This window comes from Streptopelia decaocto, assembly GCF_964273445.1.
Source record: "Streptopelia decaocto genome assembly, chromosome: 1".
Lineage (NCBI taxonomy): Eukaryota > Metazoa > Chordata > Aves > Columbiformes > Columbidae > Streptopelia > Streptopelia decaocto.
Window position 1 is genome coordinate 66,669,701 of NC_138663.1, and position 254,678 is coordinate 66,924,378.

The window sequence follows — 254,678 nt, forward strand, 5'->3', positions numbered from 1 at the left end:
ATGTAGATGGCTTATGCTTTCCATTTACATTTTTCTATACCCATATGAGCCTGCCGAATTCTCCGCAGAATATCAGATTTCAATGCACTTTGCACTGCTATTCTGTTACCTCTAAAGACCAGGCCATTCTTTACAGCAAACTCCAGTTTGAATTGGTAATGTGAGCTTGCTGTGTAATTCCCTGAGTCCTTTACAGTGACAGCCCTAATGCTTTTTTATAATCTCTCATATTTTACTGTGCGTCTGCAAATCTATTCCATATTTCTAAGAGCAAGCAATTCCCTTTTCTCGTATTTATGTACACTGTATTACTGGGTTCCTTTGTCTTATATAAGTCATGTTTTCAAACCTTATGTTGCCTCTTTGTCTCCAGCAGCTATAATAAACTAAATATATAACAAAGAGCATAAGTCAAGCATATATTTCTGTACCTAGCTTGCTTAGACCTGCTCTCACTCGTCCTCTGAAAGAGGCCATGCCTCTACAGACATTTTAGTCTCCTGATCCCCAGGATCAGCAGGAAACTAAGGCACTTCAAAACTCCCTCCTCAGCCCCTCTGTATGCATGTACGTTGGATAAAAACATAATTTTCCCCTTTCTAAAGATGGAGATTCATGTGTAAAGTCACAGGATTTCAGACACAGTGGACTGGAGGAAAACTGAAGGTCTCAAAAGAAAAAAGAACCCCAAAAAACAGAAACACTGCTTCTCCATCCCACCCCACCAGCTGCTTGTAATGCCATCCTTTCCTTCAGTCAGATCCCCCTGCAGCACATTGTATAGGGAAAAGCTGGTCCCCTCACAGACTTACTGTTTCTCCATGGACTGAAGAAGACCAACATGGGAACGTACAAAACAGAGAAGATGCAAAAGCTGGATCCAGCTGTGAGCCAGATTGCTTTTTTGAGACAAACAACAGCTATGAATATAGGTTTATAATGGCACATTCTGATGCTGGTTGCTCAGTTATTACAAGACACATGGCAGGTACCTGTGGGACACTTTTATAAAGCAGCAGCGTGGATGCTATGGACATCACCAATGAGAAGTTCAGTCCTTGACTTGTGCAGAGGGAGAATGCACTTTTCTTAAGATAGGTTTCACAGGTTTACACAGTCTTACACACTCTCATTTGGACCACTTACAACACCTAAGGAGTCACACCACAGTGTCACAGGTAGGTCTGTTTAAGGACCTTGTAAAAAGCCTGGACTGTCAGACAGTAGGTCCTGCCTCTTGGGTCACTGTCTGACCAGCCAGGGTCCAGACTAATGCTGAGCTTTATCTCAAACCAGTCATTCTATAGGGCATTGCAGGTCTCGTATGTAATTTACCTATGCAACAGCTGACATTAATGCAATTATTTGAAATATACATCTTATTACAGATGGGTGTGAGATTAAACCTATTGTCCTGGTTGTCATGAGGACTATGCTAAAAGCACTTCCCATCAAGAATTTTGTGAATGATATTTAAGATCGCACGTGATATTCTAAACCTGAACTCTTATTAAGTTGAATGGTTAAAGTAGCAGTTAGGCTCTTACTCTTAAAATATTTAATTAAGTCTCATATATAGCTTGGTGAGACATTAATTATTTCAGTCTTGGAACTAATCCATTAGTCTAAGAGTTCACAGGTATATTTGGTAATACAACCTCTATAAGTTCCCAAGGACAAAGTGGAATGAATAGTTTTATTTTCTCATCAACATGTTAGATATGCCTTACATACAGTATCAAATCTGGGCTGAAGAGAGAACTAGAAGTAGAAAAGCCCAGAACACATCACTAAAGGTTCAAAGTCCACTGTACGGTTGTTAAAATGTAGTAAAAATTTGTACAGTAACTTGATATCTGTGTTATGGCCACTCATTGGGAATCTCTCTACAATCTCCAAACTGATATATTCAGGAAGTCCCATCTATGTAATTAAAACCACTGCCACAGTTTCATGTTACAGGTATTCCAAGTTTACAGTCTGATTTTCTTTTTCCACACCAGCATCAAGTATGAAATCCAAATTTTTCATTCAGTTTGGTATCTCTGATGTAATGTCACACACAAATCCTGCTTGCACTCACCTCCCAGAATGCCTCCTCACTCCTGCCTTTCTAGGGTGAACTTTGGTATAAATCCTTCTGATTGATACCAATCCCGATCCAGAGTTCTTTCCAAGTTACAGGGTGTAAGTCTAGTCTTATAACCTTAAACTACAAAAGAGTGACATATGGACCAAAGCAAAAAATACCATTGCAGGAGTGCAGTGTTGTGATTCTTATGTGTATATACTAGAGCATTGTCATTTTCTTTTCATGGCTATTCAATGGCCTATCTTCAGTGCTTTACTGCCTGCTGGGTAATGGCCCCTTTCTAATCAATTTTAGATTATATTTCTCCATATTTACTCGTATCTTCCTTTACAGCCCTTTTAAACCAAAATCAATTTCACTTTTTCCTCAAATAGCCATCCTGGCTGTGCAAAGATTGATTCTTGAAATTCGTTCCTAGAATCTAAATTAGACTCTGCACCATATTAATCCTGGTCTTAAGCAGAGAAACACATAGACATTCAGCTCTTCTAAGATCCTGGCCAAGGCACGATGTAACCGTCCACAATTTAGTCCACAATGGTTATGTCTGCACAGAGATACCAAACAACTCTGGAGCTCAGCTTTATGTTTTAAGCAACCTGTATCTGCATTCACACCCAACATGATAAGCCCATCCCCAGGTGCTCTTTCAGCACTAACAGCAGCTCTGTACTCAGGTAGCACATGCAGTGCCATGTAAAGCACTGCTAGAACCATTGAATCACAGAATGTCTTGAGTTGGAAGCGACCCACAAGGATCATGGAGTCCAACTCCTGTCCCTGCACCGGACAACCCCACAGTTCGCACCGTGTGTCTGAGGGCTTGTCCAGTCTCTTCTTGAACACTGTCAGGCTTGAGGCCGTGACACCTCCCTGGGGAGCCTGTTCCAGTGCTCCACCACCCTCTGGGTGAAGAACCTTTTCCTCATGTCCAGCCTAAACCTCCCCTGGCACATCTTCCTGACATTCCCTCAGGTCCTATATGTTGTATAGCAATATGGCCAAAACACACTTATTCCTACCCTGCCTTTGCATTGCACCAAACAAGAGCTACATACAGCTTTGTGGTGGCTGGCACTTACTCTGCAGAAAGCAGACAGTGAAAGAACAATGTCCTTTACTGCTGCACATCCTTAATTAAGGTCTTGATTGCAGCCACCTCACATGAGCTTGCTGACTATCCTCTGCACTCTGCTACAACAGGGCAGACTGGATCTCTCTCAGTATACAGGTGCCTTTGCCTTGCGACTGAGTAGGATTGGTGGCAGGACCCACCTACTGCCCCTTCATGCCCAAAGCGATATGGTTCACCTGCAGTACAGCAAAAAAGAGCGAGTCCCATGAGAGAGGAGAGGGTACCTGGCCTGTGGGGGAACAGAGAAAGAGATATAGCGGTGAATACACACATATGGTGCTGGATAGAAGAGGAACTTACAATGAAAGACGGAAGCAATCCCGAGCCTGCCCTGTCATACTCTGTTGCCTGGTGCCCTATGGTGATACTGCGGAGACACGAGCTTTCCCAGGAGATGTCTCCTGCATGTGCAACCATCACTGTGTTGCAGAGAGGCTCCTCTGTTATTCACTGCCAGGGCCTGTTCCTCCTTCTGCAGGTATCATGAGAGAAGGGGCTGTGGGTGTCCCATGCTCCCGCAAAGTGGGCAGATTTTTGTGTTAACAGGAAAAGTCACATTTATCCCTAAAAAACACAACAGAAACATTATTGAAGACTAGTTCACACTCAAGGCAGCTCTTCCAAAACATAATCTGCTTCAACTATTATCTTTCAAATTTATAGCACTCTCAGTACAAGGCAGTAGATATACACTAATGCCGTCTCTAACTTACCTATGGACTGTCGGTGGTGGGGCATGGTGATGTATGACATTTGGGTGAGTTGCATTCCGATACAGCAGCAGAACTATTTTGGAGGGTGCAAGTCTTTAGATGAAGCGGGAGAAAAATCTAAAAACCTGGGTTGTATGTCCTAACGATTAGGAGCTCCTGGATGTCTCAGTGCTGGAGTTCCTTCTAAATGAAAGCCACTTTCTTCTCTGCAGTAGGGAAAGTTAAAATAAATAACCAGCAGGTGAGGGGAAAAAAAACCACTCTTGTAATGAAAAATGAACGAAAGAGTCTAAACACCAAAGCCAATGCAGAGAGAAATAAGGCAGATTTCAGATAAAGGAAAGAGAGAGAGAGGGAAGAAAGCCAAATCTTCAGAGGTCTGAAAAAGTTAGTAGCAGAAATATTCTTTACATGTAAATCCTGTTTTCTTCCTCCATCAGCAATTTAATTCAATAAATTAGGGGAAATAGCTGATAACTTTTAAAAGTGCAGATACTTGATATCCACCATTCTTTTTCTTGGCTAGGCATAAAGCTGTCTGCATCTTGAGACAATGCAGAGGTGAACTGTTTTAAAGGTGAGAAAAGATGTAATGCTGACTTTCCATCTAAGCACCTTACCTACCACCAGGTCAGCCTGACAGCCCATAAAACCCAAAAGCTCCTTTTGGGACTCTGATTTCTCCTGTTGGGGTGGAGGAGCAGAAGAAACTCAAAAGCATCTTTAGAGGTTGCAGTGCATGAACATGTGTGGAGGATGATGCTACAAGAATACTCTGTGTGTGTGTGTATCCCCAAAACCTACCTCGAGAGCAGCCAGTCTTAAGGAAAACCCTGTCATCCAGTCAAAGCAGAGACAATGTGAGAATCCCCAGCTGACTGAGCTGATGTCTCCGTGGGATGGTGTTTCACAAGTCTTTAAAATGCACCTCTCCACTCACTTTTGTTGTTGTTGTTGTTCCATCTGTCTTTCAGTGATCTCCTTAAGTGTTCACACCAACAGCAGCTTCCATGTAGTTTGAATATGCCCCCTAACATGAATAAATCAGGATAATTTCATTCTGTTACTTAAGTTTCATAGATTTTTTTTTAATGGATGTTTTAAAAAAATCTGTGGGAAGAGTGCTTTGCAGAAGAGAAAAGCATAAGGAAACACTCTTTTCTTAGAAGTATGATGCAGTAATAAATTTGTGTGTATAAAAGTGGAGAGATCATCTCTCTAAGGAGCTGTTCTGTGCTTGTTTAGACATATCTTTTGAAGCAGCCAGCAGGTTTTCATTAAAAAATAAGTATGATGTGGGGAGATAAGCCAAGGTTAGTGGTGCTCAGGTGGGTGCTGGTTTGTTCAAGCATCTTTTCATGTTACAGCTCCTTGGAGAGAAAGAGGGGTCATATTTAAAAACAACTGTTTGAGTGTAGTGCCCAATATGAGGAAAAAAAACCTGTATGATAGCTTTAAATCTGACTTCTCTGTAGGAGTTCTTTTTTGCATGGCTGGATGTCATCCTACACCTGAGGAAAGGACAAAGAAAATTAAAAAGAAAAAAAAAAAAGAGAGAGAAAATGATAGAGAGGGAAATTGTGTAGATGGAGGAAAAAAAAAAACAATAAACAAGCAGGATCAAAAAAAAAAAAAAGTTTTTTCTTTAAATAGGAAAACAACAAAAAATTGAGGCAGAAAATGGGTAAAAGAGGAGACAAGGAAAATTACCTTCCCAGTTTGAGGAGGGTGGTGGCCAACATCTTTATGAGGCCATTCTATCATCTCGTTTGCAGGTCACACTTGTCCCCATTAACATCCCCCCTACCAGAGTCGGATTATACAGACACCATCCAGTACGTGGCTCTCTTCTTTTGTACCTTAAAGTTAACAATCTTTAAAAGGTCTTGCCTCTTGCTTTCTTAGGAAGACCTGGGTTTCTGTCCCTGAGCAGATTTTTGACCTCTGAGTTGCTGAGAGCTGAGTGCTGACCCTCATGCCTCCAAGTGCATCATGTGCAGCCTGGTGCTGTTCTTAGAATCATAGAATCGTTTTTGTTGGAAGAGACCCTTAAGATCATCAAGTCCAACCATAACTTAAATCTGGCACTAAACCATGTCCCTAAGAACCTCATCTAAACATCTTTTAAACACCTCCAGGGATGGTGACTCAACCACCTCCCTGCACAGCTTGTTCCAGTGCTTCTTGCCCAGATGAGAAGAGTTCTGGATAGCTAGAGAGTAAAATACTATTACAAAAAATCAGGCCTCCACACATGGTTAATAAATCATGTTTTATAGGGTGATTTTTACTGTATATTTGAAAAGCAACATATATTTATAATAGCAATGGGTTTGAGAAAGGTTAAATATGTCACTGCTAAAGAAAATGTATTACAAACCTCATATTGCCAGAGGAGCAAGTGCTTTTTTCCAGGAAACCAAAAACAAACTAAGGTCTTGAAAAATGACAGACAGGAGCAGGGCTCTCACAGCTTTGTCCCTAGATGGCACAAATAAAATAAAAAACAGAATTACTGTTTCAGATGGGGATGCACAACGGCAGGTTGGGCTGGTCAGTTCTCAGACCATCACAGTAGTGGTAGCAGCTTTGCCTAAATATGCCTAAGCTGAGCTCTTCAGCTAAATGAGAAGGTGGAAGACTGAGTTGTCACTATTTAGGCAGGCCCCATTTTTGCATGTCTAACAATTATGGTTCCATTAGGATTAAAAAGTTCTAGGCAAGTCTTCGAACAAAATGCTCAAACACCTCATTCACCACTTTGCTACCAATAATGAAGTCAAAGCTGATGCTGTAAAGCAATTACCAGCACTTTAAAATCTAGGATGCAGCTGTATTTTACAGCCCACAATACTTCTTGCTACATGGATGTGTTAGCAGTGTTTATGTACCAGAGCTAACTGCAGCTCCCACAGAAATGTATACAGCAGCCTTGAGGGTGCAACTACCTTGTACTCCCAGAAGGCTTGGGGAAATATTTATGGAAAGTTTGTTTGTTTTGGGTGTTTGTCTTTTTAAGGAAAAGAACCATTTGAAAGCATCTAAACCCAAAGCAACCATCAAGTAAGTTTATAGACGGTTGTTCACTAATGACATTTTCACAGCGACAGAAAGCATGAACCTGTCACAGAGAATCACATATCAAACAAAAGACCGAAAAGGTGGGGTGATTCATAGTTATTTTTTACCCTGAAGAAGTACAAAGCACTCATGCCAAACAGCAGGATGTTTGCTGGACTGAAAGAGTTGTATCTCTAGAAAAAGAAAAGGGAGATGGAAGTGCTTATTGCTGAGTTGATTGGGATGGCTTCCTAAATCCCACATGTGGGAGGGTATTTCCCATATCTGCAACACTCAGATGTGATGCTTTCCAGAATGAACATTTAGCAGGGATGTTCCCATCACTTTTCCCAGCAAAGTCAGCACCTGGGTATTCCAACAGAATGCCAAATCTGCTTTTCCAGTCCAGTTAGTTACACCCTTGGATCTCTTGGGAACCAAGTGTAATGGAAACACACCAGCCCTGTGACTGGAAAACATTTTTTCAGAATCTCTTACATGGGTAAGAAATAGTCATAGCTTTTGTTTAGTCCTCCAGGGATTACTTCTCCAGCGTTTAACATGGCAGTCTATAACTTCTAAGCTAGTCCTGATGGATGATGTGCTTGGAGAGAAATTAACCCGAAAGATTTGGATACCACAAGGGTATTTTTCATCACATATCATCCAATGGACACCACTGCATCATAAAATCCTTTATATCCTTTTTCTGCAGATGCTTCCAAAGGATTTAGCGTTTTGGAGCTGTAAACAGGCACTGCAAATACCAGTGTTTGAGGGGCCATCTACATGACTGTTGTGTTGCGTATGTATCCAAGATAAGAAAGCCAACAAGTTTGTTACTGCTGCTTATGACTATCCCCATGTGAGTAAACATCCTATTGGCACCACTTCACTGCAATAATTTCAGATCAGAACTGAAATATTTAATTTTCATCTTGGCAAGGTGGTGATTGAACTGTGTCCCCACAAACCTCTGCAGAAATTAAAAACAAACAAACAAAAACCAATCAGACCAACAACTATTGTGACAGTGAAACTTACAACAATCCTAAACAACTGTGTAGCTTCCTCCTTAGTATATGGGATTTGCTGTGATCTGTGGCAGTAGGGCAATTGCCCTTTGAAAAGCTGCCATCTGGGGACAAGAAGAGGTAAACACTATTAAGTGCTATAGTAAAATAGCCATATAAATCATTGTCAAAATTGTTGTTGGTTGACATCTTCAAAACTGTTTCCAATAAGGGGGTGAACCTGCTGTGTGGAGGACTTCGAGAAGTCTTCTAAGAAATGCTTCTTACCCCAATGCACAGTCTCTCAGCAGAAAAGCTATGAAACATCTGATCTGCCATAGGTTAAAAACTTAGAAGAAGCTGAGAAGAAAGACAAAGAGCTCTCCTGAGGGTGAAAGAGGTGGTTAAAGATGGGTTTTCTCACTCTCAGTCTAAAAAGTGTACTAAATCTAAAGCAGATCTGTTCCAAATGGCTCGCATACAGACCATGAGAGAGAAAAAAACCTATGCACTGAGGTGCTAGTAATCAAAACTACAGCAAAATGTAACTTTAGTTCAGTATACCTCCCATTATTGCATCGGCTATTTTAAGACAATACCTTTATTAATCATGGGTCTTTATGAGAGTCTTTCTTTTTTTTTTTTTTTTTTAGCAGCCTTGTCAAAAGCATATTTTCTTTTAAGATGCTGAAGTCAGTTTTCAAAATGGCTGCTACTAAATTGTCTATGTCAGAACAGAATATAGCTTTCTTCTGTCGGAGGGGTTAGCAGATTTAAAAGGGTCATATTTTTCTTAATGCAGCCGGACAGACTTTCTTTCAACAGAAGGAGACCTTAAAAACTGTTTCTTACTATATCATCTTATTTTATACTTAGAGATTGCTTTTCAGAAGTTATAAACCAGCAGGCAATATAGGAGAAAACTCTGGGGTGTAAAAGCATTTAACACAAATAATGGATATTTGCAAAGTTTGTTTTTAGCAATGTCAAAAGCTTCTGTAAGGAACAGAATGTCACAGGTTGTATTCCCTTTGAACAGTGACTCTTCTAGTCCAAAAAATCAAGGGAACAGGTATGATACAGGTTGCAGAGGTTGTCACATCTAGTAAAGGCTGTGACATGTTTCCAAGCAATGTTATAAACGTGTTGCATAGTAAGATCTCAAGATCTGAGGAAGACAGCTAGTGAAAGAGTTCATCAGGATCTCCCACACCAGCTGGGTTGGAAGTTTTATCATTTGGACAAACTTTTCATCCAGCTGGGAAGCAATGGAGCTGCTTGTTCCTCAGCAGGCTCCACCTCTGTCTTGCAGCTCCATAAATGCACCTCATGTTACATAGGGAAACCAACAGCAAACTCATTTTCTTGTCCTTGATCCATGCACTACATGGAGCAACACAGAGCTTCTAGAAGAGAAGTTTTTTTCTTTTTCTAGTCCATCTAGAGGTTAGTTCCTAGCAGCATACACCAGGGGTTGCAAGTAAGACCAATGCTGTTTAACATCCTTATTGAAAGACCTGGATGAGGGGGAGAGCTGATCCAACGTAATTGGATCTGATACACCAGAGGGTGGTGCTGCCATCAAGAGGGACCTCAACAGGCTGCAGAAATAGGCTGACAGGAGCACTGTGAAGTTCAACAAGGAGAAGTGCAAAGTCCTGCACCTGGAGAGGAACAACCTCCCCCAGTGCAGCCTGAAGACAAGAAGGCCCAGCAGGATCTTATCCATGTGTATAAATACCTGATAGGAAGGGGCAAATAAGACAGGGCCAGGCACTTCTCAGTGGTGCCCAGTGAAAGGTCGAGAAGAAGTGGGCATAAGCAGAGATACAGGAAATTCCAATTAAACATAAGAAAAAGCTTTTTTTACTGTGAGGATGGTCAGACACTGAAAGAGGCTGCCCAGAGGAGTTGTGGAGTCCCCATCCTTGGAAATATTCAAAACGTGACGAGTCACAACCCTTGGCAACCTGTCCTGAGTGACTCTGCTCTGAGCAGAGGTTGGACTGGAGACCTCCAGAGGTGCCCTCATACCTCAAAGATGCTGGGATGATAATAGTCAGTCTCACCCCAGGCAACCAGATGCACCAGGCTCACTCACGGAGCATTTTCTGTCTAAGGCAGTTGTGGACATTGGCCTTTTTAGAGCATTGCTGTGACGGATGCTAGCCCAGGGCTGAAACCAAGGTTAGCCCCAGAACAGCATGGAAACTTCGGGTAGGCCTTTGATGCACCTGCTTTTGCTCAGATGAGTCAGAGCTGGAAGTTTTACTGAATTCTAGACTCAGATGTCTCTGAAGACCAAAAGAAAACTCTAAATGCTTTATGATTTTATTCTGTCCACCAGTAGAGGGAGGAAAGAGAGAGAAAATGGAAAGAGAGTCAGTCTTGATTCTCCAAGGCTGAATAGCGATTCTCTTTCATATTGGCACCAGGACTTCACAGCCCTGAAGCCAAACTTGCTCTGTCAGAGCTATTGTAATGGATAAAACCACATGAGATTTAGTTATTCTTTTAGATACTGCAGCCACACTGGATATCCTGCTATGTGGCTGCTATCAAGGACTGAATCCAGCTGTGATCTGTCCTGACAGCTGTGGGCAACTGGACTCAGCACAGCTTTCCAGACACCTAGAACTGCATTTGATGTATTAAAGTCTGTCTCATTTAAACTTTTTCTCCCCAAACAAAGCTGCAAATGAGACCACTCCAGCCATTCAGAAGGATGTTCTCTGATACACACTGAGGTCAAAGCCCTCTCAGGTGTTGGCTTCCAGGAACTACCCCTGAACTGCATCCTGAACTGACAGGGGAGATCAGACCCCTGACCCCAAACTACCTACTGCTTTCAACATTTCCTTGCTGAGGGAAAGGGTAATGTTCTTTTCCCTTCTGATACCCTGTCACTAGGCAAAGTAAGGACTTGCTGAGTCTTTTGCTCAGGTGTAATACTGAAATAAGTTAACCCCACAAAAGCTAAGGTTGCAGGACCTGCCTCAGCATAATGCCACTACTTCTAATAGAATTGAATTTATATGCTGCTTTTTTATACAGCAGCAGATTATAAACAATTATTGGAATGCTGAAGGTTACTAATGGAGACATATACAAAGATAAGTTACATATCCTTATCTCTGTCCAACTTCAAATACAATTATTCACTTGGCTCTGGCCTGCATAAGCCCCAAGGTGAACAGGATCCAGGTTGCATGGCTGCACCGATGCTGTTCTGTCATTAAACTGTATGAGCTGCACCAGACATCTTCATTAGTCACCCTTCTTCTCCAGAACTCCCTGCTGGCAGTTTTAGTAGAGTTCTGCTCCCAAAATAGTATTTCCAGGAGTGTATAAATGGTGTCAAGTCCCAAGTGCAATTTTTGGAGCTGAATGTATGGCATGTAAAAGCCAGTCAATCAACCCTTGTGACACAGATTCTTCTGAATATAATTGCCTCATAAGCAGCCCTTTGGAAAAATTTTGCTCAGGCTTGAGCCTGGCTTTTGATTGAGATGTCTGTGAAACTTCTGTCTGAGATCTGTAACTTGCTATGAACACTCAGTTACTCTGCATAAACTTTTCTGGAGTGTGAAAAATGTACACCCTCTGGAAGTCCTTCAAAAGAAAAATGGGAAAGAAAACCATGATGGAGATTTTCATTCCCTGTTTTGTTATTTTAACACTTCAAATTCCCCCCAGAAAAATTTGACAGCAAATGAAGAAACATGTTACATACAGTTAAAAACTGCAATACAATCAAGGATGGAGCATGTTCTTTTCAAAGATTAATACAAACCTTAAATGAACACAGAGATGTTGCCCACGTGGTGGCAGCAGAGGAGGAAAGTGATGAAATATCTACAGGAAGCTCGAAGCTAAACATTAGTTACCTGAGCTGCAGCATTTCTTGGTTAAGCATACACTTTGCTACCTGCATCTTCAAAATTAGGAGTGTGACCTAATGTGGTGAGCAACTGTGACTACCCAAATCCAGCCAGAAGACCAAAGTCTACACACCATCACAATGACAAGTATGTTGTCACCTGGCACTATTTGGGAGTGAAGCTGCTTTAAAGAGGGAAAGCAGATGTCTAAGCTTACCACCTTACACCTTGCCACCAGCCAACGAGACACATTTTCTTTCCTGTGCTTCACATATTCTCTCAAAACCCAGCAGCACCTAGAAGTGAGGAGCAGATTTCATCAGCTGGAAATGGAGCAGCAAGAGCAGGCAAAGGGCAGCAAGAACTGACAGGTTTTCCCTCTGCACCCCAGAAGCACAGGCACATTGTGGTGTGCAGCCTGCCATGTACGTTAGCAATGTGGCAGCCAGGAGTCTCTCACTGCTGTTTGTAGCTCTGAGAAATAAAAATCTCAGCTTTAAGGAAACCTGCAGTTCACTTTCCTTTGGTTGAGCAGGATGGAAGAGCTGAGGAAAAAGAAAAAAAGGTGGAGACTTGCTTGGACTCCCAGCCTTGTGTAGGAACCACAGGACAAGCGTGGTCCATGTTGAACACAAACCGTACAGCATCCTTCACACAACAAGCTGGCTCAAGAGCTATTCCCCAGCTCCTTGCCATGTACATGCACACACTCATCTTCCCTCTCCCAGGAAGACTCTCTCAGCTGTCACAGGTCAGGAATAAAGAAAAAGCAGCTTAATAAAAACAGAGGCAGATAAGAAAAACCCTCAAGCAACTACGTCATGGTTTTCTACTCTGAGAAATATGTGGTATAATTGAGTCTTCTGCACCTTTTAGAAAGCTAGCTTTGCTTCTTGCAAGGCAGGTGGCTGTATTCTTTTTCTTCTACCTCACCATCTGAAAGGCTCCGATATAGCTGAAAAAGGCACCCGAGACTCCTAACTGGTACTGAACCATGTTGGTATTTCCAGACAGGTCACCTCTGAGAAGATCTCTCAGGGAATTATAAGGCAGGAGTAGGCTACAGTACATGCTTTTGCTAAATTTAGTACTTTTACTTTGGTGGAAAAAATAAACTGAATTCCATCTGAGCTAGAGGAGGGAGTGGTAGAGTAAGGTGCTCCTCTGGCTTTTTACAGGAACTGTATGTTTTCCAAAACTGCTGGAAGAGAAGAGGGACAATTACTAAAGAATTCAACTCACATTGCCCCATTGTAGTGTTTTAATTTCCTGATCAGAAAGTGCGAATAGCTGCCTCCCAGCTGGTTTCATTACCAGATATCCCAAGCAGTGCTGCGCTCATGGCAGCGTAAGCTCCTTTTCCAACTGGTGCAATGCCAACCGTAAACCAACAATGAAAAATCCCCAGCAACCGTTTCCTGAGCAATTCCAGTTCCTCAGGAGGTGATGTCTGTGGGTGGTACCTTCAGGTATGATGGGGAATGTGTCACTGGGACACAGGACATCAGAAATATAGTTCTCCATAAGGAATGGGGATGAGCACTGGCATCAGTGTTTGGGGTAGCTCTGTATCATGAAGATCTGAAATCCTGTTTGAGCACGATCTGCTGTTGCCATTAATTAGGATTCCTCTCCGAGGTCAGGGCAAGGAAGAGAGGAAATAGCAGTGGTTAGGGACCCTGGGACACATGTCATTGACTGTCTTTACTGATGATCAACTGCAAGTCTTCAGGACCTAGTTCTACTCTCCAACCCACTGCTAGGGCTAAAGAGCATTCACCCCCAAATAAAACTTGTGTGCCCTCCCCTTCTGAGACCTGCTGTCTTGCTTGCAAGCCTAAACATGGAGACTGTAATGATTTTAGAGCATGTTGTGCTCCTGCTGTCATGCCTACACATACAAGCCCCCATTCTCTGCCTGTGGCACACACTCCTTGTGCCTCTGCTTTGGGATTATTCACTGTATCTTGTGGTGTCCCAGGTTTCCTGTCCCACTCTAAGTACTAAATCTCATATACAAATGCAAGTGAAATATAGTCTAGGGCTCATGCTGGAAACATTTATCTGAAAACAGTGGAGAGCAGCACATAATTTGCCAGGAGCCTGCCATTACAACTTGCCATAGTGAGTAGACACCTGTCTGTAACATGCTGACTTCCAGAAGGAAATTCAAAGTGCATAAATTTAGCACAACTCCACCTTGCTGGTCAGAGGCAGCAGCAAAGTCCCATCTAAACTGCCACAGACCGAATCCCCCTTGTACATCAATGGGGGTCATATAGGGTGACAGCACTTCTACAAGTTGCCTTAGACAAGGGACAGAAAGAACCTGGGGCTTCAGACCATGCTTTGGAACCACATAGGAGAAGGACAACAAGGCTGGACATAGCTTAGTAGAGGACAAGTCTATTAACAACCATATCACTAAGTGCTGTCAATTTTAAAAGGCATTTCGAACAGAAGAGAAGCCAGTTCCTCCCAGCTCTGCTGAGGCCCTGGCTGACTTACTACCTTATATAATCACCTTTTTCAATAGACTGGATAGAAGTTAGTATTTACTAAGCCAGAGACCAGTATTCTCTCAAAAATCACACACTGAAACTATTTATGCTACCCTTGGTACATATTAATTTCAGAACCTGCTAGTCAGCAATAGATACTTGCTGCTTTTTTTACAGAAATATGGCATTTAATAGGTCCATTCAGGACTAGCAGCCAAGCAGATGTAGGTTGTTCTGGAGCACAAAGACCCAGCTAATTTCAAAATGGATTGCTCTGTGAAGGAAGGATAGCACTTCCCAGATCCCAGAAACGGTTTACTGGCCCAAGTGTCACATAAAATAGTCTCTTGGTGAAGAGCTAAAGAGTTTTAAAAGGTGTCAGAGAAACCATTAGGTGATAAAAATTCACAGAGCAATTCTGCCAGAGAAAAAACATAAATAAGAAGTGTATCATTTGTCTCCCAGATTTTCTTGCAAGTCAGCTGCATTCAAAGAGACGTGCCACAGCTAGAGTTGCGCTAAAGGCAATTAAAAAGCATTGGCTGTCTTGTGTCAAAATTTCAGCTTGTACTCATGCACTTTAATCAGAATAGCAGCAATTATATAAACGGTGCCACTAAAGGAAGGGAAAGCAGAGAGTACAGCAAGCATAGATCAAATTGTGTATGTATTTTGAAAAGAAAAATAGCAACTGATCCTTATTTGTGTGTGGGTGCATTCATTCTGTATCAAGGAAAACATGCACACAAAGGACTGGCTCTTGCAAGGAAATGTAGATGCTAAAACACAGCTTCCAGCTAGTTCAGGCTATTTTGCTTCAAGGATATACTGATCTGCTTTTTAGCTTATAAGTTTTAGTTACATCAAATATTACAGATTCTTCTTGGAGGCCTTTCAGCCCATATGCAAATATGACAGGCTACTTAGAACATTAAAAGGAAGAAATCTGAGCCCCAACATTAAGCATGAGCTATTCTGGGAATAGCTCATTTGTTTGTGGTTTTTGCGTGTTTGTTTTTAAAAACATGCACAAACAAATCATCTCACCACTCATCTTAAATCAGCACTTGCTAAAATTAAAAGAAAATAATTGCTTGTACAACCAGCAGCTTGTGGTTTCTTGCTAAACTACTTTTAAGCAAAGAGAAAAAAATCCACAAAGCAAGAAGAGTGAAGCAGGATAACACCTCCATCGCAATTAAGCAGAACATGCCTCTCTGATAGGACAATCAGCTTCACGCAGTAACTGCTAATGGAAGGACATTTCTAGAAGCATCAGGACGTGCTGTGTTCCCAGCTACTTGAAAAATTTTAATGAGAAGCCTATTGAGATTTCACAGTCCCATTTCTTGTGCCATATAAAACTCACACACAGCATCCAAGCATATCCAGCCAGTGCCGGGCAGGAGCCCTCCCTCGCCACCCAAACCTTCACACACAAACCCCAGAGCCCATGGAACGAGGAAGCCAAGTCAATCAGAACTGCAGCTTGGGCTGATGGTCAGGAGAACTTCCTCCTGATTTTGAATACCTGTGTTGGCAGTATTACTGCAAATGTAATCTACACTGCCATCCTGGAGAGCATAGTTGTTCACCCCAAGAAGCAGTGCTGTGTAGATTAATTTATGATTTGCTTTTGCTTCAAACAAGTCTAGAAATAAAGAGGACTCATTAGGGTCCATGTTTTCGGGAATTACTTGTCACGCTGTGATCGTGCAACCCTACTTTCCCCCACCATTCATGCCTCCTCCTTCAGTATCTCACTGCCTCTGCCTTCAAAAGGTGCAAATCATTCTTGGTTCTGCTGTTCCCTTCCCCCCAGGGAATACATTTATATTATAAGAGCCAGACTTGCTTGTAAAAAGGTGGAGAGGGAAAACTCCTTTGTACAAAGTGCTGTGCCTCACACTGGACCAGGGCTCTGTCTTCTCTTACTAACTGTCTCTGCGTCAAACAGATGGTCCAAAAGGAGAACGTGCAGCAGATCTTGAGGGACAACATAAACAGCAGATACCCTCTACACATTCATTTAAATTCTAGCTCTGTCATGGAAGTCCAAGTTATTTTATAGAGTGACACTTCCCTTACCCAGTTAGTAGTTACCCCTCTTAATATCTGTCCGCCCATTTCTAGGTCAATAAAGAAAAAAAATTATCAGATGAACATTAACTGCTTCTCTTCAGCTTTACCAAAAGCTTTCCTAACACTCTTCTCCTATTGAAATCTAAGGTGTGAAATCCTGCATGGCAGGCCAGGGGTTTCTGGTGCCACCACAAAGGTGGCCTGGAGCCTGGTTTCACTTTGCAGCTCTGCCAGTCTGCCAAGGCACGGGCAGGACTTTCCCTGCGGTGAGGCTGTCACTTCACCAAGCAGCATGTCCCCTTTTTTGGATGCAAGAAGTGGTTACTGGCAGCTCAGGAGTCCTGGGAACAGGTTTCCTTCTCCCTAGTTCCCTGCCACCAAGAGCAGGCCTGGTGACCCATCCCACCCCCATGTCTTTAAAGGTTTCAGTGAGCATGTTATTCACCTAATGCCTTGGATATTTTCACAACAGGGAGCCTCCCTGGTCTGTGATACGGCACTGAATTAAAAACCCTAAGCTGCTCTATTTGCACAGCTGAAGACACACTGCGGAAATCACATCTTCGAGCCAAAACCCACAAGATTTTTGCTGTTATGATGGCAGAGCAGTTTTTTAAAGTCAGTTATAACACGACAAGTCAGTCATCAGCAACAGCAGCCTGACAAAATACTGCAATTTACAGCTCTGCTAGTTCAGGGGAACTATTATTTTTGTAAAGATTGACTGATGTTTTCTGAATTGTGCTAGAATATGCGGTTTTCTTTCCCAAAGCAGCATGGGGTGGAAATAGGAGAGAGAAGGGTTTCTTTTAAGCAACAGAGAGACTAGTATTTGGTTAGCCAACAGATCATGTGTTTAACTTTTGATTTATTAAACTATTGTACCTGAATGACTGGGTGTAAGGGCAGGCTGTAGTTCTTCAGCCATTGTGGTTGTGAAGGTCACTTGGCCAGATAACAGCCATGTAGTTGCCTCATTGCAAACACTCTTGTGTTTGTATTTCCATGTTTAAGTGGACTGCTATGTACAGCACAGAGATGGAAAAGAGACTGCTGTCTTCAGTTTAAAGGACAGATACATGTGTAGCGCACAATAGTGCTGAAACCAGAGGAGATAGATGGAGGCAGAAGTTTCCTGGCTTGTAATTCACTGATACATGCTGACGGGGCTGAGCACTAAAATCCTTCTTCACAAATACACTTTGCTCCCAAGTCTAGTTTTTAGCTACCAGCTCATAGGAAGCTTTGATAAGTCAGACATGACCTTTCCCTCCCGCAAGAAAATACATATAAACCCTTCCCTTTCAAACAAAAAAGCAAGCTTCTGGCAAATGAAATCACATCAGAGTGGCCTTTCTAATATGAGAAACAAGGCTAAGAGCTAGTCATAGATAAATCTCTCTGAAACCTAAACATACATTTAGAATGGGTGAGCCATCACACTAAATTCCAGATCACTTCCTTTTCAGTGAAATAACACTGCTGCTGTCCATCTTAGCTATCCCTGCTGCTTGAACAGCTACTTGCCTTGGTAAATCAGGTTATCTGAGAGGAACAGGGAGCACCAATTTTATTTTGACAGATGAGTACTAGCTGTGTAAAGGACTTGACACTAAACATGCACCCGAATACCAAAGGATAGTATTTCCTAGGCACCTTTCAGGAATTTAATACATAGCAATGCTACAGCACCACAAGTAAAAAGAGGGTTTCTGAAACTGAGTTTTCAAGTTTGAACTTCCAAAGAGGAAGGGTCTACAGGAAGGTGACCTGAATCACATTTACCCAGTACACACCACAATCTTTTAAATTAGGAAAAATACACAAAAACCTGAAAAGCTCCTCTTCAAGTAAAGCAAACCTTTTGGTTTGGTACTGATGAAATCTGGTGTCTGTGGGCAGAAACCCTGGTGCAGACTCTTGGTGACTCAGGATAGCACCTACTGCTGCCCCAGTTTGCAATGCCAACCTGCTTATAACACCTGCCAATCCCACAAATCAGTGGCCACCCAGAGTCACTCTGAGAGAAGGAAAAGAGAAAGGGGAAAAAAGGAGAAAGCAAGGAGTTATCACCTGCCAGCAGTATCAATAGCACTCACACGCTGGAAGCCAGGGGAGGGCATGGCTTTGGGTCCTGGTTGTGTGCAGCGCAGCATTCCTGCCCCATCAGTTAGCTGCCGTGCCAAAGGCTGCCCTCGCAGCTCTCCCACAGATGTTGGTCTCTTCAATATTTTGTCTCCTGTAGTTCACATAGGCCTTGTGGGAGAGGAGAGACATCTCTGCTTGTTGGAGTTTGGCAGCCAATTCTTCCTCTGCGAAACACAACAGAGTCAGGGAGGCTGCAGATGTAGGAATCACAGCCCAGTCACTGCTCCTTGCAGTTATTCAATGCACTTCTGAGGTCAGACTCCAGCCTGGGGATTAATTCCCTTTGCATGTATGTTATCCAATATTACATAAAACAGTATTCCATATGCTTCAAGAGAAGGAGTCTCTCTCCAGACAGCTGTATGGAGCCACTTTGGCTTTTCCAGTCAGCACAGCTCGGAGCACAGCTTTCTGAAGCTGAGAGGCTTGCAGCTGGCAGGGGGAACCAAGCCCATCAGCCAGGGGCGGAAATAGGGTGGCAGTCACCAGAGGGAAGTGTGCGCGATATATTAACCCCTATAGTCCTCATACCCCTCCCTCATCTCTCGCAGGGGTCACCAAAAGACCCAAGAGGGGTTGGGCAAGCCCCAAAGAGAGAGCAAAGGCAGCACACCAGGGACAAAAACCTCTCGCTGGGCACAGATGAGCACTCGCAAACTTTCTGGCAGTATCCCCAAGTCAGTCATCACCCCAGCAGCTTTCTCAGATTAACCTCTAGACAGCTGGTAGGGTGCTTCCTTGCTGCTATCTGTGCCAGACTTCAGCTAAGGGCTGGTGAGATGGTACACAGACAAGCTCTGCACCAGCTGCATTCAGGCACACATACCCCGTGTGTCTGGCAGAGGGGTCCATGGCTGTTTTGAATGAGGAGGTGGTACAGCTCTCTTCAATTTGAAGTTGAGGGGAGAAGCTTCTCCTCCCCAGCCACCAAGCTGTCCCAAGGAGACAGGCACCAGGAGGTATCTGACCGCTATGCTGGGCAGTGGGGGTGACAGGTGCCAGTGGCCCCAGGCATTGAAGGACCATGAGGGTGATCTCATCTCCCTTGAGTTTGTTTCCTCTCATTTATCATCCACCTCGGCTTTGTCTTTCCAGATGTGGCAGCTTTCTGACAGAAGAGGCAGCCTGGCTTCTATCTGGAAAGCATTTCACATGCTGCAGGTGACATTTGGGGGTAGTTGGGGGCAAGGTCTCTCCTGGCAATGCTTCCAGTCTGAGTTGTCACTGCCTTCAATAGGTCATAGATGTTCTTTTATGTCAGAGTAACCTGTACTTGCTGCCAGCTCCCATCTCTCCCCATCCCACTGTTAAGCACCTTGCGGCAGTGCTTCCTTCCTACCGCTGCCTGGTGAGCAGAGTTTTTGCTGCAGGACTACCTGTGTTGGAAAGCAAATTCCCATCAACACCAGGTATAGCTTCCTTGCTCTTACTTCTGTTCAGACCCCTGCTTTTCTTGCCTCTTAACTCACTGCTTCATTCCCCTTCCCCCCCCGCTCCAAATAACCCATAACGAGACTGCAAAACAGATGAGACAGAGCTTTAATGATGTACACGTTCCCTCGCTGTACTTGCTGGATGCCCGAGAGCGCTGTTTTAATGAATCAAGTTTAGCTTTCTCCTAATACCACTGCGAGGCTACAGCATAGTCAAACTGAACATCTTTTGAAGGCTGTTTGTGAGAAGATGAGAGAAGAGACACTCCAAGGAGGCACAGAGCCATTGAGTTGGGGGAAGACACTGCCCTCAGGCTAGTTTGCCCCAGGTTACCTCACTGCTTGAGTGCAGAAACCTCCTGTCATCAGTGCACATAGTTAAGCAGTTCTTGGAAGGACTGTGGCATTTTCTTTGTGGATAATATTAAAAGGAGATGGCAATATCCATATGCTTATATAGCCGCCCTGTTTACATGCTTTGTTTTTGTGCATCAGCTCTCTTTAGATCACCTTTTCCCATTGCTTAACATTTGTCTTCAGTTCTTCCCCTTTCCTTCCCAAGTCCTGCCCCATGCTGTACAAAAACTGGAAGGAGTAACTTCTCTCAGCTCTATCCAAGCACTGCACTTTATTGCATAAAATCTAAATTATATACTGCAGCAAATTATTTGTCTAACAAGAATATTCTGTAGTTTAGACAAAAGGTACAGGCAACCTAGAAGCTTTTTCTCCTAATTTCAGCCCCTGCTATCCCAGACACATTACTTTGCTACCAGCAGAGGTGCAGAACATATTAGTGCTGTGCATACCAATTTTTATGGAGAAAAAATAACAGCTCCCTTGGGATGTGCATGCTTATTTTTGGCTCATTAACTTTAACGGTCATGGTACAGCTGTGACAGGTTGGGAAGACAGGTGGAATAGATGATCTTTACTATTCTCTAGATCATGTCTAGCCTACACTTGCACCTTAAAGGCACAGGTGAGTTTGCTCAGAGGAGCCTGGTTCAAAGCCTGTTGAAAAGAGCAGAATCTATCCTAATCCTTTTGCTGTATCTACACAGGATGATAGGAAGCAAGCCTGTCCAAAGGCTTGCACTATTGATTTCACTCTTAGCATCCCTTAGTGCGTAAAACAGACAAATTCCCTTCCACCCCCCTCCCCACATGCATACTGAACACTGTGCCCTGTGTCAAAGTCTTACTATAATCATTAACCCCAGTACAGCTGAATACAATGGGGCTCCAGGCAGTATCTGGCTTGATGGGTTTCTGCAGCTCCAGGAGTGCCAAAACATTTCTGGAAGGAAACCTACCAAAGTTACAGTGTGTATGGCTTCCACAAGCATGGGGTTGTCATCCTTCATCTTTGGAAACAAGTATTTTCTCCCCAGAACTATTCTGTCTGTCTAAGCACTGGGCAAGGAAGAAGGAAAACAAATACATTTTCAGTCTAAAAACAGCTAGTTCAGACAACAGGAAGAGTCCAAAGTTCACTTGTAACATTTTCTGCCAAGCAAAACTAATGCTTCAAGACTAAAAACTTTACATCTCAGGGACATTTTTGGGAATCCCAGTTGAAGTACCAGTGCTTTTTGTGCTGTGCTGAGAGAAAACTATGATTTCCACCTCCAGAGGTTTGCTGCTCTTACAACTAACACAGGGAGTCCAGAGGTCAGTCAGTCACTTGCCTTCTCAGGAACCAGACCCCAACATGGATGTAGCTTACACTGAAGCTACAGGTCTGGTCTGTATAACTAGGTTTGACAAACCATTCAAGACCTATGGTACCACCATGGGTGTCTACACACAACAAAGATGAAGATTCAACAGTAGCATGTTGTACCTCAGCCTAATTGAGGCCAATAGGTACATAATGGGAGGCTGGAGACATAATACAGGCATCAGCAGTTTTTGGGGGAGCAGAAGACAAGCTCTTCCGGTACTGTTACCAGGTACACATGAAAGCCCACACTCCATCTCTACTGCTACCACTGCTAGCAGCATGGAAAGCTACAATGTGAGGTTTAAGCTGCTGGAGGGCAGCTCTGTATGTGTGTAGACATGTAGGAAGCAATAAACTGATCTATATTTGCCAGGATGGACAAGATGATTTAGAAGTTGTCCTGGCTGGAGGCCTGCAAGCCCTCATCGGCATTCTGGTGTGAGAAGCCATTGCCTACCTGGGGTTGCAGGGAACAGCTGTCAGGACCCATTTGTCATCAATTAGAAAGCCTCAACAGAAGTGTGACTCCCAGACTACAGGCTGGCCAGCCAGGACCAGGACATGAGGGTTGACCAACCACTTTCATCCATCCTGGGCTTCCCACATGGAGATTCTGTATGTGTCGTCAGACACCAGCACAGGTTGTGGATCCATCACTGGAATTCTGTATTTCTCTGGAATTATTTTGTCACAGCTAGGTGGACTAATACACCAAACAAGCACCAGACTTCGTTCTGGACAGCTGTGTCCACCAAAGGTTCCACAGTAGCCCACTGGTGGGATTGAAGCATCTGTATTGTAGAGACTTGGGAACACTTTAATTCTCTCTTCAAAATAACAGAAGTTTTCCACACATGCTATACCAAAAAATAGAGACCACAACTAATACCAGCTGAGGAAGGACCTGAACTTTGTTGTTCCAGATGTGTAAAGGCTGGCAACGTCCTGGCTAAGCACGTCTCCACAGATTTTTCAGAAAGTCACATTCTGCAGGTGAAAAGCATTTCCTGACCCTTTTTTTAGTCAAAACTGATATTTATGAAGTGTTTCCATTACAGTAAGTCTCCATTTTCCAGAATTAGCTCACTAAAGTGTTTCAAGCCATCTCCAGTAATAGCAAATTGAACAGTGTGTAAGTAACCTGTATCCCACCACCAGCAGCTTTCACCGATCACAAGGGGTGTTAACACGAGAAAGGAAAAAAATGAAACCAGAAGTGAACAGTACTTACTTTCCTCAGAAGTTAGTGATACAGAGGATGAGTCTAGGGAGGAAAAAAAGATTTAACAGAAATTAAGTCCATTAAAAGCTTGTCATTGGTAGAGTTAGTCCAGAGAAACTGATTGATAATTTTAAGGGATGAGGTACAACACATCCCATATTTCCCCTTTTTGGTTGCACTCTGGATCGCACCATGGGAACTAGCCTTTTTGTAAGCTCCCTTTATCCCTTTTGTGTGCCCCAGGAAAAGGCATGGCCCTTCAGTAAGAGCAGCCAAGCTTTCAAGCGAAAGTTAGCACAGATGGGTTAAACTGTTTGGTATTCTGCATCCTGTTTATGTGGTGTCAGGTTCCAGACAGTGGTTATTAATTAATCTGAGGTCACTTACATGCTGAGACCAATTGTTCCTCCCAATGAGCATCTGTTTTAAGTAAGAACAAGCCAACCCAAAAATTAGTTTAAACAACAGTCATTCCTCAGGCACGTTTCTGGTTTTGGCTTGGTGACAGTGAAAACTTCAGAGACACAAGGACGACCACCTAGTGTGAAGTGCCTGGGGTGAGCACCGAATTAACTTGCTGCAGTTTTGGGTGCATCGGAGCATGGAAGTATATCTTGAAATTATCTCAGACAATAGCTTTAGGGGAAGCACATTCAGCAAATAAATGTCACGAATGTCCTCGTCTGTAACTTTCAATGCTATTTTAACAACAGGCTTGCTTCATGCCACAGGCAGGGGAAGACCCAAAGCCTTACTTACATAGGCTGCTGCCTTCCAGTTCACTTTGTGTTGGCTGCTGATACAACTCTTCAAGAAGGATTTTGAAGCCTCTGTATCCCACAGATTCATCAGTTTTAAAAGGCAGGGTCAGGAAGCTGCTGCTGGAGAATATGCTAAGAGACATTTTCTGGCCACATAAGATTGCTGGTGGGGGGAAGAAGAAGATACTGCAGTTGTAGTCATTGCCAAGCAGCCTGAGACACAGCCCTTACACTTTTTTTCCAGGGATAGACTTTTTAATCCAAGCTTTTTGGTACTCAGAGGTATTAGTGGATGTCAGAATTTCTCTGAGGTCTTTCAGGAGGTACATCTCTAGTGGCCTTTACAGTATCATTCCCTATCCAGGCTGAAGAGGTGATCCCTAGTGCAATGGCCAAATTATTCTTATACTCTATATGAGTGCATCTCTCATACTTTATTGGGATTACTTCAATAACCAGTTCTCTACATGTCTACGTACATAGACGAGAAAGGGGGAGACAATGGAAGAACAAGTAATGCACGAAGCCATTCCTGGCTACAGAAACGTTCGCTAAGACCCTGATGTCTATAGGGCCCAAGGCAGCTTTAGTATTCACAGCAGCATCTGCTCAAACTATTTCAGACCCAGAGTGAGACCAGTACCAAGTTACAAAGAGTTAAGGAAAAAAAGGGTTTTAAAAGCAGGATTGATACAAGTATCCTCCCAGATACAGCCGTGATGCTGGAAGTCAAGAGCTGATGAGCCCAGGCCACTTCCACCAAAGAAACCCTGGGCAACAAGAGCTGCTCTCAATGGCTCTCAGGAAGCCTGCTGTCTCTTGGCCCTGCCTTACAGGCACTAATCTGATGGTGTTGTCCTCCTCCTTGCCTCCCACATCCCACGATGGAAGGGAATTTGGTCACCCTCATTCAATAAAAGGGGTCAGAAAAGGAAGACAGTAGATGAACATGTAGTTCAGCCTCCCAGAGGCCTTGAAGAGAGATGTGGTCCACCATAAACACTCGGGTGATCCCAAATGCAAACCCTTGCATCCTCGGTTACAAAATCTTGAAGCATGGCCTTCAGCTTATTTCCTGAAGTAGAATAAATTGTCCCAGTGTGGTTCAGTATTTCAGGGTAAATGCCAGGGGGATGTTATTTCAGTGGCTCCAACTGGGATTAGATCAAAGCCTGGGCACTCTTAAAAGAGAAAACAAGCATATCACAAAGAAAAACCTGTTACCGCATCAATTTGTTTAAGCAGGCCTATTAATATTGAAGAAAGAAGAGATCTTAGCTTTGTGGTTTAAGTTCTGTTGGTTGGAGTGAACATTTGCATGGCTTCAAAGCACAAATTCTACATGTTCTTTACAGAGAACTTTTCAACCAGGAAAAGGCCTATAGACTTTGGAAACAACTTGAACTCTGAAGAATGATCTACAGGTTGGGCACTGAGACCCTACGTACAGGATCACTTGGAGTAACCTTTCCTAAAGGGCCAAATTCAAACTTAAAAATCGATTAACTGCTCCTAAAATATTTACATAGATATTCCTTTCACCTTGCATTTATAGTAGCCATAAAGCTGATCAAAATGCAGAACACCAGGTTGTAGGCATATTAACACTTTAATTACATGTTTTTCTGGAATACTTTGCATTGTTTTCAGGAATTCTGTAAATAAAATGCTACATAGCCAATGCCTATCTAATATCACCCCCCAGTTTACCAGGGTGAAAAGGCAGCAGTGCTTACAACACACTTCCTGGGGTGACGAGAGAGAGGAAAACGAACCTGCTGGAAACACGAATGGTGTAGAAACTTCATGAGTCTTTTAAACTTCCACCTTGAGGGTCTCTGTGGCTGAACAGCTGGGAATGTGCTTTAGGCAGGCTGATCAACCTGGGTTAAGGTTGAGTCCTTATACAAAAAGCAGAGACAGGTTCGAGGATCTCACATCCAATGTATTTGACATTGTTGGAGTTCGCTAAGGTTTGGGTTTTTTGGTAGAGTGTTGTTTTATTTTCCCCTTCAAGTAGCTATTCATTTCTCCAAGCATACATAGCAGCTCTGGCAGCAGGAACCGAAAGTAAATACAGCAAAATAGGGATGTGGTGAATGAAGAAAGTACATTTAGTACTCACATGGCTAACGTTGCTGGTGACAGTCTCGTGCCCAAGTGCTCACACTTAACTATGACAGAGGTTAATTCCAAGCCATAAATACAGAATGTGCATAAAAGGAGGAGGGGTACTTTATTTTTTTATTATTATCATTTTTTAAATCAGGCTTTTTACTCCTTTCCTCTCACTAGTTTTGTGCAAAGTTAAAACCAGTCTTTTCTTTGTCAGCAGCCTTCATATTTCCAGGTTCCAGACCTGAAAGGAAAGCGCTGCCTTACCCGAGGCACACAAACACAGAAGAGGTTACAGGGCTGTTCTGGGGAGGAGAGCCTGAGCCAAGAGGTGTTTAGAGCCAGTCTGTGGGTGAATGGAAAAGAACACCTCCTGGTTTTCAGACCTAGGGCTTCAAGTGCAACTTGGAAATGTGTGCATACATGAAAAAGCAGACAGATCTCTGTTGGTGGTGCTATAAAGTCTGAATCTGAATTTTAATATGAGAAATTTGATTGCTACGATTTACCTCTGAAGCCCAACATACTTGCCTGAAACATAGAGAAGCAGATGTGCTCTTTCACCAGGTAAGACAAGAGAAAGGGGGATGAGAGAAGGAGATTAGATGTGGTTCAAGTCACTAGAAATGCAAAATGGTTTGGTTCCATAAAAACAGAGGAGTCAGACTGGATGCATCTCCCCAGCTCCAAGTTTCTTTGATCTGAGGCTTCAAAGTATCAATCTGCTTAATGGTGCCAAGTCAGTGCTATTCACGGAGAAAACCGTGCACCCGTGTCACCAGCTGTACCCTGGCATGGGAAGCAAGAAAGCGAGAGATGTTTCCTTTGGTTTTTAAACTTAAAGCCCAATTAACTGCGTAGCTCCCTGGGCATGTGGTGGAGATGAGGTTTGGGGAAGAGCAGTGGTAACGGTAGCAGCCCACAGCAGTATTGCCTACTAGGTGAAGAAGCAGAAAAGAGATGGTAGAAATAATAACAGATTGACCATGGAGACAGGGGGTTCTACTTATGCTCAGCAGAATAGAAAGGGGCATATTGTTTAGCCCGGAGAAGACTAAGGAGGAGATTAAAAGGCACTAATTTAGCAACAGCTACATTAGTATCACTTTTTAAAAGGTTTATAGTGGGGAATGAACACAGTAACTGGATCACTACTTATGCATTTAATCATCAGCACTCAACATCACTAATAGATTTCCTAATAACCGTTTATTTTCAGAACAGATAGTTTCATGTTTGGGTTGGGTTGGGTTTTGTTTTGTTTGCTTGCTTGTTTTATATAACAGTCATACTTTAGGCTCTACTTCTCTACCCCCACCCCAAAATCATAATAGACTTACCAGACACTGTTTCCTGAGTAGCGTAAGTCAAGAGAGAGCCTTTCATGGCTACTTCAGCCCTGGAAAGGAAGGTCACTGTCACCGCTGAACCTCGAGATTTTATGGGACAGATGGAAACATCATCGCAGAAGTTGCCTGGAAAGTAGACCAGGGTAGGAGATGAGCCTTCCACTTTCCCCTTTTTCCCTTGAGGGTTGTAAGGCACAGTCTTTCAAAATGCAATGTCAGAATGGATTTCCCTTTCTAAAAGCCTCTTAACACAAAATCCTGATGTCATTCAGCTTTGAATTCATACAGTAGACCACAGACATGGCCAGAAGATAGCTTGCTATAATTGTAACCACAATCAGGACCTTCTTCAAACAGACATATAGTTACAGACACCCATTATAACCACTATAAATCTCTAGCAAGTTTCCACTGTCTGGACTACTCTGGTCAGAAGAAATTCCTTCTCTGACAGGCAGCCCCCACCTCAGGCTCCTTTGTGCAAGACACTATGCAATGCTCACAAGACTGTGGGACATCCATATTCCCTGGGGAATAAGTCACCTTGAGAGTCTCACATAGCTAAGACATGGATACAAGGTCCTTCAATGCCACAAGTGTTTTAGCAGTTCAAGTTTCCAGTCTATGCTTTCTCCTTCACGCACAGAACATACTTGTGTGGTTTAATTTCCCCAGCAATATCCTACCTAACCAAGCCAATTCTTGTTAGTCAGGGTGGGGAGGATCATAGACACATAAAATATCCTGAGTTGAAAGGGACCCACAGGGATCATTGAGTCCAACTCCTGTCCCTGCACAGGACAACCCCACAGTTCACACCATGTGTCTGAGGGCTTGTCCGGTCTCTTCTTGAACACTGTCAGGCTTGGAGCCGTGACACCTCCCTGGGGAGCCTGTTCTAGTGCTCCACCACCCTCTGGGGGAAGAACCTTTTCCTAATGTCCAACCTAAACCTCCCCTGGCACATCTTCCTGACATTCTCTCAGGTTCTGTTGTTGGTCACCAGAGGGAAGAGATCAGCACTTGCCCTTCCTCCTCCCCTTGTGAGGAAGCTGTAGCCACCATGAGGTCTCCCCTCAGTCTCCTCCAGGCTGAACAAAACCAGTGACTTGAGCTGCTCCTCATACGGCTTCCCCTCCAAAACCTTCACCAGCTTCATGGCCCTTGTCTGGACACTCTCCAGTAGCTTTATATCCTTCTTATACTGTAGATACCTACCCTTGCTCAGCAGGGTTGTAGGAAAAGCTTCCCTTCCCTTGCCCCCATCATTTTGACCTTCTGCCTTGTCTTTGGCACATGGCTGCAGACACACACAGTGAGGTGTCACACTGCAAGTTTAAGCCTGGGAAAGAAGGACCCAGACAGACTCACGTTTTTTTCCAAGGCACAGTTATGCCATTATTAGGACCTCACATCCAATACATGCAGTTGGAACAATATTTCTAGCAAGGGAAAGATACTGAGCTGGCCCAAGTAGCTCCAACTATTATCAGAAATCCCTTCTGGAGCGTGGAAGTGTCTGTCTGTCTGCAAAAGAAATTTAGTTCAGCTCCTCTGTTTCTCTCACCCCAGCATTAAGGTGAGCTCTTTCTCACCTATCAACTCTTTGGTTAGTCCAAATCCTTCATACTCCATCAACTGGCCATGAAAATTAGACAGATTTCTTTCAGTCCAGACGTCCAGGACTTCAAGATGAATAATGGATTTTAATGGGGCTACAATTCTCCAATGGTGGCTGCAGCACAAAGCAAAGAACAAAGTCACAATGCCAGCACATTTTACAATTGGCTCTTATTTTCTAGAGATAGCTATCAAAATGTGAGCAAAGGCAAAAGGGATTCTAATGCCCATTAAAAAGAGGAAAATAAAAAAATCAAAGAGGGCATACTGGTCCAAATCTATTTCAGTCATATTATTCATTACTTCTGAAGTTAAGCCTTCAAACAGTTTAGAAGTCTATGCTAGTGCCATGTGAATGGAAAGTTATCTCTTATCCTAACTAAGCATGATAAAGGAGGAAGAAAAGGAAAGAGATGAAAGTGCCAGAAGATTTTTAGTGACGTAGTTTATCATTGCCATTGTTAACCCCTCAGTTACACCATATTCAGGCCTCTGACATGCTTTATGATGAGAGCTTTGCCCAGAGATGTCAGATTTGTCTACTGTTTGCTGGAAAGAACATACTGGTGCCCCCCAACTTTCCTAACTCTCTTTGGGGAACTTGCCCAATTTTCTAAAATGCACTGAAGTACCATCTATGGATTTATTGAAAACCACATCACAGATGTTTGCAGATTTTCATGTGAGTTTCAAAAGCCAGAATAACTTGGGTGCTCACCTGGCAGCATTTGCACATCTCATGGGGTTTCCTGGTGACTGGATGTTCGCTTCCCAATTTGTAAGGATGACATCCGTGCATTGTGACAACTCTGAGCTCATCTCCTTGGGATTTTTTAAGGCACTGCCAAGTTTTTGTCCTAGGAAGAGTAAGAATATAGAGCATAAAAATCAGCTTTATTATTAACTTTTATATGGTATTTCAGTGGGTACTAGGACAATTCCTAGATAACATATGACTCCCATTGAAAAGCATGTCTCATGAATGAGAGCCAATTTGGAGTGCAAGAACCTTGAAATGTACATTTTAAAAGATCATCTGGAAAAAGGTGTGTTCAATTAGAGGACAAACCAATTACGAAAGCTACTACATTCTTATTCTACCAGGCTAGACCTCGTTCATCATAATCCTACAAAACTCCAACTCACTTTAGGCTTGTTTCAAGCTTCGGAATTTACATAACAGACAGTTTTATCCAGGCTACAGCTTAAGACAGTTCCGTTTTCACTTATGTTTAGAGAACTTCTGTATGGAACAACTCCAGAAAGCCCGTAAAGGCATCTTGAAAACTAGTACATTCTTGAAGCTTGGGTCAAGCAGGTAATTTTAGAGAGAAGTGGTTGTACAGCTTGACTGTACCTTGGACCCTGAGCATCAGGTATTCAACACTGCCATTACTCAGTCTCCACTGATAGGTACTTTCAGTTGTTGAGCATGCTAAATTGTTTTCAGGTTACTTTCTAGCTGTCTGGGTTTTCCAGCCTCTTTCTCCCTTGTCACATGATCGTCCTAAAGTTCTTGCTCATGCTGACATTAAAGCCCCAATCTATGTTTTAGGTTCCTCAATAAAAGTAATTTTGTTGAGAGACAGGCATCCAACTGGCTTCTGTTGCTCACGGGCTCTACAGCAGGAGAGGGAAGGAAAAAAAAAAAAAAAGAAAGAAAGAAAAAAGAAAACAGGCTTTTTCAGTATGTTAGCAAACAAATAGACATAGGAATCTAGTTTAATATACCCAGCCTTGAAAAACTGCCAGCCATTACAAATGCTGTTACTTAGCAAGTCCGTGTGCTGGAGAATGCTCCAGAGAGCTATCAGACTCCTTTCGGGGAAAAGTTTGACTGATGATCCCATTTCTGATAGAATTTTCCTCTGTCTTGGATAGAAATAGTTGTGCTAGTTAAACTGTTATTCTCAGCTGTAATAGACATACTTTTAGAATTTTTTTGTGTGCTCTTACAAATAAGTTATTGGGGGAAGATAGCTGCAGAGTTCTCTAAGAGCTCCTGAGCACATCCTCTGTCTTTCTCCTCTCCTGTCCTTTCACTCCTAACTCAGAGCTAACTGGCATGTTAAGCTTTAGATTTGGTGGTGGGTTTTTGTTTGTCTACTTGTTTCTGTTGTTTGTTTTTTTTTTCTTAATAAAAAAAAATATTCTTGTTCCATTACTCTAAAGGTCTTAATCTGGAAGCATCCGGTAACAAAAGGGTGTTCTTGTACAAGTGTCAGGAAAAAACAGCTTATTTCCCTATGTGAGAGTTATGATGATCATACACATAGCTCTCATCTACACCCAGAGAAAAGTTCAATAGGGCCTCTTCCCAAGTGCATTAGCCATCACCACCAGTGTGATGTGGGAGGATGAAAGTCAACACAGAATACCTGTTATCCCAAAACTTTCTCCAAAGGCATCACTTCATTTTGAAAATATTTGGAGAACAAATACGTTAGAATTCACCCCCAAGACTCCCAAAGGCTGATGGTGGATTTCTCCACCACACTTTGTCTACCAGGATGTCAGTGTGGATACCTACCCAGGAAAAATGTTTCTGTATACCTGGTTTATAACACCTGTAATCATAATAAACTAAACCTATACAGAGAATTTTACTTAACTGGATGTTGTGCAGTATGTGAGCAAGCCACACATGTGGACATACAGGCCTCCGGAAGCCTAAATTTTGGGGTAAAGAAAATTAGAGCTCTCCGTTTCATTTTATTTTAGCTTTTTTTTAATGCTGTGGATTGTGGTCATTGAGATGTTGTCTCAGTGATGGGATTGCACCTCAGCAGGCTCAGGGTGAAGAATACCATAGGTTTTGCTGAGGAGATAATTTTTTTTTTTAATAAAGAGCCACACTCTTGTTTCCCAGAGACTAATGCTTCAGTGTCACCTATTCCAGCTCCAAGAGGCAAATAATACCTATATCTCACTTTGATGTCTCAGAGTGTATGGAGGAAGGGAGGTTGACTTTGAACAAGAAGCTGCCTGTACAGGAGGTCACAAGGCACAGAATCACAGAATGTCAGGGATTGGAAGGGACCTCGAAAGATCATCCAGTCCAAACCCCCTGTCGGAGCAGGAACACCTGGATGAGGTTACACAGGAATGTGTCCAGGCGGGTTTTGAATGTCTCCAGAGTAGGAAACTCCACAACCTCCCTGGGCAGCCTGTTCCAGTGCTCTGTTACCCTCACTGAGAAGAAGTTTCTTCTCAAATTTAAGTTGTCCATAAGGATTTTCCCAATTACCACAGCGTATTTCTTCGTATATTGAGAGGGCTGTTCTCTTACTGAGTCAACGCAACACACTGACACAGGGATTACGATCTTCAGCCAAGTTTACAGCCTGGGCTCTAAATCTTAACTGAAGGTTGCCACACATTGGATCCATGCATCTGGTGCTGAAAACCCTTTCTGAAGCTGGCCCAGGTGAAAGTGAGAAATTTCTAATACTGAGTGTCCTCAGCTGGACCATTTGTTGCTACCTAGCACTAATCTTCCTTGCTGGCTCTCTTCATAAATCCCAAGAAACTCTTCTTGGCAGTTCAGTGATGATGTTATTGACAGATGCTTTACTATAATATTTGCCATGCCCTTCACAGTATCCAAGAGCACTCTGTGCTTCCCACCTATGCTGATGAGGAAGGAATGGAGATAAACCCCTGGGGCTCTTCTAACTCCACACCTGATGCACATTCTGTGGATAAATGTGCACTTGAGTGATAAAAGTGTTAAGAAAAGACAGTAAGAGCTTTTTACAAAAACTGCCAGTTCTGCCTGTGATTAAAGATAGTCTAGCAGGTCAATAAGGTTAGTGCAAAATGGCTTTCCAATATCTAGAGGTTTTTTCGTTGTTGTTTTGATGAGTTTTTTGTTTGGTTGGTTTTGAAGCCTATTTGCCCCTTTCCCCAGTATTATCGAACGTGCTGGAAGTCTGAATATCCTGATTTCATTGGCAAGAGCACAGCTACAGCAGGTCCACTGGAAAGGTCAAAATGAATGCATCTGATAAAAAGCTTAATCCAACATCGGGTAAGAATATATATATATATACATATATATATATATCTTTAAAGCCCATTTCCGTCAGTTGAATAATTTCTTAGGGTCCAGCATGCAGGCTGGTACAAGCTTGCAGTTCTCAATGTGCAGAACCACAAGGCAGTCCTGTCGCCTTTGCCTTGAAGAGCCAGGCAGCGGACACAAGCCAGGCAGCAAAAACGAGTGAGCTGCCAGGCCTTAAAGGAGAGCAGACCTGCTTGCAAATTTGCTCTGAGCTGTGCTTTGAATTAATGCCTGAAAAACAGATAAACAAATACCAGGTTGGTCAAGTACCAAATCTAACATGCCTACCAACCTCAGATGCTCACTTATTACTAAGGAAGAAATGTAATTATATATATTTTTTTAATTGATCTGGTGACCAGCCCTTGACAAGAGTTCTGAAATATTTTGCTTTTGTCTATGCACTTTCTGGTTCTCCAGAAACACAGGAGGAGAGCAGGCTTAGCCTGTAGCTGTATGCACACACAGGGCAGTCAGATTCGACACTTGTTAAATAAGAGGCCAAATCAACAGGGAAATATTTGGAAGCATCTAAATGGTTATAACTGAGCAGGAGGAGTGAAAACAAGATCACTAATGAGAATTGCATGTCCCTTTAGTACCAACCATAATAGGGTTGTCTGCCTCCCAGGGCAGCAATTTTTAAAGTTGTACCCTCTGTAGAGCAGCTTAAATTCTGTTTAAGTGTGCTTCCACCCACACCAACATTTATGAGCTTTCTGCACAGATTGGATGCTGACACCACACAGTGTCTCTGCCTACCTGCATGGGATGCTGAGATCACAAACGGGGAAAGCTGAGCCCTTCAGCTGGGTAGAAATTTTCCAAATCCAGAAGGGAGATGAGGAACATTTGCCTCCTGGGGAAGGTGTGGTGGTGTGAATGGCATTGCACAGCAGCAGCAACTGTCTGAGGGCACACACAGGAAAGCATGATGAAGCTTACCCCACCATGGAGCAGAGTTTGGCCAGGCTGAGATATGGGGAAAGTACCCTTCCTCCAGGAGAATGACCTTTAAAATAGATAGATAGATAGATAGATAGATAGATAGATAGATAGATAGATAGATAGATAGATAGATGATAGATGATGATAGATAGATAGATAGATAGATAGATAGATAGATAGATAGATAGGTAAATAAATAAGTAAGCTTTTTTGTAAAGCAAAAATCAGCCCAAAAAACTAAAACCTCTTCCACCAGTTTAGGTTTAAAAAAAAGCATGAGTTAATCCCACAGCTTTGCCCAAAGACAAAGCAAGGGTCCTGCAGGTATTCAGCACTGCTGGAGGATGGGGACCCTGTGCTGGCATAGGGGGACAGCACGAAAGGGCAGTGCAGGTGTGGGTAGAATGGTCTGGAAGTGGGTAAAGCCCAGCAGGCTGAGCGACTAGAGCTTGTCTCTAGGTTCATTTTTAAAACTGTTTAATGCATTCAGGATGACACCCCAGTTCAGGTCATTACAGCACCATGCACTTGCCATGACTTGGAGCTCATCCAGCGGTGAGTGCTGAGGGCTGAGGGCTGAGATAAGCCCTCTCCAGTGCAGGCAAGAGCCTCACATGTATTTCCAGCCCCTACAAACCATCCCTGGAGCTGCTGTGTTAATGAAGCCCTCACAGTTGCTGGCTGTGCTGCACTTGCCTGAGGAGAAAAAGCATTCCCACCTCCTGTTGCTTATTACTTCAGGGGACCTATTTTTATTTCAGTGGCGTGATGTCTTGGAGCACCAGCAAGGATGCCAGTGGGAAGAGGAGGAAAGCACACGCTGCATGCCAACAGCCCAGCTGCAGCACAAGTCTGCAAGCAGAGCCAGTAGCACATCCCCTCCTGAGCAGGTTGCTTGTTAAAGCTGTGAGCAACAGCATCCTGCAATTTGTTGCCAAAGCGAGTGTCACCAGTAATTCAGGGGTACTTCAGCCTTTTCATCAGTCTTCCTCCAATACTGTCACAATATTAGATGTGGAGAAACATTTGAATGTTTAATAGGCAGGAGGAGGCATGACAGCAGGACAGGGCTGTTTGCTGTGCTTTAAAAACAGCAGCAAGCTGACAAAGCACCTCACCCGAAATCACAGCTCTGGTTATGCTAAGTACACGTGTAAGAGATTAAGTAACTGTCCGTGCCCTGGGAAACATAGCCTAAAACATGGACGACTGAAAACAAAAAACCAGCAACAGAAAACCACACACACAAAAGCCCAAATACCTCATTCCAAGAATAGTAAGGGAGAGAAAGAGCAGATGAAGCAATATTCCTACATGCACCCAAACCTGCAGCATCAGGATTAATGGACCACTGGCTTCCCCACAGGAGGAGGCCATTGCTTCTCGCTGCAACAGAGTCTTTCTTCTCTTGGGTCTGCTCACCAGCCTCCCTCCATCCCTCCCTCTCCCTGTGTACACACACACATGCTCTTCCCAGGACAAAATCCAGAGAGCTGTGTCCACTTACATCAAGATGTTAGGAGACTCAAACTTGTTACTAGGCTCTACCTACAGCTGCTTCTGAACTGAACAAGCTCCACCACCTTCTGCAAACCGAGCGCTGCAGCCTCTGGCACACATCAGCTCCACACACACAGTTCTACAGTCACCCTGCATGCACATCTACCCCAATAGCTTTGTGGGCAGCTTCTCTGGCTGCTCCTGTGCTGAGGTCTCCAGTTTACTTCCCAGCAGCATGCTCTGTTTAGCATCTGAGCAGAGGCACAGAGTGCTTGGAGACAGTTCAATATTATACAAAACTCAGGAAGAGTCAGCACAGCCAAGCACTTCCCTCAATGAGAAGGCAATCAAATGAAAGACAGATAAAGGAGTCAATGGTCAGTATCTGGCTCAAAGAGCCCTCAGGGCTCTGAACCTTTTGTGTGGTGCCATATGTAAAAGCTGTATGCAATTCTACAGCCTCCACCTCTGAGAAAGATTTACAGCTACAGAGCAGAGCAAATCCCTGCATAAACTGCCTGACCTACAGTAAATCCATGAAAGCCATTACAGCCTTCAGAGAATCAGTGGTCGGCAGCCAGTTGTGTCAGATCCAAGGGTATGGAAGATCTCCAGCCAGGTCTCAGCTTATCTGTGGGGATGGCCTGGCTACCATACAAGTGATTACTTGTTCTGTTAACTGGTTTTAGTTCAGAAGAAAGTTCTCTCTTAGCACCTGTACTAACATTTCTGTTAGGTCAATGTGGGACTATGAATGGTGCCACAAGGGAGAAAGACTGGCAGCTGCAGCACAAAGCAGCAGAGTCCAAGTGCTCATCTGACCCAAGAGTGAAGGATTATCCACAACGTGCTCTTTTCTTTAATATATACTTTAATTTCCTGCTCATAACTGCAGCACACTTTATTCAGAATACAGGGAAAAAAAAAAAAAAAAAAAAAAAAAAAGAGAAGAGAAGAAAAAAAATAGTCCTCTTAGCCAAATCACAGAATCACAGAATGTCAGGGATTGGAAGGGACCTCAAAAGATCATCTAGTCCAATCCCCCTGCTGGAGCAGGAACGCCTAGGTGAGGTCGCACAGGAAGATGTCCAGCCTGGTTCTGAATGTCTCCAGAGAAGGAGACTCCACAACCCCCCTGGGCAGCCTGTTCCAGTGCTCTGTCACCCTCACTGAGAAGAAGTTCCTTCTCAAATTTAAGTGGAATGTCTTGTGTTCCAGCTTTAACCCATTACCCCTTTTTCTATCATTGTTTGCCACCGAGAAGAGTCTGACTCCATCCTCATGACACTCACCCTTTATATATTCATAAAAATTAATGAGGTCACCCCTCAGTCTCCTCCAAACTAAAGAGACCCAGCTCCCTCAGCCTTTCCTCATAAGAGAGATGCTCCATTCCCTTCATCATCTTCGTGGCTCTGCACTGGGCTCTCTGCAGCAGTTCCCTGTCCTTCTTGAACTGAGGGGCCCAGAATTGGACACAATATTCCAGGTGTGGTCTCACCAGGGCAGAGTAGAGGGGAAGGAGAACCTCTCTGGACCTACTAACCACCCCCCTTCTAATACACCCCAGGATGCCATTGGCCTTCCTGGCCACAAGGGCACAGTGCTGGCTCATGGTCATCCTGCTGTCCACCAGGACCCCCAGGTCCCTTTCTCCTACACTGCTCTCTAATAGGTCATTCCCCAACTTATACTGGAAGTCCTCCATTTTCTGCTGGCAGCAACAGGATAAAATATAGGATGTGCAGAAATATGAAAACTCTGTCCAAGATTAGCTTTTTCCTCTTTCTTAGGAAATGCTGTAGTACAATCACAGCTGTTCACTAAACAATTACATACTTGGCTGTACACGTGCACATGCAGGGAAGGAGGAGGGATAAAGCTCTGGAAGACAAAGGTTTTACATCAGCAGCTTCCCAGTGCAACTACTTTGAGCCAAAGTGAAATATTTCTCTAGAATTAGATTCAGTTTATTTAACATGGAAAAGGAGACTTGAAGCTATCTGGTGGCTCTTTGAAATCTCTCAAATCCCATCAGATTAAACGAGCTGATGCAGTGGATTTCTTCATTTGCCAATGAAACCATAAAACCAAAATCACCTTGTCCTGAGTAACCTCAGCAGGAGAGGAACTTCTGGGAAAGAAAAAGAGAGAGAACTGGTGCAGGGAAGCAGTATGGCAATGCCGGGTTCACATGGAGCACCTCAGACAGGTTTGCTCCCCTCATTTCTCTGCGTGAGAAAACCCCTAGTTTAAGAATAGGGACCTCTTCCTTTTGTAAGATACCATCACTTTCATGTAATCCGTCATTATGCACTAGCATATGCTATCCTTTCTTTAGCATTTCTCTGGCAAAATTTATCCTGCAGACTTATGAATGTGGTGCTAATTATATCTAGGTACACATGGACACACAGCTTCAGTTTACAGCATTGTCCCAAGCTATTCTGCCCAAAAGCATGGGGCTGGTAGGCATTTTCAGAAGCAGCCATGTTTTACTGAGAAAAGTACCTGCCCAAAGATTATATTCTATTTGAGAACCAGAAATGTTAAATACAAGACTTATGCCCCTGAAACTCCCGTTCTAATTTATAGTAAGCATTGTTTGGGGTGAAGGCATGAGGAAGAAGAGGAAGCAGAGACTTTCTGCAGGACATCACCTGGATTTTTAGTTCTTCCTGTTATGTTGCCTCAAAAAGTCTGCCAGACGAAACCTCAGTGCACTTGGGGTATTTTGTACAAAGGGGTTATATTCAGGGCTCATCTCACTTAGACAGAGAAAACTCACGTTTTATCATCAGTCTTATCCAGTCTAGGAAAATCTTCACCCTTGAACAGACCACTGGTTTCTTTGGGCTGAAAAGCATGAACGGTTCATTTTCCTTGCTGCAAACCAAAGGGCAACCAGAACCACCCCAGGAACCAAAAGACAAAGGATTCACAGTTATCTCATTTAGCCCCCACACTGCTGCAGCTAAGAAGAGAGCTGTCACAGGTCAGATTTGCCCAAGAAAAATCCTCTGTGCAAGAACAGGGCTGCTGCTGATGCAACTCAGCCCTAGCCTGCAATTAAGAGATTTCAATGCTTGCTTATCAACATGGAGTGAGGACTGAGAACTGGCTGCAGACAGTGAATGACTGAGTAATGCTCTTTAGTCTTACACACAATTTATGAGTCTGCCATAAGATTGTGATATTACGCAGAACCTACTTTCTAACTTGACAGTGCCTCAGTCAGAATTACTTGCCTTTTATTTACTCAGTTGTTCTTACTCACTTGCCTTGTGATTTCAAGGAAGTTAGTTCTTGAACAGTGCTCTGAATACAAGAGTTTTACAAAACAAATAAAAGTCTTCATAGTTTATCTTGACAAAAGAGTACTATGAAAGGATTGCCAAGATACAATGGGAAGTGTCTTCACTAGAGTAAGAGATGGGACTCGAGAAATGCCAGGGAAGAACAACCTCTCCTCCACAGGTCTCATTAAAATTACAGTGCAGAGAAATATTACTAATCTCTGTGGTTCCATTTCCAAGCAATACTGCACATCACCTATATCTCCCATACTGATTGACTCCATCTATTGCTCTTACAAGCACTATCCACTCAGGAGACAGCAAGGTGTAGGAACTTTTAACCGTCTCTTGCTATGTACGGCTCTGCCCTCTGTCCTTCTCAGTCCCTTCCCTCAGAAAGTCCACCAAGATCCATATGTAGACACCTTCAAGAGTGCTCACCTTTAGTTTTACCTCACCTGACAGGAGTCCTGGCCTCCCACAGAAACAAAGCCAGCACAGAACATCCTGGCTGTGATCCTTCCAGGTAGATGAAATAGTAATTTCTCTCACAGATTTCATTCTCAAGTACAGGCACTTGTCTGCTGCAACTGCCTAGCTGGGCTCCCATCTGCTTGGGAAATAAATTCAAGGTTAGGTCTGGGCACAAGAGTAAAAGATGAGATGAAAGTGTCTGTTTTGCTCATAATAGGCAAACAGGCAAAATCAGAAGAGCCACTTTCTTTGATGATCCACCATTTAGACACAGTGAAGAGGAAGATAATGTGTTTGCGCTGTTGGGCAGACACACTGGGCTCGGTTGTGTTGTACTCTAGAGGGGTGTCTCAGTGCACAAGGGCAATGCCAGAGTCATAGCTCAGCATGGAGGCTGAGGGGAGACCTTATGGCTCTCTATAACTACCTGAAAAGAGGCTGTAGGGAGGTGGGTGTTGGTCTCTTATCTGAAGTAGCAAGTGATAGGATGAGAGGAAATGGCCTCAGCTTACACCAGGGGAGGTTTAGATTGGACACTTGGAAAAATTTCTTCACAGAAAGGGTTGCCAGGCATTGGAACAGGCTGCCCAGGGACATGGTGGAGTCACCATCCCTGGAGGTGTTTAACAGACATGTAGATGAAGTTCTTAGGGACATGGTTTAGTGCCAGTGTTAGGTTAGTGGTTGGACTAAATTATCTTGAGGGTCTCTTCCAATCAAAATGATTCTATGATTCCATGGAGTGGTGATTTATCGTGGTGGTTTTCACCTGTGACCAGGGCAGAAAAGGAACAAACAGCCCTCTAAAGTGCATTCTGAAAGCATACTTGTAAAGGAAGAGGGTAAAAATCCCACAAGCAATGACCAAGCTCAAAATAAGCCATAAAAAGAAACAAACAAGGTGCAAGAACTTTTAAGACAAACCCCCCACTTCCCAATTTTTCAGTTGAGAATATTGCTAGGATGGATTATGTAGACCTCCTGAGCTTAGAGTGAAGGCTGACTGCTTGATTGTGCAAACACAAGTCACTAAGCTTTTGCAGAAGACTAGTGTGAGTCATTTGTGCTTCTTTTCCACATGTTATTTCTTCCGTCTCCTCATTAGGAAGAAAGAATCATCAGGCTTTTTATAGACAGATATATTGCTCAGCACCAAGAGAGTAAGTTGGTGTGGACACTCAGTCATGTCTGTTAGATTTTAAGACTTTTTACTGCTAGTAGTAAGAACCAGATATAAAACATAATTCTATAAACTGCAAGTTAGCTGAATGAGACCAGAGTCACTAGATTTCCTTTCTCATTCCTCAACCTGTGCTTCATATCAGTCGTTTTGCCTTGCTGTCAACACTGTTTTATCTGTGCATATAGATGTATTTTGAGATGTATTTGAGATGTATTTTGAGTGTAGGGGCAAATACACACAAGTCAAAATTTTTAATGGTATTGCGTGGTTTTTACCTGTTCTGTTGACTCTCTCAGGGCTCTGTCATGTTCTTCTGCTGTCACAGTCCAGTGCAAGAGTTTATTGGATCTGTATAATTAAAGCAAACATATTGGAGCTACTTACAGTCAGCCATACAGCTTCCTTATTCAGCAGTCATACGTCCCTTCTGGCTCTTCTTTAATTAGTCAGTTATTCCCAGGACTGCTGAGCAAGATCTGCTCACCACAACAAATATGTTGCGTCAGTTCTGGTTTTGCTACAGCTCTGATAGTAGATAGTCCAATTAACTTTAATGGATCTCCTACAAGCAAGACCAACCTGCTGCCTTGTCTAAAATCAGTGATTGCGGATGAAGGGCAGAAGGAAGGTTTTGTAGAGGACATGAAGGTGTGAATGTAATTTATAGCTCTCCAGCTGTTTGTACCCATGCCTGGAGGAGCAGGGGGAGTGCAGAACATGGGGAAAGGAGCTGAGGTGGCCTTGGCATGCTTTGGTCACACTCACAGCTACACAGAGCATGTGGCTTTCAGCAGCTATATAGGGTGATGACACTGGTGGTCTCCAAGGAGCTTCAGGGCAGCATGCCATGGCCAACAGTGAGGACAGGCCTTCTCAATCCCACTAACACGCTTGAACAACCACTGGAAAGTAAATGGGGGAAGGCCACAGGTGTCTGCAAGAGAGCACTTCAGAAAGCAAATGAGGCTCAGGCACTGAAAGCAGGTCTCTCCCATCCTCTGCCCTGTGTCCCCACTCCCAATAGGAAGTGCATGCAACCAGAACAGAGAGGACATACCATGCATATGGAGAATGAGAGATGGGACACTTGCCTATCACTTTTAATCCATGCAAGAAGCGTGCAAAGATGGACCTGAGGTCAGAAATTATCTGCCTCGCTGTATAATCCTCTTATATGTCAGAAGAAAGCTCCTCAGCCTAGATCAGCTGAGTAGAATTTTATTTCTTTGCCTAAGGGGACATCTTTCAGAGGCAACATCAGTGTAGCAGTTAATCCTGAATCTTCTCTTCCTGCCTCCATTACAAGAGAGGAAATAAGAGTTAGCTCTGACTTGGGTCAACTGCTCTGGCTTGCCCCCTCAAAAGAAGTCCCCACTCTGGAACAGAAACGTTATTCATCACCTCCAGCAGCAGCTGGCACATATTAATGAAAGTAGAAAGCAATAATAGCAAACTAGCCTCCAGCATCAAGAATCTATGATGAGATTTCAAGGGGAATATCAGACTGACAGGATTAGCAAGGTTGCTTGTTTCAGGTAACAGAGGTTAGTCATCCCATTTCTCAGTGAGAAAAAAAAAATCATCTCCCTTACTCAGGGAATGGAGCTTTGCCACAAGCAGCTATTCTGTTTTAAAGTTACTTTGACAGAATGCAGCAGGATTAGCCTAAAAAATAAGATCATGTGTCTAAGAATAGCTGCAGATGATGCAGACATTGTTAGACACAGCAAGCATCTCTCTGCTAACCTGAATGAACAAAAGTAAGCCGGGCTCTGAACCTTCTGAAGCTGTTCTCACTATCACTCTCAAAATGTACCAGCATGGTGTTCCCTGGACTCAGCAATGGTTTGAGAGTTGAGAATCCACAGAGATTATCTGAGGGAATGAACAAGAAGCTGTATTTCTAAAGTGAGAAGTGTCATCCTGTGAGCACTTGCGGCTTTAGCTAATCTAGGTTTCTAAAAAACCCACAGCACTAGAGTCTTGGTGACTTTCTGATTGAAATGAGAACTTTTGCAGAAGAGGCACCTGCAAAGCGATGTTAATCAGTGACATGAGCTAGCAATGTGCGCTTGCAGCCCAGAAGGCCAATTGTATCTTGGGCTGCATTAAAGGAGCATGGCCAGCAGGCTGAGGGAGGTGATTGTGCTCCTCTGCTCTGGTGAGACCCCACCTGGAGTCCTGTGTCCAGCTCTGGAGCCCTCAGTACAGGAAAGACAAGGACCTGTTGGAGAGGGGCCAGAGGAGGCCACCAAGATGATGAGAGAGCTGGAACAGCTCTGCTGTGAGGACAGGCTGAGAGAGTTGGGGTTATTCAGCCTGGAGAAGAGAAGGCTCCAGGGAGACCTTATTGTGGCCTTTCAGTACTTAAAAGCGGCCTATAGGAAAGATGGGGACAGACTTTTTAGCAGGGCCTGCTACAACAGGACAAGGGGTAATGGTTTTAAACTACAGGAGGGGAGATTCAGGCTAGACAAGAGGAAGATTTTTTTTTTTATTTTTTATTTTTTTTACGTTGAGGGTAGTGAAACCCTGGCCCAGGTTGCCCAGAGAGGTGGTAGATGCCCCATCCCTGGAGACATTCAAGGCCAGGCTGGACAGGGCTCTGAGCAACCTGATCTAGTTGAAGATATCGCTGCTCATGGCAGGGGGCTGGACTAGATGACTTTTGAAGGTCCCTTCCAGTTCAAACTATTCTATAATAAGTAAGCAATAACAGCCAGAGTTAATCTACTACAGTTATGCTACAGGTACACAAAAGCAATCCTAATTTTCTCATTGTGGAATTACAAGTAATCTTCAACAGTGTGAATGGCATTCATTGCACAAAAACCCGACACTTGAGAATTGCGTTTGCCAGCGTTGAGGGGTTCAAGCAAAGTCTTTCTTGAATGGTTTACATGTACAGGTTGAAGACCTATAGAGCATCTGCTAGCCTTTTCTTCCTATTGAGAGTATTCAGTTTGCATAACATCTGGAAGTCCCATAACTGCAGCTGGATAGAAATAAAGCTTGTGCTTTATTCCAGAGGAACTTTCCTGTAAGAATCTGAATTTCTGATGGCAAAGCTGTGCTGGAAAGCATCAAGTGAAACATTCTGGGATGCTGAAAGCTCTCCCCTGAAAGATTCCAGATCCAAATTTGTTAGCCTTCTTCCCCCCACTTAAATACTCATTTCCAATGCAAACCAGATTCCTTTTCAACGGAAATGTAGTGTTAATACTTATGCAGCATTTGGCAAACACATGCAACTAAATTACCACCACAAAATAGATGGTGAAAAAATAGAAGCAGTTTGGCAAAGATGACTTGTCAATGGTGAACCCAGGACAGTTCAAGCCTCTTTCCCAGCTTATTTGCTGTGAAGAAAAGAGCACCAGACCCTCATCACTCTACTCTTTTCGTTGACATACAGGCCTATAAAGAGGTAGCCAGAATACAATTCAAATATCTTCACTTCTGAGCACTAGTTTGCTGTTCACCTTAAGAACAGATACCAAGCTCTGCTGAAGTGAGTGTGGTGCCTGGCAGCTCTTTATTTAAAAAAAAAAAAAGCTGGTGCATTACAACATGCTTTCATTTAGTCTGGGTAGGAGGAACATCTGGTAATACAGATGTTAAAAAAAAATTACATTAATAAAGCTGAAGCAGATTTAAAATGCCAAATTAAAAATATTTCCTTTTGAAGGTGTGGGGAAGCAATGCCTCAGGTTAGCACTTTTTTGATAATGATATTCCAGCAGAATTACTTCAATTCATAAAGAATTCATATCCATTCCAATGGTACTAGACACCTATCAACAACCGCTCTTTTGCTCTGCCTTACTTTGCACATTTGTTTTATTTAGTAACACTTAGATCAAAGTTGCTCTTGCTCTCTCCTTTGATAGAGAGATGCAGAGTGGAGATCTGATCCAGCAGCACACACTTGTGTGCCCTGCAGCAGAACATGAGACCATGGCCCGATATCCAGCCCCTCAGCACCAGCCAGCTCTCCATGAGGAAGCACAGCCTTGGACAGGAATGTGGCATCTCCTGTGCCAATGGCCCATTTGGCCACATCACATTGGGCAAGATAGATGGGCAAGCCTCAAGGCTACTGCAGAAGCCCTTTCAGTAGTACCAAGTACCACATTACCAGACAGAGGGAGTATTTTGGTGATAAAACATGCCTGTTTCCACACAGACTTCTAATTTGAGACTGAAACAATTAGCACTTACCCAGACGGTTTTCTTCTTCATCACCATGAAGAGTAACTGCATCATAAATGCAGCTTGGACTAAGTTACACAGTGTCTTCAAACTTCAGCTGCAAAGAGGACAAGCAAGAAGGAATCATCAAGACTGAGACACCCTTCTTAACCATATGCTGCAGAAAATCTAGATTTCAGAGGAATTTGAGCATGGCTTCCCTTGGTGAGTGTGTCACATTTTGCATCATTTGTTGGCAATCTTGGCCTGATTGCTCCCTCATGTGCAGGGCTACAGACAGGTCTGCAGAGAATGAGGCTGGCCTAAGCTTTGCCTTAAGGGATTTCAGCTGTGATCTTTACTGTAACACTCAGTGCCTTGTACTTCTGAAGGGTCAGTGTCCCATATGGAGTGCCCTTCCAAGAGTTTTTCCTGCCATCATGGAGAACAGGCGATTTTTCCTTTGTTTTGTTTTTAATCCAAACTACAAGTTCTCACAGCAACAGAGCAGCAGCAACCCAACCAGTAGGTCTGCATACCCTCGAACATCCTTAGGTTTAACGCTGTTTTTCAAGCCCTCAGCCAAGGCAGTGGGGGAGGAGAGATGTTGCTGCTTTGAACAGTCAGGTGTTGATGTGATTCATCAGGGGCTGGAATGAGCTTGGTGGCATGTTTGGTGCACACAAGTAACAACAGGCAATAAAAATAAAGAGACGTGCCAGTACTATGAGCAGGAACTAATGTCAAACCACCCTTGCACAATGAGGAACAAACACTTTGGTATGGGGCTAAGGAGTAGCATGGGGTTTTGACACTGTCTTCAGGAAAAGACTGACTATATTTTTTGCAACATGATCTCTAACTTCCCTTTACCATTAAGTATCTGTGCTGGACTTCAAGATAAAGGCGTCTTGAGATGAGATTGGTGCCTACAGACTTCAAGCACTTATAACAGTCACAGCCTCTCCATGCATGAGTTCAGAGGTGATGTCTAATTGACAAAATATGCACTGCAAAGAATCAGTGACCTGGAAACCTTACAGTTTACAATCTTGCGTGTCACAGATGTTTCTGGCAGGATTTTATTGAATTATTCCCCTGAACAGTTCTTTGTGCAGAGGTTTAAGTGCAGTTTCTCCTTTTATTACCTATACAACATACTCTGCTGGAGCCTCAATGAGCCAGTGGCACTTTGTGTTCCTGGGATACAAGCCAGGGTAATTAGCAGTATCAATCTTCCCCTCTTCCACTAGCATTGCAACACTCCCACAGCCCCAACCTGCAATACACAGATGAGAAACATGACAACTGAACGGTTGGGATTATACAGTACTTTTAATAAACCCAAATCAAACAACTTGAGTTTTAAGGAACCCAGGCACACTAAGGATAGTTGTTATTATATTTTAAGGGAGTCAGAAAGGAAGGGAAAGGAGTTTCTACAGCACATGTGAGGTCACCTGCTTCAGAGTCCTTATGGGTGGCCATGGAAGTGAGCTCGAAGCCACTGCTGGTGTTGCTCCCATCAGAAACAAAAATAATGGTGACCTGGTCCAACTCTGCCAGCAAAGGGGCTGGGAACACATTCCTGCAGAATTTACCTCATGGAGACAAGGAGTGGGCTGAACATACGTTTATTCAGACAAATCTCACTGTGGTTTATTAGGCTAGGTCCCATCAGGAAGGTCTCTTCTTACACTGAGTGGAAGACTGTTTGGCTTTCATTACCTATAAAATATTTAGAGGCAGCAGAGAAAAACTGAGGAAATGAGACCATCCAAAACAACCATATATTCCTAGAGGATGAATTGCATTGATGAATTGCACTTCAGATTAACATTATTATCAACACATTGCCAGTAATACTAAGAGTGGAGAGCCAGCCAGTATTTGCAGAAAATATTTATTCTCTGATGGTTCAGTATTAAGCATACCTTACAGAGGGACAACAGGCCACATTTCTTTTAAGTCTCATCTGTACAGTTACGCAGTAATCTGCATGCTTGTTGGACCATATAACCAATTTTGAACCAAGGAAGACCAGGCCTCTGGAGACGTGTCTCCAATGCACATGACATTTGCTGGCTCTGCTGACACATCAGAAGCTTGTCTGGACACACACCAGCTGAGAAAGGCTAAGCGCTCTGTCTCTTCTGATACCCAGGGTCCATAAAATATGTAATATTGGAGACGAGGCAGAGAGGGCACAGAATTATGTATGGCTGAAAGACATTTTTGAGACACCCACCACGCTGCACTAGATGCCAGCACAAACAGGAACACATCCCTCAGTCCCACCTGCCCTGCCCCATTTGGGTGTTGTCTCTAGCTCTTTAGATTCATAGTGCAAAATATAAAAGGCTTCTCAGAAGCCAGCTAGATTTGTTGGGTTTTTTTGTGACAATGAGTTACAAGAAGCTACACCCAGTAGCCCTCGCTCCAGGGCACACAGACTTACTGATCAGCTTTCTTCTGTTTGAATAGAGGGACACAGTCACATCCAACAGGGTACTCCACATATAATTTGGTGAAGTGTATCAGGATGATTTTGTCCTCTGGAACTGTTGTATTCCAGGTGCACAGGCTAGAAGCTAGCAATAGTAAAGGCATGTATCTGCATGGCTGAGCTTAGCCCTTGTCAGTCCCACCATAGGCTGGGAGGCTTCAGTGATTGCTTTCCTACAAGCACACAGCAGGAGCTGTCAACTGATGTCACCAGCTCCACCTGGTAAATTTTATTATCTTCCTCCTTAGCATAAGCCATCTGGGAAGAGTTACCAAAAGCAGAGGACTGTTGTGAATTTGCTCAGCACTAGGTGGGGACTGATGCTACCTTACAGCAGCGACAGCTTTGTGCTGTGTGACTAACACTGCCGGCTCAGTCCATCACATTCCCCTGCCTCTCTCAGGGGCTGAAAGCTTCTTTGTGCCAGGTGACACTGATACGGGCAGACAAAAGGATAAAGGGTAGAACAGATCTCTAGACAGCTACAGCCATTTTAGGAGTGTTGCTCATGCAGAATCTGTGTTACAAATAGACTGTCTTCCTTCCCCCACAGCATTATCCTGCCCAGCAAGTGTAGCTGGGGATTTTCATTGCAAAAAACACATAACCCCCATCATACGGACACTGCTGGGAGCAGCACAGGCTGGATCCCTGGGAAACACTTGGGTGGGTGCCCCAAGGAATACCCACCACTTTGGCTACTACATCAGTTACCTGTTGTCAGGGTAGTTATCCTCCAAAGCCTGCATATACTGAATATGGCCACTTTCTCCAAAGAGCAAGGACACATTGGGAACTGCACTCTGCTGGCACAGGAAGAGGACTTGGTACAGCAGCTTGGGAGAAGACAGAGCTGTATGGGATACCTCAGAACAAGCACTGTCAGTCAAGGAATGGGCTACAGCCTGGCAGTTGTTTCAAACACGAAGTGTGTGACATGTGGCTGAGAGAAGCCTTGGTTGAGAGCACATTATTTCTTTCCCAAAGTCCTACTTAAAAATCCCCAAACTTTTGGAACCTATCCCACCAACACAGGGGCTTGCATTCATTCAGCCTGCCAAGACCTGACATGTCTACTCCAAGCTCCATTTTAATGAAGCACCACTTTTACATTTGCCTTTCCTTCATCTTCTATGGGCATTTGGTCTGCTCGAATCCCAATAGCTCTGCTTTGCAAAGGGTAATGCACCCACTTTGTAGCCATGTGGCTTCTGCTCCTTGCAGTTACTTTTCCCAATTAAGAGGCATCTTCTTAACTGCAGACAGTTCCCCTTTGAAAGCACGATCATTAAGGATCCCTAGCAAAGCCATAATAGGTTGGGTATTAGTACAATTAATACAAATGCTTCAACTTTGATGGCTATGACAGAAATAACACTATCTCTTTAATAACTTGTATTAGCCCTGTAATCATCTGTAGAGAAAAATACAAGTGGCAAGCGGGGAGCCACTAGACCTGTGCCTACCTATAAAAGGCACTTCTGATAAGCCACTAAAACCACAGCACTTAATATAGTGCCCCTCTTCCCATTCAAAGTTGTATTTGATGAGGAGATAACCCCTGATCAATCCCACATGCTGTTTCAGGAGCACAACAGCCATTGCAAGCTGGCAAGTGCTCAAAGCAAGCTTTTATTAGAGCAGGACTGCTATGCAGCACTCGAGGGACACCTCACCAAGCTGGAAGGGCTGCATTCAGCCAGAGAGAGGGCAGCTTGAGTAGCCTTCTGCTTTTCCTTCAGAGGGTGCATGGGTCAGACCTGCTACTGCAACAGGGTTTCTGAAGGAGGATTTATGCACTTGAAGCTTTGGTTTTGCCATCCCAAATTAAAGATGATATATCTTGCTGCTGATGCAGCAGTTGGGAATTAAACAGAACTGCTGTGTGTGGAGTGGAGGGAGGCAGCAATAGCCTGGCAACTTGGGTCCCTACAGCTCTGAACAGACAGGCAGGGGAAAAAGCCTCCCAGTACTCACACCTACCTGGTGCCATGTGCTGGGCAACGAAGTCCATGAATGCAGCCACCCAGGAGAAGATGCCTGGAGAGCCCTGGGCGATGGCACTTCCCTTGAGGGTATCCTATCCTCTGGCACAACCAGTCTCCCAGGACACCACACCAGCCAGAGTCCAGGTGCTAAGACACGCAAGGGGAGCTCTGGAGTCACCCTGTCCCCAGCCTGTCCAAGGAGAAAGGTGCCATTTGTTCCTGTACCAGCAGCACCAACCTTTGGCAGTGTTGCATGACTTACCAGCTTTAACACAGAAGCCAACACAACCTTGCTTGCTTCTCCCCAGTCACAGAGACCTGGCACTGTCCCTGCTCATTCAGCTGTGCTTCTTTAATCTAAAATGCACCAATCTAAGCTCTGATATGCCTTGCAGTTTGGCACCTTGCCCTTCCCCATACACAAACCCCCTTTTTCCATGAAAAATGTAAAAATTAAAGCTATTTCACTAACAGGTGCAGAACTGCTTTGAAAATATTCACACAAGGTATGACAAAGGGAAAGGAACTTCCCAAGCTACTGTTTGGCTAAAAAATATTCCTGTAAGTACACCCCAAGGGGACCAGTGACAGCCTGGTCAGCAGCTTTCCCTAGGGCAGGGCAAGAGTGGCCCCACTCACAATCACAGAATGGTTGGAGATGGAAGGGACCTCTGGAGATCATCTGGTCCAACCCACCTGCAGGTTCACCTAGAGCGGGTGACACAGGAACAAGTCCAGGAAAGTTTTGAATGTCTCCAGAGAAGGAGACTCCACAACCTCTCTGGGCAGCCTGTTCAGTGCTCTGACACCCTCAAAGAAAAAAAGTTTCTCCAAATATTCAGAAGGAACTTCCTGCATTTCAGTTTGTGCCCATTGCCCCTTAACCTGTTGTTTGGCACCACTGAAAGAGTCTGGTCCCATCCTCTTGACACCCACCCTTAAGATACTTGTAAGAATTTATAAGATCCCTTCTCAATCTTCTGTTCTCCAGGCTATACAGACCCAGCACTTTCAGCCTTTCCTTGTAAAAAAAGATGCTCCAGTCCCCTAATCATCTTTGTAACCCTCTGTTGGACTAACTCACATTGTTAAGACCAGCACAGGAGGGTTTGGCACTGACCAATCTCCTCTATTGCAGCCCATTGCCCAGTGGAGCTGAGTAAAGCTATATCAGAAAGCTTGAGTGTGTGTAAGGGGACACTGATAGAGAGGTGAGAACTGCCTTCTTTCCAGCCTCCTGGCAGCCTTTCCCATGCCAGGTTCCCTTGCTCATTGCCTGAATTCCCACCACTCAAAGTCTCTCCTGGTTTCAGCAAAGATGGTGGCACTTGCATGCAGAGATGGAAGTCCTGCTGTTAGCAACGACCAGGACAGGTCTAGACAAAGAGGCAGTCATGCTCCAGTCTCCTACCCACATCCATACTCCCACCCACAAAAGACTTCTCCTTGCCTTTGTTATCCTGAAACTCCTTGTAAAGCCCTTGCTCAGTGAAGTGCTGACAGCACTGTCAGCGCTGCTGCTTCCTTTTCTCCCCAGGAGAGGAGAAGGTTTGCATGTGGACATGACTAGCCTACTGCCCAGTGGGAGCCAGGGCAGACAAGCTGTTACCACACATGTCCCTCCCACCATCAGGAAAACCAGCATGAAGCCCCACGCCAGCAGCAGGTTGATGCCTCTCAGCAGCACACTGAAGGTCTGACTGTGGGTGAGGGGCAACTCCAGCTCCTACAGACAGGACCCAGTGCCCCAGTTGCTGTGGGAGCAGTCAGGCCACATCCAGCATCTGCAAGACAGCTCACCCCTCTGACCAAATGACAGCCAGCAGCTCTGACTCCTGAGAGCCACATCCACCCCTTCCCCAACACCCCAGCACAAGTTACTGGGGTGGGTCCCACACCATTTGCCCACCTGGTTTTGAGGCAGTTTGGGATCACCAAGCACAGGCACCCAGCTAGTCAGGTAATGCATTGGTTTACTCTCTGCCAGTGCAGAGAGACGTGCCACTAAACAAGGTCAAAGCATGTCATTCCTCTGCTGGTTGGACAATGGAGATCGCTTTCTTCTCTCAAGCATCCTCCTGCTACAGGGCTGGAGATTTTCAGGGGCCAGGACAAGGCCTTCAGCAAGCTGCTAGCGTGAGAGATCAGCCCTGGCTGGGAGACAGGCATGCTCTCTCCTGGGAGGGCTGCTGGAGAGTGGAGGACAGGCAAGTCTCCTCTGTTTCCTCTGCTGTGGATGAGCCCCAAACCACTGGGAACGTGAAAATAAAAAGCGACATTCACAGACATTCCCATCTCCTTCAAAATCCACCAAACCCAAGCAAGTGCAATTCCTCTGAGGGAACAAATTTCTGATATCTAGAGGAGTATAAAAAAAATATATAAATTTTTACATGCAAGAGAACTATTCTCACTTTTGTAAAATCTTGTAAGGACAGCTCTGCTTCTGAGAGGCTCTGATATGCATGCATGAATATGCACAGCAGTTCTGCAAAGTACAACCTTCCCTAATGTTCTCCAAGGTCCCACACTACAGGAAAATGCTGATCTGCACATCCGTACAGGGACCGGCGCTCTGACAGGCAGAGGAGACCTGATGAGCAAAGGGGTACCTGAATTTTCCATCTGGCAGAAGTCACCTTCTCTTGCATTTCTATTTCTGAAAATAAAGTGTCTCCTTTCCCTTATCTGTTACTCTCTATTCCTGCAACTGTGACCAGAAGACCCTACCATTTGTCTCACCCTCAGATACCTTGCCCCAGCCACACACAGTGTCCCAGCCTGGAAGTCTTCATCCTTGTGGATGAGGCAGGTGGGCCAAACCTTGTCCCCTGCAGAGGAAAGGGTGTATAAACGGACACCTGAACCCTGTCCTTCCAGGAGCATATCTAATTTACAGGCACAAACAGCATCCTTCAAGTCACACTGTTCCATTTCTCCCCTTCCCAAAATACCACGGTCATATGTAGGTATCTACAAAATGGGAATACACATTGAAGTTAGTGACATGTAATTGAACTTACAGGAGGCAAATTCAGAGAGAGAGAGAGAGCGCATGAAGGTTGTTAATTTTGTTAACTTAAGGAGAAGGATACTTGGAAAGGGGACAAAAGAAGAGGGGAACAGCATGACAGGGACCACAAAAGGAAAGCAAGTTGCCTTTGTATCAATTTCATAGAGCATGGAAACTGGACAGTGCTTGGGAAACTCTTTACACCATTGTCCCCAAAGAAGAGCACTAATCAGACCAGAGGATTTATGCAGGGCACGGAAAACTCAGCACAGTTCAATTCAGACTCTTATTGCTTGGGTTTTTTCTTGGTATTGGGAGAAAAATGGATGACAGTTCTCCTTGTCTGCCCTGATGGGACATTGGCAGGTCTGAACCTTCAGAAGGGCTGGTCAGGGAGCCATGTAGTTTCCTCAAGGGTTGTCCATATGGCTCAGATGCTGTCAAGCCTAGTTAATGCCTAGAGGTATGTCTGTTTAGCCACAGAGTAGAGCACACAGGCAGCCCTCAAGCAGCTTTCCTCACGCTGCCTGGCAGGATGTTTGAGTCCCAAAATGAACATTTCTTGGGTCTTATTTCCTTTATTCCTGCCATCATGGGCAAACAGTAAGGCTATCAAAATCTGAGCCAGTGATGAGAGACATGACAGTGACAGAAGGTTGTTTTATGTTGGCTGATCTGCCATCTGATGGTCGCAGCCAGTCATGGCCAGTTGGCTGTAACCCATCAGAGCTCCATATAACTCAGAGAATTGCCTTTGAAAAGCCTAAAAAATTAGAGACTTGTGCCACTTCCTTACCTCTGACACCCTAAAATTGCCTCCAGAGGCTTTGCCTTTGCCCACAGAAGTGCTTGGAGTGAGCAGGTTTTAATCCAGCCTGCTCCTCAGTGGGCAGGACCCTTGCAGCCACAGCTAGCTAACGGTCCAGGGCTGCAGCCAAGGGGAAGCCCATGGCTTTCCAGCAGCTAGCTGAAGCTCGTGGTAGCACAGCAGGACCAAAGGGAACCGTGCTAGTACAGTTTGTGTGAGGGGAACACAAAGCACACAGGAATCTGATACACAAAGAAAACATTCATCCAGCACTGTGCCCTTGTGGCCAGGAAGGCCAATGGCATCCTGGGGTGTCTTAGAAGGGGGGTGGTTAGTAGGTCCAGAGAGGTTCTCCTCCCCGTCTACTCTGCCCTGGTGAGACCACACCTGGAATATTGTGTCCAGTTCTGGGCCCCTCAGTTCCAGAAGGACAGGGAACTGCTGCAGAGAGTCCAGTGCAGGGCAACAAAGATGATGAAGGGAGTGGAGCATCTCCCTTATGAGGAAAGGCTGAGGGAGCTGGGGCTCTTTAGCTTGGAGAAGAGGAGACTGAGGGGTGACCTCATTAATGTTTACAAATATATAAAGGGTGAGTGTCACGAGGATGGAGCCAGGCTCTTCTCAGTGACAACCAATGGTAAGACAAGGGGTAATGGATTAAAACTGGAACACAAGAGGTTCCATTTAAATTTGAGAAGAAACTTCATGGTGAGGGTGACAGAGCACTGGAACAGGCTGCCCAGGGCGGGTGTGGAGTCTCCTTCTCTGGAGACATTCAAAACCCGCCTGGACACATTCCTGTGTAGCCTCATCTAGATGTTCCTGCTCCAGTGGGGGCATTGGACTAGATGATCTTTCGAGGTCCCTTCCAATCCCTAACATTCTGTGATGGGCTTACCCAGGAGACAGACCCTGACCGAGGGATAAACTTCTGGGACAACTAATCAAAGCCTAGGACAAGAATTAACCCAATTGTGTTACCTCAGTGAGAATTAAAGGCATAACTGAGGGAATATTTCTCTAGCATAGAGAGCACAGGGAAGGAAAGAAGAGGGGTGTTTTTTCCAGACCAGTGAATCAGATGAGGACTTTGCCTGCATAAAGCACCCTCCCACAGCAGCAGCTCACTTCCAGCCCTTGCGTTCCCACTTACCATAGTGGACTGGGTGCTGCAGGGCCATGTCACAGACCATGTACTGCAGCTGGTTGAATGTGGGCTGGGTAATGACAAACAAGACAGGGATGTTCTGCTTCTGCCTGCTATCCCGCTGGAGGTGACACTCCTCTTCTGTCACCACCAGGCTCTTCAGGAGTTTCCTGGTGGAAAAAACAACGCCAGGGTGATGAGGGAAGAGGCTTCCACCACAAAGTAAACTCTGATACTGAGCCTGAAAACTTGCAACGTGCTCCTGCGCTGGGGCTAGCTTTTGCTAACAGGACTTATAGCATGGCTGATTCCACATTATCAGCATCACAGAGGATTCCCTGACCTCCAGCTGGAAAAGCTGGACTTACTTTTAAATTGATAAATAGGTTTCTTGTTTCATCTGCTATGCATCAAGCCACAGTTCATACCTGGGCAGCAGCGAGCTGCCAGGAGGCCAGGGGACGTGCCAGCAGATTTCTTTGCTGCCAGCTCTGTGGAGGGAAAAGGACAGTTTATCTTTTTGTCTTGGGACTCATGGAACCTCTGTGCTGGTTTTGGCCTTGAAACATCAAGCTCAGCCCCTGTTACCTGCAATCTAGGATTCTAAAAGGCACATGGAAAGCCTTAAAAGCAATTGCCAAGTCATTCTGGCCCCATAAATCTTCCTAATTTTGTTATCAGCACATTTAGGAGATGAGCAGAGTCCTATGTCTGAGAGCTTTATGATAATTGTACGCAGTTACACGTATTTTAAATTAACACTAGATGAGTGTATGCCCATTATGATTTTTCTGCATATTTTATAAGCAATATAATGCCACAGTTGAATTTACAGCAATTTGGTCCAGCAGAGTCTAAACACCATTCAGTATTTCTTTTACCATTGGGTAGATAGCTATGCTATGAGAATAGAGGTTACCCAATAAATAGATTGGCAGTAGATCCCAGCTTTGCTAAATATCTGGTTGGCTAAAGGAGTTTAATCTCCTCTGGGGACTCAGCAATTACGTTGGGTGCAGGGTGGGACAGTTTTGCACTCAATGGGAGGCATGAACAGGATTCATCGATCTGCTCGGTACCAGGCACTGCAAGAGACACCCATAGGAGCCACACAACTCATCTGTTTTGGCTGTCAGCATTTGCCCTTACCAACTCTCACAGCACAGGGCACAACACAGCAGCAACCTTGTCTCGAGACCTTTGCAATTAGGCCTGATTAAAGGTCTGCCTGAGCTAATACCAAACAGGACAAAACCCAGACCTGAAGCAACTGCCTTTTCTCTCCAAACTATGTTCACCTGAGAGCCCAAGAAACCCCAGTGCTCAGACAAGAGCTTTGAAGCCTGTTTATCACTGATTTCTAGTAGTTCCATAGATTTCTTTTTAATTATTTTTTTTTAATCCCTGTCCTCAAACCCTCCTAACCCCCACGGGATTGTGCCCCTTCATGAAAATCTGACTGCTGTGAACCACCACCACACTATATCACCCATGAAGACTTCAGAGGTGACAAGTGCTGACAGCCTGGTTTGAGGGGGCTGTTAGGCACACGGTTTACAGCTGCCTGCCCTGTAGTGTGGCCTTGCATGTTTTGATTCAAGATATGGGGGGTTCAACTTGAGTCTTTGCTTCAATGTTTTCTAGTAAATTCACATACATCCACACACATACACACACACTTTCAGGAAAACCATTCCTCTCATTTTCTAATCACTTCCAGCCACAGGTAACAGATCCACTAATAGCACAGCTCAGCATTAAACCCAGGAGGCTGTTTATTAGAGCTGCAAAGTTCCCATACTTCCCAGCAACATCTAACACTGGGATCGCCTGGTAACGCAAATGCTGCAGCAATGGGAACACAGGAACAGCATTGGCAACATAACACTAGAGAGCAACAGCACTGGCTAGTTTTGCATTGAACAGAGAAACAAGGAGGTGCCTCGTTATTAAGGTTATTCTTGCACATTGAAGTTTTTGTACCATAGCGACTTCATCATTATTCAAGATCAGCCCTCAAAAATGATGCTCAAGTTGAGCAAGAAACAGATGTGAAGCTGACTGGTCTGCAATTACATTAAAATGGATTATAAAAGGGCTGGCAAAGGGGCCACTTACAACATTTTCCCTGCCCATTAAGAGGTCTGTAGCATGACCTGTAAAGTTGGTCTTGCATTAAAAGTGCAGAAGCCAATGTGTCTGCCAGGAGTAATGGGACATTAGCCAGGGCTGCTTTTACTAGGAAGCTGCAGTACTGCTCCTTCTGCCTCAGAAATGCTTCTCTGGCCTGGGCACTGAACAGGACATTCAAATTTGATTCACAATCTCCCTGTGCGGGAGACCCCTCTCCCCAGGCTTTGGGGAGAACCATGCAGAGACCCATCAGGAACAAGCAGGCTGCTGGGGGGTGCACCAGTTGCTCAAGGACATCTGGCAAATCTGACAGTGGCAGAGCACTCAGTCCCAGGGAGAGCATTTCCCTCCCTGACTGAGGACCACATACCTGGGCTCAGGAACTCCCCACATCCTACGAAGAACTTCTGCTTCAAGAGGCATCAAGAACAAGTGAGGAGGTCAGGCTGACTTACTGCTGCAGGCTGACCACACAGCGAGTGGTGGTAATAATCACATCTTCTCGGACCAAACTGCCACTACAGAAATGGAAACGGCCCAGTCTGAGGGACACCTTTGAAGAAAGGTTTGGTTGTGTTTTGAGATGAGGAGAGTCCTATTGCCTCCCCAAAATGTGAAATAAAAAAAGATCACCCCAGCCTGGAAAACAACTTTTTCCTCCCAGTGTTTGCGTGGGATGCCCAGCTACCTGGAGCCCAGAGGAGTCATTTCCAAGCCATTGCTGACCCTTGGCAACCACCTTCAGCTGCAGGCAAGCACGAGAGGACTCAGACTCTGGAGGATCCCAAAACAGAGGGGAATGGACAGACTTCTCACTCCTCTTCCTTGTGTTCCTGAGCTTCAAGGCTTGATGCCATCCAGAGCATCCACCCCCTGACCCCAGCACCCTACCCTCCTCCTACACCACCCCCTCCTTTTCCTTCCTGCCCTTCACACTACTATCTGTATACATTTTCAAGCTGATGTGTGTGCAGAGGCTGGGTTTTGGGGAGAGGGAGGTGGCAAATACTGTTTGCCACACATGCAAACAAGTAGCACTTTTCTGAATAAAACCATGTCCTGCTCAGGTACTTGTCTAATTTCCTCCCACAGTCATTGCTCTGTGCTTTTCTTATGTGAACACAAACCACCAGGCAGTCTTCTTCCTCTGCGGTCTCTTGCTATACCATAAAACCCAGCAAATCATCAGCTGGTGCATACCACAAAAACTCTGCAGCTGCATTTGCTCATGGCAGCCAGGGATCTCATCTGCACTATTAGATCAGCTCATTCCCTCCTGCTTTGGGAGGGGAGTCAGCCTGGGAACCTGGGCAAGAAAGACTTTTAGTCCAACTTGATTGAGCAGCATTCAATGATTTCTTAGGGACACGGTTTAGTGCCAGTGTTAATGATTGGACTCAATGATCTTGAGGGTCTCTTCCAACCCAAATGATTTTACAGTTCTACGGCTTGAAGAGGAAAGAGAGATGCTGCTGTTTCTCCTCCACCTTTTCCAGGAGGAAGGCAGCACACTGCAACCCAGACCTGCCAGGGCTGCACTCCAGGCACCGACTCTCTCCCACCAAGGATTTGAGAGAAGAATCCCAGTGGCAGAGCATCGTCTGTGCTCTTCAGGTTGATGGGATGAACTGTATGTTTCAGGTCTACACAGAAGACAAACAGGAGAGTTTTGCAGTGAGACAACCCCCCATATGCTCAAGTACATCACTTCAGGGTCTTCTGACACAAAGGGAATTAATGGAACAAACCCCTGGTGTCACAGCTTTCCTAGTTCCGGCCTGCACTCCAAGCTGAAGGCAATTATATGGAAATAAATGAAAATGCATAGAAACTGCATTTCTTGATAAGAAGCTCATGTATGCAAAGCTGAGGTCTCCTGTGAGGTACTTTCATGGTGTGTATGCACAGTCATAAAAAAAAGCAAATGCAGATTTCATCCAGTAGCCTAACTATTCTTCATGAAATGCAACTAGGACTTACAAAATTAGGTAACAAATGCAACAAGTTACAATGATGCCACCCCACTTTATTCAAAGTTTATTATTTCAAAGCTTCTATACCTTAAGTTTCCTGGGGAAACAGACAGAGCTTTTTCACATTTTGGCATCAGTTGTGCCTTTAAAAAGTGGACAATAAGCACAGGGTCTTTTGACTTAGATTAGGGTCCAGCCAGGAATGGCTGGATCTAATTAAGTTTTAGATGCTTCATTGAATTGTGCAGTTTCAGACAAATTTGTAGCCATCACATTTATGTTCTCTGGGAAAACCCCCCTCAGCCCTCACCCAGCAGGGAGCGATGCACACACTGACAGACCCGTCGGACCACATGTTGGGGAGGGGGGAATGGAAGGGGTGTGCTGCTCCCCTGGTCAGCTCCAAAATGTGATCATCACAGCAAAGATCACACAGGAGGAATGATCTCAAATATTTGGGATGCAAGGAAAAGGAACTGATTGCAACAGCTCATACCAGAGGTCTGCTTCTCCAGGCTGGGTGGTTTCAGGAAAGGGTTAGCATCAAGCTTCTGGCTCCTCTGCTGGGAAGAGGACAGCAGCTCTTCCTCCACACCCTTCAGCCAGCCTGTGTCTGCAGCAGCTAAAATCAGTTTGTTAATCACTCCTGCCCAGTGTGTTTCCATGCCAATAGGAGGGGTCCTCTGCCTCTCTCAGGCCAAGGCTGGGATAAGAGTTCAGTTCCCAGCCATGCAAATGTAAGCAATATAATGCTCACGATTCAGGAGGCCCTCACACTGTATTTGTCCAGGCAAGAGCCTGGAATAACTCAATGGAGTCACCAGGAGACTGAATCTGGATCAAAAAAGTTACCAGCTATCACAATGACACCCCTCCAGACCTCTCCTTAACTTTGGGTCCTACGTCCTCTGTGTAGGCTTGAAGGCAATGCTACTTGCTTAACCTGCCCATCAGATTGTCAAGCACTAGAAAGCCCACCAATCTCTCACACCATACTACTCAAATGCCAGTGAACTGAAGAGCCCATGTCTTTCTCCTCTACCTGGATGGCCAACCACCCCAAGACCTCAGCAGCACCAAATGGGCCTCACCCCACAAGTTGTGGGGATCCTTGCACAACTCCTGAAGCACTCCTGGCTGTAGAGAGGCTGAGCTCTTTGCTGTCCCATCCAGGTCAGCCTCTCTCTCCCTCCCTTTTTTAACAGCATTTCATCATATTCCCAGGACACTCTCTGGCCTCAAAACATCTGACTACTGCAGAAAGCCCAATCGTGAAATCAGGCACAATTTTCTAAGCCACTGACCTGGACTAAGCTCTCCTTAGCCCTTCCTGCTGAATAGCTTTTCCAAGAAGACACTGTGGTGATTATTACTATAGCAGCAAGTCTACTAGTGAAGTAGAAAATAAATAGACTTTATCAGGGAAGTAAATGATGGAGAAAACACCATTCCCTTGGGTGGGGAGAGGAATAGCACTAGCAACAGCAGGATGAGCACCATATTGAAGCAGGATGGGAGGAATGGCAGTTAGGTGGTTATCCTTTCTCTTGCCCCAGGTGGGCAGATCTTTTTAGCACTAGTTACATTACTATTCCCTTATCTATAAGCATCCCTAGGAAATAAATTTTTACATGGATGTGGTAGCAGGCCAGAATGGGAGTTACAAATATGTTCACCACTGCAGGAGGAAGCATAAGAAAGATTTTTGAGAACATGCTGCCATTCATTGCTCTCCTAGATGCTTTTCTGACCTGATTGACCTAGGGTCACCAGTCAGCAGCTCAACAGGACCAAGCCATTGCTCTTTCTTGCACAGCAAAGGGACCACACAGCAGCTGAGCAGCCTACATGGGCAACTGCTCTCTTGCCACAGCAGCCAGGAGAGAGCTGTGGGAAAACAGCACCCAGATAGAAGAGGGTAAGACAAGCTTTCATAGGGGCAGCCCAAAAATCACTCACCAGGAATAAACATACCAAGCACCAGTATAATTTTTGAAAACCGGCTGTTTATATTCACCTGTTTGGTACCCTAAAAAGAGCAGAAAAAGCTAGTGCTCACTGCTGTAACCCCCACACTGGGACACACCACCCCACAGCCCTTACCCCACAATCCACACACAGGACTCACCACATAGAACAAGAAGGAGCACCAGCAGCACAAGGAGCCCTACTCCCACCATAGTCCAGGGAAAGTGCTCAAACCAAGCCTGAGCTGGACTACACACAAGAGAAACAAACCTCACCCACCTGACCTAACAAGCCCCTTTAAGACATGAGGGAGCCAATCAGTTTTGGCAGGTGAGGCTGCAGGGCTGCAAATCAGGTGTGTATGGAGGCTCTCCAGCCGTGTCTTGCTGGGGATCATCAGCTCCCTGGGCTCTCCTATTTGTAGTTTTCTGCCTGCTTTGCACAGGGACAGCAGCAGGAGCTGGCATTCCCCCTCACCATTGCCACCAGTCCTGAGTTGTCTCAACCTCTGTGGTCTGAAACAAATCTTCTTTTTAAAGAAATCATAGAATCATTTTGGTTGGAAGAGACCCTCAAGATCATTGAATCCAACCATTAACCTAAGAACCTCATCTACATGTTTTTTTTAAACACCTCCAGGGATGGTGACTCAACCACTGTTCCAGTGTTTCACAAGCCTTTCCATGAAGAAATTTTCCCTAATATCCAAACTAAACTTCCCCTGGCGCAACTTGAGGCCACTTCCTCTTGTCCCATCTCTTGCTACTTGGGAGAAGAGACCAACACCCTCCATGCTACAACCTCCTTTCAGGTAGTTGCAGACAGTGATAAGGTCTCCCCTCAGCCTCCTTTTCTCCAGGCTAAACAGCCCCAGTTCCCTCAGCTGCTCCTCATCAGACTTGTGCTCCAGACTCTTCACCAACTTCATTGCCCTTCTCTGAACTCTCCCCAGCACCTCAATGTCTTTCTCATAGTGAGGGGCCCAAAACTGAACACAGGTTTTGAGGTGAGGCCTCACCAGCTTCGAGTACAGGGGGATCATCTTATTGCAGCGGAAGGTTAGCACAGGCAGGGGCGAGTCCAGCCAAGGTCCTTTCTCTGTGGTCTGTCCTCACCCAGACCAGCCAGGAGGAACGTGTTTATGAGGCATGTGGTGAGTTTGCCTTCTCCTTCCCAGAGGACACCAAGAGAATTGGACACCTCTAGCAGCTCTTCATCTGTGAAGCAGTTCATGGGGTTTACAGAGAGGCTTAAGTAGCTGCCATAAGGATGAGAATTAACCATTTTTACAGGGAAAGCTGCTATATCCATTACTGAAAGAGCAAGCAAAGCATGGAACTGCCTTTTCTTTAGGACCAGGAACTACAGACCCCTCTGAGTGCTGCACTGCTTCCAGGAACATGGGTCCCCGGTGTCACCCACAGCAGAGCAGACATCTCCACCTCACCTGGGGGCTGCTGGGTCTGGAGGAAGCAAGTGTTTCCCAGCCTGTCCCCACTTGTCTCTTGTCACGCCATGGCCCTGTTGGCCTGCTGGCAGTGGCAAGGCCCCTCTCCTGTCGTAACACCACCAAAGGCCAACTACATCTGCAGGCAATGGCAGGAGGCAAGCCCAGCATGCTGTATTCCTTGTTCTGCTGAAAGGGCAAAACCTGCACACTGCTCCACAGGGTAGGATCCATGCTACGACCTGGCTATACATCTTATTTCTCCATCAGGATAAACGTGGACCTGGGCAGGGGGGTGTTGGGTAGCAAGCTCCATAAATAAACCCTGTGCTGTTGGGATCTCCATAAGTTCAGAATGTACAGGCTGACTTCAAAGTAAGAGTGCAATTCCCCTTCATGCTACAGATGGCTCTGCACACATCAATGGTAGGAAACACTACGGCTTGTGTTCAGGGCTTTTGATTCTCTTTAAGGTCCGCTATCAGTGGAGGTGTTTATCACCATCATGATGCCCCAAGTGAACCCAAGCCCTGGGAGCACACAGAAGCATCTGGGAATGTCTGCCAGGAGGAAGGGAATTACAAGAAAATGAGTTTAATTTCTGTTCTGTTTTTCTCTTTGCATTCTGTAGACTTGACACGCCCAACAGATGTATAAAGCCTGACACTAAGAGCTTATGTCAGTATAACATGTCCAATCATCAAGGCCATGTAAGCACCAGCCCCTGTCCTTTCTCACGCTCAGGCTCCAAAAATGCCTGCTCCAGTATTTTTATATGGCCAGACTCAAATACGTGTGCTGCATAGTTGATCCTACATGACCAATAACTGGGACTCCTTGGGCAGTGAAATGTAATGCAAGTGGAATAAGAAACTTTGGCCCTTCCACCTCCAGAAGAACTTGTTCATGGTTGGTCCTAAGGAACAGACTGACGCCGCAGCCAAGAGAACAAAACCAGACATGGCACTTACTTTTCTTACGTTTTATATAAAATAGACATTTACATACATTTTCTTTTGCAAAGAATTCAAGCATAATTCCTTTATGTGAAATCTAGCCATAAATCCCACAGTGAAAAAAAGCAAAGACTTTGCAAATTCCTGTACCACTGACGAACATCCAGTTGCTGCTAAGTCTGAATTTATTTTCGAATCCAAAGGCTGCTTTCTTGTTGTTCTTGTTCTTGTTTTTTGGTGTTGTGGTTTGGTTTGGTTTTGTTTTTAAAGATATGCACAACTGGTTAAAAAAACAGGTACAGAAATAAGAACCATATGAACAACAGGCAATGCAAACAACTCCCACATGAGAGGAACACGCAGCGTGACATCCACTTCAGGCAGAGATTTCTATATTAATACGGTTGTAGAAGCCATAACTTTTACAGAGGATACCACTGGGTGTATTTTCCAGAGGAAAAAATTTTCAGCAAGTTAGTACAAACATGGCAATGAACTTTTGCACAAAGTTATAAAGATTACCTGAAGCAACTTTGCCACATTGAAACATTAGTGCACTAGTGAATGCCAAGCGCCTTTTTTTTTTTGTCTTTTTTTCTTTTTTTTGCTGCTGGGTTTAAATGTACATGAAAGCAAAATGGTGCATTTTGAAACTGCTGCAAGAGAACGAAGGTTAGGGAAAAAACCCTCTAAGGGCTATTTTTTTCCAAAGATTGTGCATAATTGCATATATCAAAGGTAGAAATTGAGCACTTCGTCAACTTAATCACACGCAGATCGAGGAGAGTTAAGCATATACCGTTTCACCAAACTGGAGGACAAGTGGGGCAAAAGATCGTACAACTATATGCTAAATTGCCTAATTATTAAAATTAGAATGACAATTCTCTTCTTTCATCAAATATTGTGCAGCATATCTGGCCTGGTTCCTATAACTGGTGAGAAGCTTTCATAGTTTTTAGATAATTTCAGGGGTGTCCAGCCTCCCCTGCAAGTTAGGCTCTTTATTTTTGATGTTTTTGATTTAGACTTCTTCCACCCATGTGCATGCAGGCACACACCCTCCTCCTTGTCGAGATCTCTGGAATGAAGGCCGTTTGCACTGCTGCATTCACTTACCCTCTGGCCAAAACCAGTTCCCTGCACATTTGTAGGAAAATCTAGTCTAAGGAGTCTAAGAGAGAGAGAAAATGCCCCCCACTGCATCATTTATCCCAGGGGATGGAAAAGGAATGGAAGCAAAGAATGCTAGACTTTAAATAAGCAATAAAACAAAACAAAATCCATTCACTGAAAATATTCTTCATGGGAAAGGAAAAAGCAACACAGTTATTATGTTTTTCGTTTAGGATTAAAATGCACAGTGCGTATAGGGATAGTCCTGTCTAACCAACTTTCCATTAATTCTCCGCTTTCGTATCGGTGAGCGCTGAGGTTTAGGCAACGCAGCTTGCAGACAGTGAACTCTCCCTCACCAGGTAGAGCTTCACCCATTCATTAATTTATAATCTCTCCTAACCATGCTGAGCGCTGGAGTCGTCAGAAAACAATGTATTTATAACTCATTATTTTAGAAGCAGTGCAATGCTAGAGGAAGAGGACATTTCCTATGATTAATTAAGATAATATCCAGTTTATCACAAGGTACGTCGTTTGATTTATCTTCCACAATAGCATTCCATTTTGGAGGAGGCAACCCCTTTCATGCCGCACTCCATTCTTCTTCTTTGCCTGCAACAAACCTTTCACAAGATTAATGTCCTGAAAAAACACAGCGTTTCAGCACGGACGCCAACGAGACACGGAGTCAGCTCAAAAGTTCACAAGGGTTAAACTGCTTTGGTAGCTCATGGTCTGAATTTTTCTCCAAATACGCTGCCAGTTTGATGACCATCATCCTGCATAGATGGGGTATAAAGTGCCGGTTCATGAAAGCGGGGTTCACTACCAAGCCCCCTTCTCTGCATAACTACCATAAACCCAGCTCCAAAATGTGGAGAGTTGGCCTTTTGGCATATAAACATTATCCAGTTCAACTGGGATTAAACTCCATGGATATCCTGTTTAACTGAGGCGAGTGGATGCACATATACCAAGCCTTCCAACCAAACCACTTCCCTCATAGGGAGACAGTGTTGCAAAAATGGTAATCCTTCTCCAGGATCTGGGAGGGGGGGCACCCAAAGCTATAGAATACTTTCACATGTGCACCAGTTTTAGAAGGTCAAGATGGCTTGGATCAAGTTCTAGGACAAGAATGAGACAATCATTTCTACCAGGTCTCTCAGGAAAGACAAACTAAGACTTAAGCCAAAGTTAAAAACACAGAACTAAGTCTTCCCCTCACAAAGCATTGCTATAAAAAATACAACTTTTTCTGTATTTGAAAAAATATGTTTCATTGGCCACAATCTAAAGCCACACTGCTGTGGGGCTTGTAGAATATATAGTATTTATTTAATATATCTTTATGAGGCAAAGTTTATAGCTGATACATGTTTTTAAATGAGTCGTGTCTCCCCCCAGCCCTATCCCCCACACTTCAGCTGGCTGTCAGAGCACTCTGCAGATGCCTTATCCACGGAGGTTTTTGCACAGCACCTCTCTCAGGGGCTGCACCAAACACTCCTCTGTCAGCCCCAAAATTCAGTGCCAACAGCAGTACCCCAGGCAGCCAGCTCAGGCCTACAGGGCTTTGGTGAAGCTGCCTCAAAGCTTTGGTTTCTCCATCCCATGGGTCTCTGCTGGTGTGACCCCATCTCTTCTGGCCACTCCAGCAATGCCAGGGCTGTGCAAAGCTACTCCATGCAAGGCAGGCAGCGGTGTGCCCGGACCGGGGACCTGCAGAAATGTCAGGTCAGCGAGTCCACGGCCATAGAAGTCATGTCAAAAGACAAGGGTTGCTGACACAGCTCCAGGACCTCAAAACTGGCCTTGGCCCCCAAAAGCAAAGTAGGCTGCTTGGGCTGGGGAGGGTGGAGAAGGGAAAAAGCACCAGGATGAGACTTGCTTGTTTTGGTCCCAGCTGCTCCCTTGGGAAGCTCATTCGGAGGGATCCCTCCCTCCCTCCCCTAAACGTGTGTCACTACTTCAACTGCAGATGGTCTCTGCCTCCCACCTCTGCCCAGCGGTAAGCACTGGCCAGCCTCCTTGGTCAGCGGGGACCAGAACCTTTCAAGTCCAGCCTCATTTTGCTGGGTGCACAGCCATGGCCCTAGCAGGTCTACAAGGCCTGACAGGGCAGATCTCTGCACCAGTCTGCACTCCCTCTGAGCTTCAAATGCAGTTGGAGTCACGTTAATAATTTGTCAGTCATTTGACCACCAGTAGCGGGCAGACACCGGAACCTTTCAAATGAAGCCTGCGGAGCCACCAGCGCATGGCTGTCCCATCACGCTGAGCTTGCTGAGGTGCCATGGCCAGCAACCAGCTAAACTCGGATGCCACGTGGGTCACTGTCCCTCAAGCTTTTCCTCACAGATGCGTATCAAGGCATTGCCTACCTAATCAGAACTGTCCTTTACTAATAATGCCAAACCCTGGGCTGCTCTGCTGCAGGGACTGGCCACAATCAAGCTCGAATATAACAATTTTTACAGCAGCTCCCTCCTGCTAGAGGAACAAACTGATGACCTACCCTGATGTCCCAACCCAAAGGCAGTGGGACCAAGCACGATTCCACTAGCACTCTCTGTGAACTGGTACAAACCCTGGTGGACACAACAGAAGTGCTGTTCTTACAACGACAGTATGGTCCGATGCGCTCTGCAGCCATTTGCTTTAGAAACATCGTCAAGGGGACTTATTCAAGCAAGTCTCGGTGGTCCTGCATTTTTCTAACTTCAGACAACATGAGTCACAACGCCCAGCCACGTGGCCGGCTGTGAAGGATACTGCCCAATTTGTATAAAACAGAGAAAATATATTAATTATTTGATTATTATAAGTTAAATAAATAAAGCTCAAAAATAAAAGCCTCGATTCTGAAGAGAATTTGTTTTCCCACTTCAGTATTTAAAAATATAGATTTATGACTGATCAGCTATAGGCCATTCTCTGTATCTTTTGGGGGAGGGAGTGAGAACATTTTGACAAAGCGTTTTGTCAGTGTTATCACCATGATAAATAGGCGCTGCCCCTGCACACCCATTAAAAAGCCTCTTTAGTACCTTTCAAGGCTAGGAAATCTCCCCTAATCTCTCTGTGGCCTTATTTTACTCCTATATTGATTAGGTCAGTTGCTTAGTTGGTTGGTTGGTTGGTTGGTTGGTTGATTTTTTACTGGGGACTGGACAGGAGGACAAGTACTTCTAGAGCTTCCCATTGCCTTTGGATACTTCCATATTTTTCAGAGTAATAATTATTTGGCCTGGAGGAAGAGGGCAAAGGGTAAAGCCATGTGATATTTGACAATACTGACATCATGAACCTGAATTACTACAAAATGACTATATTATGAGTAAAACATTCAGGTGAGGTCCTCCCTCAAAGGATCTTTTATCCTACTTGTAGAATCATCCTTCTAGGATGATATTCCAACGCCACTTTCCCTTTCTTTAGAATAATTTTCAAGTCACATTTAGAGCTGCAAAAGTGGCCACCATTTCCTCAGCATTAACCCCTTGAAACCCTTTTATGTGACCATTATGACCATCTTTCCTGGCTCAGAAGGACCTGATAGCATTTGCAACAAAGCACATCGGTGGTACTTTATGTGGACGAGGTGAGCCCGTGTTGAGTAACAGGAGGTGCTACTTCACCCCTGCTGCAATGGATGACTGCTTTGTCTCCATGGTTTCCCCAGTGATAACCAAGATATTGAAGGTACATGTCCCATCCACACTTCTGGCCGGTGTGATTAAAATGGGTTCAGCCTAAACACAGATCTTGATTGAAGGAAGGTTTTCCTTCATTCTCCAGCATGTCCTACAGGAGCCAAGTGACTCCTGTAACTTAAGTCAAACACAAGCATGCATTCAAAATTTGCCTTCCGTAATTCTGAGTCCTATCAAAGTTCCTTCGGCATCGCTTTGAGCAATAGGCTTCCACCATACTCTTCTCCAAGGGGCATGAGTTTCTTTCCACTGGTGACCGAATGCTATGTTTGGTCTTTCTCCTGGACTTCCTGAAACCGTTTCTCCAAGCGATCCAGTTTGGCCAGATTCTCCTTCAGCAACTTGCTGTTTGGAACCAGCTGCAAGGCTTTCTCATAGTAGCCACGGGCAGTGACGTAGCTCCCCTACAAAGACAGTGAGTGACGGATCTCATTCGCATTCCCTGACATAGAAAGTTCATTCCTTGAGAATGGTGAAGACGGTAATACAAAGAAAACAAAGTTCATAAAACTTGATATTGCTAGGTAGCGGGAATACTTCTTCATTATGAAAAGGATCACTGAGTGCTGTTAGCCTAAATTTGATTAAACACACATGGCATGAAACAGATTTACATTTTCCTGTTATGTTGTACCAGAAGAGTTAATTTTATTCAACGATAGGATAGCTTGAGGATCTCACACAATGAGACTCCTTAAGACCCAAATGATAATGATATGCTAAGGTATTCAAAAAAGATAAGCAACCACAGGGCAGGATGTCTATTTCCATAATTTCATGCCAGAATTCTGCATTAGACATCTTTATTAAATTAATCAGGTAGAGAGGAATCTTAAAAGTCAACTCAGGGTGACATTTTTCTAAAGAAGGTCAACAGTTGAAGCAGGAAAACTTTAGAGATGGGCAGGCTGTTCCTTGAAGCCTACCCTCTTAAAATATGAGGTTTACATTACAGGATACATATTCTCAAGCAACCTGGTTGGAAAATTCTAGTTGGATTGGACAGACATTCCTCCTTTTTGGATAAAAATATGTCGGGGACACTCACTGTTCACAAACCTGCAGCTCTTGGCAATCTAAAACAAATTTATCTTTCTGTCCTGAGTCATAGTGTCTGCACTTGACAGCTTAAGGAAAAGCAAAATTGTCATACCTTGATGTGCTCAATGCCTCCCATATTCATCCAGGCCTGCGCTTGGTCTGGGTTGAGCTCCACAGCCTGTTTATAGCTCTACAAAAATATGAAATATTTTTAGGTTAAGAGTCTGACTCTTCAAGCAAAACCAGATCTGGAGAAGAAAGAGAAACAAAGTTTCCTCTCCTTCTGAATCCATTTAAAATATAATTTCAAATTATTCTCAAATACAATGTATAAGCTGAATTTCAGTTTCTTTACAGCAGAGGCAATATAATACACTTCTTTACTGCTGAGCTCATCTTGCAGCTTTTCCCTGCCCACAGAACTGCATGAGGAGCCACATTAACCCCACGACCCTCTCCCTGGCACCCTGCACCACTGGGGTCTCTTGCACATCAGGGTCATTCCCTTGCCAACCTACAAGCCATGTGTGGGCTCTGATGCTCCTTATCTGCAAGGCTTTCACGTGGAGCTGGCAGCAAACTACGGTACAGCCACCTAACGTGGAGGCTTCACAAGGACCTGAGAGCAGTGCTGTCCCTCCCCACTGTTTCTGTCACTGTGCATGGGACAAGAACCAACAAGGGCCTCCTGGGCTCTGTCAAACAGCACCATTTTTATGCTGTCACAACAGGAAAGGATTCAGATCAGGATTAGATATCTCCAGGAATACTGAGAATATTCAGAATGGTCTCAATAATATTCTGTGCTGTTATTTAACACTAAGATTATTTCAGAGCTATCAAGAGTCCTGCTCCACAGGATAAGCTAATCTCTCAGCTGTTAGGTAATGAGGTGAGATATAACAACGTGGTGGGCTCTCACAGGTTCCCAAGCTTCCAGCTGAGCCACCTGAAGTGGCCGTCACCAGCAAGAGGATCTGAGAAAATCATAATCCCACCACAAATCTGTACTTAACCTCTCAGAGCCGGGAGCTCTATTTCCACACAGGAATGTGGAAAAAAGTTGCAACTAAGTTTGGCAACGTTAGCTGCCCCATAGCTTTAGCTGTACCACTGGTGAACTCTTGAGCTCCCAAGGCCAACAGCCAGGGTGCATGCCCCAGGCAGTATTAGATACAACGAGCTAACTCTATCTTTTAACCTATAAGCTATCCATAGGGCTTAGAGCGGTCATACCTCAAAAGCCTTGTCAAGGAGATTCTGTTCTCTTAGCTGGTTTCCTTTAGTAAAAAAGAGCTCTGATATGACTTTCGGATCCTTTGGTTTTAGCTGAAAAGCTTTTTCTATAGCTTCAAGTGCCTGTGAAAAAGCAAGAGGACATCGTGTTACTGTATTCTGTGCCTTTCCAATTCTCATGTTCCCCTCACCACTAGAGCCTCCCAGTATAAGAGTCTTCTTCCTCCTTCCCTTGTTTGTCCCACACCATTAACACATGTGGAAATGAATTTTTTAGATGCCTGTGGCTAATGGGCAGTGGGGCTGACAGCAGCAGGAGCAGTAAGTCATAAGAAAACCACACTGCTTAGCTTCAGTCCCAGTACCTAGATAAACAGGGTTTAATAAAAAAAATAAATCTACTGGATGTGCGCTAACGCACGCAATGTGTCTCTGGAGAGGTGGAGTCTAAAATGCAACCTGAGCTCTGTGTGTGAGTCCTTGGGACAAGTGTAGCCACGGTACCTTGGCATAGTGCTCCTGCTTGCTGTAGATGGCTGAAAGAAGGCGGTAGCACTCCAGACACTCCGCATCCTCGCTGAGTATATGGTTGGTCATCTTTTCGGCTTCTTTCATCCGCCCCATCATTGCTAAAACCTGAGCCTATGGAGCCGTATTATAAAGGGTTATGATCTTGAAACGCTCAGCCCTCTTTAGCACATTATGCTACACCCAGTGGCTGGTGCTGGACTCCTGCTTCTCCTGCTAGTGGTGTTAAGAGACACCTCAAGGAAAGGCAGAAGGATTGACACTTTCTAGCAAGTAAGGGGCAGGTCATATTTTCTCTGTGCCAAGTCCTTTTCAGCTGGAAAGGCAGTGTCTGAAACAGGGCTCTGAGTTCAGAGCATGGAGGTAGAACCAAACTCTGAGTCTTGGGCAACATTCACTCTAACAACCAGCCCCCTCCACTTTTGTGGCCCTGCCCTGGCTGAGCTCGCCCCACACTCACCAGTGCCAGTCGGATCTCTTTGTTCAAAGGCTGCAGTGATGCGGCTTCTCTGTAAACCTGCAACGCTTCTTCATACCGCCCCGTGTTGTAATACAGAGCCCCCAGTGGGGACAGGACTTCAGCCTTCCGGGATACCTTCAGTGCCCTGGAATTTGGGAAAAATAGGTGCTTCCAGGTGGTGTGGGGCTCAAAGCAGAAGAGCAAGATGTGGCTTGTTCTGGGATGGAGCAGCGAAACTCTGTAGCCTGCATGGCACACTCATCCCACCCTGGGGAGCACAACTTGAAGGTCCTCAGTGACAACCAACGATAAGACAAGGGGCAATGGGTACAAACTGGAACACAGGAGGTTCCACTTAAATATGAGAAGAAACTTCTTCACAGTGAGGGTGACAGAACACTGGAACAGGCTGCCCAGGGAGGTTGTGGAGTCTCCTTCTCTGGAGACATTCAAAACCCACCTGGACGCATTCCTGTGTAGCCTCACCTAGGTGCTCCTGCTCCAGCAGGGGGGTTGGACTGGATGATCTTTCAAGGTCCCTTCCAATCCCTAACATTCTGTGATTCTGTCCCGGGGACAGACAAACATTCTACCTGAGAAGGGGAGAGGGCCAGCTCCAAAGCGCAATGTAAGCACGAAGCAGGGGTGGGGATAGCTGAGAGTGGCAGAACCTAGGGAATGTGAGCACAAATCTGGATGCCAAAAAGGAGGCAAAAACCCCCAACCCAGTCCACCCTGCTGCCTAGTGGGAGTCAGAGCCTGCCTAGTAGTGTGTTGCTGGCAAGGGCTGGAGTTCCTGATGGTGCCAAGGTTTTGATGCTGGGCTGTGCACAGCTATGGCTGTTAGTGGTGCAGCACACACAGACCAGCTCTGAGCAAGGAGGGAGTCATGCTAACGACCTGCTCATGCCATCAAGAAACGTCTGACTTCTCCTTAGAGCATCTCCCAGCCACAAGCAGCAGTGGCTGGGGGCTTGGGAACGGTTCCAGGAAGTCAACTTCCCAAAAACAGACAAACAAGCACAGGTAAGTCTGGTTTCAAATGGATGGATAAGGAAGGAGAGGAAACTCAAACATGCACAGATTCATGTATCAGAGGCTCTTTAGCAGAGACAGATGATACAGGGGGAGGAAGGAAACCTCTGTCTCCATCCCAAATTCTTACCGCTTGTACCAAGTTTCAGCTTCTTTGTTCTGCCCCAGGGAGCGGTGAAGCCTGCCCAGGTTCACCATGGCCACGTGGTGAGTGGGGCTCAGGCGGATGGCCTGCCTGTAGTGGGACACGGCTCGCTCAGGAGACCCTGGAGAGGAAAACAGCGATTAATATTAAACTGGTGACTCAGAAAAGTCCTGCCACAAATTCAGCACACAATAATGCTCTGGGTTTTCTTTCTATTACTCTATGCACAAAAACCATTTTAAGAAAGAAATCCTGCCTCAAGCTTTTGAGAAGAAGTGTAAGGAAAGCTGCTGTCGAAACTAAGATTTAGGCTCCAATATTCAGAGACGATCCTGAGAAACATATTTTCTAGGGGTGGGTTTTCGCAAGTTGAGGGTACAGTCACGAGAAGAAGACTCCTGACCAAAAGCACCCTCTGATCATACAGTGGGGGGATGCAACCTCGTGCTAAGGACAGAGCCCACCCAACAGAGGGGACTGGGACATGTATACCAGCTCCTGGGACACCATCCTTCCACCCTGGCCCACTAGAGAGATGGGCAACAGAGACACAGAGAACAAGCCACCCAGTATTCCTCAACCACACCTGCGCTGAAAATAGTTTCAGCTCTTTCCAAACTGAGACCATTGTCTCCACCTCTGTGGTGCTGTCCCTGCTCAGTCTCTGCATTTTGCTCCACAGGACCGGGCGGAGCTGCCAGTCACCAGCTCATTCCCACCTCGGGGCAATTAAATCCCAGACCAAAGGTGTCCAGGTGCTTCTTTTGGAGCACGTAGGCACCGTCTCTGTGTTGCAGAGGAGCCATTGGGTGGCACTGCTCCGCTGTGTGAAAATGTCTACTTGTGCAAGGCCCCGCAGTCCATGACATCACCCAGCACCACAACAAAATACAACACCATGCAAAAAGAAAGGTGCCAGACCAGTATCCTCACAAGTATATTTGTCTTTATTTAAATAATGTCTTTCCTCAAGAAGGATCTTGCAGTGCTTTCCTCAGGCTGGGCCTGCTAACTACCTACTAAATAAATTAATGGGCACAGTGTAAAGTTTCAGCATTTCAGCAACGTGAAGATCATATTTTTAACACCAGTGCTCGTTCAACTGGTTTGCACACTCTAGACCAGATAATCTCCTGATGAAAACTGATACTCATGGAGCTTTGTCCACCAACAAAGCTTTTGAGCATTGGCATTTTTTAAGCCAATGTATTTAATCCCATTTCTAACTGGCAAGCGGAACTTGAAAACTGCCTGTGCGTGTTGGGGCACAATCTGCTGCTGTGGGAATTTTACTTTCATAGCTTCTCAGATCTTACTTGGGTTTTCCTGAGACTATCCATGCAACATAAAAGTAACATGGACACTTACCTGCGTTTCCTTTACAGAAGAGAGGAGGGATATCTGTAGTGAGATTTAGAAGCACTTAAGACTCATCAAGAGGCCAACAACGTATCTTTCAGGGTAGGACTCTTTTAAAACATCCAGATGTTTTTGAAAATCACATCTACAAAGCCACGTGGGAAGCAGCTGGGCATGCACCTCAGTCCCTAAGGCAGGCAGTGCCTCCCCTGCTCCACACACAGGGGAAATGCACAACGCTCAGGGAGACACATCGAGTGTCCATGACCACTGCAGAGCTGTTTAGAGTTATGGCTCCCCAGAGCTGACACTTGCTTGAGGCTTGCAGAACAAAATCCTGCAAGTTAATTGGCATGGTGCTTCACAGCAGCTCCCTGTGCCTGCTGGGGAAGAGCACAGCCTGTGATGGGCTCACTACCAGCCGCTTCCTTCACGCCTTGTCATGTCACCAGGAGGGTTATTTACACATCATGCCTTAAGTATCGAAAGTCAGTGTTGGTTTTTTTTTTCCTGTTGTTTGTGTGTAGGGAAGTGTAGGAGTAAACCAGGAAAAGTTAGTTTGACTTTGGCAGAACACACAAGTGCAAAAAATAGAAAGTGCACTGCACTGTGTTTAAACCACAATTTTTGGCAGGAATAGGGCAGTTTATCTGGGTTGGGAAGCAAAGATGAATTCAATGTCAGAGTTAAATTACTGAGGAACTTTTATTATTTGCAAGCTTGAAGTTGGCCAGGGCACAAATTCAGAACCTTGACCTCTGTCACTAATGCCACGATGCTTTTTTTGATAACGATTACTCATTTTGGCTTTGTATTTATTTTACACAGATACTACAGAAAAGCAATGGCTGAGCATAAGCTCAGAGGTAGGACAGTCAGCTGCAGACTGACAGATACCATTGTCCTTTCTTCCCAAGCACCACCAGAACTGGGCACAGTGTGAAAGGGGTAGAATGGGTAGCAACCACTTGAGGCCTACAATATTTCACCATCAAGTCTCAGCTCTGTTCTGGAGGGACTGCAGTGAGATAGTAGTTCGGTTTCCACTAGTCATTTGTTAAACTTGGTCTTGCTTATAAAGCTGTCACTAATAGGTGGCAATTACAGTGGCATTTGTTGGCGCTGTTGTTATGTGGATGCCAGGAAGCACTTGAGTCCAGGGAAGCTGGCTGGGAACCAGACCAGAAAAGAAAGGCTTTGGATGTCATAATGGAGCTCCTGAGAATCAGTTCATCCCACAGCTACCTTACATTTTGTTTCCACAGGTGACTGTGGTTTAAAAGCCACGTTTGTTTTATAGTGGTGGCACTCAACCTTTACAGGCAAAGAGCAGCTTTGTCACCAAGTAGAGCTGCAAGTGCCTCAAAGACCAACCACAACGATCCACTTGTGTGCGTGGGATTTGGTTTGATGCCGTATGGGGATATAGCGGAAGATTTGGCGAGGAGGTTAGTTAAATGTAAATACGCTCAAATGACTTGCACCTGTCTGTAGAAAAAGCACATACATCACACTAACTGTTTTACTGGCCTTGTGTGCTTGATGAGTAGAACCTCTGTGCTAGATAACATAGGCCTGTGAGAAACCCCAGGCACCTTATCACTATGTCTGAGATTCCTGCTTTATTGTGAGAAAGAGCGGGAGGCTGCGCCTGCCTGACGCCTTGAAATACAGGTGAGCTCAGCGCCTGCGTCCCCGCTTGTGTCACCTCTGCCTGGGAGCTCAGGTGTGGCTTCGGAGATCCCCCAGTAGAGAGGTAACTAAAATAAAATTTGCTCTTTGCAATGCATTCGTGGCCTTTGGCTCTTCTTGCGACGTGCCTGCGTATGTGTACACAGATGCGGCCACGCTTTCCTGTAGAAAGGGCAGTATTGTCAGGGTGGTGCCCAGCTCAAATGGAAGAGGACAACTGCCTGTGCAAAGATGGTGAGAAACACTGAAGGAAACAGCCAGGTTGAATGCCACTGCTGCACAGTGCCTGCATTGATTACAAATTTCAGTACACTGTGCCATCTCAGCAGTGCAGGGATATTTATTTCCAAGCTACAGTGGAGACACATCTATTGCTTTGGAAGCTTTTGACACCCTTTTAGATGTGTACTGTGGAATAAAACAAATCAAAGTAAATAAGGCAGAGAGGGAAAACCCCTCCCCCTCACTTACCGGTATCAACCAAGAAAACACCGAAGTTGTTATGCAGATCGGAGCTCTCTGGACAATTTTCTATGCCAGCCTTATAGACCTCCTCTGCTTCCTTCAGCCGTTCCTTAAAAGAGAAGGAGATTTCTTAGGGGTGGCAGAAAGTGTGTCAGTACCATTTGCCACATATCTGCATTTTGTGACAACTCCCTCCCTGCACAGGGAGCTCAGGGAACCCATCTCGCCTTCTACAAGGCCAAAATTTCACCCCACAGCATGGATGTGATAAAGGTGCTGTCTGGTATCCCAGAGCAATTCAGACAGCTTTCCCCCATATGTTTGCAATTGGAGTTACCTATGAAACAAAAATAACAGCTGGAAAAGGTGGCTCCTGTGCAATGTCAGCGAGACACAGCTGGGAACGCACCCAGCTGGGAAACACACAGTGACAGGGGTCGTCTTGGCTCTGTTGAGAAATGTCTGTCATCTGGGAGCTGACAAATTTTAATTTATTTGTTTAATGAGCATCTCACTGGCTAACTTTTTCCCTCTGGTCTGGAGCTCTGCTGTTTGTTCCCTAAGCAGTGGGGAAAATAGAAGGAACAAAAGCTTGGTGTGTGTGTGCTGGCTGGGGGATGCGGAGCTCATGCGAAGGGATGAGGGGAGCTAGAGGAGGATGGGGGCAACGAGAGAGCCGGGAAAATCTGACAGATTCACATTAAAACCAGGCATTGTAAATGCCTGGATGTAGCTCACTGGGATGGATGGGATGTGCCACCATGCTGATTCGCAGATGTGCTGAGCCCTTATATTTTGCATAGATTTCAAGGTTTGTTGGTGCCGAGCATTTCTGAAAAATATAGATCTTTACTTCAGGAACACTCTGCCTACAGAAAGTGCCACACTGGCTGGGCTCTGCTAGCCTGAGCTATGGACAGCCGGGTCCTGAAACAAAAATAAGGTATCTTGTTTGAATCAAAGAGCAATTTAATAAGGTTTCCGTGTCCCTCCAGCCAGCCAGTGCATGCTCCCTGCCTGCATGCTCCCTAGCATGGATTATCATGGTCTTCCTCCCCTCCAAACCAAAGAGCTTTGCTGTTGGGTGTATTTAGGGAAAAGGCTGCGCACAGCAGACAAGCTGAGGGGTGCAGAGGGGTGTCAGGCAAGCCCCCAGCACCAAAGATGCTTTTTCCAACTCTTGCCCTTCTGCGGAGCGATGCAGCCCCACGGCAACAAACCCCATGGCCTTCTGAGGAACCTGCCAAGCGAAATCAGCTGTTTGGGTCTCCAACGAGGAAATTCCGAAGCCACTAAGGCTGATCTCCTGCTCAGGAGCTGAATCCACGTTGAAATGAGAGGCAGGTCCATTCCCAGCTACGGACTCTCCTTAAATCCTCCAAATCCCAGAGCCTGCGGGGCTTTCTCTAGATTTAAAGGGTGCACCTGATGGCAGCTTTTGCTCTGCAGCTGCTCAAATGTGTGGACTTCTTTCTCACCTCCTATTTCAGGACTGGAGAGCTGGAATTAATCGCATTGGAAGAGGATGACTTGATGAAAGCACACGGTTTGCCATGGTTAAGTGCCTTCACATTTACATGATAAAGGTCAGCCAGCAGAAAAGATAGTATGTGATAAAACACAGAAACACACTTTTTAAAAGTGCTTAAGTTTCAATATTTTGGATATGTTTATGTGAATTTGACATCACTATCCTGTGGGGTCAGAAAAAGTGTCAGAGTTCACTAAAATGAAGAGCAACTTTTTGAGAAAATATCTGTGTCACCAATACATTAACAAGCGTATTTTCAAATATTTCTGTATTAGTTTATTTTCCTTTTATTTTAATTTTCAGCTGAAGAATGTGGCTTTGTGTGCAAATGTGGCTTTATGTTAGCTTTCTTCATTTTATTTACTGATCATAAACCTGATCTTTAAAGGAAGGAAGGACTGTGTTAAACTGGATTAGCAGTGTCCCCTGTCAAAACATTCACATCCACTGATACTGAGCACTTTTAGCACTTTTATCATGGCTGCATTGCTTTTTTGGCACCTAATATCCTGACCCTGCATGCCTCAGGCTCAGCACAGAGTCTGGGATGATTTCTCTAACAAAGTGTTCGCTTTAAGCACAGTCAGAAATAGGGAAGGATGGGCTCAGCTTTTTGTGCCAGAGCTTTCTCCCTCACAGCCTCTCCTCTTCTCGGGAGAAATGCTGTAAGTTCATCAAGGCTCGAGTCTCATTAACACTTAATAATGCCACTCCCAGACCTTCATGAAACATTAATCAAGCTCACAAAATTGAGGAGATTGGCTTGAAAAATGTATGAGATTTTTATGATATTAAAAAAATTATGCATGTGAGGATCTCTCAGTTGAACTCCAGGGTTTTTAACTCTGTTTTTTTATGGCTCAGTTTTTCAGTGTGGTTATGCCTGAGTAGGCTCTCCGCTGCAGCTAAGTGGGTTAAAAAGTTTCCTTTTCTTAGTGTGGGCTGATATTATTACACACACACACACACACACACACACAAAATCACTTAAAGCCAGGAACCAGGACCTGAAAAGAGGCATCAAGTAGCACGAGATGGCTTATGAAACTGCAAGAGCTGGAAAGAAGATGCTGTTCAAATACATCAGAGTAAATCCTGGGGAAGCAGTGCTACAGGAGTGGGCAACATCAAACAAAAATGTCTGATTTCTCACATTAGCACCACTGCAGTGAGCATGGAAAACAATGATACATAACGACTGAGTTACGACATCAAGTTATGATATCACAAGCAGTAAGAAGGGCAAGCATTAATAAAAGGCACAAGCAAGTCAAACTGTTTTATACAATGTGAGGATTTTTTTTTTCCACGTCTCAACTCTGGCTTCAGAGTCAACTATCACAGAGAGAAAAGGAGCTGCAGGCTAAGTCGCCAGCGCATGAGACGTTCCTCTCAGCAGCAATTTTTACAGCAACAGAATCACAGAATGTTAGGGATTGGAAGGGAGGAAAGGACCCATAAGCCACACTTTGGATTCATTGTCTTTAAGACCGGGGGGAACACGCTGTGCGGGACCCACCATGGCAATCCTGGTGCTAATTCACTGAGCTGCGCCCACCCATTTCCCCCCTTCTTAGCGTCAGTGAAAAGCTGTAAGAGCAGCAGCTTGTCATGGGCACGGTCACTTCACGCAAGTTGTTTCAATCTGCCACTTACGGCACTTCAGCCCCTTTCTATCGCATCCCAGCAAGAGAGAGGCAGTTCGTGCTCCCTTCCCCAAATCTCCACAGCGATGCCATCCGTGCGGCCCACTGCATGCTGCCTGGCATTGCAGACACCCCTGCAGCTGTGAGACAGACTATAGGCCAGAAGCAGACAGAAAAACGGGTTTGAAACTTCTAACCATTTTGGATACTGTTGCTTGGACAAAGCGGAAAACCCCGAATTGAAAAATGGGGTCCTGTCACCAGCCTTTGGGCTGAAGATGCCAAAAACTTTTGCCCATACCCCTCCAGGAAGAGCACAGCATTAGGGTGCGATTTTGCAGCCCGTAGCCATGGGCAGCAGCACCTATTTGTAGGACAACCCCTACTGCGGTCACTAAGATGGGTGTGCGAGGCAGGAGCTGCACAACCAGGTAGCCGTCCGCTGTGGCTGGACATGAGAAGGTGTTAAAAGCCTCCAGGAAATGGCTATTTTCTAAGGAAATTGTACTAACTACCTTTTTTCCCTACCGCTTCCTCAAGTCACAAGATGAACAACCTGTAAGTAAAAGTAGATAAATTACTGCTGGACTTACTAATAGCATTTGCTTTGGGCAGAAGGCCTCGGGAGTCTGTAATGGCTTTATTGCTCTGTTGACCTTACAATCAATGGTTCTAATTAATAATTTCAATGAATATTAAAACCAGGTATTTCTGCAGAGGACTCATTTCCTGTACTTGCAGGAGACTCTTCCTTGACAGGCTTATTCGAAATACAGTTCCCATTCAATAAAGTGGTTCTTTCAATTCATACACTACATTTCTAGATCCCTGCAGCTGATATTAATAATATTCAAATGTTTGAAAGCCACTTGAAATAAAATTGCACATCTTCCAGTAACCCATATATATCATAGGTTAATTTTGCAGAGTGCCTACATCATTACAGAAGTCTAAACCAGAACAAGACCTTCACTTATAGTTTTGCTGAAATGTATCCCCTTCCAAGGAGAAGATTTCGCCAGCCAGATTAATGGGAAACCATGAAAGATGATACTTCTTTGCTTTGTCTGTATTTGCATTTGGCAACCTTTTAAGAAACCTTTAGCACTCTGTGCTATGGAACAGTTAGATTTGAAACCTGGGGAGATAAAAATCAGTTTTCAAAAGGTTTGCGGATGCGTGCTGGAGCTGTGCCGTTATGAGGACCTCATCACCCACCCCCATGCCCCCAGAATGGGGCCACTGGTTTTGGGCACAGTCCATGGGAGCAATGCCCAAAGCACAGCATCCCTCATCTGCTACTACAGGCACAGAGAAAAGCGGGGCTTTGTTGTCTTGACATGGGCACCCACGATCCCTGGCTGCTGCCTCTGAACTCAAGAATTTTGTGCCTCAATTTCCCTTTTCCTCTGCACGGACAATATTTCACCTCACAGGGACCTTGTAGAAATAAATTACCTAACTACAGAGAGTAGAGAGAACCCCAAGTAATGAGCACAGGGAACAAGCCGGAGAGGAAATGAGTAATCCTGCCTTCAGAGTGCAGCCTGGGCTGTGCGCAGTAAATAACGCCTGGGGGCACATATTGAACAAAGAGGTTAAATAAAATAGCGAACAGCTGCTCATTAAGAGCAACATGAAGCTGGCGAGCCTTCACACCCTGTGTATGTGATCATCTACCACAGTAATTAACGGCCATAACCTGATGTGTGCACACGAGGAGCAGAATTCGGGCTGCGGAGGCCACCTTGTTTCAGACATTTCCTAGCTTTGGAGTGATTTATTACAAAATCTCAAGGTTATCTACGTAGGCGTGTGTGTATGAGAGGGAAGCGCTCGCCTATCCTACTGTCACAACATTCCAAGTGCGATGGATTAAGACCTCGCCATAGACGCGGGGAGCTGCAAGAGAGGGGTATTTACTCACAGCTTCAACAGTGATTTAATTCAGAGCCACGCCATGTGGGTGTAATTACTCACTGTGAACGAGTCGCTTCCTATCCTGGAAAACTCATCTCTAAAGCAGCCCGAGAGCTGCCTGCAGACAGCCACAGATCCACACTTTCTGTCGCTGCACACATGCGAGGCAAGGGTGCTCCCCAGCCCCGCGATGCGTGGGATGTGTCACGGATGCTGGAACAGTGCCTGCACCCTGCAGAAGGCACAGGAGCTCGGGCCATGCCCGTTACCTGTTCGGCCAGCAGCGAGGCCAGGCTTGAGTAAGCATCTGCGAACTCTGGGCCGTACTTAATGGAGTCCCGCAGCAAGACTGCGGCTTCCTCCTTCTTCCCTTGGGACCTGCAGCACAGGGAAGGAGGGAGAAAAAAGAAAGAAAAGTTCCTGTAAGAGCATATTTAGGTCATCCCACTGATTTAACTGCTTTAAAGACATGTGAAAGTCCTTAGCTTTACCTTTTCAACTAAAGACTAAATGATTCACTCGTGCCTCCTCTCCATGGCGTGTATACCCAGCATCTCCTCAGCCCATCACTGTTTCCATACGTTATTCCCAGGAGCTGGGAGGACACTGGCTTTAATGAATCCGCTGTTTGGTCTGCTACAAAACACACCCAAAATAGCGCATTCCTCAGCCCTGCACACTGAAGAATGAAAGTATTGTATTTTGGCTACAATGCAATCAGTGCAGGGCACATGCTCTGACCGTTGAGTCACAACAACTAGGTTTTTGTAAACTTCTCCAATCATACTCTACATCTCCTCTCAGTGTTTCTCTTTACGGCAAATACATCACCTTCTGCATCATTCATCCTGTCAGGAGTTAAAGATACATGAAGGACAAGATAGCAAAAGTGTCCCCAGGTACGAAGTACTGCACAAGACCCTCCCAGAGATATCCTTGGGAAGTTGTGTGGCCTATGGGCATGATGTTGTTGGGGTAACACCGGGTTTGCAGTCAGCTTCTGGAGGTCTGGCCCCAGTCACGTCACTGAGGCACTGACTGACCTGGGAACAGGACATTTACTCTCACTTCGGTAGGTTGTAGACACCAAAACATCTGCATTTTCCTAAAAAAAACCCACCTCAAAGTCTTTGCATGTTCCTAGACGACGAGTGCTGTCATATATCTACTTACGACTTACTTAAATTAACACTTTGAAATTCATATATTGCTAAGTTAAATCTGCCTAGGATGTCTAAATAATTCCTTAGCAAGTCGATCATTAGGCTAGAGCAGTCTGTTCTACAAATCCTAAGGATTATGAACAAAAGTAGTTGAGAGATGTCTATGCTGATGAGCTAGATTTTTTTTTTCAGCATTTTTCTGCGTTTACTGCCTTGGAAAAAGGAAAAGGTTTCCTGAACAAAAATCTAAGCATGTTTATTTATTTGAGCTACAATTTTTCTAGTATCACACTGTATTTCTTTCTTTAGAAAAATGAGAAGGTTTCCTGAACAAACATCTAAAGATGCTTAGCTGGGCTGGAACAACATTCTCCTTATGTTTGGTGTACAAAGAATATGAATAGCAGTGCTTACAAAAAGAAACAAAGGGCTCTGGGACACAGAAAACATGGGAACACCTTGCCACTTTGGCCTTAGATTTCATCTGAGTGACATGGTCAAGTAACCAGATCTTGTTTATAAGGTGCAAATTTCAGCTGATAATATATGTGGCTTTGCAGATATTTTCCCTCTCTAGTTGTGTAACTGGAAGAATATTTTGCCTGTGCATTAAGCTAAGTAAAACCAGTTGTGCTAGTCTTTTTCTTCTTCCAGTGGTGTTCCATATAAATTACACGAATGAAGCAAAACCAAATAAAGAACCACTTTTCTCCTACACTAATTAAAGACTAGCTAGCTTGTCAATTTATAAAACTTTTGGATCCCTTGGCTGGAGTTTCATGACACATTTTTATAAATCAAAACCAGATGACTGCTTTATAAAGGTATTGATGTTTGGCAAAAAAAATGTAGGAAATGCCAGCTACAGAAATAAAAGGATTAAGTGATCCACTCAGCAGTAGTAAAAGCTCCCATTAACCACAAGCATGCACTCTGAACATGGGGCAGCCCTCTTGATTACTTTTTTTTTTCAAAATGGCTTTTTTTTTTTCTTTTGATCCAAGAACAATGTTTGTCTCCTGAAAGTGGGGGCAGAGAGGGAAAGATTATGGCGTCTTTTTATAGGACAGACTGAATTACATTGAAAAAAGCAGATCCAGTAGTTTCTCAGAGGGCTCAGGCCTGCGAGATACCAAGCGCTCTGGCCAAGCACTTAAACGCGTACTTAACTTTTATGTATGCAAGTTGAAAATTAATTACCAGCTGAAGTGCTTTCCTGGATCAAGGCCAACGCGTTGCAAGATTGAGGCCGTTGCTTATATAAATCTCCTGCAATTTGGGAGAGCGCAGAGCATTGGAAGAACAGTCCAATACGCTAATTTACCGTAAACTGGGGATCTAGAGCAGGAAAAGCTAGGTAATGTGTACCTTCGCTACGACAGAGAGAGGAACAACTTCAACTGACACGTGGAGTCTATGGTCACTCAATCAAATCTTCCCCAAAATTCTGTTGCCTTGCAATGCCCTCTCTTGACTCCCTCTTGAGCTCCCAGCCTTCCCTCTACAACCAGCGTGCTCGAGCCGAGGGCAAGAACAGCTCTTTCCACCAGAAGCATCCCTTCCATATTTTTGCGAGTGCCCCGCAGTTGGACAAGCATCAGTCAAAACCACCCTGCAGAAGTCTGGCGTTGCACGGGGCTGTGTGTGGGCTGTTAGCGCTGAAGCAAATTTCATTTGCAACAGAAAGAGCAACCTAGGAATTAAAGCTCGAGAGGACTTTTTAACTTTCAAGATTTGCTTTGTTTTGTGAAGTTAGTTCGGCTGCATTAAAACCAGAAACACAGAACTCAACCAGGGCTCCGCAGCTGTTCCGAACATCTCATCTTCGTTTCACACCATAATCCAAGGGGAGCTTGCAGTGTCTAAGACTGCCTGTCTGAAAGGAAGCCTCTAAGCCTGTTCGATTCCCTGGTTTAAAAGGGATTCAGATAACTTAGGTGCACACCTTTGCCATTCATCTATACCAAAGTGGGGGAGCAGGCAATACACTGCAAGGCAGGGCTGCTTTTCAGAGGGCCCAAGTCCGATGGGAACCTCAGAAAGTTCAACAAAAGCAAAAGTAAGTCCTGTGCCCGGAGTGGAATAACCCTGTGCATGAACATAGGTTGGGGAATGACAGGCATCCTGGTGGACAACAAGTTGACCATGGGTCAGCAACGTACCCTACATGGCAAAGGCGGCCAACAGTGGGTCCAGGGAAGTGATTCTTCCCCTTTACATGGTACTTGTGAGACCACATCTGGAGCAATGTCTGCCAGAGTTGGGCTCACCGGTGCAAGAAAGTCATGGACTTCCCAGAGGAAGCCAAACAGAGGGCCACCAAAGAAGGTCAGGGCTAGAGCACCCATTGCATTGAGGAGAGTCTGAGTGAGCTGTGCCTGTGCAGCCTGGAGAAGGTTCAGGGGTGACTTCAGTGCTGCCTGCAACTACCTGCTCGGAGGACACACAGAAGCCAGAGTCAAACTCTTCTCAGAGGTGCACGATGACAGGACAAGAAGCAACAGATCCAAGTAGAAACATGGGAAATTCTGGTTAGATATAAGGAGAAATATTTTTCAGCACGAGGGTGGTCAAACAGTGGAACAAAGTGCATGGAGAGATTGTGGCATCTCTGTCCTTGGAGGTGTTTAAGATTCAGCTGGACACAACCCAGAGCAACCTGATCCAATTAGACTTGCTCTGAGCAGCAGGCTTGATCAAATGATCTCCAGAGGTCTGTTCCAACCTACGTTATGTTTTTAATCTACTGTAAATTTGACACTGGCAGAGGTGGGATTTTTTGTTGTTGCTTTGTTTTGTTTTGGTTGGTTGTTTTTTTTTGTTTGTTTGTGCTTTGTTTTGTGGGGGTTTTTGTTGTTGTTTTGGTTTTTGTTTTAATAAACAGGCTACAATATGTACGTGATACTGACAGATAACTACAGCACTTCATGCAGCGCAGGATATCCTAACCAGAGACCATCCAGAAAGCCAGATGCAGTATCACTGAGCATTATCACTCACTTTGCCTCTTTGAATGGAAGGGAGGAATGTTTCAGTCTCTGAAAGATCTTAAATCTCAATACACGTAATAGCTATCTGATGTTTTCCAGCATCTTCAGGCAGTTACACAAGCCTGCATCAGCACATTCACATACACACATATCCAGAAGCCTGTACTGGAGAAGGCAGACAGTCCTCCTTCCTCTGAATAGATAGGTTTGCTAAACTTGAACTAAATCACAGGAACAAATGCACAGAACACCTTGTGTGTTATTCTACATTCGGAAGAGAATCAGTCCTTCAAAAAAACTCAATATTTTACTGGGCATAGTTTCTAGGCATTTCATTTTCCCTTCGAAAATGCAGCCATAACACTCGCAAAGCACGTAAGAGTTTTGAGGCTTTTCTTCATAAGAAATAGTGTACTGAATGTTGGGAGTGCTTCAAAAACGGATAGATACAGTACTGCAAATAAGTTGTCTCCCATCCTTCCTCCAACAGAAAGCCGAGACAAATATTTACTTCAAATGTTCGTAATATTTTATTTCTTGTCTCTTTACAGAACATCTCACAGGCTATAAATTTGTGAGGTATTCTGAACGATATTTATCTTAGTTTTTCAAGCTCAACAAAACTGAATCTATATAAAGGAGCTAAATATTGATATAATGGGAAACTTCAAAACAAAACACAAGAAAGTAGCATCAGGCTGCTGTGTGTCACTGATTACAGATCACAAAACTGGAGAAAGAGATTTATCGCTTTCAGGTAGGCCATCTTTTGGGTCTATTTTAACTAAGAAATCTGTTGGCATTGTTTAATTATCTACTCTCCAATATTTATATTAAGCAAGAAAATAATGACATACAACTTTATTTTAGGAGATGTAAACAAAACCAGAGGCTTATTCAGCCATTACCCTGCAATGCTTCCTGAGTACATTCATCTTCTGGCACATAGCTGTCTTCATTATGTGCAAACAGAAAATGGAAACATCCTTTTACATCTAGGACTTCTGCAGAAAAACCTTTAAAATTCTGCCATGTAGTCCTCAAAACAGATTTTTACTCAAGCTTAAATCACAAGCAATGGATGCTTAAATAGAGAGCTTATTTACATGGAATAATGAGAGGCAGATTCCCACATGGGAATAGCAAACCCATCCTCCCAAAATCTTGGAGTTCCCCTTTCTCAGCACTCCAGAGGAGGTGAAATCTAATATCCACCATCAGATTTCCACACTATGAGCAGGGATGGGTATAAAGAACTTGGCAGAATTCAACCGGGAATTCCCCATGCCAGACAGCTTTGTTAGGTGTCTCAGTACAAGAAGTGCTGTTACGCGACGGGCCTCAAATGTTGCTGATTTGGATTTTCCTGATCTGCACCATGCACTGAAGCCTCTGCAAAGAGGACAGAAAATGCTTTTATGGCTTGACCATCTATTCTCTCTCCGCCATATGTTTAAAAATCAAAACACTCTTCATGATGTCTCATAGCACAGCCAGAAAGTAATATCTGCCTGTAATATTCTGCAGATTTTCATTTATTACCTGGATTACACTAGCATTTAGTGTCTGCAGAAAACTGGTTGCCCTATATACATATGCATGAAAGGATAATTTGGAGAGACAGGTAGAAAATACAAATAAAGACAAAGTTGTAGGAAGGGGAGCTTGAAGTCTCTGCCTCGTTCCTGTCTGGCCATCCTACAAGTTGCCTCATGCACCAGCACAGCTGATGATCTCTTGTACGTTGATGGATGATCCAGGAAAGAACCCGGCAAAGGGGTTTGGGCTGTGTTTTAGGGGAGATATTAATATAGGATCCGCCCACACAGAATCTCCTTTATGTACATGCTAGTCCCTCCACCATGAACTCTACCTAATTTAGGATTTTTTAAATCCTAACAGGGAGATGAGCCCACCCCGTTTCCATTATAATTAATACTACTGGTGTGTTCAGATGCACTAGGTTGTTTGGGAAGCCTAAAAAAAAAAAGTCTAGAAAATATGAGCAAATGGCTCTGGGAAAAGGGCAGGTGGAACCTGAGTGCTTTATCTTAATTAGATTAGCACAAGCATCACACACTTTTAACATACTGCAATTATGGCACCACAGAAGGATGCAGAGCACATACAGTCCAACAAAACACGCAATATCTTAACTATCACATTAGGAAAAACATGACATATTGCACAGAAAACAAACAGCAGTTCTAAGAGATTTTCCCACATGTCTCCTTTGTGCTTTGCCAGTGCAACAAATTCAGTTTATATGCATCTGTTGGGTCATAAGAGCCCATCAACAGGCCAGATTTAAGCATTATTGACATGGGATGTCCTGGTGCTGCTTCTGGCTTACATTCTTTTGTATTAATATTTTATATTTTTAAAAAATCACAGAGAATAATAACTAAGGCAAACATGATGGATTAAAAGGACAATATGTATATTTAAACAGCATTGCCACCTAAGATTAATTTCAATCAACCGAATTCGATGAATAATACAAAGACCTTCCATTTCTCTTGCAATAAGACTGTCTTTACCATTTTCCTTTCTTTCTAGTATTTCCAGTAAAGCACTCATCTACTTTTTATTTAAGAATTACTCAGCTGCAATATTCTTACCCAAATCCATCAAGTTTACTTGTAATATTATTCTGATAACTTTGCTTTTACTGATGTAGTTTATGCAGTTCTGTCAGCAAATAACACACTATCCTCACAAAAACAAGGGGGTTTTTGCTGGTGTGAAACAGTAATGCATGGGTAGATATATATATATTTTTTTAATTGCACCCCAAGTGGATCTTATCATACTTGCAAAGCTTCTTGTGTAGATTTAAGTCCAGCGTTTAGATATGGTTAGCCAAATTAATTCACATGATTATGATTGTCTGCTGTTCTCCTTGCTCAAGGCTGACACTCTAAATAACAATGAGTGAAATTATAACCTGATTAACTTGTTCTCTTGCTCAGCAGAGTAACTGTACAGGGATGTAAAACCAGTTTTCCCCTCGATTGCAGACCCACCCCCTCTGCAATGGGATGAACCTTCTGCTGGTCTCAGCACCTCAGGGTTCGCTGCTTATGCCTAAACTAGGCATCGACCTTCCATACAGCTAATGAGGAGAAGTGGGAATGTGCAGAGAGGGATTTGTTGGATCTGTGTTATTTACTAGATCTGCATCACATGCCTGTCTTGGGACAACATGGCTTGCTCCACTGGAAAGGCTTACACCGCTCCATTGAGATAGGAGTCTCAGGTGACTAGTTGGGTTTAGGCATCTCATTTTTTGCTTCCTGATTTGGAACAAGTGAATTCCCTCCAGCTGAAGCACAATTGTAAACAGCACCTGAAGTGATGTGGTGGACAGTATAAGGATATTCAAACTAAGCCTGACCTTTGTGCCAGAAGTCTTGACCACCAGTAGGAAATAATGCCATTCCTTCACCACTTAGCAGCAAAAACTACTTTGCTGATGTGTGTAGGGAGAATGTGAATTTCCTTGGTGCCAGTTCCACATTCAACTTACTTGAGCAGGTTGCCAAGATTGAAGAGAGCTCTGTTGTGCTGAGGGTTTAACTGAAGGGCCCGTCTGTAGTAGTCCTTTGCCTCCACCACATCTTTGGTCAACGTCCCAAGGTTGTTGAGAGCACTTGCGTGACGAGGGTAGAGTCTACGAAAAACAAAATATCAAGTTACAGACACTCAGTAATTGACATATAAAGCTGAGGTTACTAATGCTGCCACCACTGCTGTTTGGCACTTGGTAAAGCAAAGGATGCTGGCTAGGAAACACTGTTTTCCCTTCACTTGCTGCCGGTCCTTATGGGATCCTGAGGAACCTTTTCAACTCCCAAAGAAACTGCAAATCAGATCTTCTCCTACAGTTCCTGCATGCCTCCAGGGCAAAAGGAACACTGAACAGCTTTGAAAGCCTATTTTACCCTCCAAGCAAAAGGCAAAGTGACTAAAGCAGCTTGAATGTCTTTATTCAAAATGTTTTTAAACAAGCAAGAACTGTTTTGTCAAAAATATGTTTCCAATGGAAGTATGTTTTGACATGTACAGAAACCAATACAACACTGTTCAAATTGATCTGGGTTTTTTTGTTGTTATTTGTGTTTGTTTTTTGTTTTTTTTTTATAAAGTGCAAAAGGAAACTTGAAATCAGCTGTTGGAACAATATTTTCAGGATCAAGCAAAATGCTAAGAATATCTGGAAACAGACTGCTTAACACTATGAATTTCCTAAGCTTCAAGTTGTATTTTTTCACCACTTGGTTCAGTTCTCCTTTTCACTCATCTGTTGATCTTTACATCTACCTGTTTCAGTTACAACACTACATATTGGGCACACTGCATCTCCATTAAAATTTGCCATGAATTAAGAAGCGCGTTGTGGTCCAATTCTCAGACAAAATTGTACTCCTACATTAATATTTTCATTTGTACGTCTTACACCAGAAAACTCCAGAGGTAAAAGTGATCCAGGGCAAGATTAACACCCAGGACCCTTTGTCATAGATGGGTGAAAACTAAGGTTCATTACGATAAAGAAATAAAGCTGTGGCAGCAGCCCATGGCAAGCTGGGAGACCAGCTGTGTGTCTGTCTGCTGCTCTGATATGAGATGCTGCACAGGCGCTTGCCCACTGAACAATTCCCAATGCCTATTTCATTCACGATACAGAGGAAGAAGCAGGTTAAAGATGGTCAAGGCTTCGGTTTGAGAAGATCTAGTTGCAAACCCTGCTGCCAGTACAGATTTTCTATTTTGAACCAGGACCAGTCATCTGACATTTCATTGCCTTAGGTCCTGGTTCATGGGAAAGTGATGTGGATAATGATGTTAAAAGCAGTTGGCTATGATAGCCCAGGGTACAGCATGAGGAGGGGCATTTAAAGGAAGAAGAAGGGATTAAGATTCTATAATACAGTCTAACTCTAAAGTTTGCAACTGGTTTTAATATAAGACCTTCCATGGTGTTTTTGTTTGTTTGTTTCTTTTTGTGTGTGGTTGCTTTTTTCTTTTTTTTCCCCTGGAGTTTTTCATTATGTCAGTTCAGCCCTGGGATTTTCTGTGCTGAAGTACCATGAATAATTTAGCATTTTATACACTGCTGCAACATTTGTATCATTCACATTTTCACTCCACTGCACATAAGTGATTCTGGCAGCATCTTCCGTGGGGGTGAAGCTGGGGAGATGAACACAGTGTGAAGCACGAGGGAACTCCGGGAAGAGTGGACATGTACTGATAATAAAACCAGGATGTTTCCTACAACTAAGCAAGAGAAAAGCCCCAAAATCCTTTTTCCACCCAACACCAAGCTTAGTTGACAAAAGATAAAGGTAGCGACCACCACTCAGTAACTAACAACTGTGGACTCTGTCAACATCCCTCAGGTACAGATAAGCATCCCGTCTCTCAGAGGTAACCACTTCTGCTGCAAGCTCTCAGGTGCAGTTCACATGTCTCAAATGTCCGCATTGCCCCGTGTTTGTTTGCCCACGCTACCTGCACTCCCTGCTCATCTGATTTTTGAAGAATTCCCTAATTGATCTTGTCACAGAGGAGCAAAGAGTATGAAATCTGAGGCCGGGCTGCAGATGGCACAGAAACAGCATCACTTTCCATCACTGAAGCTACCCAGTGAGCCTGTGCGTCTTGGGATGCGAGAGGCTGCCTGTGCTTGGAGAAACACCAGCTGAAGACAAGATAGTCACAAGGGTATAGTGCTGAGTCTTGACCTTGGCCCTAAAATCCACTGTCTATCAAGGCTAAGCCTTCCCAGCTGAAGCAGGCTGAGAGAAATACTTCCCACAGCAACAGCAGGGGAGCAATGGGAAGGACTGGCTTGCTTGCTCTTCAGCACTTGGGATGCAACTCTGTGGGATACCTTGACCAGGACCTTGAGCGAAGAACACCCTATCTATCCTAGGCAAAATGACCGAGGGCTTAGCTCTTTTTCCCATTTCTTCCATGGGATTTTGACATAGTTTTGGACCAAAAAAAGGTTTGGGAGTTATATTTTGAGGCCTTTTTTTTCCAGTTGGCTATGATAAAAGCCATGCACTACTTCTGTCAGTACTCACACATAAAAACAGCTCTAATATCTGACATGAAGTCACTTGAGTTATGAGTGGGCAAAAGTATTTCAGGCAGTTCTTGGGAAAGTCAGAAACAGATTACCATTTTACAGCCCAAAACCTGATGATTTTGCTTTCAAACTTTCAGAAATTAATTCTATTCTTGGCCTCCAGTGCTCCCATGACATTTTAGGCCCAGGAGATTTGCTTGCACCAATTTTGAGAGGAATGAAAACTCAAGATTAAAAAAGAGAACTGATTTCACCTTTAAACTGCACAGTTCTGACCAGCAGTTCCATAAATACACTTCTAAGCTCAGCACTAAAACCTCTTGACAGCAAATCACAGGATGCAAGCACATCTCCCGTAGATTCTGGGCTCTATTTCTTGTGTTTTACATTTATTCATTACATCTCATTGCCCTTTCCAAGAAATGTAAGTGAAAAAAGAACCTTAAGCTTAAACCCGCTTAGCATCCATCCCAAAGAACTTCTGACATTTGCAATTTTACATATCCGAGTAAACACTAAGAGATAAGGCAGTGTTGTTGGGGCTTTGCCATTAGGGTTCAGATCTTTATTCTTTTATTTGGAGTATTACTTTATTACAGTGGTAGAGCAAGATGCCACTCAATTCAGATCGGCCCAGAGCATAACCAAGCCCTAAGAGAGCATCACTTCTAATAAAGTAACGAGAGTTAGAGCCTGAGCCCATGACCATTCACACTGTTATACTATTAACACGATCCTTAACTGTTTAACACCAGCCTCACATAGTTCCCAGGAGCGGTCCAGGGCTGAGCCCAGACCAGGGTCTGGTCCCAAAAGCCAGCTTGGGCTCAGCCACTGTGTCTCAGAGGACGCAAGCACTATCTAAATGTTTGCAGGTCAATTGACGCCAATTGGCCTCAGGGCTAGAGAAAGGGGACCAGGCCATTTTTTATTCATTAATATGGATGATGACTAAAGGACTAATGGCCTTAACTCAAACTGGCCTCTGTTCATGCACACCCACTGCTGTTAATAACAGCTTCCTGGGGATAAAACCAGAGCAGAAAAAACTCTTGTGGCTGGATTTACAGGGTATCATAAAACTTGACCACAGGTGACTAATTAAAGCAACATTTACTCAAGAACTCTCAAATTGTTTCTGCAAAACTTGCAGATACACCACTTGTAAAATGGCTTGCTTTTTGCTGTATGTGACATTTTAATAAATGATGGCACATACACTTTTTTTTTTCCATTTTCATGGTATCAAGAGGTTTGTGCCATTTTTCAAGACTTTTGGAATAGGTCCAAATGATTCCCAATGTCCACCTTGCTTACTTTGACCATAAGCTCTCTGATGTAAAGGCTGTCTCTTCCTCACATGTATTCATTTCTTGGAAGGGTCATAAACACATTACCAGGACAAAGAGCTCTCCAGTTAACCTCAAGTCTCTTCATGCCACAATAATGAAAATACTCAGAACCCAGGTCTTATTTTATAAATAGCCAAGACACTCTGAGGCTCAAGGAATCAGTCGTTGGAACATATATACCTTGTTCTGCAGCTTCTCTGAAGAAACAAAGCTTTCTATCTGGATACACATGGAGCTGTATTTTCCTTGCCACCACCATTGATAATGGTAGCAGTCTGCAGGCAATATCCTTCTTGCTATGCATCTGATTAGGTAGAAATTCCTCTAGGCTTCACCTAATCAAATGCAAGTGCTGCATTATTTATGAAAGAAAGCTGAATTTCATTAAACTTATTCTACAAGAAGCAGTTTATGTAAAAAAATCTGTTTCGTTCTTTCAGAAATCAGAATAATTTTATTTAAAAACCTACATTCACAGTTAATTCTAATAGAACCCTTGAAATGGCAAAATTACTTTAAAAACAAAAAAAGGAAAACAACCCCATAAAAGTATATTTAAAATCAGACCGGCATTTCATTTCTAAAGAGAAGACAAGTGGGATGTTTCCTTGTTGCAGAATGAATAATTCAAATGATTCCTCCAGTGCTGTATCTGCAATTGTCAGAATAAATTTAAGCAGCTTTCCCTTTAACTATTACAGGTATACACTGCACAAGAACTCCTGTTAGTAATTATTCTCACTTCTTTTAGGCTAGCAAAATTCCCTCTAATACCACTGAACAAAAGCCTTATTGACTTGCACAGTCAATAGATTTTCAGTTTCACAGGAAGATACCAGGCATAAAACATATACAGTCATCAAAATGCTGATGACCATTTATTTTGCTTTTTAATTTAATGCTTCTATCACCTGAAACACTAAAAGAAAAAAAAAAAAAAAGATGAGTTTTGTTTGGCAACATTTCTGAAATGTAAGACAAATCTAGGAAAAAAAAAAAAAAGGGAAAGGGAGAGAATTTGTTGTCATGGCTACAACCTATAATCCACCAAGAATTTTAATTCTTTTAATTCAGATCGAGAGAGATCACTTAAACAACTGGCAAGCTCAGTTTGCAGTCCTGCCTTTAAACAGCCCCAGGGCTGGCGCCAGCGGTGCTCAGGGGGCAAAAGGCATTAGCGTGACAACTCCCCACTCCCTCTTAAGAGCCTTATGTGGTTTTTGCACAGCCATGGCTGTGTAGGGGCAGGGAGCAAAAGGGTACAGGGCCAGACTAATGTGCAATTAGCCAAGGAAACTACCAGGGACAGCATGGAAAAGGCTGCAATGCTGGCTTTCAGGGGTCTGGGCAGCCGCCCACAGCCACCGCATGATACGCAGTCCAGAGCCAACCTCTCTGAGGCAGGACAGCCCTGAGATGTCACACACTGGAGTGACACTCCCTGCCAAGCACAGGTGATAAACCTGTCAAAAGTGCATTCCCAGTGACTTATAACATGAGACCTTAAAGCCATTATAAAGGCTGTAAGCAACACTGGCCATCATTAACCTAACAGTCATGCCATGGAAGCAGTAGCAGAAAGAAAAAAACCTGTGAGCATCATCTTGCACAACATTCAGAGGAGCTCCAAGCATCTTCATTTCTGCTAAAGAGAAAAATGAGCAACTGATTCAGCTGGGGAGATCTAGCATGCCTGTTTTTCATTAATGCATCTTCTGATTAGAGAATGCATTTAACCTCAGCGCTCGCAGGGAATGCTCCACCTTTGAAGCAGCTGTCATTAATTACCACTGCTGCACCGCTGTGAGAAAACAGGTTGTATTACCTCTCTGGTGGTAGAAGGAGAAGAGGGGCTAAAGAGCTCTGGGACAGACAGACATCCTGTCACCAGTCCTCTACACTGCGGGATGCTGCCCTGCTATCCGCTCTTGGCTCTCCTGGTGCCTGTGCGACCCTCCGCAATGCTCAGCATCCCCAAGGCTCACTGCAGCCCAGTTAAGCGTACAGTCAGGTCTTAATTACTGAAGCCAAATTACTTGCTGGCAACATGGCAACTTGTTTTCAAGGCATGTTTTGCCCCATTCCAACACATACCGTATTATTTTATTGGCATCAGTTTGCCAACAAAAGTAAGAATGTTATGTGAATAATGCTTCATCTGTGCCAAATTTTTATACTGCCCATTTTATATTTACTCCAGTATACTACTTCAAGTCAATTCTTCAATTTTAATATTACACCACATTCATTTTCATGTATTTACATAAGTTCTCAATAAAGCTCTATGTCAGGTTGAATTAAAACTGGACTTGATGTAATTCCAAGACCAGTCACCCTGTGGGGAACGATCCTGCACTGGCAGCAACGTGGGCCATGGCCTCACAATAGCATGGCACCTTGTTCTGAGAGCTGCTCTACATGATGTGGAGACGTGTCGGTCACAGAGCCAGATCCTCTGTCTTTCTCAAAAACACCTTCAATTTGCAGCATTTGAATTCCTTTTATAGAGGGAAAGATAATCCTGCAATATTAAGCAGCAGCAGCTGGTTTTCTCTTGAGGAGTTTTAGTAGTCCCATCAATATTTCCTCAAAGGTAACACCCTTCAGCTTGGCAGAGGGTTTGTGGCAGGCTGGGATTTTTTGTATTATAATTTTTTTTTAACGGAAATCCTGTGGAAAGTCAGGCAAGTGAGAGATCTAACGCTTTTAGGTTCCTTTGAAAGCCTCAGGCGTAATCTTCTTCAGGGAAAGCAAGACAAAGCAGCCAGGTCTTGCATCATGCCTATTTCCACGTGCTCAGCTACGAGGTGGCCTGGCTCAGGATGTGACACAATGTAGGAACAAGGCAGTGAGCGACCACACCCCAGCACGGTGCCAGAGGCTCTCAGGGCATCTCCGAGTGGTTCTACAGGTTCCACTTGGGTCCTCACTGGTGTTACACGGTCCAGCTCAGATCCTGATGGAGGTCCTGCTGCAGAAGTCAGAGGAGAGGGTGCCTGATTACCAATACCTACAGCTAACTTCAGGCACCCACCCAAGGTGTCCTCCCTCTGCTGCTGAAGAGCAGGGGGGTCCCCACAGATGCTTTGGGTACCCCAATCCACCTCAAATATATTGTACCTTCTAGCGGGCAGAAGTCATCCACATTTTGGCACCAAGCACCTACAACACGAACACTGAGAAACAGTGTTCATCTCAGCCACAGTTTCCCACGTGGCCCAGGACAAGTCTTGTGTCTCAGGGTTTCCATGCTCCATCTCTAAAGTGACAATAATAAAACTTCCCTTCCCGGTACTGTCACCTCTCTGTTCACAAGTCCTCTGTGGTGATGACAACATCCCAGTGACAGTCAGTGGCCAGCACAGCAGGATCTTGATCTCATCTGGGACCTCCAGAGGCCAATTCAGTATAAATATTAATAGTAAGTGCTGAATGGCAGCCAGGGATCAGTGGAAGGAAGAAAGGTCCCGGCTGTCCGGCTTCTCCCCCAGCCCGGCAGCCCAGCCAGCAGGACCAGCAGCCAGTGGGTGCCCTGCCACTGGCAAACCTATTCATCAAGGTGAGCATCCAAGGCTGATGGGCAGAGCAAACGGGACAGCAGCTGTGCTGGACCCTAATATCAAGGGAAACCTCTCCAGGACAGCAACATGAAAAGAAAACAAAAGAGAAGCTGAACAGATTTAATCTGTAAATGGACAAAAGCCCCGTGAATTCTTTAAGCCTGGCATCCATTAAGAAAACAAAACAAACACATATCCAGAAGCGTGCCATTTAAAAAACAAACCTGTAGCACATTAAACAATACTACAATTTATGAATTTTCATTACGTTTTCAAACTTGGATGGGGGTAGAAGCTTAAGAGTTAGAGTTGAGGGGAAAAAAAAGGATTTTAAGTCAAACAATGTCACAGCTAAATATAAATAAACAAAACCTTTCCTGCTAAACTCACATGTTCCCTGCAATGCTGAGGCAACATGAGGTTATCAAACTGGGCTGCTTGCTTATACAGAATTTATGCAGGATCCATGTAAATCCTGAAAATCCCAGAAACCAGTGAAGCCCAATAAAAGACTAATAATTCACGACATGCCTGACTTACAGACAGCACAAACAGTGCAGGCGCCTCTGTAGAGCCCACAGAAACCAGAGGAATAACATAGCAAACAGGAGACCATTGGGTGAGTTCTTCAACCAAACCATTATGTGAGGGGATGAAATAACATATATCTCACCTAAGCAGATGGGGTGCAATCACACCTGTCATCTCCCAAGGTTCATGGGTGCCAGAAAAAGCTGTACAGCCCCATAATGCCATCCGTGATCACGGCTGTCTCTGAGATGTCTGGGGGCTTGCCTCGGTTTTTGGTGTAAATCAGAGCAACCCTATTCCAGCACTGCCCAAATTGCTTGAAGGAGCCATTTGAAAGTCTGGGGATAAGCAGAGTGCCCCAAATACTCCTGCCAAGCCTTCACTGAAAGTCTCAAGGTTATCCTTGACAGATGTGTGCTGGGAACCATTTTTTCTGCTGACCTTTGGTAAGGACCAGTGAAGGCAGGTCTCTGTTGATTTAGCATGACAATAATAAGTGCAACCTGGCCATTCTTTGAGCAAAGTTTTCATAAAGACAAGGACAGCAGGCCAGGGAAAAAAGAAATGGCTGTGGGAATGAGTGATTAACCCTTCGAACTGAGGTTTGCAATAGCCAAAAGTGAAAAGCAGACTTGAATACCTGCAAAATACAGTCATAGGTTTCTGTTTGTGCAGCCTACATAAAAATCAAAATAGATGTCTTGTCCCAATAAGACAACAGCTTTGCAGCTTCATTAGGGAAGCATTTTCCATTCTCCAGATTTTTAGCATCAGTCCCCAACATGTAAGTAGTCAGAGTGATGATTCAGTGCCTGAGGAAGGCTATGGAGCAGCCACTCTCAGAGCTGCTGGGGGCTCTTCTCCAAGAAGATGCATTTGAAAAGCCAGCAAGTCCCTGAAGGACAGTGCAGAAGGACCTGCACCCATGACAGAAGCCATGGTCTAGGAAGGGACCCTGCCTGTAAATACCAGTGTCCAAGGGTGAGTTACACACACATCTGTGCATCCCAGCAGGGACATCCAGCTTCCACCACTGTCAGTGCAGTTACACTGCACAGATACTGCCTCTGCATCAGGGCTCAGGGTTGCACTTAAACCAGTTCGGGTTTTGAGTAAATAAAAGTCTGTGCCTTGATTGACTGATCTTTGATCACTGAAATGCAGAAAAACTGAGCAGAGGTGGAGTACACCCCAAAACAGGAAGGGATCAGCACTTCATAGAGACCAGGTTCAAAAATAAATTACACTGGCTGAAGTAATTTGGCCATCATCCCATGCACTGTGTTGTAAAGGCCATTAAGTCTCTGATTCAAATTATCAGGCAGCCTTTTCAGCCATCAATTACAATTAAATCAGTCAGCAATTTTGTCTAGCTTCAGGACAGCCACCATATACATATACAAGAGCACCAATTACCCCAAAAGCCTATTGTCAAAGGGTGATTCAGAAGAACGCTGCGCAAAGATGTTTCCAACAGCTTGGACGCGATCTGTGGCTCAAGTCTGTAACATCCACTAGCACAGGGTATTTTGTGAAGTCTCTATGAAGATGTTTCATCAAATGCCTAACCAGAGGGATTGCTCCAAGGGCCTGACCCAAGTAACATAAAGTGTCAGAAGGGCACTCACGGTTTCAGGAGCAAATGTAGCCCTGGCAGTCGTAGCCAAGCAGCACTGCACATTTTTGACTCACTGTAAAAACAGGCTAACAAATGGTGCTGGTATTTTAATTCTTTCCAGAAATAAATCACAGATGGTATCCAAGGCCACCTGCAGTCCACGCTGAGAGGCATTTTCAAGGCACACACACAGACATACACGCATAAAGGGCTGTATGAACACAATTTTTTACTGCATGGAGAGTGCAATTTAACTGAATTTAAACAACGCCAGATAATGTTGATTTAAGATATATAAAAACTCAGTGGGTAGGTGTGTGGGAAAGCTTAGCAAGAAACCTGAGTCTCCCTTACGGCATTAGGGCTTTATTTCTAAAATGGAGTGAGGAGAAAGCGCAGCCTTGCTTGCTCCTTTTTTACCCATTCCAGTGATGTTATGCACCAATATTTTTCCCTCAATGAAGGAAGTGGATGTGGTACCCACACTGCTTCCTCCTTCCTCCTCCCACATCTAGCCTATGTTCAAGTACCAAGCACACATAAGCAGGACCTCATGACATTTCTTGATGCCACAGACCAGTATTCCCAGTTTCCATGCTGTGAGCCATGCCCTAATCTGTACCATTTGCAAGCTCTGCAAGAGCCAGACCACACATCACGGCACCAAGTGTTTTCATACTGGTTCATCTGCCTCCTGGCCCACTCTCCCCCTTTTCTCAAGGCTGAGCATCAGAGGAGCTCCCTGAGCAGCAGAGCAAGCCCGCCCGAGGGTTCCTGCTCGCTGCCTGGAGGCTGCCTTCTCTTGAGGATGCTACGAGGGAAAATGGAGGTTTCTGCATGGATCTGCTGATGGCAGCTGCTCCCCTTCTTGCTCTGTTCAGGCAGCAGCATTTAGAAGGGAAAGTCCAAGGGGAGCTTGTGACTGTCAACCTATTGATGGGCATGCAACCACACAAAGACACAACGCAAACGTGTGTGCACTCTCTTGTACACACACTGGTGCATTTATGTGCATAAACTCACTGTATTACATACCATGGATACCTCCTGCAGGACTCTATACTATTGGATATTCCACTGATGGTAAGAGTCAGTTCACATGCTTGCCCACATCTCCCTTGGGAAAGAGGAACACCCCAGACAGCAGCTCCACGTTGGCCCATGGTGCCTGATGCCTGCAGGACGAGCCTTACTGCCTGTATTTCTTTCCAGCACTTTTTTAATCCTCTAATCCCCGTTCATTTCTGTAACTTTCATCCATGAAAAACTAGTTATGAAAAATAATTCAGTTCCATTTCAACTATTCGCTATCATTTGATAGTCGCAGTGTCTGCCTTTACACAAAGATAGCTCTTCCCTACTATTAACTTAAACACAATGCTCTACGGACATTTTTAAATTAAGGGCAAATCTATATGTTTTTATGTCCAAAAGTGAAAACATGATATATTAGACGCTCACATTTTGCCGGACACAGAAACGTAGCTTGAATAGCACAGAATTATTATTAGCGCATTTATCCACCCAACTCCAGCAAGAAACCCAGCAGCCTCATTCAGCCCCACCTGCTGTTGCTCAAATCAATCTGCCATCCATGGGAAGCACAGCCCTGGCAACAAACATGGAGATACAGAGGGTAAGACAGAGCTGCTTTGGGAATTAAAATTTTGAATGAGTGCAGTTGTAGCAGGGAAGGTGATTTTTTTTTTTCCTTTCATTGTTAAAAGGGTTATTAAGGACATAATGAATGTTCATCAAATGGGTTTTAAGGCTCTGCTGTTTTTCTCTCTGCATGTCAACTCAGGTGCATTCCCAAGGAGCAATAAAACAGTCTCAACAGCAACAATAAGCAAACAAGGCAGGGGAGAAGCCGACAAAAGCATGGTAACTATTAATATCAACAGTAAAAACGTCTTCATTAGCACATCAGAGTGGTTCTTCATATTTGCATGAGGTTGCACAACCTCATATTCTCACTCACAAACACAAGAGTGGTGAGACAAGTTTTATTTCAGATAAGACCAGCACTGTTTGATCTCCAGCAGCAAAGGGTCTCCGGAATTCCTACCAAGAGCCGCAAACCTTCAGCAGGAGCAGCAGCAAGAATATGAAGGCCAGCTTTCAGAGTAGCCATGGTCAACTCACATCTCAGATGGAGTATTTCTGGCCTTTTTGCAGAAAGAAAAAGAAAGAAGTCAAACAATAAAACCAAAACCAAGAAGCATCTCTTGGGGTCACTACCATATATCAGGCAAACCAGCAAAGCAGTCTGATCCAGCAGTGTGTTTTTCTTGTTTCAGTGAAGGTAAGCTGAAAGGTTTATAAACCACTGCTACAACTGCACAACACCAGCTGTTCATCAGGTCTGTGTTATGGGTAACTCATCTTGCATCTCCGAAGGGCTCTGCTTCCATTGCCCTTTTAGGAACCCAACGTGCAGGAGGAGCTTTTCCTACATACACAGAACTTTTTTACTTTTCATTCTCTTCTCCACTTCAAATGTTGTTCTCCATTTCTGCATTTCATTTCAGTTTTCATTTCCCCTGCTCTTGGACAGCATGATTAGATTGCACTAACTAGCTAAGCCTAAATCGGGGTGTTGTCACTGGCCCCTGGGCTGGGGTGTGGAACCAATTTTTTTTTACGGGCCTGCTGCACTGGCATCAACAGGCGGTTGTCGAGATCAATTGTCAAGTTTGCCTTGGCAACCTGCCCTGCAGTTTTGCTGTCAGATAAAACACATTCTTCCCTCCACCACTTACCTGCCCTGAAGTTAACTGAAACACACCAATAACTGCCAGCAGAGGATCGCACCTGCCTTTGAAAGCAGGAATGGGAGCAAGCGATTAAAGTATCGGGGATCAACTTTCCCAGGATTTAGCCTCAATCACTATTATTTCACTATGTAACCTGTGTGCACTTCAACATCTCTTCCCACAGCTATAGCTACAACATCACCTGCCTCCTTCACATGAGCAATGGGTTGCTCTGCAAAATAGCTACATGGCCACCGACACTTCTGACAGAGCAGCAGCGCCTGAAAACGCATCGTTACGTTGGTGGAATGGTAATTGCGAGCAGTTCAAGCAGCCGGGTGCAGACTGACAGGATCACTTTTGTTTAGCAAACAGTTAAATGCGTTCACCAGAGATCAAGCAGACCTACATTGCAATTTGGCACAAGCTTTAGAAGCGAGCTGGGATGATGGATGAGCCATCGCCCACGTGCCTCAGACGGGGCTGGTACAGGGTGATGCCGCTTCTCCTTCTCCTGCCTCCCAGGAGCTCCTGGGTGGTGGTGGCAGCGGTCTGTGTCCTTATCGACTCAGTTTCCCTATCAATTCCCTTATTGATCTGCTCACTGTGCACTAGGCAGATATGATATCTTGATCTCCGGTTCTTCTGACAGTGCTGCCGCCAGACTGTGAAGCCTCTTGAGTACCTTGTGGTTTCTGTAATCTGGAGAGTGTGGATCCACCCAGACTCACCCAGAGAGCAGACACCCACTGAGGGGTACCTGGGGGAAATCAGGGAAGCTTCTTGTGTTAGCACCTGAGCTGCTGGCCTGCCTGCTCCCTGATGAGGAAATCCACACAGTAAGTGGTGCTTTAGCCTCCCAGCTGTTCTTCCATTTCCAGGTCAGGTCACTGGCCAAAAATAGGCTGAACCATCCAAATCTGGTCAGGATATTACAGCTACTACTTCCTTCTCTCTAATTGTAGAGTAATTGGTCTACAATCAGAGCAGTGATTGCACAGCTGAAGTCTGCGAGGATGAGTGAACAGCTTGGACATAAAATCTGCTCTTATCTGCAATACCTGTCTAGGGTCTTGCACTATATCCACCATGATGTTGCCTGTGGCACATCCATCACCTTTTCCACCGCCACAACACAGCCATCATGCATAGGCACCTAGCAGAGGCTGCAAGGCCTGCATACAACCCAGAGGCATTTCAGTCTGAGGGGAAAACACAGAATGCAGTTCTCAACAGGAGGACACACTACGCTTTTTACTTACATGGTTTCGTTGCTTATTACACAGGCACCAAATAATTTCCCTGTGACAGAGGTGGGAAGAAGGGGTAAAAATAAGGAAAGCTTAAGTGCAGAGAGATCAGGTGGTGGGACTAACTAATGCAGCTTCCCAGGGATGGAGCCAGCAGGAGACTCCCAACTCCTCATTTGCACCGCCAGGTCAGATAGTGAACGTGCAGTGGCGGGATAGGAGTTTGCTTTTGAATTCAAAAGTGCCAACTCATCCTGAAATTACTGAAGCAATTGGAGCACTAGCACTGGTGCCACTGAGAGACTGGGCACAGCACTGAAGAGCTTGGTTGCTTCTGTGTGGCTCCAAGACCCGACAAGACTTTGGATGCTCTATAAACAAACGATACCATCAGCACAAACTGTGCTATCTAATAAAGTTGAGGAAATGTTTGCAATCAATTCTCAAAACAGGCTCTTTCATAATTGAAATACTGCAGAGCAGAAGACAGCATTATAATTATAATAAATGGGTGCTGCTGAGTTAGAGAAGAACAAAATCTTTTGTCAGCAAATTCTATTTACACAAACAGAGGAAATGTCAGTAGAAGCAGTTACGTTACTCTGTATATTAGTATGTTCACTGCAGGGCTTGGATAATTTTTGTTAGTCCTCCTTCTTTTTAACTTGCAATGGCCTTTTCTGGTAAATTGGAATAAGCTTGGAGACTAGCCACAGGAACCCCTGGAGGACTGAAAAAACTTGCACACCACTGAAAGCAGCAGCAGCTACATCAGTGGGTTGTATCAAGTTAAGGGAGGAGTTGATTACTCTATGGAAAACGGACTTTTGGTAAAGGACTCTTCAGTACGGCATTTAAAGATGTAAACAAATTCAATGTCTGGAAGCTGCTGTTAAACAAATCAGACTAAAAATAAAGGAGGACATTTTCAACAGCCAAGGTAATTAACCTTCAGTACAATTTATTGATAGTTCTGCTGCATTTTCCATTCCTGGAAACATTAAAAAAATAGGACAGAGATTTTTCTAAACTACTTCCTAAATGCCCAGTGTGATAAAACAGGACAGGATGCTGTTCAAAAAAAGCTAAAAATCACCTTCACTCAGTTTCAGGGCCTCCTTGGTGACAATGAACTCCTGTCCCTTCAGCTTAATCTGGGTGGATTGGAGACCCTGAAGGGCCTTTGGTATAACCCTGACAGCTGGCCAGAAGACAAACCATAGATGTAATTTCTGGAGTTTCCTGCCACACCATGTGTCAGGAAAGCACGTTTCTTGCACCTCTCGACGTGCCCTGCAGAGCCAGCTCTGTCCTTGCTGTCCCTCAGAGCCACTCCTCACCTCACCTGTCCTTTCTACATACAACTTTTTTTCCCCACGACATTTTCTGCACCCTCTGTCCTTGCCTTCCCTTGCCACCCCCCCATGCACTTGGCACCCTTGCCACCCTTTCCCTGCACTCATTCCCTTTAGGGGCTTGTCCCTTATCACAAGCCCCAGGACCAGAGGGGAGAGCTTTGGGGAACTGGGGTGACCTGTTTGCTGCACCAAGCGCTGTCTGTACATCAGGGAGCAGCCAAGGCCCCAGGTGAGCTCCACTAATGGTACCAGCAGCAGTGAGTGGATGGATGGTACTTGCAGGGAGTGACCCCATTTCTGCATAGTCAAGAGCATCCTTCAGAGATACTATAGGACATGTCCCACTTCACAGCCCAACCCTGGGCCCAGATTTAACGTGCATTTATGGGCAAAGCAATTTGTCCTCCTGCTTCAGCTTCCCCTTGTACAGAACCACAGTAATGATATTTACCCTGCTACTGCACAGGAGCATTTTCAGGATCAATTAGTTTAGTGTTCAGGCAAAGCTCTGTGGACAGAAGCCTCAATACAAGTAGTAAGTACTATTATTATTACTGTACTTCAGATGGCTACAGCACTGACATTTTCCAGGCATGCACCATTAACAATTTACTAAGATAAATGGCCCAGGAACCTGAAAATGCATTTATGACAACTACCTCCTGCTTACCAGCATACATTCAGCCGAGTAAATGACACCTCATTGCTCAACGTGTAGCTATGGTAACATTTCTATCTCGTATACTGAAGCATGCACACAAACACACGCGTACACACACGTGGAGCTGGAGGAAAGCCAGGCCACCTCATTTAATGACACACAAACACCGAGCCAGGGAACTTTCTCAGCCTCCGAAAGCCAAGCTGCCCTGGGAGCTGGGGGTGAGGAGTGGCCAACCCACCCTGTGCCTGGTGGGAGAGCGCTGGGCTAATGGCAAGCTGCACCACATAGCCCAAGCCCCACTGGGTTCTCAGGAAACTTACTTGAGAGCAGTTTTGTAGTGGTAGATCGCCTCAACGTTACGGCCCTGGTCTTTCAGAAAATTGGCGTAGTTGTAGTGCACCTTGGCGTTGTGGGGCAGGGTCTTCACTCCTGAGCTGCAAAAAGGAACAGAGGCAGGATGGTGTTAGCAGCCAGGTTACCACACCTTCCCCAAGGTCCACCTTCTTCTCATGGTCCCTTTTTCTGAAAAGTTCGCTTGTCACCTCCTGCACACTGACGCCAACGTAACTCACGTTGTGAGTGTGTCCACCACGTGCCCCAAGTGGACATAAATATGTGGCAGCAATTCAGCTTGTCCTAGCCACTGTCACCTCGGGCACCTCTAGCACCAACACAGATGGCAACACTCCCTGCACCCACATGCTGTCATATTTCAAAATCTGGGTTATTAAATTTAAAAACCCTAAAAAGACTAATATTTAGCTCTAACAGGCTGCCTGCTTAAACTTGAGTGTCACAAAGCGCCTTATGAAAATCTTGATTTAAATTAAGATGTCCCAGACAGAAGGTACCTTTTCCATATACATCAGCCAAGAGAGGAGAAGCATAGTGTACTCTGAGTACCGAGCCAGCACCCATGCACTGCTTAACGCTGAGCGGAGTACGGCCAGGAGGTGAGGGCTAATGGGACCCTCGTCCTGAGCTGGCAAATTGTACACTCCTGTGTCATAACACATGACTGTGGGCACGTGGCTGCACAGCCACCCCGTCCCTCCCCGCTGTCTCCTCTGCCACATAGATTGGACTTAGCGTTTGGAATGAAAAATGAGGGCACAAAGACAAAAGGAGAAGAGCGAGCATATGCTTATTTACTTAATTGAGAGCACAGAAAGCAAGGTACACCTTACACAGCTAGAGGAAATGCCACTTCAAGGTTAAAGAGAGAAAGAAATCACGGGAGCACGTACACCATGGAAACATTTCCCCTGCAAGAATCCAGAGAAGTTAGTACTCTGTTTAATGGGGGAATCCTTTCCAGCACATAAATAGGGGCTCTCTGAGGTAATGGGAAATAAGGATGGATGAATTTGTTCACGTAAAAGCAGACAAAGCACTGTTTCTTGCTCACAAGCAGATCCTTGCCAGCTGCTGTCTTTTCTCCCCCCATCATCTCTGACCCTCCTACCTCAGGCAGGACAATCAGAGATTAGGAAATTCCCAAGTCATCTTGTTCTGCCTTGTCCGTCTCTGCTGTTTAAGTTTGGTGGGGAAAGAGGTTGATCACGATGAGATAGGGTCACACACAGCCCCCACGGTGGGGTGCACACCCTCTCCCATAGAGAGAACGTACCCACAGCTGTGGAAACCCTTTGTCAGGGATTTCATTGTAAAAACAGCACTGGAGAATTGTAGTGGCAAATATGGTATCTTTTTGGTTATCTGCAGCCAGTGGTATCAAGTATCACTAATGCCTACTTCATGAGAGCTTCCAAAGCTTCGCACATGGCTGCCTTACAGAGTTTAGCACAACACAGCCACGGTTTGCCTACTGAAATTAAAAAAACACCTTGCATTTGGCTTCGTAATCATCAGGTATTTCCAAATGACTTACTGGGAGCACTACAGGAATAAGACATTTTGTGACTAATCGCTGAATTAAATCAGTTAATTGATGCTATTCTTAAGAGAATGATTTTCTGTATTAGTTTTCACAAAGATATACTGCACCAGCAGCAAGTAATGCGTGACTGGTACGGCTGTGTTAATTTCCATTGGCCTTGGGAGCTATTAACTACACACTTACAACCTCTGGGCATTACTGGAATATTAATTCTTATACAGAGAGGGTTTCATTACATCAGCACCGGCGTTACAGGCAGAGACACGGACAGGCACTCAAAACTGCTGCTATCTCAGAGCTCTGTGCAATGAGTTGCTGGCTCCACTACAGTCCCTGCTGAAACAGAGCAAACTGAGTTAATGGTGAGGAGAACATTACATATGCACAAGTACTTCAGTTCTAATGAGATATGGTTTTAACAGTAAGATGCATATGTTTAAATACTTTAATTCTGGACTCTTTCAGTAGAATTTATTTTCAATCCTGCCAGTCCCATTTATTAAAACGTCACTAATAAAGCTTCTTGCAGCTGCATGCTTCTGCCGGGGTGGGGGGTGACAGAGGAAAGGCAGAAATCGGTTTGGGTTCTTCTGATGCTCTGCTCTGCATCACACCACTCACACACCCTGACCTATTTATTTTCCCTGCACGGGCAGAGAGGGGGGGTGTTTCATTTTGCAAATGCACGTAGCAATGACTGAGGCTGCTTGGAGTCTCTGATCGGTGGGAGGTAGCAGCAAACACAGCACTGGGCACAGAAGGGATTTTTTAGTAGCGTTTAGGCACACACTCCTACTAATTGATTCTTAACCAGCTGAGAACGCTGTTTGCTCGATGACAGAGGAAACAATAATGTCCATAGTGAAAGCCAAGCAGGAAAGGGTGGAGTATAAATAACAAAGCAGAACACAATGTTTTTCCATTTCTGCTTCCCGCAAGCCTTCAGTCTCTCACAATTTCAATCTAATTTTCCAGCATGCTTTTCCAAATCTCCTAGTTCCCTCTTCCACAGCCCGGCACACACGTGCCCTTCTGAAAACCTATGGCACCAACCTGGCTCCTGCCAGAAACAAGCCTTCCGACCCCAGACGTCACTTCTCCAGAAGATTTCCTTCCCTTTTGACTTCTACAACAGCAGTAAGTGACATAAATGGAAAATAAACCATAGGCAAACCCTTTTACAATAGACAAACCCTTTTACGTAACACTTCCTCTCCACAGAAAGACAAAAGCCTATTAGCCATAAGTTGGAGAAATAAAATACTACTGGTATTTTCCAACCTCAAATATCAGCATTACCTAAATCCCACTTCAGTTGGGAAAAGCCTCCTGTGATCCCCTCTGTTGTTTTCCTAAGTGCATGTTCTGCTTTGCAGAGTGACTGGATGCAGGGCAGAAGCTTCACTGATTTTCTGTGATTTCCATACGAAAAGTGCTCAGTTTACAAGGAAATGAGGCCACCCCTGCCTCAGCAGGAGCTCTGGGAGACCAATGGGGTCTCCTCTGCTTTGGGAATCATTATGATCAATAAAGGTTCTCTAGGGCAAATTATTCTCTGGATGACACCACCAACCACTTTCCTTGGCCTTCTACCCTTGTATTGATTTTACAGATACCAATGTTGGGCCATATTAAACTGTTCTACAGAAGACACACAAAATGCAATAGGACGTGCTCTCCTCAGCTGAGCTAGCTTTCAGAATTAACAAAATTACAGAGCAGCAAATGCCACTTTTGGGACTGGGTTTTTACAAACTGTTGAAGTCAGCAGACCTGGCTTGGGAGGGAAATCCGCTGAACAAGAAAGTGCCAGTTTTATACAGTTCCTTTGCTGGTTACAACCGCGTCTCCAGGCGCTGTCACAGACGTGGGCAGCACATGCAGATGCTTTCCAGGAGCAACAGGAAACGTGGCAGCTTGACAAACCTTGAAAAGGTCAGAATGGCGGATGCAGAGGTCAGTCCATAGCCCTCACCACCCTCTCCCTGGCTTCAGACATTAACAATGACTGCAGTTGTAGCCTGGGCTTCTGGCCTGTGCATTCGCTGTATAGAGTAGCTCCTTAAATATTTAACAAATGAGCCCTCCCTGCCCACCTGCCAATACAGTCAGACAAACTGCTTGAGGCTTCTAGAGATCTGTTGATATAATATGCCTCAAATATCTAGATCTCCATGTATTTGGCCGCTTCTTATGCTGGTGGTTCATTTGCTTCTCATTTAGTCCTTGCATATAGAGCTTGTGCACCTAGATGTCAATGCATCATCTCCTCAGACAGTAGCATCCTCCCCCATGCTGCTCCTTTCAGCCAGGACCCAAGCAGGATTTCTGCATCCAGAAAATCTGGCCCCTGGGCTGGAGACTGAGAGTCAGGATGGCCTAGAGATGGCAACAGTGCTGCCACACAATGTCAAGGCAGAGTAAGCCTTCAGAGTGGGACCAAATGGGGTACAAGCACAAAACTGGTAACATGCTGGGTATACATATGTCTCCTGGACAAGTATAGAGAAAGTATGTATAACAGAACAGGTCTCAGACAAGGGAATCAAGACAGATAGACCCTGAAGAAATACATCCAAGTAAATGGAAGAATGGAAAGTAGAGGTGAAGGTGGAAAAAATTAAAAGGAGGGAAAAAGCAGTAATTAATTAAAACAGCAACTGAAGAAAGCAGAATGAAGAACGAGGGAGTGAAGATTCTCTCAGCACATACTTCTTAAAAAGAAATTCAGCACACACAGGGACTACCAAGTAGGTTGATTTATGTCTCCTTTCCCACATGTATAGATTTGCTGTTTCCTTTTTATTTTCCCTCGTACTTCTTTACTGTTCCTTATCTCCTCCTCCTGCTCTGTCTTTTCCAATTTCTTGCTGTTGCGAATGCTTCCATCCACTTCTTCCTGCCCTCCTCATCAGCCTATCTATAGCCTCCTCCTTCTGCCCCAAACAGGAGATCTCCCACTCCTGGGATGACATTAGTTTCTTGCTATACTATTCTGGTTTTGCATTTCCTTCCCATCAACAAGAAGAGTCTTACTGTATTACAGACTCACAAGAGATGTATAGCACCTATCAGAGATGATCTTAAAAAGACAACTAAAAGGCCAGTATGGTTAAATAGCATAGCAAAAAAGGCTATGAGAAATGAAAAACACCCTTTAAAAGGTGAATGTGACGTCTACAGAAGGAAAAAGGAAAAGAGTATAAACTTCAGCAAGTTAAACATAACCCATAATTAGGCAGACCAAAAGAGATTTAAGGAAAAACTTGCTAAAGCCATCAAAGCTAATAACGGAATACATCAGATATAGGAAACCTGCCAAAGATCCCCCTAAGGCAAATAGATGATGGAGGTCTAAAAGTAGTGCTTGAAGAAGAAAAGGCAACAGTAGAAAAGCCAAACGGATTATCTGCACCAGTGCTCACTACAGAGGAACTGAAGGAGGTTGCCACATGGGAGACTTTCCTTACAGGGGCATGTCCAAAGCACTGCTTCAAACTGAAGTGGCAGGAAAAGAGGCTTTAAAACAAATCAACACCAAGAACAGTTATAAATCCATTTGGCTTGGTAGTATGCATCCAGAGGAAATCAAACATGGAGCTGCTATTAGCTGTGGTATGTAGCCTATCATTTAAATGAGGCTGGCACTAAAGAAACAGGAGGTGATGAACATGACATCAATTGGCTCCAGGGACGGGTTGGAACGGGGGGCACAGACCAACAAGTCTTGATTTGCATTCCATGTAAGTTGGGAAAAACTGTAATAAAGGCTAGTTCTAGCAAAATTGTGGCTAACTACAATCCAACAGAGAAGAATTAGCCTTGTTTTTTCAGAAAGAAGTTAGGCAGATCTGTTGTTCTTTGATAGACTCAACGGGTACATGGGTATTGGAACTATGGAAAGCTTTTATGAAAATCCAAAGATAGCCCAGTCAGCCAGAAACACATGCACCAAAGATGTGTACTTAAATGTTTGAAAAAGTTTTTGATAAAATCCCTCTCTAAAGACTTCCAATTTCTTAAAGGCATAAGGGAGTAAGAGGGAATCGTAGAATTATTTTGGTTGGAAAAGATCTTTAAGATCATTGAGTCGAACCGTTAATCTAACACAGCCAAGTCCACCTCTAAACCATGTCCCTAAGAACATCATCTATGCTTCTTTTAAACACCTTCAGGGATGGTGACTCCACCACTTCCCTGAGCAGCCTGTTCCAATGCCTGACAACCCTTTATGTGAAGAAATTTTTCCTAATGTCCAATCTAAACCTCCCCTGGTGCAAATTGAGGCTATTTCCTCTCATCCTATCGCTTGTTACTTAGGAGAAGAGACCAACACCCTCCATGCTACAACCTCCTTTCAGGAAGGTCCTCTCCTGAATCAATACCTAGTTGGAAGACAGCAAGCAAAGAGAACAAGTGTGTGAACAGTTTTTAAGATTGAAGAAGATTGCAAGCAGGGTTCCTAAGAGACATGCAGTGGCATCTGAGCTGCTTCATGTGTTCACAAAGGGTCTGGAAAAGGGAGAAAGAGAGATGACACGTTTGCTGATGACACCAATGTGAATCACGCTGCAGGAATTAAAGCTAGCTACAAATTGTCACAGAATGATCTCACTGTACTGAAGGCTGGACAAGAAGATGGCAGATGAAATGCAATTCTGGCACAGGGACAAGTATCAGAGAGTGTGTACACACACACTCTAAATCTGCATAAATCTGCACACAGACTGATGTCCATAAATCAGACACTTCCACTCACAATAGGTGCCTTGGAGTTCATGTGGACAATGCTGTGAAAATATCACCAAGTGCTTAGGAGAGGTCACAAAAGGTATGTGGAAGATCAGGAAGATATGAGAACAAAAACCACAAAGCAGTCCTGCATTACTGTGCTGCATGTATCTCTTGAAAGATGATTCCGGTCTCCTCAAAAGGACAGATTAGAGTTTGAAAGCATCCAGTGGAGACTGACAAGCAGGATCAGAGGTGCAGCACAGCTTTCATATGAGGAGAGTTCAAAACTAGCAGACTCCAGCATGAAAAAGAGACAGCCTTAGGTGACAGCATGGGGGTAAAGGCATGGAAGGCAAAGGACAAGTGACAAGCTGATGGTTACTCACTACTCCTTCAGCACATCAGAACAAGGGGACACCAAACAGGATGATCAGGCAGAAGGCTCGCAGCACACAGAAGGGAAATCTTAGTGTGCACACTGTGTAATCTAATGAGAGCCCAGCGCACAGGATGCTGTAGAAGCCAAAACTATAAATAGATTTGAAAAAGCAGTCAGAGACATTAATGGAAGAAAAGTCCATCAGTGGCTGTTAAAGGCAAAAAAAAAAAAAAAAAGAAAGTAACTCCTGACTCAGGAAGTCTTTAAACTGCAGATTACTGCAAGTTGGGAAAGCATCACTGTTGCTGGCTCTGTTCTTACATCGCTTTTCTGCTGATGATTGCTCTCAGGGGCAGGCCATCACAAGAGGTGACCCAATAGGAGCACACCTACATTCTTGCCTTCTCCTCAAAAGCCTAGTGCAGATCTCTCTCCTGGCATGGTCCCCAAAAGACCTGAGCTGAAGAACAAGCCAGTTCGATCCAAGCCACCGAGGACTACCGAGTTCTACCTACCAACCTGGGCAACACCAGATCCCTACCTTGAGTCAAGGTGTATTAGCGCCAGCTCAGTGCTGCATCGAAGCAGTGCCACAGTTTCTGAACTTGAGCTGGCTGGTAGATGGTCACCCTGCTTTGAATGGAGGTAGGATGGGCAGAAGTCCATCTGTGTCCAACTAAGCAGACATAGTTTCATCCTTCTCTTCTGCAATAGATCTGACACCCCATATCACCCCAAGTGTTCCGTAGAAGGAGATGCCCTCCTGTCATCCCCTCCAGTTTGACTTCATAATTCTTAAACATGGGTGACCACAACTCAACACAACATGATACCATATGGCTACCTGCAACTCAGCATATGGAATTACCATCTTCCCACCCCTCTTCCAACAAGAGAGTCATCCAACTTGGAAAGGTGTCCAGCTTTCCTCCAAATGGCCACCATTAGCCAGAAGGCTTTGGACTGGGGGAGTGCTACACCAGGACCGCTGTGTGAGCCCAGACTCGTCACCATGGCTGCTGATGTTTGAACAGCAAACAGTGTTTCAGGGAGATGGGCAATGAATCACGTCAGAGCAAATAAACCCCTATTCCAGATTTTTTTTGGGAAAAAAAAAATCCCACTACTAGAGCTCCAACCACTTCAATAGGGTTTCCTGAAGACCGAAGGGTACACATAAAAAATAATTTCATACTCTCTAGTGCTGTGTAAATTAAACTTTGCTCTGGCCAATAAGTTAGAAAATAAAGCTAAGCAACCCATGTGCCGATCACCTGTGTTTCTGCAATTACTTCACAATTAGACAACTGCTGAAAGCAGCTGGAGGCAAACGCAATACATTTGCTAGCAAAACACAAAATGAAACAGTCTGTTTCAGTGCAAACAAAATATATAAATGAGGTTGTAGAGAGAGCTGTTTGGCAAAGAGTAATCAAATAAAATGAAATATGGTACATTAAGTTTGATACTTCATGGCATTTCATTTTTGTCATTAAGAACATCGCTAAAGAAAATTCAATATATTCAATAGCGTTACTATGGTGTTCTGGAGGGCTGCAACAAACTTTTGCTATTTCTTTAAAAGGGAAAGTGTTACATTATTGGTAAATCTACAGAGCTAAAGTTATTTAAAAACGGTGCGTCTTAAAAATGTGACTGCCAGACCCAAAGTTTGTGCATAAGCATATAAAGTGCTGACGCCAGTTTTTGCACAGTTGCCAGGAAACAGAAAATAGGTGTTATTTTATAAAAATCAAAATGTTAATCACAGCAATGCACCAGTAGCACAGGACTCGTGCTAAAGAAAATGAACAAATGAACAAACGAACAGTACACAAAACGAACAAACTTATTTTAAACAGTACAAAAATGCCAGTATTCTCCCGTGAGCACTCATACCTGAAAAGGGATTCTCGTGACAGCCAGATTTCATTCTGTTTCACAGTCTTCCAAGAGAAGAGCAGCAGCAGTAAAGCAAAGAGGGTCAGAACAGTAATCCTCCACTTATTTAACCACGTAGACAGCTTTTTTAGACCGTGGACAAAAAGGATGCAGTACCCCATACTGAAAAAATAAAAAAAAATACCAAAAGTTATATTGCAGCACTCTGGTTTATATGCAAGACCATTCAGTATTGCATTTATTACTGAATTACAGGGGGCTTTGGACTAATTACATTTTTCCAGGCTGACAAACTCCAGTTCAACAGCGGTTTTCCTCAGTTCACTACACAATTTCCAAATTAATCTAAATGATAGACCCAGATGCCAGAAGTACAGTAGCGTACATAATACCACCCAGCATAATGGCAGCTTGCAGCAGCCTGCGGAAGGCAGCTGCTTTTCTGAACAGCATCATGTAATAACAGTAATACTGAACACGACTGGAGGGAGCAGCGCTGAATCGAAAAGCATTATAACACGGGGAAGTCTCTAAACAACCCCAGTGGCGGCCGCTATTAATTCCAGTTCACAAATTGTGAAGCTGAGGTGGGCGAGCGTTGTGGCACACGTGGCAGCAGGGACAGGTGGCAGAGGCCACGCCAAAAGGCAGGAGTCCCTGCCTGGGCCTTGCATGTCTCCATCAGGGCCAGCCCATCCCTTCCAGGGCCCCGTGCAGTGCAGCTGAGATGCCTCAGCAGAGCTTCCCTGTTGCCCATCCATGAAACCACACAAGGCCTTCTCCAGCGCCCAGCCTTCCAGCACTTCCATGGCTCTCCCTGCATGACTACTGAGACGTTTTCTGTGAAGTTAACTTGCATTTTGAACTGAAGCCTTATTCCTGTGTAACTTTAAATCAATTCAGTAATTATGGGCCTTCATTCAAGTGTTAATTCCTCCAGTGATGCCCCTCTGAGTTGGAAATGGAGTGCTTTGGGTTGCTGTACTTAGTAGGCCCCTAATTGTGCTTGGCATTTTCAGAAAGGAATTTCAATTCCTATTGCCTGAGGCATTTCATTACCTTATCTAAAACTCTCCTATGCAGTTACTTAGCACCTGATTTAGTTTTAGACTTCAAAGCTATCTTAATCCAGGCAGCTCCCCCACTGAAGAAAAAAGGAAGTAGAATGATCTGGAATAACACCTGGGGAACCATCAATACATGGCAGACACTGGCACACCTTGAACCCCAGCGGAGTCCCACCCTTAAACCCAGGCAGGATGCAGACAGAGACTTCTTCACACCTGCCCATGCTCCAGCCAGAGATCTACAGGCTTTCCTTGGCCTGTACCCAGGTGTCTGAGTAACTACCCAGTGAGACTGTTATGAGGTAAGAAAAACTAAGAACACAATGTTCAGTGGTGACCAAGGATAGGATGAGGGGTAACGGGCACAGACTGAAGCATAGGAGGTTCCATCTGAATATGAGGAGAAACTTCTTTATTTTGAGGGTGACAGAGCACTGGAACAGGCTGCCCAGAGAGGTTGTGGAGTCTCCTTCTCTGGAGACATTCAGAACCTGCCTGGACACATTCCTGTGTGATCTGCTCTGGGTGAACCTGCTTTAGCAGGTGGGTTGGACTGGATGATCTCCAGAGGTCCCTTCCAACCCAATCATTCTGTGATTCTGTGGCAAAATTCAGTCTGGAGATCAGGAAAAGAAAATGTCCCATCTTTGAGGAGCTGTTAAGTGTGCTTCTCGGCAGAGTTTCTCTGCCCACCTGGAGGACTAGGCACATTGCTATTGCCTGAGCTTCCTAGGGATGGAGATGGATAATCTTGCTTTCACTGAGGAAAGAAGTGCCTCTGTTGTACATACTGCCCAGCATCAGGCAGTGGTGCTGTCTTTGGCACAGTACAGGTGACATATAGAACACTTGAAGTAGAACAAACATAGTAGCAAATCCAGAGACAACATCAGATCTGTGATAATTCAAAACTTCTTCATTGTTGTTTCAGAGGTCTTCTGTTTTTCAGAAGTGGGTATCGGTATTTTTTTTTTTTCACTTAACTATGCTTGCATTTTGCTGCAATACATTTCTTATGGCACTTGCACTGTTTATTTCCATGAATTCTTCTGCACACATGTTTATTGCACCTACACTAACTGCAAGTAGACATTTAGAGCTACAAACAGAGATGCTGGTGCCAAACAAACCAGCCTTTATAGCTATTGTACCCTACTTTAAAACCTCTAAAAAGCTAATCTCGGTAATAAGCCCTTTCCTTCCAATAAGAAATGCTTCAAAAACCTGCAGACAGTTTGCACACTGTTATTTAGCCTTTTAGCAATTTCATCCTTCTCCTGGAATTAATTATCTGACATAAACATTATTTAATTGCTTTAGCATAAAGCCATTTTCAAAGGAACTTCCCTACACCTTTACATTTTCAAGAACAGGCCTTTTCTAACAGAATCTTGAATGTGTCCAGAAAACAAAAAATGCAAATGTCAGTGTCTTGGTATTTATGTCAAACCCTGCCCGAGCTGTTGGGAATTTCTGCCTTAGCAGCAGCAATCATTCTGCTCGTCCGGGGCACAGCCAGCACCGCGCTGCAGCTCATGCAGCCACCAGGAAGGTGCAGCTTCCAGGGGTTGTTCTCCAACATCTGCAGTGTATCGCCACAATAGTTACAGAGAGATGCCGGGTGGGTTCATCTCGGACCCCAGCTCCCATCCCAGCTGCACTGGCAATGACACAGTGCAGGTACAGAGCAGTGCCCAGCTCCGCATGGCACTTCCCATCGGGGGCTCCCAAAGCACTTTGCAAGGGAGAATGGCTGCAGTTTCCCTTTTACAGAGCAGGAACCAGAAACACGGCAATTAAGTGATCTGCTCTGCTGATGGGGACTGGCAAACAAGTCACTGAAGCTGCAGTTCAGCAGTTCCACAGCACTGGGGAGCACGCAGTGGAAACCAAGGTATCTTGCTGAAAAGCCCACAGGACTCCCTGAGAGATAGAGAGGTAAGTAACCCAAAGGCAGGCTCTACATCCACACACTCACCAAAGCAGCAAGACTACAGAGTTCAGCAGTAAGTAGAAATACAGAAGGGAATGAGTACCCAAATGCCTGCTGGAAGGGGATCGCATAGCTAATGTACCAGAATCCCAAACTGCAAAGCTGCTAAGGGGAAGGTTAAAGGAGTAATGCTAAAGAGGGCAGGGTTGAAACACGATTTACACTTTAATAAGATAGAGACAGCCTACAAGAAAGCTGGAGAGGGACTTTTCACAGGGGCATATAGTGATAGGACAAGGCATAATGGCTATAAGCTGAAAGAAGGTTGATCTAGATTAGAAATAAGGAAGAAAGTCTTCACCATGAGGGTGGTGAGGCACTGCAACAGGTTGCCCAGAGAAGCTGTGGATGGCCCATACCTGCAAGTGTTCAAAGCCAGGTTGGACTGGGCTTTGAGCAACCTGATCTAGTGGAATGTGTCTCTGCCCATGGCAGGGGGGTTGGTACTAGATGATCTTTAAGGTCCCTTCCAACCCAAACTATTGTATGATTCTATGATTATTCTATAATTATGACAACATTAGGACTGAGTTGTAGTTATGCCACAACTATAGCCTAACTGGCCTACAGTCAAGGTACCTGCACTATAAAGTGCACAGGAATCCAAAAGATAGGAAAAGAAGGAAAAGGATCAGAAAGCATAAAGTAGGTGAATAGTTTTATTTTCAGAATCTGGTAAATTTAGCTTACAATTTCAGACAATTTCCTGCCACAGATCTCAAGGAGAGGGTGGGGAGGACTCACCCATGTTATCTCTTCAGGGACCTTTGGTGCAGAGGTCAGGTAGTCCTGCATCTCTTTGCAAATTTATTTTTATGACATGGTCATTTCAAGCCAATTCCTTGCTCGAGGGCAGATGTTACATTCCTGGCTGCAGGTCTTTTGCAGGCCAAGGACTCACAAAGCACAGAAGGCACTCTCATGTCCTTTGCTGCCAGGAAAGCACATGCGTTTGTGATTTCATGCCACAAATTGTTTGGAAAAAAAAAATAATAATAAACTCCTTGCAATGTCCCCAAAGATACTTTTCTTAGTAATTTTTGCTTTCTCTTTACATTTCTACACTAAGGCCAAATAATGATGTTGAAATCAGGGCAAAGCCAGACCCTTCCTCCAGATCCCATGGTCTGTTCTAATTAAAACAGTGTTCACAGCCATGTATTAAGCATCAAAAAAACATGATTATATCACTATTGTTTCCTGGTCTCAAAAACGCATAATCCCTTATACCTTACAACACACTCGTTTCACATGAGACTCAACAGTCCCAGTACAGAAATCAGCTTTAGTGCCATGAAGTTCGGAACCAGTAAAGCACCAAGCTTGCCACGATGGAGCTGCTGCAGCAGCAACATGCCCTGACACACACTGGACCTTGAGAGCCGCCCCCCAGTGCTTCACCCATGAGATGCAAGTTCATCGCATTTCCCTTGATCCCAGCCTTGCCAACCTTTAGATAAACTGTTGGAAGCTGTGCTGAGTTTTAGCGAGTCAGCAGCAGCGCAAGCAGCAGTACCATAGTGGGAAAAGCCCATACAGGTGAGACTGTACTTATCTAATTAAAGTAACTCACCAGGAGACTCTAAGACAATTCCTATGTGGTTAACTCTGCCCTGATCCTGTCATCACCTACAAACACATAAAACTTTTCAAATACATTAACTTTTCTTCTCAAAGTGCTAGGGGCTCCATATCAAATGTTAGTGCTGGCTCACTAGTAAATCAGATTTTACTCACATCCATTTAGAGGAAAAAAACCGAAAATGTCTCAAAAGCACCTTTCATCAAAGACCCATTTGCCACTTGAAAAAATTACTCTAAGTACTACATTCCAGACATCTCCATAGCTATCTGCATATGTATGGTGGCTGCAGGATTGTGGGTTTGGGGGTTGTTTCGTATTTTAGCTCTAGCATTTCCTTGGGAGGGGAAAGGAGAGGACCTTTCCTCCTGAAGGGCTTTTCTCTTGGCGTTGTCATCCCGTCATGCAAGTACTTTTCTGCAATACTTCATAGCCAAAATGAAACAATTGGAAAAAAGCAAAATCCCCAGCCCACTGTTATTTTTATAAGTTCATTTTCCACTGGATTACTGTAAAACTGCTAAGCTTTTTTTTTCTTCTGTAGGATAAGCAACAGCCTGCTACAGCAGCCGTTCCCCACTGTGAAAAGTCCACGCCAGCTTAGTCCCCAGGGTCAGATGCAAAGCAAGACCTGAGTAACAGTCCAACAGGTCAACATGATAATAGTTTTTCCGTGGGCTCACTATGAGAACACTTATTACAGAAGAACCTGCAGCTTCAGAAATTCAGTGAAGCTGCAGGACAGCTCAGCACACAGACCAACAGGCCAACGGTTTCATTACTCCTCGTGTTTCAGACTCATGCGGTACTGAAGTGGTACGTTAGGCAGGTCCCAAATTACAGCGAGGGCAGGGCTGCACCTGGCAGGCAGGCCCACAGCACCAGTGCCATATATTTCTGGCAGATCGCAGGCAGGGAGCTGTGCAGTGACAGATTTTCACCTATAATTTCTGTGATTTGTTAATATTGTTCCACCTGCAAGGAAGCAAAGTGGAAGGAGGCACAAGCAGATGGGAATGAGGTGGCACAGGGACCCTGTTTCCCACAATATGCTACAGATATTGCCTGATTGAAACAAGAGCCAAAACAGCAGATACTTAATATTTGCAAATACTTATCCCATGATTAGATCACAAATTCCACCTTTGCTTTGGCCATTATGGCCCCTTTCCCAAGGCAAGGCTGTTCTAACAACGCTTACACACAGCTCTTCTTTCCCTCTGTGGATCAGGTTTATCACTTTTCAGTAAAAGTCAGGAACAGCTTCCCTGCATTTTGTTCTTGGCAACAGCATCTAATCAAAGACATATGTGGTTAGTGCTGCAGCCCAAGATTATCAGAATGTTCTGCTGCAGCTGTCTGCATGAGAAACCATCTTGCCTCCTCCAGAAGCTGCATAGAGACCTAGTGCTTCAAAAAGCTCCTGAAAACCGAGGCATGTTCTAGTCCCGCATCTTACTGTGTTTTCTGAGGTGCAACTTTGCAGAGTGCAGGTTTCCAGTCTGTGGAGGAGCATGTGGGCAGAGCAGGCTGAGCGCTGAAATTGGAGGCACCACGCAAGAGGGAACCAGCCCAGACACCAGCGCTGCAGCCCCAGCCTTTTCTAACCCAACCAGGTAGGGCTGTAAGCTGAGGGGTTTAAAAAAGTGGAAGAAACTATGCAGAAAAGATGCCTTCCTCACACTTTGTAATGGTTATTTTGGGGATGTCAAATCTTGTAAAGTAGCTGGTGTTTTGTTTTGTTTTTTGCGTTGTTTTGTTTTGTTTTTTTTGGTTTTTTTTTTTTAACCAGATTTAATCTCAGCTACACAGGTAAACTTGGAGTAAACTCACTGATTTCATCAAAGCATTTACTCAATTTCAGAGCTCAGCATAGATAAGAATCCAGATGCATACATATATACTAGTTAAGAAAAGAGCTGCCTACAAGCAGCCTGTCAAAGTACAGAAGAAATACTGCCCTGTTCAGGGGCTGCTAATGCAACAAAAGGGATTATCTCAAAACTATACTGAGACCAGAAAATGCACTTGGCTTTGACATCTCACCCCGGAGGCTCTTTCTGGGCTGCAAACCTCCTTCTTGATTTCCAGTGCTTATTTAAGATGACTCCCTTTCCCTCCATAAAAACTAACCCTCACTTGCAAGCTCCTCTGAAGCAAGTTTAACCCTCACGTGCACAACTTCAATTAAGTGCCTGCCCTGCTGCTGCTGCTCCTCGGAGAGTGGGGAGCACAGCGTTGAGAAAGACCACGTCTGAGGCCAGGTCCAAATGCTGAACAGAAACATTCAATTCTCTCAGTTTTAAAGTTCCCCACAAGTTTCCCAGCCCCAGTCCCACACATATGTTACCTGGCACAACACACTTTTCATGCTCCAGGCCCAAGGCGCTCCAGCTCCACAGCCTGAGCTGGGGAAACACCCTGGGAGGAAAAGCCCAAATCAGCTGAAACGCAGCTTGCAGGCAGGGCTGTCGCTGCAGGGGAAAAAGGCAGTTCGGCCCTGTTAAACTCATCAGCTCTGCTCACACTTCTCTAATGGGGAGTAATTGATTGCAAAAAGCCAGCTTGGCATGCCATGTGCTCTGCTCCTGCCTCACTACGCAGCTGTCAGATGCGGAAGGGAGCGCTGGCAAAAATAAGCATGGCCAGGGTAGCTCTTTCTGTCCCAAAAAGCACACTCAGGCACGGAGCTCCAGCAACAAGCAGTGCTGGCAGCGTAGCAAAGATGCTGTTTTATGAAAAATGTCAAGTTTTCCAATGCTGGAGCTGTTTTGGGCCAGGATAAAATTTGAACTTTTAAAAAATGTTTTTGTCGGTAAAAACTGTGTATTTATATGTGCATGCTAGCGTGCACTCAGGTCACTCAGAAAAGCCCAAAACTCACAAGTTAAGGCACTAACTGCAATCTGGATCACTCATATTCAAACCACTGCACTCGGTCAGGCTTAGAGCTGGGGATGCAGCAAGTGCACTTGTAGGGCTCCGAGCTTGGGGTCTCCAAAATTCTCCAGCCATCAATGCCCAAGTACTGATCTAGAATAACCACGCTCTGCTGGTCCAAATGTATGCCAAGAATTTTTGAGAAGTTAACTTTGTGCTGCCAAGCTTACTGCTGGATCAAGATTTTCTCTTGCACCTGGTACAAGGCTGATCTAAATTCAGTGAGTTATGGGCTAGCTAATGTGACATAAGTGCAAGCATAGGCCTGGATCAGCTCTGGATCAAACTGCCACCACTGAGTGATCCAGCAGTGTGTAGATCCAGTGCTAACAATCCTGGAAAACTGCTGGTGTGTGGCAGATGGACCATGACTTCTCAACTCTCAGATAAGCATCTCTGTCAATGAGGCAGTTCTGGGTCAGATCCATCCAACTGTCTATTTCTGTTGTCTGTGTCCTTTTGACCACAAAGGGATGGAGATGGAGATGGGATGGAGAAGTCTTTTGTTTCTAGCCATTTCACCTAAAATTTCACTGTAGTCAGTGCATCTTGACAAAAAGTTTGGGCTAACTAAAATGTCATATTTCCAGTGGGAAAATCTTGTATCGAAACTTTCTCAAACAGTCAGGGATACAAGGGAAAAAACTGTAGGAACAGTCACGTCTTTAGACGAAATGTCCAAAGGCAAGGAGGATGCAGGATGTCCCTCCATCACACACAGACAGCCAGTATTTCTGCATCTTCACTGGTACTGACTTTTGGGGAAAAAAATTTTGTTTAAATTGCCTGTCTCCCAGTAATGATGACATGGAATCAATCTTTTTTTTCCCCTTGGTTACTAGAGGATTATGTCAGAACCATCACCAAGATATAATATTTAGCACACAAACTAGATCCTACTGGAAAAAAAAAAAAAACAAGCCTTACAGCTCAGAAATATCAGTGTGATGACCAAGTAACAGGCAACATACTGAACTTACTACTGATTCTGCTGAATAAAATGCCAAATTTCACCAGGATTAAGAGGCCTTTTCCTGGAATAAAGTCTGCAAGTCATAATACAAAGACATAGAGAACCATAAACTCTGGCACAATACATCTAATTTGGAAAAGTATCTTATGACTTAGTGTTAGACTTTGTCCTTGGCTCTAAATTAAAATATATGAAGGCCTATGTTAAAGACACTTGGATCAGCTAAGTCACCAAAATGATTTACCTCCACCAGCAATGTGGTCATCCAGTCAGAACACAATGTAATTAGAGAAGATGCAGGAACTCTTACTTCCCTTATTAGAGAGAAAATATGGACCAGAAATTAATGGTTTCACTAACCTCTGAATGGCTATTTAACATTTGGACACATTCCCCTTCCCTTCCTTCCAATAACTCACGTGATAAACAAACCAGCTTCATTAGAGTACCTGAGTCCAAGATTTGCCTTCTAACAGATTCCTATCTGAAATATTTCCAGGTAACAGAGAAACTTTTCAGGCTTTTGATTACTATATGCACTACGAAAAGAAAACATTTTATAAATGAAAAATCTGATATAATTCCACAGGGTTTCCACAGAAATTTCCCTAAATCTTATATATGTTACTGAGGAAGGGTCTGTGTGCTATAGTTTTAATTAAAATACTATAATAACTTCTGGAATTCTATAGTAGGGATATAATTTCCCATTCATTTCCATTGCAAGTCCCCAAAAACTTCATGTAAGAAAATATTTTCTATTAAATTTCATAAGGCATCCTCTTAACGGCACCATATTCCCTTGTAAATAAGAATTCCTCTTTCAATCAACACGACCAAGTAGATTATTTCCACAAGATGACTAACTTAATTTATTACTATTTTCTAGAAGCAATATAATTACATATCTGCATTATTTTCAAGAGCAGAAAAAATGCATTTAAAGACTTTCCTTTAACCTAATATATCACAACGAAACAAAAAATCTTTCCAGTATAGCCATGAACGCTCATACGCAACACAAATGTACCTTTTTCCTGGATCAATTGTACATAGCCAAAGAGCAACATGTTTCTCAAAAGCATGTTTTAAATTTAGTTAGAATAACACAGGACTGCAGTCTAGACCAAATGCACCACAAGCTAATATTTTTCAGCTCTGCAGAATCATTTTGGCTTTTATTTCTACTTCTTTACTGCCTTTTGCCAAAATATCCGGCACAAGCATCTCATAATTTCTTGCCTGCATTAAGGGAGGATGGCTGCTTTGATTTCTCCTTAAAGTGTTTAATAGGGGTGGGCAAGCCTTCAAAAGCTGGGAGCTTAGGTTTGGATGTGCATCTGGAAGGTAGATGCTTGCAGCATTTAGCCTTTCTATAAGCAGTTAATTCTCATTAATTAACCAGAACTCTCTCTGTCCCCTTCCAAAGGGCAGAGCGGAGTCATTATTCCTGGGATGGGGAAGCAGAACTGGAGTCACTCGCCTCACCTAAGATCCCAACCTCCTCTCCTCCTGGCAGAGCTCTGCTCGAATTGACACCCTGGGGCAGGGACACGCAACCCCTCAAGGTAAAAAAGGACCAGGATGGGGCTGGGGTCTGACCCACTGCTATCATGTAATGCTCTCCCAGTCCCCTCCCAGTGCCCTCAGGTCTGCAGCTGAACTACGGGGAACTTAATCCAGTTCACTCCTTCTAAACTTTGGTGGCTCAGTGGCTCTTGCAAAAAAAAAAGCAACATTAAAAATCATGGTTTTTTAAGTAAATTGAGCAGGTACAACTTGGATTCCATATCCGAATCCCAAATGAATTGTGGATTTAACTTGAAAGCAGGCATAAAGCTTAATTATGTTGCTGAATTGAGATCAGGGAGCAGATAAACGAGCCCTGCAGAACCAACGGGACTTTCACTGCTGACTTTGCTGGGGTTGGGGTTTGACTCCAATTGAAAAGAGGAGCTGCTTCTGTAAACCAGATGATGCCTAGCTGGATGTGATCTGATACTGAAGGAGAGCTGAACAAGTAAACAGGAATTCAGCTCCTGGTGAACTTGTAGCTTCAAATAACCTTAAAGAAAGGGGTGGCAAAGTACACTGAAAAGACAACACCACTCCATTACACAACTGGTCTTTAAAAAAATGAAGATAATGTGTAGAGCATAACATGCTCCTAGAAAAAGAGATGCACCAATAAGTCCCATCCTCAAGTGGCTGCCTTATAAGTAAAGGTGACTTCTGCTCAGGTCCGGGTTCTTTTTCTTTTTCAATTACAGAAGTTAGGATTGTACAGAATACAATAACTGGAAAAAAAGCATTAGCACAAAGAATCAAAAACATGCTCTATGCAAAAGTAATACTTCCATATGGTCCCTGCTTTGCTATGGCAGGGGGAAAGCTTTAACATGATGTGTTAAGTTCCTGAAAAATACGAGCACACTCTTTTCTGGATGCTAGCTTTCTTGCAGATTTTGAGATAGACACTGAAGCAAATGCCATCCTGTATATAGCAGTGATCCCATATTCTAGTATTGACAATTAGGGTTGCAACACCAACTTGATATAGTGAGGATCTGGTGAAAAAAATGACAGCAACCCATAATTTCCTGTGTTGGGAGTGTGCACTGTGCAACCCAGTCCTTGCAATATCCACCATGAATAAGTTGCTATAAAAATGGTGCAGGTACCACTGGACAGCCTATTGCTTTCAGTAAATTGGAAATAAGCCCTGTAGCAATGCTTTGGTTGGTTTGTTGGTTCATATGAGGCCGTAAAAACAGCTTAAGTTGTCCAGCTATGATACAGCAGCCCAGCCAGGTGCCACTGCTCTCAGGGTAGCAGTGAAAGATGAGGAAAACTTAGAAATTGCTCTGGTAGGAAAGGTCCAATCCCATGAGGTGAGAGCAAATCCAGCTTTCCTGGTACGGCAGTAGGGCAGGCAGCTCCTGGATGGCCCAAGAGTTTGCGTTGCCTCTCCAGTTCCTGCATGGGGAAGGGCAACACAGAAGAAGAGCTGCTGCTCCTGCTTAAGTACTGACAAATTGCTCCCAGCTCAGAATAACTGGATGCACATAGTTCTTCCAGATTTCCAAGCAATGAGGCTGTCTGTGGTGTTCTGAGCAGCATTAGCAGCTATACAGTAACCATAACTACATCTACATTTTGAAGGGGGAAAAACCCATGGTGGTTTAAGTCTTTCACTGCTCCAGCTATTGATTGTGATAACTCTCTGCAGAACTGTGGCCTACAGAGTTGCATCCTGTCCACCACTCCCAAGATACCTATTTCACAGCCCTAGCCCTCCTGAAAACAAGCTCTCCCTTCTTAAGACATGAAAACAACAACAACATTAAAATTAAATTTTGAGACACAGTAAATTGTTTTCCTGTGAAATTTTTCAGACTAAAGTAATACCATCATTAAAAATTCCTGATTTCAATACGTGCTTGTAACCCTCAAATGAAAACTAAATAAAAATAAATATTTTCTCAAAATATTTCTAGTTTGCTACAGCCAATTAAAGAAAACATTCAACCACGGTGACTTAGCTTATATCACTCTCCCCCAAGGCATGACTGCAGACAGAAGAGGAATTGTTCCAAATACCCATCAATCCCCAGAAAGCAAGGCCCAAACATATAATGAGATATCAGGCAAAAAGGCTTATTCCTTTCTATTTACAACATCTTTTACATAAATCCTTTGGCCCTTACTTAACTATTATTGGAAAGAAAATGCTTGACATTTTGCCCAGGTAACTACTCAGCAACACTGAATTAGGACTTCAGTCTGTGACACACATACACAACTGCCACATCCATAAATATTGATAGAAGGCTATTGCTTGAAACAGAGATAGAAAAGCACCTGGCAGCATAAGCCTAGAAAGACAGGTCTCTAATTTTTCCCCATCTCATTCAAGGCTTTTGTCTAAATAAAGGAGAATGACAACCTCTGACTTGCTAAATGAATTGTAGAGAAGGAATAGCAGGAAAAGCCCTATTCAAGATATAACGTAAGAAAAGTGCTAAAGACTGTTCTACATAAAGAACATCAGCCCTTCCTAGAGCTGTCGCTATTCAACTGCCCCACTCCCAAGGAGCAGCAAAAAAACAAGGTGATTTTTGTCTTGTCATAGTCATGAATGTTTGCAGAAGTCTCCGTCACCTCTCACTTCATTTTGCACCCAGAGGATGTAAGAGAGCTCATTTCCTTGTAACTCGGAGCCAAGAGTTCAGCTCTCTCTGGATCCTTTGGCTGGGAACTGCCCATCTCTACCACAAACTGCCTTCCCTTCTCATGCTAGTTGCCTGCCAGCCTGGGGGAAGGGCAAAACCCAAATATTGCAAAGCAGGACACTAGTGATCTGAGCAAAGTCTGAGATCCAGGGACTCTGACACAGACCTACTCCAGAGAAATCATTTAATCCTCTTGCCTCCGTTTTCCTGCCTGAAAAAAAAAGCAGCAACTATCAATTACCTGCTTTGTAGGTCATATATTTGCAAAGCCCTCAGGAAGAAGAAAAGCACTATACAAGCTATATGTACACGTGTTAATGCTGATTAATTTTGCCTGCGCAAACGTACCCTTTTTTCTTCTTCATTGCCCCTCCTCTCATTATATCAGCAGTCTCATCTGGAGGAGGACAAGGAACTGCTGATGGCTGAAGTATTTTCCGCAGTTGTTCTTTTGAGATTCGGAAATGCAACCACTCAATAAAACCTTGTGTTCAGCTGACTGTTTCCTTAATAGCTTTGCGCTTTCATGTGTTTCCTCATTCTCTGTTACATGAATTTAAAGCAATCTGATTTCCAAGTTAATTTGAAATGATGCAAGATCCATTAGTTGAGGGTATCTTTTGCAAAATAACTCCGAGGGACAACTTTCACTCACTGTACTTCCACTTATACTATCAGCAAACAAAAGCAGGGCTAGTCATCTGAATAAAGTCAGTAGGATTTGACCCAAAAAAGTGAATAAGTATATAACAGAGCACAGAGATATAGCTTACTGCCTAGGAAGCTTGTAATAAATACAACAGCTCCTACACAGCCTGTTTCACACCAATGAGCAGCTGTTTTGTGTTAGTGCTTATACAAATAACCATCAGAATATGCATATGACTTTACAAAAGACCACCTTATAAGTGTTTCTCTCAGAATTTTTAGAGGAATACATTTTTTCTGAGGAATCCAATTTAAACACTTTGTGGGATAAAACTATTGTTTCAGTTACCACAAAGTAATCCCAAGTGAAATTGAAGACTAGTGTTTTGTCGAGAGCTCCACAATCCCATCAGAGATAACAGATGCTGACCCCTGCACCCACAGAATCACAGAATCGACTGGGTTGGAGAAGACCTCAGAGATCATCGAGTCCAACCCTTGGTCCAACTCTAGTCCGTTTATTAGATCATGGCACTAAGTGCCATGTCCAATCTCAGTTTAAAAACCTCCAGGGACGGCGAGTCCACCACCTCCCTGGGCAGGCCATTCCAATGCCTGACCACTCTCTCTGTAAAGAATTTCTTTCTAATATCCAGCCTAAATTTCCCCCGGCAGAGTTTAAGCCCATGCCCCCTTGTCCTATTGCTAACTGCCTGGGAGAAGAGACCAATCCCCACCTGGCTATAACTTCCCTTCAGGTAGTTATAGAGAGTGATGAGGTCACCTCTAAGCCTCCTCTTCTCTAGACTAAACAACCCCAGCTCCCTCAGCCTCTCCCCATAGGTCTTATGCTCAAGTCCCTTCACCAGTCTTGTTGCTCTTCTCTGGACTCGCTCCAGCACTTCAATGTCTTTCCTGAACTGAGGGGCCCAGAACTGAACACAGTACTCCAGGTGTGGCCTCACCAATGCAGAGTACAGGGGAAGGATCACTTCCCTTGTCCTGCTGACCACGCTATACCCGACGGTATAATTGGGCTTTCTGGCTTGCAGTCTCCAAGAATTACCATTTATGTTCATGGGTGGAAAAAAATGCACTGGCACAGGTTGCCCAGAGAGGCTGCAGAGTCTTCCTCCTTGGAGATGTTCAAAAGCCATCTGCAAATGGTCCCAGGCAACCAGCTCTAGGTGGCCCTGCTTGAGCAGAGAGTTGAGACCAGACAGCCTCCAGAGGTCCCTTTCCAACCTCAACCATTCTGTGCTTCTGCGAAATGGGCAATGGTCTGGTGCATCTTGGATGAACGTTCTTTGCCACTGCACTCTCTGGTCTGGATACTGTGGAGATGTCAGAAGTAACACCTCAAAGTTGTCCTTGAGTAAAATGGAATCAGAAGCACCCAGATTGCTGAAGTGACAACTGTTAGAGGCTGGAAGTGGAGCAAAATCCCAAGGCAGAGGCTGAAGGATGGAGAAGTGGCTGGATTTTCCTCATCCTCTTCAACAACTGCAAATCCTCCACTCTTAGATGGGTATGCAGTCAATGGCTTACAGGCAGGAAGTCAGGCGTATATTCCACAACTGAAGCCAGCAGGCTTTTAACACAGCAGTACTGTCACCTTTGTTTTTACTGACCACCTAATGTAGCAGGAAAGCTGAGTAATACCACAATAAAAATATCACAGGTTAACTTTTCAGATATTGCTCATTAGGTAAAGACACTGGACAACTAAAGTTGATAATGCCATCGTAACACCAAGAGAAAGAGTCTTGGAGAACAATCCTCAAGAAACAACACCTCATCTCTGTATTGAGCTGTTTCAAGCATACCAAAAATTCTCTGTTAAAAAAAAAAAAAATAAATAAATAAAATAAAATAAAATAAAATAAAATAAAATAAAATAAAATAAAATAAAATAAAATAAAATAAAATTTTGGGTAGCTTTGCTCCTGCCAAGAAATTTGCTCTCAAACAACTACAAAATCTCTCATGCTATCATGCCAAAACTGAAAGGCAGAGAATAGCAATATGTTTGAAGTATTGTGTAAGGGAAGAAGCAGTTACGTTTGCTTTTAGAAATGGGATGGTGGTCCCATTAGAAAGGAATTCAATTGCAATAGTTACCTGTTTGCTTTTAGAAATGGGATGGTGGTCCCATTAGAAAGGAATTCAATTGCAATAGTTACCTCGGCATGTAAAGGACTCGCTCTGCCACCACAAATCCCACCCTGAAGAAGAGGTTGCTGGCTGGGATGAATGGGAAAACCAGGAACAACAAGCCAACCAAAACTTCTTTGTGTTCCAGTTTCTGCAATAATACAAAATTAAACAAGTATCAACTAAAAAAGTGCAACTTCATTCACCACTAACTTTCCCCTTTCCTTTTGAGATTCTTATTCATAAAATAAGCAACTTAGATTAACACTTGATATGTTCTGCATTTAAAAGAAATTATTCCAAGACACTGTTCTTCCATATTTACATACTGTGCTTTGGATATGCCCAGAAAGCACATAAACACTGACCACAGTGTGTATTATTACCTTTGATACGTTTTCCAAAGTCGGCTCTATTGTAGCTCCCTTGAGATGGCATAGATAGTACTTAAGATATACCCCATATTGGTAATACGTAAGTATAGAATAGTGTGAATGTATATATTAGCATGTCTACCACAGTGTGGCTGTATGTAAATACACGAACACGTATCACATACACACAGATCGCTGTGCTCAATCCTAAATGCTTATAGCTGAGAAAAAAAAACTGTGCAGTCACGTTTTGTGTAAAGAAAACTAGTCACAAATGGCACATTAATGCAGTCACTTTATCCCTTTTGAGGCAATATCTAAACTTGAAATGATACTTTAACATAGGAGGTCTCCATACTCAGAGTTGAAAATTTGAGACGTGCTATATGTTAAAATTCACATCTTTCACTTGAGCTCAGTTATTGCCCTTCACTTGAGCTCGCTTAAATGCTGGCTTACTCTTTGAGGAGAATTCAAATAGTCACATGCAGAAAACAGCTGCTGCATGGCCAGCACAAGCATCTCAGGACACTGTGATCAAGAGCAGCCACTGCTCCTGTCACAGAGGTACCCAAGCTTCCTTGGGCAAGCGGAGTTTCAGATTTCACCCCAAGATGGTGAATCAGCTCATGCTTTCTGCTGGTGATCTCAACGAATAAAATCAGGCTAAGAGAAGCATAGCATTAGGTCTGTTAAATCACCCAGGCAGACATCTGTGCATTCCTGCCCTGCAACGATGCTGCCTCCTCAGAGCCCTTCTGCAGCCATTGGGAGAAGCTTCGTCACACTTAGCAACAGATGCAACCAAAATCACTTGATGGTTGCAGCACTTCCTAATTGTTGTGGGTGACTTCTCTACTTTGGAGAGGAAATTGGCTTCCCTTTACTAGAGGGATCTAAATGTAGAAATGCTGAACAAGATTTTTGAGTAGAGGACCTCAATTGACGACGCTGTGCTGAGCAGAACAACCTGTCTTGCTTTTTTTTTTTTTGCCCAGCTAGAGACTGTGACACCGGTTACCACTGGCAAGGCAGTGACTGAAATTCAGAAGTCCCATTATTAAAATCATCATCATCTTGGGCCCCTCATCATAAGAAGGACATTGAGGTACTAGAGAGAGTGCAGAGAAGGGCAACAAAGCTGGTGAGGGGCCTGGAGCACAAGTCTGATGAGGAGCAGCTGAGGGAACTGGGGCTGTTTAGCCTGGAGAAAAGGAGGCTGAGGGGAGACCTTATCACTGTCTGCAACTACCTGAAAGGAGGTTGTAGTATGGAGGGGGTTGGTCTCTTCTCCCAAGCAGCAAGTGATAGGACAAGAGGAAATGGCCTCAGGTTGCACCAGAGAAGGTTTAGATTGGATATTAGGAAAAAATTCTTCACAGAAAGTGTTGTCAGGCACTGGAACAGGCTGCCCAGGGAATTGGTTGAGTCACCATCCCTGGAGGTGTTTAAAGGGTGTTTAGATGAGGTTCTTAGGAACATGGTTTAGTGCCAGGGTTAGGTTATAGTTAGACTATGACCCTGAGGGTCTCTTCCAATCAAAACAATTCTGTGATTCCATGATCTTACTATGTGGGAAAGACAATGAGCATTTTCTATGGGTACAAATGCCAGAGTACATGTTACAAGGCTCTGATGTTTCTTCAGAGGAGTTGAACCATAGGATCACAAAATAGTGCACTGGCTTCCCCTGGCTCAAAGAGGAAACAGGAGGCAGAGAACAGAGCAGAATTCAGTTCCACCATCACCTGTTCTATTATCCACTTTTTCAGTGTCTTGTAATTGCAGTTATCAGTGCCTTCTTGCAGTCACAACAGCACCAAAAATACATTATTCCCATCAATCCATGAAGCTGATGAGCAGAAGTGCCCAGTAATGGTCATTTTGGCTTGTAATTACAATAGAAAATTGAATAGAAAGAAGAAAAAAGAGGATAAGAATTATTTCTCAAGTTTACATGCAAAATATCAGTCCTACACCAACTTCCCTCCCACCCAGCTTGGGAGATATTGATATCCATTTCTCTCCTGCCATTTGACACTCTCGTCCCTTCTCACCTTGTCTGGCCTAATTATGGTGCCCATTTGCTGCCACTACTCTACCCCAGGGGTTTCACAATGAAGACCCAAAGGCACAAGAAATCATCTTGGGCTAAAAGGAGTGCACTGCTAATGTATAAAATGTTCTCTGTCCCCAGGATATGCTCTTGGTTTCAAATGAACCAGCTATCAAATATTTCTCCAGTTGCTGTTCATTAAATCAATAATTGGGAAAGGACCCTCTAGTTTACATCGCTAGGAAGGACACGGTGTTATTCGAGGCTGCAGCATTGCAGATAAGCAAAGAAAACTGAATGCTGGAGAAAGACAAATTAAGCCTGTACATCAAATGAGAAAGAGAAAAATGTGGCAACAAGCTCAGCTGAAGGAAAAAATGGCATTGTGTGCCCCTTCTACCTCCACAAGTCACAGCTCTTAGACCAAGGCGGTGGAAGGCCACCAGCTTAGTCCCTCAGAAACACGAGCCCAGCAGCATGAACCAGCCTCACAGAGTAGCAGAGCCCTCTGTGGCGCTACTTATTTCTGAAACAAGAAACATCTGGCAGCACCCTCTTTAAAGCATTTGGTTCAGACAGAGGCTTTTGTGAAGAGCCAGCCCTTGAAGGCCCAGGCTTCAGCTGGTTTTGCTCTACGTATGGTTCTGCCTGCGAACCTCCAGGTCAAACTGCCGAGCTTGTGCTACGGTCACTCCAGAGCTCAGTTTGGGTTTCTCCTCTCTACCCAGCCATTGACTGTCCCAAAACTTGTACAGGCACTTCATGTATTGGACGTTTTGGCCCTGCAGCTGGGGAGAGCCTGTGGGCAAGAGGAGCAGGGGGGGCTGCTGGTCATCTGAAACTCGTCAATGGCCATTAACTAGACATTCTGGATTAAGCCTCTGGCACAAGCAATACCTAAATCACTGGCTGTCCGTAGTTCGGAATTTATACTGGAGGAAAAGTTACCCTATTCACAGCAGATCTTATTTTGCACATCCCTAAACAAGTCCTACTGACTGCTCAGATACTGGAGGGATCTCATCTATATTTATAAATATCTCAAGGATGAGCGTCAAGAGGATGGGACCAGATTCCTTTCAGTGGTGCCCAACAATAGGATGACTGGCAATGGGCACAGACTGAAGCACAGGAGGTTCCATCTGAATATGAGGAGAAACTTCTTTACTTTGAGGGTACCAGAGCACTGAACAGGCTGCCCTGAGAGGTTGTGGAGTCTCCTTCTCTGGAGACATTCAAAACCTGCCTGGACACATTCCTGTGTGATCTACACTAGGTGAACCCGCTTTAGCAGGCAGGTTGGACTGGATGATATCCAGAGGTCCCTTCCAACCCCAATCATTCTGTGATTCTGTGAAAACTGGCCTTTGCCCTGACCCAAGAGCTGCACATTCTTCTATCCCAGCCTCACGAGGGCTCAAGGCACAGCAGAGCTACCTGGCCCTGCCCGCCAGCAAGGGCTAACCTCTGCTCACCTAGGCAGCTCAGAGAGAACAGAAAAAAGGACAGAAACACATCCACAATGTGTTGAAAGGACTGTGTATACCACAGGTGATAACCTAAAAGCACGAGTCTCATAAGACATTATATTCTCCTTTATCTTTTTCCCTATCAAAATTTACTTAGCAGATTCACCTTTTATTCCTCCTTCCCCTGGAGGGGCTGATAGATTTATAGAAGAGTAGACAAGCAGGACAGAATGGTGCAAGAACGTCAGGGAATGGTACTGTAGGGCTGCAGGAACAGAGGACAGCACGATCTTCATCCAACACAAACAACAGGAGATGCCCTCCACACGTTTTTTTAAATAAATAAACAGATAGATAAGTTAATACATAAAATCTACCAAACTGCAGCTTGTTACATTTTTCAGGGAAAAAAAATCAGGACCATTTATTTGGTTTAACTATTCTAGTCATGTGATTCCACTCAAGAGATTGCTGAGCTAAAAGTGGCAGAACCAGCATCTTCCAGGTGCCAGGAGCAGTAGTAAAAGCTTTTAAAGAGTAGTAGGCAATTTTTACTTCCTTTTTCCTTAAAATAAAAAGGCTAGGACTAGAAATTATAGATCACTTCATTCCTTTTACAGGGAGACATCTCCTTTCCTCTTAAAGATAGCGCTTTCTTTTGGAAATATAAAACATCTTTCTGTCACAGAGGTTTCTGGGGGAAAAAAAAAAAAAAGCACCTTTGAATTAACCTTAGAATGATTCTTTTCATTAAAGACAAGCCAACTTCAAATCAAAGTAACATTCCTTATAGCAAATCATTTGGTGAGAGTTTTCAAATTCACATTCACCTTTAATGACCATAAGGCCTTCATTATATTGTAACAAAAAACAATAACAAACCACTAATAAAGACGAGGTTTTTTTAACCTGCTACTTTTCATAAATTTATCAAAGAGCTAAAAAACACCATTTCTTCTCCCAAAAGCAAGGCAAAAAATTGTCACACTATCTCAAACAAAATAGCAAAAAATCACTCCAAGGCCAAAATCCATCAACACAGCAATAAATCTCAAAAATTGCTTCCTTGGCAATATGGGGGAAAAGGAAGAAAGTCTGGAGTTTACAACTGAAAGAGATCTTCTCATATTACATATAAGACATATTCTTGCTGACTACTATTAAATCACAAGCCTTCAACAAGCCAGAGCCCACGAAGTACCAGCACAGCAGGGACGCAGACTACTTTGACATATCCGTCATCAACTATGGCCTTGCATAAGCCCTGTGTTTCCCATTGAGAAAGCATCACCTGAGGTGTCAGATCCATTAAGCCTCACACTGTGATGGCAGGACTTATGTTCACATCCCCCGGCACCTCCAAGGGCTGAGGTGCCGGGAAGTGGAGCTGTGAGGACAACCTTCCTCCTGGTTGGACAAAGTTGCACCTCAGAGAAGAAAGCAGCTGGTCAAGGAAGTCCAAGCAAATTCCCTTCTGTCCTACCTTGGAATGTTTCAGAAGCTATTTATACATGCTTGCCTGTTTGATGGGAAAGTAGCCATCAAGCGGGTTTAATTTCTTCCTCTAAGAGTTTATTTTAAGAATGAGGCAAGTGTCACCACTCCACCATTTAGAACCAACAGCTCCATGGAGTAAAGTCTTCTTTCCTACCAAAAGCATAAATCACCCTCTGCCAGAGAGCTCTGAATGGTCCACTGCAGCCAGTGAGATGTTATACTTGGATCATCTGACTGCAAGCGCAGAAAAGCTGGTATTCAGGGAAGCTGGTAGTGCATGGCTGTACAAAAGCAATGATTGCTCTTACACATTTTCAAATGCTTGCACGCCTAGGAGGTAAGTGCATTATCTATGAAAAGAGACACAGAGATTGAAAGAAGCTACATGACTGTCTGTAGACCACAGAGCGAGGATTACACTTCTTCAGTTTATTCCTAACATCCATTTGTGCAAACTGCATGCAAACTTAATTCATGTGTTCCTGTTGCATCAGTCACTCATGAAGCCACAAGCAGCTCAGCACCATGACCCCTCAGTGCCCTGCACCAAACCACCAGCAGCATTTCATCTGGCAAGAGTTTGGGATGTGCAAACATCTGCTCTTGAACTTTCCACATACACGGTATAAAAGATAAAAAGGGACAGTGTAGAAGCATGTCAAATGCACTCTGCATTTATGCATAACATGATAAAAAGAAAACTTAAGCTAATCAGAAATCAACCCCAGGGATTCATTTCTTCACAGGAAAATAATCTGTTGATATGAAGCTGCAGATGGCAAGCACAGGGTGCTCCCAAGTCCCACCTCACTGGTGCAGGCACAGCCAGGTCATGGCAGACAGAGCTGTACCATACTGCAGGTACCATCAGCACGGTCTCCTTTAGGCCACCAGCAGAAATCGGGATAGGACACGTACACCTACATCTTCTGTGGCCAAACAGGAGGGCACCGTGGAGCTGTGGCTGTTTCCCTCTGCTGCCTGTGCCACCACTTCTGAGCAAACGGTGCCAAAATTCAGGTGTTAACAGATGGTCTGAAAAACTCAAACATTTGGTAAGGAAAACATAACTGCCCAGCTTCAAATCTGGCTCAGACACTCAGCTTAATCAGCTTGCTCCTACAAAAAGAGCCACAAATTCTCTAATCACTACAATTTATCAGGAGTTTTATTCTTTCATCTCATTAAAACAAAACAAAACAAAAAAAAGTCAGCATCTTCAGTAGCGCCAGCTGCTTGAATCCCAGGCTTAGCAACTCACTGTCTTCCTAAAATAACTCCATTTTCCTTGGTGATCATCTTGTTCTGATAAAAACACCCACCGTTACTACTGAATAGAATTAAGCTAATTTTACACTTCACAGCTAGTCCCAAGCCATGGAGATTTCTAATGTTATTTTGACCATCACTGATGACTATTAATTACCAAACATATTGATCCTATTTTGAGCATTTGGCAACAACACAACCTACCTTCCAGTTCACCACCAACAGCACCTCTTCAGGAACTGGTGTACAGGCAAACATACACCAGCCAGAAACTAAAACAAAACCCCTGAAAGTATCACTGGCTTCCTAACCCAGGTTTATGCGAAGAGAAATCCTTGGCACATTCCTCAGACCACCCTAATGAGATCATTCACTTTTCTGTTTCCAGAAGGAAGCAAGTCCTGGCCTGTATCACTAGGTAAAACAGACTATTTTTCAGAAATGCTGTAAGTGCCTAAAAACATCATTTACATCAATGGGAACTGTGGATGCTCAACACCTCTGGAAATCAGACTTTCAGTTATGGAATAAAAGCAGAAATAGCCCTTTCCCAATCCTATAACCTACAGCAGGGCACAGAAGTATATTCTACTGATATTTCGCTTTTTACTTTAGTATCTCAAAGTAAAATTTTGGTATCTATTACTTTATTTTTCTCTGTAGACTTCAGCTACCCTTCCATTCAGCTGCACGTTTACAGTCTTTCTTACCCAGGTTTCTAAAATTCCCTGGAGATATAAACTAGTTTTCCCAATCCCTAATCTCTGCAACCTCTCATTTCGCTTGGCAATCTGACCTGAGCAGGATGCAGGAGCACACACACCTTTGAAAGAGAAGTGGAACATTCCAAAAGGAAATAGGAAAGTCAAAAGATTGCTCCAGGAATTAGAATTTGACCTTGTCGTTGTTTTTTGCTCTTCCCTTTCATTCTGTGACAGCAGGCTGATTTACTACATGGAGGAGGGGGGAGAAAAAAAATAATAAAGGAAAAATTTAAATACATGCACGCTTCTTGAAGTACATACAAATGTGATCATGGTGAGTTTTCTCCTAAAATGTAACGTGGAACAAGAGGATCATAACAGAAATCACCCAATGGCTTGGCACCCTAATGTTTAACTAAGACCAAGCAGCCACAATGAGCATCATTATCTCCCCCAGCTGTAGATTTCTTGGTCCTCACTCCACCTACCCTCTCCTACTCACCCCTAGTATTATGCTACTCCAAAACCTTTCAGCTCTGAGTGGGTCTTGAAATATTAACACAAATCAGAAGAAGAAAATGGCAGAAACAAAACTAATATCTCTCAAAATATAGTAATTCTGTGTTAATACGCTGAAAATGGCAGAACTATGTGCCCCTAGGAAAATGACCTACCTAGCATGACAAACTCCTGCCGGAGTTAAGAACCCGTTTGGTGAGATGCTGAATATCTTCATGGTGGGACAAATCAGAACTACTTCAGCTATGGTTGTATTTACTCAGAGTACCACACCCCAAACATGTTATTTCAAAAATCTACCCAGGAAAAAAAACAATATCTGATGCAAAAAGGTATTTTAATAATTTCACTCTTTTGTTTTTTTAACCCAGAACGACAATCGCACACAGAGGGAGGAAGGTTTCATCTTGCACCTGAGCCTGTCGGCTGGCACAGCAAGCGCCCTGGGAAGGTTTTCGTGTTGCTTCCACCCCCCCGGGGACCCGCAGCTGATGCGCTTGCAGCACTCGGCAGAGCAGAAATGCAGCCGGAGAGACATGCAGGGCGCCCGCAAGCAGCTCCCTCCATCCCTCCCTCCCTCCAGCTTTCACTAAACAGAGTCTTTCTGGCTTATTACTCTCTCCCCGCAGCAAACATTAACAACAGAAGCAGCACAGAAAGCCCTCGCTGCTAAGGATTAAGAACATCAGTCCTGACCTTCTCTCTAAGTGGAAGGAATTCAAGTGGGCCCTCAGGAAAATGAAAGCAGGATTTATTTTAAATGGACCTTTTATGAAAATGACTGTGGTTTCCAGCTCGTCAGATAGACTCCGTCGATAAATAGCCTTATTCACCTTGCCATGCCTTTGAAGCAGGTATTGTTCGGAAAGCGTTGTGGCATACGAATTTTGCTAGGCACACTTTCTTACTGTGCTGGTACTACTGTAGAATATTATAAAAGGCAATTGTTCCCCAGAAAGGTCCATGAGCTGTGATTTATTAATGAAATGCCAAACCTGGGAAATGAGGGAAAGGTCTCAGGAGTGCAGGGTAAAGTAAATAAATAGCATGACAGAATACACATAATGAGGGCTAGCAAAACCAACAGAAACATGCACACAAAGAGAAGACACAAATATATTCCTCTCCTCAATAGTATTAAACATTGTCAGCTAAGAAATACAGTCTGTGAGTGACTGAGGAATAGGCTTGGATGATATCCATACCTATAAACCACTGGCTAAATGGCAATCTGATGCCAATTACAGCATGAATTAAAGTCAATAATTTGGTATAAAATGCCTTGTCTTGGCTAAGAAGCATTATGCAGAGAAATGTAAAGAGGCAGCATTACCTTAAAATTAGACCTGAAGTAAAAACCAACCCACTGCAGCATAAGAACAGCATAATAATATATATCTCCGTTGCATGTCATGAATACAACCTGAAAACCATCACAGCTTCCTGTACCATACATAGCCATGTCACACACAGCAGCAAAGCATGTTCTTTAAAAAGACATAACTTAGAGGATATATTTTTTTTTTAATTGATATGAAACATAAGTAGCACTCCCTCCTCAGACATGAGGAATCTGTTGCACCATTATTAAGTGTTCCTGCTGAACAAATAGAAGGTGCTGTGAACCACCAGAAGGTACCTCCATAGTGCTGGCCATCAGCATAAATGCAAGACGAGGGCCAAGCAGTATAAGGCACAATAAACTCCCCCAGACTGGCCAGGTACAAAAGCTACTGTTTCAAATCACTTTTTCCGATCACCTTGCTCTAAATCACCCCATCACACACACATGAATTTTCTCACTATCAGCCCTCCATATATCAGGTGCCGTATGGAAAGTGGAATCTGATCCATCGTGTGCTCTGTAAACACGTTCACAGCTACCACTACAGGACAAGCTGCATTTTCATCACACTGCTAATTAAGCAGCGACCTAAAAATGCCATGTGGACTGGCTCTTCAAACACCTGAAGGGTTTTGCTTTGATGCTCACTGAATTACTACGACATGTCAAAGAAATAACCGTCATCCTGATGATATGCCCAGAATTGCTGTCCTCTCTCTAGCTCACCAGGTGCTCACTGTTTCTTCCAGCACAGAAAAGCAGCGCTACAGGCCCTTGGGTACAATGGTGGCCATTTGAAGCATCAGACAGATTATTTCGCTGGCCCTGTAACTGGTGTGCTTGGCAACCAAAAAGGGACTGCTGCATCCATTTGACTGATACCCTTGTAATCTACCTAGTCCCAAAGCAGACCAGCTCCATTCCTTGCAGTTGAAGCGGTCTTTCAAAATGAGCAATAAACAAATATCATCCTTTTTTCCCCAACTACTATTATTCATCTGGGATGCAGGTGTTTGCAATAGCATCTCTGGCCTTTGGCACATCCCCAGTATGCTACTCAAAGCCCAGCCAACCTGGGTGAAGAAGTTCACTGCGAAGAGCTGAGCAGAACCTAAGGATTTCAAGATCCACCAGTGATTCACTGGGCATCTGCACAGTGAAAAATCAAGTCTCAAAAGGTTTCAAAGAGCTGCTTAATGATGTCCTGCAGTTTTGCCACAACAGTCAGTGAGGTCCTTTGCTCCCAGTGGGAGGTGCGCCAAGGAGCAGGCCTTTTCTTTACTCCCATCAGGCCTCCTAAAGAAAGGCATTAATTTTCACAGGCGATAGGGATGGCTGCAGCAAGAGACAAATGTGGCTGTGCACCTAAACACCATGCAGAGCAGCAGGTCCTTCTTGGTGACCTGCTCAAGGGGAGATCTCTGGCCGATAAGCAAGAGGGATTAGAACGAACTATGAAACAACCCAGTGAATGGAAGTTATAGACAAGGAATTAACAAGGCAATTTTTCAAATGACTTCCTCATTATGTAAGAAGGACAACAGTGGAAGTGCACAAGGAGGACGGAGGAGGGAGGTTTTCTCTCCAAACAATAACAAACTGGAGAGTTGCCCGTTCTGTTTCTGCAGTTTTCAGCATAAAAGCCCTCATCTAGTAAAAGATGTGTTTCAAGGAAAGCAGTTATGGGTAGAAAACTTGCAGTTTCTTCTCGTTCTGAGGTGTAACAATGCTCACACAATGAAACAGAACAAGAAAGCTTCGTGCCTTAGATGTCTTTTATCAGCATTACACATACATGCCAACAGGGTTATTACCCTAATCGCAAATGTCAACAACAAATTAGCCCTGTTTAAAATTCAATGGCAACAAAGGCAGAAATCCAATACATGCATTTGCTAATTACAGTCCATGTAATATATTCTGAGAGTCTCCTGTGAGCTTGTTTTGTGGATGCACACGCACTGCCTCTTGCCACTGAAAATCAGTTCAGTGTTCACCACACAGATGTCTTCAGTTCTGCCAAAATCATTTCTAGCTTTTGAATTCTCTGTGCAGGGAGAAAGTGTTAGTGCCGATGAGAATGAATACGAGGTTTTGTCCTCTCTTACCCCTGCACACCTACACACTGCAATGAAAGGCACATAAACTATTTGACTGTTCACTCTAAAACCATTCCTTAAAAAATTGCAAGCTATTGCTTCCAGGTTAGACTTTGCAGTGAAAAAGGTGAGCAAATGGCTGCTAAGACAGTTTTACATCCTTGCTTCAAAAAGGAAGCTGGACATCTTACACTTTATGAAATACGAAAAATTAACTGATGCATCTGATGCTGCCCACAAGCTGCAAAATCATGAGAAGTGGCCTGTCTGGGGCTTGACTGAAGGTGAGGATGGTCCGTCTTGGCGGGAGCAATGTTGTATGAAAGGCCACTGCTGCTGAGTTTGCAAAGAAGCTTTCTTAAAGCCTAACATAAGGAGTTGTGCCTGCAGTTCATGTGTCCTAACCTTTTGTCTCCTCACTGTAGAAGACATTCCTGAGAGTGTTTGAAGTCAAACAGAATGATTTACTTCCAGGAAATAGGTCTCTTCCTACTGTTTTCTTTCCTCAATGACTCACACTACTCAGCACAGCGTAATCATCCTCTTACCACTTAATGGCAGTATCACAAACAGGTTGTTATGAGAGTTGCTAAAAATGAAATAGAAAATAGCTTCAAGAAATTTAAGATTTCCTGAAAAGCAGAACATTTCAGCTACCTCTAATAGTACCTGGGGCTGGGGGAAGCATGTCAGGTTGACCCCAAATGGAACCAGTATCAGTTCCATGCTTACAGTGGGTTTGCTGGTGAGCTGAGACTGATTAGAGCACCATGGTTCTGGTTTTACTTTGGTTAGACACAAAAACAGAGCACTTAGGATCCAATTTATTCTGTGTTTGGGCTTTTCAAGGATAAACACAAGGGAATCTACAAGATGAATTTCAAAGCATCCTTTAAGTAAATGCCTGGAGAGCAAAATTCATGTTGCTTAACGCAACATTAACAGTGGTTAAGAGCAAAGCAGTGAACTTATTATCACGAAAAATTACAAGTTGCAGTTTCAAATCAAACAGCGGTATTCATAAATTCAGACTGAATAGTTTTGACTTAAAGAAAAAAGAAAAAAAGAAGGAATAAAAATGCAGTAAAATCTAGACATTTAATGCACAAAGTGTTCTGAAATGTTTTGTTTTGCAGTTTGGTAGAAGATACCCAAAGGAATCCTTCTGGATCATCGTTTTACCCAAAATAAAATAACACAAAATGTCTTTGGATAATCCTGGAAGATTTTTTTTTTTCCAACAAACCAACAACTTTAATCTTATACATAGTATGAATTCCAACAACAGAAGAAGAAATAAAAAACATCCAGAACTTCAAAGAACACAGGATAAGATTTTTCAGAAGTGTTCAGTACCAGGATAATGGGAATTTTATCACTCCCTGGGAACAGGATTATGTCTAATACAAACACTTCTGAATATCTCTAGCAGTGAGTAATGAAAACAGGAGGAACACAAGATGATGTACAACCTGCAGGCAGAACTAGCAGATACCTAATCGGGTATTTTCCCATATTTCCCATACAGCATTTGTCAATGTATAATCTAAATTAATGACTCTGCAGTCTCAAACTGCTTGACTCATTGTCCCTTTCCTTACCAGGGGTATGGAGAAGACTGACAGGGCAAACTGAAGTGTGTACATGACCCGCACATTTTCATGTAACATAGGTATTAAAAAGCCATTACTCCCCTACTATGCTTTTGATTGAGATGTATGTTTAGGAAGATAATTTTCTGCACTATTTCAAAAATTATTACCAACACATTTCCTAACACTTCCACAACACAACTGCAGATAGAAGAGCCTGTAACTCCCTGTGATCCACAGACACGCCTTCTATGTAAGCGCATATCTGATCTCTGACAAGTCTAGTACAACCTCACTTTCATTTCTGCAATTTGATTAATGGTGGATCTGAAATGCTGAATTGTGAAGCTCAGCTTACCGCTTTATTATTTAGACTAAAAAACAATTTCCAGATAATTTCTATTTCCTGCCTTCCATTGCTTTGGTGATGGGAAATCTTCTGTATACAACATTTAGGTTTTAGAAGTAAAGATACAAATACAATAATTGATTTAATTTTCAAATAGCTCTGCAGATGACAGGTCCCAGTCCTGTTTGAAGCAAATGACAAAGAGCCTAATGACTATGGGGAGGCAGAGACACTTAACAACTTCAGTGGGGTTTGGATCGTTAACAGTAATTGAATGCAGGACTCCAGGCAAACTTTTGCCCTCAAATAAGACCAATTAGAGATGGAGACATTCACCTAGATGGACGTTTTCATCCGTTAAGTTTGCCTGAGTTAGTTATGTAGCACTATGTTTTTTTTACCTCTATCCAATGCACTTGAGAGGAAAACTTGCGTTTACTGCCCATTTCATCTAAAGATTAGGAAACAAAAGATCCTAAACAAAACGTTGTATTGCATGTCTTTTGGTGTTACCTTGAATGCAGCTATACAGTGCAGGCTGAGTAACGTCATCACCAGCACCAAGAACACTGTGGCTAAGTTCCTTGCATCCCAGACGGACTCGACCAAAGGGATGCTGCCGACCTGCCAGTCATAGCACAGGGTGATCGGTGCCAGCAGCAGCCACGCATTGAAGGCCAGAAGGTAGGAATAAGTCAGAAACCTGCAAAAGAAAACTGGTGACATAATACACAGAATGGCTGCCAACACATGAAACATCTTCCTTTGGCAATTACCACATACTATATGGGAGAAGGAAAACAACAAAACCACAAAAAACCACAACAACAACAAAACCCCTGTCCTGGTTTTGTTAAAAACAAGTTTCTCTTTCAGTGAATGTTGCCTGTCAGCTAAAGCCTTCGTATTAACTGCATTTTCCTGGAGAACTAGACACATGTTTTGGTAAACCTAGCAATGGAATGCAAACTTATTGGTAAGCATGGATAGACATCTCGCGAGAGAGGCAACGAGAAACCGGTGACCAAGAAACTGACCAACTGTGTATAACATTCCATTCACGTGAATACTTCATATAAAAGTGGGAGATCACGAGGATCTCGTCCCTTTTGCCTTTGCTTTTTCCCTTCTGCTTATGGCCGACATTAGGAGAGGACTTTGCTAGTCGTCCCTGCGAACTGAGGCCTAGTGAGAGACTGAATCCAGCTCCGCTTGGCTACAAAGTCCAATCCAGGACTTTGGTGGCCGGCTCTGCAGTTGCTGAGACTTTCAAGATTGGTTTTGTATATTTTGTATTATTTTCTCTATTCTTATTAGTAGCATTAGTAAAACACTGTTAATTTTTCCAACTCTCTTCTCTCTGTCCTTCTTTCCCTCCCAATCGCCTGTCCTTAGTGGGAAGGGGGGAGAGGGAGGGGCAAAAAGGGGGAAGTGGGGGGGGAGAGCGGGTTAACAATACATCTGCCAGGGTTTTATTGTCACCCCGCAATCTTAACCCTCAACAACCCCATACCTCTCTGTCAATAAAAAGATGCTAACATAGGTACGAGGCACTTCAGTAGGTCACTTACAGAAATAATATAAGATCACTAATATTTATGTGGTTTCCATGCACCAGTCTTTGGAAAACTAACAGATCGTCATCTCCCATTTGAATGTTAGATTTTCGAAGTGACTTTCTATCAGCTCCAACAATAAATGAATAATAACTAAGCAGGTACCTACATATATCGAACTGTTACACAGTTCACTGCATCACTCCTGCCATAGAAAATACCCATCTAGCTGGATTTAACTTACAATTTAGGATTTCTCTTATGTGCACAATATTGAGCAATTTAAGTCAGACCTCTCTGTCTTTTCTCTTTGCATCCCAGCACAGAAAGAAAATACAGAAGAAAGGAAGCACAGGGTGATTCTTGGCTGATCCCATCACAGCTTATTAGGGTTGGGGACAGCTTGCATGAGATGCACCACAGATGTGATGGAGAAGTAAGAAGCCTTTCAAATTGTTGTAATCTTCACTAATTGGTATTCTCTATAGAGAGGAAATCAATGGGGAATGGAAATGGGAAACATGCTGCCCTCTGGGAAGTATGCAGGGCTTTCAGAAGACAAGAACAGCATGTGTGCAACTGGGCTAAAGAAAACAAGAAAAAGATAAAATCAAAGCAAGATCCCCTCTCCAACCAAAGCTTTTTTCTGCTCCTCACCTACTTGTCCAAAAAGTGCATCCTCCTCAAACCACACTTACAAAAGTTCAAATACTTTTGTATGCAAGAGGCTGGAGATTATTCCAGCAATCATGAAGGCAACCAAGCAAAACTGTGACAGCCTTAGAACAGACAAACCCCTCCTTGGTTTGCAAATGGAAAGATCCACATTGTACTCAGCGTCAAAGATGGCAAATACTCCAAAATAAACGAATTTATATTCTATCCTGCATAGAATTTCTTCCATCTGAGCCTGCTTTGGCTGTTGTTATCATACCCAGTTGCCATGGTACCTTAGCAGGTTTATTAAAATGATAACAAAGGATGCCCAAGAGATGTCAAGTCACGTAGACAGAGGATTGTTTCACTCATCACTTACAAACATACCTCTCTGGAGTCAAAATGCAGCCCTTTCTCACAGCAGTTAAAACATTATGTTATATTTGTGGTAGAAGGGGTAAGATACTGAACCTAAATGTGACTCCAGGCAGGCAGTATTGAAGTTTTCAGATGGGTGTTAGGCCAAGACACGGGGATGAAACAGGCCTAAATTCCCGTGAAAACATTTTTAGATAACCACAGTTAGGATATCAGTTTCTCTTCTCATCTGAAAAACAAACGCCTCCAGCAGCACAGCAACCCAAAAGCAGGGAGGCTTAGAGAGCTGGAATAATGTTTCATTGTAAACAGTGGAAAAGGCACATTCTCATTTCCCTGCAAATCTTTCTAAGCTCCCAGTTCTGATGGAAAATGGAACATTTCCACATTTTTAAGGTTTTCAGCCATTTGGTACATGTCTCTTCCATCCCCCCATTTTCACCTCCTTCCCTATCCTAAGGCAGTAAACAAGGGGGAAAAGTGAGACAAAATCCATCTTCTCTCTGAGCAGAAGCAGCAATTAAAAAGCCAGCTCCCATTTAAGAAAGCATCCCTCAAAAACATAATCTAATTTTACTCAAACTCTGCTTATCATTTTGATTGTTCACTATTTCTAAAGGAACAAATATGTCTTTTCTAGTCACCAAGTCAATCTTTTCTGGCCTGCATTACAGAGGAACACAAGACAAAATCTGATGGAGCTTAATCATGCCAAGGCGCTTACTTGTAATGTTACATGTGTATACAAGTGTGTATATTAGACAGGATTTTTGGAGCATTGAGTTAGCTTTGCACTTGACACCTTAGGAAAGCCCAGTTTTTTGCAGGGAGTGTCCTTTTATGCCCTGGCATATTAACATTTTCAATAAGCATCACAATATTCACAGCAGTTTGTACGCAAACCCCTACTTTAATCAGACTGGGCTGCTGGGCAGGAAGGAATGAGATGGCATTTGGCATTTTTGTAAACTGCAGCACTGCAGTTAAAGACGGACAAGTTGCTTTTCTGCATCTTCACTGATAAGGCGGGAGCTGATAAACTGTTCCGCAGCACAGAATAAGTAAACACAGTTTGCTGCCATAACAAACTGAGTCAGTTTCACAAACTTTCAGAGGAATTCAGAATAGCCAGATTAGTGTGCATTAAAGCATTTCTGCTGGAAGGTTACGACAAACTGCTGTTGTGCTGTTGGAGCTGAGGTTCGTAAACAAGTCCCTCTTTCCACGTGCTTGTGGGGTTTCCATCTTCCTTGGGAGCCATGTGCACAGCTCGCTGCCAGAGGCAGGTCCCAGAGGAGATGTACAATCACCCTGTTTCATCACAGCAATAATTACTGCCTTAAACATGCTCTGCCAAAAGCGGTGAACTATTTTAAAGCCTGTGACAGTCTTTACCATCTACGTATGGTCGACTGGTTCGCCTCTCCAGACACCCTACTGGAGAACCTTTGGCCACGTCTCTCATCATCAAGCCTGAACACCCTCGCTGAACGTGAATGTGCCTCCAGCAGCCACAGAAGCAAGATCAAGGAGGGCGCTGCCTGATTTTAAGAGGCATTTGTAAGCTGCAAGAAAACCTTGAGCGAGCTCTGACCCGAGCAAAAGTCCCAATATGCTTTCAGCATTACTAACCTGTCCTTGAATGCAACACACGGCTTTACAAAATAAAGCACTACAAACCATCACTATTCTAGATACTAGTAACAGAAAAACAGCAAGATGCTAATAATAGCTACTGACAATTCAGTGCTGCTTTTTACTTATTGCTCTCAAAAGCACATAGTACTCTCCTTTACATCTGTGTGGCTCTCCTATCACAAGGCTAACCAGGGAGAAAGCTAAAGGTAGGAGAAACTTTGGAAGAACCCTCTCAAAGCTGACATCACAAGGAAATAATCTGCAAATTTTGGAAGACTTGAAGATTCATGGAGTCATTCCAGGAGGTAATTATATTTCAGCAGCCTACCTGCAAACAGCAACAAAAGTATTTTCTTTTAATTAGTTGACTAAATGAATTACATTTAAAATTAATGATCTTCTCTATATTGCTGTTCACGTCTGCTGGAATTCCAAGGTAGAAAAATCCCTGCCTGCAACATCTCCTGCTCTATCAGCTAATCCCAGGCAAGACAGAGTATTACTGGTGAGGTGATTGGAAGAACCTGCCTCTTAATTGGCAATCAGTTTTCTCCCAGGCTGGTTAACAGCATTTGCATTACAGCAGAGTCATTTTTTCTATTTGCAAATTGAACATGGAAATCCAAGTTTCAGCAGGTATCAAGTGATTCTCTTCACTTCTCAGCGTCTCTGGGGGGTTCAGAAAAACACAACTACTCCTGTAGGTATGAGGTGTTGTCATGGCAATCCAGTTTGTTTAGTTTAAAATTTTTTAGTTTAAATTTACTGTTGCGTGCTTTGTTTGAGATAAATACAGGATGACTCATATCTAGAACATGTTGCAGAAAACAACTATCTAAACGGATTGCTTCTGCTGCAAAAACAAAAGTAAAGGGTGCTACTTAAAGCCATAAACAACAGAACAGAAAAATACTTGAGGGATTGTTTGTTACCCTTTGCTGTAGAGGAGACTAACCAGCTTGGAAAAGCCCCTGTCTCAGCTCTGCCAAACCAAAGCAATTAGAACACATGATGATTGTGAGACTAGCTAAATAAAATACAAGATTTATAGACATTTATGTGAAGTTTTATTTGCTTTCTGATTTGGGAGTGTCTTAAGCTTTTTTCCCCAGCTCCCAGGGACTGAGATTACTGATTTCTTCCTAAAACTGTGCCACACAAGTGATTACAGGACTCAGACCATGCCCCACCAAAGCCACATGGAAAAGCAGGGGCCAGTGATCCTGTTCTTTCTAGGTTCAAACAGGGGTACAACCTACCATCTACCCAGTTCTGGGACAACCCATCCCATTCCTGACAACCAACCTTACCCCAAAAGACCCAGCAGGGTATCCACCCGCAAGTGGAAGATTTTCCTGCACTGCAGACTTTAGCAAGACAAAGGCAAAATATTCTCCTGGTTGGGAAAAAAAAAAAAAAAAGTACCTGCACTTAACTGGTATTCAGAAAAAAAATGGGACACACAAAGAAGGGGTGATCTGAAACAGAAGCATGAAGACCATTGTGGCCCATTCAGAAGTCACAGACCTTGTTAGTGCTCTTTTGAGAAGACCTCCACACCTCCAGGCACTAAGAGTTTTCAGTTCACTGTAAGGGTGAAAAGAGCTCCTCTATTAGGAAATGCTTCTCACTTGCATTAACAGCTGAACTGATTTCAGCTCAAGGCTCTCTTCATCCTTTACAAAGCCCTAAAACCAAGTGTGTTCAATCAGTGCTTCACAATAATGTCCTCCTAGGACACATGTGGCTCCAATTATAAGCAGGTGGTGGTATTTAAGGATGTTGTCTTAAAATGGTATGTATTTGTGCTCCCCCTGGGAACTGCTGGTCCAGCCATACCTTCCCCCGTGAGTTTATTTTCCTGCTCTGTATATTGTCAGCCTAAACATTTTCTTTTCATAGCCTTAGAAGAAAAATCACACTTTGTCTATCCAGCACATTTGGTGATGGAGTAAGTCTACACAAACAAGCAAAAGACACACCAATTCCAATTTTAACATCCAAATGCAAATATTCGCTAGACAGAAAACACTTGTAACTGGAAAAGGTGCCTGTGGATTCCTTTTCACCAAAACTTTTGCATCTAGGGGGAAAGAGCTGCTAGTCATTAGAGGACAGGAGTAGGAAAGACAAAGATACAGATAAACAGGCAGATGCAGCTTGATGAATAGTAAGGTGGGTTTGTGTGCACCAGGGACACAGGAGGAAAGGCAGACTATGTTGTCCTCTACAGCTTCACAGCCTGAAGAGCTTTGATGTGTTGAACAGCTCTCGCTCAGTTGTTTCAGCTCTGTAGCTAAGAATCCGAAAAATATCAAATTCTTGAAGAGTAAAGACTTTCAAAGAGCCTGTGAATTCCCAGTGAAACCTGAGCCTGCTGTCAGAGTCTCAATGCTGGAAGACCTGGGATTGATCTCACACTGTTTCCCCCCTGCAAACCTCCGCATGCTGTGGGTGAGAGCGTGCCCAGTGATCAGACGTGACCCTCAGCTCACCACCCACAGCAGTACGTTCCAAAAGTCACACACCTGAAAACCCCCCAGCTGCTGGTGGGCAGCTGCTACAGGAGAGGTTCACTGGGGCAGTGGGGGATAGAGGGTGCCCTGGACACCCGCTGAGATGCTGGTGGCTGATCCTCAGGAAATTAAAAAACAGGCTTTATAAACCCGCTGTGATAACGATTCTGGAAATGGTTCGTTGTACCCCAGAGCATTACCTACCCCACACCAGCAGGAGTCAAGGGGATGTTCTGGGCACGCTGCTTTGCCTCAGGCCGCCCATGGCCAAGCCCTCCTGCATGGAACTATTTTGACAAGCAAAATGCATTGCCTGTAAGAATCAATGGCCTCTGATTTGGCTGCACCCCTTCACTCCATATGCAGGCTTTTGGCAGGGAAGGCTTCTTGTGTAACCGGCATTTGCAGCAAGCACCATGACCTATTAAAAACGCCTATCAAGCTGATTGCCAGAGCAGCACTACCTGCCTGGGTTTGTTCATTAAACCAAGAAATCTTAACTGAGAGAGATGCTGAAATCTTTCACGTGGCTTTGGGAAAGCAGGTTCCTCTGGGAACCTGCTACTGTAGTATGGCTTTTACTTTCTATAATAGCTCCATCTTCCAGACAGGCATCCCCTCCACTCCCAGCCCCTTTGGAATAAAGAATATATTTTACACTTAATGTATAGACTGTCTGGCCCCTGGGTGGGCATGACATCGATTCTTACCAACGCTGTTGTTCTCCCATTTGGCTAGAATTGAGCCGTGAACGCTGGGTGCCCACAGAGATCACCTGTAGAGCTGAAGTTTAGCACCTCTGTGCACATGACAGAAAGCACTGACAAAACAGGCAGAACTTTTCCACTCAGGAAGCATGCACAAGCCTGACTAATTAAGAACTGATGTGTCACACGGGTCTATTTTAATGCTAGTTCCTAGCCTAAAGTCAGTAAAAATCCCATACCAGAGTAGTTGCTGCACTTGACTTCTATCACCTTGGCAGAACTGGCTGGCACAGGGACCCAATTCTTCAGCCTAGGTCAGCTGTGTGCCTCTCGGTAATTCATCCCCTTCAAAGTTACAACTGGGATGATTAAATGCATTGCTTGGGAAACAGTCACAAATCTCTATGAAAAGGAGTATATGCCAGTTTTTATGTACAAGCATTCCTTAGGCTTTCTGTGGCACTGAATTCTCATTTACCTGATTGAAACAGCACAGAAATACAGAAAGCCAGCTTCTTACAGAGGGAGCAGTTCAACCATGGGACAATGTTATCTCAAGGCAGTCTTAGTAGAAATACATTAACTATTTAATGAAACACCAAAAATAAGCCTGCGTCATGCCCTGAGTGATCAGCCAAGGGAGGTCACAAGGCAAATGCCATCAGAAATTAATATAACTTGATTCCCAAAGATACAGTTTTAAAAAAAAACACACTTTCTTAGTTTGAAATTACTGGTAGGATTTAATCTGTTTCACGCACCTTGAGACATGCTGTACAATGGACTTTTCCCTTGTCTCACCACGGTGTTAGTAATACAATCTGTTTATCCAGAGGAGGCCTCCTACTTCTTTCCCCTCAAGAATGGCAGAAGAAAGGAACATTGTGCAAAACGTCTGAAGCATGACAGCCCCACTGTTCAACACCCAGCTAAACACTCCAGCTGCACTTCAGTGCGCTGCTTACCTAAAGCCGGGGGAGCTCGCGAAACCTTTCTAATTGCTTTCTTCCTCAAATTTCATCTAATACGAGCAAGAATGTTTTAACAGAGGCTTGAGGTTGGTTTTTCTATTGCAGCAGCTTACCCATAGCAGAGTTTGAGCTGGCAAGTCAAAATGACTGGAAATCTGTGTGCTTTAAGGTAGGTCACCAGAGAAGGTTTTTGTGTGTCCTTTCTGCGGCGTGCAACAGCCTGTATGGACAGGCTCTACTGGCAAAGCTTACAAAGAGCAGGATTCCCCACACCGTCATTTCTGCCTCCACTGAGAAAGCGAATGATGGACAGCTTTCATCTTCTCAGATCACCCTTGCCAAGCAACACACTGAAGGACCTGGAAATGTGGCTTTCATTTATGTCACTGTAAGTTTTGAAGTATTTGGGGATATTAGAAATATCCAGTACCTTGCAGGGACTGAAGCATTCATATTCTGACTTTCAAAGCATTTACTTGCATCCCCATTCACTTGTAATTTTAAGGAAAGTAATTTAGTGAACACACTGAACAGATTATTTTTTTAAGACTGCAAAACTGTCATTGTTTCAGTGTATTTTGTCTTCCAATGGTTAAATAAACCACCATCTATCTACTTTAATTGATAAGCTTGTGTTATCCAAGATCGGAGACGGGTTGCACAGAAAATACAGTCACGTTCTAAGGCCAAACCGGGCCACACAAGGGTCTGTCTAGACCAGGATCCTCTCTCCAGCAGTGACCAAAAATTAATGCCAAGCACAGCATATACAAACATGGTAATTTTTCCCAGTTTCTAGCTGGCAAATCTGAGTTGAATATGGTTTCTGCATATCTAGTAGTCTAGATTTCTTTTTTTAACTTGGCAAATCTCTCTTTGAGCCTGCATAAACTTTCAGCACACCCACAGCATCCTGCAGGAAGGAGCTCCTCAGCTCTGTTACCTGTTACAAGCCACATCCTTGGCTTGCTTTGAACCTGTCCCCTCTTAGATTCATTTGGCACACCTTTATTTCTATATGCTCCCCTCCTCCACACAATCATGGATGCATAGACCTCTCTCACACCCTCAGTCGTCTAATTTACACTACAAGCGTCATAAGGGCTGACAAAATCTGACCTCATTACTCAATACTTTTTCAAACCTGAACTTATATCTACCTCTAATCTTAGCCAGACTCCAATAACCCTTGCCAGCCTTCGGACAAACTACACCTGTAGAGCTCACCAGCTGACACAGAAATCTTGTGAGGGTTAACAGTACTCTTTTGGGTTCATCCCATGTCAACCAAGACCCCAACTCCAGATCTAACTTTATGGTTTTCACAAAGACTGCCACACATTTCCAAACAAGTGTTTTTCTTTTTTTTTTACTCCACTTGTTGTCATCAACCTTCCTCCAGGCCGCACCGAGTTGGCCAAGTCTTACAATAACTTTCAACTCTGTTGAAAACTCTAACATTTACTCTGGTGAGACATGCATGCACAATAGCCACACTCCCAGCTCAGTGCAAATAAAGATGACTGCTTGCAAACAGAAACTCCTCTTTGTGCCCTGCATGATCTCTAGAGAGTTACAAAACAACCTGCCCCTTGCCTGAGCGCTAACCCTTGCTTCAGCCATAGTCAAGGTGTTAGTAACCACCTCAAGATCACCACCCAACACTGGCCTTTCTTTTAGCTTCATGGGGCTTCTCCCTTCTGGTCATAACACCAAACTTGTCTCTTCTACTCCCTTCCTCCCAATGCAACCCAAAGTAACATCCTGGCTTTGAATTAAGTGCTGTGACCTAATTACTGCCTTCAAAAGCTCTTTAAAAGCTTCTCACACCAACTCTTCCTATGCTGCTGCTGTAGGTGTCCACAGCTGAGTAATACACACCATTTAGCATCTTCTCTGAGGCTGGACCATAACCACAGAGTCTCCCATGTGACTGGACATCCACCAGCTGGGCAAGCAACCACACACCCAGCACCTACTTGGATGTTGATCTACTTAAGTAGCCTTGATGTCCCAGACCCTAACCTAACGTCACCCCTAACAATGGGGCCAGCAAGTTGTATCACCTCAAAATCCACCCTCAAGCAACTTAACTCAGCTAACATCACTTCTTATTTCCACCCCGTGGAAATACTAGGCTTCAAAAACAATCTGGTCTCTTCAGCCTTCCTCTTCCTTGCACCTAAGCTGAACGCCAGCCCTGCACCTCAGCCCAGCCTTGTCACTGGTCAGACTCACAGACCTTCCTGGAAACCAGGCCAATGCCATTCAACCTTGCCACATCCATCAGACGTCCCAGTCCTGCACTCATGATGATGGGTACAACATCAGTTCTGCACCAATAGCTTTAGCTCTGACCATAATAAGATAATGTCTCAGGTGAGAGTTACAGTTTGAGTCTGAAAGAGGAGGTGAGGAAGGAAGAGGTTTGTTGCCAAGAGAAGGGCTGTGGTCAGTGGGTGCATTATGGACTGTCAGTTCAGAGACAGTCATCGGGTCTCAGCCTGCCTTGCAAGATTGACCATTCATCCATTTGGCAAAAATTTGCCACCCCAGCTGTCCAGACACTCACCCTAAGGTATCATCCACATTGAATAGTCCTCTCACAGCTCTGTGAGATTAGCAAGATTCAACAACGAAATATAGCTCTCACCTCTGATTTCTTTTTTCTACATGGACCTCACAGGTCTAACAAGAAGATGACTGCCAGAAGCACAGCTGGGCGTGTAGCCGGCTCTGAGGCAGTCAGTGGACCACCACCTATTTGGAAGTGAAGGGTAGGGGTCTGGGTTCAGGAAAGAAGGTGTTGCTGCGCAAGACTAACACACTGGCAAGTGGATCCTGCAGTCTTAGGGTGGTGCATGGGATCAGGATAGCTGGGTTTTGGCCTCTTTCAAGTCATTCGATTGCAAGTTCAAGCTTAAGGTTTGAGTTGAGACAAATTAAGAATTGCAGAGAAGAATTTATAGACATATTCTGCAGGTACCTCACATCTAAGATGAAGGCTCATGCCAGGCAGCTAGGGTTAAGGCCAACAGAAGCTCGAGAGCCAGCTTATTTCTAGATCATACAGTGCCTGCAGAGTGAGGACAGGGATTATCACAGAAGGTCAGCAACAAGATCCATGGCAGGGAAAGTGGCAGGTACTGAACTGCAGCAACATGCTGCCAGGGCCCTGATGAGCCTCACCTGGCCCCACACCTGATGTCCAGTGCTCCAGGAGCCCCATTTCAGCTCAGCCCTGACTCCTGGATGGACCCTGGAACTATGCTGTAGGTAGCTTGTCTCCTGGACGGACCCGCACAGACACAAGTTCTCACTTGTCCCTACTCCTGCCTCTCACCCTTTATTCCTGGATGGACTTTGGGCTAGTGTTGCAGCCTTGCCTCCAGTCCTGCCTCCTAACTGGACCCTGACCAGGATTCAACAACAAACGTTCTTTTCAGCTTCAGTTGTCAGCACCCATGACTGAGCATCAGCCACAGGAGGTTGGTGCTAGATGTGTAGGGAAAGAATTTACCAACTAAATTTAACTCTGCATATTAGAAAGCCATGTAACAGCTGACTTTGGGGCTTGCCGAAAGGATGGGTTTTCTGGATGGAAGGCACAGGCTTCTGGGTAAAAGTGAGGATTAAGCTTAAGCTCAGCAGAAGTCGAAGAGCTGGGATAACTACAGGGTTTTGGAATCCCTCTAGAACAATAATACTGGTTTTTACTGGTAGGTGTTGCTGGACTGCAGGTGAAGCCAGGGCTGCTGCTGGGGCCAGAGAGGACATCATTTGTCATTCATAAGGCTGTTAATAAAATCCACAGTACCGGTGGTAAAAATAGTCACTGTTTCATACCCCAAGAATGACTTGGCTTTGGGGTTTAAAAAGCCTTCCCCTGACATTATGAGATGTAAAGAGACAAACACACGAAAGACATTTGCAGCCAGAATACGTAATTGGAATCAGGCCAGGATCATTTATGAGACTTGATGACCCCCATCTCAGCATAAACATATCAAAAAGGGACAGCAGCAAATCCTTCACGCTGTGCCGCACAGAGTCTGGTATTAATAACTCTGCCAGAAACGCTGCAAACAGATCAGAGCTTTCCAAATCAGACAGCGTGCTTCCTGAAAGCCCTTTTAGCCTTGATGGTAATAGGAGCTGTTGTCACATTATCATAAAGGTCTCCCAAATGAGATCCAGTCCAATTCTGCACCAGATGCTGAATAAGGATTGTTTGATCTTAACCTGCATCTCAGCTGCAATTCTGCTGTTGGAACGAGGAGCCAGCAAGTGACACAGAGGAGGACTGTTCCTATTCTCATTCCAGACATCAGGAAACTCCTCCAGAAGCCTCCAAAGAGTCTTTCCCCAGTTCAGTAGCTAACCAGAGCAGCTATGCACATGGCTCTGTCTTAAGAGGAAATCAACAACTTCCTACCACATTTACTCGGAGCACTGGTCTGGTTAGGTTTGGAGGGAAGAGCTAAAGCACAGCTGCCACTGCCTTGCTGGTCTGGCCCAGAAGAACCAGAAAGATATGGTATCAGCCCACCTAACCACACACCGGGTCCCAGGCAAGGGAAAAAAAATACCCAATTTAAGCATTAAGTACCTTTAAAAAAAATAGTGATAAAATAACACAAATCTGTTAACACAAATTTCAGGTTCACTGTTTTTATTAATCCATGGCAGCCCATCCTATGCTTAGTCAGAGCTGTGCAGTACTCTGTGCCACTGGGGTCCTGCCTTCCACCTCACTGATCAGCCACTCATATTCCAGCAACAGGCATGGTCATCCCCTTTTTATACAAAATTCAGCTGAAGCCGAAACCCTGAATGCTTGCATACCATACCTCAGGAGTAGCCAGCTTCAAGGTTTAGGATTAGGCTTCAGTCACTGGGTTTTTCAGTCCTTTGCTCAGGCAATTAAACTATATTATTTGGGCTTTGCATAAAAATAAGCCCATATTTTTCAGTAAGAAAGCATATGTAATATAACTCTACACATCCCAAAACATGCTTGGGGGTTCAAATAATGCTGGTTGCTTTGTATTCTAGACAGAGCAACAAGGAGAAGTAATTAAGACAACAAAACAAGTCTTCTCATTTCGCATCTGTAAAACATCCTAGGTATAGGGGAAAAAAATAATGTCAAGACTGCCCTTTTGAAAACTTTTGTTTGATTAGTGGCATCATACCTCGTCAGTAAATACGGCGAGAATGAAGCTGGATTGTCCTGCTCTGAGAACATCGGCATGGATCCTCCCATTATCCAGAGGCGGAAATACAACACGAGAATCACCTTCAAAGAACAACACCTCGGTTAGCAATGCGCTGCCTAGAAGAACGAGGGCCTCCAGCAAATATTTTGTTGTGATAGCTCCCCATGCTCTGCCCTGTGCCCAGAAGTGAGTCAGCTCAGTGGTTTAGGCAAAATTCAATTTTGCCACCCTCTGCAGGGTGACAAATGTGTCAACCCGCAGCACAGACAGCACGCTGTGTTGTTGTGTGTCCCATCCCATTCACACGTGCATTACTGACAGCAACTGGCACATCTTGGCTAAACACGACAAAGGCAACATTTTGAAGGACAGATCCGTCATCCTGGTCCAGCTCAGACTGCAGTTTCACTATTGACCTCTACCCAAATACAGAGGAGAAAAATCATGGCTGATGTCCTAAAAGCTATTATTGCTCACTGATGCTGGCACAGGTGTAAAGACAAACTCCATTGGTGTTTTTCATGCTGTGTAATCCTAATCCCTGGAAGGATTTCTGCAGGCTGGGACTCCTCTACCTTTCTGAGAACCACTTGGCAATGGACAAGCAAGGGAATCTGGCTCCTAGAGCAGCACAAGGAGTTGCACACCCTGCACACCTACGTGGAGGTCTTTGTTTTCTTCCCTGCCATGTGTCAAGTCCTGCTTGGAGAGCGCCAAGCAGCAGGTATTTGCAGGCAGAGCTTTTCTTGTGACTCCTACCGAGCCCTGCACTGGCACTAACAGCACGCCACTGAAAAGTCAGCCCAGCGCCAGAGAGCCCCCCTGTATTTAGGGCAGGAAATACTTGCTCATGATTACATGGTTGAAAGGGCAATCACTATAAATTGAAAGAAAATTTGAACCGTAAACACAGCAATATTCTTGTCTCTGCCCAGCCGAAGTATTCTAGACTATCTTCCAAGACTAACTTTGTATTAAGATCTACCATCTAAGCTTTCTGAGTTTTTTGGGACACTACCATGCAATGTTCATTCTTATCACACACACAGAAATACATGGTAAAGTCCATTTGTACTTACGTAGCTTATCACCAAAACAGCTCTCTTCAAAAAAGGCCTTGCAGTATACAAGAAATTCTGATTGTTATTTGCAGTCAGGTAGCTGAAACATAAGAAAACAAATATTTGTTTAAATACTTTGAAACAATAACTTGTTTTTCAAACTGGAAAAAAAAAAAAAGCCGTACATTATTTTATCCACCCTAAACTAACGTGCAGCAATAATGACATCACTCTTACTCTTCAAAGCTCTTTCCACATGACTTAAGTGAGACCACTTCAAATAATACACACTACAATACGTGGCAGTTTTCCCATCAAAATCTGGTTTTGGTTTGGTTTTAAATCATCAATTCACTCCTTAATCCTCAGAAAATCCTCACGTGTCTCACCAAGATTGCTGTCTTCAGACTCCCAGAAGACTACACAGACATGTTTTTGAAAGGTCACCCAAACAAAGCAATTCAGTTTTAGGCTGTGATTAAAATGCAAAAACTCCTTGTTCCCAGCTCTCTCAGTCTCTAGAGATGGGAATAACTGTCTAGCAGAACCGAAGTTATTTTAAGCATTTTTTTTTAAAGTGTATTTTGCATGCTTAAGTTTCGTTACAAGTCTGCTGACAAGATGTTATGATAATTAACTGCAGAGAGACAAATATACAGGTGGCTTATTGTTGTAGGAGTGTTCATAAAAACCTTCCTGTTTCTCAATCAGTAAAATTAAACTGTATCTGGAGCCAAAACTACACATTTATTTTAATATAGGGGAGAAGCACTTGCCGAATTCTAAGGAGCTTTCTTAATATAACAAATGGTGCCGTGACTATGACATTAATTCAATGATAATTTCACTTCTACTGAACCTTAGAGAGGCTTCGTCATTGTAATAAAGTGATGAGAAGCAAAAAGAAATACAGAAGAGATAACAGGAATATTTTAAGCAGAGAAGAGCTAGAAAACTATTGAAAAAATGACAAATAATTTTAAGAAGTTATAAATAACAGGTAAACAAAATAAATTCAGAATGAAAACATTTGCAGGTCCCTCTGTGTAACATACAACCAGTATTGGGATACTCTATTTAAATGATTTACAAAAACTGCACCGTGAATCACAACAACAGCACGCAAGTTACCTTTCAAGTATGAAAGCATCATACCTCTATCCTGTGAACATCTCGCATATAAAATGCATCTTATTTCCTCTCCAAATTCCTCAACACAGTCTATCACCTGATTGCTTCCACGCTTCAAGTCTTTGAAAAAACAAGATTGCAGCACTTCCTAATGCTGCCAAGAGTCTTTAATATCTGGCTTTTTGTTCGAATTTTCTATAGTAGGAAGTTTGCAAGCCTGGTCACCATGGCAAGATGGAGAAAAGATTACACTGAAGACAAAAGAAACGGGGGCAAAGCCAGCAAGAAACAGACAAAAGTACACCTATGTGCTCACTACAAAATAACTGCTGACCAGAAAATTTCCCCTAAGTTTCATACCTAAAACTTAGGAACCAAACCATACACTGTAAAGCAAGCCAGATGACTTTCAGTCTTTGGTGTCTACTTATTTACAAACGTTGACATTTAAGGACTAAATCTGACTTAAATGTCAGATTAGTCTTCAAGGGCTGAACTCCGCAAAGTGCAAAGTTTTTAGAGCTCCTACTGATTTTCATGAGGCTCCAGCAACTACAAGTGAGATGAAACTAAGCCTTCAGCTTTCTCTCTCCATGAAAGGTCAGGTTGGCCTCCAAGTGTTCACCATGGCTCTGCTCCAAAGCCCACCGGAGCCAAAGGGAAAGCCTCTTGGTGATTTTAACAGCAGTTGGATCAAACCCCAGTCTTTTGTTCCCTACTGGAACCTTTTAAGAAACTCAACCCCCTCGTGATTCACAGTGGGAACAGAAGTGTTGGGTTGCTTTTTGTTTATATTTTTATGGGTGGAGGGAGGAGAGCCCTCTATTAATCATGCTGCCTGACTCTTTTCAAGAACCTGTTTTCACTCACGTGTAGTTTTAACTAACTGCAACACTTTGGGCAGAATGTTTCCATTACAATTATTTGCTTTAGGTGGAATTATTCTGGATAAAGATCAGCCAGAACACTTCAGCTCTTTCTCCAAGACTTTAACTAGAGACAGAGGAGCACTTTTACTGGTGTCAAGAATAGTGCCAACTTCATCCTTGAGAAACTGCATCCCCTTGCACCAGAGACCTAAAACTCATGAGGCGGCCATCATCTCTGGGCCACGTGTTTGCCACCCTCCAAAACAGCCACCCATGGTTGGCCAAGCCACCAGCACAGGGAGCAGAACCTGAGGGGAGGTGGGAACATGCAGACCCCGCTGCTTTGCCATGCTCAGCAGGGATCTGGCTTTTAACAGATCAAGTTTGCATCAAAGATGTTCCAGCTGGAACAACTGCTAGGGATGACGCGCTGTTTGTGAAGGCAGCCCTTCAGCAAGAAGGGTGAACTTCATTTTAGGCTGCTGAGGCCGAGGAAACCACGTATGTGCTTCGGGGCCTTGCAAAACTAGACACTGATCTGGATCTAAGCACTGGCCTCCAGATGAACCCACACCATTACCATCTCTCTGTTCCCTTCCAAGCCTGGCCTGAGGAGAAAATTAAAGCCAGAAAATGAATGTAAACGGAAGGCAGTAGTTGCTCTTTCATCCTTGGCAGTACATTGAAGAATGCTTACTCTTTAAACATCTTGAGTTTGACTTTTTATTTTGTCTGCCTATGAGTAACTAAAATGCTGCCCTTGCCACCTTCCTTGCAGCAAGCATCACACACCATGCAAGATACCAAACACAGTTTCAAGGCGTAAGTTTATCGGCAAGTCGAAGTTAATTTGAAGTGCTCCACTGAATTGCAGGGTAGCTCTGGCCACTGCAGAGCAGGCCTTTTGAAAGCATTTCAGGAAATCCTGACAGGCCCCTCACAGTTTATGTTGTGGAGCAGTAACATCTCCAGGGAAGAAATAAATATAAATAAATAAATAAAAAGCCCCCTGCACTGACACCAACTGCAAATCATCACTCTGTGCTAGAGAGCCCATGGGCAGCAAGCAAGAAGGAACCAGAATGAAAGCAATGGGTAACTGGGAATGGATGAAGCAAGAGAGTTCAGAGAGCCCTGAGCTTTCCAATGCTTCATCCAAATGCTTTTGCTACTTTGCAGCTTCAGTTGCTTTCCATGACAGTTCAATTAATAAGCAAAGCTCTTCCATTTGAAGAAAGCTGCTGTCTTCAAGTCTACCTGGAAGCCACAAGAGACAATATGGTTCATTGCTTGGTAATCCAGCTGTCTGCCCACAGAGCAACCTGTAGGAGTAGTATAAACATATGAGTTATACTCAGTACATCAAAGCTTTACAAGAACTATATGGTTTTCCAGAGTACCTGACTGAGGCTACTACTTGTTTCAGGAAAGGTAACTAGGAAAACATTTCTGCTGCAGGCAAAAAACACCACACAGCTTCTGTATTAAAATCAAACGAACTGCAAATGGGACCTGGATGAGGAAGTTTGCTAAACATCAGCATGTAAAATGAAGTAGCATTTCCCATGTAAAACTGTGGCTTGCAAAAACATCTGAAGTGACATTGAACATTGCTCAGACAACCTTAACATCAGCCAGAGCTCTTTATTTTGTCTTCAGCTAGCACAATCAAAGCAATTACAGCAGCTTAACTGTTTTATAGCTGTTTCAAACAGCTCCTTTGTATAAAGTCATTTACAGGTCAGATTTCCTTGCATTTGCCAACCACACCAGGCTGCCAGACATCCCACTGTTCATGGGAACCACTCCCTATCACCTGCTCCACCCCGACCAGCATAATGAGGCTCTTGGTGCCAAGACACACACACGCATCCACTCCCACAAGAGAGCAGTATGTAGGAAAACTGTATCAATGGTAGCTACATGCAGCAAAATGCCTCCAGGGTAGGCAAACATTTCAAGGTGCGGGTCTCCCACATTTTGATAATGAAATGATAAAATTAGCAGAGGAAATCCAGATTGGCAGATTTGCTAAATGAGTGTGAAAAGAGCCCGTCTGGGCAAAAGTTCCACCTCTGCTTTGTGCCAGCTTTCCCAGAAAGCAAACCAGCGTGTCATTGCCTACTTGCTATCTTTTAAAAGCCTTTCAGGAATACCCTCCAAAGCAACCAGAATCACAACAAATGGTAAATCCAAGAAATGCTTCATAATGCGGGGACTTCTCTCGCACAGTTCAAGCGAAGGCCAGGACAGATATTTGGCAGCTCTGGCTTCCTGAAAAGCACGGCTCATCCTGAAATCATTTACATCATCAGGGCACTCGGAGGTTTTATAATTGAAGACAGCAGGGTAGGTGGCCTAGTAAAACTCAATACTGCGCAGTTTACAGGAATGTAAACTTTGCTGGTACCAGATGGACTCTGTGTTAATCAAAACAAACTTCTCTAAGAAGAAGGCAGCTTTTTTAATTCGCCTGTACCCTTGGAGGCATCCGGAGTGCGCAGAAAGGAGCGGGGCAGCTCCTCAGTTGCCACTCATTGCCACGGCTGTGTGAGCTGCCGCAAAGTGGTATCAGCAACACATGGATCCCACGCTGCAGTTGACTCAGCTTTGGTATAAAACATGAATTCACTCTTGTTTTCTCTTCGAAGGGTTTCTCAAGGGAACTGAACAAACAATTAGGATATATGATGGATGGTCCCTGTTGGGGACATCTAAAAGACCAAGAAAAGTATGCAGTAGAAAAAGCTTTGGTGTTTCGAGAGCTTGTTTTGGCCAGGTCCCTTTGCTGTGAGATCCCCATTTATGTTCTCCTCAGGAAACAGAACCAACTCCCAGCAATTGCCAGAGTTTTGAACCAGCCCTTTCATAACCTCTAATCAAGACTCTTCAAACTCAGAAGGGGCTATTTTAAGTGAATGTCAGAGCTTTAGGTCATTGGTAGATGCACGCCTAATTCCAAACCAGTGTGACAGACTCCCCTGCTGAGAATGCACAGTTTTTACAGGAGCCACATTTTGTCTAGAGTGACCACCTCACCTTTTCTGTTATACTTAAATATGACTTCTCTAATAATCTGTCCAGCCAGCTACATCTTATTTATAGAGGTATCTTTTCATCCAAGCTTGGCCTGTATTCTTCTTCGAGGACTACCATTGAAGGGCAAGTGCATGTGATATCCCAGGAGAAAACAGGAATGAAAATCCATTGTGGAGTAAAACAATTGAATTTAAAAAAATAAATATATATATATATATATTATATATATACACCAGATGCATCTGGATTTTCAACTTGCTTAAAATACCTGTTAATGCATGGAAATAAAATACCAGTCATAGCTACAGGCTTTGCACAGGAGGAGAAAGAAAATCCCTCCTGCTTCCTTCCATATGAGTAGTCCTGACATTCTCTGTAGCATATGTATGGCATCCTTGCTCCTTATCTCCCCAGAGAGCCCTAAATCCCAGCCACCACTAACCCACGCAGACCCAGATGCATAAACACACACAAACAGAAGCAGTTTTACAGACCCTTTAGGGGGCCATGGAGAGATTTTACAAATGTCACAACTGTTTTAACTCATTCGCACTGATAATGTCACGTATTCTTTGTGTACTGTTTCAGTTGCGACCACATTTGGAGTTCTTGCTGTTTATTGGATTTAGGGAAAGCAGAGCAGGGCATAACTGCATCAGCATATATGGCAGGGAAGGTGATCCCACTCATACTGTACTGTATTCTTTTGGGAAATACATACCTCATTCTGTGTGGGATGAAAGTAGAAGAAGAAAAGCAGAAGGAACAGGGAAAGGAAGAGAGAGAGGCACAGTAAGGGATCAGGAATACAAAAAGAAAAAAAGGAAAGTAGCAAAATGCTCTTAAAGGATCAAAGATGTGAGATGTGACCAAGAAGATGAAAAAGGGCTTCCCTTCATACCAGACATTCCACTGACGCGACAAGGAGACAAGGTGGAGCAGGGCTAACAGGAAAAATAAGACCTCATCAAAGCACAGCCACCTTCCTCCAGATCTCAGGAAACCAAAGCATCATGCCTGCAATTTAAAGCTGCCGTTGATTTCAGCCATTTTATTTCTTCTGTCTCACACACACCTAAGGCATTGAAATCCACTGTTGGGCCCATTATTCCCTGTTCTAGGCCTGTTAATGGCCAGTATAGAGGTATTCCAAGCAGCTACATTAGAAGCAGCACTGGTGGAAGCTTTGGCTGCTCCAAACGTTCAACTACAAACCTCTATTTTCATCTGATTGCTCTTTTGACAGCTTCATTCATTCAGGCTGAAAGTTTTCCCTTCCAGGAGCTTGTGTCAAGCTGAAATTGTTTTCTTCCTTGAAAGTATCAGGTAAAACAGGCTGTTCCTGAAAAAACAGTTGGAAAGATTTGCCCATATCGACAAAGTCGTGCGACCACTTTATTGGGAAAACTTCCATGGTTCAAGTCCTTCGGAACAGGGATTTGAAATTTAGCAGAGGGACTGCAGAGATGTGCCTGTTTTGCTTTTAGCGACAACTTGCTCCGCTTCTGGGAATGTGACAAGGCACTGGGGAAAAAAAATCTCTATTTGCAACGCTCACTAGAGATTTGTATCAGTTCCCCAGAGTCTCCAGCCCTACCAAACACCATCTAGCAGGGGCCTGGAGGAACAACATCAGAGTCTCCTTGCACTGCTCCTGCAAAGCCATAGAGATACAAGATCCTCTCTCCTGCAATGCCTGTACCCACTCCGGAGGAGACCATTTGCTTGGACTGCAGATTGCTGAAAGTTTGCAGCTGAGGAAGAGGCTACATGAGTATGAGTTATTATACAAGGAAGAGAAGGGATAAAAGACAAAGAAGGTAGGCATAAGGGGCAAAGGAATGGGAGCAAAGAGGAGCCAGGACTGGAGAACTCATTAATGTTTTTAAATATGTAAAGGGTGAGTGTCACGAGCACGGAGCCAGGCTCTTCTCAGTGACAACTAATGAAAGGACAAGGGGCAATGGGTACAAACTGGAACACAGGAGGTTCCACTTAAATATGAGAAGAAACTTCTTCTCAGTGAGGGTAAGAAAGCACTGGAACAGGCTGCCCAGGGGGGTTGTGGAGTCTCCTTCTCTGGAGACATTCAAATCCCGCCTGGACACATTCCTGTGTAACCTCATCCAGGTGTTCCTGCCCCAGCAGGGAGATTGGACTAGATGATCTTTTGAGGTCCCTTCCAATCCCTAACATTCTGTGATTCTGTGTTAGAAAGGAAGAGAAAGATGAAGATACAGGGAGATATTCAGACCTCTGTTTTTGTCAAAGATCCAGCAGCACTACCCAAGAAATCTGCTGTTACTGGAGCTCCATTCACTTGTGTTCCCAGTGAGGAGCTGGACTGCAGCATCACATCCCCTGGAGGAAAGACCCATCACCTCTTTCCTCCTCTGTGCATCAGCCCTAAAAAAAGTGATGGGCACTGATAAGAAGCATAGGGGTAGGATAAGGTCAGCTGGTCCCAGTCCCAGCTCCTGAAACAACTCTTTTAGGAATTTAAATAAATTATTGGTACAGAGTCAGACTCGAAGAAGGAGGGGAAGAAAGCAAACTTTTAGAGCCGAGCCTGCTTTCAATCAGGCCAAACGTTCAGTCGTTTATTTTTTTTCTTAAATATGTTTGCTGAACTGAGTTATATTTTTTAAGTCATCATTTGGGGTCAGCCCAAAAAGAAACTTTTTGCAATGCTTGTAGAGAGGCACATGATGTTTTAGTTGTGAGCATTTCTGGCAAATCAACTGAAAGTGGTAAGTAAAAGTCTCGTTTCAAAAGGAGATGTGGGCACAATTTGCAAAGAAACATGGGGAGAAAATACACACTCAAAACCCCCTCTAAATGTAGCCTGAAGAGTATTGCTTTATTTCAAAACCTATTTATTTGGAATATTTTTAATTCTTCCATATTTTACTTGTAATCCAAAACTACTTGCCAAATTCAATTTAAATTCACATTTTTCACTTAATTGGAGAGGGGGGAAAGATCACACATCCACAGTTTGAATCCTTGACTTTGAGCTAAGAGGATGGAAAGAGGAGCAGTTATCACACCGCTGTGATGGGGCAGGGGGACCGTGAAACTTCAGGACAGTAAACGAGAGTCCGTATGGGGAGTTCGCAAGCACTAGTGCTCAAGAACTAATTTACAGATACATCTAGAAACAAACAGAAAGTGATAATGAGAAAATAAGAGAAAACAAGTGGTAGGTGAAATTCAGGGGCAGGGGAATATTCATGCATTTGATAATCTTCCCTCCTCCCCTGGCTGCCTCTGCCTTAGGACAGTGAGGTCTAAGAGTTGGGCTGGGTTAAAGGACCACCAGATTTAGTGGGAGCAGGAGAGAGGAAAAGGAGTGTGAAGGAGCTGGTGTACCAGGCACTACTGCAATAGCAAGTTTGCTTATCGAGGCGTTAATGCAGACCGAAAAGCTTCATGGATTCTCTTGAAGGTGCCCTCTAAATTAAAAGAGGTTATAACTTATTCATTTACACTGAGAATCTTCCCAAATGCACACAATGGAAAGGAAAGGGATGTGCCTTTTTTGGATTCAGACTTTCTGTCAAAAGCCACCAGTGGCAGAGACACTAAATTCAGCTGCATCATCCTCAAACTGAAGCTTGGCCTGTGTTCCACAAACTCTTCCTTCAAAATGAAACCCATGTATCTGCTACTTAAAAAGCAGTTTACTGGATGTCAGTGCTAAGTACTTCAGGAAGAAGGTATTTCCTTTCCAGAAAATTCTTAAGCTGACATTTGATCTACCATGTCCCTTTGCTTCTGTCAGATTAAATAAAGCAATTCGTAAATATGTCACAGCCATATCTAAATACAAAATAAATGGTAAAAAAAAAACCACCCTCCTCACTCTTTTCTTGTTAGGAAACTGTCTGATATTTTTAACATCCTCAAAAATAGCTTGTTCTTTTTAAATATGAATGACACGAGTCTGTTAGCAATATAGTAGAGAAGCAAAATAACATACTTCAGAGCTGGTATCCTTTCAGAGAAACTTTTTGATGTTTGCAATCAAATGCAACTCAATGCCAAAGTTATACTGCAACACAGAAAGAATCTGAAAGAAAACAATTCAAAAATTGGCAGCAAATTACTTCTTTTGTCAGCAGCCCTGTAAGTAAATTGTGCCTGTGCTATTACTGTTGGCATGAAATACAGAACACTATACTTCCAACAACTTTTATCTCTGTTGCTTTTCCACACAACCATCTACACACAAATACTTAAATTCTTCAAATTAAAAATGGAGCGGTTCCTTCATCACAGGCACTCATGGTTTGGTTATGACAGGTTTCATCTGTGAAAAATAAAAACTAAAATCTGTGATAGCCAGTAAAGATTAGTGGCTTGTTTTAAAATGGATTTCCTCTGCAAAGCTATTCTTTACATCTCATCTAAACAGATAATAAACGGTAAAAGCCAAAAGCACATCAATAAAAGCACAATTCTGAAACTTGGCAGAATTAAAAAAAATAATTACATTTCATCCTATTTTGACCACAATTCAGTCTCATCTATTGCCAGCAAAATAAGACCACAAATATTCCAGTCTTTTTTAAGTCACTAAGATATTTGCTTTGAACTGCACTGGCAACTTCCAAAAATAAGCAGTAGCAAGAGAACGACATCAGCTTGTAGTCTCCATCTCCACAGAACTGGCTTTAAATTCTGATATTTAAAAGCCTGGCAAGCATGGAAGATCCTGCACAGTTGCTCAGAGGAAAGCTTACGGGATGTTGCACTGAGCCAAAAACACAAGCCGCTTCTGCCCTTGGGAATTTCGCAGCAGCCTGTAACGCACCCCCCAACCACATCCCACTTGTACTGGATGGGGCTGGAGCTGATGGTGGGTAATGTTCAGATGCTCATTTGCAGGGACAACCAAACCATCCCACATCACTGGTACCCTCTCTTCCCCAGACACACCATGCTAGAAGGCACATCACCCGTTTGGTTTGAGGGAAACCCATGAAAACTCATTGTGAAGTTTTTCTGAGGTAGCCATAGTCTGGGTCATTCTGGTAAACCACCACCAAGATCAGTCTTAACAAGGTCATCTCATCCCTTCCACAGCCCCACCATGCAACACATCTCCACACTGCCAAATGGACACCTGCTCTAGCTACCATGTGGGGTATCCTCCAGCACCACACCTGTCCCACAAGCTGACCAAAAGGAGGGTGTGAGCAGACAGGTCCTGGTGGGCAAGGAGAGGGAGCCACACACCATGGGAAAGGCTGTAGGTCCTTCAGAGGATATTGCTGTGATCTGTGCTTGCCTGGACTCCAGACAGTGATAGGGTCTGGTCAAAAATGATGCAAATGTCCAGATTAAAAGATACAGGTGATGGAGGAGGGCAAAGGCAAGAAGTGGTATCAGAGCTACCACAAACACATCTGCTCATTCTTAAGGGATGGCGGTGGTTCTTGGGACCACTGCTGCACAGGTGCATGGACACAGCCAGGACCTCGGTCTCGAAGGCCACCAGAAGGGCTGCTATGAAAGAACAGTGGGACAACCTCTGCTCCATAGTGTAGCAGCAGTCCCATTGCAGGTAAGGCAGGAGAACTAATTCTCCCATATTCATTTGTGAAGACGCCTGTCGTGGTTTAAGCCGAGCTAGCCATACAACCATAACAGTCGTTTGCTCACTCCCTCCCCTACCCCATCCCCCAATAGGGGAGAGAATCAAAAGGGAAGGGAGAAACTTGGATTGAGATAAACACAATTTAATAAAATAACAAAATACTAATATACTACTAGTAAATATATCTGTAAAATAGAAATAAAAGATACTCAAGGCAATTCCAAATGAACTCTGTCCACACTAAGCAGCCAGTTCCAGGGAGCGATACCGCAGTCCTAAACAGCCGATTGAAAAGAGAGAAAAAAGGAAAAAGGCAGAAAAGCCCAGAGGCCTCTGCAAAATGGCAAGAGGTCGGACTAAATATCCCGACCGAAACTCCCACAGCTGCATCCCAGAGAGAGAGCAGAAGAGCAAAACTGGAAGGTCTCAATTCTCCTTAAATAATTAGCATGACGTTAATGGGATGGAACACTCTCACTGATCAGTCTGGATGCCAGTCAAGCTCTGCCCCATCCATGCCCCACTTCCTTGATGCCTCACACCTGTGGGCAGAGCGCTCAGAGTGTACTTGACTCTCAGACCAGAGCAATTAAAAACATTAACTCTGACCTGGGGTGTTCTCTCTTTTTCTTAAACTAAGTCCAAATAATGACTGTGCTGGCTATGAAAAATAATGGTTTCTAACTGCATGAAGAAAATTAACCCATTTTCATTCAAACCAGCACATGGCCCAGGACAAGCAATACTGCAACAAAACCCATCTGAAGACTCTTGCACAAATTTGCTTGCAGGACACAGACATTTGCATGAAACTAACCAATTATTTTTTCTATTCTTCTTCCCCTTTAATATTTGCACTGTGTATGTTTGATCCTATTATTAAACATGATAAATAAGCTCTTGCTGAATAATTAAGAAAAAAGTACAAGCCAGCATGGGTAATATTGCCAACCAAGACTGAAGACAGAGAGCTGCTGTTATTTCTGTATTTGAGTTATTGATTAAATGTAACATCCGTAAAGCAGCAGTCAGAATTGTTATTCCACAAACATTCCTAGAGAAATAAAGACTTGTTCCAAGTGCCAATCACATATACTCTTGTGGTTAAAATGCAATTAAACAAGGAAAGCAACCAATATACCCACAAGCCAAACAAAAACAAATCACATAAACCTGGACTGTGGAGCAAAAAAAGAAGGCAAATTTTTTAAAACATAATTCAAAAAATGAGAAGTGTCAATACAGGCTGTTGTTCATAAGCCATTGTAAAAACTTCCAGGTTACATGTATATGTGTTATTTATACACAAGCAAAAGGGCTTTTTCCAAAATATGTCTCAGTAGGAAAACTCTTTTGAAACAGTAATGCTTTACTTACTCCAGAAAACTGTCTTTCTTTTTTATGCTTCCTTGTTTACTTTTGAAGGGTTTTTTTAAGCCTTGAAAAGGATGGGAAGAAAAATGTTCTCGAATTAACTATGTAAAACTTCTGCCCTCAGACCCTGTGGAAAGAAGACTATTCTGAGACAAATCAGAGACTTAAGAATAATACCAAATGAATGTACTGATTCAGCAGTCTCGGTTTGATCACCAGAAACTACTAGAGAGAGAAATATCCTCACTGAAGGCTGTCAGATCTGCCCAGAACACGGAGCCAGAAGCCGTCCCAGGGGGACACTGGGGTTGGCTCCAGCAAGACCCCACAGCCCAATCAAGCAAGCGGTGAGCCCTGCGTGCTGCCTGCTCCCACGGAGGGAAGAGACCGGGAGTTCTGGAAGAAGAAAGCCACACATCTTCATGAGAAGATAAGCTTTCAAATCACAATTTGTGGATCCCACATGGGCAAAAAAGGAGCAATCTCCAAACCAGCTACAGTTTCTATTAAATCCAGCCATTGCACACACATAGAATCAATAGAATAGAATCATAGAACCATTTCAGTTGGAAGAGACCTTCAGGATCATCAAATCCAACCATAACCTAACCTAACTCTAGCACTAAACCATGTCCCTAAGAACCTCATCTAAACTCCTTTTAAACCCCTCCAGGGATGGTGACTCCACCACTTCCCTGGGCAGCCTGTTCCAATGCCTGACAGCCCTTTCCATGAAGAATTTTTTCCTAATATCCAATCTAAACCTCCCCAGCACAACCTGAGGCCATTTCCTCTTGTCCCATCATTTGCTACCTGGGAGAAGAGACCAACACTTCCAGTGGTGTTTAGCATAGGAGGCACCTATGCTATGGACACCAGCCGTGGTTCACAGCTTCTCCTCTTTGGGGATGAGTCTCTAACCTGCCCTGCTCAGGTTTTCTGCAGTGTTTTCTGAGGAGCAGAGACATGGTGGAGTTGACCTAACTGGCTGCTGCCTGCCAAAGCTGCCCCTAGAGAGCACAAGTTCACCCAAGTGCACTTTACCTGAGCAAAGCTATTGCCTCTGCTTCAGTTTTGTTTCCTCGAATTGATAGCTCAGGGCAATGATGGAGAAGGCAGAAAAGGCACTTTTTACAAGGGCCAGAAAGAAACATTTTACAGGATGGATGGAGCGAACCAAGGCAAAGTTTTGATGAACTGATGAACTTTTGATGGACAACTTAATAAAACTCACATTACAAAAATCACTACAAGTCATCTGCATGAGTTTAAAGTCTTGACCAAACCACAGGTGCTGCATTATCCCATAGCCTGCTTGCCTCAGGTAAAAAGAAAAATTCTGCCTGATGCACTGGTACCTATTACAGAGCAATAACACACCACTCCCTTTTTGTTGTTGTTGTTGTTGTTTTTTTTAAACCTCTAATGAGCTTGTTTTAGTGCCCAAGCAGATCCAGGAGTCTCTCCCATTGCAAATAGCCACCTGACAGCAGCCCAGAGCAGCTCTCTCCACAATGAGGACAGAGATGTCGAAATACACAAAGGCAAATTGATCCGATCGATCTCTTGGAGAGTTGAGAAGCACACAATCCTCAGAGGCCTTTATTTTTTCCAATCTGCAATGAAAGGACCTGGCAGTAAACTGGAGAGAGCCAGTTTTACAAGCTGGGAGGGAAATTATTATAGAACTGTAGCAGTTTGGGGATCTTCCAGCTGGTTTAAATTATTTGGCTTCCTTATGAACATACTGAAGGTGGAGGAAAAAAAAAAAACAACTAAACAAAAAAAACCCAACAACTCCTGAATGTCAGCCATGAGTGCTATAGGTATCACATGAAACTGAGTCCTCAATTTATTTTCAAACATTTAAGGTAGAGATGGAGACAGGGGGAGGAAGGAGGAATACAGAGGGGTAATTGAAGTTACTGCATCCATATGTAAATACGGATAAAAGAAGCAGACAGTCTCCTGCAATATCTTACACAAATGAGCAATATCAAGAGGGGGACCAGAGAGCAACACGGTTTACCCCGAGCTCCTCTGACTGCAGTGCACGGGTGCCCAGGTGAGGTGCAAACTCAGACTCCCCCAGAAAGTGCTGAACTGACCCCACTCTGCCATGGCTCAAAAAGCAGCTTTTACTGCTGGGTGAAATACCACTTCCCCAAGGGAAGAGGAGCTGATTCTTTGCCTCCTTCATTTGGTTTTCCCTTTTTATTACACAGGCTGGGCTATTAAACGTGCCATGCTGATAGTTTCTCAGGGAAGCAGTAAAATTTCCAAAATGCTCAGAGAAGAAGGGGGTGTTTGTTTCAGTTGAAACTTTTTGGCTGTTTCAACCCAAATTCCCCACACTGCACTTTTGCAAACTCCACAAGAAAAACAAGTGGCCTTGCATTGACCAACCTTCACAATCCAGGCTGGTGGGGACAAGGAGCAGCATCTTAATAGCCTCCTCTTTCTATCCCACTCCTGGGAAAAGTGTGACTGTTATTGAATCTGACTCTTTTTCTACATTTCTTATTTATAAAATGTCTAAAATAGAAAGAAAACAGTCTGTTTACTGAGAAATGCCTTTTTTTTCTCCCGTATTGTTTTGGGGTTGTTGGTTTGGATTTCTTTTCAGATGGTTAAGGTTAGTAATAAAAACCAGCTCGGTTTAAGCAAAGCTTTCGAGGATGTCCAGGTTTGTTTGTTGGTGTTTTGTTGTGTTATTTCTTCATTAGGATGAATGTAATAAATTAATTTTCATGCTGCTGGGAGTCAACAGGATCTCACGCTTGTTCCCCGCTTTCCATCTGCCTGGGCAGGGTCAGCATCCTGGCAGCAGCAGCCACCTCTGGCAGATGTTACAGTTCCATATGCTGCATGGAGGGCTCTCCCTGCCCTTCACCCATCTCCTGGGCACAGGGCAAGGCTTGCAGCCAGCCTGATGCAAACATAGGTGTGCGTGGAAGTACTTCAAACGTGTAACTGGGATTCCGTGTGTGCCCCTCTGGTAACATCGCCAGAATAAGGACTGTATTACACCAGATCACACCCCTTGCCTCAGCTAACCATACCCTAAGTTGCACACAAACCCGCTTTAAAACTCAAACATGCCAGATATTTATTTCAATTTCTTTTTCTCTCTTACCGACTCTGCAAGGTCACATCTGATATAAACAATATCAGCATTCACCAAGTTATGGAAAAGGAAGCCGAAACCCTACGGGATCCATTCCACTTTCACTTCTGTCAACAGCCACTGCTTGTTGATTTCACAGCAGGAATCACAACTCCTTTATTATTATTTTTTTAAAACAACTTTTGGTAGAGGGCCAGCACTTGATGAAGAACAAGACAATCCACCCGGGTGCTGTTCACCCGCATCCTGCCAGCATTCCTGGTGCTAACCGACCTGCTGCTCAGGATCTACAATGCCTGTGCGAGCACATCACCACTCGGGATCACCGTCACCCAGGAGGACACGTTTCCGCTCCTGCCCTCTTTGCCCAGCCCTGGTAACGATCATCAGGGCAGCATGCATTGGGAATCTCACAGATCAGCCTACTCTCCTGAAATAAAGCACTCCAAGCCACATCCTAAAATCCTGGTGAAAGCTGTTGGTAGCCCCAGCAAGAGGAGTAGCGGCAGCAGCCGGGGGGAAGTATTCGGAGAGGTTAACTTTTGCCAAGGGAAATGAGCCTCCCCATGCACCCTTTTGGATCAGCAGTGACCATGGAGGGGTGATACAGAGCCTTCCTTACCTCTGAGCCATCCTCTGGCCATCTTTCTCTCCATCAGCTACAGAGGGAGATCACCTCCTTCGAACTCAGCTCCCCCAAAACCCACACTGTCCCGATGCAGCTCAGGCTGTGACAAAAATAATTAGAGCTACTGAGGGAGAAAAACTACCTTTTGAATCTGGTATTTATTGAGCAAAAGAGTGCAGGATACTTTCACCTTCTTGGTGACCTTGCCTTTGAGTTCCCAGCAAATGATGCCAGCTTTGATAGAAAAATATGTTGTTGAGTCTCAGAAAGCGTGGGGCTACCTTTTGCTTTGCTGCTCTGTGGGTCAATCAAAGAGACAGATTCATAAATGGAAAAGCTTCTGTCATCTCACAATAGCAGTACACAGACAGGCTGCCTTTTGACAGGGAAAAAAATAAAAGACAATGACAAATAATGTTGATATGGTAACACATGTTTAAAATCAGTAATGAGAAGGCCAGAGGAGAGTTTATCCAGAGCCCCAAGTGCCAGCCAGTCTTACAGCACTTAGGGGCAGAGGTAAATCTGGAAAAACAAGGTGGGGGTATTTGCTTTATGGCTTGTAGATTGTCTGTGTCAATGCAATCACACCTTAGTCATCTGCTTCAGCTGAGACCCAGAGACCAAACAGTCCCTGAGATGCTGATCTGGGACAGGCTCTTTGGGACCCATGCACCTCGGGTCTGAGAGGGGAGCGCCTGGCAGCCCCACAGTCACTGTGTCTCACCAAAGAGCCCATCTCTTGATGATCGCTGCCAAACCAAGCACGAGGTGCGTTGCTGGGCTTCTCCTCAGAGAAATTTTGGTAGCAATCACCTCTGTCTCTTTGTATGTAAGCATGCTGCCCACTCCACAGTCCACTGCAGTACCTATCAGGTGGTTCTCTAGAAATGCATAGCCCATAGCCATACTTGCCATCAGAAGTTCCAAGGACTTTGCCTCCAGAATGGCAGAGTGAATTAAACCAAACAATCTATAGCAGTGCCTAGCACTGAGAAAAACTGCAGCATCACCACCACTACAAATGCAGTAGGACATAGGAAATTCCTTGTGCTCTCAAAAAAGGAGTTAGCAACTATGCTTGATACAAGAGAACTTCAGCAGCAAGTAAACATTTTTGTCAAACAAACATACAGCTTTCCGTCCCAAATTACTTCCCTGCTTTCTGCAGAAGTACCAGTTATCCAGCCTTCCAGATGTCCTCAAGCTGCTTCATGGCCACTTTTGAGAGCAAGCGTGTGGAAAATTTAGAACTGTTCCCAAAATGAAGCTAACCACTCTGCAGGAACTGCAGCTGTGACTCCTAACATTCCTAACACTGGTTTCCTAAAGTGTATTTTCTTGGCAGTCACTCGATTCAAGTCAACCATGCAAAAAAAAAATCCCCAAACACCCATACCAACACCCTTATGAGAATGAGAGCTTACGAAAAAACAAACAAACCAAACCCAACACCTGCCCAACTGGTGTTTTTTCAGGACTTCTCTATCCATGCTGCATGACCATTTCACAGCTCTGTAACATTGCAGCATCTGCTGTGTGCATGCCCACCCCACAGCATCTCCATGCTGTGGGGGCATCGCGGGACCCTGGGCTGAGACTCCGAGGGACCGCAACAGCCACCCCGTAACACATTGCAAACACTGTTCTTACATTTGGGTTTAACACTAAGAAGTGGGTGATCATTTCACCAGTTTTGTCCCACTGCTGATTTAGGACTCAGCACTGCAGTAACAGCCTGAAACCTGCTTCAAAGCATTAATATCGGGGACTGAGAAAAAGGGCTGGTACAGACAGACAGACTGCCGTGGCACAGATTCTGTGGGATACATTCAGGATCTTTACGCCACTGTGGACTGACACCAATCTAGAGGGCTTTGTGGTTTCTGTTCCTTTGATTGCTTAAAAAAAGATGCACTCCAGCTCTTTTAAGAAGACAGCTGAAACATTTCAAAATTCCCTTTTAATTTCTATCCCAAGAACAGAGAAGTGAATGGTAAGGCTGGGTAAAGAAATACTGTTTCAGAGAAAAAACACTGCAAAAGGAACATTGTTCCCAAGATTTCAACAGGGATGACTCCCAACTCCAGGAGAAAAGACACCCCATTTACATAAAAAATATGCTATTATGAGACTAGAGCTCCAAATTACAGGAGTCAAAGAAAAGCAGTTTTTCAAACCCCACTAACTTTTTTTAACCTGTCTATTTCTAGCCAGAAACCTGTTAGATTATGTTTTTTCCTAGACTCTAAGGCATATGCTTTTCTCCAGGAGACTGAACCACTGCCAAAACCGCACTGCTATCCAAGGATCTTAACACACTTTGCAAAAACATTAATTAAAACTCACACAGCAAGAAGAAGGGAGTAGAGCTGGATCTTTTGTTTCACAGCAAGGAAAATACCACCGCCAAAAAAAAAAACCACAACAAAAGGATTTGACAACACACCAGCCATCTCAAAGAAAACACTGCAGAGGATGGCAGAGGTGATGCTGGGAGGGCAGAAAGGTGGGGGAGGAAGAGGAAGACCCAGCATTTTATCTCTCAGCAGTGCTTTTACTACACTATGAGTCTACTATGCAGTATTAGGTTGGTTAGAGATTGAAGATGGAGATTTAAGAGCCAGTTTTCTTAATCCTGGCCCTTCTCTGCTTTCTCACCACACCTACACAATTGCCACATCCAAATACACGATCTGCACCATCCGTATCTCATTGTAAGGACACCTCAGCTGTACTTCTTTCAAGATTTGTCACAGAGTCATTATTTCTCTCTGCAGCATGATTTCCCACTCAAGTGTGGGAAAATGAAGGCAATAGCTATTTAAATGCAATTTGCAACATGGCCTGCGTGTGCTAATTCCTTGCTGTCTTCTGGGAGCATTTTCCTACATCAGGTACCTAATCCATAAATATACATCCATTTCCTCAACAACTTTGCGGACAAAAGAAAAGTAGAACTAAAGTGACAATTTAATTTCTACTGAACAGCACACATTAATTCCTTTATAATACATAAACACCATTCCATCAGAGTGAACTAAGGTTGGGAAAGCCATTAATATCTCCTACCAATGTGGAAGAGGTAGAAAGTGAAATAAAGGGTACTCATTCACATCAGACGTTATTTTCTGGTTTTGTAATTGTTATTTCCCTTAAAAATATCACCAAAAAGCAAACTTTCAGGGCAGCGACTGATCATTTTGCAGACAGAAAGAACAGCCTGAAAAGCTGCGAGTTCAGCAGCAAAATGGTAGCGATTACCCAAAGGCAGGATATCAGGGGACATCGCAATTCACCACAGGCTGCAGCAGGTCTCTATCCAAAAGGCCGGCACACGTCCTGAGCAGAGATCCTCTCCATTTGAGCCACCCAGAGCGAGGACAGCATGGAAGCAGGAGAGCAGAGGAACCAGAGGAGCAGAGCTGTCTAGACTTTGTTTCTAAACATAAATAGCTCCATATAAAAGACTTTACTGAACCAGAAATACAGAAGACTATAAAGGAAATCTGAAACCCCTCATGCTCGTCCATTTCCAGCTCTTTGAACCCCAGTACATAGCTGATACTGTAGCTGCTACTTGGAGGAGATACCATGACATCCATGTGTGGAGCCATCTACTGCCTGACAGGCACCAAAGGTACTTCCTTACGACAGAACCATTCCACCTTCATGTCAGGTTTAGAGACTTTACCACACAGTCCATTTTTGTTATGGAAAATAATGTTTTCAGATCAAATTTGTTTTCAAAACAAAGGAATTCACCTCCCAAAGCCTGCCAGGGAGCAGGGAGGACAACATTCCTTCCTCTGCTCTCAGGAAATTAAAGTTACCCGAACTGCTGGGAGGTGTTAAGAAGCCTCAGTCTCTTCCTGATGCCAATACTGAAAGGTGCCAAATGCCTTCACCTCACACTGCCGCCAGAGGATGGCAAAGGAGCCGAGCGCCACACGTCCAAGCTCATGCAGAAAGTTTATTTTGTTTCCTCTGAGCCAGAAACACTTCAGACCACTAATATATGCAGCTCCAAGTTATTTCCTCTTCAGCTTTTTTTCCTTTAAGCTAAAAAGGAGCTGGTACCATTGCTGAGTGGATGGGTGTTTCTTAGTGCAGGGCTGGAACGCCATTCCTCTGAAGCTGTTGCTCCACAGCTGACGGACAGAAAAACCCAGGCCACACAGGACTTTTCCCTCTCTCAGCAGCAACGTAAACTACATCCCATCACAAAATCACAGAATGGTTGGCAGAGACCTCAAAAGATCATCTAGTCCAATCCCCTCGCTGGAGCAGGAACACCTAGATGAGGTTACACAGGAAGGTGTCCAGGCGGGTTTTGAATGTCTCCAGAGAAGGAGACTCCATAACCTCCCTGGGCAGCCTGTTCCAGTGCTCTGTTACCCTCATCGTGAAGAAGTTTCTTCTCAAATTTAAATGGAACCTCCTGTGTTCCAGTTTATAGGCAGTGCCCCTTGTCTTATCATTGGTTGTCACCTAAACAGACGCTACAGTATTGCCCGATGTGTCCAGAGGCCAGACGCAGCGAAGGAAAGCCCCAACTTCACCTACCGTCTGAAGAAAGGTCAGTCAGCCCTGGGGTTGTGCCAGGCATGAGGATGACTGTGCCTACACACCTTCCAAGGGAGACAGAGATTATGGAAGTGCTCACCCTTCCCCTAGGGATCCAGCAGCCCTTTTGCTGTCTGGCCGAAAATGAGCAATTCACCCCTGCTCAGTAAAAGGCACTCTTGTTACAGGACTTTGTGGATGGAAATTCATAGCAGAGACAGCAAAAAAGACACAGATCCCTCTGGGAAGCACACTAGCAGGAAGGAAAGACAATCATCCTCTTCTTAAGCTACGATTCCTATTAGCTTTGCTTACAGGCTACATCACTTTAACACAATTATTCAGACTGACACAATGGGCAAGAAACATCCCATCAGCATGGAAGAGGAAACTTATCCAACATGCTCATGAAAAGGGAGTTGAGGCCTCCAAAAGGCCTGATATAATGAGAACTATAATGCCTCTGGGAGTCCAGAAGAAAGTAAGAAGCAGCAAGCTTCTTGACTAACATGATGTGAAAGTGTTGATACTCAAGTTTTAGGTACAGTTTAAATTTCAGTTCTCAGCTCAATTATAATTGTTTTGCACTAGTGTACAAAAAAGCATAAGCATGAGCCTCTATCCAAAATAGCTCAACTTTATTTTTCCGGTTTGCAAGTTGCCAAGATAAAGCAGGAGGTTCTTTACTGCTTCATTCTCCTATAAAGAGACCTTAAACATATTTTGTGGGGATACTCGTGGTATGTTTTTTATCCCACACATTTGCAGTTGCTGATGTTTTTTGTTCTGTGCTTTCTCAAAATGGCTGCAAGTCAGAATGAAAAGCATAAGTTTCTGAAGCTGCTGAGATTTTCATGGCACTTGACCAAAGGAAATAAACAAAAACAAAAAACAAGCAGTCTAAACATACCCTTCTCCTTGGCAAATGCAAAGGCAGCTTCTCTGGAGAGTCTCAGCCGTTGTCACTATACAAAGCTTGCCTAGACAACACCAGTAAGAAGGTTATTACTTTATTTAGTGACAACCCATGGCAATATTTCTGTGTCCCATCTCCAGGAACACTTATGTTTTAAAAAGAGTTGCTGCTGGATTCTCACACTTTAACACCAGTTTTGTAGCTCACTTGACAGTCCTTTTAGTTCTGTGCATCTACACTTTAACACACAGGCACACAAAGGAAGGAAGACCAAAACAGATGCACAAATGCAAGGGTTAAGTGGGCACAAATTGGCCATTGAGGCATTTAGACTGGGAAAACAGAGCTTTCCAGTCAAACTTGTCAGACTGTGGAGCAGCCTTCCAAGAAGAGCCATGGAGACGATCCAACTGGACATGAGGCAGCACTGAGCCAGTCTATGAAGTGGATTACATAACAAAGAACTATGTCTGATGAGCTAAGTAGTCCTTACCATCTGATGTTCCTCTGACAGAACGAAGAAGATTACTTTAAAAAGTGACCACCTGCAGAATATCTTCTGGAGTGCATTGGTTTATTTAGGTTTTGAGCTTTTTCTTTTACTGAATCAGAGAGTATACCTCTCTTCTTTCTAAAGCCACAGCAACTCCCATCAGAGAAGCTATTTAAGAAAATAAGCATTAACAGATTGGAAAAAGCTTTTTAAATTAATGCTCTAAAATTCACCAAGCCAAGTTTAAGAAGGTGAGAAGAATCCCACAGGCAGGCTTAGCAAGCCAGTCAGATCTGCACTGTTAGCCATTCACTAAGCTTGCAGGGGCCAGAGTCTTGTCACAAGGATACCAGAGATGCAGAAACCTCAGCTGTACAGAGCGCAAATAGAGCTAAGGGTGATCGACACCAGCTGTTTGGTCGCAATGACCCAGTAATCATCATGATTATGTGTCCCAGTTACCGGGGGACTCTGCTAGGGGGATTATCAGGTCATGATCATCACACTAAGCTCTACTCAAAAGGGCATTAAACGTGAGGACTAAACGTTCAAAATAATTTCCTGCTCAAGTACTTCAGTGTTTGGGAGCCCTAATTGGTAGAGAGCATTATCGCTTCTGAGTGATTGCGCCGGGAATCCCACAACTCAAAAGCAGGCCCTGGGAGCACCATCTGGACTCGCTCAAGAGCCCTGCAACCTAATCCTGTTGAAAACTAAAGTCTTCTTCAAATCTAACTTGGGGGATGACCATGCCATATTCCCAGGACTCCTGCCTCCCCAGAAGCCTCCTCCATGTCCTGGCAGAATTACCAGGGGGACAATAACACACCAGAGCACACTTCAAACCACCCCACTAAATCAAAGTCAGTAACCTCAAACTCTGGGCCATGCCAGGGAGGCACCTTTAATGATGATACAAAACACCTCTCTTGATTTTGATCCCTTTTTCAGGCTCACATATATGTGTTTTCTTCCTTAATAGTTTTTTAAAGAAGATATTAGACGTAAGATCTGCCACTTATTAAAATATAAGCTTTGAAGGTAGAAAACACTTCTAGAAATTATCTTGGGAAGCTTGCTGAACTTTATCATATTTGGAGTCATCATTCTTTCCATACAAGTGTGCACTTCATTACCTAGTAATGGAACAATAATTGCTCTTCAGTTATGCAAGATGCACCTCTAATTTGTAAGGGGTTTCTGAAGAGGTAATGACAGATGCTTAAAAAAATGAAATGTGAAAATATGAAACTTGTTATGTAAAAGATAATTGTATCCACGGAATAGTCTGCCAGCTTGGTCACAGTCTCTGCTGGTATAAAGGAATGATGCTGATGTTCCATCTTATGTATTCTTGAACAGTGACCCTAGAGCCAAATTAATCATATTACTTTGTGCTTTAATCTGACTAAATCTCACCAATGAATTGTCATCAGTGTAGGTTAACACCTGACATACCTGCTTTCCTGAGAGCTTCCTGCACACTCTAAGTGCAGAGAACAGACTTCAGCAGAAATTATACTTCCTAATTATAAAACATAATGAGTGTGAAATAAAGATACATGTCTATGTTTTTGCTTGTTTCTAAAACTAGATTCAATACAAAACCTGCTAGGAACTATATTGTGAGGGACAATCTTGTGTTAAAAAAGATGATTTATCCAAATTTCCTCCATCTCCTTTACTCAAACTTTACTACTGTGAACAAGGGCTCAGCACAGCATTTCAAAGAGCCCATGTTCACTCACAGCCCTTCTAGACAAAATGTCAACTCCAGACTCTGGGCACTTGCGTTCACTGAGGATTCCATAGCAATGCTTGTAAGATCAAGAGCAGCGCACCATCCAAATGTCATCTGTGTGTGCAGATGCAGAATCGAGTGCACCTCCTCATATGACTAATTTTCCAATTAAGACTGAAACACTGTTGCGCTAGAAACACAACAAACACATGGGAAGATCTTGTTGTTGCCCCATAGGGATTTATTATCAAAGATACGCTAATTTTTCTTTAATCTACTTGGTTTTACTCAGCAAAGTACTGACTTTTACAATATGTAAATTTTGCACTGCAAAAATTAATTGTATTTGACTGCTTTGAAACAGTTTAGCATGACAACCACAGGAAAAAATTCAAAAAGAAGATTGGCAAGGGTTTAGAAAGCTTCCTTCACTTACTCCAATCTCTGTGCCACTGCAGACCTATTATTAGCAGGACCTAAACTACCTAATCTGAGACTTGTTCATGTCCCAGTACATAAACTGCATCACAATAGCAACTGCTGGGTATTCATACCCAGAGAGAGCCCAGACTTCCACTCTGCCTGCAAGAACGATAAAACAACTATCACAGACTGCAAAACTTTCAGCTAGGAGAGCCCTGTTTAATCTAGCAGAAAAAAAGACATAATGAGATGCAGTGCTTGGAAGCTGAAATTAGATAAATCAGGCCAGAAGTAGGCACACATATCACTGCAACCATCCACCTAAGGATACCTCAAATACTCCATCACATCGAGTCAAGTCAGGGCTGCACTGCCTCGCTGACAGATGTGCGACACAGCTCAAAGAGAAATGCAGGCTTCACACAGTAATTCTTAGATGAAGCTCTGTCTCTTGCACCATGCTCCAGCTCAGAGTAGATGGTCATAAATGGTCCCTTCTTGACCTTAAAAATTTACAGTGACACTCCTAGTAACGGTAAAAATGTCTTCAAGGAGTTGTAGCTCTGCACAACCCTGAGAGACTGCAAATCGCGTGACAGTTTTGTGCCAATAGCCCGTGTCATTTCCATCTCCTACAAACTGTCTGAGGGCCAGTGACTGAGCTGGGCCGGACAGCTGGCATTTGGGAACCAAATTTAGTCCCTTGCTCCTTGGTTGGCAGCAGCTGAAAGAACACTAAAAAACCACCATGTACCTTAATGAAGCAGCTCCCCGCAAAACATTAGCTGCCTGACAGTATCAGGGACTTTGAAAAGAAAGAAATCCAGGTCTATTCACATTTGCCAGCAGAGAGTTGCTACAATGTGGTCTTCATAAAAATGGCACAGCAGGAACGACAAAAGAATTCTCCCCTCTCCAAATAACAAAGCAATTTAAAAATAGTTAATCCTGGAAGCACTCTCAAAAGATTAGCTGTGGCTCAAACAACTTTAAAGATGATCATTTTTAATTTAATTTAAAGTTGAACATCCTTGTGTAATAATGGCAGAGATGAAGGACTATTAGGGAATAATCTTGTTTACGGATCAGTGAACTCAGAAGATTGCCAAGACACTGTGAAGCATATTCCTTATTCACACCTCATAATTAACTGAGTGCTCTGCTGAGACAGGAAGCTGCAATATTAAAGTCATCTTCGTTATTAGAAAGCTGCTCATTTGCGCTGGGATGCCACTGAGGGGTTCTCATTGAGTTCTGGCATTTCCAAATTCCCGGGAGAAAGCACCTTCAACCCATTAAAACAGCAGACTCCCAAAGTGTAATGGAGGGCAGAGAAAGCCTTTGGTCTATGACAAAAACACGGTTTGTGCAGAGAGAAAAACACCTCTCTCCTTCCGTAATGCCATCTGGGAGCCTTTCTCTTTTAAAGGCAATTGAAAGAAGAAAATGCAGCTCTCTTAATTAATTCAAATTGAAAGGTGCTTTTGGTGGAGTCAAGAGGCCAAATCAGATCAAAGTAAATAATGCAACAAATAGTGACATGAAAGCCCTGGCACTGTAGCTATCATGGCTTGCACTGCCTACATCTTCATACTTGAAAACAACAAATGCTGAAGCTTTCGGCATGTAGGAAAAGGGAGAGGAATAGGGGACTCTATTTTTTCAGCAAATTTTAAGTGAGAAATGGTCAATTTATCAGCAAAAATAGGAAGACTTTTGCTGAGGTAGAGCTGCTTAAGATTTGGGAAATCCTGGATTAAGTCTCTGCTTTATGACAGATTTTGTTTGTGAATTCAGGCAAACGCTCAGACTTTCTGCCCTTTGGTTCAGAGGTAACATGTCTCCCTGGCTGATGGAGCACAGACACTCGGATGGAGAGGACACCAGCTACGACACCAGCTGCAGCCCCTTTGCACTGTAACTACACCACAGAGAAGAGAAAACCGCTAAAGCAAACAAAAAGCAATGAGAAGGACTCAACCTTGTGGGCAGCCCACGGGCTTTGCCCAAGCCAGGTTAACTTGGAGCTATTACTCATCTCCAAACAGCGGTTAAGAAAGGGAGGATATATTGTAAACGTATATCTGGGTAACTTAGGCCCAGATACAGCTGCTACAGAGTTTGATGGTGTCATCTCTGGCCCTGAAATCAGCCTGGGCCCACCTTAGCCAAATTCAGCGTCTTGCTCCAGCCCTTCCCCTGTAATCAGGAACAGGCCAGTTGCAGGATGCTCTTCAGCCAAAGCCAGCGCACAGGATTCAAAACGCAGCATTAAAATATACCCAGATTTTCTATTCATGTTTTTACTGTACATCTCAATTACCTACACAGACTGCAGTCAGAACAAAATAATATATAATAAAGAAAACAAGGGTGGTGGCATAAATCAGCACAGAAAACACAGCTTCGGAATAGCATAAGCATCCATCACATTTAGAAAGAAATGGAACATAAACAACAAGCAATAATACACTAAATAAAAATTCAAGGTGTCCCTGCATCCGGAGTACAACATGTTATTCCAAGATGTCACCTTCCTCTGCCCAGTTTCCAAAAGATCTAATAAGTACAGGAAAGGGTAATAAGGCTCATCAGACACAGGGAGTCGCTTTTGTGTGAGGAGATATTCAACAAGACAAGGCTCTCCACCTTGGAAAGGCAGAATATATAAAGATACTATAAAATTATGAAGGGCTTGGGGCAGTGAACCAGATGAATTACTTTCTACTTCTTATTACACAAAGTCAAAGAGCTCCCAATGAAATTAGCCATTTTCCAGCAAGATTTCTTCATACAGTGTGCAACTAAGTCACAGAACTCATTGCGACAAGATGTCATCAAAGTCAGAGGAGAGAAGCGCTCTAAAAAGGGAATTAGGCAACTCCACAGAAGACAGGGTCCATGGAGAGTCTTAAACACAGTGCTCCAGATAAAGCGTCCAAATCCAGAGACTGCATCACTGAATGGCACACGTTCAGCATGCACTGTGAGAAAAGATAACCACATACTGGCCCCATTCCCATTCTTTTCTTCTCTATAAGCATCCAGCAATGACCACAGTCAGAAAACAGATACTAGAGCCAGATGAACCAGTGGTTTGATATGGTATTCCCACAATGTTCTTCTATTGTGTTGAATATACTGATATGAGCTCGACAGACCAATCCTAATATTAAGTAAAAAGAGTTATATTTTTTTTTTCCTGAAGAAGTATAATGTGGAAGTTCCTATATTCATATTCTTGCATAGCACTAGACCAACTGCATTTCTGGCTGGGAAGTTGTCCATCATCTCCAAACGTTTATATGGGCAACAAATGAAGCAATTTGGTTTCCCATATTGAGTAATTCCCTGATGGAGATACCATTCAGGATCATAAGCAGAGTCATGATAGTGAATCCACAGTACATCAGCCAAGATCAGCAAAGGAATGCTGATCTGTAATGGACAGATTAGAAAGACCAGCATAAGCAGCCATTGAAAGCACAGACTAGGTGACAGCTTTCTAAAGATGAAAATTCCTGATGCTTGTACCAAAAAGATTTATAGTCTAAGAAATTAATCATCTGAAATAAATGCATGACATAACTGACACTGGAGAGAATGGGGGCAAAGAGGGAAAAGAACAACAACAAATGAATTGAGCATACTACCAAAATACAAAAGAAACATCTCTGCTCCAAACATTTACAGATAACTCACAGACACAGCAGTGATTCAAGCTGCTGTCATGAGATTAGGCAGAGATTATGGTAAATGCAATTAAATAAAGCAACATCAAAATATTACAAGAGTACCGAAGCCCACCATCTCACAGCAGCTTTGCCTCTGCAGAAATATCCAAACATGGTCTTGCAAGAATGATACGTGTAACACTGTTGTATGGTCAGATAAAACTGCATTTTATGGGAGCGAAAGAAAGGGAATGTTCTCTCTCCTACCTCTGACTGATAATTACTCTTTCCCTGAATTTTATTTTGAACAATCAATAAAGTCCTTGTCTCCATGGAAAACAGAGAAAAGACGGTTTTTCCTTCCAATTTTCCCTTCTAAAATGAACACCCAGCAGGCTTGCTGGCATCTTTCACAGATTAAAATAAGCTGTGTTTTATTCCATAGTTTCTGTACCAGTACAAGCAAAGTGCTACCATAGCTGGTTTCAAAGTACAAATTTCATGCTTAATATTTCCTTACTCTACAGCTGATTTGCAAAAACAAGGGATTCATAGGTCACAAAATGAGAGATTTGAGCAGACATCCAGCCCCCAGCCTGAACAAAGGACCTATAGCAAACACACTGCCAACCAAAGCTTTAAACAAGGCAAAACAATGATACTCTCTTAAGACAACCAAACCTATAACTTTAAGAAAGCAGATTTAAAAAAGTAGAACAACAAAAACCACAACACATTTCAGTGGAAGATTTTCATTTAAGCCGCTCCATGACCAGTTGCAGCAGGTAATGAGAACTCATAAGGCAAAGCAGAGCATGGCCAGATGCTGCGAGACCTGTCAGACCTGGAAAGCAAACACCCCATAGCAGCAATCCAAGCGCAAACCTTGTCTTTCAAAACTCACTTCAGCCAGTACCTGAATATCAGCATGGATGTTTGGGAATGTGGAATATGCATTTACAAGGGTCCCTTCTGTGCTGCAGCTTCCTGGACATTCACGTTTTGGAAATTGCTTAAAAGAACAGCAACAGCGACTCTCCTGCAGTTGGGAGAGAAAAGTGTGTTCCAGCATTTCCAAGCCAAGTAGAGGATTAAGGTTTTTAATGCACTAGTTGGAAAAGAATATTGGGATAACTGAATTAGAAACGTGAAAATGGATTTACTACTGTTCTTCTTTAGATTAAGTTGAAGATTAAGTTTCTAGTCAGGGAAGAATCTATTTGTCTTGGAAAGCATACTAGGAGGATGGGAGAAGCTTTAGACATGCTAACAGATTTTGTCTTTTTAAACCCAATATTAAATCTCACCAGCTATAATAATACCTCGCTTTTTTTTTTCTTTTTTTTAAATCAAAGTAACACTCATCACACAACTGGAACCATCCAGCTCAAGTTGTATTTGATGAGACAGGTGTCCTCCTGGTTTTGAGCAAACGACTGCTTGTATCAGTCTGTGAAAACCTAAGGCCACGTAACTTAGTCCTGAGATTGTGCTGTCCTTCACTTAATACATGCTGTGATTACCAGGTTCACAGAGGAGACGCGGACCAGCTCAGAAAGCATCAGTCCTTAATGAGGTAGGCAGTTACAGCTGAACCCTTCACTCCTGAGAAAAGCTTGAAAGTTTCTGCTAGATGTGCAAAAATGTGCCTGGAAATCAAAGATGTAAGAAAGAAATTGTTCAGTTAGATTAGCTCCAGGGAAATACCTGCAATAATCCGGGTATCATCTATCTTCAGGTGTTGTGGTTTGCTTTTTATATTTTCTGGGTGACTGAAATAGCATTCTGTGTCAAACTAACCCAGATTTACTGCAAGGAAAATGACCTGGCAAACCATTAAGGTTTTTCTGTTTCTCCGTCGCTGTTAATTCCTTGACACTGGTTTACAGGGTTTTCAGACAAAGCCAATGAACACAGGCACAATGCTATTTCAAACAGGGGTTTAATGAGACTGCCATGAACTGTGAATAGAAAGGCAGTCCTGTGAAGCAAAGGGAATGAACAGAGTCTCCTGTGAGTCAGCTCTGGGACACACAGACTGCACCTACAAATTGGGGATTTCCAATTAGCAACACAGGGAACAGAAGAGGCCGACGGACAACGAAGTGACTGCAACTGCAGGGCTTAAATGCAACTCCCATTAATGAGAGAAAAACAAACAAACAAAAAAAGACTGAAAAAAACAAAACACAACACTCCCTCTGCACATGAATGAATAAGTGATCAGCATCTTTCAAAAGATGGGGAAGGAGAAGAAAAAAACCAACCACATTTATTAGCTTTTCCTCCTGATGATGTTTTTTTGCAGTGTGGTTCTTCATCCCAGGCACAGTTTCCACTTATGAATTCACAAAAATGGATTTTTATGCACTAAATGAAAGTCTAAAGGATCTTTAAAAGACTAAAAAGTCTCCCCCCACACAAAAAAAAAGTAGCTAAAACATGTTAAGTCATCAGCTAAGAAAAATATAATCAGACTCAGCCTTGGCCTTTTCTGACATTAAATGTACATGAAGCCAAAGTACATAAGTTTATTTGCTGCTTACTGAAATAAACAGGGCCTCTTGATACTGTTAACAGTCCAGGGGATATTGTTTACTTTGCACTTCCTCCTCAGAAGGATTTAAAAAGAGGGAGAGGGTTGTTTTTCTGTATCACAGGACAAAATGCACTATCCAGAAGGGCAGCTAAAATGATCCAACAAAGGAAGTCAAATTTAAAACCCAGCCTCTTTTATTCAAACAAGTGCATGCAAAAATGCCTGCTTTTTCATGTACAAATTAAGGCAAGAGTGCAAGTAACTGTGGTTCTGCACCACCCTGACCACCAGAGCAGAGCAGGCTCCTGGCTTTTGCCTGGCTCTCCATGCTCCCTCCTCCTCAAGCCCAGGGAGAACTCCTGTGTTATGTACAGAGTGGAGGAGAGCTGAACCCCCAAAGCTGGAGAAGAGAGATTCAAAAAGAAGCCAGGCTTTGCTGAGAGCGGGAGAACCTCAGAGGGGCCTTGCCTCCTGGCTGGGCAAAGCTCCCACAGCAGAAAATTGAATCTGAAAGATGGGAGGAGTGGGGACCGCGTGGAGGATGTGATGTGCAGTACAAGGACATAGGTGGGGGCCCTTGAATTGGCTGGGCAAGGACTTTGGGGCTAGGAGTATAGAAGGGACCCTGGGAGAGGTAATTAATCACAATAGCTTTTGAGGAAAGCAACAAGATTCAAAAGGCAAGGATTGGAAGCAATTAAATGACTAAGGAGAAGCAAACAAGCAAAGAGATGAGGGCAGGCTGGAGTAGACAAGGCAGGACAACAAACTGGGGAGAGAGGAAGGAAGGGGCTGCCAGAAAAAACTGACAACCCAGGGTTTATTCCTCTCTGAGTCACGAAGGGAACATCATGTCATTGTGCCTCCTCAGCCAGCAAATACCTAAGGGGAAAAGTTCCCCATCTCTTCATGCTGACTCCTATAGAGCACAATGTACTGCTGCCACCAGCCAGTCTGCTTCCTCATGCAGTCGATGCCAATGATGTAGATTCAAAGGTTTCAGTCCAACTGTTCACACCCATGTGCTTCCCCACTGCAAAATTTCTGGCTATTCACTTTACTTGTTTTGAAAAGCAAGGAAATTACACATCCAGAAGCTATGCCAAAAGTACTTTAAAAGATTACAGACTGAAGCAACAAACTGTGAGGAAATACCAGCACTTGGTAGTTTGTACACAGAGAAATTATCGAGAAGTTGTTAATCTGTCTCAGAGCAGGACTTGAATAACGTGAAGGAAATAGGGCATTGGGCCATGCTCTGGACAAGGAAGAAACAAAATACTGAATAGTTGCTCATTAAGTGAGCACCATCCATTCTGAGCAATAAATAGGGCAGGGATCATGCGGATAAAATGGTATGTGATAGTGTAATTAAAGACTGTCATGATATAAACACGCAACGGGGTCAAAATTAAATCAGGCCTTTCTTGCTTGGTGAGTGCATAATTTTGCAGCCAAATGATGTCTAAACATGCGGTTTTGTGTGTGCATGCAACATTAGTCATCACCATACCAAAGTGGTGCTGGTTTTAAATAAACTTTAGTTATCAAGCAAAGAGTTCAGTTACTTGTACTGAAACAGCACTTGCAGATTTCAAAGATTAAGACACATAATGCCACAAGCATGCAGAAGAAAGATAGTGCTTGGCTTTTTTTGGGAGGAGTCCTAAAACAACCACCGCTTCGCACAAGTGGAGGTGGAAGAGAACCACGCGTTACTGTGCCTCATCTTCCAGCACACGCCATGGGAACAGAGAAGTGTAATTATTTTCCCAAGATTGCACAAGGTTTCTCTTGAAGATAGTCAGAGGCCAGAGCACATAAATCCTTGGCTGAATCAAAGGCTTTAAACATAGGGGCACCCACCTCATGTCTTTCTAGGCTCTAGCAGAATCTTCTGGTGGCTTCAGGTACTGTCTGAGCCTGACAATAAATATCATCATTGACTGCAGGCAAAGAAGGAGATTCATGTATTGTTGCTAGCGAACATTTCCTAAAAAGACAGGACACAGACACAGCAGTAGCTACAGCTATTGCTCGGACTCACAATGGAAAGATGGTCTAAAGAATTGAGTTCAGAGAAGAGTAAACCACAGGCCAAATCCACCTCTGCAATACACCTCCCCAAAGGGGGCCAAACTTCATTCATTACTTAAGCTTACTAAATAGCAAGAATGGCAGAGGCTTAGCAAACCTGCTACAATTAGAAAAAGCTCACAAAACCATAGAAGCAGCATCCCACAGTGACCAGGATAACAATGACACTTAAGTAATCTGGCATCTTTCAGCACACACTATGCCTTCCTGGACCTTGGGACTCAGGGCCCTACTTGTCTTTTGGGATGAAATTGTGTTGTCTTATTCTCAGTTCAGTGTTAAACATCCACCTCTTTCTTTGCTAAAATCACAGCCTATAGCCAGCAACAATTCAGCCCTTCTTTTTTCTCCTTTCACACAGAGGCAATCCAACACCAGCCTTTGCTCAGAGCACCACGGACTAGAATCTTGCTCCTGTGTTTTCAAAACCTCACAACTCTCAAGAGATCACCAGTGAGAGAGGAAGGAAAATCCCAAGCTGGCTCCCTTGCTTAATGCTCCAGGTTACTCATTTTGCTTCCCTGAAGAAGAAAATCATTTTGACTGCTAGACTCCCAGACCTTTTTCACCACACACTGAATCCCAAACCAGACCACTGTCCGGGAATTTCTGCACTAACGATTACTGTAGTGTTTGCAAAGCTCTATATCCTTTCCTCGCTATTTTGCTGTTGCACAGCAAGGACCCCTTAGGCCAGCAACAAGTATCAAGGTGTTTCTTCTGTTGTACATTTGACCCTGACCAAAATAGTTATAATAATAGTTACCTTAGTATGCTCTCAGAATCATGTAGTGCTTTTCACTGCTGTGCTTTGTGTGTGTACACAACCGCCACTGACCTTCAGGGTATATGAGTGTAACTAAGAACAACTTATTAAAGAAAGTTGTACCAAATCGAACAGGAAGGGTCTTCCTCACACTTCAATAACTCAGGCAGTTTCCTATTCCGAGCCACACCCTCCTACAAAACTCCATCTAACAAATTCAAGAAAAGGTATAAAGGTTGCACACGTGAAATCCCATCTCTGGGAAACCGGTCACACTATTCTGCCTATATTTGTTATTAATTTAGGAAGCAGCATTACACTGTGTGGCAAGGGGAAGCATTAGAAATGCAGCTGAGACTTCTGCTTTTTGAACAGGAATTTCATGTTGAAGCAGAAACATGCTATACTGTCAAATTAGTTTTTTAGGAAAAAAAAAAAAACATTGCTACACAAGAACTGGAAATAGAATCACCCAGTGAGAAAAAGCCAAATCAACACCAAGCAATTACTACGTAGTCACATGTTACGTCTACGAAAGCTTTTCCTCCCCTCTCTCTCCGTTCTTCATGCTGGAGAACGGCATCTGTTTTAGCTCAAACACTGGCCTGGCATGCTGTGCAGAGACACAGGGAAGATACATTATGACCTCAACATACTTTTCCTTATAGTATATCAACCTTTGGGCCAGCACAGCCACCCCTGGAATGCACCACATTCTGCAGAGCCTTTCCATTTTCCTTCCCCTGCTGCTGCAAAAGGAAACAACATTGCTCCAGGTTTAGTCATCAGATCACATTTAGCCCTGGTATAGCCTTCAGGATTTCATTGAATTTTGGATCAATGTGGTTTTGTGCCTGGATCCCACAGTGTTAACAAGCAGTGAGCTCCCTCTGTCTCTTTTGCACATACACAAGACATTTAAAGTGACACCACTGGGCACAGCTCCAAGCACACCTGCAAGTTCTTCACTCATTATGTCACTTGGGAAAAAAGAAAAGAAAAAGCAAACAAACAAACAACACACACACACTAAAAACCCAGAGGGAAAGAGGGAAAGGAAAGAGGGAAAGGAAAAGAAATAATGCAACAGTTTATTTACATGGAAGATGGCAGCATTAAACAAGCCTGTCCTAAAGCTCAAGGTGATGGATCAAACTCGTAAGAGGTCATAGTTTCAGTAGTTTATGCCAGTATCTCCCAAAATTGCAATAATCCACAGTGATAAAACCCACTATTTCATCCAGGCTAACTCCTGAAGGCACCTGGGGCTGCAACCCACACAACACCAGATAACTGAAGAGCAAGTGACAATAAAAAACAAACACCCCTCTGCACCAAGAACTTGCATAACTAGCTCCAGTTACTGCTAATTAGACTGATTCCCTTTACTCCTCCATTACATTTTCCTGCATTTTTCAGTTAGCTCTAGTAGCAAGACACATAATAAATTATTATTAAACAGAAACCTAATTGACCACATTACAAGTACTTAAAAGTACAGATTAAGCAGTGCACAACTACTTTACTCTAATGAAGACCTTACAACTAGCAACCTGGTACACTAGATAAGGCACCTGAAGCTACTTCACTATGCCAAATCTGCCCTCCAACTCTGGAATTTTTGAAATATTGAAAACATTTTCCCCTCCATTTTGCCATAGAAGAGATCTACACAAGTCAGAGAAACATCAGTTACAGAGGAAGAATTGTGTAATTGATTTTGTATATTTGACAGCCACTTCATTTTTTTTTCTTGGTTTTTTTTTTTCAGCTTCAGCAAGGATTAACTTTTTTTTTTTTTTTTAATATGGACTGGATTTCAATAGACCAATTGCCTTGAGTGCTTCCCACATCATTTTGAGAGTCAGTGACCTGCAATACATTGAATTTTGCTGTTCCATACAATCACAGGCATGCTCCATGTGGCTGAGAACTGAGAAGATCTCTTAAAATTGCAAATACTGTAGCAGCACTTTTTTTTTTAATACTGACTAGCAAACACTGACATTAGACAAGTAGACAGTGGTCAAATTGCCCAGGCTCTATGAGACTGTCATTTCACGGAACACAAAATTACTCAGCCTTATCCTGCCTTCAGAGGAAAAAGGAATTCAGAGCAAGGGAAAAACTAGCAGAGAAGGTTGCCACCGGCATTTTAGAGAAGTTTCATTCAATGCAGCATCCCAGGCTGTCTCCCCCAAGGCTTTCGGGCACAACTCTGACACATGTGTGCAGCAGCAGGCTTCCCGCTCAGTCCCTGGAACCAAGCCAGCTCTACTTGGGCATCCAACACCGAGACATCACACAACAGGTTGTCGCAAGTGCGTCGCATGCAGTCACTGGAAAAGAGGAGCTGAGCAGCTTACACCACGAGAGCCCCTTTTGAAAGAGAAAGCAGCTCTATACATGCAAAGCTTGATTTGCCACGTGCAGAAATGCTTCACAACACCCCGAGAGGCAGCTGCTGAAAAGCAGCGCCAGCTGGCAGCAGCGCGGACGAGCTCCCTCTGAAGCCGTCCCACGTGCGTGGTCTCTCCAACACAACTTCTGCAGCCTCCCCTGCAGAGGCTGGAAAACCAGAGGCTTTCACCTCGGTGTAAGGAAAGGACGTTCCCAAAAGTGGTGGCAGAAGGAGGGTGCCTGCAATAAGTATAAAGCAAAGGAGTCGGGGGAAAGGAGCAGTAGGCGGAAAGAAAGAAGCAGGGATAAAGGAATCAAAGAATCACAGAATCACAGAATGTTAGGGATTGGAAAAGACTTCGAAAGATCATCTAGTCCAATCCCCTCGCTGGAGCAGGAACACCTAGATGAGGTTACACAGGAATGTGTCCAGGTGGGTTTTGAATGTCTCCAGAGAAGGAGACTCCACAACCTCCCTGGGCAGCCTGTTCAGTGCTCTGTTACCCTCACTGAGAAGAAGTTTCTTCTCATATTTAAGTGGAACCTCTTGTGTTCCAGCTTGAACCCATTACCCCTTGTCCTAAGACAGAAGACATTTTTTATACCGATAGCCTCTGTCACAGTATCTATCCATCAGGGTCACAGCATCCATTAGAGAAAACAGAAAAAAGACCAAGTATCAAAGAGAACAAAAGCAGTGAAAGAAAAGTGGAGAGAGCAAGGGGTGCCATGGAGGCACCCCGAAGCTAGTTTAAGGGACAACAGTGTCCAAAACAACTTTTATTAAACCAGTGAGAAACAGGGCTTTAGCACTCCAAAAGTGACTTAAATGCAGGTTCGGATATCAGTTGAGGAAAATTATTAAGGGGCGGCAACTAATACAACAGGTGGTCCACAGAGTGCATGCACATGGCTTCATCCAAAACAATGCCGGAGCCGTCTCTGAGTCTGGGAGGAGTACACACTTCCCTGAACACGGTGTGGGATTATTTGTAAAGAGATACGTGTACTCGTAGCGAGTACGGAAAGTTAGTACACTCGCAATTCTGCGAGGGTAAATTTATAATACACTCGCAATCCTGCGGGGGTTAATACACGTGTGAATATGCACGGAATATTACACGTGCTTATGTGGAAGCACGGGAGGAAAATACACTCGCGAATGTGTGAGTAAATAATTTATACACGTGCTCGTATTGAGCACGGAAGGTTACACGTGCATATGTGCATGGAAAGTATAAATACACTCGCAATCCTGCGAGAAGTTTTACTCACACATGTGGCGGCAAGGCAAGCGGAGGCTCCATCCCAGGGAGGGGGGCTCCCGGCAGCACCATCTTGCTCGTGCTCCGAGAGACCCGTGACAATGGGCGGAGTCTTGACGAGAGTCCCGTTTTCTATAGGCTGATCAGCTCTGACTGTAGGCATTCTAGAAGCTTCTCTGCACCCCCACACTGGCTGTGGGTGCCCCTGAAGCCTCCAAACATCCCCCACACTGGCTGCAGGCGCCCAGCGTCTCCCTGGCGCCTCAGCACTCCCTTCTCCTAATGGCCCTGGCCAGGGTGCTCTGGGGCCAAACAAAAGAAGCTGTTAGCCTCAAACAGCAGAGAGAGGGAGATGTGCCTACTCCTTCCATACTGAAGGAGGGAGGGGGAGAGAGGGGGGTTTGCATCCTGCCACAGCCAGGAACAGCCCCAGCACCAGCATCTGTGCTCGGGTTACTCCTCCCCACCAGGTCCCTAAACCTCAGAGGCAAGATGTTAAACAAGGATTTTGGACAGCTTGTTCTGGCCTGGCATGTCAGAAGGAACTGGGGTCACCCACTCTTTCTAATTGTTCTGCCATTTGGGGATACGGGAGAAGAAATAAATTCAAATAAACAACTTTAGAAGTTGTGCCCAACAGCCAGAAGAGTCTCCATGCTGGAGTAGCAAGTGCTTACCCCTTCTGAAAAGTCTTAACTTCCTTACCATTTTTGTGTCACAATTTCCCACACAAACAGGCAACATGGCCAAACCCACTTCTCTCTTTGCTAAAAACAAAACCAAAACCCCAAACATGCCCAGGTCAGATCAACCAGACAAAACACCTGCAGAGCAGAAGCTCTCAAGTAGGTTGAACCACTTAAAACTACAGGTAGAGGAAACAGACTCTGTGACCTGAGAAGTTACAGATCTCATGTAAAATCTACATGCCGTCAATACTGATGCACCAAGAAGATCACAAAAAAAAAAAAAACAAACAAAAACACACAAAACAAAAAAAAAAACCACACACAACACGCAAATAGCTCCTACTGAACTAAGTAATGAGGGGTGTTATGTGGCAATAAACCACTCTTTTTCCTAGGTTTCAGGAGTGCTGCATGGGGCCCATTCAGGTGCCAGCTGTTACATGATCAGAGAACTGCAGCAGGTAATTCCTGATCTATTTAAGGAACACAACACTTTTTGTCCAAGGAATAGGCAGTGTGGGGGAAATCATTATTACATGTCTCCAAATTAAAACATACTGTGACCGTTTCGTAGTTGAAACAAAAGTCGGCAACAAAGGGCAAGCTGGGCAAGGGCTACTGGGGAAATTGTACAAAGGCCAAGGTTAAAAAGAAAAAAAAACCCACACTCTGGCACGGATCCATGGCTGCTGAGTCACGTTTACTAACTCAGTGTTGTCCCACAGGAATAAGGGCACCAAGTGCGGGTCCTGTGCCAGAGTGTGGCCCTGAGTCACAGCGAGGGCCCTTCTTCCCCAGCAAGGTGAACAATTAACATGCCAAGAACTGCTGGACATGACCGGTGAAAATTCTTCTGTTACTGCCTAAGCCCATCTCTTACCTTTATATGTACATCCTTAAGCATAAAGCAAAAGTGAGCATCACCTCTGCTTTGGTGTATTTACATAAATATGCATACACTCACATATCCATGTGTACATACACCCATGTGCAGAAATTATACCCACAGACGTGTATATCCATATAGCAGTATCACATAATACCCTGCTCACACTGCACTCACTTCACTACAGGCATTATTGTACACGTGCACATATTCTCCCTCTTCCCAGTCAAACTAGCATTACAGTTCTGGCTTTCTCAGCAGAGAAGCTGGGAAAGAGAGCATTGCCTAGCAATATCAGATTAGAATAGAAAGTCTCAAGACATGGATAGTCCTCAGATAGCCTCCTCTTCCCAAGCAGAAGAAATGCACTTTTCTTCTTCCTCTTTCTTCCCTTGACCCTCCTCCCACCTTCTCCTCTCTTCCCTCTCCAGTAGCGTTAATAAAAATTAGAGCACATTTCAGGAAAAAAAACGACTAAAACAAAGTGACTTCACATTTTAAGGTAGGCTCAGCTGCAAACTAAACCACAACAAGAGCAGCAAGTAGCCAGCAGTACCTCCGAATGGCCCACATGGCTTTGCTGGGCACAGAAAGGCCACCGCTCCGCGGTTCCTCAGGTGACGCTGGGTGGCAGGAGCTCCAGGTGCCCCGGTGAGCGAAGCGATGCTTCCCGTTCTCCCGGCCTGACGAGGGGACCTGCAGCGAGGGAGAAGCCGCGCGATGCCAGGCAGGTCTCTGGTGGATCCCTCCATTTCTCCTGATTATGCATGCAGAGAATAGGGAAAAAAGGGGGGAAATGGGAAAAGGATTTAAGGATTTTTATTTTCCATGCTTACCTATCGAAAGGTTGAACACTACAAAAACAGCACAACATGGTATCTAACTACAACAGATGATATTTTATTTAATCCAAAATACAATCTTCATGTGTTGGGAGGACAGGATTTATTAATTCCTAACTAGATCTAGAGGAAGAGACCCTGCAGCAACAGAAGATGAGTGCTCCTGTATCAAGCTGTTCCCTGGACCTCTGGTAAGATGGGAAGCACTGTGAGGAAGAATATGGTGCCATTCCTGTTTTTTTGCTGCAGAAAATAATTGATGTTCTGCCTCATTGAAACAGAAATCAAATCTGTACAGGCTGGAAGAAGGAGCAGGAGGAGATGAGTTCCAGCAACATTTAGAAGGCTGCTGGTTTTCTGCCTCCCCCTAAAAAAGTCAGATACAGTCATAAAATCCTGAGCATCACAGAGACAAAAAAGTGCACAATACCTGCAACCAGAACAAATCTGAAAATGCAGCACATCTGGACTACAGAGCCTCATTCCTGCAAGTTAAATAACTGCTACATCTGGGCAACTGGATGCCACTGAAGCAAAGAGATAACCTGATAAGGCCCCTGGAATGTGAGACTGAGGGGAGGGAGAAGGAGCAGGGCACAGAATTTCCCCAATTAATTAACATTTGTGTTACCTTTAGCCAGGCAGCTCCTGGAACACACCTGGCAGACAGTAAGTGCAAGTGTTAACAGGCAGGCAGGCAGGCTGGCTACCAGTCCCCAGAAAACTCCTTGCTGGCTACTTGCCCACCAGATACACCGTTATGATATTTATCAGGTCAAAATAGGAGGAACCCTTTGCCAATCCATCATACCTGCCCTCCTGATTGCAATTCCTGTTAGAAGGGCCAGAGTGTAGGTGGGCCTGAAACCTGGTCCATTAGGACCTAGAGGAAGGGCTGAAACAGGAGGGAAGCCACAATGCTCCTGAAAAAGGGGAGTCCCGCTTCTCCCTGCATTTGCGGCTCTCACATTGTGCCAGCTCTGGCACTCCCTGAATCCTTCTGGGAGCTGATTTAATTTACTACTGCAGAAACACAAATTCAGTGCCCTTTTTTTATAACATAGATAGACTAGCCCAGGCAGGGGTGTGACAGGCTCCAGCAGCTGTGGGACACCGAGGGGGGAACACAAGAAGCGCTGGCAGGAGCCAAACCTCCCATTCTCAGTGGCAGTCAGCTCTTACCTTCACTCCCTTGTCAACAGATCTGCACCAGGTAGGGTTTGAGAGAGAAATGGATAAAAGACAGCTTCTATCAAACAAAAGACCTCTAACTCTTAATGGGGATACAGAATAGCGCAGTTATTTGTGACACGAAGTAGGTGAGGGATATAAACTTCAAAGTATTTGATTTTTCTCTGGTGACTGCTGAGAGCTGCTAATTATTCAAATAATTCCAGAAATGGCTGGGTATTTTCCCTCTTTTTTCATCCTGTAAGGACAGAAAGGATCAAACCTGATTTTACTACTAAACCTCATATATTTCTACAACCCATGCCATTATGACTGAATAATCAAGCAGATGCTGCAAATGGAAGGAGCTAGGCCAGAGAAATGTTAAGATGTTGATGCTTCAGTGAGAAACCCCACAGAAAAAAAATAAATACTAGTCTTGCCAGAGTGAACTGAGGATTGCAGAGAACAGTTCTTCACATCTGGTCTATTTACCCAGCAAAAGTTATCAGACAGCAGCAGAGTAAAAACAACAACAAAAAATATAGAATGAAGTCTTGGTGACTTCTAAATTTGCCAAATATGTGCCATCTGATTCAGCAGGGCAAGTCCATCTCCCACAGTGCTGTATATAATAATATATATTTTGCACACACAGGTGGCAACACTTGAAAAGCGAAGCAAGACTAGCAAGTTACTTACAGTTTGAGTCCATTGCAGGAGAGGGAAAAGAAGTCATAAACCAAGCACACACCAAACACAGTGACTCCAGTTTCCTTCACCAGCATTGCACACGTCCCAAGGAATAAACTAAGCAGCAAAAAGAATGGGGAGGCAGTGGGAGGGAAATGTTCCCCAACATAAAGCTGATCCACACTCCTGAAAAACAGATTTGACATAAATACTTTAACTTTTCTGTTCTTTTCGTATTTACTACATTCACATAAATATTGAGGCACTTTTCCTTAATTTCTTAAGATCCTGGTAATAAGTAACACAAAAAAATCTACACTATTCACTGATAAATGAAGAGAGGCTTAGACACAGGAAGGGAAGATACAAATATTGAGAGGTGCAACATGAATTTGAGCAGAGGAAGGAAAAAGACAAATGGATTTAAAACAGTCAGAGGAAGGCAGAGTAAATACAATGACAGAAAGGGCAGAAAAACACCTGCTTTCCATCATTTAGAACACACATGCTTATTTTTCCTTATGTGACAAAATGCACCGCGCAAGCAAAAATTCCTTCATTCCACCCACACTCCCCCGGGTTAAAGATGTGTCCTAATCATTAATAGACTGGGCAGGGACAAGAGGGAGTGAGGCAAGGAAGAACCAAAATCAAACAAGCTGGTCTCTGCAAAGTCACTACCCATTTTACACCTTTGAAACCTTGTGACTAAAACAGCATTGCAGATTTATAACTAACAACCCAAGGGGGACATAAGCAGTTTTTCCACGTCGCCACGATGGTGACGCAGTGCTATTTGTAAATGAAACAACAACACAAAAGGGACAGAAACCCCATCCAAGTAAAGCTATTTCTTATCTACCCTTGTTCAGTTACAGTTTTAGGACACAATTCAGCAAATAGTGCCAAGTTTTCATCTGAAAAGAATGACTAATGGTCTAGATGCAATCCTTAACTCTCACAGACTTGGTATTTGAGTCTCACAGTCACAGCACGTATTTTAAAGGCAGGCATGTGTCTTTTCTCCACTCTACATAGAGACAATTTGCCTTCCATCAAAAACATTTTTTTGGCATTTTTAGCTCTACAAGCCCTCCTCTAGAGTACGGTCAGCTGTAATGTCAATGGAATCATAGAATAGTTTGGGTTGGAAGGGATCTTCAAAGCTCATCTTGTCTAACCCCTGCTACGAGCAGGGACAACTTCAACTAGATCAAGTTGCTCAGAGCCCCGTCCAGCCCGGCCTTGAATGTCTCCAGGGATGGGGCATCTACCACCTCTCTGGGCAACCTGGGCCAGGGTTTCACCACCCTCATTGTAAAAAATTTCTTCCTCATGTCTAGCCTGAATCTCCATTCTTTAATTTAAAACCATTACCCCTTGTCCTATTGCAACAGGCCCTGCTAAAAAGTCTGTCCCCGGCTTTCTTACAGGCCCCTTTTTAAGTACTGAAAGGCCACAATAAGATCTCCCCAGAGCCTTCTCTTCTCCAGGCTGAACAACCCCAACTCTCTCAGCCTTCAGAGGGGGCTTTAAATGTTGATTTCTGTTTTTATGTTTATTTGTTGTCACTTATTTGGCACTGCAGCTGGAAGCAGGGCCAGGGCACAGCTGGGGAAAGTTCCAGTGCCAGCAACAACCGAAAACTGACAGGTTTCCCCTTTGCCTCCTCCTCAGGCCAGAGCATCTCATCATATTATCACAACTGATAGCAAGGATCCATACCTATTATAGGAGAGAAAAGCCAACAGAAAGAGTAGACAGGCCAGGACATCCGCTCTGCCTACTATACCTGTTACCTAAAAGGAAAAGAGACACACAGGTGTAAAAGCACAAATATAAAAGGCATGAGCGTTCAGTGGCTGGTTTGGGTGATACTGTTATAAGCTTTTTATCTTTCAGCACCATCCTCTCAGCATACTGAATTATTACTTAGTCAGTGTAGGATATGCTCAGTTTTGTCTGCTGGATTTCCCACTTGGCAAAATAAATGAGTAAACCAAAAGTTAAGTCATATTTTATGTTCTTATTAAAACATAATAAAGTTGCATAAAGAAATGCCGATTTCAGGGATCTATTTTAATTTTGTATAGTCAGGCTCAAGAGAGAAACACATCCAACTCCCAGAATAGAGATTTGTTAAAGAAAAAGACTAAGGACAGAGCAACTCTTTGGAGAAGACTTATTATATAGAAAAGAGTTAATAATTAATATTTGAATAAACTTTATCACCAAAAAGTGATAAAGTGGTATGTAATTTATTCTCTTTCTGAATAATCTGAGTTTATAAGAGTTTTTTCTACATATTAATTAACCAAATCTTTTTATAAGAAAGGGAATACTGAAGAAGAATGTATAAACACTCTTTTTACAAACTATTTCAATATTCCATTTCATAAAGATCTAAAAACTGCCCACAAAGCAAATAAAAGGCCCTTTGAAATTTTGCCTCTTTTAAGATTACATAATTAAGCTATATTCAGTGCTCTGGCATTTATTTTAACCTTTTTAAGTTCTGACCCAGACAAAAATAAATTCAAAGAGCACCTCTTCTAAAACCTCCCTTATAATATAAAGCTGCATTATCAAAAGGAGCCTTGCTGATTAGTTCACACGAGACAGCACAGGGAGTAACTGTAAAGCTCATGGCTTTTTGTTATTAAGGTAATCTCTCCTCAAAAGTTCTCAGCTGCAGCAGCCGTTTCCCTCGCTCATTTACAAAGGCTCGTAAGGAGAGCCTGTGATGCCAGTGGTAGCTCAGCTAACAAGGGCATTTCTTTAAGTACGGATAGCTAGACATTGCATTTCCTTCTCAAAGACAGCAAGGCTCATTTTATCTATAGAAATCCCACGCTAACAGATTGCAGTTTTAGCATGAATATGTTTTTAAATGTTTTACTGTAGCAAACAGAAAAACATCCAATGTGAGCTGTCAATCTGTAAACTTACCGTGATGTTTATTAAACCAATAAGTTTTTTCTGAAGATGATACTCTTAGCTTTTAACTGAAATCAAGATAAAATAATCCACGGGTCACATCACTTCTATCTGAGAGATCTCATCCAGAACACACGCTAATGCTCCTTTCACTTTCTCTCCTTTAAATTGGTGACTATAGGAGATGACTCAAGGCATGCAACAATGTCCCAGCAGGAGAGCGTGGCCTTGCCGAGGCCTTTGGTTTTGGAAGACTCGAGATTTTCATCAGCTGAATGACTATCCATTTATTTCCAGCATCGCTGATTAGAACTGTCAATTAGAATTTAGTGCCGGAGCAGAAAGATGGCAAGTATGAATTCACTTCTTTTTAATGACTCCTGCAACTTATTTTAAATATAGCATATTCTCACCTTTGCTCCTCCACAGCAAAAAATCACAAGTACCGTATTCTGAATGACTCAGAGGCTTCTTTAAAAAAAAATAAAAAATAAAGTATGCATTTATTTTTAGCTTCTGTGTCACCATTTTGTGTGTGTGTGTCACATACTTACAGCCTCGGTGTGAATGGGATGCACAGCAAAGAACAGCGCCGTGACAAAAGCAAGTCGACAGTCCTTGAACACAGCTTTGTCACAAGTGTACATCAGCACAAGAGTCACTAGACAGTGTAAAATTACATTCACCGCGTGGAAATAGAAGGGGTTCATACCAGCCAGCAATATGTTTAACCTGTAAGGAAACAAAATGGAACCATTACTAGACTGGAGAGGTCTTGTAATAGCAAGACATCTTTCAAACACTCTAAATTATGCTTTTTGCCTGATTTGCAGTCTTCTAATGTAAGTGCTATTAAACTAATTAGTGAAAATTGCTCTGAACTTCTGGTTTATCAGATTAAAGAGAAAACACTTCCATAATTTATAAAATATGCAGTTGAATTTGGCAACCTTCTTGACACTGAGATGAGAGAGGTTTGTGCCCTCCCAGTGAAGCTGACTGCAGTAAGACGAGGTCTGTACTTTCTTAGCAGAAAATAACTCCAGCCAACACCAGAAGCACAGCACTCAGCCTGTTCCCCTGTTGTCACCTGCTGCAATTGTCTCAGCCAAGCAGCATCTTTACAATATGGGTAGCTATTTTCTGCTATAGAGTAGATGCTTTCACTTGGGCACAGCCAAGACAAGGACTTGGTAAGGTGCTGGAGCATCTGCTTGGCATTACAGGTGCACTTATTCCCCTTAATCTTTCAAAATACTTTCACATACTGAAGGTTAAGCATTTATTTAAATGCTTTACTGACATCAGGATTACACTAATAAGCTGGTGTATTAGTTAGCATCCTTTTTATAATGACTCTGATATTAAAGATATGTTAGCTAACATCACCCTAGACTCAATGAGACAATTATGGTTCATTATTTATGTCGATCATTAAAAAAAAAAGGCGCTGCTGTGACATTTGTTTTGTTTTACAGCATATATTAACACATTTTTCTGGTCACTGTTTTTTACAGCCATCTTGCTTAACAGCTGCTGACAGGCTTTGCCTTACATGCCGTTGAAGATAACTCGATTCTCTTTAGAATTAACTGCATCAGTGCATTTTGACAAATATATATATGTATACACACATACACATGGTGTCTTTATCTAGGGAAGACTCCATATAGGAACAAGGAATTCAAAAGTACTAACATTAAAAGAAATTTTTAAAAAATACGCAAGAAACCCAGTGGGGAAAAAGACTCAATCTAAATATTTTGCATGTAGTTGTAAACATGCTAAAGGGCCAATAATCCTTCCTGTTGTTACTAGCAGACTCCAGGCCTCCCATGACATACACAATGCAACAGCAAAGCCACCAAGTTGTTGCTACTATGCAGGCACCTCGGATTTTTTTGTAAGACAGAGGAGGTGTGGTGTGTCTGTGAGGGCCAGTCAACATATGCCTTTTATAAATGCTCTCTACATTCCTTACTCAGAAGCAACAGAGTTCTATCTGTCCTGGGCTGCATTTTCCAGGCCAGTCTAACTTCACTAGACCAGGAGACTTACTTGTGCATTCCTGCTCTGCTCGCACCAGAGGTAATAGCTGAAACCCAGAGAGTTTGGGAAAAGCGACTTTTTTGCATGACTTGACCTTTCCCTTTGAAGTATAGGTTGATGCAGCTACATTTTGACAAGACATCAGTCTGTGTGACTCAAGAATATATGAAGAGTCAGGGCTTTCTAATTTTTGTTTGTTTGTTTGTTTTCCTTCTCCATTTCTCCTGCAAGCCACTTCAGGGTAGCAGTATACATCACTTTCCCTCATTTCTCCCAGCACAGAATGACAAACCACAACAAATGTCAATAACAGACACCCAGGCAGAGTTTCAGCTGTAAATACACTGCGGCAGCAGGAACTTTCAAGCCTAAACCTTGTTTTCACGGGCGCTGCAGGGAACAAGGGGCCGCACAGGGCCACCCTGCCCCCGTGCAGACAAAGGTCCCGCCAGAGGCACCTGCAGATGTGCGCAATGGCAGGGACCATCTGCAGGAGCCATTCTTCATACAAATGAATCATGTCTGGCTGTAAATCAGCCACATGGAGCACCATGCTCATAATCATCCCACCCCAAACGCCAAAGTGTGCTCTGGCCACCTCATTTCTGGAGAAAGCAGATGTGTGCACGTGAGGACAAGTGCTCAGGCCATCACGAAACACAAACCCATGCACCAAGATGTGAGAGATTCTAATTTATTTATTTGGCCAGGTTGTGAGGAGCAATCACTAAAAACATGACATCCAACAACATTCTTGAAAAAAAATTATTGCATTAGTCTCCATGGATCACATCTGATCACTTCCCATCCTGCAAAATGAGTCTATTGGCAGGAGAAGCAGAACCTTTAAGGGGAGGGATCTTCCTGACCCCATCATGTCACCTATCCCAAAGGCAGGGTAGGCTTGTCACACCCCTTCTTGAGGCAAACATCAAGTCAAAAAGGCTAGTAAACTGTGAATTACTTGATGTAAGTTATTGAAAACAGTTATGTAAAAGCATCAGCCTCACAGCTTGGCTATTCTCCTGAGTATCCTTTTTCTAAAAAAAAAAAAAAACCCAGAATAAAACACAAGCATAACAACACCGTGGTATTCAGATAAGCCTTCCATTAAACAGCAAAATATGACTGCAAGCATGCCTTGGTGTATATTTTAAACACCATCTTTGGTGGTCCATGAATGCTCAATGTGAATGTGCGCAGGTGCTATATTCACACCAGTGTTTTTTGCTGCTAAAGCTCTTTGTCATAAGAAATTAGGCCACATGGCAATGAAGGAAACATTCTTTTGTCCTGAAACTATCCCAGCATAACGATTTTAAAATGTTAGCAGTGGTTGAGTTTATTGTACGCCAAACGGGTGAGCAGATCTGGGGCTCCAAACAGCTCTAGTCCAAATCACAAGAAATTTGCAAAGCTCCCCAGCACACTCATCTACCGATGGAGGGGGAAAAGCAGCCTACTGTGGAAAGCCAGATTTGTTCCACTGTAGAGCAACTACAGAGCAAATTCTGGGCAAGGGAGTGGGAGGGGAAGGGTAAATCAACCAAAATAACTTCTCCCTCCTTAAACTTTAATACCCTTACAGAGACACAGTCTTGTCCATTGGCAGCAGTATTATCATGGACTTGTGTAGTAATTATACACGGCATACAGCTCAGCAAACAAAGAGAGTAAAACAGAGATAGGAATGTCAAAATTAAGAAAGAAGTGGTGTTTCTCCAACATGATGTCCATGAACAAGCGCTCTGAGGCAGTAACTGTACTCTGCTATGGGAAGGGAGGTTTGTCCCTATGTTTCCATATTTAAACTGCCTCATAAAAAAGGAAAGTTTTTTCCCCGTTTAAGTTGCAAGGTCAAAAGACACCAATGCTACCATCATTTCTAATTTCCAGCATTGTGTGGGCTAGAAGACCCTAGTCGCTTCTGCATGAAGATCAAAACATCTGCCTGGGCTAAAGCACAACTTGTAAGACACATATTACAGGCTCAGTAGAGCACACAGCTAGAAGAGCAGATACTTCAGGCTGGCCAGGCTTTTTGAAATGGCTTCTTGTCAAACCAGAAAGGTGTTGGCAAATAGTATTCTAAAGATTCAGGGCTGAATAAAGCAAGTGCCCAAGCTCCTAGAAATGGAGGTACTTGAAAGAAGAGACACCATCATCTCAGACAAGGGGTCTTTCCTCAAGGTGCCACCTGTGAAACACTTCGAGAAGAGTTTTGCACTGTTTCAACACTTCTGCTGGGGGAGACCTTGGAGGCAAAGTGTGTGCTGAGCCTCCTGAGAAGTGGTGAATGGCAGTTCAAATGCAAAAGCCCAGGAGAAAGGAGAAGAAGGAACAGTCTCTTGATACTAGGTGACATTTAGGATGAGAGGAAATGGCCTCAAGTTGCACCAGGGGAGGTTTAGATTGGATATTAGGAAAAACCTTCATTGAAAGGGTTGTCAGGCATTGGAACAGGCTGCCCAGGGCAGTGGTGGAGTCACCATCCCTGGAGGTGTTTAAAAGATGCATAGATGAGGTTCTAAGGGACATGGTTTAGAGGTACCCTTGGCAGTGTTACGTTAACGGTTGGACTTGATCTTAAGGGTCTTTTCCAACCTAAATGATTATACAATTCTACGATTGTGAGTTACCTTCCAATAGAAGTGCTGGGCATCACCCAAGCCACCAGCAAAATAAAAATTATAGACATCTCAGCATTGATCATATGCTCCATCAGGGCAGAGGAAGCTGCACTGTAACGTATTCAAGCAAAGAATCTTGTCCCAACATCCAAGTGTTGCAGTATGTGTGGTTTAGAGTGTCACACCCAAGGCATATCACTGCCAAAACTGCATGCCCAAGCAGGAGGTATACCAAAATAAGAGGCATATGCCCTAACACATAAATCCCTTGATTTTGTTAAGGCTGATGGATGTTTTCCGGGAACAGCAGTGTAGTTTGCCTTCCCACCTACAGCAGCTATTCCATTCCTCCATCATCCTCTCTAGGAAAAGGAATTACATGGCTCTGCTCTCAGAAGGAGACTCTCACAGGCACCAGTTGTTGAAGGTCCACTGACTAGAGCTTGTAAAAGAGCTCTCCAGAATAAAGCAACTCACTCTTGCTCTTAAAAGAATAAGCAACATCTACCAGCACCAGTTAACCACTTGCCCTCCCTTGCCCCAGCACCGTGGACTCATTTGAAGAATGACATTTGTAGAGCGGGGACCATGCTGCATGTTACCCTCAAGCCACAGGCACTTACTCCTCCTCTAGATAAGTCATGGGGCAGGGACGTATCTCCTCAGGTAAGCAATTCGCTGTACAGAGGGGTCGGAAATCAAGTGGGATTTGGTGACTTCATCCTCACAGGCCCAGCACCAGAGGGGTCTATGCCACAAGAGTACAGGCTCACAGATAAATCCCATACATATCCAATTACGGTATATGATCACCAGCGCCCCCAGACTCTAATATAGTGCTTTTTATCCACTTGTACACATGAAGATTCATTCAACCTTTTTTAAGACCTCTTATGATTTAATAATATTGTAAACCATAATTGGAGAGTTTCTTTTTTATAGACTTTGTTATTATCCCTGGGCAGCTCCTGTTTAGTTTAATCTGGTTTATTATTTTCAAAAGGCTAACAAAACCCGCAACATCTTATGAAATAGAAACGCAAACGATAACGATGGTAATTTGTTATATTAGCGAGTAACACTTAATGGAAAGTCTCAGAGCATCCCACATCTCATAAACCACCCCTCAGTTTTTATAGAGGAAGGCTCACATGCAAATTTATATAAATTAGTCTAACATACAAGGACAGATTAAGCTTCCTGTGATCTTCCCTTTCTTTTGGAATTGTGTGATATAAATGACAAACTTTATGCAAACTAATGCCCAATTTTAGTGCACAGCGGAATCTCCTTATAAACTCCACAGATGCATCTACTGTGCGCCAGGAAAATGAGCATTTGCATTCCAAAAATGGTGCAGCTGCATCAGTGGCAATAATGCTTGAAGCTCTATGTGGAAACAGCTCAAAGATTAACGAAAAACCTGTAGCAATAAAAAGAAGATAAGCCCCTTTGCAGCAGTGTTCGTGCAATGGCCAGGACAAGTGGAGTGGAGTTTCCACTGCGGTGCAGCATCACTTTGTGCTGATAATCTTTTTATAGTACAGTACAATGCCTCAGAATTAAACGGACAATAAGGTTTAAATGGTTTGTTACCTGATTTGCTATAATGGGGATGGGTGAGAAGACAGAGGCCATATCAATTCCCAGGCTATAGCAATTCCCTTAGAGCACAAGAGTGATCACTTACAAGAGCACTAGTTAAGTGTTGGCATTCAAAGCAGGTTATTGCTTTCCAGTACTGTTAAGAAAATAAAATAGAAATCACAATTAGACTGGGAAGCAGCAACACCTTGGAAGTGGCAAATATGCCAGGGCAGAAATTTCTAGGGAAACCCTGGAAAGCATGGCTTGATGATCATTCCTGTGTTAAGCATACTGAAAGCATCATTCACATAGCTTTAGATTTGTCTCCATAAACAGCCTTGCAAAATTTTTTTAAAAGCTAGAAAATGGCAATTTACGAATTGACAAACCAAGCACCATTTTACACAGATTTTGAACAAAAGAGAAGCCGTCTTCCAAATTATTCATGAGCATTGGTTCGGCAGGAGGAACGCACTGAAGGAAATTAACTTCTCGTGAAACTCTTTAGCAGCCATCAAGCAGTCCTCTTGCAAGCACTGAGAGAGTAAGAGATGAACGTGATCAAGAACCAAGCCAGGACAGTCGTTCATGAAAAAGATAAAACGTTACAAGAAATCTAAAGTTATTAGGCTTAAAGAAGAGAATATTTCAAACTAGGTAAAAGAGCTTTTCCACCAAATTTAAAATACATTTGGTAATCTTTCAGCTCAAGCTGCAGATGATGGAGAAAGTGCCATTTTAATTTATACAGAAGCAAAGGAAAAAAAAAAAGGTATAGTGAGTGAAAAGAGAACCGCCCTTTTTTTTCCCCTCTCCTTTTAAATCTGAGAGAGAATAAATGAGAAGGCCCAGGAAAGCAGTCAGAAACACAGCGAGTAAATGCAGAGAAATGCCTTTAGCTAACCAGCAGCATCCAGAGCACTTTATTTTCATGGATTGTAAAAAGTATTGACAGGGATGCTCCTGTGGGGAAGAAGGTTGGTCCAAAGCTGAGCCTTCCAGGTAGAAGACGACTAAAGGAAATTAAGGGTGACATTGGTGCAAGAGGAATAGGATGCCAGATGAGAGAAACCCCCCAGGAATTGGTGGGTATTAAACAGAGACAAAACACCACTGAAGCAAGCAGCAAACACAGGCGTGACTGGATTCACATCAGCCAAGTCTTTCAGGAATATCCACCTGGATCTTTTAGTGAGCTCTTCCCCTCAAAACAAAAGGCTTTTAATTCAGGAGACAGACAAATTTTATTGGGTATTAAGGACTGAGAAAACATTGTGGCTAGGCAGAAGTCCAACGTGGTTTTGCATGGCAACAGGGATCCCCAGCCAGGCCTGCACCTTCCCTCTGACCCTCTCCGGGAGTCCTGGCCCACTTCCAGGGAGCAAAAGCAACCCTGCTGGTCCCCCTAGAGAAACGCAGCCCAAACCTACAGCCAAAAACATCAGACACCTGCTGCGAAAATTACATTCAAGGTGGTGTGAGGGGGGAGGACTTCTGTGCACCTGGAACTGGGGAAGAAAAAACAAGCTCTGAGGCACACGCACCCTGTCTCAGGCCTGAAATGGCAACAAGGCATTCTGCTCTGGGTGAGAAGAAAAGCTGATATGCCTAGAAATGTGTCTGTATGTTCCAGCTATAACACAACCAGCCTAATAAAAGCAACTGCACCTCTTTTCACAAATTCCACGTCGCCCGGTGTGGCTACACCAGTCCGACATCAATTTCATGGCAGGTATCACAGCATCAGTGTGGAGAGTGATCACTATAGCTAAGGTAGAAATATTAGACTAAGCTGTAGAGGAGAAATACTAACACAATCTTAAACATTGTGATGTTGCCTTAATAGAGATGTACAGAGCAAAGAAAATACTTGTTCAGTGTGTATTGAACCTGGCACTTTATAGCTGCACTATATTACCCTGTGATGTCAAACTGTAATATAGTATTAAATCAAGAACAAATAAAATCTAAAGTCTTTTTTTCTTCTCCAGGTTATTTTGGTTTTCTTAAGCTCCTGGTCCTTGAAATCCATGCCACTGATACAGCTGAAAAAACAGAAGGATCAGCTATAAGCAACTGGATAGATCAGAAGGTCAGCAGTGAATTATTGGATTATTTTTCTCTTTGGCTAAGTATTTACATCTAACCCAAGCTCACAGCCACTTAAGTTTTTGATCCGAAGCCACTGGTAGTCTTAGATGAGGCTCTGGGTGCCCACACAGAATACTGAAGCATTGCTGAAGGGTCCCATTTACTTCCTAGACATGTATGTACCCAAGCCATCAGTGCCCATCAGTCTCAGTGAGCAAACCTGAAGGGTCATCCATTCTACAGTCAGCAGCTGAGCAGAGCCTGACCTTTTTAATGTATCTTTTACCCAGTTTTTTCCAGCCAGAGTACTAGTAAGATGAGTGTGTGTACAAATTGTGTCTGTCTTTTCTGGTGGGAGAGTTGTGTTCCACTTTACAGCTTGTCCCCACCAGCTCCTCTCCTCCTGGGCCACCAGAGCCCCCCAGCAGCAGCTGGAGTGGGCACCCCTACACCCCTCCCATGGATCCAAGAAGATTCCCAGTGAACAGTTACTTCCACCTCTTTCAAAGAAGACCAGGTATCTCCTGTGCTTCTCTGCCTAGGGCCATCCTCCTGAGTCTCTGTCATGGCTACGTGGCCTAGACCCATGACCACCTTTTCCTTTTGTCCCTGGTGACCTGTCACTTGAGGCACCTCCCTCAGCAGCCTCTGCCTTGGCAGTGCCCCCCATCCTGCTGCCAAAGAGGCTGAGCAGGCATGGCCTTCACTTCTGGGCCACCTGCAAAACCAGGAGGCTGATCTGTGATTAAAAGTCTTTAAACCTTGGCATTGGGGTTTTTCAAAAGGCTTCGTTCTCACCATTTCCTACTACTGCACACCTTCAGGCTAAGTCGGCTGTGCTGCTGACTACATCAAACCTCCATCACCTACTTGTTTCTGGGCTGAAAAATCTATCTAAATAGGGATTTGGCAGAGAATAAGAGAAAGAGGGAGGGAAACAGCACTGAGGATTGCACCTTCTGCTTCAACAGTTGAAAAACATTTTTGCAAAACCACTGGAACCAAGGAATAACTCAAGTGCTACTGAGGGAATAAATGATTCACTGAAGTTCTGTTAGTGGAGACAAGGTGTAAGACAGAAAGCACCCAGTTTAAATATAAAATCTTGAGTGAATTAGAGAACTGGCAGGTTGTTTTTTTTTTCCCATCCTTCATCTTAACATTTTATAGGGAAGACACCAATAAATAGTATATCCTATCCGAAAAGTCACCTTCTTTAGAAAGAAGTATATTGAATCACTTATTGGAAAATAAAATAGGTGCAGGTAAACATCTCTGAGCAACTGAAGAAGAGAATATGAAGTAAGTTTTTCCTAAGGGCTAGGCAAAACCACTGCCTACCATGTCAGCTCCTATGCAGATGAGGAGTTGTGCTAGACCTGTCACCCAACAGTTACCCATATGTAACAGGAATGTTTCTGAACCCACTAGTTTTAACACTCCTTTACTTTACTGAAGCCAAGAGAAAAGGTGAGAGGAGTTCAAAGATGCAAAGCAAACATTATTTAATTCAACAGTCCAAGTGCGGGGTTTTTTTCCCCTTCTGACGTTAATCAGTGCAAAACAATGCAGCAGTTCTGTGAATAATTGAAGTTCTTCTTAATGGTTCCAGTAACACAGGCCAATCTCATTTTCCTCTGATCATTCATACTGACAGATCCGGTGTGAATAACATCAAATACTGGAGCTCTTTTTACTGTTTGGCTCCAGAGCATTAGTCTACAGGAAAGAGGACTGTCACTTAAGATTTCCAGTTCATCAGGGACACTGAACTAGTGTTACAAAATTCCAGCAATGTCTGATGAACATTTTTCTGACAGATGGGTGATAAAATTTTTTAAATTGAGATCATTTCAGGAATATGTATCATATATGTAGGATATATTCAGCTTAATGAAAAGTCCATAGGGCATCCTGAGTCCTTCCTTTCACAGCCACAAAAGACAGAAAAGAGACTAAGTTTCTCTAGACCAATGGAGCTGTAGATATAAATTTCAGCCCACCCTTCACATCTGTTCTGTACATGCAGTTTGGAGATCTCCCAGATTTTTAATCTTAGTATAGCAAGACTCAAAATAAGCCCTTCCAGATGAAAGTTTCATGCAACAGAAGCACAGCCAACAGGCAGGTACAAAGAAGCACGCTACTATTAAAATGCCTTGGATTTGGCCAAATTAGCACAAGAAATAAAATAAAACAAGCAAATTAAAAAAAAAAATAGACCAGAATACTTTGGTCCCCCCTTCCTTTCCTCAGCAAGATCCTCCGACGCACACATCACACAGTTTCCTCAAGTATCCTAAGTAGACACAGTAAATTCTAACAGAAGTATTAACAACCAACATTAATTTCCATTCTCTTAAAAGCCTGTTGTTCCTGTTGAGCGTTTGACAAGCATCAGGGTAAACTCTTTTCCTTCTGCAGGAGGACAGAGAGCAACCAGCAACCTCTGGCTGGGCAAGGCAGGGGCGGGTGGCTCAGGCAGGCAGAGCACAGCTCAACCACAGGCTCAGTGTCACTTGGCAAAAGCTCCCTGCAGCCTCTTTGGAAGCGTTGAGTTTGGAGGATCCACTCCACCCACATCTTAACATCTTCCTCTGACACACAACTGGTAGAAGCGAAATGGGAAGAACGTGGAAACTGGAGGGCTAGAAGGGACAGGGTGGAAATAATCTTCCTCTGCAGCCAAGGAAGATAAACGATTCCTTCCCCATTCCAAATGCAATGCCAAGCAGTGAACAAATGACTCTGCCTTTGACCCTGTGTCTTAGCTGTACGGCTATTATAAGCACTTGAGGGTGAAATCTTGCTCACAAAATTAGTCTCACTAATTTCCAAAAAGGACTAGATGGAGACAGCACTTCATCCTTTTTTTTAAAACAACCCCCCTCCCTTTAAATAGCAAAGGCAAAACCAGCTCAGAGTCAAGACATATAAACGGGAACTAAAGCATTTAGTTTCCATTCCATTAATAAAGTTTAAGATTCTCTGTTAATTAGCATAACGTAACCTCAATCCTGCAACCTGATCTAGGAAGCCGATAGGCACCAATATTGCATGCAACGCGGTCAGTGGTGATACATGAAGGTTCACTCACCTCTCAAATTACCCCCAGATATATCGCTGGAGGGAACAGACTAATGAGATGGCTCCCCAAAGTGCAACAGTTTGGCTGGACACCCGATGGAGAAGGCACCGTGTGTGCACAAAGCCAGCTCTGCCTGTGGCTGCCTTCACTCTCTATGGAAAACTGCTGAGATCCCCTTCCAGGAGAAGGTACAAAACCTAAACAATCCAGTTTACAGGGGTCTGTGCTGTTCACAGTTTTGCTCTATCAGGGATACTCCACCCCGTTCCCATCCAGCCCCGCTTCCCCCAACAGCTGACACCGACTGCTCTCGGCTCCAAACCCGCCCTTACAACCAAAGGGCAGCAAGTGCTCCATGGGAATGCTGAAGGGACGCTGCGTTCCCCAAAACTGCTTGTGCCTCACAAAAACATGCAATTTTTCATGCAGTTCATGAACTGTTATTTATAAATCAGGTATTTTAATGACTAGTTACTCAATTAGCAGAGTGACAAGGTTCCAGTAACACCTGCTCCTGACTTACTTTCCAGTTTCTATACGGTGTGTGCTTCATGCCTGCTATGGGTTTGTAGTCAGCATCTACCGATCACCCACAAACAGAACCCTAGAGCTAAACATCACCCAGATACACGAGTTCTTCTGTGCAGTTCCCCAGAAACACCCATATCATTTTAAATACTAAAACATGACAAACGTTCACCATCTTATCTTTCAGCAGAGTAAAAAATAAAAAAGAACAAGCTAATGGAAAGGATGACAAACTACATGAATTGTAACTAAGCTGATCTGCCGCAAATTATTCTCCTCGCAGAGAGAGAGGGGTATCTGGATTTTCTTTCTAGGATGAGCAATGGTAACTGTCACTTTGCCGCTACCCGGCTACTCTTTATTCCAGTAAAACCAAAACTCCTCAACAACTCTGCCCGGTACACAGGGAACATCTGAAGCAGACGAGGCTGGCGGGGAACTCCGTGAGTGCCGTGAGAGGCTGCCAGGCTGGCTGCGAGAAACGGCGCGGTACCTTTTCCCTTCGCGTTAAAAAGAAAGGTCAGGATGATTATCGGGCTGCTTCAAAACAGCACGGGCTAAGCTTCTGGCATGATCATTCAACTGCAGAGAAAAGTACTGGAGATAAAGCAGAGGGGATGAGTAAGAGGAGCAACTCACGAGGAATTCTATTTAAACACCCTTCTCAGTCGAAAGAGCTTTCAGAAATGCTCCGTTTTCACTTTTATCCCCCGGCAGCCTGGGGAAGAGGCGCCACCTGTTCCCGAACGGCGAGGGAAGCGGGGCACTTGCCGGGAGAGCGGCAGCCTCCCCCAGGAGCGGCTCCTCATCATTCCTCTGCTGCAGTTAACTTCCACCGGACCGCCCCGGCGGCAGCAGCCCCGCCGTCCTTCCCCCGGGGCACAGCCCGTCCCGTACAGCTCCTGGCAGAAATGCTGAATCACGAAGCCACGGGACGGGAGGCGGCGGTGCCCGGGGACACCCCTTGCCCCCGACCCGGGGCCGGCCTCCGCGCCGGCGCAGGGCACTTACTTGAAGGTGAGAACGCAGAGGGGTCGGTAAGACTTGTGGCTGGTGTTCTCGGCCATCCGCTTGCCCCAGAAGTCGTTGGAGAAAGCGGCGGCCACGGGAGCGGCCGCCCTCACGTCGGGGTTGTTCACGATGGCCCAGACGTCGTCATGCACGAACTCGCCCCGCAGAGAGTTGCCGTAGCACAGGGCGCACAGCCCCGCCAGCACCGCCGCTGCCACCGCTCCGCCGCGCCGCCCGCCCGCCGACGGCGGGGACGGGTCGGGGGAGGGCGGCGCGGCTCGGTCCCGGCAGCGGGAGCCCAGCGCCGGGCCCGTCACCATGGCGCGGGTGCGGGGCGCCGCGCTGGCTGCCCCGGCTCCGCTGCCGCCGCGGCGCGGGAAGGCAGCGGCGCCCGCATGGTGCGGGGCGGGCAGCGGGACCGCCGCCGGCCACTCGCGCTCTGCCGAGGCGCAGCCTGCCCGGCTGCAAATAAACAGCGGCCGCCTCCCCGCGCCATCCCTCCTCCTCCTCTACCTCCTCCTCCTCCCCCCGCACGCATGCTCCTTGCCGCGCTGTCACCCCCGCCGCCACCTCGGCCCGCCGGCGGGGTGGGCTCTGCCCGGGGTGGCCCCCGCACAGCAGAGAGGGAGGCTCTCCCGGCACGGCAGCACCCACGCGAGGCCGTGCCGCCCGCGGGCGAGGTGTGCTGCGGGGCTGGGAGCGGAGCCCTGGTGCGGCGGGTCGCCCCTGTCACCCGCGGAAGACAAGTGCAAGGCTGCCCTCCCTGGTGCCAGGGCCTCCCCCATCCCTCCACGGGCATCCCCCTCCATGGCCGGTCGCGGCAAGACTAGCCTCCCTGCGGTCCGTGCTTATCTAGGGACTGGGAACGTCCCAGCCGGCTCCACAGCATCCACGCTGCTCCACAGCATCCACAGCACGCGTGCTGATACACAGTATCAGTGCTGCTCCACTGCATCCACACTGCTCCACAGCGTGGGTGCTTGTCCACACCATCCAGGCTGCAGCATCGTCTGTGTCAAACAGTCCTCACTGTGTCTTGCTGGTGGGAAAGACGGTTTAGTGCCATGGAACTTGTTTTCTCTACTCTGGTCCATCACTTGTCCTTCCAAAAACACCAGAGGGCTGCCTTCTCCAAAGCATTACTTCGGTGCCTGCACTATGTCTGCCTCCTCCCAAATGTGACCTTTCTTGTGTTAGTGACAATTCCCATCAACTTTCGCGTAAGGAAATGCTCTGTTCTGATCAGCTACTCAGCCACGTATAAAAGGTAGGCAGCCACGGCTTTTTCAGAAAACAGAAAAACGAACACTCCTTTAATGCTTTTTCCTGTTTAAATAAAACCTCCTGCTTATAACCAAAGTAATAAAACTGCTTAGCAAAGAAGCTTAGGTTCAGTTAGGTGAATGAAGATACTGGACATACTTTGAAGTTGTTCCTGAAAAAAGATCTGCTGAGCATGGTTCAGCACCAGCCTGTGCAGTTCCAAGCTGTTCTGTGCGTGTGTGCGTGTGTGGGAAGAAGAGGGGAGCGGAAGCTGTGAAGAGTTCATGCAGACTGTCCGGGGCAAGCCCTCTCCAGGAATGCTTTTTCCCCCAGCATATTTGGCACTTTGAGTGATCTGGTATTTTCCAAGTGCAACAGAACAGGCTTTTCAGATGCACTTTTGTCATAGCTAAAAATAACAGTTAAGTCCGACTAGGACAGCGTGTTTACATCCGGAACAGAAGGAAACTCCACCAGAAGCAGGGCCATCGCTCAAACTTTCCCTTTAAGCAGCTGATGAGATTTTGGCATTCGGCTCCCTGGAGTTTTCCCCAGCATGGGAAACCATTTGTGGTGGTGCGTGGCTATTCATTTTCACCAAAGTTGCATGGCTTGGACAGGTAAAGCTAGACTCCAACATCTGTGCATGGGCACAGAAACAGCCTGGTATTCAGAGGCACCGAAGTACCAAAGCCCACAAGTTCCCAGCAGCCCTGGGAAAAAAAAAGTCACTACTGAAGCCATACCTAAAAGGTGGAACTGGGACTTGTTATTGACATAAATTAAAATGTCAGTTAGTGGCAGGGGGGTTGAAGGGAAAGACGGACTGTAATGTAGATGAAAGCAAAACCAACATGTAAGATTTAAAGGTTGAAATGACCTCTAGGTAATGTTTGAAATCCTAAATTACTGCACCAAACAAAATCTGCAATCCCCTGTAGTTCTAAAATGGGCAGCTGAGGGTCTAACTATTCTCTGGGGCAGAGGTACCACACACAGGTAAGCTAGGCAGCCTAAAGGGGGGTCAGCAGCACTGCTAATGTGACTCAAACAAACCCAGTGCACCCAGCAGCCCAGCTGGGCTTCGGCAGGCTGTCCCTCCCGACAGAATCCCCATACTTCATTTTCAGTGTGCATCAATGTCCACATAGCCTTTCTCACTGATGTCTGCCAACCTTCTGTCCCGCTCCTTTATCCCAGGTTGGGGGCAACCCACCAATAGCCCGCTCCTGCCATGAAACAGGGCCCAGGGCTGCCATCAGGCAAGCCAGTGTTGGGTCAGGGGACGGGTCTCTCCATTCATTATCCAAAACTGTGGTACACGTCCCTGCTTTGTCACAAGTCCCACTGTCCACCCTTCGAGCTTAAATAGTTTGCCACATAAAGCTCACAAAAATACAGAGGTCTAAACCAGCAAATATTGAAGAGGTGATAAAAGACCATTTTTCTAATCAAGGGATTTGCAGACAATATCTTATGACAGTCACGTACAGCCAGATTGCAACAGACGTACTCTCCAAAATAAATAACATCGCTTCCTATACAGATTTACGATTTCCCATTCGTTTTCATAACTCACCATGCTTGACAACATCAAAAAGCGTGGAAAGCGATGGCAGTCCTGGTGCATTCAGGACTACTTCTGCCCTCATGCTGCTTAGGAGGGCACCAATGGTGGCTATTGGCATGGAAACGTAGAGTTTGCAAGGGAGAAAAATCCTATTTGTTTTCTCTTTTTTTTTTTTTAATGCACTTATCACAATGTTATGCACAAAGCGTAGTTAACAATTATTTGTCAAGTTTCTTTTGTGATAGGAAAATGTATTCTCACTTCTCCAAGATAAACCAGATAATTCCTTTCCTCCCTCAAGCAAACAAGTGAAAGAGAGAAAGCAGTGCTCAAGTCAGCCATGGAGGAAGACCTGTTCTCCACACCAAGACCTGCTGAAATACAAGCACATAGTCTTCTCCTTTTGATCGACAAAGGGAAACATTACCTAGTCATGCAGCAGTCACTGTCACTGACTGAATTCAAGATGTTGTCTATTGCCAGAAGTCATGTCCACCTATAAAAACTCACTGCAAAAAGCCAGAATTCAGAGAGCAGGAGAATACACATTGAACACCACTGTATATGGAGTCTTAAGTCTGTACACACATAGGCAGGCACAGACATAGAGAAAGAGAGGAAAGAGAGAGACAAAGAAGAGAATCCAGTGATGGGATGGTTTGTTCCAAAGCTGCTTTGCCACTTCCAGAAATATCTGGTCTAATAAGAAGCATTTCCTCCTCGTGCAAGCCTTGATTTTTTCTCTACCTAAAGTAGCCATGTCATTGCTTCTGAAATGTAAAGCCAAATTGCTTCTCAGAAAAGCCTAGCTGGGTTCTGGAATCGTGTGTGTAGCTGAAGCACTCCAGCTATTTGACTGCCTACTTGTATTTGAATCACAAGTTCCATGCCAGCTATATAAAAAGATTGTTAACAAATGGCTGTTAAAACTAGAGACCTTGAAACTAATTACACACGATGCTCAAAAGAACTTGCTCTGCTAATTGAGCAGAGCTCATTACTTCTGAAGTAGGAAAGTTTAGCCTCCACTCAGAGTAAAACATACGGCAGGGTATACAAGGCAGTAGACACATTTGAACTGTTAAACTTCAAAGGGCTGAGCATTGATTGATCTGTTGTTATCTGAAGATGGTGACTGCTCAAAGGCAGAGAGAAACTGCAAAAGTTTTGAGTTTCAAGCTTAAACATGGAGTTCTGAAGAGTTTGGCTTTGCATTGACTGATTAAATTATAAGAATGCGGTAAATACAATTTAAAAGTTAAATTACCATATGGTCATAGCTAGAGGTAAATTTCAAAAGTAGCACATGTAAATAGTTTCTTGCTGTCTGAACAAATAATTTTACGTTTAAACTAAGGCATTTGGTAACTGGTATAATTGATTTCTGCTTGTAGTCAGTCACTGAATGGTTTTGCAATTCATTTCAGTAGCCCCGGGATGAAACTCTGTATCTGCCATGCATATAATCCTCAGTTGATACAGATTATGTTGCTGTGGTTAAAAGAAAAAATAAAATAAAATAAAATAAAATAAAATAAAATAAAATAAAATAAAATAAAATAAAATAAAATAAAATAAAATAAAATAAAATAAAATAAAATAAAATAAAATTTAAAAAAAGAATGAGCCAGCCAGCTACCAGGTTCTGCCAGCTATTAAAGGAAATTGCCATCTTAAATAAAGGAGTGTTGCAAAACCTGGAACCGAGTTTGGCATCTTGAATTGAATGCGCCATCTGTGTTGGAAGAGCTCTGGACAGATGGCAGCAATCCGTGTGGTTCAGAGCACCTCCAAGGAGTTCGGTGCAGGGGCATCGTTCTGTTTAACCAAGTAGGATTTGAACTTGGGAGATACAACAGTGCAGTGAAACGCTGTGCCAGACTGGGCTGGAGAAATCCTAATTATGATCCTTTTTGCTTGTTATCAATTTGCTTCTAGGTCTATACAGGCTACAAAAAGTTAGTGTTTGGTGAATCCTTCCTACAGCCCAGTGAAAGTTTGTTTTTCCTTCCATTTTCAACCATGGCCAAGAGCCAGAAGTACTATTATTAATACAAGCAGGAGAGGAAAAGTTTTTGCCCTGGTCCTGTGATCTTTAGGAGATAAAGAAATCAAATATCCTCAGGATGGCGTCTCTTTTTCAATAGGGACATAGTATTTCAAAGTTCAGCCCACAACCCCCTAATAAGCCTTCTCCCTGTGGCAGTCACAGAATGTGCCAAATATTAGCCCTGAAAATTCAAACCCCTCAGTCTTTACAAAGCAATATCAACAAGAAGATAACACATGGAAAGCGCTGCCTGGTGGATCCCCATGGACGCACATTTCCCATCCCTGACACAGATGGCAAGTAACACAGAATCCTTCATGACCCATTTTCACATCCATTTGTCACCTGTTTCATATGCTTGTGTAAAATGAGAGATTTCAAGCTGAGAAAAAGCTTGCCATAGTTGTTACTGGATTAGAGGGAATCTCTTTTTCAGCTCATACAACAAATGCATTTTCTGCCTTTGAAGAGACTCAGGTTAAGCCTCAGTCTATGGGCAGGATTGTACAGGGTCTTTGAATGACCGTGGTGGGTGGAACATCCTTGATTTGAAAGGGGAGAGGCATCCAGCAAATGGTGCAGAATGACTTGAGTTTGGTCATCGCAGATTGAAGGTCATGGACAAAACAGAGGTGGGACAAATCCCAGTAATGAGAATAATGGGATTCATCACCTACAGAGCAGAGACAGACTATGACATAGGCTGCTGAAGTTGCCCACTCCAGTGGATTCATTCATCAGCTGAGGAGATTGGTACTTTCCATTTTTATGCACTTGATTTGGGTGTGTAGAACCCTGTGTTGAGGAGAGGAGGAGAGAAAGAAATTTTCCTGACCATATTGAGCATGGATCTGCACTTTTCCTTCTCTAGAAGCACTGCAGAAATGTCCCAAAGCCAAAGAGAGTTCTCAGCCTTGCCCTTGCCTGAAACATCCTTTTTTATGGCATCAGATCAAGGGAAAAGTGTAGCCTATAGGGCTTGAGCCATAAGAATTATCACTTCTAACATTCATCTATTTAATGCTGATTAAGCACAAGACAGTTTAAGTTGAATTTTTATGTACTTCATGGAAATCAACTAATGACTCAGAACCACAGAAATTAAAAAGGGAAAACCCAACTCAAGATAGGCCCATTTCTGCATGAGCGAATGAGGGACACTTAGATGACCCAACATTAATTTCACTTACAGTGCATAGCGCTGCACTGCATTTTTTCTCCACCTGGAACATTGTTTCTGAGCACAAGCAGGTCAGAATGGGTGTGAGGCTGTTTGACATCGGGATCTTGCTAAATAGAAGCTGTTTTAAAAGTACAACTTTGCTGACAGACAGTAACTCTGCTACCATATGCTCCCTACAAGGCCATGCAAGGGCACATGCGAATTGTCACACAGCTGTAAAGTTGGATACTGAACGGCACAGGGCACCCAAGTCAAATGCAGCATAAGAAACAGATTTGAGCACAGTACTCTGATCAATATTTAGCAGTTGGGATTCATACTGCTCCTGCAGGGAGGCATTGGATTTGGAAGAAGAATCTGATTTTGGCAAGGCAAAGGAGGCATTTTCAGTTTGGACTGATCTGAGTCAGTTCAATTCAGCCTTCGGAGTTGGCTGTACATTCCTCAATGTAGTTGTCTCTTGGAAGTTTAGATGTCAAAATAAGAACAGAGATTAAAGACCCAAGCCTGTTCCCTATCCAGATTCAGTCAGTTCTGTTTCCTGGGCATCTTTGAGCCAGAATTCAGTATCAGTTCTCTCCTAAAGTAACTGATTCATAAATAAGATCTTCTGGCATCCCGAGTTTCAATTGAATTGCAGTCACTGCAAGTGGTCTGACAAAATCAGACAGTTGGATAAAATCAGGAAATCTCTACATTTATTGTCTGATTAGTGAGCGAGCTCAATTTCATCATGGTGAACTAGAAGCCAGTGGTTACAATTACCTTTCTTTCCTTTCATCTATTTTTTAATATTTGGATTTAAGATGGAAAAATTACAAATGAATAAATCTGCACCAAGTCCAGTCAAGACTCTGTATAATAATATTATGCATATTTCTATAATTAGCAACAGCTGGAATAAATTTTAGCAAAAATATTAAAATCTATATTGCAGAATAAGCCACATGGAGTCTCTGTAACTTGAGGAGGGTGAAAGTTTCCATAAAAGCTACTGGGAAAGGGACAAAACTTCTTTTTTTTCAGGTGACTTCTTTGGATTTTATTTTTGCAAGTAGCTACAGTTTTGTTTTACAGTGCTTAACTTTCTAGTGTTTATGTTGAACAAACACTCTGGATAAAACAACGCATTCATGAGCCACTCTGGACACTGCTTCTTCTCACTAGTCTTCTTACACCAAGGTGTAGTGAGGAGCTCTGGCTGTGTTAAAGCAAAAGTAAGTTTTCAAGTGCCATTAGAACAACCTAATCTAATACCGATGCTGGAAACCTGTCACACAGATCTGCTGCTCACCTGCAAACATCACCAAGCATCAGCTACTGTCTTCCCAAAATGTCTGAGAAATTCACAGATCAGTTAAAACCAAAGCAATAAAAACCTGTACAGCTTCTCAAGGGAATTAATTTGAAAATCCAGTTCAGTAGCTAGTGGAGAAGGGCGGTGTGAGGAGGAAGCAATATGGAGGAAGCGGCAGCTGGGGATATTTGGGGTAGCTTTTCAGTGCTCCCTTCTCGCTCTCCATTTGTTCCATAGACCATGCACCTAAGTGACCCTTGAAACTGAGGTAGGATAAATTGGACCCTCCCCAGTGATCCTTGCTCTTCAGTGCTCACCTGCACCCTCGTACATCTGTTGTGGACAGGTAAAATATGTCGCAACACTCAAGGAATTTGTAATTAAAATATTAAGGCAATTCTGAACAAAAGTGATTATCTGGCTGTGGAAGCACCAGTGGAAGAAGTGCTGTGAGAATGGCCCATGCAGGTGGCACCTAAGTCATCAAGATGCCAGCACATCTATGTGCAGCTTACCAGGACCTCCCTAAGCTGAAGACAGACTACACGGAGAATTAATCAGAGGACAGACTATAAACCAAAGCCCTAAAGAAGTGATGCAAGGAAGAAAATAACAGGCTTAGAGCCATCAAACACCCAGATAAGGAGAGAAAAATAAACCCTAATCCAGGGATACAACAGGATGAAGAACACATGAGGGTGTGAGAGCATGTGCAAATCCTGTTTAGTTTTGGCTAAAATCACTTTCTCCCCTATATTTGCTGGCATTGAGCTTTGTTACATTGTTACTGCAATGTTTCAAAATTAGTTTTGGGGCTACAAAGCTGGCAATGTTAGAGTTATGAGCTATATGTGCTAACAATACTTACACACCTTTTATCCATGTGAATGCAAACTCTTCGCTTGCCTGAAATGTTCTGGGGAGATGTGTTTTTTCTTCATGTTCCCCAAGATGAGCGCACATATATGAGCGCAGGATTTTAATCTCCTCCTGCTAGTGGAGACCACAGGACTCTCTCCTTTCAAAGCCTTTCTCCAAGGAGATGAGTCTCGCTTGCTTTATTATGCCCACCCATACTCACTTAATGTGCTTCAGCTGATTTCTCCTGTATGATTCTACTCCAGCTTTTTTTTCTCAATCAGTAGGAAATTGTAACCTTTGAATTTCTATTGTTAAACAATTTTTAAAACAAAGTGCTCAGCTTTGCCTAGTTTGGAGCTTAAAAAATTTCCCATGGCTTCAGCCCAAAGCCAAAAGTCATCTGCAGTTCAGCTGAAACACTCCTAGGATTCCTGCAATGGGGGTATGGAGGCTTTCTGGACAGCATTTGGAGCCTGGAAGGTGTAGAAATCAAAACAAGCCACAGTTTGAGAGCAAATCTAACATGCTTGCTGTTACCAAACCCGCTCAGCAATGCCTCTCTGGAGGGTTTTCTGTCACCTCTAGTAGGCCAGTCCTAGCACATTACACCTGCTCTTTTCTTCCATCCCTGGGACATCACATTAGATTCAGCGACCTGGCTGAAGTTCCATCTGACCTTACTGCCACGTCCTAGGTCCTTCATTTTTCTTGCAGGCTGTCTAGAGGCTTTCAGAGATGCTCCAAGAACCAGCATATCTTAACTATTATTGAGGCCATTCCATAGCTCTGTCCCTCAGGCACAAGGCAACCTTTTGCTTTGTAGATTAGAGGTCACATATGCTGAGACAGACCTTCCCTGGAAGCTGCTTCAAGAATAATGAGTGATTCCCCGCAAGACTCAAGGATTTTAGTGACCCTCATCATCACCTTCTCAGTGCAAAAGGCCAATACTCTCCAGTAAAAACAAAAATAATAACAGTAGCAAACAAACCACTCTGTCAAACCACAGTACTCCTCTGTACTCTCAATCCTGCCTCGGGAAAAGATGGAGAGAAAAAAAATGTATTACCTGAGAGTCAATATCATTTATAACACTACTGCTTAAACAGATCTGTTGATAAAAATGGTAAAAACACACCAAGCTTGCTTGGAGTAGTTTTATAAGGGAAAGGACTGAAAAGGAGCCTGAAGGAAAATTCAGGCACAGCCCAACATCAAAGAAGTGCTGCAGAGATCCACACTTTGCAGCTTAGGTCTATTTCTAGTTATGTATGTATTTACATAGATCGACAATTGCGAAGAAGAGAAAAATCATAAAGAGGGGGTTAGTCTTTTTTGGCATGAGGCTGGCGTCTGCCATGGGAAAGTAATCCGTGCTAAGCTGCAGTAAGCTGAACTGCTGAGTTTGTGTTTATGTCACTGAGATCGCTTCTACTCACTGCTGGTCTATAAACTCTTATTAGTCAGACTTGACAATAGGTGACATCTTGATGAAAAGAATAGCCTACAGATCACGATCCACTCAATAGCCGTTTATAAAAATGATATTAAATGAGGCATTTTTCCTAAGCCCACGTACCAAAATGTTTTGGGGAGATGAATAAAGTGATAGTGGGGGATTAATTTATTTATTTATTTATTTATTTATTAGGAGGGGGATTAGAAGTTCCCAGGGCACTTTTTCACCGAAATAACCACATCTGTCAGCTAAATTGGCAGGGCTGTTATATTTAGTTTCTAGAAAGAGTTCCTCAGACACTGAGGTCTTGGATACCTCCCAAAAGCTTTGCTCTCTGGACAGTCGAAGCAAAACAAAATTAGAGGGGAGAAGTAGTTCACAGTGACAGCTAGCATTTTCATTTTTTCTTAATATCACAGGGTCTGAAATGTTGATGAGAAAAGACAGGCCCATGAGGGGTGACTTGACAGAAGTCACATTTTAATTTCCTTTGTAAAATTTTGCAAGCTTTTCTCTCCAATGGCCACCTTGCTGTTCTCATCTTTTGGGGCCCCATATGATCCTCCCTATGAAGAAAAGCTATCCCAAGGCATTTCCTTTTTTTCTTTTGCAAGATGTAGTCAGAGGATCCCATTAAATTTTTTAATTTGTTTAACTGGCCTCTAACTTTGCAGACTCCTGTCATGCCATAAAACCGACTGATGAATGACAGGGCCCTGCTAGGTTTGGCTGGGGTGTAATGTGAGCTCCCAGGGCTGGAAACAATAAACCACAATTTTCTGAGAAATGAGGTTTTGCGAGGGATGTGCTAGCCCTGACTCCACCACACCCTTTCATTTTCTAGCTGCAGTTCAGCAACTCCAGGCTGCATTTTGTTAAATTTTCTGTCATTATGTGCCCTCTGTTCCCAAAGGTAGAGGCAGATCCTCTGCATAGTTCAAGGCCATTTAGGAAGAGAGATGAGGAGTGCCATGTTGGAGACTCATTCTGTGTGTATGTGAGCCAGTGCACGGGCTGCAGAACAACACAGCCAAGGCTCATACAGAGCAGTTTGGAAAAGAGAAGAATTTCAAATGAACCAAAAGGCAGCCTCTCTCCTCCCACACTGACCTTCTTTGGAGCAGCCCTATGCTGAAAATCCTCTCTATCTTCACATCTATATATTTTCAGAGGACTGTAGGTTGAAAAAAAGAAAAAACACTGAAGTTTGGCTCTCGGCTATCACTGCTGCATGCTGGTTTTGGAAACCAAGTGACGAGAAGTTAATGCCACATGTCAGCTCACTGTCATTAACACAGCCGGGCTGTCCTGGAAGAGAAGCTTCCTCAAAACTCAGTACTGTTTCTTTGGCTTTCCAGGTGAACCTGATCAGGTCTGACTCTCTCCTGCAAAATATCCTCCTCAACATCCAGGCAGAAACAATGATAATCATTTTTGCCTTGTCAGGCTGCCTGCAAGTAATCTAATCAGATGTGGAACATTTTAATTCATAATGAATTGGTCCATCCAGCTGAAAGTGTCATCGAACAACTGCAATAGTGAGTCCCCACCTGTTTTCACCACCCTGCCAGCTGTGCCAGCCTGGTCTCCAGCTGTGCAAGCAGCTGCACAGACACTGACCTCCTGCCAGGACACAAGGGGCACCTACACCCAGGCCTGGCCCTTATTACAAGCACTCACCGAGACACAGTCCCTCACCCCTGCCCAGTAGAAGCCTCCTGGTCCTAGTTTGGGTAGGGGAACAAGGCAAATAAATGGTGGAAAAAAACAGGCCTCAGCTTCATCACTGAACAAATCTGAAACAACAGGGCATAGGAAAGGTAAAGAGATGTGCCCAAAGCTACAAAGGAGCTCTGCAAGCAACACAGGCAGGAGCTGAAAACATGTCTCCTGATGTGGCGATCTCCCCCTGAGGGCACACTGGGACTGGGAAGAGAAAGATCAGTGTGAGCACTAAGGCTCTCTGCTCTGGATTTCACTGACTTTTGTATTCTGGTTCACACTGGGACGAGGAGGCAGGAGCGAGGAAAGCGGGCATCAGTGTACCAGTGCTTTTGGGAAGAGCTTCAGTAGCAGCTGTTGCCACAGGTCTCAACAGAGCCAGCTATCTCTGTGCCCTGGCCACGCACCACTTCAGTGCCCAGGAGAAGCTGGAACAAGGCATTCCCCAACCTTTCTGAAGTTTTCATATAGACTTCTTTCAGTCTTTGCACTCCAGGAGATGGAGATGGGAGTGAGAGAGGACTTGCCTGGGATGCAAAATCTTGTGCCCTCTCACTGCTGATCTCAGGACATGGATATCCATAAATCAATCCCGGGGCAAAATCTCTAACGGGGAATATGACAGGATGTCACATCGCTGTAGCATCTTGCAGCAGCTAGTGCTTGTGCCTGAGAAGCAGGAATGCATATGCCCTTACAGTGACAGCATAGGAGATTTTGTTTTGGTTTTGAATAAATGACTGATAGGGTAAAGGCAACTGTGGAAACAGGTCAAACACAGCTAATGAAAGAAGCAGACCCAGTCACCATCCTGTTATATCACTTGCTAATAGAGTAGTGTTTAGCAATAGCTTGTGTGTTGTAAGGCTTAAGGTTATCAGCAGAGTGACTGCAGAGAGCTAGTTAGAATTCATCCCACATCTGTGACTGTAATCCAGCAATTTAGACGAAAACATGTACTCTGCATAGGTGCCTGACATAGACTATCGCTATCATTAATACAGTAATAGTCATAATAAATCACATATTGAGTGTGTTTGTTATTCTGAGGAAAACTTAATTATAATTTCCAAGCCAGCAGCATTTGATTTACTTTTTGCTATCTCTGAAATTGTATAATTAGTTCCCAAGTTACATGTCCTGCAAAATCTCCGTCTTGTTGGGGGTCGAAGATTTGGAGTTACAGCTGCAGCTATCACTCTGGCAAAGACAGCTTTCCCTTGAGAACATTAATTTTTAACAGAAAAATGAAAAATGAGTAAAATTCCCCTAAAAAGGGGGGGAATATTAATACTTGGAAGGCGCCTCTCTCGGAGAGCATGCCCTCATCTTGCTAAGCTGTCTTTGGTAAAAGGAGCTCTCTAGTGTTCAGTTGTAATACTGCAGTTCAGGGAGAAGACGCTATGAGCACACAACATTATCACATGGATGTGCAAACGGGAGGCCTGGGTCTCTTCTGTTAGGAACTCAGTGCTAATATGTAATGTGCTTTCTAAACATCGCTATCACTCAAACCAATACCCAACTCAAAAGTTCTAAGGCACAGCACAGAGGTCTCACTCATTCACGGAATCATAGAATTCTTTTGGTTGGAAGAGACCTTCAAGATCATCAAGTCCAACCATTAACCCAACACTGCCACTAAACCACAGAATCATAGAATAGTTTGGGTTGGAAGGGACCTTCCAAGCTCATCTAGTCCAACCCCCTGCCATGAGCAGGGACATCTTCAACTAGATCAGGTTGCTCAGAGCCCCGTCCAGCCCGACCTTGAATGTCTCCAGGGATGGGACATCTACCACCTCTCTGGGCAACCTGGGCCAGTGTTTCACCACCTTCATTGTAAAAAATTTTCTTCCTCATGTCTAGCCTGAAACCATGTCCCAAAGAACCTCATCTAGGCATCTTTTAAACACCTCCAGGGATGGTGACTCCACCACTTCCCCAGGCAGCCTGTTCCAATGCCTGGCAACCCTTTCCGTGAAGAGTTTTCTCCTAATATCCAATCTGAACCTCTCCTGGCTCAACTTAAGGCCATTTCCTCTTGTCCTATCACTTGTTACTTGGAAGAAGAGACCAACACTCTCCATGCTACAATGTCCTTTCAGGTAGTTGTAGACAGCGATAAGGTCTCCTTTTCTCCCAGCTACACAACCCCAGTGCCCCATTCCCACCAGTATTTCTCCATCTGTTTTTTAAAATAAGTTCTGCACTGATGAAGTGGCTCCTGCTTGGTCTGTGTGGCAAGGGTGTGTGTGTATGTCTGCCAACACCCAGGCCATAAAGAAAAGGTTGAAAATTTTCCTGTGTTCCTCTCCAAAGGTGGCAAAGTGCCTGCCAGTTGGGTATCTAAGGTCACGTGCACATACTGGCTAGAGGTAGTAGATTTGATGCAAGTGAATGCCTAATTGTAGCTGCTGGCTTTTAGTGCATGCACCTGATAAATTGCAATTGTCTCGTGCCAGACAAAACAAGCCCTTGGTCATTAATTCTAGAAAGCAAATCACAAAAAAGATGTGCTAGTAGGGTACAAAGGCTTTCTGTCTTTCTAAAATGAAGATCTTAACACTTTAATTAGTGGTTATTATGCATGCTTGAGCACATGCTAGAATAAAAATATTTTGTCTTTACACCGCTTTTTAATGCCTGCATTTGGTTTTGTTCAACATGTTAGTGATGAGCTCACTAATGTTGATAAGAAGGAATATTAAAGTCTATTTGGTTATCACTGGATATCACAGATGGAGAATAATGACTTAACAAATTGACAAACTGAGATTATCTGCAAATATTATAAGAGACACTGGAAGCTCTTATAAAATACACCATCATTTTAATAGCATTTTGCTATTATGGTACCTCCCTTGTGGATACTGTGGTTTAATATTGCAAGTGTGAAAAACAGTACCATAGCTGAAGCTTTACCACTGAAAAGCACCATCTTGTGTTTCCTATGCTCTGCTTCCCACAGCAAGGTTTATTCTAGAGTAGCAAATAAATTAAGATGTAATAATTAACTAAATGTGTTTCAAAGTCATGAAATCCCACACAGGGCTAAGTTGCTCACCTTTAATCACTGCAAACAAAATAACAGTGAATTTCATGCAAATTACTGCGAGCCAGAGGTTCAAACTTTTTGCCTTTAGGTGGGATTGCAGCAGTCTTTTCTTCTCCTGTTATTGACCGTCATTTTCTGAGTTCAGCTTATAGAGAAGCCATAGTTTTAGTAGCTGAAAAACAATTTCAAAAATATAAGCCACAAACAACAAAGAATCCTGCCAGATTCAGGTCAGCCATGACAATAATAGTTCTTTCTCCACTTAGCATTTCAGCTCAGTATTAAGGTGATTGCTCTTGATTAACACAAAACCTATTATGTCTAAGCACCCTATGGAATAACTAAGATACAGGAGCCCATTTTCCCTTTATTTTTGCAAACCTGCAGAACTGCTGGCAATGGTTTCATCATTCTCGTGGCTTTTTTTTTTTTTCCAAAACAAAACAAACTGCTGGTATTTTCAGACCAGAAAACTGAAGCGAAGTGTTTCTTGGCTCCTCAGAAAACTCTTTGCATAATAAAGTCCTCCAATGCTTAATCTTGAAAACATGCATCCCTTTTTCATTGAGATTTAGGCTAGAAGGGACTGTTAAGATCTTTTTGTTTGAATTCCTGCATAACACAGGCCGCAGAACTTCAGCAAAGTCCACGACTAATTTCAGATTTATTTGCAGTGTTGGGTCCTTGCAATGCACAGAGCACTTGCTCTCCCCTGCTGAGGGGGTTGTTGCTGAGTTCAAGTGAACTGGAGCGGAGCCTTAGGGAAGAAAACAGTTCCTTGAGTCCCATCAAAATTTGTCAGGTAGAAACTTATATTTTACACTGTATCATCTTCAAAAATGATAAACCAGAAGATGTGTAAACTGTGTTTTAACGAGAAGAATAAAATCCGTAATTCAGGACAGCACAGAAAACACCTGGTTTTATGCTTCATTTCCATTTTTAAGCATAGAAGAAGCTCAGAGAAGCATCTGTTGAGCTTCTGAATGGGTTTGGATCCCAAAGTGCCCATTTGCCAAAAGCAAGTCCAACTCCAACAGGAAATCAGGCAAATCTCAGCAATGCTGGGTCAGTTTCACATTTACATGCCAAACAGACAAACTCTGGATTGGTAGCAAATGTGTGTGACAAAAAAAAGGAAAAAGCGCAGAAGCTTTGCATGTCTTTCACAGCATGAGATTCCTAAATATCAGACAGTTGCAAATAACCATTTGGTTTTTCATGTCTGTTTTTCTTTCTCTGCATTTATGGATGCAGTGTTATGGAAATCTCCGTTAGATGAAGATTTGCAAATGGAGAATAATATTGTTGTTCCATGAATAGTTTCAATCCAGTAGGGTAAGTACATAGCTAATGTAAAACTTAAGTCTCTGGGGTACTCACAGCATCCACCTGAGATCACTAAGTTACAGCCTGAGAGTCATCACAAATTCAGTGGCAACTCCTGAGAGCAAAACAGAATTTTTGCAGTGCCACTGACTGTACAGAAGAAATGTCTTAATTTGCTTGAGGTGAAGGGCCCCTGAAAAAAAATTATTTTTAGTACAGAAATCTTGCTCTCAGCTCAGCTGCAACATTTTACTCTCCTCTGTGGGGTTAGAATCATAGAACCATAGCATGTCCTGAGTTGGAAGGGACCCACAAGGATCATCGAGTCCAGCTCCTGTCCCTGCACATGCCAACCCCACTGTTGACACCATGTGTCTGAGGGCATTGTCTAGTGCAATAATTACTTCCATGGTGGCCATCTGATGGTGGAAAAGAGGTGTTAAGTCTGGAATCACTTGTGATGTGCCACAGCCAGCATGGATCCACCAGACCTGGCAAAAGCCAAGGTGTCACCCCCAGGGATTAAAACCTACCTGCAGCACCTGCCACCATCTATACAGACACCACCAGGGTCTAGCAGGGTGACAGGTCTCAAATCGGAAGGGAACTGCTGCAAGTATCACTCCAAGGCACACTAACTGCTGCCTATTCCTGCAAGCATCACCATCAACAACAGACTTGTGGACATGGGGTGACACAGCTAAATGCAACACCACAAGTGTCTTTTCCAGAAATGCAGAAGTCATACTGGGTGCCATCTGTGCTGTCACAGGCACAGAGATGTCGTGACACCTCCAAGGAGGCTGGCGTGGCCTGGGTATTGGCTGTAGAAGACCAGCAGAGCCATGCTGACCCTGAACTCACCATCCCAGCTCACCAGGGCTACTCGGTGCAGGCACACAGTGCCACCACAGAGCTGGTTTGGTCTCTGCTGCTGAGACTGTTGTCTTGCAGAGCCTTACAAGGTACCTCTACCCAACATGGCTTCTCTTCCCAGAGTGGCAAGTGTTTGTAGATCCATAACATCTGCCTTTGTCCTAAGTGACAGTGGTACTTTTGAAACAGGCTTTAAGCTCCTTTTAGACTCTCATCCCAATACAGTTATGCTGTGTTCCTCTCCATGCACATAACATGTAAACAACATTAGCAAATCCTAAAACAAGTGCAAATGCTTTGTAATTTATACTACCTAGGAAGCAACTTCATAGAGCAAGAAAAAGGTGAATTGGTCTGCTCAGACCAGCACTTTGGAAAAGCAGTGCACAGGTTAAAGGCTTCATTTCTAGTAAAAGACTAAATAGTATTTTTTTAAAAAAAAGACAATTCAATCAGCTGAGAGAAAAATTCTCAAAAGAATCATGGAGGCTTACCCTTGCCAATCAGCTAGACACAACAACTCACCCTTCAAAGCTTCTGCCCATCACCTTGCAAGCTTGCTTAGGTTTCCCCGTGCTCTCATTTGGAGTTGCTAGAACTAGTGTGGGTGTCATGTCTGAATCCCTGCTGTCCTGGGCAGACCTGCCCAGCCAGCAGCGCTGCAGTGGCACGGTAGATTTCCTGCTGCAAGGTGGTGGGAGATACCAAAAGGCAAAGGATCTGGCCTCGTTGCCAGTGTTAGTGTTGACAGTGAGTCACCCAGCTGACTCTGCTGAAAATTAGTCTCTCTCTCTCTGTCTCCAGCTCTTATGAATATTGATGAACTTCACAGCATCAAAAGAAGCAAAGGCAAGACAGCTGTTTGAGGGGACAAACACTTCCATTCTGGGTTTGGAAAAAAAGAGACAGACAGAGGAGTGGTAGTGATGAGCCAAGACAGTCTTCTCCCTCGTTTGTCAAAATGTGATTTACAGAAACACTTTCATTCACCCTGTGGCTGCCAGTTTCCACATCCTCTGTCCACAAATCTCTCTTGCTAATTGGATAGGCAATATGTGGGCTGCTTCCTCTATAAAAAGCTACTCTGAACTGGGACGCTTCCCAGCTCATTTTAATAAATCATGACTGTAATTAAATTCTTTTGCTGCATATTTCTGCAATAAAATCTGCATCATTCACTTATTAGCCTTCTTTGCTGTCCAGCTAGCATCTTGTCTTGCTTCTGAAGCTACGTTTCCTACTTGGTCATTTGAAGAATGCCATTAACTTCGAATCCCTAATCTAATTCAGCTGCTTTTTTCCTTATCTTAAGATCCTCTTTGTGTCCATCCTAATAGCCCCGCTGGAGCCTCCAGCCACTGTCCCTGCCGTCAGTGATCACTTCAACTCAGTCTTGACAGTCCTACTCAATGAATCTGTCCCATGGCCTCAAGAACCACTTCCACCAGCATGCCAACAAGTACATCTGAGGTTGCCCCTCAGCAGTGCCCAGATGCCAAAAGCGCTTATTTACATAACAAAATCCCCTTCTTGATGACATTTGTTCCTCTTTTGTTCTTTTGGGGCAGTGTCTGTGCTCCCTTATGGACTTCCACAGGGTTTAACACATTGCAAGGACTACTGCAAAGCAAACAGAAGAATCATCTTCACCCAAGCAAAAGGCTTTGCCCCAGAACTTTCCCTGACTCTCTACAGGAAAGCCCAAACTGGAACCGCAATGTCCTCAGGGCTGTCAGACCCTGAAGGGCCCCAAGCCTTGTAGTGAGGGGACATGGAGACCCTGAAATGCTCGTGACGGTTGCTGTGAGGAAAAAGTCAAGAGGTTGGGTTTGCCAAAGTTCCTCATAGCTGGAGTTTCCTTTTTGTGCAGGAAGAAGGTGGAGAGGAAGCCCTGAGCTGGATGCTCATGCTTCTTTTGGGGTTGGGGAAGGGACAAGGCTTGGAAGTGCCTTACCAGCTAGGCTGGCAAACAGCTAGCTAGCTGCAGGCCAGAGCCATCACAGGGCAAATGCAACCCTCTCAATAAAGGGCCAGCAATGTCAGTCACGATGGACAGGTACTGCTTTGACTAAGCAACAGTTCTCATCATTAGTTTTGCTAATTTGTCTGGTCAGAGGCCAAAAAATCCATGCATTTGGCAATTCTTTCATATTTCTCGGTGGGAGCTGCAGTTTTGAAGCCTCAGATGGCCAAGGGTTCCCACTGGATTACACGTGCCAGGACACACCACACGAGCTGCACCCCACACCAGCTGAGGAAGGGGCAGGACACCGGTGAACAAGGGGAAACTCATTCATTATGGAGCTCCACCCTTCACTGGAGGTTGTGCCACAAGTCACTGAAGTCACAGCTCTTGAGGACATCATAGTGACTGTCCCCAGCCTGCTACAACTCTCTGCTACAAATCTGAGATTCTGGACAGTAATTCATTTTGTTTTGTTTTTTTTAACCATCAAAGTCAGAATTTTCCATGGAGATAAAAATATTTTCTGACTGGTTATGGCAGCAAAGACCTTGAGGCACCTCAGCAAACTGAAGTGTAGATGTTTTAAGCAATTTGCCCACTGACCATAGCAAAGGTTATGTGTACAGCTGGGAGAAGAACTCGGGAGCTACAACCCTCAGCTTTAAATCTCATTATGTCCTCACAAAACTTCTCTTAGTTTCCATTTTCATAAAAGATTGTCAGTCCTAGTGTTTCAAATACACAAATGCATGAAGCAGCATCGTGGTTTGTGCTTCTTCAGAAAACTCGTTATCAACAAAGAGTCCTTTGTCTTTCACTGTCTCAAAAGCACAATGTAAAAAGTTTTAAATGTGTGAAGTTATAATGTAGGGTTGGTTTTATACTGACACTTAGCTGGTTTCAGACTCAACCCAGAACCCAGAGTGAGATGTGCTTCATTTCTGCATAACTCAAAGCTCAGCTTCAAACGTGTAAGTGGGAAAATTAACATTAAAATGAATCCTTAAACTGCAATTACTTGGAAGATGCAGAGCATGAAGCATTCAAATGGCTCTCATTCAGTGACCCAGTTAAAACATACAAATCAGCACTGCAATTTGGTCTTAAGTGCTTCAGAGACTCAAGGATGTGGAGGGTCTACCCTACGCCCAGCTTGGCTCTACTTTTGTACTCTAATGTTGTCCAAAGAAACAAATCTATGCCCAGAATACTTTTTCCTTGAATGCATTTCCATTAGGTTGTGATCTACCTCAGGTTTTCTTATGAGGAAACAGGAAAATACTTGAGATTGCAGGTGAGCTTTACAGAGATGTCTCAAGGTGTTGTATGATCATTGATAATGTGATGTAGGTACCATTTATGCTGGCATTGAAAATGCAACTGCTGTGCCACATTATTATGAAGTCAAAATGTATTATATCAGATAAAAAAGAAATAAAATCTTGGTATTTTCTATTACATGAAAATGGCTTTGTTGAAAGAGGCATCAGTGAAAGTATCATCTAAATTCTAAGAAAGAAAATTAATTCCCTTTTTTCCCTATTTATAAGAAAAGACATATACCAAATACACCAAGCAATAGAGTGAGCTAATCTAAAGCATTATAGTGCTGTGTTAGTATGAAAGTAGAGTGTCCTTGCCCTGCAAAAGGGTAGCAGAGCACACAATCAGTGTGAATGACCTCATGAAACTTTGCTCTCAAGATCCCTGAGTTGCTTGATTCTCTCCAAGAAAATTCACAGACCATTACCAAGGAAGCAAAACTGACAAAAATGTCATCTTTCCCTTCTGTCTCCTTATGAACAGCCATGCAATTTTTAAGGGAAAGTGCAGGAACGAGGAAAGCTTACAGCCACCATAACACCCTGGCAGGGAAGCACAGGAGAAGTGGGACACCAGGAACTCCAGCCTCAGACCTGTCAGTGAGAACCAAAAGAATAACCTCATTAGCTGACAGCAACAGCAAAAGCTTGTTTTCCCCATGGATTATCTCCTAGAGGGAAAGGAGCGGGACGTATTTGGCAAACGCACACGTCTCAATGCAATAATGCGTCACGGATGCATTCCCCTTCTTTTCATTACTGTCTCCAGGTTTCATTTCTTTTTTTGTTTCTTCCATATTCATTTGTGGCTGCTGAGCAGGGTTTGAAGGAGGCCCAGTGCAGCAGTCACAAGTGTGACCTTTCCTGCATCACAGCAAGGATGAGCTGTGGCTGAGATAAGCAGCCTGATGTTCTCCAGGCAGCTCTGCTGGAGCTCTGCCTCTGACAGCATTAGGGGACTAATGCCAACACCTCCCAACAGCTCCCAGTCACATTCATCTCAAAGAGCTTGTGCTCTCCTCCCTTTGTTCAGCAAAGCAGGCTTCTGCACTCTGCTTTTTAATTGCCTTCGTAAATGACAGATAGTCTGACACAGACAAGAGCTGTGAACCAGTAACCTGCCTTCTGATGCCCTTGTAGGAAAGCATTCATCGGCTTTTCCTTTCATGGTAGTGTGAAGGTGTTCCCACCTCTCCTCCAGCCATCTGCATCTGGCCCTCACCACAGGGCTTTGCCTTTTTTGGTTGGATCAGGACCACACAAGCAGTTTGTCTGACATTTGGCATGGGTGAGGTGATGAGAGGGTTTTTCAGGGAAGCAGGGGCACGCGGTGGGGTACAGTGGCTCACTGGGAACCTGCCAGAACAGCTCCACAGCCCCGCTCCTTTTCAGCTACTTCTGATCATAGACTCATAGAATTATAGAATCATAAAATAGTTTGGGTTGGAAGGGACTTTCAAAAGTCATCTAGTCCAACCTCCTGCCATGAGCAGGGACACTTTCAACTAGATCTGGTTGCTCAGAGCCCCATCCAGCTCGGCCTTGAATGTCTCCAGGGATGGGGCATCTCCCACCTCTCTGGGCAACCTGGGCCAGAGTTTCACCGCTCTCAATGTAAAAAAATTCTTCCTCATGTCTAGCCTGGATCTCCCCTCTTTTAGTTTAAAACCATTACCCTGATCCCCTCCGTGGACATGTACCACAGTTGTGTCTACTACTCCAGGGACTGGAAGACGAATGAAGGAGTGGAAACCTCTACTGAAGGGACAGGAATGGTAACGGGGGTATTTTTTCCCCCAAATGAGTTGTGAGAATCAAATGGCAATCATGGTTACAAGGCAAAATGAACACACGTCATATGAAATGTACATTGAAGGAGCAGCCATATGACGCTGTAAGGCAAAGGATCATGCCTGAAAGCTCCCATTTCTGTAAAGAATTAACTTTTTATTCCATAAGAAAGCCTCAATTACATAAATAAAAATAAATATTAAAGGTGATAGTCCCAACCTCTCTGACACCACCAAATACCAAGCTATTCTATTCAGTGGGGGCAGGACTAGACATACAATGCATAGTGCCAAGACATACCTAGGTGTTCACCGGCTCAGTTCAACACACATCAAAAGTTGTAGGCCACAAATAGTTCCTTTGGGAGGTACAATGAATAGCTATAACTCGAATATTTAATAGTCTGTTAGAGAAATCTGATGAGCTAGAGAAAGACTAAGTACAGGGTCACCAAATAAAAGTGAAGCATGGAGTAACAGGGAGATTATTTAGCCCAAGCCCTCTGCTCAAAGCAGGGCTACCTTCAAAATTTGCTCAGGTTGCATAGGGTCTTGCACAGCTATGTTTTGACCATGTTCAGGGCCTCCAGCCTCTCTGAGCACTTCTTCAGCTTTGCATCTCTCCCTGAGAGTAAAACTTTTTCCTTAGGCACAGTAGGAATTTCCTCTGGTACAAATTGTGCCTGGTGCCTCTTGTAATTTCTCTCTGGGCACCTACAATGGTTCTGTTATCTCTGTAACCCACATTAGGTAGTTTAAGGCAGCAATAAGGTTCCACCTGAGACTCCTTAAGGATGAAGAAATCCAGCTGTCCCAGCCTTTCCTTCTACATTACAAACTCCTGCCCCTTGACCACATTATTGGGTGTCCACCAACATTGCTCCAGTTTATCATTATCTTTCCCATACTTTTGGGGGAGCCAGAACGAGACACATTACACCAGATATCACCTCACAAGTGCTGAACAGAGGAGGACAATCACTTCCCTCGGCCTGCCGGGTCTACTGGTATTAATGCGCTTCATGCCTTGTGTGGTTGGCTCACATTGTTGCAAAGGCACATCCTTGACTCATGTTCAGCTTGATGTCCATCAGGACCTTCAGGTCCTTTACATTAAGCTGATTTCTAGCTTAGTCCCCAGATTGCATACTTGCATGGGGCTATTATTCCCCAGGTGTAGGACTTTGCATTCTTGCATTTCATGGTGCTTCTGTCATCCAGTTTCTCCAGCTTGTTCATGTCCCCCTGAATGATGGCAGCCTCGCCCTCTAGCATATCAGCTACTCTCAATATACGAAATAACTCGAAGGAACTTCATGAAAGAGATGATAGTCAGCTTAATGGTACTGTATAAACTCAGAATGGAGCAGGACTGACAGTTATGCCGTGTTTATTCTTCTACTGGAAAACACTCTGTGATGCTGTCCTTCACAGGGTAGCTGATGCCCTTACTTTTGAAGATGAAACCAAAGGATGATGCCATTTACAGAGGCAGCTTACAGAATTCCTCTGAGAAGATTTAGCAAGGACTAGTAGAATTAAGGTGCCTTTTTTATCTCTACCTACAGTCCCAGAAATCAAAATAATTAGCATCAGCCCAAAGCAGGAAGCGCATCATCTAATCTGGGAAAAAAAGATGCACTTTCCTATGACCTTAACTCAGTCATACAGGTCAGGCAGCAAAAATGAGCTGCTTAAAATAACATCCAAGCTGAGCTTGACTGCTCCTCTACATAGGCATTTGTCCACAGGAAAAAACAGCTCTATTTCCTCTTCAGAGCTGCTTATTCATTCAAATAAAACAACAACAGCTAAGTAGCAACAAGCAAGAGTTAAAGTGAAGATAATGCTGTGTTCTTAGTTATGTAAAACCTAAACACCTACTGCTCAGAGTGAAGGGGAAAATGGCTCCTCTCCACAAACAGCTGCGCTGACAGCAACATCTGCACCTTCCTCTTGCTGTTTTCATTCCTGCACACACAGCAATGGCTTCTACTCGTCCCGTTTCAGTTGTCTATCACAGCACATTGAAACACCATGCACTAAGTCAATGCAAATCACTTATTAAATCCATTAGGACGAGCCAAGTGTCTGCTGAGAAAAATCCAAAGGAAATAGGAGAAACTTAGCAGCTCAAAGGGAACCATGGGGCAGTTTCCAATGTTAAGATCTGGATGGTAGGAAGAGTAACTGTGAGGATTCACCCACCTGAAGGAGCAGATGGACAGCCTGTCCTAAGGATGGAGATTCCTGCTGGCACTGTCCATTCAATAGACGGTCCCCTCCTGAGAAGGCTTCTCTAAGCCAGGACACCATTTCCTTTGACTTCAGAAGTTTTGTGGATTGAGGTCCAACACAGTTATGCCTGAATTGGCCACAACAAAGGGCTGTTGGAAAAACACTAGCTTAGTTAGGCTACACTTATTTCCTACTTATCCACAAAAAGAGGTGCTAAAATTGAATTTAGGAAGAATAAATAAACTAGAAAATAAGAACTCAGAGAAAGGGACCTCAAGGATGCTTCCTCCCTCCCTCACACAAACCTAAAGGGCTCAGAAACCTTTAGTGGGCTCAGAGCCCAGAGCACATCACCAACTCCTTCCTGGCCAGCTCTGAACACCTCACTGCTGGGGGGGGCTTATGACTTTCTTATGAAGGCTCCTGCTCTATGGGAAGATGTTTTTCAATCCACTGACAGCGTGGGGTAAGGAACAGATAGGAAAGGGAGAAAGCCAAGGATGGTATCTATACAGTTAGGAGAGAGAGGGAGAAAGAGAAAGGTGGCAGGGCACAGAAGGAAAGCACCCAGTAATTCAAAGAACAGTTGTTGCATAAAGCGAAGGGCACAGGGAAATATTGTACCAACTAGAAAGGGAAATGGTATGTGGATGGAATTCTATTTCTTAACTTGGTGAATGCCCAGCCAGTCTGAAGCGGGACATGTGCACCATTACTCCACTCTGCCCTTTCATTTTCTCTCTTGTTCTCTCCCACAGGATGCGGAGCTGGGGGATGGACTCCCCACTTGGGGACAACTGCAGGAACTCAGCACTTGCTCTTGGTCAGAGCCTGGAGGCTCTGAAAGTGGAGTAGTGGCTCAGAACTCGCTGCCCCTGGCTGCTGCAGCACCTTACTGAGGCAGCCAGATATCGCCTTGGGGGGCAACCATGCTGGATCACCCTCCTATCTTCCCCCTCCCCGGCCTTCTCTCTCCCATGGCGATCGAGCTGTCCTGCCACTTTCCAAGAAAGATCAGAATTTTTCCTGAGCTCAAAACAGAGCAGGCACTTTGGGTCCACAATCTTGCTGCTCTGAGAGCAGTGGCAGACCTGCATCAGCTCCACTGGGCAACCTTGCCTCCACAAACAGCAGATGCCACCAGCTACAGTGCTCAGGCACCTGGGAAACCCAACAAGCTACATGTCAGAAGACCTTTGCACTCACCCAAGGCAGACCTTGTCTCTGCAAAAAGCAGATTCCTGACACCTGTCTCCTACTGACTTCAGGATCCAGCAGATTGCTGTCTCCCATGGTACCTCTCTGCTGTGAGAAGAAACTACTTTTGGCTGCCTGCTCCTGAAACTGTTCCCTGCTGAGCCTGAAGCTACAGGCCCTCTTCAAGGTTCCTTATGTCAAGAACATCATACAATGCAGGGTAGGACAGAATTAATCATTTTGCCACTAAAAAGGCAATTTCTGTTTCCTTTAAACCCCAGGACATCTGCGAGCAGTTTCCACCAAAGGAAAAAGAAAAAATGCGTAAATTTCAGCTTCATCAAAACAAACTCTTTCTCGTAGAGGATCTCTACTTTCAACAGCTCTTGCCAGGAGTAAACAAAGGAGATGCTGCCACAGACCACTCCAGTGATCAAGTGCTTGGCAGATTCAGCTGGAATCTGGGAAATCCCCTTCCCTGAATTAGGGCTGGACACACAGACTCTTGTGTGCTTGCTGTGCCCTGTAAGTTAAAGAGGAAGTTTTTGAATCTCTCTGTTTTGTGGGACAGGAGAATGCTGCTGTCACAAAGCCCCATGAGCTCCTGTCCTGAGATTCCATGAGCAGGAGCTGGAAGGTTTGTGCTGTCTTTTTGAGACAGTCTTTAACATTCAGCTGCAAGGAGTCATTTCTACGGTAGAAAACAGCCCTCCTGCTGGAGTCAGCACAAAAGCTCAAGTAGTCTTGCTTCACTGTTTACCCTAGACCATTTCCTCAGAATAATCCTTTTGTACATGGTCATTTCGTATCAGTTCTTGTTATCTTGGCCCTGCTTGCAAATAATCTGAATATCTGCCTGACTTTCCAAAGAGCATCTCTGTTTCTCTCCAGAAGGCAAGCTAACCTGCTCATTCCTTCATTTTCATTCCATGAGCCATTAAATCCAGGGAACAGAGTCTGTGTAGTGTGAACTCATTGAAGCACTGACTGCTGGACCTGCCTGAAGGATACCTTTTGTCCCAGTTCATCTGCTAGGCCCACTTTATCCTTTGGATGCAATGTACACCGTGCAAGCGCTGTTGGCTTTTTACCCCTGGGACAGAAAAATAACCAGCCTAACCACAGAGAAATGACTAGTCAAGCATTTCCTCTCCTCCACAACTCCTTTTGTTACCCCCCCCACCCCCCCAAAAAAAAAGAAGAAAAAGCACTAAAATAGGAAAGAAAGCCGTTGTTTATCTTTCATGCGCAGCGAACATGAGCTCACTTACCCACTGAACCCACAAGAATACCTGCGTGTTGTTCCCTCCGTTAGTGCAAAGCCACAAACTTTGCTTGGTCTCTGCCCAACAGCCACCCAGAAGGATGCAAAGCAAGTGGAGAAGGCTCAATAAAATAGATGTTGTGCCTCACTCTGAAACAGATACGGCAAGATGAGCTGGCAAGGAAGAAAGAGTCAATTTGTCTCTGGCCCCTGTAAACTCCCAGACTGTGTTCTCAGTAACATGATCAGATTTGGGGCTAGATGATCAGCTTTGGCAATTCTAATAGAGTCTGTCTGCCAGCACTGTAATTGTAAACACAACCAACATCTGAATATAATAATAATAATGATAAAAAGTAATGTTACCGTAGCCCACATCCACTGGGACATCTCATTTTTACTTTGGCTTTAGGATAAAGGATGATGAGGCCGTTTGGATCAACAGCTCCGTTTCAGCCGGTGTTTCTGATAAGTCTGTCACTGCACTTGTCTCTGGAAAATATTAAGCACAACATAGAGCTCATTCCTAGATGATGTACAAGCAGCTTGTTTTTCTCATTTCACCACAAGTCTTATTTATATATACACTGCAAATAGATTGATACCACACACAGAGTACATCTATAGGGCCCAATATTCCAGTGTTACATTAGATTTATTATCTTGTAATTCCATGGACTTTAATGAGTTTTACCAGAATACGGCTGGTTCCTAAAGAGAAAGGATATGTTATGAACTTGCACATATTACTTGTGTATCCACCCAGAAACATTAGCATACACAGACACCTGGCACTGATGACAATAGTTAAATTTGCGCCATATTCCCTTTATAGGACCCTGATTTCTGTTGTTTGCAACTGCAAACATTCAGTGTTCATGCAAAAATTTTCCCTCTAATGTTCTTGCCTCTGGCTAAGTATTTTCAGACAGTTCCAGCAAAATTAGCCCAGCCATTTTGAGGATGAGTTTAGGGGAAAAACACAGTGTTGCACCAATATTAAGAAAGGCTCCAACAGCTTTATTTAGAAGCTCTTGAAGCTTTGAAGCAAGTCTCCAAAACACTGAAAGGAAGCAGCATGCTGTATCCCAGAAGCGGATGTGCTGCTGCCTCAGAAATCCATCCACAACCCGAGAGAGACGTGCCCAAAAGCAGCGGTTCGCACTCAGCTGTTGACTGTGCACCGAGCCGCGAGCTGCCCACGTGTGCTTGCACCGGCGCGCTCTGTCGCAATGGGAGAGCTCTGCGCTCGCACAAGGAACGCAGCGAACCCACAGCGGGTGGGTATGAAATCATTCGCGGGGAGCTGATCAATGCTGTGAGTTTTCTGCTACGTGACCACGTCGCATTTGCTCTGCAGGCTTCAGCAAACGGAGGCTGGCTGAGTTCAGAGGGCTACAGAGGCAGTAGCTGGGCAACATACAGGAGGCTTTAGAGAAGATCAGAAAGGAAGAATGAGAAAGCTGCCCCAAGGTAGGGTTCTGTTTGGTTTAGGGAGTTTTTTTGGTTGTGGTTTGTTTGTTTGGGTTTTTTTTAATTTTTTTGGTTGGTTTGGACTTTTTTTTTTTTAAAATGAACTGTTAAATAATACTGTTAAATAATCACAGTATCACAGAATGTTAGGGATTGGAAGGGACCTCAAAAGATCATCTAGTCCAATCCCCCTGCCAGAGCAGGAACACCTAGGTGAGGTCACACAGGAACATGTCCAGGTGGGTTTTGAATGTCTCCAGAGAAGGAGACTCCACAACCCCTCTGGGCAGCCTGTTCCAGTGCTCTGTCACCCTCACTGAGAAGAAGTTTCTTCTCAAATTTAAATGGAACCTCTTGTGTTCCAGTTTGATCCCATTACCCCTTGTCCTATCATTGTTTGCCACCGACAAGAGCCTGTCTCTGTCCTCGTGGCACTCACCCTTTATATATTTATAAGCATTAATAAGGTCACCCCTCAGTCTCCTCTTCTCCAAACTAAAGAGACCCAGCTCCCTCAGCCTTTCTTCATAAGGGAGATGCTCCACTCCCTTAATCATCTTTGTTGCCCTGCGCTGGACCCTCTGCAGCAGTTCCCTGTCCTTGAACTGAGGGGCCCAGAACTGGACACAATATTCCAGATGTGGTCTCACCAGGGCAGAGTAGAGGGGAAGGAGGACCTCTCTCGATCTACTAACCACCCCCTTTGTAATACACCCCAGGATGCCATTGGCCTTCCTGGCCACAAGGGCACAGTGCTGGCTCATGGTCATCCTGTTGTCCACCAGGACCCCCAGGTCCCTTTCCCCTACACTGCTCTCTAATATGTAATTTCCCAACCTATACTGGAACCTGTAAAAACTGTTAAATAAATAAGCTGTTTACTGCTGACCATGTCCTAGTTAGCATTGCCAAGAAACCCCTGTGATTGTCTTTGCTTAGGCAGGTCTATATTCATTTCAGCTGCTTACAGAAAATACTGCAGAACAATGTGCTTTTCTTGGTGCATGAGCAGTCTTTAGACAATGTAGGAACAGAAAAATCTAGGTGAACCAGACCTCTGGAGTTAAACACTCCAGCACCCCATCAACAATTTAAAGTAGGGTCAAGGACCAAGCAAGCTTTTGTGTAGTTCTCTGCTTCTGGGAATCACCGTGGCATCAGACAGAGCAGTAGCATGCACAGATGGCACCTCTCCTTCTGTCACCTTGCTCTCAGTGATGACACCCAGATTGCGCAGGTAGAATGAAGCAACCACCTTCACAAGTGACAGAGTTAGATGGAGGAGCTGAGACAGGAGGGATGTCTGTGGATGCACTCTTCCACAGCAACTCAAATCAAACTGTGGGTTCTTCAACCATCTGAAGAATCACAGAATCAAAGAATGGGTGGGGTTGGAAGGGACCTCTGGAGATGATCTAGTTCAACCTGCTAAAGCAGGTTCACCCAGAGCAGATCTCACACGAATGTGTCCAGGTGGGTTTTGAACGTCTCTGGAGAAAGAGACTCCACAACCTCTCTGGGCAGCCCTCTGCCAAAGAAGGGTGGCACACTTTCTAGGGGTTGGCCCACACACCAGCAGTTCCCAAATCCTGCATCCCAGTGGTTCACAGAAAATCCACAGCACATCCTATGCTTTTCAAACAGGGAATTCCACCTTTAACCTACATTTATTCTGATGTTTAACACAACTCTGCAGACCAGCTGCTGACCGCTTGCCACATCCACTGACAGTCGCGGCCTGCGGACCACCCTGCCAGAGAGAACAGCTCTTCAGTGCTCTCGCTGCACACTCCTAAACTCAAGTGGAGGTCTCTGCTAAATCTCAGCCTAAGCAGCTCAGCCATTTTGCTGACTCCTGTGAGGGTACATATGGTCCCATATGGTGAGAAAACTGTTTTTTTTCAATTTGCTCCTAAGACCAAGTGTAGGAAATTATATACAAAACAATGTTAAGAGAACATCAAGGTTGCAGAATAAAGCAGTTGCAAGTCAGGAACTGTCTGACAAGATCTTAGTCACATGAGAGAGAGATCTAAATAAATGTGGTTTGATAGCTAAAAAATGCTCTCTGAAAGACAGGCTAGATAAACAGAAATAAAAGAATGAGGCCACTTTGTTTGAGAACAGCTTCTTAAATCATGATCGTCTTTCCAGACCATTTCCTTCTCTCCTCCCTAAACTCCTACCAAATTGCAGCAAGGTTTAACATGAAGATTTTAAAAAAGGTTCATCTTTGCTCTTGAGAAGTAAGCAAATTTTAGGCTTCAGAGGTGATTTTCTTAGATCATTTTGAAGAGTTACAATGGCATAAATTGAGTACCATAAATTTACCACACTGAAGAGCTGCAGCACTACATAATTCTTCCTGTAATTTTTCTTCCTCTATAAAGATGACATTCATCCCTGTGGTGGGTCTGCTATAGCTAAGGCTTAGACTTACGAAGGTGAAATCCACTTTCAGCAAAAGGAGGAAAAAAGATTTTAGAACGAGTGTGTCTAGGGTTGCGCAAACAACCCCAAATGTCTCCCCCCGCAACTTTTCTGTTATCAGAGACATCCCAAATAAGTGCTGCATCTGTTAAGTTTCCATAAGGGAAAACCATTTGCCATAAACCCAAGGAAGGATGCTTGCTGCGAGGTAAACAGAAACCTCCCCAGGCCAAGCTGCATCTGTTTTGGAGGACAGTAGCCAGTAATCCGCGAGCCAGGTAGGCTGCAATGGCTGAGGAAGGCTGACCAGCCATGCCAACCCCACCATGTGCTACTGAAGCACCAGCCCAGCGCTCACCTGCTGTTGACAGAAAAATCCACATGGGCAGCAGATGTTCACAGGTTGGCACTCGCATCCCTGGCTGAAGCGTCGAATCAGCTCACACCAGAGGAGAGGCGGGATGTGGCGACTCCTGCTCCTCGAGTGCATTTGGAGCAGAGTTGTGCTCGAGGTCCTGTTGTGAGAACAGTGATGAAGGCCTGAATGCGGGAAGGCAGTAGTCACACTGTAGGAGAATTCTTCAGAGACAGAGCTGAGGACCTGCTGGGCACCAGACTTCATGAAACACTAATCAAAAGCCTTTGATTACTAGGCAATACCAGGGAAACAAAAAAAAAAAAAAAAAAAAAAAACACAAAAACAAGTCAAATAAGTAAATATGGCAAAATGAACAAGAAATCAAAATAAATTCAAACCCCTTTTCTCTGAGAAGAACTCCTGTGCACCGCAAGCACTGCAGCAGCCTGTCTCCTGCGGCTACAGTCGCAGGCTTTGCAGAGACTTATCTACAGGTCAGAATGGGCAACTGAAGGGAACGGTCTGGAAATCTGGCAGTGTTATTCACATAGATCCTGTTGAGGAGTTGAGCAGGATTTTGAAATGCCAGTCAGGTGGGAAACTTGTAGAGGAAATGTGTATGGGAGCAGCACAGGCTGCAAAAGGCAAAACCTAAAAGGACTGAGCTGCAGGACAGCCACAGCTTGAGGTGGGGATGGGAGTACAAAGCAGAGGGTGATTAGCAAAGGAGGGCCCATTTAAAATGGGAACAAGTCTTATTCCTATCTGTCAAGTTCTGTGTTTCACTGATAGAAGCTACACTTTTGTTCTCAGGAACATTTTACTAAACCCCCAAAACTGCAGACATCAGTGCGGGCAAGATCACAGCTCTGGAGAATGGCCAGCAGAGTTCAAAGCCCCTGGTTGGAAACCAAAGCAATTCTGACAAGCATTGATGGAAAATTTATGAGGTCTTGATTGCTAAAAGCATATGTTTGGGATATAAAGAAGTAACAATTATGCCACCCACACTGTTTATTATTTTCTTATGTGTGGAGCTTTGGGCTAGTGTGTTGAAACCTAAAACGATCTGAGCACTTTTTAGACAGGATTTATAGCATTCCCAGACTGACATTTAGTATCATGGCTTGCAGTTGAGCATACTATTCAACAAGCCACCTGCCTCTATAAATGTCACTATCTGGGCTCAGACTTGGTTTATATATAACTTGAAGGAACTCCTGTTCTTTCAGTTCTTGCCTGTTTACGTGGAGGTTTCATGGCACACAGCACTGAAAAAGACAATTTGTAGATAATAAAAGTTAAGGTCTTGGGTGATTTATCTTGTCTGGAAGTAGTAGAAAGGGGCATGTGAAATTTGCATTCCAGTAAAGATGCAAGACTGCCTGCAGAATAAATTTGTCTTGGCTTGCGCACCCAAAAATCCTGTGAGAAACAGAGAATGACCCATCCACAGAGGAGAGCAATGGATCGCCAGGTGGGGTGGCAGGTGGCCTTAGGTTTTCACACCTAGAGATACCTGAGCCTTTTACAAAGCACCAGAGCTCCCCAAAGGGAGCTGGCTGCAGGGATTCCTCTTCAGTGCAAGCGCTGCTAAGAGGTAGTCAGTGGTCACCCAGCCACATCCATGGTGGCAGGAAGAGAAACGAGCCTGGGATACAAAGATATAGAAATGTTTTTTGCTATCAGCTTTCCTAGAAAATGTTGGACTTGAAGCAGCTCTCCAACACCATCAGAGAGATTCCATCAGTTTAGATAACCACACCTCATAAAGAGCTTTTAGTACTACAAAACCCTGAACGACACCTGACCCAACAAGTTAGGTAAGTAATAAGGGAACCTCTTTCCTTCCTTGTCACCCCTATCTCTCCCTGCCTTCTGGCTCCTGTAGCAAGTCTGTCACATGGTGAAAAAAAATGCTTCAAGCCAGTGGGTGGCATCCAGTATTATATGCTGGATGTGTCGTTGATAGTTTGAATATATCAGATATTTTTAGCTACTGTAAGCAGTTCTAGGCAATCAAGTGTTGCAATCAAGAGCACACAGCTATAGCAGTTCAGGATTTTAAGGAACTGGGTTTTGCAGCTCTATCAGTTAATGTGCTGGGATGATAAGAGAAGAGTTGCTCCCTGCTTTGGTGTAGCACAGCCATTTTCAGAAGAACTATCTTCCGGAGAACTCCCCACTGCGCTCAGCTTAGGGGATAGTTGTTTCAGTAATAGTAGCTTTCTGCAAGGAAACAGGAAGAGTAGCTGTGGTTGGAGATATTCAGAGTTATCTGCCATGGAGAAAATCTCTGGGTTCCGGCCGGCCACCAAGCCACGTTATTTGAGAAATGACACAGAGAGATTACAGACAGATCACAGACCAGACGATCCTTTCAAGACCAAGCAGGAAGGCAACAGAAAACCTGTCATTCCTGCCCAGCCGAGGGAGCCTTCCCCAGCCGGAGGAGGCCAGACCCCCCCTTCCCCTTTGCTCACGGCTTTTCAGAGCAGCCGGATCCCCCCGCCCCACTCCGCGCTGGGTGGCGGCGCCGCGGCGGTCAGCACCGCGGACAGCGGCACGGCCGCTCCCGCCCCGCACACGCGTGTCCCGGGAGCTGCTTTCCCCGGACGTGGCCGGCGGCGGATCCGTGGCAGCGACCTGGGGTTGGTACCGCAGCAAAAATGTTTCCCCTGCAAATGACAGGGGGAATCTAGGAGACAGTTACAGATGGAGACCTGCGTCCAGCTCTGGAGCCCTCAGTGCAGGAAAGACATGGACCTGTTGGAGTGTGGCCAGAGGAGGCCACCAAGATGATCAGAGAGCTGGAGCAGCTCTGCTGTGAGGACAGGCTCAGAGAGTTGGGGTTGTTCAGCCTGGAGAAGAGAAGGCTCCAAGAAGACCTCACTACGGCCTTTCAGTGCTTAAAAGGGGCATATAAGAAAGATGGGGACAGACTTTTTAGAATTGTGTATTATGACGAGACAAGAGGTAATGGTTTTAAACTGAAAGAGATTCAGTCTAGACATGAGGAAGAAGTTTTTTACAATGAGGGTGGTGAAACACTGGCCCAGGTTGCCCAGGGAGGTGGTAGATGTCCCATCCCTGGAGACATTCAAGCCTGGGCTGGATTAGGCTCTGAGGAACCTGATCTGGTTGAAGATGTCCCTGCTCATGGCAGGGGGTTGGACTAGATGACTTTTGAAAGTCCCTTCCAACCCAAACTATTCGATGTGTTCTAAATTGCTGTAGAGAAAACACGGTTTCTGTAACTGTATTAATAGCTCTGCATCTTCTCCCTAAACTCGTGCGTACCTGTGCATCCCCTCTTCCACACCACCACATTTATATCCAGACCTTTCCACAGCCAGGTCTTTCCTATCTGAACTTCCAGCACATCCATACAGAGACAACACATCTGCACCCCTCATTGGTGGATCGTTGTGAAGAAGCTAAAGCCTGATGGCAAAGCTTGAGACTAGAAAGCACAGTTGTGCTGGCTGCGTATCTCCGTACTGCGGTTGAGCAAATGCTTTCAGGGTCAGCAATATGCCTCTGCTTTCCTCTGCAGTAACACAAAGTAAATGACTGCAGGTGCCTTTCTCAACCTTCAAAAGCCACCATTTCCCTGTCTAGCCTTTTTTCCTTCACCAATATGCTTTGTCATCTTGGAAAAGGCTAAGAACATGAAGGTCACAACCCATCTCCTTGAAACCTCCAGAGATCCCTCCATTCATCTGGTTCGCCCATGCTTAGATCCTTTGTCAGTGAGATGCTCCTTCTTCTCTCGTGAATAATGAGCCACCTGCTTCCCTCAGCAGGCAAAACCTACCAGACACCTGCTGACACTTTGCAATCCAAGCAGACACTGATTTCTCAGGTAGGTCCTCCTTTGATATCTCCCCCTCCCACACAACTCAATAGTTCATGTTATAGAGTTTATGCCTTTTATACCTCCCTCTCCCACAGAACTCTATAGGTTTATGATAACACAGAAACCTATAGTTCATGGACTGCTCTGAGGAAATGACACACCCTTGCAATTGAAGACAATGCTACTTTAAACAAGCTGTAGTTTCCAGGGTTAGAAATTGCACCGCAGTGGGACTCCTGCCTAATGCTTATTGCTTTTCCTGCTTGTTTCCTTTCAAATGCAAAGTCTAATTATCCTCTCGCTGTCTGAAGCGGAGCCACTCCATCCAAGATTATTGTCATTATCACATTTTGACCAAGTCCAACACCTGCCCTCCTCATCATGTCTGCCCACGCAGCCCAGTCAAGTTACTCTGCCACTGCTGACCCTGAATTCTCCCTGCCCTTCCTACAGACAGAGCAGCAAGACTGACTGGATAAAATCCTGAGCAACCTTGTCTCCAAGCTGATCCTATTTTTGGCAGCAGGTTGACTAGAAACATGCTAAGCTCCCTTCCAATGTGAATTATTCGGTGGTTCTAAGTTTGCAAGCAGGGATAGTAATAGAAACTGATAGAAAATCCAGCTCTGTAACATGCTCCACCACACGGGTTATGTTTTCCTTCTTTAGGGTTTTCCCTTAATTCTAAAGGATCAGCAAACGGTCAACAGAATGCCCAGGATCTGGACACCACATGTGCAGGGGCTTGTCACATTCAGTAACTCATAAACAGAACCTCACCTACCTTTAGGTGCTTCAGTTCAGCAGATTTCCAAGCTATTCCTGCTGATTGCCTTTTTTTCGAGGTCCTACAACTTTGACATTCATAGATTATCTTTCAGTGCTGACCTGAATGCAGCCTCACAAGTTCTCTGAATGCTGTGGGATCATTTACTTGGGTTGGAACATCCACAGTAAAAGACAAAAATGAAAAGCACAAAAATTTCATGATTGATGGTACCATTAAGGCAACTTAACACACTGTAAAACATAAGAAAAGCAATAGTTCAGCTCCTGGGCAAGGAACAGCTGTAATTTACTGCAACAAGACAAAGTATTATATATGCATCAACACTGCCATGCTCCACAATCTCTCTTATGTATGAGCAACAGCAAAAATAACTGTGCACTTGCGTGCAATCAACAAACAAGAAGTGGAGACTTTTCTTCTCTAATTACTTTTGGTTATAATTCTCTTGAGTGTTTCTCTTTCCCCTCCAGATAAACCAACCGGGAGTCTGGTCACATTTGAAGAATTACCCACCCAGCACTGGATGGTTCACTTCCCTGAGCTCTCTTTAGAAGGCGGCTTGGCCAGAGGGTGATTCAGAGCATCTGATGGGTTAGAAGCACTACTCCGGCTGTCCCCCATTCTCCTATAAAAGCGTAACAAGATAGATAAGCCACCTAACCTAAATTGGGTGCTTAAAAATCTGGTGGTGTGCTTACCTTTTTCCTTATCTCCCTGTTAGCACTACACATACTACTGCTCACTTGTGTATCTTTAAAGGTCATATCCACAGTTGGTGATTTTTTTCCCCCTATTTGTCTTCAACCCACAGAAAGATATTATATATATTAAAAAAAGAAAAAAAAAGAGAGATTGTACAAAATTATATTGTGAAACAGAAACTGTTCAGGAAAGGATGAAAAGCTTCCCAGGGCTTTAACATGACTTTGGAAAGTCATTAGATTATGAACTGTTAGTGCCCTGTTAGGCGATCTCCTGCAGCAGAATAAATCTTGGACTCAGGCGTTGCATAACTTAAGTGACCTTGGATCAAAGCTACAAAGACGGCAACAAAATAAACCAGCACATGTACTTTGACATTATCTTTAAGTAGCTGCTGTTTGTTTGTGGTTTTTTATTTTTTTCCTGCAGCAGTACTGTCATAAAGTTCATTCTGGAGTTAAAAGTCAACTACAACTCCATCCCCAAATGAAAAGTATATTAAATCTTCCCCCTTTCCTCTTTTCCCCTCCTTCCCCCCACCCAAATCAGGAACAGGCAAGAATACAAAGCTATAATATAAACTGACTATTTACAGTTTATAAACAAAGCAACATTCTTTTTCTTGTCACAGTTAACCTCAGGTTTGTTTGCCTCATGTTTTCTGTATCTTCCCCAACCTGCTGTACAGTCATAGAATTTCACTCAATCAGGATCTGGGCCCCGATTCAGTAACTGAGCCCTGAAATGCTGAAAAAAAATTGCTCAAAATCTATTTGAAAACATTTTATACAATACCTAATCTAAAGAAAGACATGGAATAGCAAAAGAATCTTGTGATTCATAGTCTGTGCTTTGTGGGAATATTTATTGACAGAAAAATCTGGCATCACTGTACAGTTCTTCCTAATTCAGCAGATCACAGCCCCAAACCCCCAAGAGCTGCACATGTGAGAGGAAGACTGAGGAATCCAGAATCACAATGGAGTGAGAGGATTTCTTTGTTTACAAAAAGCAGAAGCTGAATATCTAAGGCAAGGTGCTGACAGGCTGGAAGACCAGTGCACCCTAAAGCTCCAGCCCAGGCCACAAAGCAAGAGGGTAACAAAAAGCCTAATCAGAGCTGGCAAGAGATGAACACAAGCACTTCCCCCCAACCCTTCTGCGACAATCAGCCAGGAATGATTCGCAACCACAAACAGCTGCTACTTCAGCCACACAGTGGCAGTGGTTTTTCAGTATGTGTATTTTATTAGAACAGCAATCAGTCGGTATCAGAAAATCCCATTAAACAATCAAATTTGCCTTTGCAACAGATAGGAAGAAGCAACCAGAAGGACTGAGGCAGCCTGAGACTGTGCAGAATTCTCCCTTGACAGAGTTACCTTTGGCAGCCAGGAAAGTCCTTTAGATCCTCCAGCCCTGGGTTCTGAAATCAGCCGTACTTACAAATCAGAGGAGCACCAATAGGGAAGTATTAGCAACCTCCTTACCTTAGTCCTTGCTTCAGGAAATCAGTAAACTTTTGATTAACAATACAGTGGGATAAATATTCTGTAACTGAACATCAGTAGTAGTAATTCTTCTTTGGAGCAATTTCCATGTTTACTCTCCCAGTGAAGTCAGTGCTCGGGGTACTTCTTGTGCCTAGACTCTCTCTTGGCCAGGTTGTTTTTCTTCCCCCCTCACAGCGATGCAGACAGATCCTGTCAGTCTTTCTTCAGAACGATAACACAAATTGAGCTAATCATGCTGTTCACCCTGAGCTGATTCTTGTTTGGCAGAATTCAACAACTGTGATCCTTGTTGTACTAAGGAACTAGACTCCACGTATCTGTTTAATCTCACTTCACACTGACACATTTCTACACATAGAAACGGATGGCAAGAGCTGGTTCTGTTCAGTGCACGCTCCGATGCATCGCGGTGTTCTCCAATGACTCTTGTTGCGGTTTTGTTTAACCCGCTGCATCCTCCAGAAAGATACTTACGGCAGGAGGAAAACACGACACAGGGTTTGCTGTCTTCATGCAGATGCAGCTCTTCCAGAGGACACCCACAGCTGCTGTCGAGGTCAGAGGGCCAGCCCCACAGCCGTGGTCAAACCTCTACACAAAGGTGACAAAGCCATTTCGCTCCATCATCGCACTTGGCGCAACAGCCTGTCGAGACAGTCGGGTGTGCACAATGATTTGTGTTGTGCTAAAAAAGGACAGCACGGATTATTTGCATTTAAAAGAGTGGGGAGATTTTGAAGCTGCATAAGGCATCCTTATTTGTTGCAGTTGCATACCCTGCTCTACAAGGTGTTGAGAGATAGGCCAATATCTTTAACAACAAAGAAAACATCCATTACTCGTATATGGATATGACCTTGCCAGATGTTCTCTATATTTTACTCTGAATTTCATTTATAAGACTATGGAGAGTTTTCCTGATGTGCACACAAATCCATGTAGCTTGAGCTCTGCCAGAAAAACCATAAATGCAGCAGAAAACTGCATGGGAGTGGCTGATGTCCCAGTGGTTTAATCAAACAGGTAATTAAATTTCTTAAACTATTTATTTAACACACCTGATACCCACAGAAAGCAAATTGTGATCATTTTTTCATCCTTGCTGGGGACTGACCAAAAGAAACAACCATTTCAGGGGATTTAGAGTTAGAATTCCGCTTAAGAATGTGCCTCTGGCTAAAAGAAGATCAACACTCTATCAGAGGGCAGAAGGAGGCGTAAGAGACATATATTTACTTTGGAAAAAATATACTCTTCAGAGCATGTTAAAAGCAGTAACCTGCAACAACTTCACAATCCATTCACCATCTTTGTTAATACCTGCAGAGAGGCTACAAGCTTCCCAACACCCTGATACATGGTATAGATTGGGGTGTCAAACTCATTTTCACCGGTGGCCACATCAACCTCGCGGTTGCCTTTAAAGGTCCGAATGTAATTTCAGGACTGTATAAATGTAACTACTCCTATTTCTACAGTCCTAAAATTACATTCGTCCCTTTGAAGGCAACCGCGAGGCTGATGTGGCCCCCGGTGAAAATGAATTTGACACCCCTGGCAGAGACGATCCTGTGGGTCACCTGCAGTTCTGCTCCCACATCATCAGGGATCACCTTGCTAAGAACTGTTTTTCCATAGGAGAGCTTGTCATACCAAGCAACCCACACAAGATACAGTGAAACAATGTCACTGTTTGACACGTTAAAATTGCAGCTCAATAGAAGAACTCACTGTTACTAAGCAATTTCATAAATTATTTTCTGGCAGAGCTTCTCTGGAAGGTATTAGCAGTGATCCAAACACAAGGACCCAGGAAATTTCTTGGGTGAAATCTTGGCTCTGCTAGAGCTAATGGCAAAACTCCCAGGCACTTCTACAGAGCCCGAATTTTAATTCCCCGTGCCAGCTGTGACACACTGCTACAGCTTTGGGCAAACTACACTAACTCCCCAGTTATAAAAATGGGCCACTAACCACTGCTCTTGTTGACACTGTGGAGGATTCACAGAAAGGCCCTGTACAGAAAAGGGCAAGCATTATCCAATGGTGCAATTTAGCAAATGGGCTACTTCAGCAACTCACCGTCAGGGAAATATCCACTGATACAAATATCAAGTTTGCAGTTTCAGAAGGATTAACCTCTTGTCCTGTGGAGGCTTGGTAAAACTATCTTCTTCATGAATTCCATGCACAGAAGACTGGCCCAAGCCCTGGTGTGATCCCCTCTCAGGACTGCAAGGTGACTATCCTCACTATTTTAATATTTTGAGAACTGTATTTGAATAATCTGTAATGATCTTATCTACATCAAATATCAGTTACGTTCTTTCGCAGGCAAAGCGTGCTTGTGAATAGTTGTTGTCACAAGCCTGAGATTAACAAAGACACACTGCTACACAAATGCACATATTAACTCTGGGTACCGCACACATTTGTTTAAAATTAATTCTGGAGTGTTCTTGCAAATAAGTTTTATGGCTGTATGAAGAGAGGCTATAAAATGAGATTGTGCTCCTTGGTAGGTGGCATGTTACATTTTTTGAAGAAATATTATTCCTCCCCTATAAATGCACAACAGATGTAACATTCGACCTAAGCAGTAAGATTTATTACTATTTTTAAAGCAAATTCAGCACAGCTTAAGAGAACACTGCACAGAATTCTTTAAGCTAGGAAGAGGTTCTTCTTGTCATCGATGCATGTTTTGCATTTGTCAATTCTTGCCCTCAAAGCCAACCCACAGTTTAGTATTCCAGGCTTCTTACAAAGGTGATGATCCTGCAATTCAATCTGCTAATGTAGCACATAGTGGTCTCTCTCTAGGCACTGCTTTTAATACCAAAAGAAATCTGCATGGCCTCTTTGGTCTCTTTTTGAGCCCAAAAACGTTTCAGGTGATTTACATCAAGCATACTACTAACAACACATGCAATCAAAAGCAATTTTCACACATTGTTTGGCAATGAAAAGAACCGTTACAGGTGTGATCAAAGAACAGTCTCACTTATATTATCTTATACTCATTTCTTTGCCTCATGCATTTTGTATAAATATTTATTGTCTCATATTGCCATAGTTCTTCTGTTTTCTAAAAATAACCTGCTTATACATAATCTTCTTCTGATCCCAAGTTCAAAGCACTGCACCAAATCTGGGGTTGCTCAAGAAGTCAGGCTCATTCTTTTCCTGGAGGAAGGAACGGGACGAAATTCTTGGACAATCCTCTACAAGATCCAGGCAAAATCAGGAAAGCTGCAGATCTGAGATCATATCAAACATATCACCTCAATTTACATGGATGCTTTCCCAACTTGTCGCAATTACATATGCCTGCAGATTTTTTTTGAGCTGCTGTTCCCCAAAACTCTTTAGTTGAGCAGAGGTTCATCAGTGAGCTCCCCAGACATGGAGCACTTCAGGTAGCACTTTGGTAGGAGGTATGATGAGAATCTTTAGGAAAGGCTGTAATCCCACCTCGTGCCTCACGTTGGTGACTACACATCAGACAGGGCAAGAGGTTGCCAGACTTTTGCATCTGTTCTCTGCCAGAGAAAAATCACACTAAGTCTTTATCTCTCATTAACTACCATCAGATTCAGGGTACTGATACCCATTCAGATGTTGTATATCCTACTTTAAAAGTATCCAAGTGCATTTGCAGTGAGTATTGGGATCAGATACACAGGCCAAGGAAGTTTCTACCCGTCTAGTGCACAAGCACTGCTCTAGTTTTCTTTTGGTTCACACTGGTTTGTTTGGCTGTAATAGTAGTGGAAGAGGTGTCAAAAGCAAGCGGCTTGGCCTGTTTGTATATCCTCTTTATGATATGGCTTTATGCTACAACTTTCTGATATCTAGAATAATGTCTGGCTTCCTTTAACACATTGGGAAGATCCATCTCTACTGTACCCCATCTGTTTGGGGTAAGATTTGACATCGAAGAGGAAAGAGTGCTATTTTCACTCATAACAACAAGAAGTCATTAGCTATACCTGCTGTATGAGGTATACCTGTATGCACGAGCCATACCTGCTGTGATGAGGGAAACACGATTCTGTGTCCATCTGCAAAAATACAGAGTCTCTTCGACTTGAAT

The 254,678-nt window shown here is 43.9% G+C and overlaps 2 protein-coding genes across 13 annotated transcripts; both read right to left on the minus strand.

Moving 5' to 3' along the window:
- Positions 1-4,828: 4,828 nt before the first annotated feature.
- Positions 4,829-30,338, minus strand: LOC309444736 (uncharacterized protein). 4 transcript variants are annotated; one of them, XM_082062820.1, is made up of 8 exons: positions 30,209-30,338; positions 29,570-29,708; positions 28,827-28,966; positions 27,223-27,357; positions 23,766-23,930; positions 23,016-23,048; positions 18,577-18,789; positions 4,829-4,970 (listed from the first exon to the last, which is right to left on the minus strand). In XM_082062820.1, exons 1-7 carry the CDS (start codon positions 30,222-30,224, stop codon positions 18,644-18,646), a joined length of 774 nt encoding a protein of 257 aa, XP_081918946.1. In that variant the 5' UTR covers positions 30,225-30,338; the 3' UTR covers positions 4,829-4,970; positions 18,577-18,643. The 4 variants fall into 4 exon arrangements, with proteins under 4 accessions (XP_081918946.1, XP_081918949.1, XP_081918947.1 ...); XM_082062823.1 differs by lacking the exon at positions 18,577-18,789 and adding an exon at positions 6,321-6,421 and having other exon boundaries at positions 4,854-4,970; XM_082062821.1 differs by lacking the exon at positions 4,829-4,970 and adding an exon at positions 6,401-6,421.
- Positions 30,339-40,628: 10,290 nt separating this feature from the next.
- Positions 40,629-215,259, minus strand: TMTC1 (transmembrane O-mannosyltransferase targeting cadherins 1). 9 transcript variants are annotated; one of them, XR_014185130.1, is made up of 22 exons: positions 213,012-215,259; positions 200,582-200,759; positions 198,816-198,889; positions 197,100-197,276; positions 194,942-195,142; positions 156,179-156,260; positions 155,076-155,179; positions 141,971-142,160; positions 128,214-128,335; positions 112,593-112,757; positions 104,001-104,114; positions 88,021-88,164; positions 80,608-80,716; positions 75,248-75,350; positions 71,711-71,846; positions 70,546-70,690; positions 70,062-70,199; positions 69,558-69,680; positions 68,434-68,511; positions 64,094-67,684; positions 44,537-44,624; positions 40,629-40,663 (listed from the first exon to the last, which is right to left on the minus strand). XR_014185130.1 is itself a non-coding variant. In XM_082062646.1 (20 exons), the coding sequence occupies exons 1-20, from the start codon at positions 213,329-213,331 to the stop codon at positions 46,184-46,186; spliced, it is 2,754 nt and encodes a 917-aa protein (XP_081918772.1). In that variant the 5' UTR covers positions 213,332-215,259; the 3' UTR covers positions 46,163-46,183. The 9 variants fall into 9 exon arrangements, 5 of the variants coding, with proteins under 5 accessions (XP_081918772.1, XP_081918771.1, XP_081918775.1 ...); XR_014185133.1 differs by lacking the exons at positions 40,629-40,663; positions 44,537-44,624 and adding exons at positions 46,116-46,234; positions 53,975-54,138; XR_014185131.1 differs by lacking the exon at positions 40,629-40,663 and having other exon boundaries at positions 44,466-44,624.
- Positions 215,260-254,678: the final 39,419 nt, after the last annotated feature.

Coding starts and splice junctions, on each gene's coding strand:
- TMTC1 (XM_082062645.1), bottom strand. CDS start 213,331: ATGGTGACGGGCCCGGCGCTGGGCTCCCGCTGCCGGGACCGAGCCGCG. Junction 198,890..200,581: donor ATCCCATTCACACCGAGGCT/GTAAGTATGTGA, acceptor TTTTCCTTTTAG/GTAACAGGTATAGTAGGCAG. Junction 68,512..69,557: donor TCCTTGACAAGGCTTTTGAG/GTATGACCGCTC, acceptor ATATTTTTGTAG/AGCTATAAACAGGCTGTGGA.
- LOC309444736 (XM_082062820.1), bottom strand. Junction 27,358..28,826: donor ACTAACCAAAGAGTTGATAG/GTGAGAAAGAGC, acceptor TCTACTTTCCAG/GCAACTTCTGCGATGATGTT. Junction 18,790..23,015: donor ATCACTAACTTCTGAGGAAA/GTAAGTACTGTT, acceptor TGTGTTTCGCAG/AGGAAGAATTGGCTGCCAAA.